The 256,589-nt window shown below is 42.6% G+C and overlaps 1 protein-coding gene across 3 annotated transcripts; it reads right to left on the bottom strand.

The window, feature by feature from the left end:
- Positions 1-14,341: 14,341 nt before the first annotated feature.
- On the bottom strand, positions 14,342-210,836 carry RUNDC3B (RUN domain containing 3B). 3 transcript variants are annotated; one of them, XM_063452483.1, is made up of 11 exons: positions 210,171-210,836; positions 159,401-159,516; positions 96,300-96,433; positions 93,424-93,509; positions 90,094-90,183; positions 87,645-87,725; positions 84,258-84,426; positions 82,965-83,122; positions 33,570-33,716; positions 24,805-24,923; positions 14,342-16,410 (listed from the first exon to the last, which is right to left on the bottom strand). In XM_063452483.1, exons 1-11 carry the CDS (start codon positions 210,263-210,265, stop codon positions 16,265-16,267), a joined length of 1,341 nt encoding a protein of 446 aa, XP_063308553.1. In that variant the 5' UTR covers positions 210,266-210,836; the 3' UTR covers positions 14,342-16,264. The 3 variants fall into 3 exon arrangements, with proteins under 3 accessions (XP_063308553.1, XP_063308554.1, XP_063308556.1); XM_063452484.1 differs by having other exon boundaries at positions 84,258-84,417; XM_063452486.1 differs by lacking the exon at positions 33,570-33,716.
- Between the last annotated feature and the right edge of the window lie 45,753 nt (positions 210,837-256,589).

The following is a 256,589-nucleotide window of genomic DNA, read 5'->3' as shown; positions in this document are numbered from 1 at the left end:
CCATTACATGGCAGTATTACTGGATTACTCGGCAATACCAGCAACGTTGCTGTGTGTGGAGAGAGGCAGGGATTGGAAGTTACAGCATATCCCTGCCTCTCTCTACTCACTGATCTGTGGGGGAGCAGCTACACAACACAGAGAGTCCAGACAGCAGCTCCCAGCCTGCAGATACAGTGTCCCCATGTGTCCCAGTGTCCCCATTTCTCCCTAGTGTCTGTGTGTCTCCATGTCTCCCAGTGTTCCCATGACACTCGGGGACACTAGGAGACTGACACGCTTGGGGACACTGGGAGAAATGGGGACACTGAGAAACTCTGTGTCCCCAAGTGTCTCCGTGCCCCCAGGCCTCACAGTGTCCCCATGTCTCTGTGTCCCCTAGTGTCCTGGGGACATTGGGAGACATAGGGACACTGGGAGACATGGGGACACAGACACTGGGGACACAGAGACATGGAGGCACGAGGAGACACAAGACATGTGGCAGTGATACATAGGGGACACCGAGACTTGGGGACACTGGGTGACATGGGGAGACAAGGAGACACTGGGAGCAAGCCATTTATACAGCAGAATAAAACCGTAAGTAGTTTTTGGGTGATTTTACAGAAGTTTCTCTTATGTCACGCATACATAATTAATTTTTCAAATTAGTACAGCTGGTATTTTTTCCCAAGAAAGGTGGCAACCCTAACTACTCTTCACACACTCTTGCTTAAGTACTTTGGTCTCTATAACATTTTGGCATGTCCCCCTTTTTTTACACTCACTATATACACCCTTTCTCTGTCTAGTAAGAAGGTAAGGAGACAAGTGGATATGTGCAGAGAAAGTGTGGAGTGAGCGCATCATTAGACGCACATATGTCAAGCTCAGGGTGATGTCTGCATAGTTTGCCCTTAGTTGGCCAGCCTACATGATTGGCAGGCAGCCTGACATGCATTCATGCCAGGCTGGCCTTCCAATTCTTTGGGCCGACATGCCCTCTTTTTGGGTATGTTCACCCCTCTCGGCAGTTCTGGTTACGTGATTCACATCAGTGGCACACTCTTTTACCCTGCCCATTGACTTCCTGCTTCACCAGACACTGCTGTTAGGGGGTATGGATTTACTTGAAAGATGAAATTGAGAGATTAGCATAGAGTATGTGTTTTCTTATAGCTGCATTCTATGAGTTTCCCTCCAGCACCATCTCTACTAGATACATGATGCTTGGGAGGCATGACTGTTTTAGTGGTTTTGGTCGATAAGATTCTGTAATTAGGCCCATCATAATTGTCAGCACCAGGCCCACTGGGCTCTTAATCTGGCATTGCATGGATCTCCCAGGTCACCTGCACTGCTGCTGGTCTTTACAATGTGCCTACAGATAGTTTAACTGTCACTCTCATCAAAGTTTCAGATCATTCATTGCTTCCAGTTGGCCCTTCTTCTTCACACCCTATACAAGTCTTACATTCCATACCGTTTTCTCAGTCTCCCAGACCGTTTCAGTTCTTTTCAGTTTCTACTCTTTTTGTATTTGTACATTTCTCTCAACCTTTTTTTTGCTAGCTCACTTTTCTCCTTCCTCCATATAAGTCTCGTCTAGAATGGAATTAAAAATGAACTTCCCAAGTTGAGAGTTTCTCTATGCTATTGATATTTGTTTATTTTTAGTTGAAAGTTGCATGAGAAGCACATTTTTATTAAAACGGAAACACAGCATATACTAGAATTAGCTTGTGTCTCCATGTGTTACCAAAATGTCTCAATTTCACTGTTTATAGTATTAGATCAGCGATACCCTTTCCCTAAATACTTCATTTAGAATTGCCTCTATACGAAAATTAATCACATCAAACTACTTGTATATTAAATTTCAATTTCTACGGTTCCTGATGTTTATACCACTGGAGGGTTGTCCACTTTTTATGTGGGGACAAAAAAAAAAAAAAATACATTTTTTTTATATATATATATATATATACACAAGATCCAGCGCACTCTCCTATCTACTAAACAGCAACTTCAATGTTGACAGATTTTATTAGTTTTTATAAGTTTTTTTAAAAACACCTAATCTAGGCAAAAAATAATAATGGGGATTTAGTTACATTATATGATCATACATTGCATAAGCCTGCCACAACGTCAATGTACCCCATCTTTGGCAGGTCCTACTCTCACAGTCTAATGTCTGCTCTTATGAGATTAACCCACTTGGGAAAAAATTCCATCTGAGGCTCTCTGCAGTACAAGGCTAAATAGGGACCTTAGATGAGGCACCTGTAACAGGGAGGGTGCCTCATCTCAGGTCCCTATTTAGCCTTGTACTGCCTGTCATTAATAGTTTTACTAACTCCTACTGCACATACACAACATCTTCTATAAAGTTCTCGGTCAAATTACAGCTGAGACATTCATGCTGCGGCTAGTAGAAAAGTTGTGACGCTCCAAACTGCAGGACTGGGGCTGTGACACTCAGGACCGAGCTGTTTCTGATTTCAATTTGTTTCAATCTGTAATGATTATTGCTTTTGTTAACCATATCGGCTACTTCTGGTCTCCATATTACCACTGCAGTTTAACCCCATAGTGACCAAGTTACATTGTAACACTGATATTTGTCAGGAATACCTGAATAACCCTTCACATATATATATTTTTTAAAACAAGACAACATAATGTATTACACTTGGGGTATTTTGACTCTTTTCATGCAACCGTTTTACCACCAATCTATGCCAAATTTAAAAACAAAAATTAAATAATTGGTGATTTCTTTGGACACACATAGCAATTTAAGAATACATGTACTGAGAACTTTAAGGGTTATTGCCAAAGAACACCCCAATATGTGTTCAGCAACATCTCCTGAGTACAGTGATACCCCCCATGTATAGGTGTGCCCAGTGGTGTATCCTGGTTTTGTGCTGCCCTAGGCCACTCCCACCCAACCCTTCCCCCCGCCCCACCTTCTAAATACACACACACACACACATTCACTGACAGATACGCATACACTAGCTAACAGACACACTCACACTCACTAACAGACAAACACACACTCACTAACAGACACACACAGACACATACTCACTAGCAGACACACACACACTCACTCACTAACAGACACACACACACACTCACAGGCAAACACACTCACACACACAGACACACACTCACTCATTAAAAGACACACTCACACTCACTAACAGACACACACACACACAGACACACACTCACTCACTGACACACTCACACTCACTAACAGACACACACACACACACACACACTAACAGACACACACTCACTCACTCACTAACAGACACACACTAACAGACACACACACACACAATAACAGACAGACAGACACACACACACACTAACAGACACACACTAACAGACACACACACACACAGACACACTCACTCATTCACATTAACACATTTTTTTATTTTTTATTTAACCCCCCCCCCCCAGCCTCCTTACCTTTGGGAATGCTGGGGGGAGTGGTTCCCTCTTTCCCTGGGGGTCCAGTGGCTTTTGGGCGGGCAGGCTGGTGGGCGGCTGGCGAGGGAGCACTTCCTCTGAGCAGTCTGCTCAGCTCCCTCGCCGCAGAGTGATGCCGGGAGCCGGAGTATGACGTCATATTCCGGCTCCCAGCTTCACTCTGCGGCGTGAGGGAGCTGAGTAGACAGCTCAGAGGAAGTGCTCCCTCGCCCGCCGCCCGCCAGCGCCGCCCACCAGCGCCGCCCACCCGGCATGTCAGTTAGCCGCAAGGCTAAAAAGACATTTACCCTGGTCATTTGGGGGCGGCTTTTTTTGCCGCAGGGTATTTCAAATTGTGGGATTTTAACACTTTCCAGGCACTAATTCTACCACCAGTCTTTGTCAACTTTTGGGTAGTCCTTTTTTTGTGTTATTTTTCTCTCACATTGTACTTTAGGCATGGATTCTCAGTTCCTGTTATGTGTTACTGACAAAGAACACCCCAATATGTGTTCAACAACATCTCCCGGGTACAACAGTGTCCCCAATGTACAGGTTTTATGGGTTTTTGAGAACTTACAGGGGTCAAATGTAGGGCTTTCCTCTTTTCCATGTTTACACAATGAAATTTGCCAGATTGGTTTGCTGGGCCTATGTTGCTTTGGAGATGGTATGGCAGCCCAGAAAATTAAAATGAACCCTACCATGACCTGCCATTTGAAAAAGTAGACAACCCAGTGTATTCAAAATGGGGTATGTCCAATCTTTTGTAGTAGCCACTTAGTCACAAATGCTGGCTAAACTTAGCGTTTATTTGTTTTTTTTGCATATTGTTTGCACAAAAACTGCACTTTTACTTGTGATTTCATCGTCGTGATAAGTTTTACTGTTTTAAACACTCATATTTGTGTTCAGCGAAGTCTCCCGAGTATAACAATACTCCCCATGTACAAGTTTTATGGTGTTTTGGAAAGTTACAGGGTCAATATAGGGCTGCCCAAATCAGTTTTCCGGGTCTATGTTGCCTTTTGAGATTATATGGCATCCCAGGAATGTGAAATAACCCCATCATGGCATACCATTTTCAAACACAGGGTATTCAAAATGGGTTATGTCAAGTCTTTTGTAGTAGCCACTTAGACACAAACACTGGCCAAAGTTGGCGTTTTTATTTGTTTGTTTTTTATAAATGTTTTTTTTTTCCAATTTATATTATATATACACACACATATATACATATATATATATATATATATATATTATTTATAAAATACGTGTGTATATTTTCCCTTCAGATTCTAAAGTCAAAGTTACACCCACGAAATTAATTGATGATCTTCCTATTTCGGCCACAAATCTCAAATTCAGATTGTTGTCATTAATGCAGCTAACAAATTCAAGAAACAACTCTTTTGTATGAGGTTTGCCAGACACTAACTGTTAATCCCAGCATCCCAGGTAAGGGTTAGAGTATGAAGGGGCACAAGCCGACCCTGTCGCAGTCCCCCTCACCTGGTGGTAGTATGGCCCATTAACACGAAATAGTTGCGTCATACATTTTTGGAGATTGATAAAGTTATTTTGCTTCTGAAATTGGAGTCCATGTTACCAGCCTTATGTGGAATTGAGCAATACAGCCCTTCTACATCCAAACTGCACAGATAAGCCCCCTTCTTCTATTTAATATGGCTATTGTATTCTGGGGTTTTGCCCTGATACAATGTTTGCTTCATCTTTTTTAGGCAATAGGGATTTTTTTTTCACAATTAATCGTAGAACATAGTCTATGTAAATACTAATGATTTTTTTGGTATGATTTTTCTCTTCCTAAAACCATTGGTCTACGTGTGAGTTTAGGTTGTTTTTTTGTGATTTTGGGGGAGGCTGTAGAATGGAAACTATAAGTGGTGTTGTCATAAATTCTTTCTAGTTGATGATTAAGATTCTGGGTGAGGTCCTTCCGTTATCACCGCGATTGTTGGGTTAGAACTGAGTTTTTCCTGATGCATAGAGCGTTGTACCCCTAGTATTAGTAACTACCTTTATATAATTCTCCTTAGCCAAAATATAAGACTTATTCTTTCAAAGTACCTTTTGTTGGCCATCTAATTATCAACAGCCCTAAATACACTATGCTTTATTTAGCTTAGCAGAAAACATGAGTCCTATTCTATATTTAAAGAATACGTTTCTTTAAATGCGAATGGAGCATTGGATTGAATTTATACAATTGTATGAATTCGGTCATGCTTGTTACATTCCGGCTATTATTAAAGATTGCTCTGGCTTGATCTGAAAAGCCTTTTGCAAGTCAGACTATTCCCTCACCCCCTGGTGTGATCTACTCACTGCTATCAGTGATGTCTATTTGTCTACATGAGAAGTGAATTGTTGATCACTGCAATAATGGCGTATAGTTAGAGTAACTGATTTTCTATGAAGGCGGAAGGAACAGCATGCTCTAAATAACCTGAATAGATCCATTTTTGTAAGTGATTTGTTTTTGTTTTTCATTCCTGCAAAAGGGGTGAACATGCCCAAAAAGGGGGCATGTCTGTTCAAAGAATTTGAAGGACAGTCTGCCATGAATGCATGTCAGGCTGTCCAACTAAGGGCATACTATGCAGGCAGCACCCTGAGCTTGACATAAATGCATCAAATGATGCGCCTACTCCACGCTTTCTAAGGACTGTCCCCTAGCACTCACATGTCCACTTGTCTCCTTATCATCTTACTAGCAGGCAGAAGTTCCTGGTATATACCGTGTTTCTCCGAAAATAAGACCGGGTCTTATATTAATTTTAGTCACAAAAAACACACTAGGGCTTATTTATTTACGGTACCGGTATGTACATTGAACCCCCCCTTTAATTAATCCACCCCCCCTTTAATTAATCCACCCCCCCTTTAATTAATCCACCCCCCCTTTAATTAATCCACCCCCCCTTTAATTAATCCACCCCCCTTTAATTAATTCACCCCCCTTTAATTAATCCACCCCCTTTAATTAATTCACCCCCCTTTAATTAATTCACCCCTCCTTTAATTAATTCACCCCCCTTTAATTAATTCACCCTCCCTTTAATTAATTCACCCCCCCTTTAATTAATTCACCCTCCCTTTAATTAATTCACCCCCCCTTTAATTAATTCACCCCCCTTTAATTAATTCACCCCCCTTTAATTAATTCACCCCCCTTTAATTAATTCACCCCCCCTTTAATTAATTCACCCCCCCTTTAATTAATTCACCCTCCCTTTAATTAATTCACCCCCCCTTTAATTAATTCACCCCCCCTTTAATTAATTAAGTCCCAGACATAAAATGCCGGTATCCACTCACCGTTCAAAGAGTCCGACCACTGGGTGCCTCCGCTGGATCCTTCCGCTGAAGATCCGTGAAGGCAGAATGACGGCGCTGCGCACGTCGTCATCACGCTGCGCACGTCGTCATCACGCTGCGCGATGCCACGGCCCGCAACGCTCCTCCCCCTCCTCCTCATAGAAGAAAGAAGTCCCGCCGAGCCGCAAAGGTAAAATGCCTAGGTCTTATTTTCGGGGTAGGGCTTATATTGCAGCCCACCCCGAAAATTCGGCTAGGGCTTATTTTCGGGGTAGGTCTTATTTTCGGGGAAACACGGTAGTCTGGGACAGAGTAAAGGTGTATGTAGTGAGTGTAGAAGAAAGGGGACATGCCACAGTGTTAGAGAGACCAAAGTCTGCATTACCTAAACTAATTTTGTCAGCCAGTCCGCACAAGTTTTGTTGCCATACATCCCTCTTAAGCGTCCAAACTTAAAGGGACACTATAGTCACCAGAACAACTACAGCTTATCGCATTTGTTCTGGTAAGTAGAATCATTCACTTCAGCCTTTTTACATTAAACAAAGATTTTTTTAGGGAAAATAACTCCACTAGCCACTCCTTAGATGGCTGCTAGATGTGCTTCCTGGGGCAGTACTGCCTAGTGTGGAGCACTGCCATTCAGTGTCTCCACCCTCTGCATGCAGACATTGAACTTTCCTCATAGAGATGCATTGATTGCAGTGTCAGTTTGTCTGTCTCTATGTGTCTGTATATCTGTGTGTGTGTGTGTGTGTGTGTGTGTGTGTATCTATAGGTTGTCATTGTGTTTATCTGTGTGCGTCAGTGTGTATATATATATATATATATATGTGTGTATCTGCAAGTGTGTCAGGTGTGTATATGTGTGTCTGTGTAACTGCATGTGTCTCAGTGTTTGTATCTTTGTGTATGTCAGGATGTGTGTCTGTATGTGTGTCAGTGTGTAGCTGTATGTTGTCTTTGTGTGTTTCAGTGTATCTGTACGTTCTCAGTATGTGTGTCAGGTTGTGTGCATATCTACGTGTGTGTTTGTGTGTGTATTTGTGCATACATCTCAACATTCACACGCTAACACTACACACAAATACACCCCTGCATTCAAGCTTCAGGACACATTATATGTATACACACCCCTGCATTCAAAAACCAACACTACACATAAATGCATGCTTACATTCAAACGCCAACACCACATACAAACATATTCCATACAAAAACCTGTTTACATTGATACACACAAAAACAGCTTAGGGCTAAATAAAAACCTGCAAACATAGGTAAATGGTAGAGCCCCAGCTGTCAAGGCATTGCTGGAGTCGCACGACAGATGGGGATCTACCTTTTTTTTTTAATAATTCTTTATTTTCAAAGTGCAGAGTTAATGATACAAGGAAAAGTCGGTGAATAACATAACAGTTGATAATTATACATGTAAATGACAAGATATGCTGCACTTTTAGTTTTTTGTGTAGTAGAGAAGATAAGAGTTATAACATGCAATTCTAAGGTACAAGAGTTTAGTACAAACTTAGTTGATATAGATATCATTATTGATATTATCAGGGTGGCCCCACCACTCTCTCGTGGACAAGTTAAAGGCAACAGTGGCATGTGAGCAGCTATGGATCGGGGTTTACAGTCCACATTACGAATTACGGTCTGTCCACAGTTTGACGATGGGGGGCTTATGAGGTGGGCTATGTAATATTCTAATCTATATTTGACAGGCTTAAGCCCCACAATATTTAAAGCGAACAAAGGGAGAAGGAAAACGGAGGGCTGATAAGGTGCTAAAAACATTGCAGGAGTATAGCCCATAGCCCATGGGCAGTGCAGAGAGTTCTGGTGTTAGACCTGTCTGCTCGCCGGCTTGAGGAGAGTGATCGTAGGTGTGCCTTCCCAACGGGGCCTGATGGATCCCTCTCGCTGTCTGTATAAGCCAATGTAAGTAGTGGTGTTGGTTCTTCAGGATCCCCACGTGGAGATGTGTCTGTAGGCTGGACCGGGGTTTCGTCGGCTTCAGTCGGATACCAGCCGTCTCCTTGCATGGACGCGTGCGTTTGCTTGCGGGTGGGTGGTGGCGGCGTCTGTGGGGCCTTTGGTAAGTCCGCTTCATCGGGCGGGGTAAGCTTCTCCGGGTAGAGCAGGAGGGCAGTGCCACGGGTGAGCACCCTTCTGGGGTCTGTGTACTTGCCTGCTGTTCTCTCTGCTCCAGCCTATTCCAGAAGGCTGCGAATACAGCATCCAGTCTTGCGTGGATGTCGAGCCCCTTAGCTGAGGCACTCTGCCTGGTGGTGGTCTCCGCTATTTTGAGGTCAGTGGACTTCGTTTGGAAACGTTGCCAGTCAGTCTGGTAAGGCTCTCCTGGGACCGAGATAACCCCCATCGGTCCATAGGGGGGGGAACGAGGGCCCATATTCAAGATTGTAGCCGTTGTGGGCAACAGGGGAGCGGCCGCCTCCCCGTGTGTAGGCCTTGGGTGTCGCATCGGGGATTTCTGCAGGGTAGGCTGCTTGTTTGGTACCGATACGTGCCCCTTGTTGTCACCTCGCAGTTGGTGGCCCATTTGTGGCTTTAAAGGGCTGCTTGTGGCTGGCAATATGTGCCTGTAAGAGCAGGAGCAGTACTTTCTTGCGTCCGCTCAGCTTGGCAGTTAGGCCACGCCCCCGGGGATCTACCTTTTAACCCCTTAAGGACCAAACTTCTGGAATAAAAGGGAATCCTGACGTGTCAGACACGTCATTGGTCCTTAAGGGGTTAAACATCCTTGCAATAGGGAGGCCCTAAAAAATATTCTTGCACCTCTCTACTTTAGGTAGCCACTGCGTTAAGGGTGATAACATGTTTGCACACCTGGGGAGGGGTACAGGGTCCAGGGGGCCCAAGCAAATGCTTTGGCCAGGGTCCAATCAATATTAAAGACGGCCCTGGCTGGCTCTGTCCCTGATCTGCCTAGTTGACAGTCTCAGCCAATCTTATGGGGAAGCATTGTAATTTGTTCAGACCACCACTTCAGCATTTGCAGACTTGAATACAAGTAAGATTTTACTATATTTAGGGAGGCAAGAGGGGATCAGGGGGGCTAGATGGTGGATTTTACATAATCGGGTCAGAAATACATGATTGTGTTCCTGACCCTATAGTGTTCCTTTAACCCCTTAAGGACACATGACATGTGTGACATGTCATGATTCCCTTTTATTCCAGAAGTTTGGTCCTTAAGGGGTTAAGCAAGAGTATGTGAAGAGTAGTTAGGGTTGCCACCTTACTTGGAAAAAAAATACCAGCCTTAATCATTTGTATAATTAATTAGTTATGCATGACATCACATGATGTAAATCACAAGGAGTGACATAAGAGAAAATTCTGTAAAATCACCAACAAATTACTCAGTTTGATTCTGCTGTATAGATGAATTGCCAGTGTCTCCAGTCTCGCAAGTCACCCAGTGTCTCAGTGTCAGTGTCCCTATGTCGCCCAGTCCCATAGTCTCCCAGTGTCCCCATTTCTCAGTGTGTCCCCATGTCACTAGGATACATGGGGACACTGGGAGACATGGGGACACAGAGACCCATGGCGGCACTTGTGAATACAGACATGGGGACACTGGGAGACATGGGGACACTAGGGACACAGAGACATGGGGACACTAAGACACTAGGGACATTGAGAGACATGGGAACACAGACACTGGGAGACTAGGGGACACTGGGAGACTAGGGGACACTTGTGGACATAGACATGGGGACTCTGGGAGACATGGGGACACAGACATTTGGGGACACAGAGACATGGGGACACAGACACCTGGAGACTTGGGGACTCTGGGAGACATGGGGACTCTGGGAGACATGGGGACTCTGGGAGACATGGGACACAGACATTTGGGGACACAGAGACATGGGGACACAGACACCTGGAGACTTGGGGACACTGGGAGACTTGGGGACACTGGCTGGGAGACATGGGGACTCTGAGTCACAAGTGACACAGAGACATGGGGACACAGACACTGGGAAACTAGGGGACACTGGGAGACATATCCTATGTCTGTGTCTCCCAATGTCCCTATGTCTCAGTGTCCCCAAGTCTCCCAGTGTGTGTCCCCATGTGTCCCCTAGTGTCTGTGTCCCCATGTGTCCCCTAGTGTCTGTGTCCCCATGTCTCCCTGCTGCCTTTCCCCCCTTCCCTTACTTACCTGAGCTGCTGTCTGGACTCTCTGTGCTGTGTAGCTGCTCCCCCACGGATCAGTGAGTAGTAGAGAGAGGCAGGGATATGCTGTAACTTCCTATCCCTGCCTCTCTCCACACACAGTGACCCCTACTGGCCGGTGCTGGTATTGCAGAGTAATCCAAGCAGCCACAAATACCGGCTCTGTGCCAGTTAAATATGAGTCAGGTGGCAAACCTAAGAGTAGTGTGTTAAAAAAAGTTTTTTTTGTTTTTTTTTTTAAATGGGCCTATTCCATGGGCCTGGGCCTGGGCCTGGAGCTGCAGCTCCATCAGCCCCTATGTTAATCCGGCCCTGGATTGGAATGAAATACTAACCCAAAGAAATGCCTGAATTTCGTCCTAACACGAATGCACAAATTGTACTCATTCTGTTTGGACAAAATTTGTTGGATTCGCCAGCAACCTGTCTAAATGAGAGGACATTCAAACAGCGAATGAAGCAACGTGAGAACACAGGAGGAGGGCGAGTATTATGGGAAAATTTATTTGACCACAGGAAATTGAGCGGACTCCCGTTTGGTCAAAGCTGGTCAAGCGTAGGGAAAAAAAAATAGATAAGACAAAGTAGGCACTATTTTTTCTTATGTCTTAACGAAAACTAGATCAGACGGGAAGAAAAGAACAGATTCTGAGAGAGGAAGAGAAAAGGTAAGTTCGGCATGACAGTGCCACTTTAATTTAATCTGCCATTCAGATATTAAATCACTTTATTTAATATTCGTTTTTTTTAGGTAATCATTATGCTATTCACATAGCAGGGACATGACATGACAGCGCTGTATTAAGGTAGAGTTTAATTAACTAAGCACAGATTAGGTCAATCATGATATCATAGGATAAGGACCTATTTGATTTCCTTCAGAACTGTGGGGATTAGTAGGGGGGATACAAATCTGCAAAACAACTTTCTGCCAGTTTCTCTTGCAGGGATAAATCCATACTGGGGTCTAAAATAAACTAGAAACTTCACGAAAATGTTTAATTTTTAAACCAAAATAACCAAATAATGAAATCCTTTAACTCTATTTTTCAAAGGCTGTAATTTGGCCTAAAATGTGAAATTCTTTGATCCCTTCCTGACAATTTCGTGTAAAGTCAGACTGCATCCAGGTTTAAGTCTGTGATTTAAAATCTTTATCCAAATTAACTCCATTTGAAAAAGAAAATGTCTCCATTTCTGTAGTTTGGCTAATTTGAAACATCTTTGTCAATTCCCAGTTTTATGAAAGATGGGAAAGAAAAACACTCAACAAACAAAAATAAATAAAGATAAATCTATTACGAAATCTTCACATTTATTTGCCTAGCAATGAGTGAACAGTTTTATTTTCTGAACAGACATTTTACCTACAAGCTAATGATACTTAAATAGACAAACACACAAACAAAAACAAATCCCACATTCGTCATGTTTTCCCATATTTTATACAGTACTAAGTTTTCTCTAACAAATGTATTCACAGAATTCTATTCTTAAAACATCTTTGGGTATTTATTACCATTTTAAAGAATTGAGTAGAAAATGAAAGCCATTAACAAGCCATTAAGTGCAAATCTATAAAAAAGGTGTGTGCGGAAGAGATGATAGGGGGTTAACGTTACATTCTATGAGTGTTTCAGCCAATTAATAAATGAATATTACATAATGAAATGTTGTGCTTTAAAAAAAAAAAAAGTAACAACTGATTAACATTCAGTGCCAGAGAAAAAAGCAATCACAAGCTCATTAAAGGAAATTTGTTTCATTTTTATATAACATAAAAGATCACAAGTAATGAAGCCTCTGTGTTTATTTTGTAATGCGTACAAATAATTGAACAGCCTTTAACTGCTTCTCTTGGCTTACCCCTGCCTAATAGGCATGGCTATCTTTAAACCTTCTTTAATTGCTAAACCTTCCATAGACCATGCAGGAAACTGCAAGCTTGCGCATGTTCACATATCTAAATGTGCACCTCAAACACATGCTGTAGCACGTGGTCTTGTAAATAGGTGGCTTGTGGCCAAAGGGGATTTAAAGATGGCTGCTCCAGTAAAGCCAAGAGAAACAATACAAAAGAGGTGTCTATTTGTTTTTATATATTAGAAAACAACATACAATGAGGATATCGAATATGCTATATATATATTTTTTTCAGTATTCAGAAAATATAACGGATTACTTTTAAAGTGGACCTCTGGTTCATAATAAGAACTAATTATAGGTTTGTTAGATATGTATTAAAATGTAATCTATACATTGAGCGCAAGCATAAGTTTGCCTGCTGTGTTCCGACATTACTGAGCAAGACAACCTACTTTAGTTAGTCAGCAGCCGTGTACATTGCATTGTGGGATGACACGTTTAGAATAGTGGAGAGTTCACATGGATGCACAACCACTTAAAACAGCTCAATTATACATTATTTAATTCGGTTAATGATTAAAGGTCACGTCTTAATCGAAATTAAAATATTAGCTAAACACACGGTGGGACTTTGGCTCATACAGTGTATGATAAAAGCTGCTAGCCTGTTATATTTCTGTAAGAGGTGCACCGTTAGGAAATAATAGTTTTCATCACTTATTTGTAAATGTACAAAATATACATTAAAAACTTAAGAAAAACATAGAAAAACATAGGAAAAAAAACAAACATAAGAAAAAAGGCCAAAGCACATGTAAACATATCAAAGTCCTCTTTTCTATGGCTAAATTGGCAACTAATATTTTCTGTACAACCTGCTGGATACGCAGTTAAGTTCCCCCCGATGAGCAGAAAGGACAAAACAGAAACACAAACAAAATAAAGTTATGTCAAGGCAACTGGACACACAGTATGATATAACTGTGAAAGTCTGTGACAGTGTCAGGGCAGTTTGAAGGAATTTGGGGGCTCCAAGCAAAATGGACATGGAGGTCCCCGCAAACCCCCCCACCTTCTAAATACACACACACATTCACTGACAGATATGCATACACTAGCTAACAGACACACACACTAACAGACACACACACAAAATAACAGACACACTCACACTAACATACACACACACAGACAAACACACACTCACTAACAGACGGGGGGGGGGGGCTTGGGTGGTTCTCCCTCTCCCTGGGGGGTCTAGTGGGGCTGCTGGGCGGTCAGTCGGGCGGAGCACTTTCCCCTGAGCGTGCTGCTCAACTCCCTCGCGCGCCGCGTCATATGAGCAGAGCGCTCAGGGGAAAGTGCTCCCTTGCCAGCACCGCCCGACCGACCGAAATGTTAGTTAGCCGCAAGGCTTTTTTTGGCCGCCCCCTGGAAAGTGACGCCCAAGGCAAATGCCTTGTTTGCCTCGCAGCGATTTCATCCCTGGTCGTTGTCTTGGGACCCTAGGCCAGCTCGGGGCCCCAAGCAATTGCTTGAATTGCTTGCCTTGTCGCGACGGGCCTGGACAGTGTTTATCATTGTGAAAACAACGACTTGTGAATAAGGTGACATGAATAAATTGTTTAGTTAATATGAACACATAAGCCAATTATCAGTTAAACTACATGAAAGATATTCAAAAATCTATCGGAAACGTAGTAAATCATTTTAACTTAAAAAAATTAATTCAAGCAGGTGACACATAAAAAGGCAAAGGTGCTGATAAAAGTAAAAATTTAACATTTTAAAAACTGGATACTATATGATTGTTTTCTATACCTGGTATTATGGAAAATTGACAAAGTCATAGCAAAGGTGAGGTCAAAATAGACAAGCTTGTCACCGATTCTGGGTGAAAATTTTAAATTCTTTAGTCAATTTTCCACCTTTAAATAATTAGATACTGGGTAATATGCATACACTCAAGTTGAACAAATACTAACAATCATACTGAATATACTGGCGATTACTAGCCCATGGCCCTCTGGATGGTGTGGATTACATTTCCCATGCATTATGGGAATTATAGTCCATAACAACTGGAATTCCAAAAGGTTTGGTATTGGATTGATCCCTAATTTAGATTTGGTTGAGCCAAGGAGTCGACAGTCTAATGTGTACCTTGGGTGAGATGAAGAGAGACGACATAGATATAAAACTAAATCTATTACCGCGTACTAGATCATTTAAACAGGAGCATTGGCTTGTATTGTAATAATAACCTATGCATCAACTGTTTACAAGGCATGGGGTTATTAATGAATTCTAGAAACCAGGGAAAATATACAAAGTAGACCCAAAATTACGATTTGGGTAAGGGTTATTTGGAGGCACATTCAGAGTTTAGTCCCAAATGAGTAAATTCTTTTGTGATAAATTAGTATCTTCTAATACATTAGCACGAACATTTTCAGAATTCCATACAAAAGTATAGAATTTTTACATATTTTTCAGACAAAGAATTGACATTATATTGCCCTTTGGAGGCAGATTTAGAGCATTTCTGCACATGGAGGCTGGTTCATTGTGGTTGGAGCCATTTCATTGTTAATTTGAGACAATTCAGAGGTTGCATTTGTAGTTCGCAGAATGAAACATTTAGTGAATTTCTAAAACTTTAAACAAAAAAAAGGGATCCTTTCTTGCAGTTTTGAGGCAAAGAATTTAGCTTTATATCCCTTGATAAAACGATATCCTTACTTCTACATGTATTTAGCAAATAACTGACACCTTTATGACACCTTTATTTTTAAGGTTTATAATGTGGGGACTGAACGATTTTTATACCAAAACAAAACCGTTACACAGAAAAGCAGTTGACGGAGAAAATTAAATAGAATAAAAATACCACAGTTCAAGTACAATTATCAAATGGCACTTTTTCAGATGTACATAGAACACATTTGCCTTAGCGTAATGAAAAGTCCTCTTTTCTTAAAACGCAATCTGTCAATGTAAATTAGAATAATCACAATACAATTTTCTTCACGATGCCTGAATGCGAGATATATTCAAGAAAAAGTTCAGTTTAATATCATCAGAAAAGCAATTTACTGTACATAAGGAGAGCAAAGTTCCGTTGTTTGGCCACTTTTAATGTTGAATAGCAACAGGCAAATTGTGCTAGGAAAATGTTCCAAAAATGACATAATGAAAAAGTAATCTCCATAAATTCTCCGTTCTCTGAATGAGCAAAGTAACTTGAGGTGGTAAAACAAAATGGTCACATATTACACAATGCTGTGTCTTCCTTCTAACCTCTCGAACATGGAATGTAGATTGCATTCAACATAAAAAGCCTGTCCTTCGTTTGACGTGTCTTGGTTCAAGATGGGGTCAACCCGGGACTGGTCATTTCTGTTGTTGGGCTTGCAAGGTATTCACTTGACTTGAGACTTGTGAGGGACTTGTAACTGGCAACAGATGTAAGGGAACCACACAGTCCTAGCAAAGATGGGGTATCTTCTTTTCCTGCAAAGAGAAATTAAAAGTTGGAATGAAATATGGAGATTGAGATTAAACACGCTCAGATTAAATTTTGTGACGGCATATAAAATAAATAAAATAAAGATAGGATTTTAATTATTTTGATAAAACATTTCATGTTACATAAAGGGTCAAATTCACAACTAAAGCAAGTTCAAAGCAAGCTTATTTTTCTGTATCCAACTCATGGATTGATTTCTGGTCAATGCATCCTATTTATGACTTTGCACAAAAAATAGCTCAGTTTTAGGTGCAAACATATAGTCTGCAGTGTAGCAAGAGAGAAAGTAATACATTTAATGCATCTAAGAATCCATTAGTTCGAAAAGATGACACGCTGTGGAAGAAGAATGTCCTCACTTCCTTCGGACAAAGTTGCATGTTTACCAATAGCTGCAGTCTGAGACACATCCTTTTGTTCTTACGGATGAAAAAATGGACAATTCCACAAGTGAGACAGGACACTCCATGCCTGGATGGAGATGTGGAAGGGTCTCCATTTTGGACTGGACACATGGCTCAGTTTCTGTGACTGGAAGGAATGAGCTTGTGCAAAACTAACAAAGCCAAAGAAGTCTTGCCGACATTGCAAATGTACTTCAAACCTCAACTCCGTGTTTATTCCAGTGTAACATTGTTTGTATTTATTTATATTGTCGCTAAGTAAACCCTGTTAAAAAATCACACTGTGTGCATTTACTCTCTTAGTACTCTGTGAACGCCTGAAGAACCTTTCTAAATAACGTTAAATCAATTTACTCAATCCCACATACACATTTTTTAATCTCTTTTTTTTTGTTATACATTTTGTTGACATTTTTGATATAAAACGTTTTCATATAAAAAATTAATTTCTAATATTCAGATTTGCCACATGTCTCCTGCATATTATTATTATTATTGGCATTTATATAGAACACCAACAAATTCCAAAGTGCTTTACAATATTACAAGGAGATTTACATGAGATAATTATAAAAACTTACAGGAACAATAGGTTGAAGAGGAGCCTGCTGAAATGAGCTTACAGTCATCATGCACCCAGGTCACAATTATTCCGACCTTGTCACTCCCACAACTAATCCACAAGTCACAGGGCCCTTAGTGCACCACGTAGAGAAGGGGAATCAGCCGAGAGACATTATAGTGCAGTTCCATTATTTTAGCACAAAAGATGCTATTGTGAATACATGCTGCAGTATTAAGGCAACATTTATGGGCAAAACCCCACACATCTTTCAAGATTTCTCACCAACTACCCTCCTTAAGAGGTGGCAATGGAAGCCTATTAAAGCTCATTTATGCTCACATTCGATTCCGTATGCATGGGGTCATCCTTTCAAAATGTTGGCATTTTTAAATGGTCATACACTATGTAGACCCTCGGATTGGCTGGATTTCAAGCTAACCAATCAGAGTGCTCTGTGTCATTTTACACAGCGTGGGAAAATTCCAATAAACTTTCCCACACTGTGCAAAATGACTCAACACTGATTAGATGGCTTGAAATCCATCCAATCAGAGTGCTCTGTGTAGGTCCCCCCCTCATTGTTATGTAGGGCCCCCAACCGCCGCGCAGGGATGGGGGCCGGAGGGGAGGACAGTAGGTCCCCCCCCTCATTGTTATTTAGGGCCCCCACCCACAGCTCAGGGGTGGGGGCCGTGGGGGAAAGACAGTAGGTCCCCCCCTCATTGTTATTTAGGGCCCCCACCCGCCACTCAGGGGTGGGGGCTGCGGGGGAGGACAATAGGTTCCCCCTCCTTATTTTACTTTAGGGCACCCACCTTCTAGTCAGGGGTGGGGGCCAATAGGTTTTTTTTTTTTTTTATTATATTTTTTTACAGTGAGCAGCCACTGGCTGCTCACTGTTTACTAGACATGCCCCTACTCGCGGTATAGCGAGTAGGGGCTGAATTTACTAATACTAAGTAATTTTTACTTAGTATTAGTAAATGTGGCTGAAAGACCAATTTAAAACGCGCCATTACACGGGGCGTGGCTTGGACTCCGAGAGTGATGGCAGTCTAACTCCGGAGCTCCGCACCGAAGGCTCAGCAAACAGCCCTGTATTCAGCGATTACCAACAGCTCAGTCCCCCAAAAGTGAAGCCAGCACGAACGGAACACCGGTGCTACCCTCACACCCTCAAACAATGTCACAGAGGAAAGCGGCAGCGAAGAAACAGAGAGAGGGGATAATCCCTCCGTCGCGGACATGCTGTCCGCCATTAGGCAAGCGCCACGTGGAACTCATGGAACAGAAAGCCCAGCAGGCGCTTCCTCCCCGAGCCCCCCAGCAACTCCGGCATCACTTTATGGGCATGCCGAGGACCCTCAAAGTGCGATTCTGCACTCCCTGGAGGAGGTAAAGGGGTACTTGGCGGGAGAGAGAGAAAGGTCGGCCAGGGAAGTGAAGGCCGAAATACAGGCAATTGGCATCAGAACGGAGGCACTGGAAAGCAGATTGGAAGATGTGGTTACAGCACATAACGACACCACCACTGCCACCAATGTGATCCTGACCAGGGTAGCAGAGCTAGAACTAGAAGACAGTTCCAACAGAAAGAGGTGCAACAACATGAGAGTACGCGGCCTGCCAGAAGAGGTACAAGATGGCGACTTGGAGCGGGTAATGGCGGAGTGCTTTCGCGCCAGCCTGCCACAGATCCCGGAACACTTATGGCACATCGACAGGATTCACAGAGCACTGTGTGCCAAGGGCCCACAAAATAGCCCACCCAGAGATATCATCAGATGGCACTTTTACTCCACGAAGGAAGCAATACTTAAGCAGAGCAGGAATCACCAATACATGTACAAAGGAGTGGTGCTCCAGATCTAATCAAGACATCGCCCCAGCAACCCTGGCAAGGAGAAGGGAATGGAAACCCATCGCTGACCTCGTCAGAGCAAAAGGCCTACGATTTGCCTGGGGATTCCCCTTAAAGATGCTAATATTCAATGGCCCGAGACCTACAGTCCTAACACCATCCATGGACCCCAGGGGAGCCCTTCGTGACCTGGGCATTCAAGTACCAGAAGACCTCATCCTGCCAACAAGAGGCCCCAGGGCACTAGACCTCCTCCCCAGCGACTGGTCGGAGCACAGGGCGCACCATGCTTAAGCAGAGGTGGCGGAGGTCCGCACTGGAGGGACTTAAGCAGCGGACATTGGGACACGCAAGTTGATTCATAGTTAAATGTTGACTTTATTCATATCACACGTTTGAGACACTAAGGCTGGCAATACAGCTCTAATGACATGGGGGACAGAAGTGGCATGGGGGTCACGGTACTAGGGGGGGGGGGCTGGGGAACAGAATACCGCAATGAAGACCCTCGGCCATGCATGGGTCTCGCCTGTGGTGGACGAGAGGGTGACCCCAATAATAGACCTATATTGAAAGGGGGAGCCCACTTTATGCAACACTATGGGACGGGACCGGGGGATAGAGGTGTGCGGGTCGGGGCGGGCCAGAACAGGGGGGTGGTGGGGAGGGGGCTTGCAAGACGGGACAAGGGTAAGCATGCACGAGAGACCTCCCTGGGTAGAATGCGCCCTCTCCCCCCTCTGGGACTGGAGAGCAGGGATCATACGGCCTAGACAGAACCATAAGAACAGCACTCAAATGTCAAGATAAACGTCAAGAAAACATGCCCCCCCCTCCCCCCGAGAGAGATAACCAACACATAGAGAGCCAGACTCCGGGGGCCGGAGGCCGGGACCACCCCATGTCATGATCATACAAGATTAGGTAGATTAGGTAGAAAGATGGTATGAGCCTTGCCACGGTGCTCGATGGCTGTACACTTGCCCCGCGGGAGTGGCCACCCCCGATCGCCTGGCGGACAATAAGACCGGGATATTGGATCCGATGGGAAGGAGGTTGAGGAGGAAACGACCTAGGACAGGTTGTATATGTTATGTTTCCTTGTTACCAACGCAAGTTTTCTAACCCCATTTTGTGTCTTTCCCTACCCCCACCCTCACCCCCACGAAGACACGGTTCACCCGACAACCACTCAGGGGGACCGCCGGGACGCACACCGCACAACGGAGAACGCACAGTACTACGAGTCGTCCGCAAGCCGAAGCACAAGGTACAAAAACACACTACCCATAATACAACATGGAGCTTAAACTGACCTCACTAAATGTCAACGGTCTTAATGTCCCGAACAAACGTAGACTACTACTACGGGAGCTACATAGACAAAGGGCAGATATAGCGTTCATTCAAGAGACCCACATACCGAACACATCTAAAATACAAATCACAGACCACATATACACAAGAGCATACGCAGCCAGAACACTCCGCAAAACAAGAGGAGTAGAAATAGTCATACACAAACGATGTCCAATGGTGATACAAGCCACACAAAAAGACCCAGACGGCAGGTACATCATAATCACGGGAACAATCAACTCAACTACATACAACCTCATTAATGTATATGCCCCCAACACCCCAGAAGCAACATTCTGGAAGACGCTAGAAACCTTAATAACCTCCCTGACAGGGGGCATACTGATCCTAGGGGGGGACATGAACGCTGCGCCGTGTCCCGCGTTCGATCGCAGCGGCAGGGCGGGCCAGCCCAGATCGCACGGTATGGGTGGCCAGGACCGCCTCCTTAACAAATTTATCCAGAACACGGGGTTGTTGGACCCCTGGAGACTGCAACACCCGAGTTCGCTAGACTATACCCACTACTCAGCAGTACACTCCACATACTCTAGAATCGACCTATTCCTCACAAGCCAGCAGGGCATGAGATGGGTTAAGACAACAGCAATTAACCAAATTTCGTGGTCAGACCATGCCGATATAGCCATTACCCTGAAGACACCAGGGCCCTATACCCCCGGGAGATGGAGACTAAATAACTCCCATCTTAAAAACCCAGAGGTCCTGGAGCAGCTCCAGACAGAAATAAATAACCAATTCCAGCTAAACACCACCGAGGACCTATCCCCAACCATAATATGGGCAGCCCATAAAGCAGTCCTTTACTCACCATAAAAAACAAAAACTAGCAAAGCTCATAGACCTGCAGACGGCTTTGCGCACAAAGGAAATGCAACATAAACAGAATCCCACACAAAACAAACTAGACGAAATACAGAACATCAGACGAACCCTGAGGGACCTCCTCTTAGACGAGGTGAGCACGGACATCACCCGGTCGAGAAGACTTTTCTATGAAAAGTCCAACAAGATGGACACGTTATTAGCTAGGGCCCTCAGACCCAAACAAAAACATAAACACATTACGTCCATCACCAACGACAGGGGCCAAACCCTTACATCCCCACAGGACATTGCCGAAGAATTCACTAACTTTTTACAAAAACTATATAACCACTCCCCCGGAATGGATGACATGAATAAGCAACACGTTGAGGCAGTCGCAAAATTCCTAGAGGGGGTAAACCTCCCCAGGCCCAACAGGGAATACCTAAATGACCTGGAGGCACCAATTACAATAGAAGAGGTGGAAAGGGCCATAGGGGCTATAGAGGGCAATAGGCCCGGGTCCTGATGGGTTCGACGGGGCCTATTATAAAGCACTAAGGGCAGAGCTAGTGCCACACCTGATGGCTATGTACCAGGACTGGATGGAAGGGGGACGGCCCAATGCGGAGCTGGCCACGGCAGACGTGATACTAATCCCAAAGCCAGGGCGGGATGACAAGAAAGTAACCAATTACCGCCCCATTTCCCTCATCAATGTGGACACTAAAATCTATGCTAAACTCCTGGCCAACAGGCTAGGAAATATTCTGCCCAGATTGGTGCACGCAGACCAGGTGGGCTTCGTGCCAACCAGGCAACTATATGAAAATACTAGACGGGCGGTGGACCTGATCTGGTGGGCCGGACAGACCCGAACGCCTTCTCTCGTCCTGTCTTTGGATGCAGAGAAGGCCTTCGACAGGATCCAATGGCATTACTTGTTCGCCCTCCTGCGCCATATAGGCTTACCAGACAACTACATCACAGCGGTTAGAGCACTGTACACATCTCCACAGACTCAGATAGCCATACCAGGAGCGACCCCGAAACCATTCAAGCTAAGTAATGGCACAAGGCAGGGCTGCCCGCTCTTGTCGCTTCTCCATTTTGGCCCTAGAACCCCTCCTGCACAAGATCAGGGACCACCCTAAAATAAAAGGGCTGACAATAGCAACAGAACAATATAAGGTCTCTGCATACGCAGACGACATCCTACTAACGATCACTGATTTGAAAAGTTCCCTCCCAAGCCTGATCTACCTACTAGAGGAATTCACACAGGTATCGGGGTATAAAATAAATCTAGAGAAATCAGAGGCTATGCCGCTGGGGTTGACGGCAGAGGACGCGGCGCTGATAGGGAAAACGACACATATCAAACTAAACCAACAACACATAAAATACTTAGGAGTACGATTGACGACGGACATCACACGACTATACCAGAAAAATTACACGCCAATGATAAAAACGTTAATTATGGGAAGCAGCAGCGAAGGTGTCCATATGTGCAACACTTCTGGAACAGGCATACAAAACCCTCCTGAGGTGGTACACTACACCAGCCAAATTATATAGGATGGGGAAAACCACCACGGACACATGTTGGAGGGGATGTGGAGAGCGAGGATCTTACATCCACATGTGGTGGACATGCCCCAAAGTGGCAAGATACTGGTCGGACATTGAGACACTGTTGACGACAGTACTAGCACAATCGATACACAAAGACCCATGGACCTATCTGCTAGCAAAACCACTAGACAACTTGACGGCAAGAGAACAGAAACTAATCAATAAAATTACCTTAGCGGCCAGAAGAGCGCTGACCCAACAGTGGCTCAGCCAGGACACCCCTCCTATGCACAAAGTCATACACAAAATAAAAGACAACTGTTTGATGGACAAATTGACAGCACAAATACGGAACATCATGGGCACCTTCTCAAAAGTGTGGCAACCATGGGAGGACTATATAGACAGGACGATTCAGATACCATGAGACACGCTAGACAGCCTCGGCGACACAGTACCTCATAAGTGCGGTGGGTGCACCCAGTGGGAGCCCTCTCTTTCTCCCCCCCCCACCCCCCTACCCCACTGCTTACCCTAAAATCAAGTTCAGTCTGGAGCGACAGCCTAAACGGCCAAAAGCAAGGCGCACTCTCTGTACCAGGGGCATCAAGTGAAAACACCAGACCCCCATTCATACGTTGATTCAAACCCCCATTCAAACGACAGATCTCTGACAGTACGGCACAGTACACGGGCACACCATGTAGTTAACTAGCACATCGATAGATAATCCACCGCGGTACACACCTAGGAATAACAGATCAACGGGAGAAAGGCAAAGGAAGAGGGGTGGATTACACACTTGTATTGCTCGTAGAATCAGAATAACGTGATGTGTTAACGCAATGGTACACAGTAATTTGTTGCCCCTGTAATGTATAGATGACACGGTACATGTGAAAAATGTAACGCTCCATACCTGAACTCAAAAATAAAGAATTAAAAAAAAACGCGCCATTAAATCGCCAAACACCGAATTCCAACCCGAACATACAGTGAAATGTCTGTGTTCGGGTCCGGGGTCCAAAAACCCTAATGTTCGGTACGAACCCGAACTTTCCAGTTCGGGTTCGCTCAGCTCTATTTATTACCAATAAAAATAGATAAGAAAACCACACTGTAGCTTTCAGGGAAATTACACAAACAGGCGTGAATATTTTCTCCCTTTTTATTTTTCTTCGTTTGTTTGTTCTATACTTTGTCGCTTATCTCTCTTAGAAATTAAGTATTTTTTTAGTCTATACTTCCAAACATTTGGGGAAAATCCATTTTTGCTAAATGTTATCAAGCAATTTTATATGTACTGCATAATTAATGCATTTTGCTTATTCCTACAATATATAATATTTGTCTGTTTTTGACTTTCTCACAGAAATAATTAAAAAAATAAAAAATTTAAAAAAAAAATGCTATTTAGTAGATATACTCCCAATGAATGCATGCATGCATGCACGCATGCATCTAATTATGCATTTAGTCTTTGGGGGTATATATAAATTTAAAAAAATCTTGCAAAAGATGCAGATCTTCTGCATGCTGCCTTTGCAAGCTCTGTTCTGGACTGCCTATTGTTAATTCTGGGCAAAAAATTCCACTGTCTTCTGGTTGGCAGGTGTTATCAGTAAATTTCTAAAATATTACAAAATGAAATTATGCCCTTAAATATAATGCCTGATAAAACTTATATTTGGAATGCAATTCTAGCACACACACACACACACACACGAAACACTAGCTTGCTGCTTAAAATTATTATATATATTCAAACACAATATGAACTTACCTCGAGTTAAATGTGAACCTTCGTGCTTCCCGTTACCATCCTGGGACTGTCCAGGGTCAAATGAAATCTGAGAAAGGCTGGCATCTGCAGAGAGCTGACCCAAACTATGAAAACTCTTCCTGAAAGAAAAAGCAAAGAATACACTATATGACTGAACGAACAATAGACAGTATACCAATACACAGCCGAAAATTGAAGAAAAAAAAAAAACAACAAAAAAAAAAATATAAACTTTGTTGTATTTTCTTTCTGAGCAAAACTAATGAGATTTGAATGCGAAGAAAAACACAGCATGAATATAAGGCTAAAATCTATAAACCGCACTTAAGTTGTGTTGGTGCACGCAGTGTCCTTTAAATCTTAATGGACAACCACACAAAATCTATAGCATACTAGATGTGCTATTGTTGATTCACATGACCATGAAGCCAATCAAAATTCAGCTCTGTTTTCAAACCATAAGGACTTTTGTTTATAGCAAAATTAGACAACAAGACCTACAAGGAGGCACAAAAGAGATGTAGGTATGCTTTAATGCACTGGATGGACTTGGACACAATTTTTAATGTTTTGATCTAAAAGACTTAAAACTTACTGTATAGACACGGTCATTCTCAGTGTAACAAAAAACCCAACTGGGTTGACTAAGGCAGGTCTTTTTTATTCGGCATATATGTTTATTATAAACTACTGTTTATAATAATTACCGGTAGACACGGAGTCACTGAACTTATTCTACAATTGATGAAAGGATTGCCAGACTAATGGCTATATACTAAATGTGGATTCACAAAAAAAAAAAAAAAAAAAAAGAGGTTAAGACACGATGCTTTTTAATGTCTTTCTGTATAAAGCGTTTTTAAGAAATGATTATACAGATATCTTTCCAAGAGTTTATGTTATCTGTGACGGTGTAGGCAAAGATAATTGACAGACAGTTAGAGATACATAATAACAGTTTATTTATAGTTACTCCTGAAAACAAAAAAAACAACATACGCATTTAAAGCTCCGAACTGGACTCTTCCAGAAAAACACAACAATGTAGGGAAAAATACAATAGACATTAACAAATAAATACTAATAGAAACCAAAAAGAAGTTATTAGTAAATTTCAGAACTGTGCAAATATATTCACAAATTGGAACTATTTTAGCAAGTTGATAAAGATCTTGTCTTGTGAAGTCAAAGCCTTGACGCATCAGAGCTGTTTTGGCAGCACGAGGAGGACCTACACAGGCATTTTAATGTTGTTGCTGATCGGTGTAAATAACCAAGAGAAGCCATGAATATTTCCAGTTGAAAGCAGTATTAGGACATAGAACTTTTAAGCAAGCCGGAAAATATTATAACTTGTCACAAAATATATTGTGCAACATATATGATTAGAACATAGAGGTCTGAAATAAGGCTGACATCAGGAGCCAAAAAGCTTTATACAACTTGGGTATTCATCTAGACGGCCTTATCCAATGTGGGTATACATCTAGAGAACCTTATCCCATATAGGTATAAATCTAGAAAACCTAATCTAATGTGGGTAGACATCTAGAGAACCAACCTTGTCCCATGTGGGATTATCTATCTAGCAAACTTTAGCAATAAGAGAATGCTCTGAAGCAGTAGTAGGCAACCTTCAACACTGAGGTCTACAACACACAACAGATGTTGTAGACCTCATTATGAGACATCTTTATAAATTATGAGAGAAGTAGTCCACAACATTTGGAGTACTGAAGCCTCCTACCCATGCCCTTGGGAACCTCATTCAATTCAGGCATACATCTCTAGAACACTTGAGCCAATGCAGGCATATACAGTATCTCACAAAAGTGTTGTCACATGAAAAGATATAATAAAATATTTACAAAAATGTGAGGGGTGTACTCACTTTTGTGAGATATTGTATATAGAAAACCTTAAAGTGCATACACAAATGGCAATGGCTAATACAGAAATATACCTATGGGACATTAACAAAGTTTGATTCAGGCCTTAACTACTGAAGACACATGGTCTCAATACTGACACAATGTAGAAAGACATCTGGAGATCTCTAGCTGTTGTAGGTACATGCCTACAAGTCTTATAATGTAAACCGGTAGTAGGGACCATTAAACTGTAGTGACTTACACAAAAGGAATTTTAGCACATGTAGGCTCCCTAATGTAGCCCACTAATGAAGCCAAATACCTAAGAAATATTAACGAGTGGAGGCACACTTACAGGGAGCTTTACCCATTGAGATACAATGAGTATACAGCTAGGAAGCTTCAGCCAATATCGGTACATGATCAAGAAGTATTGGCATACGTATAGGCATTTGTCCAAAATGTTAAGCCAAAAGCAGGTACATGAGAAGGAAGCTTTCATTTTTGTGACACCTCATGTTTCTCTGCCCCATTGATACCGGAGAAACTGACGGAAGCCAAGCACAGAGAGATGGACACAGGTTTCTTCAGGAAGGAAGAGAGATCTTTATTCGATTCACCGACCGGGACTCAGAGGGACTAATGTCACCAAAAACAGCTAAAATCTGAGTCCTGATCGTACAATGTAGGCACCTTATATAGACATATAGCTCCTCCTATAATCAGTTCCACCTACACCTACTCTAACCCAATCAACAGAATATAGACTAAATTCCTGTTTGACCACTTGGCTTTCCCAGCACAATGGAGGAGGGGAATACTCGTATATCTTGTATTCCTACACATGCTCCTTACACTACTGATTGCACCGTTGCCACGTGCAACCAACCGACCGATACATCAGCATATGCACGTGCACATACCACGTGGCAATCTCGGCCTACTAAATTTATTTTTACCGAGATTCCACCACACCATGACGATCTCATCTTTCAGTAAGTATCAGGTTCAGAGATTCCTATATCTAATGCTGCATTGACTATTAAACCTATACGTTTTCTGTGTTTATCATGTTAGTACATCTCTCTCTGGGAAACATTACAGACCTGTACAGATAATGGCCGGAAGCAATCTTTTCAACGTAGTCTAGTAACGTGAAACCTTCATAGCAAGGATCGGATTTATGTTTGGTCGTAATGACATAGTCCCACACAAACAGAGAAACTGCAGAATAAATGAATTTTCATTGATTTTCATGTCTTTTTTGAAAGAGGAGACACTATTTATAGGACATTAGGGTTTTTATTTTCTAGCCTCAAGATCAATGAAAAAGAAAATGTGTAAAAAGTCAAATGGCATGTTCTGGCAAGAAGCTGTAATGCTAAAACACATAGTATTTTTTTCTGTATGGAGTTAAAACATATAAACATTGTATTGTAACAGTAACTAGTGCTATAGCGGAATGCATGGGGATTTGGTTTACAAGATAATGTATAAAACATATTGAACTTGCCCACTCGTTGCTTATCAATAACAAACACAGGCTAAGCTATATACAGAACAGCTAATGACAAATAAAAAATATACAATAAACATGTCAAAGTTACATAGGACTCTCACAAAAACATCCCCTTCACTTGCAACTATTTTCTTGCTCCGGTTTTACACAAACATGTTTCTCTGAAATTTATTTTAAACCCCCCCCCCCAAAAAACAACCTTTGCATAATGTTAACCAAAGTAATAATAAAACAATTTAGATTAACAAAAATATAAATATATCAAAATAAATTGTTAATCGAATAGTTTCTCCCCTACAACCACTACTACCTGCGATTTCTGTGGTATATTCCTCAATCCTCCGATGGGAGGGAGTTTGTAAAATTAGTAAGAAGAAGACTAGGTACATCCACCAATACATAAATGAAAAGAAGACGTGTGTGAACATAGACAAGCAAATGAAGTGGGGGAATAGAATGTAAGCAGAAACCCCTTCCTGATTATTTGCACTTTGGTGGGGCCACTACTATCCAGATTTAACCCCCACACTAAGTGCGCCATGGGTGAGAAGTTATAGGGTCAACTGAAGTCTCCCTGGACTAACGCAAAGGGATTCCACCATAGTATAGAGGTGGAATACTACCATACAACCAAGTCCTACTGTGAGGCCATATAACCAAGTCCTACTGTGAGACCATACAACCAGGTCCTACTGTGAGACCATACAACCAGGTCCTACTGTGAGACCATACAACCAGGTCCTACTGTGAGACCATACAACCAGGTCCTACTGTGAGACCATACAACCAGGTCCTACTGTGAGACCATACAACCAGGTCCTACTTTTTATGTTTAGTCTTTTTTGTGGTGTGTTTTTTTTTGCCTATTCAGGCAGTCCATGCCTTTTTTAATTCACTGAAATCTCAGAATTACTGCGTTCAGGATGCAATTCAGGATAAATTTCGTGTTTAACAAATTACTCTTTGTAAGTTATTTTCCATGCTATATATATATATATATATATATATATATATATATATTTTTTTTTTTTTTTTTTTTTAACAGACACTGAATTACTCCCAAGGGAATTGGCACATTTTGGGCTAATCCGGCTAATGTTGGCTAGTGACTAGACCAATCTGAAATTCTAGCAGCCTCCCACGAACCTAATTTAAAAATGAATGCAATGACTAACAGAATAAAAGTTGGCAAGCAACAAGCAGAGAGGCAGTCTGCTCTCAATTCCATGACCTAATGCACTCGTCATGCAAATAACCGTTTACCATTCTCAATAATTAAAAAGGGTGTCGCCAATTTGTTGACTTGCTGGTTATTGCCGTAGCTGTAAATTATATATTACTTTTCGCAAGTCTCAGCACGCACACTGCTCGGGGGGTACTTAATTGCTTGAATATTTAATATGTAATCCTCCATTTGTCCTGACACAGGTCTAGAAATCATAGATTTTCAGTGCATTACAATCTGAAATGGAAAGAATGTTGACTTCACCGTAATTAAATGCTGCAGGATGGAGTACGTAGCAATTTGCCGTGCTGCAGGGAGGCTTTACTAGCTGACCCGTGGCGTCACGTAGGTTCCTTTTATCAGCACTGCAGAGCAGAATACTTTTATTCATATGTTAATGCAAATGCTCAGTTTGTTCGGTTCTGGCTGAATGATGTAGAGAAATGAATTATTTGTTAACACCTAGAATGCCAAAGGCACACTTTAAACACCACCAGTGTTGCTAGAGGGGCTTCACCATACAGAAGAACAAGGCAGCTGCCCAGGGTGCAAAGCTAAAGGGGCAATACTATCGACTTAATGGATTTTACTCCAATGGGGAATTGGCACATTGTGGACATTGTGGACTAATCCTAAATACATATAGATGGGGAGAATGGAAACATGATGAGAAGTAACTAATAATGATTTCTAAAATCAAGGCCAATTCTGATGTCAAATGAGAAGATGGATTCACGAACAGAGTTATTCTCTACATTGTTGGGAATTCAAACTGAATTTCAAATTCCAAGCCAAAATAACCAAATTAAAAAGACAGTATTTTTTTCCAATTTTGCCTATATTGGCCTAACTTTTGATATTCATTTTGAATTCCTGGCAATTCTCATTTTAGTGAACAAGTCTGTAAAATATAAACTGTTTGGAATTGTACAATACTTTCAGATTTAAGGCCAAAATCGCACAATTTTAAAAAGATGACCCACTTCAGCTATGTTTTCAGCCCAGTTACGTTTTGGCCTAACATTTTAAAATTCAATTTAAACTCCCAACAATTCACCCTTTAGTGATTATTTGCTCAGAGGGGAACTTTTTTGTGTTCATAAAGGTTCAAGCAAACACATGTTTTATTCATTATACTTTATTTTCACCCCCACTCCTCCAATGCCCAAATCTGAGATCCATAAACCTGACTTCTTAACCTCACAGTCAGAGTTATTCACTAAACTGAGAATTCAAGGTAAATTCAAAGTGAACTAAAAATGGAAGGTCAAAATTTCCGAACTGGGAAAGTTCTTTAAAGGGACACAGTAGGCACCCAGACCACTTCAGCTCATTGAAGTAGTCTGGGTGCTCTGACCCTTTTGCACTTAGTGCTTCAATGTAAAACAATGCAGTTCTCTGGAACTGAAATGTTTACCTTGCAGCTCTAAGTCTGCCCTCATTGGCTGTCTGTGGGCGCTTCCGGAATCCAAACTGACTTTTGGTTCGTTATCTGATGCTTGACTCAGATTTTCCCAATAGGAAAGCATTGAATATTAGGTTCCCCCCGCATGCGCATTAGGTCCCTCCCCCCCGGATGGCGTTGGGCAGAGCCTGACACAGTGCAGAGGGACATCGATGCTGGATTCAGGTTAGTGGCTCAAGGGGTTTTAACTCCTTCAGCCACACGGGGGGGGGGGGGGGGGCACGAGGGAGGGGGGACCTATTAAACCTTAAAGTGTCAGGAAAATGGCTTTGTTTTCCTGGCACTATAGGATCCCTTTAAATCAGCTATACTTTCAGTTCAGTTACTCTAGCCTTGAATTTAGTCAGTAACCCTGAGTGTTACGTCTCGGTGCTAGAGGAGTAGGAAAGGGTTTGTCTCATAGGATGTGGAATCACAAATCATCTTAACGTTATATATTAAAAGATGCCTTCATCATGCTGTATTCACCATTATTGCTTACAGTGCAAGGATCCAAAAAACTTCACTCTACACCATCACCGCTGAAAGGATGTGCTGTTAGCTTACTTAAGAAGTTAATCTGTAACGGAGAGCTAAAGAGTTAGGCAGTCCTTTCTTGTCTAGGACATTCATTAAAGAAGTACAGAAATGTCTCCGCTCAATGGCATACATTGATTAATCTGTCTGCACATTGTCATAACAGCCAAAAGTAGCCGCTCAATTTACTTTCCTTGCCATTAAGGGACATCTGTAACAAATCAGGACTGTCTAGTGGGAGTCAGGGCACTTGGACGGTGTAATCACAGATTAAGAAAAGTCCAGTTTTGTGAACTTTGAAGGTTACATAAGAATAATCTCAAAATAAAATAAAATATAAGGGTTTAGTTATTGTATGTGGTTACATCATGCCAAACCCAACCACTACATCAAAAGTACGCCAAAATAGGTGAGTCAAAACCTAACTTTATAAATGGGAGATAAATGTACTAATAATATATTATAATAACTAAACTGCTTTACTTTCACATGGACGGTCATTTTTACTATTTTATGTACTCCATCGGAGTATCCTACAATTTATATTGTTCTCAAAATACTGTTTAAAGAGGCAGTAGTGAGGTAGAGAGAAATGCTAAACTTTGCAACGCAGGTGGTGTTAGGCATTTAAGGAATAAAAAACGAATCACATATTGGCATATATTTCATATATATTACTATATAATGAAAGTGAAATCTACTAACAACAGAAGAACTCAGTTTTTTATCAGCAGGAATGCGTATATTTCCATAATTCACACTTTCCCTTTAGCTAAACTGAAAGGCATAGTGTAGGTTCCGAGTTCCACGTACACAGTGACAAATGATACTCATAAGCTGGCATAGCATGTGGGCAGTTAAGCTGGCTTCCTAATAACTACTAATTTAAATACATTGTCCGCAGTTTCCCCGTCTGTTTCACATGTCAACGGAGCCGCTATGATTTGCTGTTAAAATACATCTTTCATGTGGATCCCTGCCGAGTGGCCACAGTGAGTGTGATAGTCACAGCTTATTTGGGAGTGTGATTGTAAAAGACTGTTATGAACAATGCAGACACAAAGCAAGAAAGCTATCATTTCTTAAGACCGTGACAGTTACTTTTCTTTTGTCTTATGTTGGTGACTGTTTCACAAGCAACATGACATGAGGGGTGTCAGAAATACAGCTATCACTGCTCTAAGCATCATCACACCCATCATCAAAGCTATCATGAAATAATGAAGTCAGGTCCTTGCTCTTTAATTATTGTGCAATTTAAAAAAAAAAAAAATGCTTTCCTATGGACTGTTTGAATGCGCGCGCGGCTCTTGCTGCACATGAGCATTCCACTCCACTCCAGAACTGACGTCGGTGGGGGAGGAGAGGTCACCAGCGCAGAGGGAGCCCGGAGCTGGATTAAGGTAAGTGGCTGAAGGGGATTTAACCCCTTCTGCGCCATGGGAGGGGGACCCTGAGGGTGGGGGGGGACCTAAGGGTTATATAGTGTCAGGAAAACTAGTTTGTTTTCCTGACACTATAGTGATCCTTTAATATTCTTCACTCAGCGCAAGAGATGGCCATTTCATAAAAATAACCGATGGAAACTTTACGCACCCTCCAGCATTCCTGATGTTGTAAATCATATTTTGTCACAAGGAAACTATCCTGTTCTTCTGTTCTACGTGTATAATATTATATAGATTTATTTTCTTTTTAACAACTTATACACTGTAAATAAAGATGTCTCATCAAAAATGGACAAAGAAGGAATCCTAGTGTCCTGAAAGCTTAGAGAAAAAATACAAAACTAAATTTGTTAACCAATATATATATATATATATATATATATATATATATAAATTCTGCACCACGTTTGATAAAAGATATACTGTGTCCTCATCTTCATCAGAGCTTTTAATACTTTCACACGGCACTGTAGGCATTGCATAAATATCTTAATATTTGATGCCTTAAAAATGCCATCACAGTGACACATTGAAAGACAAGTGGGGCTCGGGGAATCAAAACTTTGTAGACATTTAATAACCCGCTGGAAAGTATTTATATTACTTTGGAACCATCATTTTATTTCTGTCTGCTATCGACCTGTCTGTATTATCCACCGGGGTATGGATTACGACTCCTGTTGGAGTCAATACACTGGCATAAACGACATATTAAACTTACTCATCCCACCGTTCATTGTGCTTTTGGTAGAGCAATGTTTCCAGAGCAACGGCATTAACATCCAGGGCTCCTGGGGAAGGCCACTGATTGGTCAGGTGAGTGGTTAACTCCTGTCTTGATCTTAAGTCATTATTCTTTAGAACCGTCCTGTGAAAATACAGACAGTGAGCTCCTATATTTTATTTCAAGATAAAAGCTAATCAAAGAATGAGGACACAGTGAAAATGTAAGGGAATGAAATGAGATATGTCTTAAACACGAACAAAGGTCTGGCCTGCAAAACTTTAAAACTCTCAAATGTAGTTGTCATAGTTGTGCATTAAATTTACACATTGTATGCAATAAGGACACCATGTACAAAAGATTGAGGTGTGATCTGTCTATTTTCTTTCTTGTATCTCTCTCCACTCGCCCTTTTACTTCTTCTCTGGTTTTAACCCATTGGCGAATAATCGGATTGTGAGATATTGAATTTACCTATCACCACCGTCAATGTACTGATTGTATATTGATATTCTTGCTGTTTATACCTAAATAATAAATGAAAAAAAAGAAAAGAATGTGGTGTAATTATTGTGCCACTTACAAGTCATTACAGCAGTAGCTACACTGTTGTACCCGATGCTATAATGATAAGAGGTACAGTGCTATCAGTCGGACTTAAGAGTCACCTGGCTGAAAATCATGGAAATTATAGTCCACAGTACCTAGAAGAAAGGTAGACTTTAACCCAAGTCTTTTTTTTTTTTTTATCTTTAAGCCATGAGTCCTTAATGCAAAGCCCCCATTTCCTAAATAAATGGGTACCACAAATGTACCTCCCCCCCAACCTTAACCTAACCACTGACAATCTTTGGGCAGAATTATATTTAACAGTAGATTAGAAAGATCAGTATATTTAGTAATAACATGTAAAAACATTTTTAACTACTATATCTTTTACATTTATATGTTAAGAAAACCTAATTTTATATACATAACAAGCGGCTGGAAAGCCATATTTATATTTGTGAATTTATGGCAACTGCTTCCCTAAGGTTTGACCTATGTCCCCAGCCAGTGACCCATGGCTTACAAAGCTGGGGTTTGAGCCCAAAGCAAAACTTGATAAAACCCACCCCAAGTGTCCACTGTGGTAGACATAGCCCGGCAGTCCTTGCCAGCTATGCTGATGTATTGCCAGTTATTCAATGCAAACTGTCTAGCCACCCTTGCTGTCAACTCGAGGGGACATTCCGTATCCCTCAGGATCCTGGAGGAGCACTATACTGCTAAACTTTTTTATATGAGGGAGCTGCTTTGAGAATCAGCTGCCTGATGTATAAATCCGGGATTAAAGAGGCCCACATCCAGTGCTCCAGCCCTCATACTAACCCTAGAAGTATTCTGCTTGTAACTTCCTTCCATGCAGCACTTACCTTGTGGAAGCCAAATCCTAGTTGTACAATCTATAGCCACCATGGTTCTACTGCCAAAAGGAATGCTGGTGACTTTGGGGTTATTTATATTGGGCAAAGTTGTAAGTATGGAAAACTGGTTTCCATGATAACGGATCAATTTATAAATAACCCCAAGAAATTACATTTAATGTGGCTAGTTACTTTTTGTAGAACAAGTATTTTGTTTAATTGGATAGTATATTTCTTCAAATAATGCAACTGAAGTATAAATATGCATTAAATCTTGATGGGGTGGGGTTTACTGTATTGAAGAAATGCAAAAAACGTTTATCTCCTGTAAGAATAACATATGGATTTTATGCTATTTGATGGAATTTGTATACTACTACAACATTTTTACTGCTGAGTTTTTTCATTCATAAATCATGTCTTGGAATGTCAATGAAAATCCAATGCAACACAATGATGCATTTAAATGGGGGAAAAAGGTTTTCAATATGTGAGGCACCATCCCTTTGTTAGGTCTCTGGTTATTGGAGCAAGTAAGCAAAAAAGTAATTTGTTGTTCTGGGGGAATGATACAGGAAGATACCATACCCCATAGCAGTGGGAGGTATACATTCAGAATGTGGTGGGTTGGCAATGGGGAGTGGGGGTTACGTGCCAGTGATGCAACTGGCAATGCCAAAATGAACAGGGCTCCCTGGAAAAGCGGGGAAGCTCACAGAAGGGACATGGCTGCCTGGTGTCAATTCACACCATCGTGACGGCCGGCTCCACACCAGTCCCACTCACAGAAGACAATGCGGAGAACGCAGCTGAAGCTCTGTATGGTCCAAGTATCGTCAACATAATGCAAGTGCATCATGCTGTGCAGACTGGGGACAGTTCCCTGGACGTAGGACTCAGAACAGGAACTGGAAATAGGGACTGTTCTGTCAAAAGCAGGACAGTTGGGAGGTCTTGGATATTATTACTTCATTTAAGGGAATAGAAGATCTTACCAAGACCCGATGGCAGACCTGTGTTACACATACTATACATTCTTGATTCTGCGGTTTCTGCTTACTTTTTACCATGTAAAGCTACTGTGCTTGTCCACAATCCCCTAGAAGTAAGCATTTCCAGCAATTATATTGTTATATCAGTTTGGATAAAAGGAAAAAAAAAAAGGACAAAGCCATTCCAAAAACATATTTAATGATCTATAAGCCTTTGCAATGGCTTTGTTCTTTTTTTTTTATTATTTATTATTCATTTAAAGCTTAGCTTGTAACTTGAGAAAGATTTCAAAGCTATATTTTTGTTCTTCGGAAATAGGTGTGTTCTGTTCTCACCAGCAGACTAATGCATTTAGGAATAGGGACAGACCATTTGGTTTACGCAGAACTGAACCGGCCCCTTTTGTGTATGTCTTAGCCCCAGCCCCTTTGTCTCTTTCGCCCCTTCCAAATCCACTCTGTGTGCCTCTTTCTCTTCTCCCAGTCACTCTGTGTCTCTTTTTCCCCCAGCCCAGCTTTGCCCCCCACAAACCTTGTGTGTCATTTTGTCCCCCTTCCCTTCTGTAAGTCTTCTTGTCCCCCAACAAACATTCTATGTGTCTATCTCCTCCCTCTGTCTCTCTCCCCTTTATGTCCCCCTCGTCTCTCTCTTCCCCCTCTGTCTCTTTCTCCCCCCTCCGCCTGTGTCTCTCTCTGTTCCCCCTCTGTCTCTTTGTCCCCCCTTCCCCGGTGTCTGATGCTGACCTTGTCACAGGAGGTCTGAGTGAGGGGGCAGAGTTAACTACCATGCTCCCTCACAGTTCCCATAATTCCCAGAATGCACACATCATAGAGTAATCGCTACTCTATGATGTGGCTGTGCTGGGAATTGTGGAAACCGCGAGGGAGCATGGTAGTTAACTCTGACCCCTACCTCAGTCCTCCTGTGCTGACAGCTGTACTGCTGTCAGTATCAGTGAGTGTGCTGCCGGACCGGTTAGGCGGCCGCCTGGAACACTCACTGATACTGACAGCAGTCATACACCACATGAGATGGGGCTGCCAGCCCAGCAGCGATATTATCGAAAATGGACACAGGGCTCCCTCTCTATAGGAGTTATGCAGACCCCAGGTGCCACGGCCCGTCACGAAATTTCCCAGTATCCCGGTGGGCTAGTCTTATTAAAGGCATTATGTATATGAATGGGCCTTTTCATCTAATTATTTATTTACAGAAGTTACCATTAAAATATTTTTGCATAAAGAAAACGTTTTTTTCTAACAGCTTGTGATCATCTGAAAATCTTATCCAAATGAATCAAATTAAGGCCTGTGTGTGTAAGAGGTCCCTTTGTATCCTGTAAATTTCAAGAACAGCATGCTCCTATTACTTATGTGTATTTTTACATTTGTGTAATTGTTAAACACTCAGGTATCCTCTGGCGGCATGGAGTCTGGGTATACCTTTGGCACAAAGTCTTGGCTGATTGAGCAACACGCACTACTTAGAAATACATGACACGCGAGGTAAGCAAGAGACGGACACAACGTGCAATTCAATACTAGAAAGCTAGCTCTATGATCCAAAAGATGGTCAGACACTCCTGGAAAGTTGGGAGGGACACACTGTATACAGTCTTTGTAGTGTTATCAGATACCAAAATGGGTGTAACACGGGAGTTATTTAAATATATATTTTTTTGTTATGGACTGCTGAGGGCTGATTGATGAATTAGCTGATTATGTATTTTTTTTTCTTTTTATACTTAAAAAAAAAAAAAATGAAAAAATTGGGTGTGCGAAATAGTACAGACAAGTTTGCGATGCCACAAGAGCTAAAGCAAGCATTATAATAGCATAGCATTTATATGGAATATAATAATCAAATTTTTTATTAAAATAAGAGCAATAAACAAGCTTGGCAGTCCTGTCTAACTAATAGGTAAACAAGCTGAAGCAGGTTATACGTGGTGAATCTTGGAGAGCAACAGTAAGGCTAACTGGACTTGGTAATTCTATTTGTATGCACATGCCATTAATTATGTATTTGTAATCATTATAAATCTAATAAATTAACTCACTATTACAATATCCGTAATATAAAAGGTGAGGGTTTGGTATAAGGATAATAGGAGAATCATATGGAGGGCCAAATTGACAAGTTCAGGGATTAAGGAAGCTGTACAGATGTTTTTCTTCAAGTATCTAAATGGTCAAAATAACTTCTTTTTATTGGGTAGATTGTCAATGTAATGGATCAGCTGGTGACGGCACAGTGCCTCAAATGGTGCAGTCCAGTTTGGGAAATAGGACGGCAAGGTAAAAGAGCCTCTAAGTTACACAAGATGCAGAGAGTAGGCAAGCACCCACATAAGAAACGTCATAGCCTTACTATCCAAGCTTGCTGTTATTTGAGATTTTGGTTAAGAGGTAAGAGTAGAGAAGAAGATAAGCCGTGTGTAGATATTTGCCACCTGTATAAAGTCACAGTAATACTGAGATGCGAGACACACAAAGTAACAATACAATATGCCAAGGTAGATAGGTTTTCGGCTTCACAAAGTAATTATTGTCTCAAGTTCTAAAAGTAGACTGTGCACCAATAAACTCCTTTAGTAAGCATTGCTCAGACACAGTTCAGGGATGTATCGGGTTATCCCATGCCCAAATGGTAGTATATACAAAATGACAAAATTTAAGCACAAAAGGATTTCACGGTGGTAACCTACTGAAAAAGACGGTGCTTCCGAATTTAAGCATAAATTAAGTATAATGAGCTTTTCTGCAGAACCTTTTAATTACTGTGACCATATGATAACACACAACTCATTTAAGAGAGTCTAGAATTCTCTAGTATTGTCTTCAAATGAAGAACCTAAAGCGTTTGTATTTAGAGGTCTTATTTACTGTAAATAATGATTGCGGTCATGCAAACCGTACCTAGCCGTCTTAGTTAGATGAAGCAATGTTGCAGTTAAATTGATGCTCGGTGGGAATGCACTCGTACTTGAGCAACATCAAAATGTCCAGAGCGAGCAAGCGTAGGCGTCACCTAATTAATCCAGCTTGTATGTGATTGCCAATTTTATGATATCTGCTGCCACAAGCTTAATACCGTTTGCTTACCGGCAGCTGCAATTATTTGATAAATCATCTGCGTACAATGCTACCATTAAAAAATATATAATTCCCCCCCCCCCCAGGACACCTTTCTTCTGGTGAATCCACTTTCGTCATCGTCTTCAATTAATCATAATAATTCGCTGAGGGAGTAAATAAACAAAGCACAAAACATTCAGTGCTGTATTTATACCATTAACCTACTAAGAACCAAATGTTACATTTCATCTTCATAATTTGGTCCCTAAAGATCTTATACCAACATGAACTGCCCTGTTTGATTAGTTTTGGCATCAATGTGCAGCTCTGCTAACTTTAAATGAATGGGGTGTTCCGTTTCAGAATAGGCTTGTTAGGACAGCAAAGTTGGAGTGAATCGGTCATAAAATAGCGTTTTCGACCTGATGGAAGTTCAGATGGTTGTGAGGATTCCTCAAGCTGTCTATCTTTATCCTGCAGTGGCACAAGTGAGCCAAAATTAGTTTACAAACTGAACAGGGACCCAGTAAAGGGCAAGCTGTCTGGGTTTCTATTGGCCTAGAAGAGCATGCTAGTGATGCAGTTTGCAAAACTGGTGTTGCCTAAAAAGAACGGAGCAGTCTACAGAAGCATACCTCCCAACATTGAGAGTTATCCAGATCAGGATAGGTGGACGGGCTGTCACTAGAGACCTGTCTCCTTTATTACCAACCATCTGGATTCCGGTGGGACAGTCCTCATTTTCGGATCCTATCCCACTGTAGTTTCCCTGGTATCCTGCTTTTCCAGGGAGCTGTTCCCAAAAATAATTGCGTGACACACCATATGATGTTTAGGGCACTAGGACCCTGCAGGATTTAATGCATCTCTTTGAGGAGATGCTGATTAGTGCAGCGTGGTGCTTGCGCAATAGCCTTCCAATGCTTTCCTATAGGAAAGCATTGGATTGGTTGAGATAATCCATTTTGATCATCTCAGTCAAGGAGGTGGAGCAAGGACGGGCCCAACCAAGGCGAGAGCAGTGCGGCACTGAAATAAATGTACGTTTTTACCGTTTTAACAAGGTCAAGCAGGGGGCGGCAACCTAAAATGTGTTTTTAAACACTATAGTGTCAGGAATACACAGTTTTACTCCTGGCACTATAGTATTCCTTTAAAAATATCCACTTGGTGCATGCTAAATGTGAAGAGATAAAAAGAAAGAAGCACAGTGTGGAATTTAACATTATCAAGGCGTATAGATTTATATCTATTGAGCCCATTTTTCATCATTATGAATAAAATACATTATTATCCACTGGCATTTACTAGACAAAGGAGAATAAACAGCAGGTTGCTGCCTTTCAACAGGAATAAAAAAAAAAAAAAAAGCTTCATTTGTGAAAAGAAAAAATATTGTGTGCTGACCTTATATTAGCCCTTCCACATTTACACTCCATAGACAAATATTAGAATTATTTATCAACATTTTCCAGTCTATTTAAAGGGAAACCGATCACTCACTGGAAATGGATTACTGATGCAATTTCATCTGTACATTGAAATCATAGCAAATGTATAGGGTTTTGCTCAATATTTCATTAAAACGTGCTTTCCCTACCTCCTAGGAGACAGACTATTGTCATAGACTCTACCTACCCACCTACCAGTTGTTCGCTTGCCCAGCTTCATTCAATTCAACCGTACATGTGCTCCGTGTGCGTGGCCCTCCCCACGCGGCCACTGCCACCGCTTGTCAAGCAAAAGAATGGAGTGACATCTGAGGCGGTCACTCTGTTCAATGGGCTGGTGTGCGGACAATGAAGCCCGTACATCAGCTTCATCAGGTGGGGCTGTGCCAATCGTGGGGGAAGAGAGACAAGACTAAGAAAAGGATTCATGCTCACAATGGCAGGCTTATGGCAGCAATGGAACCATTGGGAAGGAGGTGAGTATGCTACACCCTTTCTATATAGCACGTCATAAGGACAGCTAAAGGACTCTGTTCATTGGGCTCGTCCGTTTCAATAATGCAATGAAAGCATTATTAGGGTCTTCACTTGCTTACCTGATTCTTTAGAAAAAACTATTTTTATGGTTTTGAGTTTTCAGTTTAAAAGGACACTATAGTCACCAAGACCACTTCAGCTCATTGAAGTGGTCTGGGTGCAGTGTCCCAGTTCCACTTTGTCCTGCAATGTAAAACATAGCAGTTTCTGAGAAACTGCATTAATTACATCATATAAAATATTTGGATCCAGTAACAGGAACAGGGAGTGACCAGTCCCAGAGCTGGCGATGTGGGATCCTGTCCCACTACATGGTCCATCTGTGTTCCTGCATTACCAAGGACAACCAGTTCCTTCCTAGAAGGTATCAATCCCTCTGCATGTCCTTCTCCATCAAGACTGGAAACAAGCTGTCTGACTGTCCATCTTGTACGAGGCAGGAAAATACCCCATATGCCCATTGAACAGGTATCAACCCCTCTGCCCTATCTGTCCCCTGGGCAGGTATCAAACCTCTGGACTCTCCTTTGTCCAAGAAGGTATTAATCTGCCTCTGCCTGTGTTGCTTCCAACTGCTTCTTTTACAATGGCGCTTGCAGCTCACAGGCCTAGCTCTGTAGTCGGTGGTCTAGGGTACCAGAGAACAGAGCAATCGGAAGTCAGGTGCTAGAGTTCTGCCACTGGAATCCCTGAAAGGACCATGGAAGAGACACAATTCCTAATGGAACTACCGCCACTCTAGCTTTATTTTAACCAGAACTATCCTCTAGGGCCTTTACACTCAACATAAAACATAATCACATAGCAAGTATACAGGCAACAATTTAATCATTAAATGTGCCTCTGACAAAATGGAGGTCAGAAATCATATAATAAGACCATAATGACTAAAAAATGTTGTGTCTAATCAAATAATGCTAAACATATTGGAGACTATGAGGTTCAATCAATAGGTGGCGCTGTGCCATACATTTTTCCTTGTGGTTCCATCACAGATACATTAAAGAACTTGTATAATCTTTTAGGCACTGCATTATTTAACATGGATACAATAGCCAAGTATTGCCATCAAGAGGCAACTCAGCATTCCCATGACGGGATATTACAGTACCTCCATGCACTATTTAAACTATACAATAGGATGGCTTCTATCCATTCTAAAGGATTTTCCTGAGTACGATAATAAAGAATGAATTTTCCTGTTTAAGCTCTGCTTCATTGATACCATTATCACAGAATTTATTGGGCTGTGAAACCATTAGTTCAGAATTAATCAGGTCCAGTTTACTACTGTGCTGTATGAGTTATGGGGCAAGGGATGCAGCTAATAATGGGAGCCAGGCCAGCATTGTTCTAGCTTTCTAAGCACATTTATTTGATGGTGTCTATTTTTAGATAATGGTATCTTCTCATCCATTAGCAGATTAGCTGGTGTGGTGGCTCAGGCCTCTCTCCTAAATCTACAATGTACATAAAATCAGTCAGCGCCATGCAGAATGCAAACACACTCAAAGGATCATACATATTAAAAAATACAGATGATATAAGAAGAGAAAATTTAGCTTTGGTTTAACGCCTGGCGTTATTTTTATTTTTACTTTTATTTTTTTTTTGTACAAATCCTATCATTCTAAAGTAGTATTTGCCGTCTAGGAACATCAGGTTAAAATAAAGAACCCTGGTTAAATCCAACCTTGATCTTTAAAATTGTATTTCAGGGGGGGCGGGGCCGGACCACCGAGCCGGCTGGTCGCATGCTAGACCAGCTCCTACAGCCTAGCCTTTGAACAGGCAATTTAAGCAAAGTCCTTCGCACAAAACTTGCCGGTAACGGTGGCCCTTGGCGGGCAGAGAGCCCTGGGGCCCAGGGCGAGGCTGGCCCTACAGGCTACAGTCCCCTGGACGAAGAAACCTATCCGACCCTTTTTAAGGCCTACTCCAGTGGCGAGTGGGACGGACGGCCGCTGCCCTGCCGCATACTGCTCGGGGCTTAGAGTCGGACCCGCGGGGATGCCGGCCCCGTTCCCCTCCCTATGGACCGGGGGGGTGATCCCGGTCCACACCGTTGAGACCCAACCTACCAAGCCAGCATCCTGAGTCTCCCGCCCGCACTGCAGTCCGCATATCGGGCCCAAGATGGCCGCCAAGCTCCAACCTGCAAACATGGGAAAGCACTTCCCGCTCAATCAGCTCATGTACGCCGAGACTAATGGTGGAGCACGGAACGCAGCAACACCTACCCAATACTATCCACCTCACCTGGGAGAAATGGCTATTCAATTCACCAGGCGCATAACAAAGCGACTTGTTCACCGGTGAGCCAGCCGTCGGACCCCCTGAGAGGGGACCTGCACTGCGATACAACGCCATATACCACACATCACGCAGAGAGAATCCTGACCGGGACTACACTAACCCTAGAAAGTCGACCGGGCTCCCTCAATCCGGACGGGAGAACCCTCAATCAAGCGGCAAAACACGTCGGAAGAACGTACACTCACCAGCTCCCGCCATGCCGCCAAGATACGAGCCTACAGAGTCTTATCCCACTCCAGCACCCGTTGAGAACGGTTTAAACCTCTCTGGACACTCCACAGCTGAACCTAGCACCTGGAGACAAACATCTGCGCTCCTGAAATGCTTCACCATATGCCGGATTAACCCATCCTGCAATTAAGTTGTTTGCCTTAAATTGTACATTTTATTGAGCCACAGGGCAATATTGTTTTGTCAGGGCGGGGGGGGGGGGAAGAGACTCTGGGACACTCATGTCATTACTAGCGTGTAGCTAATCGCTTATTGTATTCGTAAACCTGCATGCTCTTACTATTCGTGATAAAACACCGAATCTACAACGCTTAGAATGCATAGAGCCAAATAGACTGGCTAGAGAGTATTATACAACCCTCATACGCATAGAAGCAACACTAAGAAATAATCGTCTGTCAACTAGATTGCTAACATATACGCAAATCGTCTAGCTAAGCATGTATAACAAAATACAAAAATGTTGTGCCTTATGCCACTGTTTAACGCATCTGTAACCTTATGAAAATGAACGCTGTTGTGGCGTATGACAATACTCTGTAATCACCTGCACTACAAAAAAAAAAAAAAATTGTATTTCAGAAAGTAAAGCTATCCGTTACAGGGTCCTTTTATATTCTCAACATATAATATGTTAAAACAATAATATTTCCTTTTTTTTTTTTTTTTTACAGGTAATTTCATGTCTGGATTAAAACTAAATCCTATTTTTCATTCTATTTTTGTCTGCTAAAAACATGTTTCACACAGTGATCTAATCAATAATGTCATGTGCAAAGTTAATCAATATTGCTTTGTGGCGTAAAAAACAGGGTGCATCATGCTCAATCTATCTGTACTCTCTTTATACTTTATTACTTCTCTTCTCTCTAGGACTATACTAATTAACTATCATTGGACCTCTCAGAATACTAACTACCCTTACTAAAGTTTCATGGGGGACTGTCCGGGGTGATGGGAGGAATTAATTTCGGCATGAGGACTTCGTGGGTCCCCAGTCACCTCAGCGGTACTGAGCCGCATATGTTATGGAACGGTTTTCGGCCTGAGGTGACGGTGCGGTTCCCCGACAAATTAGTCTGGATTAGGAACCACTTAGCAAGCCACCAGGAGAGCGCCTTTTGAAGGTAAAGTGCCTGAGACTAAGGGGAACAAACGGTAGATGAAAGCCAGGCGGAGCCCCTCGTATTTCAGATGCAGGAGCTCCCGAAAGTTGACCGGCAAAAGCACCAAACACCCTGGAACTATTTTGGGCACAGGACCACGTGTGCAGCTGGTCAGAACTTTAACACGGTGGCGTTTCCCCTACGCTGAATGGATCTGAGCGCTATTTGGAGAACTTGGGTGCTCAGATCAGGGCTATTTGGGGATGTATAATATATGGGGTTATTGTATGTTTTTATTATGTTTTGGGGTGCTTTTATGTTTTGTGTTGGGTTTTCTGTTCCTGGGAGATAATTAGCTTACTGGTCCAGAGATTCCTGGGAGGGGCTTGTGTTGAATACAATGGATACCCTATGCTGGGGTCTGTGCATTAAATGCAGAGTTTGGCTCAATAAAATCAGATGTACTCCTAGAACTATGTGTAGCCTAGTTACTGGGAGGGGAAAGGGCTATAATCACTTCTCAGCACTTGTTCCAGCTTGTGGGGGATTTGGCAGGGAAAGTCCTTGTAAGGACTATAGCTCCCAGGACTGAGTGTCATCCAGTCCCTGAGAGGGAAAAGACCTAGTCCCCTATCCTGTTCCCAGACAGAGAGGTTCCAGGAGGCCCCCAGTCAAGCCACGACGACTAGGGCAGAAGCGCTGAGGTTTTCCCCGGTTACAGCTATGAACAGATCCTTTGCGGAGGTACCCAGCCCCAAGTGGGGTTATTCACGAAACACCAAAATGTAGTGAATTAAAAACTGAATTGCAAACTACAATAGCCAAGAAGTGACTATAGTGAAATTAGGGGGAAAAAAAACAAATCATCTAGTTTTACATATATTTTGTCATTTAGATTTCAATTCAATACAATTTGGTGTCTAGGGAATAAACACTAAAATTCACATGTATGAATGCATCACTGGCCACTTAACCATTTGTAAACTTTGCTTTACAGTGTGTGAAATGTGTGCTGTGCATTCAAATTGTTATGTACGGTAGTTGGATAACAGACCGATTTTACAAAGAGGAAAATATTGCTAAATCAATATTTTAAGAAGAATAATATATCACTCTTTGATCTGCACAGATAATCACACTAATGGGTTCAGAGACAATAGTAATTAGTATTTTTTTCCATTAATCAAAGGTCTTCTGTGCTAACAACTTTCTACTTGTGACAGTATCTAGAATCAATGGCTCATACTTCAAGAGCGATAACCTACTCTCGGATCGTCAATGACAGTTGCTTTGAGCATCCAGAGGTGAAGCAAGAGCAAGAAGTAGTCTTGGAAACAAAAGATATCGCCTTCCGCAATGAATTGCCTCTTATTTCTGAAGACACTGTGGACAATCTTAATTATTCCCCAGTGAGTCCTAATGGTGCGGGTTCACTTTGTGTCAATGGCTCTAACAGTCTTTTGTTATACTTTTGTGTTTTGTTACGAGAGCTGGTTAGACACATCATAAAAAGGATAAAAATCAAGTATAAGGAGAAAAAGAAAATCATTTAGAGTAAAAGTCCACGTGAACTATTATTGAAAGTGACTAGACTGAAACAATGAGGCCCTTAGCTTGGGACGCTAGGCAGTTGCCTACCTGATCGGTATTAATGAGAGGTCATCGATAACATCCAAACACTTTAAAAATTGCCACATTGATGGAAAGCTGTGCTTTTGCAAGTTTTCATTGTAACTAAAATTTAATTTGGGTTGAATTAGACAAATATCAAGGAAAATGGATAAAGGACTATAGAGCAGAAAACAGAGATCATGGACATGTGAACAAAATGAGAAATTAGAGAGTGAGAGAAGAAAGGACAATGGAAAAAAGCAGAACACATTCTAGTAGGGTGTCTATTCTATCTAACATTTAAGCCAAAGTTTTTTTTTTTTTTTTTTTATGAAAGCACCTCCACAACACGATCGTATTAGTACATCAAGTTAATACATGAATGAAATACTTGCAACGGCTCTGCTACATATCCCATAAAATCCTCTGGGCTTATCTACAAATTGCATATACTTGATGGAATATACACATTTTCCTTACAACAACTGGTGGACTATGATTGACAGACAAACCTCAGCAAACACCTGGTTCCTTGAAGATTTTACAGATTTGTCCCAAACAAGAATTTATTTTTAATTTTTAGTCTCCATAATACATTTAAAAATGTGGTGATCTCCAGCCTGAAGTGTAAGAGGATTCAGGAGAAACTTGCATCTATCTAAAAAAAATCATCTCCATTCATCTCCATTCAATCATCTACAATCATCTCCATTTTTAGTCTCCATAATACATTTAAAAATGTGGTGATCTCCAGCCTGAAGTGTAAGAGGATCCAGGAGAAACTTGCATCTATCTAAAAAAAATCATCTCCATTCAATCCCCAACAAAACAAGGAGTTTCAAAAATTCTATTCAAATAGCGATAGTCTTGTAAATCCATCCATGCACAAATGTGTTAAAGGAAGAAACAGCGAAACAATTCACACATTTGGTTTTGGAGGAAATGTATTCCTCAATATAGTATCACCCTTACAAGGAGCTAGTTGAGTTTCATTTTCAGAACCGATTGCTCGAATGTGTTTCTGTTTTCTAATCTCTGTTCTTGATGATTCATTTGTTTCTGGGCATTATTTCCACAGTGGGAAAGATTGGCTCTCAGTTAGTTTTCATTGCAATACAAAATAAAAAATAGCCATAAACGTGACAATGTATAAAAAAAATATATTTGGAACATTACAAAGTGTTATGAGGATTCATAGCATTTTTGAAGTGTTATTTTCATTCACTGGGATCGATGCATCACTATTTATACGTTTGACATAAAATAAAGTGTGTATTACTGGAATGAAATGGCATTGTACAATCCTGGATATATCTTAATAAATCAATGTGATAAAAGATTATGTGATTTATCAATGTCCCTATGTTTCTGGAATTCAATATGGCATTTCTTCCCATAATACATGCTTAATCACGATGCTACTTTTATACACTATGATTTCTTTAAATTGACATTGGGGACAAAAGTTAATTTACAAGACTGGTGCGAGTTACAGGTCACCAGGTCCTCTCCGAGCAGATCAGTGATATGAAAATGGGGTAAATTAATGCCTACAAAAGCTGTGGCCTAGTATTGTAATTTACATTAGCTTCTAGCCAGGTTAGCATATATGTTATGGACCCTCCACCGTACACAGTCAGTCACAACGGTACATTTTATACTGCATGGTGCGTCTGTCACAATACTTACCCCATCAAAGTCGTTGATTCCGTCCTCTTCACAGGTCACACATCGAATGCACCGTTCGGCTGCGCAGTCTGTCTTCCCACAGCAACTTATTTGACTCACTGACTGAATGTTTTCCTATGGGCTTTTTTAGACGCTTAGTTATCCTCATGCAAAGTGTGAGGACGTCCAGCGTTGTTTCCATGAAACACCAGGAATCACCCCTAGTGGCTGTCTGGTAGACAGTCACTAAAGGAGGAGTTAACCCTGCAATATAAACATTACAGTTTCTCAGAAACTGCAATAATTAACATTACAGGGTTAAGGGGACAGGGATACTACACTTAGACAACTTCAATGAGTGGAAGTGATCTGGGTGTCTATAGTGTCCCTTTAATTAAGAACTAACTGACTGGCAGGAAAATTTGCAAACGGACTGCTTAATTTAAAATGGATGACACTGTGTCAATTTACCAATCCATAACTTATATGACAAACTGCACCATGCTGAGAATTAGAGCCTTGTTGTAAATAAATGACTATTTCTAGATGATATACATGTCTCTATCCTGTGTTTGTTTTAGTGTGCAGCAAGCTGCTTAGCAATGACCAACGCTGTCTTTAGAACAGGTTTCGCACACACTCCGCATGCCACGATGATGAATCAAATTTGAAATCATTTCTTGTAGCACGTCTATCTGTACAGCATGATTTTGTGTGTGATGGGGTGGATGCAGGGCCGGTGCGTCCATAAGGCGGCACAGGCGGCCGCCTTAGGGCGCACCGGCTCTGGGGGCGCAAGATTCCAGTGACCGGCAGGATGTGTCTGTGAGTGTGTGTCTGTGTATGTGTTTGTCTGTGAGTGTGTGTGTGTTTGTCTGAGTGTGTGTATGTTTGTCTGAGTGTGTGTCTGTATGTGTGAGTGTGTTTGTCTGTGAGTGTGTGTCTGTAAGTGTGTGTGTGTGTTTATGCATTTGTGAGTGTGTGTCTGTGAATGATTGTATGAATGTGTGTGTCTGTCAGTGTATGAGTGTGTTTTGCCAGTGTGAGCGTGTCTATCAGTGTGTGTTTGTGAGTGTCTGTCAAATCAATGAGAGTATGTTTGTGATTGAGTGTGTGTCTGTCAATGAATGAGTGTGTGTCAGATCAGTGAGTCTGTGTCTGTCAGTGACGTCTGTGTGTTTGTCATTGAGTGTGTGTGGCTGTTAGTGTGTATACACCACTGAGTGTAGCGTGGCGGAGCGGAGCACAGTACAGGAGCTTCTGTTTCCTGTACCCGGCCAGACTGACAGGAAGTGCTCACTGAGAGAGCACTTCCTGTCAGTCCAGCCAGGTACAGAAAACTGAAGCTCCTGTAGAGGATCTGCTCCGCAACGCTACAAGACAGGTAGGAGGCACACCAGGAAGGGGAGAAACACCAAGGGACAGGGAAAAGAGGCATCTTTGCCTATCAGGGCCGGAGTGGCCCACCGGGCCTGGGGGGCTGGAGATAGAGAGGGAGCCCTGCTCCCTATATTGTAATAATATCGCGGCCGCCGGCCGCATGTGGGTGCCGCCGGGTGGCCGGTCCCGCGGCACACTCTGAGGTGATTACTCACCTTGTGGCCGGCGGCCCCATCTCCTGTGCTGACAGCTATGCTGCTGTCAGTATCAGTGAGTGTGCCGGGCAGCCGCCTAAGCAATCCGGGGGCACACTCACTGATACTGACAGCCGTGCAGCTGTCAGCACAGGAGGAATGAGGGTGGGGGCGGAGCTAACTACCATGCTCCCTCGCGGTTACCATAATTCCCAGCATGGACACATCATAGAGTAATTACTACTCTATGATGTGTCCATTGCTGGGAATTGTCTCCCCCCACCTTCCCCTCTATTTGTCTCCCACCTTCCCCTCTATTTGTCTCACCCCCCTTCCCCTTCCGTGTCCCTTCTGACCTTGTTACAGGAGGACTGAGGGAGGGGGCGGAGCTAACTACCATGCTCCCTCGCGGTTCCCATAATTCCAAGCATGGACAGGGAGTGAGAGCCCCCCTCCAGGCCATGTATCAAGCAGGGAGAGGGGACGATTTTATTTTTAAAAATTAAATAAATAATAATAAAAATAATAATTAAATATAATAAGAGATAATAATAAAAAAATAATAATAAAATTGCCCACCCTCCACCAAGGCTCTGCAACACACACACACACTGCATCCATACACACACACTGCACTCACACACACTGCACTCATACACACACACACACACTGCACTCACACACACACACACTGCATTCACACACACACTGTAAATAAATATTCAATTAATATAATTTTTATAGGATGTGTGTATGAATGTCAGTGTATGTCTACATGTCATTATGAATGTGTGAATGTATGGATGTCAGTGTCTGTATGCATGTCATTATGTGTGTATGAATGTCAGTGTATGTATGTCTGCATGTCATGAATGTGTGTATGTATGGATGTCAGTGTCTGTATGTATGTATGTAATTATGAATGCCAGTGTCTGTATGAATGTATGTCTGTACGCATGTCATTATGTGTGTATGAATGTCAGTGTATGTATGTCTGTCTGTATGTCCTTATGTCTGTGTGTCTGTATGTATGTGTCTGTCACAATGTACGCCTGTGTGTCTGTATATGTGTGTGTGTCTCAGTATGTGTGTGTCAGTATGTATGCCTATATGCGTATCAGTATGTGTGTCTGTTAGTATGTATCAGTGTGTGTGAGTGTGTGTGTGTGTGTATCTGTGTCCTTTTGTATCAGTGAATGTGTTTGTGTCTGTGTGTGTGTATTCCTGTAGGCGGGATTTGGAGTTGGTCTCCGTGGGCGGTTTTGGAGGCAGGCCCCCTGGGGCCCAGACCTTGAGCTCAGTTAGGTGGCGGCCCTGGGAAGAGAGACACACAGAAGGTTTGTTGGGGGGACAAAGAGACATACAGTAGGGAAGGGGAACAAAGTGACACAAGATTTGTGGGAGGCAACGCTGGGCTGGGGAAAAAGAGACAGAGAGTGGCTGGGAGAAGAGAAAGAGGCACACAGAGTCTGGAGTTAGAAAGAGACATACAGATGAGATTTGGAAGGGGAGAAAGAGAAAGTGGCTGGGGCTAAGAAGAACACAAAAGGGGCTAGGGGAAAGAGAAATACAGAGGCTGGAGAACGGTAAAAAGAAACACTCAGGGACTGGGATGAAGTAAAAGATGCACACGGGTCGTTGTAAGAGAAAAAAAAGGAGACAATTGGAGACAAGATACACTAAACGAGGTAAAAGTAATAGACGTAAATTGATGTGATCCTGACAGTAATACACACATTATATATATGCATGTATATTGATGTGTGTATTAGTAACATAATTATGCCTATAATATTTACACATAGTAATATACATTTATATATGCATAATACACACATAAATGTCATTTATATATATATATATATATATATATCTGTGTGTGTGTGTGTGTGTGTGTGTGTAATGAGCACGTATTGGCCCTGTCTTGTTGCTGGTTGCATACTCATGCAACATATATAACATATTCAAAGTGAAGAGCGCACCCATAGAACTTCAAAATTAACCAGATCACTTCATTTTTTTAGTTGTGCAACTGCAGACATTCAGCATTTCAGTACCATTACTAAAATGTCCTTAATAGGCCAAAGTAGTTGTACTGAAACATTGATTACATGCAAATGTACGTCTACTTAAAATAAAGGCGCTCTTTTGTTTATTTTGAAGTCCTATATGCGTTCCTTCGTTGGAGTAAGAGTTTTCAATTTCAAGTTATTTTTTCACCCTCTATAACAGCACACTATGCTGGAGCGACGCATTATTGGGCTGGTATAGAATTTTTTTCCAGGGCTGATTTTAGTTCCCAGTCCAGCTCGGTCGTCTATGTACCCAAAAATCCTTGCACCGGCCCTGGGTGGATGCACAGATATACGATTTCTGGTGTTGCCCAATAACAGTGGAATTCAGGTTCATAAAATTTATGAATTTATTATGGTCAGGATCTCAAAAAAGGGTGAACATGATACCGGAGAAACTGACGGAAGCCAAGCACAGAGAGATGGACACAGGTTTCTTCAGGAAGGAAGAGATTCTTTATTGGATCACCGATCGGGACTCAGAGGGACTAGCGTCACCAAAATACAGCAAAGTCTGAGTACTGAATACATAGAGTACATTCCTTATATAGCACTGTAGCTCCTCCCACAATTAACTACACCCACACATACCCTTAACCTATTTAATAAATAGAGTCTAAACTCATCCATCCGGTCTAACCACGTGGCTCATCTGATACAAAGGAGAGGGACGCGTAATTCCAGTTCTTACATTCCTGCACCTGGTCAGTACAGTGATGACAGTATCTTAGCTACGTGTAATTAACTAACTGATACTACAAACACATATACATACATATGCCTTGTGGCAATCTTAGCCTGCTAAACTTGTATTTTACTGGAATTACATCACATTCCCCCCTTTGATGCCTCTGATATTTCACAATTACTTGAGGCATCACTTAACCTTGGTTTGCATATACCTCAGGTTACCATGAACCAGACCAGACTTATCTTATGATGTGAATCTTCAACATTCATCTTCTTGCATTGGTTCTCCCTGATCTAGAGCCTTATACTTATATATCGCCATTATCTGTGCAGCAGCCTTCCTCTCTGCTATACTTCCTATCAGGCTTTGCACAGACCTAACTACTAAGGGTATAAGACACGGTAGGAGTAGACACAACAGTAAAATCAGTAGGACTCCACCTACCACTGCCTTAAGCCCTCCAAACCACTCATACCAGCTACCAAACCAACTACTTGGATTGTACCCTTTCCATACCTGAGTAGGCACATGCGCTAGTTTAACCATATGGCTAGTAAGCTCAGCTATTGCTTGCCCTTCGTCATCTATTTGAAGACAGCAATTACTTAGGTTAAACTTCCCACATACACCTCCCTCTACTGCCAAAAGGTAATCCAAGGCTAATCTATTTTGGTAGACTGCTGTCCTCATCCTGGTGTTATGCTTCGCTAGAAGATTGAGCGCTTGTGATGTCTCATTTGTGATAATCTCAACCACCGCCTGTAATCTTATAATACGGTTGAGCATATAAATAGGGGTTCTATAACCAAAGGTACCATCCTCAGCCCACGTGGCTGGCCCATAGTAATCTATAATACGCTGGGGAGGCCATTCATCATCTTCCCAGGCGCCTATCTCTATGGGTCCCCTTTTCTTCCTATGATTCACATCATACACTTTAACACCTAAAGTCTCACCTGTTTCAATCGGTAACAAGAAGAAGGATGGTTTGAGCATACCCAACACACATGCCCCTTCCCAGTCCTGTGGCAGCTCCGAATAGGCTTTCTTACCACAGATCCAGTACAAATTTGCTGGGGCTCTCCAAGTAGATGTGATGGATAGATCAAACCACACATCCTTTAAATTGGCATATCTAGCAAACGGGTTAGATGGTTCTGAGACATTTGAAGCCGACCACCAAGTTGTATTCTTTGTATCATCATCATAAGCTTTTTGCCCTAGACAAGTTAATTCTCCTACAGAAGTATTATACATTATTCCTTTCCTTGCTATGCAAACATAACCTATGATGGAGGTCTTTAATCTCCACTCAGATTTACCTCTAACACTCATATGATAATCGGCTTGTGTAGATATTAATTGGTCAACTGCCTCAGAACCGGACATTACCTCCTTTGCTTCCCAAGGCCATTGGTCTCCCATGTTAGTACCTCCACACACATAGCAGTTGGTAACATTAAGACTACCGGCAATACTTTCAGCTAAATCGATGAACAGGTTTTTAGCATTATGGGGGATCTTATTATCTATACTCATCTCTTCGTAAAAGGAATGGTATACTTGATGAGTCTGGGAGGATACCGTATCAGTCTCTATTCCTATAAACAATAATGTCCCAGGATCTAAACCCGTCCCGTATATCTGAAACCCAAATAAATTTCCATACTTATCTAGGAACTTGTCGGGGTTATTAATAAGTATATGGACTGGGTTGCATTCCATAGACTTACAATAAGGGCTAGTCGGCAACTTAGTCACTATCATGTCTTTATCTACTGTCTGTCCCCAAGTCGCCCACCCCACACAAGACCAATATGGACAAAAGTTATAATCTCTATTTGGGCATCTAGGACTTACATATTTATTTTTGCTACTGGGACAAATATATTTATCGTTAGACCCATACGTCCTCTCCCATCTAAGATCCCCACATACATTCCACGGTTTTCTACCACTTGATATCGCCTTACATGCATCAAATAGCAGAACACCCGAAGAATGTACGGATTCTAACACCGTCTTATTAATTAGGGTCCCCTGAGGATCTCCATTCCTGAGAGTCAACCAAATTGTACGAGGTTGATACTCTGGACTGAAGCACTTAGGTTCTCCTACTCCTAAATGGCACACACTATAGTCTATATTTAGGTATCTACATCTTGATACCTCTCCTTTACATTCGTATTGTGAATGCCAAATTAGGGTTTGGGAAATATGGTTACCTGTTCTCGTAGTCTTAATGCATACCTCACAGCTAGGAGTGTCGGTACCTCTACCTTCCTGAATATAAAAACACATATAAATAAACACAATCAAAAGCACATCTTTCGCCGTCATCCTCAGTCTTCGTCCGTGCGATGGAACCTCAGCTTCCAGGATGTGAGGGCTGCAGGGAATGGAGTTCTGCTCGTCTTCACAGGTGTCCCTTCGAGACTTTCCTGGCTTATACACTATGTGTTGGTAAGCGGACAGGCTTTATTATGGCCTTCTCACTCACACCTGTAACAATAAAATTTGTAATCCACAATAATTCCTCGTTACTCCGACTGAGTAGTGCGTTTCAACCGGATCTTGCAGGGATTCTCTGGATCTGCTGTAATTTGCCAAGAATCGACTGCTGCTGGTTTAACCCTGGAGTGATGTATCCACGGAGTTACTTCGGCTACTTTTATCGCTGTAGGGGTAGACAAAAGAACAACATAAGGACCTCTCCACTTGGGCCCTAACGGTACATTATTCCACTCTTTAATCCACACTTGATCTCCTGGATGATAACTATGAACAGGGGGATAAATATTCACAGGTAATCTATCTTGTACCCATTTCTGTACCTCCTCCATAGTCTTACCCAACTCTACAACCTGCTGCCGAGTAATTCCTTCTCCCAACTGACTCAAGTCCCCCCTTAAGTTACCAAGTACGGGAGGTGGTCGCCCATACATGATTTCAAAAGGAGAGAGGCCCATCCTTCTGGTAGGGGTACTGCGGATTCGCAATAAAGCTATGGGTAAGAGAACGTTCCACTTAAGTTGGGTTTCCTGACACATTTTAGCCAACTGGTTCTTTATAGTTCTATTCATTCTCTCTACCTTACCAGAACTCTGGGGTCTATATGCAGTATGAAGCCTCCACTTTATACCAAGCATATGAGTCAGTTGTTGTAGGCACTGATGAACAAAAGCTGGACCATTGTCCGATCCTATAGAACAGGGTAGTCCATATCGGGGTATTATTTCTCGTAGCAGGAATCTCACAACTTCTCCTGCTTTCTCTGTACGAGTAGGACATGCTTCTACCCAGCCTGAATAGGTGCACACAATTACCAGCAGGTAACGATGTCCACCCGATTTAGGCATTACTGTAAAGTCTATTTGTAGATCGGACATGGGGAGTCCCCCCATAAACTGGACTCCTGGTGGCTTTACTGGTCCTTGTCTTGCATTATTCTTAGCACACGTTACACATCTGCGTACAATGGCCTGAGTCAAGTTGGACAATCTTGGTATGTAGAAATGTTTCCTGAGAGATTCTTCAGTACTGTCTCTCCCAGAATGTGTCCCGTTGTGATAATTTTGGACAATTTCTACCGCTAGCGATGCTGGTATAACTATTCTTCCATCTTCTAGCTGATACCACTTGTTCTCCAGATACTTTCCCGGTTCAGTCTTTAACCACTCCTCTTCTTGAGCTGTATAAACTGGAGTCCATTGGGACAGTGGAGTTGGTATAAGAGCAGCTATATGCCCCACATACTCCTGTCTTCCTGATTCAGCAGCACGCTTAGCTGCACTATCTGCCATCCGATTTCCCTTGGTTACATCACCATCTCCTCTCAGATGCGCTCGACAATGTATGATACCGACTTCTTTCGGCTCCCACACTGCTTCCAATAGTTGTAGGATTTCAGCTGCGTACTTGATTTCTTTGCCTTCTGAATTCAGTAGTCCTCTTTCTTTATACAAAGCTCCGTGGGCATGAGTGGTTAAAAACGCATACTTAGAGTCCGTATAGATATTTACTCTTAAACCTTCAGCCAATTGTAACGCTCGTGTTAGTGCTATTAATTCTGCCTTTTGTGCTGATGTTCCTTTCGCCAGTGGCCGAGCTTCTATCACCTTGTCTATTGTTGTCACTGCATATCCTGCATAGCGGATCCCTTCTTTCACATAACTACTGCCGTCGGTGTAATATTGAACATCGGGGTTCTGGATGGGAAAATCACGAAGATCTGGTCTACTTGAAAATACTTCATCCATTACTTCCAAACAATCATGTTGACTTTCAGTAGGTTGCGGCAAAAGGGTAGCTGGATTTAAGGTGTTTACAGTCTCTAAATGCACTCTTGGGTTTTCACACAACATTGCTTGATACTTGGTCATACGGCTGTTACTAAACCAATGATTTCCTTTGTAATCCAACAACGTCTGTACTGCATGTGGGACTCGTACATAAAGTTCTTGACCCAGAGTGAGTTTATCGGCTTCAGCTACTAGCAGGGCGGCTGCAGCTACGGCTCTTAGACAAGGTGGAAGTCCGCTGGCCACTGCATCCAGTTGCTTAGACATGTAGGCAACAGGTCTTTGCCATGATCCCAAGTACTGTGTCAATACTCCCACAGCCATTCTTCTTTGCTCGTGTACATATAAGTAGAATGGTCGTGTGTGATCAGGTAGACCTAATGCTGGGGCACTCATCAAAGCCTTCTTCACATCTTCAAATGCCGTTTGCTGTTCTTGGGTCCATAAGAAGGGGTCGTGCTCTGTACCTTTGATAGCTGCGTACAGAGGTTTTGCCAGTATCGCATAGCTGGGAATCCATATCCTACAGAAGCCTGCTGCCCCCAAGAATTCTCGCACTTGTCTTCTATTCTTGGGTATTGGTATTTGGCAGACAGCTTCTTTTCTCTCTGGCCCCATAATTCTTTGACCTTCAGAGATATGGAATCCTAGATACTTGACAGTTGGCAAACACAACTGAGCCTTCTTTCTAGACACCTTGTATCCTGCCTTCCAGAGAATGTGTAGTAGATCGTGCGTTGCTTGCTGACAGATTTCTTTTGTAACTGCTGCTATCAACAAGTCATCTACATATTGTAACAATACACACTCTCCTGGGATGGACTCGAAATCCAATAGATCTTGACTTAGGGCTGAACCAAATAGGGTAGGTGAATTTTTAAACCCTTGGGGCAGTCTTGTCCAAGTCATTTGGCGTTTTGAGCCCGTTACAGCGTTCTCCCACTGGAAAGCGAAAATACATTGACTTTCTGCGGCAATTCGGAGGCAAAAGAAGGCATCTTTGAGATCTAAGACTGTGAAGTAAGTAGCCCCGCCCGGAATTAAAGCAAGCAGGTTATATGGATTGGGTACAACTGGATGTATACTAACAACCGCATCATTGACTGCTCTTAAGTCCTGCACAGGTCGATACTCATCTGTGCCGGGCTTTTGAACAGGCAGCAATGGGGTGTTCCAGGGGGAAGTACAGAATTTTAGGATACCATACCGTATGAACTTATCCAGATAGGATTGGATGTTCTTCTTAGCCTTCTGCGGAATGTGATATTGTCTTAGGCTCACTGGATAAACCCCATGTTTCAGTTCAATTTTTATTGGTGGAATATTGCGGGCCAGTCCTGGTGGGTTGTTCTCTGCCCAAACTCCTGGTATGTTAAACAATGTCTCATCACTCCTAGGGTTTTGGCTAGTCAACACTGTATAAAGTCGCCACTCTTCTTCCTTTGGTACGGATAAAGTCATAATACCTGAAGGTCCATTAAACTTTAAAGATGTTGTTCCATCTGGTAGGAACGTAATCTGCGCTTGTAATTTGGATAGCATATCACGTCCCAGCAATTGGACTGGACATTCAGGCATATAAAGGAATTGGTGTTTTACTACGTGGCCTCCCAATGTACAGAGTCGACTTTTAAGAACCGGTTTTTCAGCACTTCTTCCAGTTGCTCCTATCACAGTAATAGTCCTTCCAGATGGAGGAGCAACTAGATTAGTCACCACTGAATGTTCAGCACCAGTGTCGATCATGAACGCACTCCTTTTCCCCCCTATTGATACATCGACCATAGGCTCCGCTCGACCAAGGGGGATGGAGCCCGGTCGGTATCAATAGTCCTCCATGACAGTGTCAGCCAATCCTACAAAGTCCCTACCTTCTCTATCGCGGGACCTTTGCGCTGCTGGAATATACCTGTCTTCCCTAACACTTCCTCTGTTCCCATTACTCCCTCTATAACCATTACTCCCTCCGGGGCCTCCTCTACCTCTCGCTCTACCTCTAAAGTTTCCGTAGCCTGCCCTGGGTTGGTCTCTCTCGTACTGCTCTCTTTGCGGACATTCGTTCCTCCAATGCCCTTCTTCCTTGCAATACGCGCATTGATCCCTACTCAAAGGCTCCCTACTCCATCTATTATTGCCTCTATCTGGGCCCCGTTTATCTACGCCTGCGATCGCTACCGCTAGCATATCAGCCTCTTTACGCATCTTGCGCTCTTCCTCTTTCTTACTTTCTGTATCCCTGTTCATATAGACCTTATTTGCTACCTCCATTAGTTGGGTGATGGACATACCTGCAAACCCTTCTAACTTTTGTAGCTTGCGCTTAATATCTCCGTATGCTTGGCTGACAAAGGCGGAGTTAACCATTCGGGAATTGTCTGCGTCTTCCGGATTAAAGGGGGTATACAAGCGGTATGCCTCCAATAATCGGTCATAAAAGACACTGGGCGCTTCATCGCTTTTCTGGATCACCTCAACTGTCTTCGACATGTTAATGGCTTTCTTTCCTCCGGCTTTCATGCCAGCAATTATAGCGTCTCTATAGGCTCTGAGTTGAACCATATCAGCACCATTTACGTTCCAATCGGGATCGGTGTTGGGATAGTGTGTCGCGGCCCATGCTGCTGGATTGGCTTGGTTCAAAGCACGGGCTCTATCCTCTAATGCTTTAATGGCTGCTTGATTTATTCTTGTCCTTTCCTCATTGTTAAATAAAGTCATTAGTAACTGCTGGCAATCAGCCCATGTCGGATTATGCGTCTGTACTATTGAGGTGAACAGATCAGTCATAGCTTGTGGTTTCTCAGTATACGAGGAATTATGGGTCTTCCAGTTTAAAAGATCGGTTGTGGTAAATGGGACATATACGAAGACTGGGTCAGCGTGTGCCATTTGACCTGCGGCATCGATATAAGCTGACCCGGGATTCAGACGAAGAGGCATCTGATAGTGCTTTAATTGTTGGGCACCAGTCAACTGTCGGGTTTGGATGGGGCTACGTAGAGAGGCGTCAGTCATGGGTTCCGGTCGGGGAGAGATAGGGTATGGGGATGTGGGAGGTCGGTTTTGGGAAAAGGTGGTAAATAGAACACTTCGGGCCGAGCTAGATGAAGCTTGACCGGAAGTCTGAAGTGGCGCCAAATCAGGATATTCGTTTCTAATGGAGGTTGGTCTATCTGGTTCCGGAAGGGGGGATTTAGTACGAGGGGGGGTGGATCCTGCACTGGAGGAGGAAGCGGAAGTGGATGAGGGTAATGAGGGAAGGGTTACAGGACTTCCTGTATTTGCGTCACTTCCTCTTACCGGAAAGTAAGGGGGCGGCAAAGGGATCTCGGACTCAGGGGGCGTGTCCAAAATGGGCCTAACACCAGTCCTAGTGGACGAACAAGTCCTAGCTACCATGAGGCGACACTGCTCCTCGTGGCATGTCCGGAGCCATTTTGGCGAGTCATTTACGGCCTGTCTCCAACAATCAATATAAGGAAACTGGCCGTAAAGTTCAGGCCTACCTGATACAGCCACGTGTAAGCGCTGTACCAGAGTTGGATCCAAACTGCCACGTGGCGGCCATGCCGCAACCAAAGTAGGCCACTCCCTAGTGCACAAAGTGACCAAACGTACAGGAGACATCTTTACCCCAAAATCACAAACTTTGAATCCCTTTTTAAAATTCTTAACCATACATCCTAAGGGATCCGGAATCGTTGACTGCGACGCACCCATACTTAACAATGGAACGTCGTCGACAACGAATACTATACACGCGTACTATTCAACAGTCACACCCGTTTCCTCTGGCAACAGCACCACGTGGTACGGTTACCAAGTGAAACGTACACAATAACAATAAACACTCAGGGAATTCCCGTACACACACAGCTGCTACACCAGTCACTATATAATCAATATTATGCCCTTTGGCGTAACTACACAGTCACCCACGCTATAATTCTCTATATACGAATTACCCGTCTATAACACACCCCAGTAACATCGTCTTTTACAAATAGCGGTTACAGTACGGTTAGCATAGGTCAAAGCACAAGTTAAGGTCACAATACAATTATTAGTGGTTATGGTGTTAAACATGCAATGGACGACAATGATTAGTACTTATTATATAATGTCAGTAAATATACAGGGTTATGGTACCGTGCACTATAATACAGCAACACACTATTAACACTCTCGCTAGACGGCTGAGCTCGCGCTATCTAACAAGATATACACTTTACTAAAACAATCGTTAACACATTTACAATTCCCAACTAAACTATTGGCCAGTACCTTGAATGGACTACCTAAAACTATATACACCCGTTTTGGTTAGCCACACTGCCCAATCACCACATATACATAGCGAGCTAGAGAACCGAATTTACACAGGCGCCTCTTAGTCGCACTATACAACGAGCTAGAGATCCGAATTTACACAGGCGCCTCTTAGTCGTACTATCAAAAGTCTAGTGGGTTCCAAATTTACACGCCTTCCCACTTAGCCCAGATAGGATGAGAACTAGCGAACCGAATTTACACAGGCGCCGCTTAGTCTCCCGGTCCCTCCGACCTAGCGAACGTAATATACACCCTAGAACGCTAGTCTAGACAAGACACCGGTGTCCGGCTAGGGCTATCTTACACCAGGACCCCGCCTGACTAACCAAATCAAACGGTCTGACTAAAGAGCGTTCGATCGAGCGGTGCGCCTTCGCTCCTTCCCTCCGACAGAGGGGGCAGATACACAGATTCAAAACCCCTTTGGGCCTACCGCACAATCGGTATACCCCTAGTGGGTCCTGCCGTCTAAAACAGCAGTTGTCTTACCTCCTCGTTCCTGAACCTGAGTTCACACTCATCGACGGGGACACCCCAGCACTTCTCACGTAGAGGCCGATGATCTCCTGGACAACAGACCAGTGGCGCCGAGACGAAGGGAGGTCCACGCAGAAGTTCAGGGGTGCAGCCGTAGAGAACGTGGGCAAAGATAGACCGTCTCACGCCTCTGCCTCTCAGCTACCGTTGAACGATGAGCTTCCCGGCCAATGCACCAAATGATACCGGAGAAACTGACGGAAGCCAAGCACAGAGAGATGGACACAGGTTTCTTCAGGAAGGAAGAGATTCTTTATTGGATCACCGATCGGGACTCAGAGGGACTAGCGTCACCAAAATACAGCAAAGTCTGAGTACTGAATACATAGAGTACATTCCTTATATAGCACTGTAGCTCCTCCCACAATTAACTACACCCACACATACCCTTAACCTATTTAATAAATAGAGTCTAAACTCATCCATCCGGTCTAACCACGTGGCTCATCTGATACAAAGGAGAGGGACGCGTAATTCCAGTTCTTACATTCCTGCACCTGGTCAGTACAGTGATGACAGTATCTTAGCTACGTGTAATTAACTAACTGATACTACAAACACATATACATACATATGCCTTGTGGCAATCTTAGCCTGCTAAACTTGTATTTTACTGGAATTACATCACAAACACATAATGGTTTTCACATAGGTAGTGTAATTTAATGAACTGCTTGACAAAATACAGAAATATTACGTGTTACCACAAATACGAGGCAACCCTAGGAAGAGGCTAGCAGCCAAATATTAGGCATATATAATATTATAAATTTGATTTTACATTTGCCTGTTTTTGGCTAATATTTATATCAATAACCTTCTTTTATTTGTAAACATTCTATCACTTCAAGGCTTCTAGACTCAGGCATTCTGTATGTCTACACTTTGAAGGATTTCGGATTTAAGCCTTGGGTCAGAAAAAAACTACAAAAAAGGAAATAGAACCTACACATGTTTAGACTACAACTCCCATCACTCTCATGGACTGTCTGTATCACAGGAAGTGTAATCTAAAGACATTTACGGAGCCAATATTTGATCATCTTGGTATAGAATCAGAACCAGCACATAGCACAGTATACACACTTCCTGTTAATTCTTGGATTTCAAACAGAGAATCATATTCCAACTGTTATAGAACTTTAGTTCAAACACAATTAAATCAATAAGTTACCCGAGAGAGCCTCAAGAGTAACCCAGGCAACTTAGATTTCATTTCTATTGAACTACATTTAGCACATAGTCAGCCATTAGTTTGAAAAATATGGTTCTGTAATTACTTAGTACTAAAACAAGGATTTTCTTCCTGATGTTCGCACAGTATTCCAGTCCACTGAGGGTTAACTCTGCCATTGTAGAAGTTTGAAATCTTCTTTCAGAAAGCTGACAAAGCATCATGTGACATACAATCCATGAACAATCATAGTTCCAAATTTATCCATGAATGCAGTGAGTCATGTTTTATTAGTTGACATGCAGTGAAACATTTCATTCATAGTTGTGTATATCTATTTATTGTGTAGAATGAATTCTGGAGCTATTTGTTCGTTAAAACACGATCTGCTTGGACTAACGACAAGTCTTATGGAACATTGGAAAGGTCTATCACAGACATAGGCAACCTTCGGCACTCCAGATGTTTTGGACTACAACTCCCATGGTGCTTTGCCAGCATCAGGGCCGGTGCAAGGATTTTTGGCTACACAGGCGAAGATGCATTTTGCTGCCCCCCCCCCCCAACAAAAAAATTGCATCTTCACCTTTGAGTCTCGTAGCCCCCTTTTGAATTTCTTACCCTCTTTAGTGCTTCATATCCCCTCTCTTTAATGTCTTGCTCTTTTGTTTCTTACACCCTCTTTAGTGTGTCTCTTACAACCCCTCTTGTTTATGTCTTACTTCCCCACCAGCCACATTCTATGTCTATTTCTTCCCCCAGCCCCCTTCTGTCTCTTTCTCCCATACAAACATAGATAAATGGGCAAAAATACATATATGCACAAAGACACAAAAATAGAAACACACAATCATACAGGCATACAGACCGTTATTTAGGCACACAGTGACAAATATATACAGACACACAATCAAACAAACACATGCATACAGACAGTCAAACAATCTACACTTACAGGTAAACTCATATAAATGCAGACAGACTGTCATACAGAGACATACAGACACAGACATACAGTCATAGAGAGACATAAAGACACAAGCAGTCACACATGCAGTCACAAGTACATATTTACATCTCAGGCCAGCGTTTATGTATTTGAATGTAAGCATGTTTTTGTATACAGTATGGAGTATGTTTATGTGAATGTAGGGGTGTGTTGTGTTGACGTTTGAATGCAGGGGTGTCTTTGTATGTAGTGTTGGCGTTTTACTGCTGAGATGTATGCACATTTACACAAACATTGCCACAAACACTGCGATACACATACATATATATATATATATATTGGTACATATACAGATACACGGATTGACAACATACACACACACACACACTGACAGACATGCACACTGACATACAGATACAAACACCTACACACAGAGACATACAGATGCACACACTGACAGACATACAGATACACACACACAGTCACACACTGACAGACATACAGATACACACACACACACACACACAGTCAAACACTGACAGACATACAGATACACACACACACACACACAGTCACACACTGACAGACATACAGATACACACACACACACACACACACACACAGTCACACACTGACAGACATACAGATACACACACACATACACATGCTAATCATATATACTTTTATAGCCACCCTCCTGTTTCCTACCTTTTGGGTGCAGGAGGGTGGCTTCCCTGGAATCCAGTGTGAGGATCTGGCTGAGGTAGTTGGGAGTTATGGGCTGATCTCCTCTCCCAGCCCCTCCTCTCTGCTCTCCAACCATGCAGATCCGGAGGGGGCGGTATTTCCAACTCCTGCAAGGAGCCAGCCGGGCTGTGTGCTACGCGGGGAGCAGGGATATGACGTGTTCATATCCCCGCCCCCTACACACAGTCCGCGGCATGATGCAGGAAGAAAGGCTGGTCTGTGGGGATGCTGCCGCCGCTCGGTCACGCTACAAGAAGTGACCGGCAGGAGAGGAGTGCTGTGTGCTTCTCTCCTGCCGGTCACCCGGACATTTGCGCCCCTGGGCCGGAGCGCCCTAAGGCGGCCGCCTGTGCCGCCTTATGGTAGCGCCGGCCCTGGACAGCATTATGGGGGATGTAGTCCACAACACCTGGAGTGCCTTAGGTTGCCTATCCCTGGTCTATCATAATAAACATACATTTGGGACTATTTTGAATAATGCAACATTTAATTGATCCAAGAATCTGCACTATAATAGTAAATTTGACAACTTGTACATGACACATAACCTTGTACATGACACATAACCTGCAGAACTATATATGAAAATAATCTGTACAGCACAAACATATATTTAAAAAAGCATATGAGAGAGAGATTAGTGAAACAAACATATATTTAAAAAAGCATATGAGAGAGAGATTAGTGAAAGTGGAAGATGTACGGTCAATGTACAGTTTTTGCAGTGAACTGTGTTTCTTGCTTGATCTAAAATCAACACTATAAGCACAATGAAGAACACTATATATTAGTATTATATTATTCATATAGCGCCAGCATATTCCGTAGCGCTGTACAATCGGTGGACTAACAGACACGTAATTGTAATCAGACAAGTTGGACGCACAGGTACAAAGGGGTTGAGGGCCCTACTCAATGAGCTTACATGCTAGAGGGAGTGGGGTATAGTGACATAAAGGGTAGGGGTAACTAAATAGGTTGCTAGAAAAGTATTCACTGAGAACACTGAAAACCCACTAACAGTTTAAATGATATGCGTTCCTGAAGAAGTGTGTTTTCAAAGATTTTTTAAGGAGTGGAAACTGGGTGAAAGTCTAACGGAGAAGGGAAGGGAGTTCCACAGAAAAAGTGCAGCCCTGGAGAAGTCTTGGAGGCGAGCATCAGATTTGGGAGTACGGATAGAGGATAGACGTAGGTCTTTGGCAGAGAGCAGGGGCCTCAACGGGACATACTTGTGTATTAGGGAGGATAGGCAGGTTGGAGCAGCATTATGTAGGGACTTGTAAGCAAGCACCAGAATGTTAAATTGTGCCCTATATCTAACTGGAAGCCAATGTAGGGACAGAGCGGGGAGGCGTGGGAGGTGCGGGCGGAGAGGTAAAAGAGCCTTGCTGACGCATTTATTATAGACTGCAGCGGTGCAATCTGGGAACATTTAAAACCACTGAGAAGGGGATTGCAGTAGCTAAGGCGCGAAAGAACAACAGCATGGACCAGCACCTTGGCTGCGTCTAGTGTTAAATAGGGGCGGATGCGAGCTATGTTTTTGAGATGGAAGCGGCAGGATTTGGCGATCGACTGGACATGATGGGTGAAGGAGAGGCTGGAGTTAAAGAGAACACCTAGGCAGCGAGCCTGCAAGGTAGAGGTGATGGTGGCGACGTTGACTTGGAGGGAGACAGACAATGGAGTAGCAACACTTGAGGGAGGAAAGACCAGAAGTTCTGTTTTGGACAGGTTGAGTTTAAGGAAGTGGGCAGATGGAAGATCCAGATGGAAATATACCGTATATACTCGAGTATAAGCAGAGTTTTTCAGCACATTTTTTGTGCTGAAAAACCCCAACTCGGCTTATACTCGAGTCAATAGTCTGTATTATGGCAATTTTCATTGCCATAATACAGACTGGGGCTGTGGGGGCTGCAGAGAGCGTTACTTACCTCTCCTGCAGCTCCTGTCAGCTCTCTCCTCCTCCGCGCCGTCCGTTCAGCACCTCGGTCAGCTCCCAGTGTAAATCTCGCGAGAGCCGCGGCTCTCGCGAGACTTACAGTGTGAGCTGACAGAGGGAGCTGACCGGACAGCGCGGAGGAGGAGAGAGCTGACAGGAGCTGCAGGAGAGGTAAGTAACATCTCTGCAGCCCCCACAGCCCCCCCCCCACTGAACTACCAACCCCACTGGACCACCAGGGAAGGAGCCCCCCTCCCTGGCCAGCTAGCAAGCAGGGAGGGGGGACGAAACAAAAATAAATTAATAATAAAATAATAATAAAAAAAAAAAAAAATAACATTACAAATAATAAATAATAATAAAAAAATATGAAAATAATTAAAAAAAAGAATAAGTAAATAAAAAAAAATAATGAAAAAAAAATATTAAAATTATGTAAAAAAAATAATAAAATTGCCCCCCCCCCCAAGGCTCTGCAACACACACACACACACACTGCACTCATATACACACACACACTGCATTCATACACACACACACTGCATTCATACACACGCACACTGCACTCATGTACACACACTGCACTCATACACACACACTGCACTCATACACACACACGCTGCACTCATACACACACACGCTGCACTCACACACACACGCTGCACTCATACACACACACGCTGCACTCATACACACACACGCTGCACTCATACACACACACGCTGCACTCATACACACACACGCTGCACTCATACACACGCTGCACTCATACACACGCAGCACTCATACACACGCAGCACTCAGGGCCGGATTAAGAGCCCAGTGGGCCTGGTGCTGACAATTATGATGGGCCTATTTACAGAATCTTATCGACCAAAAACACTAAAACGGTCATACCCCCCAAGCGTCATGTATCTGATGGAGATGGTGTTGGAGGGAAACTCATAGGATGCAGCTATAAGAAAACACATACTCTATGCTAATCTCTCTCAAATTTATGCTTTCATCTTTCAAGTAAATCCATACCCCCTAACAGCAGTGTCCAGTGAAGCAGGAAGTCAATGGGTGGGGTAAAAGGGTGGGCCACTGGTGCAAATCACGTCACCAGACCTGCCAAAAGGGGAGAACATGCCCAAAAAGGGGGCATGTCTGTCCAAAGAATTTGAAGGACAACCTGGCATGAATGCATGTCAGGCTGCCCGCCAATCCTGCAGGCTGTACAACTAAGGGCATACTATGCAGGCAGCATTCTGAGCTTGACATAAATGCGTCTAATGATGCGCTCACTCCATTCTTTCTAAGGACTGTCCCCTAGCACTCGCTGGTCCACTTGTCTCCTTATCTTCTTACTAGCAGGCAGAAGTTCCTGGTATACAGTCTGAGACAGAGAAAAGGTGTATGTAGTGAGTGTAGAAGAAAGGAGGGGACATACCACAGTGTTAGAGAGACCAACAGCATTACCTAAACTAATTTTATTGTCAGCCAGTCCACACAGGTTTTGTTCCCATACATCCCTATTAAGCTTCCAACTTAAAGGGACACTATAGTCACCAGAACAACTACAGCTTATTGTATTTGTTCTGGTAAGTAGAATCATTCCATTCAGGCCTTTTGCAGTAAACACAGTCTTTTCAGAGAAAATAACTCCACTGGCCACTCCTTAGATGGCTGCTAGAGGTGCTTCCTGGGGCAGTACTGCCTAGTGTGCAGCACTGCCATTCAGTGTCTCCACCCTCTGCATGCAGACACTGAACTTTCCTCATAGAGATGCATTGATTCAATTTATCTTTATGAGGAGATGCTGATTGGCCAGGGCTATGTTGGACTTGTGCTGGCTCTGCCCCTGATCTGCCTAGTTAACAGTCTCAGCCAATCCTATGGGCAAGTATTGTAATTTGCTCAGACCACCACTTCTGATGATGTCAGCAGACAGTCAGTTCAGAGGCAGAGCCAGCAGCTGCAGACTTGAATATTTTACTATACTTAGGGAGGCAAGAAGGGGCCAGGGTGGTGGTTTTAACATAATAGGGTCAGAAATACATGATTGTGTTCCTGACCCTGTAGTGCTCCTTTAAGCAAGAGTATGTGAAGAGTAGTTAGGGTTGCCATCTTTCTTGGGAAAAAATACCAGCCTTAATCATTTGTATAATCACAAGGAGTGACATCAGAGAAAATTCTGTAAAATCACCAACAAACTACTCACAGTTTGATTCTGCTGTATAGATGGATTTCTCCCAATATCTCCCTGTCTCCCAGTGTCTCAGTCTCGCAAGTCACCCAGTGTCTCAGTGTCCCTATGTATCACAGTGTCAGTGTCCCCATGTCGCCCAGTCCCCTAGTCTCCCAGTGTCTCAGTGTCCCCATTTCTCCCAGTGTCCCAATGTCTCAGGGTGTCCCCATGTCACTAGGATACTGGGGACACAGTGAGACCCGGGGACACTGAGAGACATGGGGACACTGAGAGACCCGGGAACACACAGACATGGGGACACTGGGAGACATGGGGACACTGAGCCATTTAGGGAAACTGGGAGAAATGGGGACACTGAGACACTAGGGACACAGACACCGAGACATGGGGACACTGAAACATTTGGGGACACTAAGACACTAGGGACACAGAGACATGGGAACACAGACACTGGGAGACTAGGGGATGGCTGGGAGACAGACACTTGGGGACACTGGGATACATGGGGACAGTTGTGGACATAGACATAGGGACACTGGGACATATAGGGACACTGGGAGACATGGGGACACTGCAACATTTGGGGACACTAAGACACTAAGGACACAGAGACATGGGAACACTGGGAGACTAGGGGACACTGGCTGGGAGACAGACACTTGGGGACACAGAGACATGGGGACACTGAAACATTTGGGGCACAGAGACATGGGAACACAGACACTGGGAGACTAGGGGACACTGGGAGACTAGGGGACACTGGCTGGGAGACAGACACTTGGGGACACTGGGAGACATGGGGACAGTTGTGGACATAGACATGGGGACACTGGGACATATAGGAACACATGGGGACACTAGGCACACTGAGAGACATGGGACACAGACACTATGGACACTGGCTGGGGGACATAGGGACACTGGGAGAAATGGGGACATAGTGTCTCCGTGTCCCAATGTCTCAGTGTCTGTCAGGGTACCTGCTGTCTCTACCTCTGTGGAGGTGAGACACTTGGACGTTCTTCCTCGCAAAAGGGTTGAATCACTCGTTCCTCGCGGTTTCCTCAGTCGTTTACACGCCGGCCGCGAGGGATCCACTTCCTTTTATGACGCGGCGTTCAGTAGCCGACGTCATGACGACAATCCAACTCGATCTGTCAATCAAGCCCCAGGCACGAATGAGGATTCGTCGGGGGCGTGATTACCTGTTTAGAATCAGGGTATAAAAGAGGGCTTTCTACGTTTGTTCATTGCCCTGTCGTGGTTCTAGCTTGTCTAGTCACTCAGTGCTCTTATATTCTGTTAGTTTCTTTGGTTTTGACCCAGCTTGTCTGTTCTACCTCGTTTACCTCTATTACCCTTTGACTCGGCTTGTCTCTCGTTTACCTGCTCTCTCGTTCCCTCGACCTCGGCTTGTCTCTAGACCATTCTTTACTACTACTTACGTTAGTCCGGCCATTCTAAGGTCCGGTATACGTACCCTGTACCTGTTTGTACTCTGCGTGTTGGATCCCTGCCCCGATCCTGACATTACGACAGGGCCAATGGATCCTGCAGGTACAAACACTCAGGTTGGTTCTTCCGATTCTAGATTTGATGCCATGGATCACAGAATGGACCAGATGGCTCTAGCGCTGCAAGCTTTATTATCTCGATCTAGTAATCCACCGGAGGAGATGCGAGCTACGTCCATCTCTCCTGTAAGTTCAGGTCTAGAAGTAGCCACTGTAGGTGCTTCTTCCAGTATTACACCTCCTGTACGTTATGGTGGTTCTCCGGAGAAGTGCCGTGGTTTCTTAAACCAAATTGGTATTCATTTTGAACTACAACCTCGCTCTTACCCTACAGATAGGGCAAAGGTTAGGTTCATTATCACACTCCTCGTTGATAAGGCTCTGAGATGGGCCAGTCCTCTGTGGGAGAATGAGAATCCGTTAGTCTATAATTATAATGCCTTTGTCGCTGCTTTTAGAAGAACTTTTGACCCTCCAGGTAGAATGGTCAATGCAGCTAGATTACTTTTGCGCCTTAGACAAGATAACCAAACCCTTGTGGATTATGCACTAGAGTTCAGGTCTTTGGCGGCAGAGGTTAAGTGGAATGAACAGGCCTATATAGACGTATTTGTAAACGGATTATCTGATGTAATTCTAGACGAGGTGGCTACTAGAGAGCTCCCTGAAAAATTGGAGGATTTAATTTCTTTTTTTTCTCGTATTGACGAACGTTTAAGAGAGAGACAGAACACTCGTGATAATATTCGTAGACCTTCCTTTAAACTAGCTCCTTTATTTCAAAGTCCTCAAACCACTATCCCAGTTTTTTCTGAACCTATGCAAATAGGCAATACCCGCCTCTCAGAAGAGGAGAGACAGTACAGAAGAAAGGAGGGATTGTGTATGTATTGTGGAGTAAGAGGGCACCTTCGCCTAAATTGTCCTTATCGTCCGGGAAACGCTCGCACCTAAGTTTCTCTAGAGGACAGGCCTTGGGTGTTTCTATTTTGTCCTCTATACACAATTATAAAGATCACAGGCTTCTACTACCGGTTTCTTTAGCATGGGAGAAGGGAGTAATAAAGACTATGGCATTGATAGACTCCGGAGCTGCTGAGAGCTTTATCGACCAAGTTTTTGTTTCTAAACACTCTATCCCATCTCAGCTAAGAGATACTCCCTTGGCCGTTGAGGCCATAGATGGTAGACCATTATCTGAACCTGTGATTTCTCAGGAGACTATACCTGTTAGTTTGACTGTTGGTATCTTACACGAGGAGGGTATATCCCTTATGCTTATCTCTTCCCCTTCTGTTCCTATAGTTCTGGGGTATCCATGGTTAAAGAAACATAACCCTATTATTGATTGGGAGCTAGGGGAGATAACTTCATGGGGTCAGGGTTGCCAGGACAGGTGTTTACAGAAAGTCTCACCACTTTACGTAGGTAATACACCGGTTAACTCCACCCAGTCTACAGACTTACAAATACCGTCTCGGTACATAGATTTAAAGGCAGTCTTTGACAAGAAGAATGCTGATACTTTACCTCCACACAGGTCCTTTGATTGCAAGATTAATCTCCTACCTGGTACTATGCCTCCGAGGGGCAATGTATATCCTTTATCCACTAAAGAGAACTTAGTCTTAGAGGAGTATATCCGTGAGAATCTAGACAAGGGATTCATTAGGAGATCATCCTCGCCTGCCGGGGCCGGTTTTTTTTTTGTGAATAAAAAGGATGGCACGTTAAGGCCTTGCATTGATTACCGAGGTTTGAATAAAATAACTATCAGAAATGCATACCCAATTCCCTTGATTACTGAGCTCTTTGATCGTTTAAAGGGTTCCAAGATTTTCACCAAGTTAGATCTCAGAGGGGCGTATAACTTGGTGAGAATTCAGCAGGGAGACGAGTGTAAAACAGCGTTCAATACTCGATATGGGCACTACGAGTACACGGTAATGCCTTTTGGGCTCTGTAATGCACCGGCAGTATTTCAGGATCTGATCAATGAAGTTCTTAGGGAATTTCAACAGGATTGTGTTATTGTATATTTAGATGATATACTAATACACTCTAGAGAAATTGAGACCCACCACAGACAAGTCAGAAGGGTATTGTGCAAACTCCTACAACATGGGTTGTACTGCAAATTGGAGAAATTTAGTTTTGATCAATCTCAGATAAACTTTCTTGGTTACGTGATTTCTGGGGAAGGCTTTAAAATGGATCCGGATAAACTCCAGTCTATTTTAGATTGGCCATTACCTAGGGGTCTCAAGGCCATTCAGAGGTTTATTGGATTCTCCAATTATTATAGGCGCTTCATTAAAGGATACTCTTCCATTATTGCTCCTATTACCAATATGACCAGACAGGGGGCTGACACTAAGACTTGGTCTACTGAAGCTCTCGTTGCCTTCAAGACACTTAAGGAACTTTTTGCTTCTGCACCAATTTTAGTTCACCCCGATACTACTTTACCTTTCCTACTCGAGGTTGACGCCTCAGAGACAGGTATAGGTGCCATCTTGTCTCAAAGGTTAGGCGTGGATAAACCATTACATCCATGTGGTTTTTTTTCCAAGAAACTATCTGGGACTGAAAGCAGATATGATATTGGTGACAGGGAACTACTAGCTGTTATCATGGCCTTAAAGGAGTGGAGACATTTATTGGAGGGGACCTTGCATCCGGTTACTATTCTGACGGATCATAAGAACTTGTCTTATATTGGGGAGGCCAAGCGCTTATCCGCCAGACAAGCTCGTTGGTCCTTGTTCCTCACCCATTTCAATTACGTGCTCACTTATAGACCTGGTTCTAAGAACTCTAAGGCCGATGCTTTGTCTCGCCAACATGAACCTTCTACTATATCTGAGACGGTTTTCTCTTCTATAGTTCCAAAGTGCAATATTATCGCCAACACTAGCCTCAGGATTCATTCTCCGTTGCTTGCCAAGATTATGAAGCTACAACATCTGGCTCCTAGACAGAGTCCTGAGTCACGGCATTTTGTTCCTGCTGAACTCCAACTAGAATTGCTACAATGCTTTCACAATAGTAAGGTGGCTGGGCATCCTGGCATTCGTAAGACATGTTCCTTAATAGCCAAAGATTTCTGGTGGCCCACCTTACGTAAAGATATTAGGGATTTCGTCGAAGCATGTGAGGTCTGTATGAAGACTAAACGACCTCCGACGCTTCCATGTGGGCTTTTGCATCCCTTGGAAATTCCCGAGAAACCATGGACCTGTTTGGCTATGGACTTCATTGTCGATTTACCTGTTTCTAAAAAACAGACTGTGATTCTCACGGTGGTTGACAGGTTTACTAAGATGGCTCATTTCGTGCCCTTACCTAAACTTCCATCTTCTCCTGAACTGGCTGAGATATTCGCTAAAGAGATATTTCGTTTGCATGGGATACCTTCCGAAATTGTTTCTGATAGAGGTTCCCAATTTGTTTCCCGTTTTTGGAAGTCATTCTGCTCTCAAATGGGTATCAAATTGAATTTCTCTTCTGCCTATCATCCCCAGTCTAACGGAGCTGCTGAACGCACTAATCAAAAGATCGAACAATATTTGCGTTGTTTCGTTTCTGAACACCAGGACGATTGGGTTGGTCTGATTCCTTGGGCAGAGTTCGCACACAACAATCTCGTTTGTGATTCTACTCGTTCTAGCCCCTTTTTCATGAATTATGGCTTTGATCCCTCCATTCTTCCCTCGGTTTCTCCTTCCCAAGGAGTACCGTCGGTTGATGTTCATGTTGCCAATCTGAGGAAGTTGTGGGATCAGACTCGACAAATTCTTCTGCATAATTCCATGTTGTTCAAGAAACACGCTGATAAACATAGAAGGGCGGCTCCAGTCTTTGTTCCAGGGGACAGGGTATGGTACCAAAAACATTCGCTTAAAGGTTCCTTCTATGAAGTTCGCTCCTCGTTACATTGGACCTTACAGGGTTCTGACTCGAATTAACCCAGTTGCGTATCGTCTGGCTCTTCCATCTGCCTTACGCATTCCTAACTCCTTTCATGTTTCCTTGTTAAAACCCCTAATATGTACCAAGTTTTCCTCCACTGCATCCTCTCCTCGCTCTGTTCAGGTTGAGGGACAAGAGGAGTATGAAATCAATTCCATCATCGATTCTCGTATCTCCCGGGGGAGGTTACAATATTTGGTTGATTGGAAGGGATATGGTCCTGAGGAGAGGTCTTGGATACCTCAGGAGGATGTGCATGCGCCTCGCCTCTGCAGGGCTTTTCACTCCCGTTTTCCATCTCGCCCTGGTTCCTTCCGCCCGGTGGGCGTTTCTGAGGGGGGGGGGGGGTACTGTCAGGGTACCTGCTGTCTCTACCTCTGTGGAGGTGAGACACTTGGACGTTCTTCCTCGCAAAAGGGTTGAATCACTCGTTCCTCACGGTTTCCTCGGTTGTTTACACGCCGGCCGCGAGGGATCCACTTCCTTTTATGACGCGGCGTTCAGTAGCCGACGTCATGACGACAATCCAACTCGATCTGTCAATCAAGCCCCAGGCACGAATGAGGATTCGTCGGGGGCGTGATTACCTGTTTAGAATCAGGGTATAAAAGAGGGCTTTCTACGTTTGTTCATTGCCCTGTCGTGGTTCTAGCTTGTCTAGTCACTCAGTGCTCTTATATTCTGTTAGTTTCTTTGGTTTTGACCCGGCTTGTCTGTTCTACCTCGTTTACCTCTATTACCCTTTGACTCGGCTTGTCTCTCGTTTACCTGCTCTCTCGTTCCCTCGACCTCGGCTTGTCTCTAGACCATTCTTTACTACTACTTACGTTAGTCCGGCCATTCTAAGGTCCGGTATACGTACCCTGTACCTGTTTGTACTCTGCGTGTTGGATCCCTGTCCCGATCCTGACAGTGTCTCAGTGTCTCCAAATGCCCCTATGTCTCACAGCGTCCCCATGTGTCTCAGCATCCCCATGTGTCCCAGTGTCCCCTAGTGTCTCCATGTTTTCCAGTGTCCCCAAGTATCTGTGTTCCCAGGTCTCCCAGTGTCTGTGTCCCCATATGTCCTAGTGTCTCAGTGTCCCCTAGTGTCTGTGTCCCCTAGTGTCTGTGTCCCCTAGTGTCTGAGTGTCCCCATATGTCCCTTAGTGTCCCCTAGTGTCTCCGTGTCCCCATGTGTCCCCTAGTGTCTCAGTGTCCCCATGTGTCCCTATTATCTTTCCCCCCATCCCTCACTTACTGTAGAGCTGTTGTCTGGACTCTGTGCTGTGTTGCTGCTCCCTCATGGATCAGTGAGTAGTAGAGAGAGGCAGGGATATGCTGTAACTTCCTATACCTGCCTCTCTCCACACACAGTGAGCCCTACTGGCCAGTGCTGGTATTGCAGAGTAATCTCCATTTATTCTGAGAAAAATACCTGCATTTGTATTGCTGGTATTACTGCAATACCGGCACGGCCAGACAGCCTCAAATACCGGCTATGCCAGTAAAATACCAGTCAGGTGGCAAACCTAAGAGTAGTGTGTAAAAAAAAAAAATATTTTTTGTTTTTAAATGGGCCTATTCCATGGGCCTGGGCCTGGAGCTGCAGCTCCATCAGCCCCTATGTTAATCCGGCCCTGGCTGCACTCATACACACGCTGCACTCATATACACACACGCTGCACTCATATACACACACGCTGCACTCATATACACACACACTGCATTCATACACACACACTGCATTCATTATATACACACACTGGAAATAAATATTCAATTAATATAATTTTTTTAGGATCTAATTTTATTTAGAAATTTACCAGTAGCTGCTGCATTTCCCACCCTAGTCTTATACTCGAGTCAATAAGTTTTCCCAGTTTTTTGGGGTAAAATTAGGGGCCTCGGCTTATATTCGGGTCGGCTTATACTCGAGTGATCTGGGTGTCATGTGCCTCCCACCCCTCTAACCCTGCAGTTAAAAACATTGCTATTCTACAGGAACTGCAATGTTCACATTAGCCTGCCTCTATGGCTGTCAATATGATAGCCACTAGAGGCACTTCCGTAAAACTCTGCTATTATAGTCAGATAGTCTCAGGAGATCATCTGGTTGGAGCAACGCAGCATTTTGCACACTAGCCGCCCAACACTTTGGCAAAGCATTGGATTGGCTGAAATCATCAACAAAGAGGCGGAGCTTGAGCAGGGAGACCAGCGTGCGAAGGAAAAAAGTTAAGTAAATCAGCTTTTTAAACTCTGGAAATGCTGGCCTGGTCACCTAAATAGTGATTAGAGCATTATTGCATTAGAAAGACATATTTGTATTTCTGTAAATAAAAAAACAAATAAATAAATAGAAAGAAAAAAAAACAAAAAATTTTTTCCTAAATTGCTATATATTACCAATATTTCTTGGACTTAATATCTGCGCAATACCAACCTGCTAATACTAAAGCAATACATAATAACAATAACAATATTTAATATTTAAGTTTCTCTTTTTACAAAACAGTACATTTCATTCACACAACATTAGCAAAGTTTCAAAGCGTTCGTAAGGATATCCAGGTAGTAAAATTAAAATTAAATAAAAATCTCTATTTCTTTCTATATATAAATCCTGAACACCAGTTTAAGAATTTACTTTACCAAAGAACAGTCCAAACACCATGAGCATTACTGATTGTGTATTTTAGGTTTTTGTCAAACCATTTTAAAGTGGTTTGACAAGCACCACTGCACCAGAGGATGCATGGGCCCTGAATATCATCCCCTAAACTTGAGATATCATAATGGGAAAATTGCACGTTCTCTTTATCTGTCCCGGTGTTTGTACTACACGAGATCACACAGAGAATCCGCACTGATTTAACATTGAATCAACCTATATGTACACCGGCTGTCAATCAGGTTCTGTTCAAGCTCAAAAATTAAAGAGAGCTTAAATGGATACTTAGAACGGGAGAATTCTTCATTATGCCACTGATCTGGGAGAGATCTGGGTGCTGGAAATTCTCTATTTTTAAAATATATATATTTTTTTTAAATAAATCACAACATCCACAGCCTCCTAATATCATAAACACTACAATTCACTAAGGGTTATTGTCCTTGGTGAGTCCTTTTAAATGTAATCATGTAATTCGGTTTCTACATTATAAAACTGTACTTTATGGTTAATTAAATTTGAATGGGTCAGTAACACATTTATCAGCTAACCAGAAACACTAATTTAATATACTTTGAAGTGTTTGCACAAAAGTGGGCTTTAAAACCTTGCTGGTTATTTGTTAACTTAGTTAAAGTAACACTATAATCTCTATAACCACTTCTGCCAATCATGAAATAGAGCACCCCCATCTTTGCTCACTGTCAAGCTATGTTATAAGCTTTGTACTTTGTGTCTTAGTAAACAAAACATAAAATTAAATATATATATATATATATATATATATAAAAATATATATTATTCAATGGATGATGCAGTCTCTCCTAGGAAAGCCATCACACAAAGCCAGGTCCAGAATAAAGCACAATTGCCTTGTAAAATGATCTTTAAAGGGACACTACAGTCACCAGAACAACTACAGCTTATTGAATTTGTTCTGAAGAGTAGAATCATTACCTTCAGGCTTTTTGCTGTAAACACGGTCTTTTCAGAGAAAATGCAGTGTTTACATTACAGCCTAGTGATAACTTAACTGGCCACTCCTCAGACAGCTGTTAGAGATCCTTCCTGGGTCATGGCTGCCTAAAATGCATCCAAACATTCAGTATCTCCTCCCTCTGCATGCAGACACTGAACTTTCCTCATAGAGATCCATTGATTCAATTCCTCTCTATGAGGAGATGCTGATTGGTCAGGACTGTGTTTGATCATGCTGGCTCTGCCCCTGATCTGCCTCCTTGTCAGTCTCTGCCAATCCTATGGGGAAGCATTGTGATTGGATCAGACTACCACTTCTGCTGATCTCAGCAGGCAGTGAGCAGGTCTAAAGGAAACAGGGACAAAGCAAGCAGCTCCAGACTTGAGTACAAGTAAGATTTTACTATATTTAGGGAGGCATTAAGGGGCCAGATGGTGGTTTTAACCCTATGGGGTCAGGAATACATGTTTGTGTTCCTGACCCTATAGTGCACCTTTAAGTTTCCTTTTTGAAACGGTTTCTTATATAGAAATAATTAAAATAATATATATATATATATATATATATATAAAACATTATAAATAATACATTGAAAAGTCACATGACACTAAGAAAAGCAGGTATTGAATGTACTATGAATAAATGGACAAGATACAAATTGAGTGACCCTTTAGTTTTAACCATGCAATGTTTCCAAAGCCTCCATTGCAGTGTTTAACACACCTCTAGTAGCTGTCCTCCTGATATGCTGACATCATCAGCATTGATGATGTCAGCAAGGAGATGGGGCAATAATGGTGAGATCAGAGATCCGCCACGGGATATAAGGGAAGGGGGGGAGAGCACTAGTTAGGAGAACGCTATAGATTTAGAAATACATGTTTTTTTTTTTTTTTTAAATTTTTTATTTTTGCAGTGCAGAGAATTATAACAGCATGCGTGCGGTGCCCCAACGGCATTCCTTACGCTGAATCACAACATTTTCAACAGTGGGGTGTTCAAGGTTATGTGCACATATTTTTGAAATAATTATGACAAAGTTACTTCGTTTAAATCATGTAGTTTGCTTGTGGCATATAACAGGTGAGTTTAAGCATGTGTGTCGTCAGAGTGAGGTGTTTTATTATAGTGTAGTGTTGCTTATTCTTTTAAGCTAGTGTAACTATAGAATGTCGGCATGTCATGCAGTTTAGTAGATAGCGGCTAGTGTGTGGTATAGAAATACATTATGTAGCTCATAGGTAGGTTAAAGAGTTCTTGGGTATAGTGCACGCGTTCCAGTCCTACTATGTATGGTTCAAACACCAGCCTGCAGCTGCATCTCCCAGCCAGTCATGTCATGGTGTGTAGATCATCCGATTCCTGTGCGCAGCTTGATGAGGGAGCATTCGAGGGGGTTCAGCGGGTCGGCTGTGCAGCCCCTTGTAGGCATGGTACCTCCTCGGCCCTGGAACAATGTGAGGGCTGGTACCTTCGGGCCACGAGCCTGGGGTCCTTCCAGGCCCAGGATCCTCCCCGACGGACGGGTGCGTTGGTCCGCGTGTGGGTCTGGTGTACTTCTGCGTGTGGCTGCTGCGGCCCTCCGCTTGTGTGGCCGGTACCTGTGGGTCATCCCCCTCAGTGCCCTCTGTCCAGGCGGGCGTTGCATGTGGGTTACAGGGGTAAGGCGTGGTGTTGCGCCCATCGGAGGTTTCCCAGGCCTCTTGGTGCTGCAGATTTGCGCTGTAGGTGGACCAGAGTGAGATATAGCTGTGGCTGGACGTGTGCGGGCCAGTAGCTGAGCCCAGAACCTGTCAAAGATTTCTTCCAGGGAGTCTCTCGCTTTATGAATGTGGCTGGATATTGCAGGTTGTTGCTGCGTATCACGAGTATAGTAGTCGCTTGTGTCCGCCATTTTAGAGGCCTTCACCTCCGGACTGTCGGCTGTGGCTGTCAGTTCCGATTGCAGGGTGGAAGCTGGGCTGGCTCTGTATGGCGGGGACCGGGATGTCCCCCGCCGGTCCATAGGGGGGGGGGGGGGGTTGATTGGTGCTTGCCTGTGGCTCGGAGTGGTGAGTGGGAAGCGGCCGCCTTCCCACTCCACCCTCTCTCGTAGGCCTCAGTCCGCCGTTTCGGTTCCCGGGCATTCCGGGTAGCCAGTCAGGTATCTACGGGTGCCTGCTGGGTTCCCCAAGCTGTGTAGCCTCTTTTCGCAGGTCTGCTAGGGTTGTACTCCCCGATTTCAGGCTTAGAGACGACCGTTCGGCGGGAGCTCAGGCTGAGCACGTCTTGCTCGCTTGCTGGTCAGGCTCCGCCCCCCAGAAATACATGTTTTAATTCTTAATGCTACAGTGTTCCTTTAGAAAAATGCTTAAACATAAACCACGTGGACTCAAAATATAATACACAGCTAGTTACCCTAAAGCTTTACAGGGCATCTCTTTGCATTTTGAACTTTATAGCATTTTTATATATTTTGATTGGAAAATGTAAAATTTACCAGAATTACAGTGGACAAGGAGGAAGTTCTGTTTATGGATCATGTAACCACAAGCAGTGAACAAAAAAAAAAAAGAGAGAGACATTTTTCATCATCCGTATGAAACACGTCATTTTCTTTACCTATGTGCTTTGGCATGGCATAGGAATAAACTGCGTTATCGATTTACACGCGCTCATAGAAGTTAAGCTCCAAGGAATCACTGTCTGTAAAGGTTTATGACACTGAATAGTTTAGCTTTTCACAAAAGATAGCTCAACACGCGGTCATGCCATTAAATCCCAACCAGTTTGCAGCCATAGGTAATGATTTAACTATCAGAACAAGAATTTTGAAAGGGAACAATACAGAGTGGGGGCACCTAGACACTAATTGCGCAGTTAAAAAAACGAAGGGCGATTACTTTAATTTAAAAGGTATAAAATAAATTGCGCCAGCAGGTTATAATTTTCCAAAAGGACTAAAGGGAGAAAATAATCCTACTAGCACTTACTTAAAGTTAAACAAGAGAGATGAATGAAAGTAAGCACTCTGAACAGCACGGATTGTAGCTCCCATTATTAGCCCCACTCAGCGAGCCATTCACATAATAGCTACAAGGTGTACCATGGCAAATACAACAAGCAAGCAATTATTCTCTCGAACACAGCATCAAGGCAGGGCGGGAGCAGAGCAAAATAACCTCTGCATCAACACTGCTGCAGGGAGCAGGCTGATAAGGAGCAGAAATGCTTTAAAAAAAAGAAAAGAAAAAAATTAATAGCACGCAGAAAATAGACAATCTTGAACTAGAATTGTTTGCATGTCAATTTTAGAATCTTTTTTTTTTTTTTTTAAACCTACTCCTCTGCAGACTCTCTGGGTTGCATTAGAGGCTATAGCGAGCTTACAGCTCTATACTCAGTACTGTGCATGCTCAATTTTTCTCCACTGTAATCAATGGGTTCTCTTTAATGATAACCAGTAATCATTGGCTTACATTCACTTTATAACAAATCATGGTTTGAACAGAAGCACTGCTAATGGTAAAACTTGTTACATTGTGTGTGCATTTGCAGTGCGTCTTCTGTTTCTTTCAATGTGAGCTCAGACAGTGGAGTAATAATAGATCAGACAGCTGTGCCAAGACTCAATACATCCCCGTCTCACCTCTGTCGTTAACCCCATTCCCTGCCAAGTTATTTGCAAACATACAACTACCAGAATACGGGCTTTGTGTGTTCTGCACAGTAAAGTGAAAATGAATTTCTCCTGTCAATGTGCATTCATAGTACATTATATAATGACAAAATAACAATATCGTGATATCTATTCTAAACGACAATACAAAAAAAAACTCAACAAAAAAAAAAGCATTTTTTAGAATAATGGTGTTATAGGCCAGAATCGCATACATTGATTATATTTGCAAGTGATTAAAATGCAGAAAAAGTGAATGCATGGATTGGGAATACAGTGTGGAAGAGACTCCGGTGACACAGGAAAATGCTAAATAAGTTATTTAGCAGATTTAATCTTCTTATCTATTTCAGCAATACAATGCAGGACGCTTATCGATGTGTGTGCTTAGCAGTTGAGCATAATTACAGAGAGTCTGAATGTGGCTTCCATCTTTTGTTTCCATTACCCCTTATGATAGTCCAATATTCGGGATAAGGTTCCCTTTCCCATTTTCACAAACATAAAGATGAAGTAAAATGCTTTTCGTGGCTTCCCAGATACAAGATTTAAGCACCATCCAACATTTCTGGGAAGTCCTACATCAGAATGATAATAATAATGATAATACCTCACATTTCAGGACATCGACCCAAGGATAACCGAAAAGTTCTGAATGCAAAGGTGTGAACCACTCTCCTTATTTGGTCATTTATATTAATATACTATAAAATGGAACCATTATTATTTATCCCTGTACATATGTCTGCAATGTTCTTTTGTTTCTACAAAAACTCATATTGTAGAATTGCGCAAAACAGAATAGACTGTTCAAGGCCAAGCTTCTGTTAGCAATTCTTCATACACCTGAAATGTTTTATACACAGTGCAAAGTCAAACTGCACTTTTACCCTTATTTCATCCTAGATACAAGGGTGCAACAAGTTTTCTTTTTTATATACTGGGTGGAATGGGACAGCTTCCGTACTCACATCTTTGCTATAATATGTCAAAATATGTCTAAACGAACCAACACTCCTTCACTCCGACTCTAAAGGGCATAACAGAACACGAACAATCTTGCAGCAGCAGGATTGGTTCATACGAGCCTGATTCCCGAATGTATTTGGAAATAATGTAACACAAAATAATTATTCACAGAACTAATGTACTGCAGCCACCCCATAACCTGAGAGCAGGTGAACTGAACATTATTTTATTTGAACAGCGGTGTGTGTGTGAGATCATTCTTTTATTAAAACTGCAGTGCGCAGGAGATCGTTCTTTTATTAGAACCGCGGAGCGTGGGAGATCATTATTTTATCATACGCGCTACAAATAGATTGAATTTATTGTTTGAAATTGATGATCTCATCCATCATTATCAACTTCAGAACTTTTCTACCCAAGACAATGCGTTCCTCGCACCTATTATTATTTTTGAATAGCAAAGCCACCGAATGTGAAAGGTACAGAATGAGATGTCACACAGTATCAGTTATACAGTTTAATTACCTTTCATCAAGACTTGCAACACATATGCAAATGAACTCTAGGGCCAACACTCTCGTTATATTTTCCATCCTAGGTTACAATTCTTGATGTAGAAAAGAGAAACTTGTTTATGCAGCTTTTTTGGGGGGTGGAAATGTGTTAGTTAACACTTTGTAGAAGATTAGATATTTCCCATCAGTATCAAAAAGATGAGTTTTTTTCCGTACTCACAGCTGGTCCTGTAGTTCCACAATGATGTATTCCAATTGTTCTTTTTCCAGTTTGTGATTAAGCTCCGTACGTTCAATACGTTGCAGAAGCAGCTTATTTTGGGACACCGAATCTGAAAGCTGAGCTTCTCGCAGGCGGACCAACTCCTCAAGATAACCCTGTTACAAAAAGACAGGTTTCATTAAGTATTAAGTAACCAGTTTTATCACCGATCATATTAACTCTAATATGGGTGAGGGGTCCATCAGTCCAGCTTTGCGAGATAAGCAGAATGTTTCTTCCATCCTTACAACTTCATATTTCCCACCGCAGAACATATTTATTCTGCACAAATCTGATGTGCGAGATTGTTTTCCCTTTTTATTAGTTTTTACTAAAGTTATTACGGATGAAAACTGCTTTGGAAAGTATTCCCTGAACTGTGATAACAGACAGATCCTATAATTTCCATTTATTTACAAGACCTCGGCATCCTACACAGCACTACAGAATTATGAAGTAGCTCTGTAAAATAATAATTACATAGATCTTGGGCAGAAATGTTGCAGACTTGAGAAAGGGAGGTTCTCCCAAAAGCTTATTATTAAAATAAATTCTGTTGGTCCAATAAAAAAAAGGTATTACAAGATACAAATGTTATCTGTTTTATACACACACACACACACACACACAAACAAGGTTATGGTGGGTAAAGAATTGTGATTGAAACCCCCTTCCACCTGAACTCTGTGGATAGTTAATACAATGTTAAACGAAAATCTGCACACCATTCAAGCCATAAGACTTGCTTTCCCCACAGAAATCACAAATATGCAGTGATGTTACTACTGCAAAGGATTCTGGGTGGGTATATGCAAATTAGTTTACCAAAGAATCACATTTTTGCCTCATTCCATTTTAAACATGGATTCGTTTGAGCCTGTGTTTGCTGTATACAACAGCTTTGAAAAACAACTTAGGAAAAGATGCATATATAATTATGTAATGTTGGAGTAGAGATAGTAGCCGTATTCGTCCATGCAGATATAAAAGAACAGGATAAATTAGTATATTATAATACCTTTTTTTTATTTTTTTTTTATTAACAGAATTTTGGAATGACAAGGTTTCAGGAGATCCTTCATTCCTCAATAAATGCTTTAGATTTGAAAATCTCCTGAAAGTTCATCATTGTAAAAAAGGTTTTACACAATATTCCTTTCATCTGTTAAAACAAACACGCGCACACACACGCACATACGTACGTACGTACGTACACACACTATAAACACACCACTTGGTAGTATAGGGTACCTTTTGCTCCAAAGCCAAGCGATACTTCTGCTCCACCCTTTTGCACTTGTTGTACCAGCTGTTCTCATCCATGATAAATGGTGGACCAATGTTTTCGGGAGTACTGCTTTCACTGCCACTGCTACCCAAAGTCCGTAGTTCTTCTTCATCACTGCTGATACTATCGGAACTAAAGAAATTATTCATCAGTTTGTACAGTGAATCCGCTACGGAGTTACAGAGCTAGGGGATTCAGTGGGGTACAGCTTTCCTTAACAAACCCGGAGCCCCTTAAGGAGCATACATTAAACCATGCAGTTATTTACAATATGCCCACTATGGAGTTTATCAGCAGACTGGGATATAGGCAGATTTCAGCTACTTAACTTTACCTTCAAACGTTAACATAAAATCTGCACAAAAATTACATTATTTAAAAAAAAATGAAAATGTAAAAAAATGTATGTTATATATTCCATTCTTTCCCACTAATTATTCCATCTTTGTGAAATTTCCTTGTTTAAAAGCTGTGTAGAGTAGATGACAAAATTCATTTCAATAGGTTATGGCTTTCTAACCCGGCTTAACACATGAAACGTTTGATTTTAAAAACTACACCAAACCAGGAAGGATTTTATCCCCTATCTCCCCTGCTTCTTACACCCATGGCCAAAGGCAAATTGTACTCCCAAGTATCCAGTTTTGATAGACCTAGCCACAGCTTTTACTTTGTTAATGGAGCTGTACATGAGAAATTATTTGCAACCCTCACCATTATTCAATGTAAAAGTCACTCTTTATACATAAGTAGGATTAACAGATTCCTCATATTTTCACAGACACCTATAACGTTTACATATGGATGGGCAGCACATGAAAAGGGCTGCCCTGTAGTATGTAGAATTCGAAGGAAGGCTTAAAAGTGTCCCTGAAAACATGGAGGATGTGATAAACCTATACATAATTCACCTGCTATTTTATTGACAGGAAAATTGTCAAGCTAGTGGTACTTCGAGTGGAAGTTAGTGTCCTTCAAATGGAGAGCATTGTATACACTTACAGGTTTATTTACTGAAATTAGAACTGTGGTGAATTTAGAGTGAATTTAAAATTTTAGACCAAAATAATCAAGCTGGAAGAAGAACTGACATGGAGAATGTTTCCAAAACAACTATTTTTGCCTTAAATTTGAATTCACTTTGAATTTCGGACAATTTTCACATTCGTAAATAACCCTACAAGCAACATTTTCTTGTCTAATTTATTGAATTGCATTTATTCGGGATCAATCTTTTGCAATTCTAAATTGGATTTTTTTTATTATTTTTTTTAGATTAGTTGTGCTTTTTTCGGTTACGATGATTGATTTTATGAATTTTAGGAGTGGTTTGTTTTGCTTGCTTGTGCGGACTACTTTTTTTTTTTTTTTTATAATTCTTTATTTTTTTCGTGCATATAGGTTTGACAGGCATGCTTGTGGTACCCCAAAGGCATTCCACTTGCTAAGATCAATAACATTTGTTACAGTGGGTGCGGACTACTTTTAATTCTCATTCTTTGAGTTTGATTAACTAGCATCATCCTAAAGCTGAAAAATGTGGATCCAAGTTGGAAAATAGTGCAGAGTATAGCAAACGTCAGTGGATGAGAATTGTTATTATCCAGACACATTCACATAGGAGTCAACTATCTTGATTGATTGGTTTTTAACATGATTTTTTTTTTTTTAAATCATGAAATGTCAAAGGGTTATTCAAAGCATTATGAACACTACAGCCTGCTGACAGAGTTGATCCCTTTAATATAGTAAGTTGGTGCGCAATACATGAAACCACTACCAATATGTAGGGCTGGTGAGTGGATTCTGGGCACTGACACTTGATGCTGCTAATTTCGTTTTTGTAATTACTCTTTGAATAAAGTTGGTTTACTTCAATTGGATCCCAAGTACTCAAGGGGCTGATCCTCCCTGAGTTTGAAGACTCTCTTATTGTGGATTTTAAAATTGTGCAAGTATAATAGTGTGTTACAGTGTTTTGGGGTATCACAATACCACTGATCATTGTCTAAAGCAGCTTTTCCAATAGGTGTTCCGCGAGAATACAAATGGGGTTCCACCAAAATTTGGGGAAACAAAATGGCCGCGGGCAGTGAGGGAGCACTCTCCCCTGTTCAGCTCCCTCACGCACACAGCAGTGATGCCGGAGCCGGAATATGATGTCACTCCAGCATCACTAAGAGGCGTGTGAGGGAGCTGAGCAGGAAGATCACTGCCCCCTCGCCGCCCACACTGTACGCCTGCATGCCAGACGCTCAGCCCAGCAGCCCCACTGGACCCCAGGGACTGAACACCAGCCGCTCAGCCCAACAGCCCTACTGGACCCCAGGGACTGCACAACAGCTGCTCAGCCCATCAGCCCACTGGATCCCAGGGAAATAAAGACTCAATGCCAGCATTCCCAAAGGTAGGGACGCTGGGTGGAGTGAAATTTAAAAAATAAATAAATGGTGTGTCAGTGAGAGTGTGTGTATGTGTTTGTTAGTGAGAATGTATGTGTGCTTGTCAGTGAGAGTGTAAGTGTGTCTGTCAAAGAGTATGTGTGTCTAAGTGTGTGTCAGTGTGTGTATTTGTGTGTCAAGGTTGTGTATGTGTCACTGTGTGTATCTGAGTGTGTGTGTGTATGTGTGTGTAAGTGTATGTGCCAGTGTGCGTGTGTGTATATGACGCTGTGTGTATGTGTCAATGTGTGTATCTTAGTGTGTGTATGTGCCAGTGTGTGTATATGTCACTGTGTGTATCTGAGAGTGTGTGTATTTATGAGTCAAGATGTGTGTATGTGTCACTGTGTGCATCTGAGTGTGTGTGTATCTGTGTCAGTGTGTGTACCTGTGTGCAACTATGTGCCAGTGTGTGCGTATCTGTGTGTCAGATATATACAGATACACATTGACACACAGATACAAGCACCGGCACATACAAACACAGATATACACAGACACACACTGACACATACAAAAAGTTTTGTTTTTTTACTGGGGGTGGAGGGGGGATGTTGAAATCTTATTAATCAACCAATTATTATATTTTATTAGAATTTATATTGCGCCATCTTGTTTATATACTTATATAGAGTTGATCACTTAGGAATACACAGATTTCTGGGTACACCCTCATACAATGCAGATCAAAATGTTAAAGGCTGCTGGGATATATACTAACGCACCTCACAGATATTCTAGTCTTAAGGTTCACTAATTAACCTTCCTATAGCAGGAAGAAACACTTTTACTCTGCACACAACTGATAGGAAATGTACAAATAGAAGAAACAAAATGATTGGCATCTCCTTAAGAAAATGTTTATAGGTATTAAATATTGTAAACATTTTTTAAAAATAAGCGTGTTACCTCTGTGTGAATTTCAGATAAGGTGTGTAGTCTATAACCGCTGGAAAGCTTCCATCTAATCCTTCTCCCTTAAGGCAGAAACTGCAAGACAAAAATGAATATCGTTAGTAAAATAGAGATATGCTTAAATCACAGGATATTTGGCAGCTTGAAAACCTCACACCTTCCCTGTTATTACAGAATTCAGCTTTGACTGATAATGGTCATTTACAACCTGGGTTTACTGGTATATTTTCAGAGATCCAACATTGATTCAAGTTGGAGATTTGATGGGGGCAGGTTAGAGAGATACAGTTGCTGGATAAACATTTAAGAGCAATAATAAATAATGGAAATTATGTTGGCATGCGTGTTTGTAGGGGTGAAGTAATGGCCCTTGATTTGCGCTTGCAGTAATTTGTTAGAGTGCAAAGTACAAAACAGTTAGAATATTGAATTAGGGAGGTTCTGTCTGTTTGTTCTCTTTTAAGACACGTCTCAGGAGGACACATTCCTTGGATGAAAGCACAAACAAGTTCTCTTCATTTACTGGACAGAATGATACTTGGAATAATGTGGTACAGCTCCTCAGTCTCAGATTGTGCTTTGGATCAAGGGATCTGTTGTTTTAGCTGTCCTCATTATATCCCCTTTTTCGTAGAAGCTCCATACAGTACTCAGCCACCAAGTACCCCTATAGCAGCACTACATCAGCTGACCAACGATGGTCTCCAATGTAATACTGACTACAATGATCTAAACTTGATTTCTATTTTTCACATGTTGACAGAAAGACTTTTTATAAGTTAATTTACTCCTTCTTATCTTCTTTCCCTTTCTTTATTTTTCTATACAATCCTGTATTTAAGTGCACGCTCTCTTTATTTCACAGTGGAAATATCTGCTCTTTGTATGTGTGCGACTTTAGCTCACAGTGTCCGCCCTGCTCTAATCCAGGGATTTATGACGAAATTATTACGAATGTCTACCTTTACCTTCCGTACTACCTCAACCTTATTCTCCATCTCTCTTCTTCGCTTCTCCTACTTCATTCTGTTCTTTGCCATAAGTTAAGTAGAATAGTTTCTCTGGTCACCTAATTGTTATGCACAAAGAATACAGTTCAACACCTGCCGTTGCTTAACAAAACCCATAAACTATAATTAGAGAAATCATAGCTGCCCAGCTGTAAAACAAACTCCTATGTACTCTTGCTTGTTGATTCCAATGGTTGGCTTCAGTGCTTATCAATAATGTGAGCAATATAAGGGAGATGCAACCCTTTAGTATGCTGCATAAAGGAATGTATTTAAACGCACAAACAATGTAACATGCATAACAATAGGGTGAAATACCGCAGGGAACAGTACCTTATACAAAATGCTATATAAAGTGACTGCGACAGACAGCATAAACACACTTTGATTAAAGCCTGAATGTAGGTCACAATAAACCACATGACATTTTGGATCGCCATGCTAGTTCTCACAATTTTATAAAGCCACATTTTGGACTGCATATCTCAGTGATTCCCAAACCAGTCCTCAAGGCACCCCCCTGCCAGTCCAGGATTTAGGGACTACCCAGTTGTGTCAAAAAAAAAAAAAAAAAAAGAAGAATAAAAAATGCAACTTGGTAATACTTAATTCCTGGACTCGTAGGGGTGTCCTAAGGACTTAGGAACCACTGAAATATCAAATAAAATCTTCACATAGCTATCCATAGTAACATGTAACCAAATAGATGTCTAGCAAACAGAAATGGTCCTCAGCCTAATTTTTTGGGAGGGGATGGGGGGAGGGGGTAGACAATACTACTTAAGTGGTTGCTGCAACATCCAATAGAAAATTGTAGCAATGAGGCAGCAGACACCAATGACATGTTCCCCAGGTGACTGTATTAGAGAGGAAGAAAAAGTTCACGAGTTGGGTGGTATCCATTGCAAGTACTTGGTTATTTAAAGATGGCAGTTGACGCTCAACTGAAGTTGTAGCAACACTGTAACAAGCAGACAGTACCAACGTAAATATATTATGGCCACTGTTATATTTTAGCTAGTGCTACGAAATAGCACAGGCTGAATATTTCACAGCTTTAATTAAAAAAAGAGAAAATGTATCTTTAGTTAGTTTTGCTGCACAGATAATTATTTTTGCTAAAATCAGAGGAAGTAGGTACAGCATTTTCTTTGCAGTTTTACACACAAAACGGCAATTTGTGTTGTTCTTTAAAATTAAACACACTTACAACCGATCTGATTGACGTTTGGGAGGCTTTGTAAATAAGAAAAAATTGCAAACCTGGTGATTATTTTTAAAAAAATAATGAATACCCAGAGCTTTGCCCCAGGTGTATTTGCACAGTTTTATATTTAATTAGAATCTTTTGTCTGCAACAACATGGGCTCGCCGAGGAAAGGAGGTTCTCTGTAGACAAAATAAGCAGTATGATTGAAAAGTGGTTTAAATACCTGAAATCTATGGCATTGAGTCCAAGTAGCATACCAGCAAGCATGTTCGCTTCCTCGCCAAGAACAATAGCTCCATCATCGTAAAATCTCCTACGAGGACAGAAATAGCTTTCAGCTCAGCAAACAAATGTCAATAACGCACCAGATCTGTGATATATTACGATGAAATAACCACAAGTATAATCCCAAACTGTGGATCATACTGAATTCTTAAACATAATCTAACTATGCATAATGACAAATGGCTTGCACATAGGGAATTCACCTTCACAAGATCTGCTCTTTAAGGACAGATAAATCTGATTAAAAAGTAGCAGAAGTGACTGGAGAGATGTTATTTGGCATTATTAGAGACACTATATCTCTGCTTTCGGCATATTGCACTCGCTGTTTGGTCATACATCACCGGTAGATTTCCTATGGAACTTTAATGCATTGCTAGAGGTTCCTCTTTAGGAAAAGGAAGATGGATGTCAATTGTTTAAAGCAAAGACTAGCTATTCAATATCTTCTCTGACCCAACCAATGGATTCTCCATTACTTGTTACAATTGTATGTGGTTTTTTGGACACAGCCAAATAGATGGCAAATGTCTGAGTACACAATGTCCATTCCTGACCTTCAACGTGCTTGACCCTTGTAAAAGGTAAAACACCAAGTACAGTAGTTTTCTTTATTATTGCCATTTTTCTGTTTTCTTTTGTTTTCAACATTAGTATAGCTTTTATGTACGTTTTGTATGTATTACATTAATATACACAAAGTTGTGCGTAGGTTGAAGTATCTTTTATTTCTGGTAATAACTTAAGTTTATTTTTTTTTATTTAAACTACTACGTGAGCAGTGGGTTATTGTGCAATATTGTACTTCAGCTTTGTTTTAGACATGATACATGATTTCTTTATGATACAATGATTAAAAAAAAAAAAAGCTATTATAAACAAAATGCATATTAGATAATTCAGAATGGATTACAATGGAAGATCATTGCCTATTTACAGCATTTAAAAAAAATTAAAACATAGTGGTGCAACTCTATGTTTATCTATCCATTAGCGACAGATTTAAAGATTCTGAAAACGCGAATTATGGGCACATTTATAAACTTGAAATATCTGCTGTGGCTACAGAGGGATGTTTGCAACATTTGTGTGAAATTGAAGATCTATGAAAAATACCTAAAGTGCAGATAAAAATAGCAAGAAGACATTAGTGAAAAACCTGAAAATGAAGTCGGGAAAGCACTTCTGAAACCACAGACGGTCATTCCCTTTCTATACATTCTTTGCTCTACGTTTATTGAAAAAAATAAATGATAAAAGTAGAGCTTAATATACAGCCCAACATGAATGAAGAATAAGAATAAAGCAATGCTAGAGATGATGACCTTGAACAATAAATTAAGACCAAGAGAGAGCAATGATGTAACGTGGTGGGAGAAGGAGATTATTGAGGTCTATAAATCTTTCCCAGAGATCAGAGATTGCGTTTTTACTGTTGTTTAGTTGAAAATGTTGTATCATGATAAATAAGCTCAAGTTTATATGGATACTATTCTATGTGAAGGGGCTCCCCTATTGGGGTATTATATACCCAAATTAGCGGAGTGCTAAACCACATCTACAGCTACACCCATAGCTTTCGCTTTTGCTCCTACTGGGATGCTTGCAAGGTTTCCTCACGGTTTGGTCTCACCACTACCTTTCTGCAGAGTTCCATGTGTTTTCCATAATGGTCCCCCTATAACGTGGACTAAGCATGGAGCGGTCTGTTACCAGCTACTTTCGACCAGGCCATTCCTGCCTTCAACTTTCCCCTACCCAACCATCGCTAGCTATTGTGCTTACTATGCTGACTATAGGGGCACCGAGACAGTTCCACGTGGGGAAACCCGCACAGAAGCTCCAATCTATTGTTACAGGTCAGGCCTAACTTTATTTTTGCTGCACAAGCTAAACAGTTTAGACACTGGTAATGTGGAAGTCCTATTTCTTGCTAATTAATCAATGCTGTCAAGATGGGTGTATTTCTTTAGTGTGTGGAAAATCCTCTGCTTTTTAAAAATTGTTTTAAATGTTTCTTTTTCTGTATTACACAATATTATTAATATTAGTGTGTATTGCGTACACACTAGCACATGTATCCATTACTTGCAGCGCAACTTTCATTTCCTTATACAGAGCAAACAATTGATCCCCACGTTTTATTTTTAGTCCTCTTTCTGCATTGCCAGGTGATGTTTTACTTTGATTCTTTCCTATTCACAAATCACAGAAAGATCGCTAAATTGGATACAGGTTCTAGTACGCCTTTCCAATAAGTATTCTTGGGAATGGTAGTGAATAAAAAAAAAAACCTGTAAATTAAATTTAGGCCTAGCTGTGACTATTCTTGAGTTGAAGAGTTTTATCAAAAACAGAATAAATCCCACAGTCCCATATTTACTGTTCATTTTCACCTGCACTCTTCTCAGAGCCACACACTTTTAGTTAAAATATGTGCTCTATCAAAAAGCAGATTATCTATATCACACACTGCCGTCCACATTCCGTACGTCTGCTATCCCATGTCTAACGTGAGATGATCACTGCATTAAATATCTTGCATCCTCTACACACACATGGAGAAATGCACAAACGGCATTTGCTGAATTGTGCCTCTCGCACACATCTAATAAATCCCCTATATAAACACTACATCCCTTTACATACATTATACATAAATGAAGTGTCGCTGTGCCGATTTTTTGCACAGGGCACCTTAAGGCCCAAGGCTGGCCCTGGTAACAGTAATACAACTGGAGGAATCGAAATGATCATATGCTTCAAAAGTATGAAGCGTTTACAAAGATTTTGCATAGACCTGAACTTGCAGTACGATGGAGTGACCTTGCGGTAAGTCAGTATCAAGAGCTTTCCTCCAATATATATTTAAGCAGTAATGATAAAAGCCTATATAGTAGTTAAGAAATAAAGCAGTTTTATGCCTGTCTATACCGGTTAGAGCCCCTGGCAGAGTCTTTTTGATTTTTAATACACCGTTACAGTTCTAAGACGATCTGCTGTGAGTCAACATCCTCCATTTCTACATCATTATACAGCACTTAAAACCCATTTACCTAATTTATTTAATATTGTTAAACCTAATAGTTTCTCACTGCAAGCCAACACTGGTCATTAAGTAATGCAACCTTGGCTTTGTCTTTAGAGAGGCATTTTGGTGGCGGATATGAAAAGTTTCTAGTTGCATCATTACGTTAGTAAACTTGGGAGCTGTGACTAAATTGTTCGTGAATATACACAAGTTTAAGATTAATAACGGATTCACCACCTTGTTGTTTTAAAGTCTCTCAGTGCTGCGGTTACATATTCAGACAGACGTTTTTCCATCAGTGCAACTCTGATCCAGGCTCTACCCTACAAGAAAAGAAAGCACGATTACATTTAATTTGGAAACAATGGAGAGCTTTTCTTTTGTTGTAGAAGATAAAGTAAAAAAACAACAACAACAAAAACACTACAAGTTGGTAATTTGCTTCTAACGGTGTAATAATATATTCTTATGTTTGTCCCTTTTATAATAAAAAAAAAAAAATATATATATATATATATATATATATATATATATATATATAAGTTTCATGCTGCCAGAGAATTGTTTAAACAAATCCACTACAATTTATAAAATTACAAAACAACCTCCTAAGAAAAACAATTCTGCTATCCTCCCAAAACCTATTTATTATATGTATATGCTTCAGGAACATTTATGAGAAATTCAGGGAATTCATGCTCTCTTATATAGTGGTAATGGTGTAGTGGTAATGGTAGTGGTAAGTTGTAGTGGTAAGTAATCTCATAAGTGCAAACTTCATGCGCAATGTGGGTAAAATTGATATTGGCCTGACTGATAGCTCTGAGGAGCTGTCTGAGATATTTTTACAAATTGCTGCAGTTACAAGTTAGATTTTGAGCCAAGAATGAACGGAGGGTACTCAATACAAAGTCAAAATTTCAACTAGGTTGCAAACATGCTCAGCATAAACTATTTTATAATTAGAAAGGGACAATATGTGGGGCGGGGCCTGACAGCCAAGATGGCCGGCAGCACTTTCCAAGAGCTCCAGCACTAATGAGCAAAAATAAGCAATTTATGTTTGACTTGACACCCAAAGAAGCTCGGGTCACTTACTACACAGCCGACTGAACCCATACAGCCACAGGAGGCACCAAAGTCAGCAGTCACAGTCTCTCCCACGCGACCCTGGGAGAGCACAGAGAGTCCCACTAACTGCCTCACTGAGCAAGCAGACTTCTCCGCAAGGCTGGATGCGATATTCCACGAGTTTTGGAGAAAACTGGCCCAGCGTCAAAGGCAGCAAGCGTAACCTAAGCAAGGTAACAACCTACCTCAAAGTCCACGAGGTACACGCAAAATGCCCGCTGCGCCTGGCCTCCGGCTCCCTCACAGCCAACCTCACCGCTCAACTCCCCGAGTCAAACAGCGGACTGTAACAGGGATCGCCCGGTCTCACTATGGACTGGGAAGCCGCAAAAGAAAGCACCCACCCACCGCCCATACAACCAAAAGGTCATCCAGGAATCGGTGCTCACGAGGGCCCACGATCCTACCGCACGTCGCGGGGGGACCCATAGACACAGGGTAATGACTCCTGTCTCAGCCTGGGCTGGGGGAGCGAAGCGGCAGCAGCTCTATCACCACGGATCCACCCGACGCCAGCGGCTATACCGTTCCAAGCGGAGCACCGAGATGGCAGGGGGACTAGACTTGCCTAAACCGGTACCATCACTACCGTTGACAGGGATCGGCTGATCCTGATGCTGGACTCAAAGTTAGACCTCTGTGCCACCTGCCATGGACACTACGAGCTAGGATATGTACACTGAGCGCCCATCTCCTTCACGCTCACACCCGATTTTATCACTTAGCTTAACGCAGCCTTAATGTTTATATGCCAGTCAAGTTGTTCCAGCATGCCAGCTGATGCTCTTGCCGGCATAATGTAATGAATCGTATGTCCTCTTGTGAGAATGTTTTGCCTCTTAGTTAACAAGCCAGGATGACCCAAATATGGAGGTTGTCTAATTTCTAGCGCACGAGGGGCACATTAATATAACACCAATGTAAAATCTGCCGTAACCTCACGAATGACACCCAGCGGTCACTAAGCTACAGAATTAATAATTTTAGTTTAGCATGTTACGACACTTGTTCCTTGACAGCGTTATTGTCAGCCTACTCAATATGTCTAAAATGTGTTAACGGTCATCTCATTATCTGACATAACTTGAATCTGCTTGTTTATTACTCTTAAAAAATTTGCGTTTATTTGAGGCCTACTCACAATCTGTAATGTTATGGACAAGATTGTTGATGCTATTGTGACTCCTCACGCTTAATGTCAATCAATGCACAAGAAAAATAAAGAATTAAAAAAAAAAAAAAAGAAAGGGACAATATTAGCACCAAAACAACTTTAGCTTAATGGTGTAGTTTTGGTGTATATATCATGCCTATGCAGTCTCACTGCTCAATTCTCTGCCATTTAGAAGTTAAATCACTTTGTTTATTCCTTTGTCACACCTCCCTGCATGTGACTTACACAGCCTTCCTAAACATTTCTTGTAAAGTGAGACCTAATGTTTAAACATCCTTTATTGCACATTCTATTTAATTTAGAATTCATCTCCTGCTATGTCTATAGCCTCCTTGAGCCTGCAGGAGCCTCCTGCGTGTGATTAAAGGAACACTATAGGGTCAGGAACACAAACATGTATTCCTAACCCTATAGTGTTAAAACCACCATTTAGGTGGCGTTCCACCCCCTCCCCTTAACCCCCTTAATAAAAAGGGTTATAACTTACCGTATTTCCATCAGCGAGCCGGCACTGGCCCCACCCTCCTTGATGACATCAGAATGTATGATTTTTCCATAGGGAAAGCAATGGATTGGCTGAAATAGTCAAGGAGGCAGGAATGGGCGGGGCCAAATGCCAGCTTGACCAATCAGCACCTCCTCATAGAGATGCATTGAATCAACAAATCTTTATGAGGAAATGTCAGCGTCTCCAAAGCTAATAATCTGAATGATTATGGCAGCACAGCCTGCTTTTAATAAAAGATTTACAATGGTTGAACTTCCCCTTTCTTTTAAAGAATTACAATCATAAAAACTATTTACGTACCTTAGCTCTTGAAGAGCTGACATTTTCCATATTTTCAATACTACATATACAACTGTGGGGCACTTTGGAGCAGGCAACTCGAATATAATCCCAAAAGCTTCGAGGACTTTCATATCCAAACCATGTAATCTGTCCTGAAACAGAAATCACAGACCAATATTAAACTCCTATTACTTGCACATCATGACCGCTTACAAAAAAATTAGAAAATTAAACAGGAGTGAAAATGATTTAACAGAGAGAAGCTCAAGTAACTATAAATCAAGTCTGTATACATTGAAAAGAAATTAAGGATAACTATGGAAACAACTTTACTTATTCATGACTGAGCCACGGTAGTATTAACAAATGGATAATACCAAAGGAGGGGAGGGTGGTTGTACAGTAAACATTACAGTTTTCCTTTTACTCATCCCGATCCTTCTCAACTGACGTCACTCCCCCTCGCCAAAGGGAGGTCGGAGAGGATGGACTGAGGCGAGGACAGGGGCTGTCTCGCTACAGCATGCTGGTTTCAGGTGCCAATTTTGCACAGAATTGACATTAACCAGTTAATCTCTGTATATGCAGCATTTTACACTACTTCGAATCCCTGAAGTGGTCGTGGTGCTTGGAGTAACCCTTTCATATATTTTTCCTATTTATATTACATTACAACCATCAAAAAGTATAAATAAAAAATAAATAAAAAAAAAAACACTGTTGCTATGCTTATTTCTATCCATGTACAACCTGTTCTTCGTTATTACAGCCTACAGTCTATAACACACAGGAATACAATAGAAGTTAAAATTCCTAGTAAGGAATATGCATTCTGCAGACAGAAAGGCTGTGCTATGCTAATTAAAAAGAGCATTCACTGCATTCATTCTGATGTATCAATTAATTACGTTTTCTATCACAATTAATTAAAACTTACAGAAAACTATTTTGATTAATATTATAGCTGTATACCCATTTCCATTTACTGTAACAAGGAATAAAAGCTTTGTCTGAAAGAATTATTGTATACATCCATTGTTGCACTCATCATTTAAAAGCTACTATGTATTATTATTGTAAAGAATATATAACCTAGAGCAAATGGAAATGAGTCAAATAAATAAAAACACAAGCCCTTGTAATTATCGTAGCTTCCACAATCTTCTGTTTCATATATCCAGAAAGGAATGGGAAGTACAGTCTGGAAGAGAGTGAGATTGCTTACACATGAAGCCTGTGTTAAAGGAGCACTCCACACAGGGCCGGTGCAAGGATTTTTGCCACCCCTAGGCAAACAAAAATCTCCCCTTCCCTCCCCCCATATGCTCTGCCCACCATGTGATATCACAATGCCCCACCCATGAACTGCGATATGAGCCAATGCCAGTGCTGCACACAGTGTCTTTTCTCTGAAAAGGCAGTGTGTTTACATTAAGAAGCCTCAGGGATAGGCTATCAGGGCCGTACTGGGAATGAAAAGCAGCCCTGGAAAAAAATTCTATACCAGCCCCATAATGCATCGCGCCAGCATAGTGTGCAGATATGAAAGCGGGAAAAAAAAACCTTAAAACTATCACTCAAACGTGAAAGAAAGCACTCATAGGGCTTCAAAATAAACAAAAGAGCAGATTTGTTGTAAGCGGACGTGCATTTGCATATAATCAATGTTTCAGTACAACTACCTTGACATATTAAGGAAAGTTTGGTAAATGGACTGAAATTGTGAATGTATGAGATTGCACAGGTGTAATAAAAATGATGTTATCTTTTTCATTTTGAGTGTGCTCTTCACTTTGACTGACAACTGGACGATCTCAGTCAACGCCAATTCAATTCCCATAGGAAAGCATTGGGAGGCTATTGCGTATGTGTGGCAAAACGCTGCGCTTCACTGCACCAATCAGCATCTCCTCATAGAGATGAATTACATCAATGTATCTCTATGGGGAGCGTTTAGCGCCTCCATGCAGAGCGTGGAGATGCTTAACATAGGTGCTGCACACTGTGCATCACTGGACTAAGAAGCAGCTCTAGTGGCCATCTGAGTGACTGTCACTAGAGATGTTCCTAGGCAGCAATGTAAACACTGCATTTTCTCTGACAATTTAGCATTTGCAGTGCTCAGCCTACAGGGACAGATTATAGACACCAGAACCACTACATTAAACTGTAGTAGTTCTGGTGACTATAGTGTCCCTTTAAAACAAAAGTCTTTTCCTTCCCAGTCAACTCTAAATTACAGGGAGAGCAGGAGACACAAGTGAAGATGCACTTTGTTTGTGTCTTTATCCCCCAAGCCCCTTTCATGTGTCTCTTAGCCCCAGACCCTTTGTCTCTTTCTCCCTTTCCCCAGCCTTCTGTTAATCTCTTTCCCAGGCCACATCACCTCTGTGTGTATCTTTCTCCCCAGACCCCTCCGTGCCTTTTTTCTCCACAGACTCTCCATGTGTCTTTTTACTCCCAAGCCCCTCCAGGTGTCTCATTAGCCCCCAGCCCCTCCATGCATCTCATTAGCTCCCTCTCAGCCTTGTATGTGTCTCAATAGCCCCCCAGCCCTCCATGCATCCCATTAGCCCACAACCAGCCCTGTATGTTTTATTAGCCCACAACCAGCCCTGTATGTTTTATTAGCCCTCCCATGTGTCTCAGCAGCATCCCCCCATGTGTCCCATGAGCCCCCCCACATGTCCCATTAGCACCCAGCCCTCCATGTGTCCTATAAGCCCTCTCACCCAGCCCTCTATGTGTCCCACTAACCCCCTTCCAGCCCTTCATGTCTCCCTATACCCCCTCCCAGGGCTGGCGCACAGCGCTCCTCTATTGCCGGTCACTTCTTGTAGCGTGGCCGAGCGCCAACCTGAAGTGCCGTGGACTGTGTGGAGGGGGCAGGGATATGAACATGTCATATCTCTGCTTCCTCTGTAGAACACAGCACGGCTGGCGCCCAGCAGGGGCGGAGCTACCGCCGGCCACCTTCTTTTCGGATGGGAGGAAGGGATGTCTTCCTAAGAAGACTGGAGCAGAAGAAGGCAGAGAGGAGGGGGGCTGGGTAGGGCCAGCTCTTCCAACTCCCAACTACCTCAGGCAGCACTCTGGATCCCAGGTAAGCCATCCTCCTGAACCCACAAGTTGGAAACAGGAGGGTGTATAGAAAAGTGTATATTTTGATCAGCATATGTGTGTATCTCTGTGTGTGTCTTTAAGTCTGTCAGTGTGTGTGTGTCTGTCAGTGTCTGTGTATGTGTATGTCTGTGTGTGTCTGTCTGTCAGTGTGTCTGTATATCTCAGTGTGTGTGTGTGTGTATCTGTATGTCAGTGTGTGTTTATCTGTATGTCTGTCAGTTTTTGTGTGCATCTGTATATGTGTGTGTATCTGTGTGTCTGTCTATCTGAATGTGTATCAGTTTGTGTATGTTTGTTTATGTGTATCTGCATGTGTGCCAGTGTGTATCTTTGTGTATGTGTATCAGAGTGTGTGTGGCAGTATATGTGTATATGTGTATACATCTCAGCATTCAAACACCAACACTACACACCTGCATGCAAATATCAACACTACATACAAACACACCTCTGTATTAGACACCAAAATTATATATAAACACACCCCTGCATTCAAAAACCAACACTACACATAAATGCATGCTTGCATTCAAACGCAAACACTACATACAAACACATCCCTACATTCACACAAACACATGCTTACATTAAAACACACAAATACTGCTCAGTGCTAAATACAATCTTGCAAGCATGGGGAATCAGTAGGATCTTTTAGCCACCATGTGTACATACACAGGCAGTCATACAGAGACATACAATCTGTATGTCTCTCTGTATATGTATTTAAAAGGAATAAATGCAGGCAATACTCCAATAGTAAGGAGGTACATTTATTGATAGGTGAACTGCATGATTAAGGCTCTGCTGAGCCGAAACGTCACACTTTCTATGGGGTGGTTCACCTATCAATAAATATACCATCCTTACTATTGGAGTGTTGCCTGTGTTTATTCCTTTTGAAGACTTTACTGGTGGATTCAGTGATGTCCGTCTGACACAGAGCATCCACCACTGTGGATGGCTGGAGCATTTACACGGTATCAGTGTGCAGGGTTCTTTGTTTGTCTGTGTATGTATGTCTCTGTATGCCTTGTCTGTATGTCTCTTTAGGACTGTCTGTGTATGTATGTCTCTGTATGCCTTGTATGTATGTCTCTGTATGCCTTGTATGTATGTCTCTATATGCCTTGTATGTATGTCTCTATATGCCTTGTATGTATGTCTCCATATGCCTATATCTATGTTTCTTTATGTCTGTGTCTGTATTTCTCTGTGTGCCTGTGTTTGTATGACAGTGTACCTGTATGTGTAGATTTGATTTGATTGTGTGCCTTTTATGACTGTGTGTCTGTATATCTTTGTGACTGAGTGCCTGAATAACTATGTCTGTGTGCTTGTATAGTTGTGTGTCTGTAGGTTTGTGCCTATCTGTATTTTTGTCTGTATCTATGTCTATATGAGAGAAAAAGAGATAAATAGGGGCTGGGGGGAAGAAAGAGACACAAATGGTCTGGCGGGGAAATAAGAAATACATAAGAGGGGTTGTAGGAGACACATTAAAGGGGGGTGTTAGGCACAAAGGGGCCAAAGGGGTAAGACATTCAAGAGAGTGGATATGAAACACTACTGAGGGTAATGGATGCATGGTGCATGTTACAAACTGCTATTTGTAACTGGCCCTTTAAATGATAAATTGCCCTGCTTCCCTGGATTGTGGAGAAGCCTATTTGCCAGCCTCCTTCCGCATGACTATGGCCCCAGGGAGATTGTGCCACTGAACACTTATGGACTTTTATTGGGTGTGTATGGCCCTTTAAGAACCGTCTGGGGACATATTGTGACTTTGATGAACAATGCCCCTTTAAGACTATGTCCCCAGACCTGTAAAATAACTTGCCCCTGGCTCTCTCGCACTTGGTTCAGTAAATGGGGCTTACTGAACCAAGTACCACACAGGCGGACCACCCAGAAGTGGAAGTGTGCAGGCAATTACCTCCAAGGCTGTGAGGTTACTGCAGGTTAATTGCCGACCGCTGGGTGGCCGCAGTTCGTGCAAACCAACACGTGGCGGCGGCCATCTTTGTTCATTCGAACGAGGTCAGCGGTATGTGTAGCCAAAATCATGGAACTAAAATCGGCTACACATTTCACCGAACACCGCTGACCCTACCTTCTCCCATACAGAATTTTCAGCTGCAGAGACTAAGCCCCGTTTTTCTGCATGAAAATGACCGACCACACAGCCCAAATCTATGGAACTGTTTTGGGCATGAAAATTTGCTTGCGGTCGGTCATAAAGGACTTCCGTCTAACTTTTGATCTACTGGATGCATTTGGCTGATTTTTGAATGTGTTACAGTGTATGAGTAAAAACTGTATTTTTACTGTCTGTGATAATTATGTTAATGTTAACATAATTATGCTAATCCCTTGTGTAAAATAATTATATCACAGGCAGAGGGGAGGATTTTGTGTGCAATTTCTGGGAGTGTTTTCTGTAATAAACGTGTGTGATTGGTTGTTTTGTAACGCCCTGTGGGTGGTCCTATCTAAGGGGATCCTGCATAAAAGAAGGTTCTTTTGGTGCCAATAAAACAAAATGACTTGACCATCTAACTTGCAGCCTTGACTCATGTTTGTAGGGGACAGCTATAATCACTACAGGGATTGCTATGCTCTTCATACTCCCTTAGCTACTGAGCTCTTGTAAGGGCTCTTGTTCCTGATCCTGCTTCGCTCTACAGAAGGAAGAGGTTCACCTACTGGAACCTGGAGCCTGGTCCTAGGTCCAGGGCGCAGAGCAGACGGTGAGATACCAGCCCAGCAGCGGTGGTTCGTGGAGTCTGCAGTACTTATGGTGGCTACGCAGCAGCTATGGTGTCTACGGTGCCTGGAGGCAACCGTAACAGTGCATTTTTGTGTGAGTGTTGTATGTATGTCTCGGTGTAGGGATGCATTGTTTGTTTCTGTGTATGTGTAAGGATGCATTGTGTGTAGTGTCTTAGTGTTGTCCCCTTCCCCCTGTCCCTTAGTGCTCTCCCATCCCTTCGTGCTCTCCACTGCCCTCCTGTCCCTTCGTGCTCTCCACTGCCCTCCTGTCCCTTCGTGCTCTCCACTGCCCTCCTGTCCCTTCGTGCTCTCCACTGCCCTCCTGTCCCTTCGTGCTCTCCACTGCCCTCCTGTCCCTTCGTGCTCTCCACTGCCCTCCTGTCCCTTCGTGCTCTCCACTGCCCTCCTGTCCCTTCGTGCTCTCTTCTGCCCTCCTGTCCCTTCGTGCTCTCTTCTGCCCTCCTGTCCCTTTGTGCTCTCTTCTGCCCTCCTGTCCCTTTGTGCTCTCTTCTGCCCTCCTGTCCCTTTGTGCTCTCTTCTGCCCTCCTGTCCCTTTGTGCTCTCTTCTGCCCTCCTGTCCCTTCGTGATCTCCCCTCCCGTCTCTTCGTGCTCTCCCCTGCCCTCTACTGCTCTCTCCTGCCCCCTCCCTTAATGCTCTCCTCTGCCCCCTCCCTGTTCCCATAGTGCTGTTCCTCGCCCCTGTCCCTTAGAGCCCCCCCCCCCCGGTTCTTGGTCTCTCCAACCCCACCCCCCCACCCCATCTTTCCATTGGTGGTCTCTTCCCCCCATCACCCTTAGTGGTCTCTCCACCCACCCTTAGTGGTCTCTCCCATTTTTTTTTTTTTTAAAAATCACTGTTTAGTAGATATACCCACATGAATACAAACATGTATTCAATCATACCTGTTGCATATGCTACAGTTCTTATGATTGCAGTCTTTGCAACCCAGCATCCCTTTTCCCTGAAAGAGACCAAGTCGCATTATGGGGACATAAGAACTAAAAGGCTACTTATTGAGAAGACTCTGAATCTGTATCTTTCGCGTGCACCCGCAGTTGGCAAATATGCTGGTGGAGGAGCAATGAGGGAGAAGTCAGGTACGCTCCAGTAGAGAATGCCTGCCACTTCCGTTATCTCAGGGGCGCTACAGGATGGAGAAAAATTTTATTTGATTGACAACCGGGGGGGGTTTAAATGCATTTATAAAAGTGTAAATGTATAAAGGAATCAGCACTTTCATAATGTGCAATTATAATTGGATACTCCATGCACATAAAGCACTTCTTTTAATTCAGCAGCACTGAAAGGGTTAATGTCAATTTAGCCACACTTTAACACAGGGCTCAGTCCTCAAATACCTGAGCTCAGAGCCTCTCATTGCACAAGGGATTCCCAGGGTTGAATGGCATGGACAGTTAAAGTAACAGTCCAGACCCCTAAAGCACTTTAGCTTGCTGAAAAGCTTTTTGTGTGAAGAGTGTGTCCTATTTTTTTCATTTTGGAAAACAGTGCAGACTTCAACAGAAATTTACACTTTTATAAACTATGCTGGTTACACCCCCCTGGCTTTTCAAGCAGACAACTGTTCCTGCTACTTCCTGGTTCGGTTAGCTTATATGCACTGAACTCAAGAGGCAGCAATTGCTCAGAGAACATGCCTAGCAAAGAGTTCTCATTGACCTGTGTTGAGAAGTCTGTGATTGGACAGTCACATAAAGTCTGGGCGGGGTTAGAAGAGGAGGGCTTGCAAAGGCAGCAGACAAGAAAAATGCAGGTTTTGCAAGCTGTTTTTAGATATAACTCCACTGGAAAAAAAATGCATATCTAAATATTTAATTTGGAGGATATATCTACTAAAAAGAGAGATTTTTTTTTTTTTTAACATTTATCTTGTATTTGGTCAGTGGAGTGTCCCTTTACAGTGGCAGTAAAACTTGCAAGCTGTAAACGTGAAAATAGTTTGACGTGACCTAGGCAGGTAATGCATGTTATTCCTATTAGGCAAAAAAAAAAAAACATTTAAAAAAAAATTGACTTTGAAGTGTCATTCAAAAGCAAAAAATACATAGCAGATTATCATGGGCGTAGGAACCCAAAAAAATCTGGGGGGGATAGCATTTTTACTCGCCGGGTATATTCTTATTCTGTAAACTAGGAGTTGTTTATCCCATTGTACAGCGCTACGGAATTTGCAGTCGCTATATAAATGATTAAATAATAACATTAAAGGGTCACTACAAGCTAGGGGTTTTACTTACCCGGATACAGCGCCGGGAACCTCCTGATTAGAACCACCCCTACCCTTCCCATGAATATTAGAACCACCCCTACCCCTTCCTTGCACAAAAGAACCCCACCTACCCCTTCCACGCATATTAACCCCATACCCCTTCCATGCATATTAGTACCCCCCCCCTAACCACTTCCATGCATATTAGTACCCCCTAACCCCTTCCATGCATATTAGAACCCACCCTACCTCTTCCATTCATATTAGTACTCCCCTAACCCCTTCCAATAATTTTTCTACCTCCCCCTCCTCCCATCCACATTAGTAGCCCCCCTAAACCCTTCCAATTATTTTTCTACCTCCCCCTCTCCCCCTATCCTTATTAGTAGCCCCCCTAACCCTTTCCAATTATTTTTCTGCCATGTTAACTAACGCCAGTGCTGGAGTGCCGCCGTGTTTACATTAAAAGGCCTGCAGGGACAGGCTATAGACACCAGAACCACTACATTAAGCTGCAGTGCTTCTGGGGACTATAGTGTTTCTTTAATGTGAGGTTAATTAGAGATTAGTGCCACGAATAATATGCTAGATTGCCTACTTACAACCAGATGAGGATGATGATGGGCTCTAGCTGCAGTCTGGCTCCACTGGTCTGGTGTAGAACAGGCTCTCTGGAGGCTGTTTGTAACTGGTCCCAAAAATCAATGTTCTGTGAGAACGGGAAGCAGCTCCATTTTTTGGGGGCCCTTTACACAGCTCAAGGTCTGGGTCCCAGGGTCCACCTTCACGTTCCACCAATGAGTTTGTTCACAGGGGGTGGAGTGTGTAGGGGATGTCCTGATATGTGTGTAAGGAATGCATTGTGTGATTCTGTGTATGTATGGGATGCAGTGTGTGCGTCTGTAAGGGGTGCATTGAGTGTTTCTGTGTGTGTGTAAGGATGAATTGTGTGTTTCTGTGTGTGTAAGGGTGGCATGATTGTGTGAGTGTGTAATGGATGTCAATCTCTCCCCCTCCCCGTTTCTTTCTTCCCCCCCTCCGTCCCCTCCCTCCCCGTTTCTTTCTTCCCCCCTCCGTCCCCTCCCTCCCCGTTTCTTTCTTCCCCCCTCCGTCCCCTCCCTCCCCGTTTCTTTCTTCCCCCCTCCGTCCCCTCCCTCCCCGTTTCTTTCTTCCCCCCTCCGTCCCCTCCCTCCCCGTTTCTTTCTTCCCCCCTCCGTCCCCTCCCTCCCCGTTTCTTTCTTCCCCCCTCCGTCCCCTCCCTCCCCGTTTCTTTCTTCCCCCCTCCGTCCCCTCCCTCCCCGTTTCTTTCTTCCCCCCTCCGTCCCCTCCCTCCCCGTTTCTTTCTTCCCCCCTCCGTCCCCTCCCTCCCCGTTTCTTTCTTCCCCCCTCCGTCCCCTCCCTCCCCGTTTCTTTCTTCCCCCCTCCCCGTTTCTTTCTTCCCCCCTCCGTCCCCTCCCTCCCCGTTTCTTTCTTCCCCCCTCCGTCCCCTCCCTCCCCGTTTCTTTCTTCCCCCCTCCGTCCCCTCCCTCCCCGTTTCTTTCTTCCCCCCTCCGTCCCCTCCCTCCCCGTTTCTTTCTTCCCCCCTCCGTCCCCTCCCTCCCCGTTTCTTTCTTCCCCCCTCCGTCCCCTCCCTCCCCGTTTCTTTCTTCCCCCCTCCGTCCCCTCCCTCCCCGTTTCTTTCTTCCCCCCTCCGTCCCCTCCCTCCCCGTTTCTTTCTTCCCCCCTCCGTCCCCTCCCTCCCTGTTTCTTTCTTCCCCCCTCCCCTCCCTCCCTGTTTCTTTCTTCCCCCCTCCCCTCCCTCCCTGTTTCTTTCTTCCCCCCTCCCCTCCCTCCCTGTTTCTTTCTTCCCCCCTCCCCTCCCTCCCTGTTTCTTTCTTCCCCCCTCCCCTCCCTCCCTGTTTCTTTCTTCCCCCCTCCCCTACCTGTGTTGTAGCGTGGCCGAGCTCTGTACTGTCCGCGGCCGGGTACAGGGAGCTTTTGTTTCCTGTACCCGGCGGACTAACAGGAAGTGCACACTCAGTGTTCACTTCCTTTTAGTCTGGCCGGGTACAGGAGACAGATGCTCCCTGTACCGGCGGACTATACAGCGCTCGGCCACGCTACATTGAGGGAGTGACAGGAGGGAGAGCTGAGCGCTTCCCTCCTGTCAGCCCCTCTCCTCTGGCTGCCCGGGCGGTGCGCCCTCATGGACGCACCAGCCCGGGCAGAGCTGCAGCCGCCTGAGGCTCTCTGCAGAGCGCTCGGGCGGCTGCAGCAAAAGGGGGGCCGGCGGAGCTGGGGGGGATTTCCCCATTACCTGTCCCCCCCGCATGATTTGCTGGGGGGGATGCGTCCCCCCCGTCCCCCCCATCCCCCCCGGTTCCTACGCCCATGAGCAGATATCTAAAAGGATCCACTTTCTATTGAAATAATGATTATATAATATTCACTACTGTGCAAAAGGTTTATACAGGTCTGAGACCATCGGATACAAATGGCAGAGTGGCTGTCTGAGTGGGGCACTTAAACCGTGGAATGAAAACACGGTCGTTCCTGTAGAATGGCAATGTTTTCAGCTGCAGGTTTAAAACAAGGGGGAAATTGCAGCCAGACCACTTCATTGAGATTAAGTGGTCTGGGTGCCTGCAGTGTCCCTTTAAAACACATGTACCAAACAAGTGCTAACAATTATACCAAACAAAGAACATCGATTTAATATGTACATTGAAACAATCATTGAATGAACCAGGAACAGCTGTTGTTTTCTGTTCTCTCACTTTGCATTTAAAAAAATAAACTTTTAACATTTCTGTTTTTGAAAGCAATTTTACTTTACATCGTTTTTTTTGTTTTTTTTAAATAATAAAAATAATACATTTATTTATAAATGTCACAAACCGATGTAAACACAAAACACAAAGACAAGACAAGACACTTGTGACAGACGCGCTTCAGCAAAGCTAATTCCCGCAGCAACCCTTTTTAATGGAAGGTTGGAGATAATAACAGATCGGAAAAGAAGGTTGCTTGTTTATTCATTTGAGTGGTCGGGGTAATAACCATTTCATGTTCTGAGCAAACGTCTTACCTTAGGAGCACGCTGCTGTGGCGTTATTAAAGCATTTCAGATGGCGAGGAGATTGATATTGATCCCTTTAATTGCTGTTGTGCTCCATGCGAATTGCTACTTAGTGACAGAGTACCTTTAGGGCATGATCTCCAGAGAAGAGCCAGATATAGTGATACATTAACAAGAATTGTTTGTTTAAAGGGAATTAGACACACAGTGCTTTCCCATCCGATACAACAGACATTAGTAAGTTCCCTCTTTAGGTTTCAGGAACTATACAAGATTTGACCAAATTTCAGGGACCAGCCATAGTAACAGCTGTCAATTCTCCAGCTACAAGAGAAATTCTTGGCAAATAGTGCTTACAATTTGCATTCTGCCACATGAGTCATATTTAGCACAACTATTAGATACAGAATTGCCGTTTAAATTGGCGTTTTCAAACAATTCTTACAATGCAACATTTCATACAGCTGGCCTTTTTCCAAGCTCGGCGTGAGAAATGACTAATTCTAGTAGCTCATCAGTCTGCTTCTCAAAACGTGTCCATGTTCTTCAATCTCAATGCTGCGTTTATTTAGCACAGGGGCTTCACAATACGCACGCTAGGACATCAAGGTACATGCCAGTCTAGATTTTTTAAACCCATTTTATTTTATCAATCAATGTTTATTGAACAGGTGTGTCATCATCATACAGACAAAGCAAAGAGTATACGAAGTTGCAAAAACAAGTGCAGTAGTAAGTATTACAGGTACAGTTACAGACTTCCAAACAATAATGGTAAATTGGACTGAGACTAACGGTGGGAGAGACACTGTGGTAGCCATAATTATTTATTGATGGACCCCAGGGCTACTAGGCTGCAAGGAGCAGAATGAAGAATCAGGTTGCATGAAGCTATGGGGGTTTCATTCCATTTTTAATGTGCCCTGCAGATACTGCATTAAATATGTATAATTAAGTAAAAATAAATTGAAAAAAGCCATTTGCCACTAAAGCTTTTTTTCTGGATTTCATACATGATTCTGCTTACTTATGCCGGATTAATATTTCCAGCCAATCTGAGCGCTTCCATACAAGTTATACACAGGACTACTAAGAAGCCTAAAGGGTTACTCAGCTGTAGTGGTCATAATGCCAGAAGAACCCTGGCACCATTTCTCGGTAATGGGACAAACCATGGTTTGTCCTCTAACCCGGGTCTCCACCAGGCGCCCAGGGACTTCTATGGCGGATGATGTGCAGCCACTTCTACAGATCTTAAGACACAGGATGCTGTTCCCACCAACTATTCATTGGCTGAGGTGTCAGCTGACCGCTCTCTGCCAATGCATGTATAGAAATACTACCAAACACGCATCTTCTTAATAAGTACTTACTTCTGGAATTGACACTGCTGCTTCAAAATTAGACTGTAGCCTTTGCCACTTGTAGCCTAGTGGGCGGTCTCCGCAGAACAATCGTAGAAAGAAAAGTAAAAAATTCAGCTACTCTGGACAAAATTATATCCAATGTCGTGCATCTTAAAACCATTCCAGTCTTAATTTAATAGATAGATGTCACAAGTCTATGCATTTTGTGCTAACATAGCACTTTTCCCTAGACAATATAACTACAATAGAGACAGATAGAGACATCCGTAAAAGTTCACAGCTGTCAGTAAATAAAATTAGAGGGTTCCCTCAGAGATCTACCAAAACCACCAGGTAAGATCAGGCACCTGGACTAAATACAAATAAGCAGACCTGACACCCTGTATGCCACGCTGCAGAAGCACATAATTCATCATCCCATTATACATATACATAGAATAGTTACTCCAAAAGAAAACTGTTCAAAAATACAAAAAAGAAAAAACAATACAATACAAATCCCAACCCCTAAGGTTCATACATAGTCAATCACCAAGCATACATTAGAACAATCATGTTCGTGAATATATAGAAATTACAATCCAGATCCAAATTTGTAGTCCGCATAGATATAGTCATCAAATATCAGGAAATACCGTATTTTTCAAAGTATCTGACTATGTTTATTTCTAAAACAAAATTTAGTCTAAAATTGGGGTCATCTTATACACGGAATGTCATTGCGCATCTTGTGGGCGGGGCCTAAGCCAAGATGGCGTCTGCTGCATTTCAGTGTGCCATAGTCCACATACACCTGGCCTCCCAGCCCCATAGTGAGAGCAGATCTGTATTATAGAAAAACTGAAGATGGAGGAAGATCCTGCCATCTTATAATCTCGAACCATGTTGTGCTTGCTCCCAATTAAAACCCCATCTAGATCATGGCCATTGGCCCAGAGTGAATTGAAGCAGGTCCTGTAGACTTTACATCACATAATCCACTTCTGAATGCTGTGGTAAGGAGAAAGAGGTCCCTATATGCGTGGGAGCTGAAGCAGAGGTTGGCACTAACCACCAATGGAGCTCCAGAGACATGCCACACCATAAAAGGCTTGCTCCACCTCAGGTAGGTCTTGCTTTCCGATTTATATTTATGGGGGAGGAAAGGGGGGATCAAGGAACAGAGGGAATTCTGCTGTGATATCAAAGCATACGCTGTATTGTGGGAGCTGTAGTCTCCCAGCATGCACAATGGAGGGACTAATGTCACAGAGTACCTTGGCACAGGGGAGGCATGAGTATCAGAAGGGTGTTGTTCTCCTCAGAAGTCCCCTCTAAAATATCAAAGTCTTTCTATTTTTGTCTTATACACCGAAAAATACGATAACTCCCATGAGATATAGGCACAAGTTATTTGGCTATCCTATGTCTATCTACATATTTCACAAAATACCTTTTAATGCAACTATCATCAGGACACAGACAGGTTGGTAATTTGGACAACTACTGTATATTTTTTTTAATTTCGGAGTGTTATTTTATAGCAAAGGCAGGGAATATTTATTTCTGAAAACAAGTATCTTGATAATGAGAAGGCATGCCACTTGTGAAAGCTGCTTACACTTGCAATGTGGATTATTCAAGTATTTCATTTTCAAGATGTTAGTGACCCCGTTGACCCAACAGTATGTCAAGTAATTTCAACACCAGCGAACTGGATAATTGTGTTGGAATAAGTGCACAGTTCTTACAAAAAGAAATAAGTAAATACAAATGATCAGATTTAGAATTACTGGAACATATTCTGCATGCTGGGGGAGGTGATGTGTGGCTTTCATGATGGACAGTAGATATTCTTATCCTGCTAACATGTATTTTTTATCCTCCCCCCCCACCCCCCCTCCTCCCCTGAGGGTACATTAGTTTGTACAACTGTAAAGGGGACACTATGGACAATTTAATATAACTAATAAAGTTGTACACAACAATAAAAAAGCCATAAGCTAGTTTATAGGATAAAAATTAATGAAAATAGGAAAGTATGCGGAGAGGCAAATAATTTATTGCAATAAACAGTGTGTCTGATGCCAAACTCCCACCAGTTGTGTTAGCTGTACACCCATGGCTCAGTAAGGACCACACATCCTGCATTGAAAGCACAGCTCTGCTGTAAACTTGCAATCCAATCCATATTGTTTCATAACACAATCTGAATGGCTCTCCTTAGAATATTCAATCTGACTTATTTGTCTCCTAGGGTTTAGAGAACTCATAGGTTTTGTTTGCGGTTAAGTAATCTTGCGGCCGTTAATGGCGAAATACATTCTTAAGCTTACTATAAAGAGACACGACCCCTAAATATATGGCCAGGTTAATGGGATATTAATACAGATTGTGAATGCTAGTGGTCTCCAGGGGGCTGTAGTGTTATATGCGTAATGTGCTTGTGTGAAACCACAATGCATGAGAAATGGCTTATAGTTATCATTACAACAGGTCTCCAACACAAGGACTATGACACTACGCTATGTTCCAACCTTCCTGCGGGTCTGTTCTACCCATGTTTTTTTTACATAAGAATACAAGACAGACATCTATCTGGTGAGTCAAATGAACACCTTAAATCACTGTATCAGTGTTCTGAGGTTATACTGTTACTAGCACAGTGACATCCCTGATTATATCCTTACCCTAAATATTAAATCTCAATCCAGCCAGTCCTGGCCACCGAACGATAGAATTGCTGAAGCGCAGTGCACGTGTAACGGTCTCTCTCACTACATACCATATTAAGGCTTTTATGTTAGCTGGTTATATAGTTAATAAAATGGCTAGTTGTAGAAATCCTTAATTTTAGTGATAATAGTCCCAATTTCAGACTGAAATACTAACTCCCTGCATCTTTTAAAAGTAAAAAAATTAATTCAGAAATAAGGCAGGAGAGCGTGTATTACAGACTGTACACTTGCCTTCCACTCACATCATGCACGTGTTGGAGCTTGTAAATGTGTTAAATGACATTTGAAGTGGTATTCGGCAATATTGGCTTACTGAGACAGAAATCACGGAAAAGGACCAAGGTAAATGCAGGTTATCTTCGTTATCACAATTTATTATAATGAAGAGCGCAGCAGCGTTGGCATGGAGGAGTGATGGGCACTCAATCAACAGGAGGCCAAATTAGCAGGTTCCCAAAAAAATTACCATTGCACCCCTCCAAAGGCAAAAAATAGAAGTGAAATTACTGGTTACATGATTGTTGTTTGGTCATTCAAAGTTTATTAGATTGAGAGGGACATACAGTGTAAAAACAAAATGTGTAAAAACAAACAATGTATCTGAGAATGCATGAGTATCAAAAAGGAAATTAAACAGAAATATTACACCATCATCCAAGAAAGACATCTGCAAGGAAGATACTACACAGTAATAAAACTGCATTGTCCTGCATAATAACACGCGGATTGTTGCTGCCAAACAAACAAGGCTGGGGTAAAATAGCAGAAGTGGCATAGTAAGGCTAGGCCTACCTACTCATGGGTAATTTAGTTATAGTACAGCATTGTATAGCGCAAGGCAGACATTTGTGCCAGAGTGATGCATCCATGAGACAGCGCAGCAGTGCTCGAAAAGACTTGTTTACCTTGTTACAAAGCCTAAGCACCGGACTGATGGCAGAGTCCTAGTGAGCCTAGGGTAGGTTGTCATACACTTGGCTTGTAGGCAGTCCCAGGTGCGAGCGTGGGTGTAGTGGTAGTCTCGTTTCCTCTCACATTTGGGAGAGGTAAAGTGTATGTGGATGCCTCTGTGTGAATATGTGACATATTTCAAACACGAAGAAGACGGAGGTTAAGGTGGAAAGAAAAATATGAAAGCAATGTAGGAGGGAGAAGGGGAGAGAGAGAAAAGAAAGGGGGGAGAAGGGATGCACAAGTTCAGGTAAGAGGGAAGGGACAGAAGGGGAAGGAGAGGAATTGAAGGACATGAAAAATTTAAAGCGAGGGGGAAAGACACGGCTTCTGAGCTGGCCAATGAACATTCCACCAATACACCATACTGTGACGCAGCCCAGGTACAGACAATAACTGGCATGGCAGAACACTAGAAACCAGGAACGTGACAACGTCGCAACCCCAGACAGCCAACCTCCCAGCTACTCCATTAGTGGTGGGATAGGCACATGGGACCGTATATGCCAAGACTAGTACACCCAGACCAAGCTGGATTCATACCAGGGAGGGATGCGAGAGATTGCACTCTGAGAATGTTCTCTATTCAATACACGGCCAGACAAGAGGGTAGAAGGCTTCTCATGTTCTCCACAGACGTGGAGTAAGCCTTTGACTGGAACTTCATGATGGCAACCCTTCCAAAAGTGGGGATTGGGGGGAGACTGCTCAGCTGGATCTACCATAATCCGAATGCGAGAATACACAATAGCACCAGGCAGGGGTGCCCTCTTTCACTGCTGTTCACCCTAACCTTGGAGCCCTTCCTAACCACTATACGGAAAGCACAATAAGGGCATGGAGCATAAGATATCTGCATACGCAGATGATATGCTGTTCTACCTGGAAGAGCCCCAAATCACTCCACCGGCACTACTACAGGAGTTCCAGATATATGGCAAACTATCAGGTCTCAAGTATGAGATCCTAAACGCTACTGTTACAGAGGAAGTGTGTACCCAGCTTAAAGCTGAGTTCCCCTTGCACTGGTGCACAGATAAAATGTGCTACCTTGGGGAATGGGTACCACACGCCAATGGAACTCTACCATCAGAACTTCCTCCCACTTCTACGGATCGTACAAGAAAACCTTAAAGACTGGAACTACGCACAGATTTCCTGGCAGGGCTGCATAGTGGTAGTGAAAATGAACATCCTGACGAGATTTCTCTACCGGTTTCACACCATCCCCTTGGGTCTGCCGAGATACTTCTTCACCACGATAAGAACAGCAGTACTCCGGTATGTCTGGAGGGGAGAGAGAGCCAGATTGAGACATGATAAGCTATGCCTTCGCTACGCCAAGCAACGGTCCTGCAACAAATACACAAATGGCACAAAGCCCCAGCCCACAAACTATGGGTCGCTTTAGATAAGGCAAGCACCAATAAGATGCTATACACATGGTAGTGTGGTATAAGGACATAGACGCCACACCAGCCCTGACAAGCACCTCACCTATCTCGAATACACTGAAAGTTTGGAACACAGTGAGGCATGAACAGAACCTAGCCCCAAGACTGAGCCTCCAAATATCAAGAGGTAAACTATAAATTACTCTCACAATTTTACCGTACTCCTGCCTTGCTCCACAGGATATTCCCAACGGTATCTATCAACTATTGGATGTGCGAGGCAGGGGTGGGGAGCACGCAACATATCGGGTGGGATTGCACTAGGGTATCGCCATACCGAGATCAAAACCATAACGGTGGATATTCTGGGGGAGACACTGGACTCCGATATCGCGAATGTGCTTCTGCACTCAACGAAACTGCCCATCTCACGATACAAAAAAATTGATTCGGCGAAATCTGCTCAACGCAGCCAAATCATTCAGACGAATCCCCCAAAAACCGCTCAGTGGCTGCTGAGGGTGGAGGAAATCCATGCTGCTGAGACGAAGCAGGTGGAACTATTAAACCAAAGCGACAAAGATGCGGAACGGTGGCGCCCGTGGTATATGTATCTAGCAAGCACAAGATAGGGCATTGGAGGGAAAGATGCCGACTGAGGCAGGGTGGGGGGACCCACGCGTGCTGACCTGCCACCTCTCCTCCTCTGGGGCCCTCTTCTCCCTCTGCATCCATCCACTCAACCTCCCAACTGCATCATGCTACTAATTTTCTTGCCTTCCTTGGTTATCCTTTCTTTTCCCCTGATCCAGACAGATCCCTTCCCTCCTTCCTAACCAAATTACTAATCATGGCACAGTGGAAAAAAATCCATTACGTGCGCAGGGGTGACCCCCTGAGATGGAGCACATTTGTGTAACAACCCACATAATGACTTACATGCCTGACAACAGCCTCATCACCAACGACAAAAAATTCACTCTACACAACCGACTGACCATACTGCACATTATCAGGTAAAACTACAACACATACAACAGATCCACACTTTTAAACCAAGATAGTGCTCAATCACCCCTTAGTGAGGAAGTAGCTGGCACAGGACATGACAACGTAACAAATGACACAAACCAATGCTGAGCAAACATACTTATTATATAGGTCGCTATGCACCTGTTCCCCGTGTTACTGGACATACTGCCTGAAGACCCTGCGTGGTTTAATTCAGCATCCATTCTCAGGGGACCGGTGAGCACCCGTTTACCTTTATTTATATACTGTTTGGCAGTGGAAAAGCGCTATGTTACTGATTGGCATATAGCTCCAGGAAAAATGTAAAATTAAGAAGCCAATACGAAAACTTACTGTTTCCCAATCTGTTTGCAAAATGTATGCCCTATCCCCTGCGAGGGAAAACGGTTTTGTTTATTTCATGACCTTAATAAAAACAGATTTACCAATATACAAAGCTCACAGAGTGAACACACACACACACACACACACACACACACACACACACACACACACACACACTACAACCTGATGTTGGATCAGTCGGTATTAATTATTAAACTATAAAAAAAAAAAATACAGTGAGATACCTTGTTTAATATCCAATTAACACCATAATGGTCCAATAATTTATTGATCAATTTACCAAAGAATCCCACTCCTGAAAAGTTAATTTTGCTGAACCTCACCTGTGAGATATTCCAATTTGTCATAGAACCTAAGGAACCAGATATTTTATTTCTCAAAGAACCTCAACCCAGAAATCTCACAGTTGTATGCCACAAACAATAATCAGTAAACACCACCACAGACATACAGTTGTATGCCCAAACCTGCATGAAATGGTTAATAATCCTCTGAAAAGCATTAGTAAAAGAGGAGTTAAGATCTCCAGCTCTCATACATGGCAATGTTGGAGTCATTTAACTTCATTCTCGATTTGTAATTTAAATTTCCCAGTATGGTTTGACATTAATCTTGTTTGCTGAAAACGAACATCAACGCTATCAAATGTAATGGAAACAGCTTATTTTATGCACACATCGATGAAGACGGGACATGAGAAATCCAGAACAGATGCTTGTGATTAGTGGAAACACGATTCTCAAAGGTCACCAAAACAAGATGTAAAATGAGACAAGCTCTATCGAGAAAAAGCTAATATTTACTCATCTACACACACTATTTCAGCATTTACTGGTCAATAAATTCAGCATGGCTTAAAGGAACTCTCAGGGCACAATAACAACTTAATTGAAATAAAGTTGTCATGGTGCCAGGAGGTCTCTGGTGCTAACTTACCTTAAGGGGTTAAACCACAAAGTTTCCTCACCAGCACCATTCTGCTCTGCAACCTCCCACATCCACTTTCTGAAAATCTTCAAAACAAAAGCCTTTAACTTCTGTCGTAGAGGCACCACTGATTGGCTCTAAGCCAGTTAGAAGCTCCCAGGTGATAAAAACAGTTTGATAATTGTACAAATTTATTCTCAAGACGCTTTGTGAATAGGGAGGTATTGATTGGCGTAGAGCATCAGCTGACCGCTCTAACGCAATCGGCAGTGCCCAGCTAATTCTGCCGAGCTGTACAACAGGTGGACTAACAGACAAGTGTTTGTAACAAGAAGATTTGGATGCACAAGAAGAGAGGATGTAGATATCATAGAGGGCGCTGCTCAAATGAGTGGGGTGGGGTAAAGTGGCACAGGAGGTAAGGAAGGGTAGGATGTATTTCAAGCATTGGAAAATGTAGGTTACTAAAATGTTTACAATGAAGGGTTAGTGTTTTTTCGGATGACACACAGTTGCAGGAGAGGAAGCAAGATGCAACTAGAAGGGCCACTTCACACAGGAGAAGACACCCTACTAGACAAGCCTTGTGGTCCAAGCACAGTGGTACAAATGTGTGAGTCTCAGGCCAGAGAAATTAAAATATCAGCTCCTGAGCAAAAGGGAAATCCTGCATTGGCTCTGTCAGTAGGACAGTGCTAATAGTCACAGCAAGTACAAACAACTGACGCCCAACTTGGGAATAGGGTGACTGGTCTTCTGTAGAATATCACATTCCATTCCCTATTTCATATAGATATTAAGGTGCTTACCTCATATTGCCTGTGCAGAGGCTTACTTGGCTGCAACATGTTAGTACAAATAGAGATATTCCATTAGATGTGGCTAGTGATTTGCTTGCATGCTTTTTTTCCCTTTCAATTGTACAAAAATTGCTTTACGCAACACCTAGTGTAATACTGGTCACCTACCTATTATCATATGACCTTTCATACAAATCTAAGCCTCGTATATCTCTCTCTAGGGTTTTGAACATGATAAATGCTTAAAATGTGCAATTCGACTGAAATGTCTTATGTATATTTCTCTTAATCTCCTATCTGACCTCTATGCAAAATAGTGCTATACAACTCTTGTTTTTTTATTTTTTCATTTAAAAATTTGCGATCACTCATTCTTATACTTATTGTTAATTGGTATATGTATATTTTCTACCTCTGCATAAATTGTCTAATATGTTACTAACTCATGTCAATTCTCTCTGTGATGTATCACTGCACATCAAAAATAACCATTCACCAAATAACCCCACAAAGACCTCCTCAGTTGGTTCTTCCTTTGGTCCATTTGAACCCCTTCAAAAAGCTTCTCTTGGTTTATTTTTGTGCTTTTGATAGTAGTTACCACGGGCAGAAGGAAATCCAAGCCATCTCATCTCAAGAGCCCTCTCTTTTCTTCTTCCCTGACAGAGTGGTCCTTCGTCCTTTTCCTGCATTTCATCCGAAGGTGTTAATGAGAATTTGGTTCTTACTTTCTTCCCATCTCCTTCTTCTCAAGAGGAACAGGAATGGCAGTCCTTGCATGTGGTAAGATGTTTCTCAATCTATTAGATAGATCACCTTTTCATGGTTCCCTATGTGCTAATATTGCCTCTATTTGTAGATGGATTATAAAGGGTATTTCCAAGGCATATGAAGTACAGAATCTGCAAGTTCCTCAAGGGATTCGTCCTAACTCTACTAGAGCTGTATCAACTTCTTGGGTATCGCCAGCTAATACATCTCTGGAGAGCATTTGCAAAGCGGCTACTTGGTCTTCTGCCAATACCTTCATCTCTCATTATGCCTTTGTCAGGATTACAAGTTGATCCAGCACGCAGTACTGTGTCACACCTAGGACTAAGGTATAACCGGACCTTAGAATGGCCGGACTTAACGTCTCCAAGAATAGTCAAAATACTTGCTGAGGTCAGGGACACAGAATTAGACCCAAAGATGAGGGAAAGCCAAAGTCAAGGATACCAAATATCAGGGAAGTCAAAACAAAGCAACCATTGTTGCTTTGAAGAGCTTGAAACTATACTTAGGACACGCTGATCAAGGGGGTGTATTTAAAGATTTTACTTCCTCTCCTTACCAACCAAAAGGGCAGCGCTAACCCTACGATAAAGCTGTGATAGATATACCCAGGAAAAGAATATTACGGTAAGTATGGAAAATTTTTAAAATTGTGGCTAGAATTTTCCATCTATGTCCTAAAAGCCACTTCAATGTATCCTATTAATACATAAGAGAAAGGAACTCTAATATTCAGCTAAGTAATAAAGTATATACAATTGTTTAGTGAATATATCATTGTGTGCCCACGCATTGACCATTTATAATTGGAACCTTCACACCGAGGATGGCAAATATTATAATTATAACTGAGTGCAAGCTTTACACTCACTTGGCAAGCTGTATGACACATCAGCTTTTGTTCATTAAGCAATATTATATTTGTCCTTTAGATTCTCTGAATAATTTTTTTTTCTACAGTCAATTTTTTTTAGTAAAAGTATTTTTTAGGTCTATTGGTTAACTTTCCATATCAGTAAATTCTGAATTTCCCGATTATGACTGCAGTCACATAGCCTGACAAAGACCATTTATGTTTCTATTGTTTCACAATTCTGGGAATGCCTTGCTCTGGTTCTGTCATAGCATATCGAAGGACAATTTTAATATTGCTTTGTGGCATTAACTCACAGTTTTCTGATAAATGCCATATGAAGCTAGGAATGATGGCACCATAAGAATGTATCTTTATTGACTCAATAAGCCATATTGATGTCTGCCAGGAGACATTTACCAGCACACACACGGTTACATTGTAACTGTATATATTACATTAACCCCTTAAGGACACATGACATGTGTGGAATGTCAGGATTCCCTTTTATTCCAGAAGTTTGGTCCTTAAAGGGTTAAAGAAACTAAACAAACACCACAACCGTGCACTGTAGTGGATACGGTGTAACAAGTGCCGTGGTGCACCCTCACTGTAATCAGTCCAATCATTTTAGAATGGTTTGACTTCTTACCTTGGATCCAATACCCGCCTCTCTGCAGCATTCAATAGACCTGGAAGCTTCAGCTTAGGAATTAGGGCTGATCACTCACAGCCAATTAGCTAAGCCCTGCAATGTACGGTCAGGCTTAGCTCAGACAGAGAGGACGCTGTAGTGGAGGCAGGGAGTGGCTTTTGGAGAACACCAAGTATTAAGTCAAACTGATCTAAAACAGTTTGTCTACTGCATGGTACCAAGGCAGTCCTGGCACCATAGCCACTACATCACACTTATAAAGACAATACCACTTAAAAATGTGTAAATAAGATTAAATAGTAAATAAAAGTAAATTAAAGTGAAACAGCCTGCATGAGCAGGACTAACCAAGTCAGATTTAAAATTAGAGTTTTGAGTCTTCTTTCTGTCATAATAATGAGTTCTGAGGACTATGGCTCCATAAAAATTTCAGAAGCCTTATATTTCCTCCAACAAAACCTAGAGGCATTCAGGGAGATAAACGTTTTTCTCTATTTCATTCAGGAGTTCTCCTATTCTAATTTTCTAGCTTTCGTGTACTTACTGGATTTGTTTATAATCGTGCGTTCAGGAGTTAATCGTGCTCGCAGGTGGGTAAGCCTCGCATATTGTTGAGTATTCCCTCGTTCGTGCGCTTCTTAGCGGCATTAGTTTCCTTTTCTAAGGGATTCCCGCCTTAGCATCGATTTGTTTATAGCCTTGTTCTCATGATTTGGCGCAAACGAATCGGAAAAAATTAGAAAAAAATAAGAAATACTCTAAAATTACAAGAGGAAAAGCCAGAATCCTTAGAATTTGACAAGATCTTCTAGTACCTCATTTCATGTGCACCCAACTATAAAGGATATGATCCTTAATGAATGGGCAATACCATAGAAGAAAGTAACACTCAAAAACAAGAATCCTAGAATCTATCCCTTCACCTCCAAGGATAGCAAGACTTGGACTGTGATTCCAAAAAATGATACTGCAGTCATTAAAATAGCCAAACGTACCATACTCCTCATTGACTCCATGGCGTATTTAAGAGAACCTATGGAGAAAAGACTGGATGCTAACCTGATTAAAGCTTATTTGGTTATTGGCTCAGCTTTACACCCAGCCATAGCCCATACCACCTTATGCAGAGCTATGGAAGTGTGGATAGACAACCTGGAATAAGATATCCAATGGGGAGTAAGAAGAGAACACCTTCTTGATAACCTTATGGATTTCAGACTTGCAGCAGACTCCAGCTCCAAAGCATCTCTGGATATTTCCAAAATGATCACCAAACGCATGACTTTATCTGACTCAGCTTGGGCAGTGGACTTCTCTTCAAAATCCTCCCTGTGTTCTTTTCCTTTCCAGGGCAATCTTCTCTTTGGAAAAATCCTCGATGAGGCTATCCATAAAGCAGCAGACAGTAAAAAAGCATTTCTACCCCATGGGAAGAGAACCCCATATACAGCTTCATGGAGAGACAAGAGGTTTCGAGACAGGTCCTTTCGAGACAATAGATCTTAAAGACCAGGGAAGGAATATGGCAGAAATACCTCTTGGAGAAACTATCAGCCCACTTCATCTTCTGCAAAAGCCAATAGAGGAAGGGGAAAGTCCCTTCGAAAAACTTCTGAAGGTTTACAGGCCCATACAGACTACTTAGGAGGAAGACTACATAGTTGCCTCTCTGTCTGGGCCGAAAATATATCAGACTCCTGGGTTCTGTCTATCCTCAATCAGGGCTACAGAATCGAATTTGACTTCTTTCCTCCAAGCAACTCCTTCATAAAGTCAAGAAAACCTCTGGGGAAAAAAGGGGAAGCTATGATATCTGGCATAAAGAAGCTTCTTCACCAAGGTGTCATAGAAGAGGTTCCTCTCTGAGATACAAAGGTATCTATTCAACAGTATTCTTGGCACCAAAACCCAACGGAAAGTGGAGACTAATAGTAGGTTTGAAAAGAACCAACAAATTCCTAAAACATCTATGATTCAAGATGGAATCCATATCCACTATTATTCCCAGCATTAACAGAGGGGATTGGCTAATGCCAATAGATTGGAGGGATGCATATTATCACATTCCCATTACCCTCTTCATCGAAAACATCTCAGATTTCATATTATTGGAAAACATTTTCAATTCAAAGACCTTCCTTTCGGCTTAAGCCTTGCTCCAAGGACCTTCTCAAAAATCTTAGTAGTCCTCATTGCACACCAGAAAACAGGATCTAATCATCTTTTATTACTTAGACGACATCTTAATAGTGGCTCCATCTCTTCACGAAGCCTCTCATCACACCATACGGGCCCTGAACGGTCTACGAGAACACGGATGGATTATCAACAAAGAGAAGAGGTCTCTAATTCCATTTCAACAAGCAATATTCCTGGGTGCATATAGTAACACCATAGAAGCAAAGGTCTACCTATCACAAAAAAGAATAAAGAGACTGGAAAACAAGATTCTTGCAGTTCTTCCCAAACCTTCCGTTACAGCCAAAGAATACATGAGCATTCTGGGCTCAATAACCTCAACTACAGGGTTGGTCCGCTGGGCTCAATGGAACTCGAGAACAATCCAAGTGAATTTCCTGTATCAGTCTGACCACAAATTCAACAACTGGAAACAAAGGATTCAAATTCCTCTCAGAGTGAAAGATCAATTGGCATGGTGGCTACGGCAAGACAATCTACTGAGGTGATTTCCCTTAGAAGAACCCCCATGGGAAATCATCAGAACAGATGCCAGCATGGAAGGATTGGCATGGGTTCAAGGTACTTGGGGTCCATCAGAAAGAAGCCTTCATTCAAACCCACAGGAGTTCAGGACCATTTATATTGCTCTATGGAAACTCCACGGTACTCTCAAAAGTCCTTGGATATCTATACGAACAGACAACAGGGCGGTGGCTGCTTATATAAATCACCAGGGAGGTACAAGGAGCAATCTACTCTTGCAAGAAATTACTTCTCTAATGTCCTGGGCTCAATTTCACATAAAGGGGATAAAAGCAATCTACCTTCCAGGGATGGAAAACATTTTAGCGGTTTTCCTCAGCAGAACACGCATATTACCAGGCAAGTGGAGCCTGAATCCCAAGAAGTTCTGACGAAGAGGTGGGGCATACCCCAGGTAGACTTAATGGCCAACAGGAAGAATGCTCAGGTGGCAAACTACTTTTCCCTCTCCAAAGACCCACAAGCCCTGGGACAAGATGCCCTTTCTCAACCTTGGACATTCGATCTGGGGTATGTGTTCCTTCCCGTGCCTCTGATTCTTCGGGTACTGAAGAAAATATGGAAGGAAGGAAAGAAGGTGAAATCCAATATCCAATCTGACCCAGGAGGCCTTGGTATCCCCTTCTCCTGAGAATGTCAGTGACCCGTCCGAGGTTACGTCTGATCTCCTCTGCCCTTATAATCCAGGGTCCATCAAGCAAACCCAACCCATCCAGCTGGAACCTGGGGGCCTGGCTATTGAAAGGAGATCCCTCCTTAACCAGGGCCTATCTGAAGCAGTGATTGGTACTATTCTAAAAGCAAGGAACCCGTCTACTTCCTCTTGCTATTACAGAATTTAGAAAATCTTTCAGCAATGGCCAAAAGCTAAATCATTCTCAACACCCTACTCACCTCCATATTCTGGAATTTCTACAGGCATGCATAGACAAAGGTCTCAGCCTCAGCATGTTGAAGGTGCAGTCCTCAGCTTTATCTGCCCTTTGTAATACTTCATGGGCATCTCACCCTCTCATGTGAAGATTCTTTAAGGCTGCTATGCGTCTACGCCCTCCAGCCAGAAACATGGCTCCCCCATGGGATTTATCAATAGTCCTGAATGCCTTAACAGAATATCCCTTTGCACCACTACAGGATATATCTATGCAACGTCTCACTTATAAGACTCTGTTCCTGGTGGCTCCACAGCCAAGCAAATTTTGGAGCTCCAGGCATTTTATGCGATGATTCACATACTCTTGTTTTTCATGATACCCATAGGTGATGTTGCCATGATTAGCCAGGAATAAGGAAAATTTAATTACATACTTACCTAGTAATTTTCTTTTCCTGGCTATTTATCATGGAAGCATCAGACACTCTCCCTTCTTTCTTTTTAACTAGACTGAGGTATGGAAGGAGGAGGGACCTTTTATTCCTCCACTCTCTCTTTTTTATTGGTTGATCCTGTCCTGATCTGGTTAGGGGCGGAGCTACCCATAAGTGATGCTGCCATGATAAATAGCCAGGAAAAGAAAATTACTAGGTAAGTAAGTAATTTAATTTTCCTTATTATTCACTCACCTAATTCCAGGGCCCATGTCCTTTGGTGCTTGGTTAGCGCTCGGCCTCCTCCAATGTTATCTGATGGGGTTACCTAATGCACATGTGCAGCAAATGCCAAGAGCACATTATGCCCTCCCCATAGGAAAGGATTGCCTCAATGCTTTCCGACGGGAATTTCACAGACACTGGATGTCCTCATGCAGAAGGTGAGGATGTCCAGAGTAGTTTAATTTAGCCAGAATCCAGTAAACTCCAGTAAGTGCCTCTAGTGGCAATCTTAGTTTCTCAAAAACTGCAATGTTTTATATTGTAGGACTAAGGTTGACAGGGACATTGCACCCAAACCATTTTGAATGAGATTAAGTGGTCTGGTTGCCTATTGTATCCCTTTAAGGTTCAGATACATGTGTCTCAGTAGGTCATGACGTCACCTAAAATGTTGCCCAATATGTAACAAAATTGCTTCCACCTTTTCCGATACATGTCCAGTCACACAGATAAATAAACAGACATACAGACTGATACAGTAACAGAGAGAAAGCGAGTGAGAGATAAACAAATAGAGGGTAGATAGAAAACACAAAATCTATCCGAACACATTGCAAAAGCTTTTGCATACACGATCAGCTTAATTGGTTAATAATCACATCTCAGTATCCTGAAAATCAAAGAGGCTTGCTGCTTTTGAGAGATGTGGGAATTGGGAGACGTGATTCAAAAAGACACAACAATTTTTTTTATTTTTTTTATTAAGGCCTAAAGGGAAATTATTCAGATAAATAATGAAAGTCAATTTCGCCTACCAGACATTTATCAGAAAGGTCCATAAATTTAATTACTTTGACTTCACAGCAAGCGTAATGGTTTGGGTCCTGAAAGCTGAAGTTAAATAAAAGCTGAACTTGAAAGCCGAATACAGAGAGTATGTGACTGGGTATTAAAATTTACTATTAAAAGGTTTTAAAATCCGAACGACAACAGGAGCTTTTGTGATGTAATTCCAGTAAAATACAAGTTTAGCAGGCTAAGATTGCCACAAGGCATATGTATGTATATGTGTTTGTAGTATCTAGTTAATTACACGTAGCTAAGATACTGTCATCACTGTACTGACCAGGTGCAGGAATGTAAGAACTGGAATTACGCGTCCCTCTCCTTTGTATAAGATGAGCCACGTGGTTAGACCGGATGGATGAGTTTAGACTCTATTTATTAAATAGGTTAAGGGTATGTGTGGGTGTAGTTAATTGTGGGAGGAGCTACAGTGCTATATAAGGAATGTACTCTATGTATTCAGTACTCAGACTTTGCTGTATTTTGGTGACGCTAGTCCCTCTGAGTCCCGATCGGTGATCCAATAAAGAATCTCTTCCTTCCTGAAGAAACCTGTGTCCATCTCTCTGTGCTTGGCTTCCGTCAGTTTCTCCGGTATCATTTGGTGCATTGGCCGGGAAGCTCATCGTTCAACGGTAGCTGAGAGGCAGAGGCGTGAGACGGTCTATCTTTGCCCACGTTCTCTACGGCTGCACCCCTGAACTTCTGCGTGGACCTCCCTTCGTCTCGGCGCCACTGGTCTGTTGTCCAGGAGATCATCGGCCTCTACGTGAGAAGTGCTGGGGTGTCCCCGTCGATGAGTGTGAACTCAGGTTCAGGAACGAGGAGGTAAGATAACTGCTGTTTTAGACGGCAGGACCCGCTAGGGGTATACCGATTGTGCGGTAGGCCCAAAGGGGTTTTTGAATCTGTATCTGCCCCCTCTGTCGGAGGGAAGGAGCGAAGGCGCACCGCTCGATCGAACGCTCTTTAGTCAGACCGTTTGATTTGGTTAGTCAGGCGGGGTCCTGGTGTAAGATAGCCCTAGCCGGACACCGGTGTCTTGTCTAGACTAGCGTTCTAGGGTGTATATTACGTTCGCTAGGTCGGAGGGACCGGGAGACTAAGCGGCGCCTGTGTAAATTCGGTTCGCTAGTTCTCATCCTATCTGGGCTAAGTGGGAAGGCGTGTAAATTTGGAACCCACTAGACTTTTGATAGTACGACTAAGAGGCGCCTGTGTAAATTCGGATCTCTAGCTCGTTGTATAGTGCGACTAAGAGGCGCCTGTGTAAATTCGGTTCTCTAGCTCGCTATGTATATGTGGTGATTGGGCAGTGTGGCTAACCAAAACGGGTGTATATAGTTTTAGGTAGTCCATTCAAGGTACTGGCCAATAGTTTAGTTGGGAATTGTAAATGTGTTAATGATTGTTTAGTAAAGTGTATATCTTGTTAGATAGCGCGAGCTCAGCCGTCTAGCGAGAGTGTTAATAGTGTGTTGCTGTATTATAGTGCACGGTACCATAACCCTGTATATTTACTGACATTATATAATAAGTACTAATCATTGTCGTCCATTGCATGTTTAACACCATAACCACTAATAATTGTATTGTGACCTTAACTTGTGCTTTGACCTATGCTAACCGTACTGTAACCGCTATTTGTAAAAGACGATGTTACTGGGGTGTGTTATAGACGGGTAATTCGTATATAGAGAATTATAGCGTGGGTGACTGTGTAGTTACGCCAAAGGGCATAATATTGATTATATAGTGACTGGTGTAGCAGCTGTGTGTGTATGGGAATTCCCTGAGTGTTTATTGTTATTGTGTACGTTTCACTTGGTAACCATACCACGTGGTGCTGTTGCCAGAGGAAACGGGTGTGACTGTTGAATAGTACGCGTGTATAGTAATCGTTGTCGACGACGTTCCACTGTTAAATATGGGTGCGTCGCAGTCAACGATTCCGGATCCCTTAGGATGTATGGTTAAGAATTTTAAAAAGGGATTCAAAGTTTGTGATTTTGGGGTTAAGATGTCCCCTGTACGTTTGGTCACTTTGTGTACTAGGGAGTGGCCTACTTTGGTTGCGGCATGGCCGCCACGTGGCAGTTTGGATCCAACTCTGGTACAGCGCTTACACGTGGCTGTATCGGGTAGGCCTGAACTTTACGGCCAGTTTCCTTATATTGACTGTTGGAGACAGGCCGTAAATGACTCGCCAAAATGGCTCCAGACATGCCACGAGGAACAGTGTCGCCTCATGGTAGCTAGGACTTGTTCGTCCACTAGGGCTGGTGTTAGGCCCATTTTGGACACGCCCCCTGAGTCCGAGATCCCTTTGCCGCCCCCTTACTTTCCGGTAAGAGGAAGTGACGCAAATACAGGAAGTCCTGTAACCCTTCCCTCATTACCCTCATCCACTTCCGCTTCCTCCTCCAGTACAGGATCCACCCCCCCTCATACTAAATCTCCCCTTCCGGAACCAGAACCCACCCCCATTAGAAACGAATATCCTGATTTGGCGCCACTTCAGACTTCCGGTCAAGCTTCATCTAGCTCGGCCCGAAGTGTTCTATTCACTACCTTTTCCCAAAACCAACCTCCCACATCCCCATACCCTATATCTCCCCGACCGGAACCCATGACTGACGCTTCCCTACGTAGCCCCATCCAAACCCGACAGTTGACTGGTGCCCAACAATTAAAGCACTATCAGATGCCTCTTCGCTTAAATCCCGGGTCAGCTTATATCGATGCCGCAGGTCAAATGGCACACGCTGACCCTGTCTTCGTATATGTCCCTTTCACCACTACCGACCTTTTAAACTGGAAGACCCATAATTCCTCGTATACTGAGAAACCACAAGCCATGACTGATCTGTTCACCTCAATAGTACAGACACATAATCCGACATGGGCTGATTGCCAGCAGTTATTAATGACTTTATTTAACAATGAGGAAAGGACAAGAATAAATCAAGCAGCCATTAAAGCATTAGAGGATAGAGCCCGTGCTTTGAACCAAGCTAATCCAGCAGCATGGGCCGCAACACATTATCCCAACACTGATCCCGATTGGAACGTAAATGGTGCTGATATGGTTCAACTCAGAGCCTATAGAGACGCTATAATTGCTGGCATGAAAGCCGGAGGAAAGAAAGCCATTAACATGTCGAAGACAGTTGAGGTGATCCAGAAAAGCGATGAAGCGCCCAGTGTCTTTTATGACCGATTATTGGAGGCGTACCGCTTGTACACCCCCTTTAATCCGGAAGACGCAGACAATTCCCGAATGGTTAACTCCGCCTTTGTCAGCCAAGCTTACGGAGATATTAAGCGCAAGCTACAAAAGTTAGAAGGGTTTGCAGGTATGTCAATCTCCCAACTAATGGAGGTAGCTAATAAGGTCTATATGAATAGGGAAACAGAAAGCAAGAAAGAGGAGGAGCGCAAGATGCGTAAAAAGGCTGATATGCTAGCGGTAGCGATCGCAGGCGTAGATAAACGGGGCCCAGATAGAGGCAATAATAGATGGAGTAGGGAGCCTTTGAGTAGGGATCAGTGTGCGTATTGCAAGGAAGAAGGGCATTGGAGGAACGAATGTCCGCAAAGAGAGCAGTACGAGAGAGACCAACCCAGGGCAGGCTACGGAAACTTTAGAGGCAGAGCGAGAGGTAGAGGAGGTCCCGGAGGGAGTAATGGTTATAGAGGGAGTAATGGGAACAGAGGAAGTGTTAGGGAAGACAGGTATATTCCAGCAGCGCAAAGGTCTCGCGATAGAGAAGGTAGGGACTTTGTAGGATTGGCTGACACGGTCATGGAGGACTATTGATACCGACCGGGCTCCATCCCCCTTGGTCGAGCGGAGCCTATGGTCGATGTATCAATAGGGGGGAAAAGGAGTGCGTTCATGATCGACACTGGTGCTGAACATTCAGTGGTGACTAATCTAGTTGCTCCTCCATCTGGAAGGACTATTACTGTGATAGGAGCAACTGGAAGAAGTGCTGAAAGACCGGTTCTTAAAAGTCGACTCTGTACATTGGGAGGCCACGTAGTAAAACACCAATTCCTTTATATGCCTGAATGTCCAGTCCAATTGCTGGGACGTGATATGCTATCCAAATTACAAGCGCAGATTACGTTCCTACCAGATGGAACAACATCTTTAAAGTTTAATGGACCTTCAGGTATTATGACTTTATCCGTACCAAAGGAAGAAGAGTGGCGACTTTATACAGTGTTGACTAGCCAAAACCCTAGGAGTGATGAGACATTGTTTAACATACCAGGAGTTTGGGCAGAGAACAACCCACCAGGACTGGCCCGCAATATTCCACCAATAAAAATTGAACTGAAACATGGGGTTTATCCAGTGAGCCTAAGACAATATCACATTCCGCAGAAGGCTAAGAAGAACATCCAATCCTATCTGGATAAGTTCATACGGTATGGTATCCTAAAATTCTGTACTTCCCCCTGGAACACCCCATTGCTGCCTGTTCAAAAGCCCGGCACAGATGAGTATCGACCTGTGCAGGACTTAAGAGCAGTCAATGATGCGGTTGTTAGTATACATCCAGTTGTACCCAATCCATATAACCTGCTTGCTTTAATTCCGGGCGGGGCTACTTACTTCACAGTCTTAGATCTCAAAGATGCCTTCTTTTGCCTCCGAATTGCCGCAGAAAGTCAATGTATTTTCGCTTTCCAATGGGAGAACGCTGTAACGGGCTCAAAACGCCAAATGACTTGGACAAGACTGCCCCAAGGGTTTAAAAATTCACCTACCCTATTTGGTTCAGCCCTAAGTCAAGATCTATTGGATTTCGAGTCCATCCCAGGAGAGTGTGTATTGTTACAATATGTAGATGACTTGTTGATAGCAGCAGTTACAAAAGAAATCTGTCAGCAAGCAACGCACGATCTACTACACATTCTCTGGAAGGCAGGATACAAGGTGTCTAGAAAGAAGGCTCAGTTGTGTTTGCCAACTGTCAAGTATCTAGGATTCCATATCTCTGAAGGTCAAAGAATTATGGGGCCAGAGAGAAAAAAAGCTGTCTGCCAAATACCAATACCCAAGAATAGAAGACAAGTGCGAGAATTCTTGGGGGCAGCAGGCTTCTGTAGGATATGGATTCCCAGTTATGCGATACTAGCAAAACCTCTGTACGCAGCTATCAAAGGTACAGAGCACGACCCCTTCTTATGGACCCAAGAACAGCAAACGGCATTTGAAGATGTGAAGAAGGCTTTGATGAGTGCCCCAGCATTAGGTCTACCTGATCACACACGACCATTCTACCTGTATGTACACGAGCAAAGAAGAATGGCTGTGGGAGTATTGACACAGTACTTGGGATCATGGCAAAGACCTGTTGCCTACATGTCTAAACAATTGGATGCAGTGGCCAGCGGACTTCCACCTTGTCTAAGAGCCGTAGCTGCAGCCGCCCTGCTAGTAGCTGAAGCCGATAAACTCACTCTGGGTCAAGAACTTTATGTACGAGTCCCACATGCAGTACAGACGTTGTTGGATTACAAAGGAAATCATTGGTTTAGTAACAGCCGTATGACCAAGTATCAAGCAATGTTGTGTGAAAACCCAAGAGTGCATTTAGAGACTGTAAACACCTTAAATCCAGCTACCCTTTTGCCACAACCTACTGAAAGTCAACATGATTGTTTGGAAGTAATGGATGAAGTATTCTCAAGTAGACCAGATCTTCGTGATTTTCCCATCCAGAACCCCGATGTTCAATATTACACCGACGGCAGTAGTTATGTGAAAGAAGGGATCCGCTATGCAGGATATGCAGTGACAACAATAGACAAGGTGATAGAAGCTCGGCCACTGGCGAAAGGAACATCAGCACAAAAGGCAGAATTAATAGCACTAACACGAGCGTTACAATTGGCTGAAGGTTTAAGAGTAAATATCTATACGGACTCTAAGTATGCGTTTTTAACCACTCATGCCCACGGAGCTTTGTATAAAGAAAGAGGACTACTGAATTCAGAAGGCAAAGAAATCAAGTACGCAGCTGAAATCCTACAACTATTGGAAGCAGTGTGGGAGCCGAAAGAAGTCGGTATCATACATTGTCGAGCGCATCTGAGAGGAGATGGTGATGTAACCAAGGGAAATCGGATGGCAGATAGTGCAGCTAAGCGTGCTGCTGAATCAGGAAGACAGGAGTATGTGGGGCATATAGCTGCTCTAATACCAACCCCACTGTCTCAATGGACTCCAGTTTATACAGCTCAAGAAGAGGAGTGGTTAAAGACTGAACCGGGAAAGTATCTGGAGAACAAGTGGTATCAGCTAGAAGATGGAAGAATAGTTATACCAGCATCGCTAGCGGTAGAAATTGTCCAAAATTATCACAACGGGACACATTCTGGGAGAGACAGTACTGAAGAATCTCTTAGAAAACATTTCTACATACCAAGATTGTCCAACTTGACTCAGGCCATTGTACGCAGATGTGTAACGTGTGCTAAGAATAATGCAAGACAAGGACCAGTAAAGCCACCAGGAGTTCAGTTTATGGGGGGACTCCCCATGTCCGATCTACAAATAGACTTTACAGTGATGCCTAAATCGGGTGGACATCGTTACCTGCTGGTAATTGTGTGCACCTATTCAGGCTGGGTAGAAGCATGTCCTACTCGTACAGAGAAAGCAGGAGAAGTTGTGAGATTCCTGCTACGAGAAATAATACCCCGATATGGACTACCCTGTTCTATAGGATCGGACAATGGTCCAGCTTTTGTTCATCAGTGCCTACAACAACTGACTCATATGCTTGGTATAAAGTGGAGGCTTCATACTGCATATAGACCCCAGAGTTCTGGTAAGGTAGAGAGAATGAATAGAACTATAAAGAACCAGTTGGCTAAAATGTGTCAGGAAACCCAACTTAAGTGGAACGTTCTCTTACCCATAGCTTTATTGCGAATCCGCAGTACCCCTACCAGAAGGATGGGTCTCTCTCCTTTTGAAATCATGTATGGGCGACCACCTCCCGTACTTGGTAACTTAAGGGGGGATTTGAGTCAGTTGGGAGAAGGAATTACCCGGCAGCAGGTTGTAGAGTTGGGTAAGACTATGGAGGAGGTACAGAAATGGGTACAAGATAGATTACCTGTGAATATTTATCCCCCTGTTCATAGTTATCATCCAGGAGATCAAGTGTGGATTAAAGAGTGGAATAATGTACCGTTAGGGCCCAAGTGGAGAGGTCCTTATGTTGTTCTTTTGTCTACCCCTACAGCAATAAAAGTAGCAGAAGTGACTCCGTGGATACATCACTCCAGGGTTAAACCAGCAGCAGTCGATTCTTGGCAAATTACAGCAGATCCAGAGAATCCCTGCAAGATCCGGTTGAAACGCACTACTCAGTCGGAGTAACGAGGAATTATTGTGGATTACAAATTTTATTGTTACAGGTGTGAGTGAGAAGGCCATAATAAAGCCTGTCCGCTTACCATCACATAGTGTATAAGCCAGGAAAGTCTCGAAGGGACACCTGTGAAGATGAGCAGAACTCCATTCCCTGCAGCCCTCACATCCTGGAAGCTGAGGTTCCATCGCACGGACGAAGACTGAGGATGACGGCGAAAGATGTGCTTTTGATAGTGTTTATTTATATGTGTTTTTATATTCAGGAAGGTAGAGGTACCGACACTCCTAGCTGTGAGGTATGCATTAAGACTACGAGAACAGGTAACCATATATCCCAAACCCTAATTTGGCATTCACAATACGAGTGTAAAGGAGATGTATCGAGATGTAGATACTTAAATATAGACTATAGTGTGTGCCATTTAGGAGTAGGAGAACCTAAGTGCTTCAGTCCGGAGTATCAGCCTCGTACAATTTGGTTGACTCTCAGGAATGGAGATCCTCAGGGGACCCTAATTAATAAAACGGTGTTAGAATCCGTACATTCTTCGGGTGTTCTGCTATTTGATGCGTGTAAAGCGATATCGAGTGGTAGAAAGCCGTGGAATGTATGTGGGGATCTTAGATGGGAGAGGACGTATGGGTCTAACGATAAATATATTTGTCCCAGTAGCAAAAATAAATATGTAAGTCCTAGATGCCCAAATAGAGATTATAACTTTTGCCCATATTGGTCTTGTGTGGGGTGGGCGACTTGGGGACAGACAGTAGATAAAGACATGATAGTGACTAAGTTGCCGACTAGCCCTTATTGTAAGTCTATGGAATGCAATCCAGTCCATATTCTTATAAATAACCCCGACAAGTTCTTAGATAAATATGGTAATTTATTTGGGTTTCAAATATACGGGACGGGTTTAGATCCTGGGACATTATTGTTTATAGGAATAGAGACTGATACGGTATCCTCCCAGACTCATCAAGTATACCATTCCTTTTACGAAGAGATGAGTATAGATAATAAGATCCCCCATAATGCTAAAAACCTGTTCATCGATTTAGCTGAAAGTATTGCCGGTAGTCTTAATGTTACCAACTGCTATGTGTGTGGAGGTACTAACATGGGAGACCAATGGCCTTGGGAAGCAAAGGAGGTAATGTCCGGTTCTGAGGCAGTTGACCAATTAATATCTACACAAGCCGATTATCATATGAGTGTTAGAGGTAAATCTGAGTGGAGATTAAAGACCTCCATCATAGGTTATGTTTGCATAGCAAGGAAAGGAATAATGTATAATACTTCTGTAGGAGAATTAACTTGTCTAGGGCAAAAAGCTTATGATGATGATACAAAGAATACAACTTGGTGGTCGGCTTCAAATGTCTCAGAACCATCTAACCCGTTTGCTAGATATGCCAATTTAAAGGATGTGTGGTTTGATCTATCCATCACATCTATTTGGAGAGACCCAGCAAATTTGTACTGGATCTGTGGTAAGAAAGCCTATTCGGAGCTGCCACAGGACTGGGAAGGGGCATGTGTGTTGGGTATGCTCAAACCATCCTTCTTCTTGTTACCGATTGAAACAGGTGAGACTTTAGGTGTTAAAGTGTATGATGTGAATCATAGGAAGAAAAGGGGACCCTTAGAGATAGGCACCTGGGAAGATAATGAATGGCCTCCCCAGCGTATCATAGATTATTATGGGCCAGCCACGTGGGCTGAGGATGGTACCTTTGGTTATAGAACCCCTATTTATATGCTCAACCGTATTATAAGATTACAGGCGGTGGTTGAGATTATCACAAATGAGACATCACAAGCGCTCAATCTTCTAGCGAAGCATAACACCAGGATGAGGACAGCAGTCTACCAAAATAGATTAGCCTTGGATTACCTTTTGGCAGTAGAGGGAGGTGTATGTGGGAAGTTTAACCTAAGTAATTGCTGTCTTCAAATAGATGACGAAGGGCAAGCAATAGCTGAGCTTACTAGCCATATGGTTAAACTAGCGCATGTGCCTACTCAGGTATGGAAAGGGTACAATCCAAGTAGTTGGTTTGGTAGCTGGTATGAGTGGTTTGGAGGGCTTAAGGCAGTGGTAGGTGGAGTCCTACTGATTTTACTGTTGTGTCTACTCCTACCGTGTCTTATACCCTTAGTAGTTAGGTCTGTGCAAAGCCTGATAGGAAGTATAGCAGGGAGGAAGGCTGCTGCACAGATAATGGCGATATATAAGTATAAGGCTCTAGATCAGGGAGAACCAATGCAGGAAGATGAGTGTTAAAAGATTCACATCATAAGATAAGTTTGGTCTGGTTCATGGTAACCTGAGGTATATGCAAACCAAGGTTAAGTGATGCCTCAAGTAATTGTGAAATATCAGAGGCATCAAAGGGGGGAATGTGATGTAATTCCAGTAAAATACAAGTTTAGCAGGCTAAGATTGCCACAAGGCATATGTATGTATATGTGTTTGTAGTATCTAGTTAATTACACGTAGCTAAGATACTGTCATCACTGTACTGACCAGGTGCAGGAATGTAAGAACTGGAATTACGCGTCCCTCTCCTTTGTATCAGATGAGCCACGTGGTTAGACCGGATGGATGAGTTTAGACTCTATTTATTAAATAGGTTAAGGGTATGTGTGGGTGTAGTTAATTGTGGGAGGAGCTACAGTGCTATATAAGGAATGTACTCTATGTATTCAGTACTCAGACTTTGCTGTATTTTGGTGACGCTAGTCCCTCTGAGTCCCGATCGGTGATCCAATAAAGAATCTCTTCCTTCCTGAAGAAACCTGTGTCCATCTCTCTGTGCTTGGCTTCCGTCAGTTTCTCCGGTATCACTTTGGGGGAGGAGAACAAATATCATATTTATTATTAGAAATAATAAAAGCTCCCCTGCTCATTCTCCCATTCTTCGTGCCATGCTATGGAAGGGTAATACATTAAACAGGAAGCCAGGAGGTACCCACATAGTTACTAAGTATTGTTGGATGGGAGATGTCCCGTAAAAGACCCAAACACAGTGCAGTAATATGCAAGCTACTTCGGGACTACCGAGAGGCCTGCTTCCCCATCTCTCCATTGATTTACTCCATCGACTTACTATTTATACTCTCCTGCAATGTAACCATTGTTAAAAGATGGGTTTTATGGGCGTAATGTTACAATGGACAACATGGGTATAGCATTTTGTTTTTATTTAATTATTTTTACACACACTGAGTGTTTATCTTATTTTCTGTTGTTTACTTGATAAGGAGAAATACATACAGGTATACAATTTGTATTAGAGGGACACTATAGTCATCACAACAGCTTTAACTCAATGAAGCAGTGGCGTATCTGTCTGCTATATCACTTTTGTTTCTGTTTATGCAGTACTAGCCACACTGATGCAGCCTGCATAAAAAGAAAATGATTTAATTTTCAATCAGATGTAAATTACTTTAAAAGTTTTTATCTGCTGCTCTGTAAATTGAACTTTAAAGGGATACTTTAGGCGCCCAGACCACTTCTGCTAATTGAAGTAGTCTGGGTGCTGTGACCCTTTTGCACTTAGTGCTGCAATGTTAAACATTGCAGCTGTAAGTCTGCCCTCTGTGGATGTCCAACAGACAGCCACTAGAGGGCTTCCAGAATCCAAACGGACTTCTGGTCCGTTATCGGACGCTGGAGGTCCTCAAGAACCTCCAGCGTCAGATTTTACCCATAAAGACATCGGCGCTGTATTCAGGGAAGTGGCTGAAGGGGTTTTAACCCCTTCAGCCCCACAGGAGGGGGGCACTCCAGGAGCCTATAGTGCCAGGAAAACGGGTTTGTTTTCCTGGCACTATAGGATCACTTTAATTACATACAGGAGACTTCTGCAGGGTTTAGCAAGCTATTAACGGAGCAGGAGATAAGAAATTCAAATTAAACATAATTTGCAACAAAGGAAGTGTAAACATTAGATCTCACTTTACAGGAGGTGTGACTAGAGCTGTATAGACAAAGTGATTTAATTTATTAATGGCAGACAATTGAGCAGTGAGACTGCAGGGACATGATCTATACATCAAAACTGCTTCATTAAGTTAAAGTTGTTTTGGTGACTAGTGTACCTTTAATATTTTGGAGAAGCAGGTGAGCAACTGGAAACAAATCACTTGGCAGCTAGGGTCCTAAAGACTAACACTGGTTAAAGGACCACTATAGTGCCAGGAAAACAAACTTATTTTCCTGGCACTATAGTGTTAATAGGTCCCCCCCACCCTAATGCCCCCTCCTGCCAGGCTGAAGGGAGAGGAAGGGGTTAAAATCTTACCTTTCTCCTCGGCACTGGGGACTCTCCTCCTCCTTCGGACGTCATTCTCAATGCTTTCCTATGAACGCTGGCGTCTTCTCACTGTGAAAATCACAGTGAGAAGCGCGGAAGCGCCTCTAACGGTTGTCAATGAGACAGCCACTAGAGGCTGGATTAACCCTATTGCAAACATAGCAGTTTCTCTGAAACTGCTATGTTTACAGCAGGCAGGGTTAGCCCTAGATGGACCTGGCACCCAGACCACTTCATTGAGCTGAAGTGGTCTGGGTGCCTATAGTGGTCCTTTAATGCCAGATCAAAGTTTTTTCATTCCAGGCAATTTTATCCTTGGCTTTTTTTTCTGTGCCAAACAGCATTACATCTAACTGCTTGCTTTTAAAGAGTATAGATCAGCAACACAGAAATAACTGTTTTCCATTGAATTCTAGAACTAGAACTCACATTGTTATCTGACCTCAATTTAAAGCAAAGAAAGCGTTATGCCTAAGGGGCATTTTCCGTAACTCCTTCTCTGTTCATCGCTTATTTCTATCAAAAGGTGGATATGTGTAAGATGTGATTCAGCATTTTAAAATAATACAAATATGTCAGAAGAGTAACAAAGAATCAAAATACCTATAGACTTCATTTACCACCACATGAAAAAAAATTTAAAAAAAGAATTGAGTGGTGAATAGTTCTATTTAGAACTAGCAGAAGATATTAAAGTAAAAGCCAGCATCTGACCATGCATAAAATTTCAATTAGATTTTGTTAGAAAGTGCAGTAGTGGAGAACATAATCAGGCTAGATATATAAGAAATAATAAGGAGGATAATTTCTAGCTAAAAATGAAATCTTGGCAGTACGAGAACAAAAATAAAACCTTGACAATTGAAAAACTTTTTTTATTTTATTTTATTTTTGTGGACCACATGGCAGATTCTCATTTTGTAGGTCTCCTATTTAAAGGAACACTATAGTCACCTAAATGACTTTAGCTAAATAAAGCAGTTTTAGTGTATAGATCATTCCCCTGCAATTTCACTGCTCAATTCACTGTCATTTAGGAGTTAAATCACTTTGTTTCTGTTTATGCAGCCCTAGCCACACCTCCCCTGGCTATGATTGACAGAGCCTGCATGAACAAAAAAAAACTGGTTTCACTTTCAAACAGATGTAATTTACCTTAAATAATTGTATCTCAATCTCTAAATTGAACTTTAATCACATACAGGAGGCTCTTGCAGGGTCTAAGCAAGCTATTAACATAGCAGGAGATAAGAAAATCTTAATTAAACAGAACTTGCAATAAAGAAAGCCTAAATAGGGCTCTCTTTACAGGAAGTGTTTATGGAAGGCTGTGCAAGTCACATGCAGGGAGGTGTGACTAGGGTTCATAAACAAAGGGATTTAACTCCTAAATGGCAGAGGATTGAGCAGTGAGGCTGCAGGGGCATGTTCTATACACCAAAACTGCTTCATTAAGCTAAACTTGTTCAGGTGACTATAGTGTCCCTTTAATTTAGATATCAGACTAGCTAAATAGATTGTAAATGTACTAATAGTCATTTTGAATTACTTCTACTTACCGATAATAACAAAAAATGTGCAATTTGAATTGCTTTAAAACTCCTTTCATTAAAGGATACTAAAGTCATCAAAACAACTTTAGTTTAATGAACCAGTTTGTGTGTATAGATCATGCCCCTGCAGTCACATTGCTCAAGGATCTGCTATTTAGGAGATAAATCACTTTGTTTATGCAGCTCTAGCCACACCTCCCTGCATGTGACTTACACATCCTTTCCAAACACTTCCTGGAAAGAGAGATTTTAAACTTCCTTCATTGCACAATCTGTTTAATTTAGAATTTCTTGACTCCTGCTCTCTTGAGAGCCTTTTAGACCCAACAGCACCTTGCTTTGTGTGATTAAAGCTCAATTTACAAAGCAGGAGAAAAAAATTAAAGCAAGTTAATATCTTATTGAAAATGAAAATATTTTTTATGCAGGCTGAGTTGAGTCACAGCCAGGGGAAAGTGTGGCTACGGCTGCATAAATAGAAACAAAAGTATTTTAACTCCTAAATTGTAGAGAAATGAGCAGTGAGACTACAGGGGAATGATCTATACACATAAACAGTTTTAAACTAAAGTTGTTTTGGTGACTATAGTGTCCCTTTAATTTTAAAGTTGTTTCAGTTTCACAAATCAAACCTGTGATCCTTGTGCAGACCAAAACGCTGATCAAATACAAGTTTTTAAATAGGTTTTGAGAAAGTATATGACTTCTTATAGCAAACCCAGATGGGCCAGCATCATGCAGATATAGAACGTGCATATTACATTGGCGAAATCAGCCGCAATTACACCCATAAAAAGCTATTGTTAATTGAAGATCATTTTCTCGTACAGAGTAGATATGCCAATTAACAGAACAGCTGTCTTTGCAACCAGCACTGTACCAAATTATGTAGACACAATATCCTCATTAACAGGTTTGGCCAAACAGTAGTTAATTGGCTGTCACAAAACTATAGGTGAATCAACCTTTTTTTGCAGTCTATACTGCAAACTAGTTATTCAAACACTGCACTGATCGGTATATATTTTTTTCCTATTCAGATTTTGTTTGTTGGGACAGATATGTTAATCTTATATTCTTTCTGGTGATTATTATTTTTTTCAAGAAAATAAAACGTATATATAGATGTGACGAATTGCACTTCGCCACTGGCTTTTGGAGGGGCCTGATTGCCAGCCTCTTGCCCCAGGACTATAGCCCATATCTAAAACCTTGTCCCCAAACTGTAAAAAGGCTTGTTCATGCCTTTTCCCTATGTGGTTCGGTAAATGGGGATTACCGAACAAACTGTCGAACAGCCAGACCACCCGCAAGTGGAGTGTGTCCCTCATTTACCTCCCAGGAGCTGTGGTTAACCGCAGCTAATTGACTAACGGCTGGGTGGTCACCATTCGTACAGTCGAACACGTGGCGGCGGCCATCTTGTTTAGTCGAAGGTGTTCAGTGGTGTTTGGTTGTCGAGTTCATGGAACTCAAATCGGACACGCAACGGCACGAACACCACTGAACTTTACCTTCTCCGTAACTTCGACAGGAGTCGAACGGCATTTTACAATTCGAACTCCCCTTTAACATTGGTTATTTGCATGAACGTCCCCCGTTTGTGCATTCGAACGGAACTTACCCTTGGACACAGACCGGCCGCACAGCCTAAATCTGTGGAACTGTTTTGGGCATGAAAGCCATGCTTGCGGTCGGTCAAAAGATACTTCCATAAAACGTTTGAACGCCTGCTCTGATCTGGGTGATTTTTGGATATGTTGTTCACCCAGATCAGGGCTATCCAGGGATGTATAATTTATGGGATATGTTTGAGTTTTGGGGTGTTTCTGAATTTGGGTAAAAATTTATATTTTCTGCCTGTGGATAATTAAGTTATTCCATGAGCTATCTTAATTATATCACAGGCAGAGGGGAGGGCTTGCTGACTGTATGTGGGGGTGTCAAAGTAATCATTATTTTTCCTATTGGTCTATGTTCTTTTTGTCCCCGTGTTCCATCAGGTCCAGGGGGTGTGCCTCTGGCCTGAAAATGTGTATAAAAGAAATGCCTTTTGCTCAATAAACCAGACCTTCTTACCCTCAACTCGCAGCCTCGTCTCGTGTTGTAGAGAACAGCTATAACTGCTATATCACTGCTAGCTCTTGTAAGAGCTCTCTTCAGCTATACAGCTATACTCTCCTGGAGGAGAGGTCCTTCCCATACGGATCCAGAGATTGGACCAGGGAGGGGAGGAGACGACGAGACCCCAACCAAGCTACGGCGGTTCGTGGAGTCTGCGGTGGCTATGGTATCCAGTGCGGTGCTGATAGTCCTTGGTAAGCACTAGGAGCATCCATCGATGGAGGTACCCAGCCTGGGTACAGGGAGCTCCGTCACAGTAGAAAAAAAAGACATGCCAGATACAGAACTAATACTATAACTTGTTTCGTCATTTTAAACTTTAGCAAAGCATCATAGGAGTTGTAGTCCTACATCAGGGAGTTGAGGGGGGGGGGGGAAGAGAGGGGGAGATAGGGATCTACATTTTGTACTCCCTTAAATGAACAGTAAATTTTGTAATATATTAGCAGAAATTGGCGAAGAGGTAGAGGGATCAGAGAATTAAAAAAAAAAAAAAAAAAATTTTTCATGAGGGCGAGAAAGACCTAAAAGGAAAAAAATTAGGAGCGCAATAGGTTACTCTGCATGTTAAGTAGAACTAGTAGTACGATAGACAAACTAGAGATCTCAGCGTCTATCAAGAGATATCTCATAGAACACACTCTAACATAAAAGTCAATACTATTTTATTGATCAAACATAATAACATTTCAACCCAAGTTAGCCATTTAAAACAAAACTATGTAATAAAATAAAAATAATAAAATACATACTTTTATATACCGGATGTGGAGTATAAAAATACATGTTATCAACGGGTTTACAAAAATCTTTATTCTGACCAACGTCATACATTTAATTAATCTCTTCCTATTTAAGTTTCAAGATCTAAAGATACATTCACAGCCTGGAATTTAACAAAGCAGGGTGCTGTACATAAAGCGCGGTTCGTCAAACAATGCCTGGAAACAGCAGAGAACTAAATAATGGACTCCATTAATTTACTGTACTTCAGTGCATTACGTACATTACTTTGAATAAGGAGGGACATACGTAAACAATCATAAAAACATGTTTTAGAAGGTCTAATTATCTTATTAGTAGCAAAACACAAAGTCAATTTGGCATGACATTATTGCTGAATAGATCACTCACAGACAAGCCCTACAAAAATAATTCCTGAGTGTCCTGGTTCTGACAGGACAGTCCTGGATTTGGGACCAGTTAGCCCCCTATCCTGGGTAAATTCTATGGTATCTTGAAATCCTTTCTTTCTCCTACAAGCAATGCCTACTCGGGTCTAATTTCTAGTTAATAGCGGACATTCACATTTGGAATGCAATTCTCCTACTTTCCTTACTCGCACGGAACAGCTGAGAGAATTAAAGGGACACGGTGAGCACCAAAATAACCTTAGTACAGATTAGTTATATTGTAACCAGTCTGAAATCTATTGCGTATATATTATTTGCAAACATTACAGTAACTAAGTAAACATGTCACTGGATAAGTTATATGTCCACTTCTGTCAATACAAGTACTTGTACACAGTGTCCTATACGAGTTCCCTTTAAATTTGACAGACTTTCTTAAATTTCTATGAACAATAAATATGGGACTGTTCATCTCTTCCTAAATAGTGGATATGGTCTAGGGAACATTCAAAAGCCCCTGGCCTATTTCTGATTACCATTCTGCATAACCCTTGTGTATAACAAGCCGGAGGAAGGAGATGAGGTATATGATGAGCCCCTATGTGTTAGTTTTTGGAGGGATGGTAATCTTTGTGCCATGCCCTCCTTTGAAAGAATGAATCCCTGGACACTGGAACTTTTATTTCTCCAATTAGAGATTTTACAACAAATACAACAACACAGTCTGCTTTTGTTACAGCTATGATTAAAGTACTTTATCATAACCTTTAATAAGTTATAACTTTCATCCTAAATATTTCTAGAAACGATAACTCAATTGATGACAAATGACATGCATTTATTTTATTTTATTTTTTTAATGGTCATTTTCTGCCTTTTATTTTATGGTTATGCAATCAGTGTTATGAGTCAAATTACACAGCGTTGGAAAATTCCAAAGAACTTTCCCACGCTGTGTAAAATGACACAGAGCACTCTGATTGGTGGATTTCAAGCCAACCAATCAGAGTGCTATGACAGGTAAATGTAGAGACTTACCTGTCAGTCTTTTCATTTACCGGTCAGAGCACTCTGATTGGATGGCTTAAACCCACCAATCAGAGTGCTCTGAGCCTAATTGCAGGGTGGGGCAAGGCTTTATAAGCCTTCCCCCGCCCTGCAGAGCTCAGTCTGCGCGGAGCCCTCCATGGGTGAAGAAGGATTATTTTTCTTTGTGCTTTTTTTTTTTTAAAATTGTTAAAAAAAATTTTAAAGTGCGTCGGTTACAGGTACTTATTTAATGGGACCCCTAGTCACCTGGGGGAGGGGGGTTATTTTTTTTATTTAGGGCCCCCACCCACCGCTCGGGGGGGGGAGGACATTAGGTTCCCCGCCTTATTCTAATTAAGGGGCCCCCAGCCACCATTCAGGGGTGGGTGCCAGGGGGGAGGACATTAGGTCCCCCCTTTATTCTAATTTAGGGCCCCCATCCACCGCTCAGAGGTGGGGGCCAGGGGGAGGCTTTTTTTTTTTTAAACAGTGAGCAGTCACAGGCTGCTCACTATTTAATAGACATGCCCCTACTCGCGGTATAGCGAGTAGGGGCAATAGTTACTAATACTAAGTAATTTTTACTTAGTATTAGTAAATTTGGCTGTAAGACCAATTTAGGTATTTCAACCTTTTGGGAGATAACTCCCTAATACTGTGGGAATTAGGGAGTTATCTACTAAGCGGCTGCAAGAGAAGTCCCGAAGTGCCGAAGTTCCAAAATGCTGAAGTTCCGAAATGCTGAACGCCGAACCGAAAATTTTCCCCACGCACATGCATAATCTTTGCTCCATGTCAATTATTGTTATAAACTCTGATCTTTGCCCTTGGCAGCGAGCATAGAGAAATATGCAATATTCCTATTTCTACTCGTCATTTGCAGTGTTTGCCCTTACTGGGATGAATATGGATTGTATTATCATTCCAAACAACTAAAAACAGGCAATACGAGGGACACAAATTAGACATAAAAAATGTAAAGGAAATGTGCATTAAATATTGAGGAATGCAGTCTACACAATGTTCACACATTTTACCTTCACTGTTAAAACTCTGTAAATATCTCATGCTACACTCCGTTTCTTAGAAACACTAAGTCTGCCACAAAAAAAAAAGAGAAAATAAAATTTTAAAAAAATGCACATTCTGCCAAAATCATATTTTAGCATAATGGAATAACTTTATTTTGTATTCCCATTACGGAGAGAAGAAAGTATTTTAATTAGCAGTTTAATGCAAAAGACCGAGTATAGTGAATTAATTCCCATGAAAAATAAAATACATTTAGAGTTACTAACAAAGTGGTCCAAAGAGTAAAGAAATTAAATCTTTTGAGTTTATGCTGTTGAGCAAGCCAAAACAAAACTAAACCTCAAATTAATTAATGCAATAGTTTTGTAAATGTTTCCTTTACTACTCAGGGTTGAGTAGATAGGTAAAAGTGCTATGTCTGCCATGGTGGGAGAAACCGAATTATCATCACGGGCTTCTTCCCCATCAACACCACCAGACATTGAGGACACCAATGTGCAAAGTCCTCACTAAAGAGTGATGGCACTCTCAGAAAACTTAGAAGCCATTGCTGATGGTGGATTGGGTAATAGGACCTCCCCCCTACCCTCTCTCAGTTTTGGCTTTGGTACTGTATGTGGCATGATGGTGGTGGGTTTCTTTTTCTTATTACAATGAATTAGGGATATGAATTATGTAAAGTAACACAGCTTTATTCAGTAGAAATAGGCGTTTGTGTTGCAAAATTGCTTAGTGTTTTTATTGCGGTAATGTGTTTGGGACTGATGTTAAGAAATATTGCACAGTGCTCGCACAAAATGAGCATAGAAAAAAAACAAAAAACAAAAAACAAAACTTAAAATAGGATTTTCTTTCTCCACAGTTAAGAAAAAAAAAACATTAACTTTTAACAATTGGATATTGATACAATAGTCTCACACGAGGATCAATAACAACATGCCTCACAAGTTTCAGTCTAAATGGAATCTCTGATGGAGGAAGGGAGTTCAAAAAAAAAAAAAAAAAACAACACAGAGGGAATAAGGAGAGAGGTCTGCTGGGAAGGAGGGGAGAAACAAGACTCCCCCTACAGGCTCTGTCATGACAAAACTAGCCGATTTGCATGTGCTACACATTAAAAGGCTTACTACAAGCACCATAACCACTTCAAGACCATGGTGCCTGAAGTCTGAGCAGCATTTAGCTATGAAACACTGCATACACAGAGATTAGTCTTCTGATGTCAGAAGTGTAACTCCAAATCTGTCTGCATCAGCCAGCCCGGACGCAGAACTCTAAGCTGGCTAGCGTCAATTACGTGCTATGTTTGTTGCAAAGAATGACAATCATTGGATGAGAGAGGTCCTCTAACGCACTCAGCCAATGAATATTGACCCACAGCTTCCAGCTCCGACAGCTCTGCAGAAGCCAGTAGGATAACACCGAACCACAAGGGAGCATCGGAGCACAGTGGGGACTCTGGCACAGGGGCAAATTGCTGCTAAACGATTTGCCTCTTAAACGCAGAACCAGACCCGTGTACTCCTGGCATCCTAACCACTACAGCGGGCCAAGATTTTTATGTCCATACATAGTGATAATACTTCCTTTATAAATCTTTATCTTAACTGCTTTATGGTCTGATTTATCTACAAAAGTTGAAATTCCGTACTCTTTTGGATTCTGGTGGAATTAAACAATAAACAAAATACAAAGGAAAATTATTGCTTAAATAGGTTTTTTTTCTGCAGAAAATCCTTTAGCTTAGATGACTAGTTTAAGAACAATTCAAATTGGACATTGCCATTTGTTAGCAAAATGCTGTATACCTCCCCTAAGATGTTTTTGACTTCCTATGTACATTACCAAAGAAAAGTCAGACTCCCCTGCTATAAAGCAATTAAGTCACATTTATTATTTGCAGGTAATATTTCCTTCAGTATAAAAAAAATATATAAAAAATGAATCATTTCTACTTTGAAATGACAATGTAATACAATTCTAATTCTTTTATTCATTTTGTAGATCTTATTAGCTATAAGGTCACTGGGCCATTTATATTACAAGATCTATAATGAAAGGAATATTAACCTTATTAACGTGGTTAGCAGAGGAGAGATGACAAATTCAGAAATTGACTGGTCGCTGAAATACCAGCTCAATACACTTTGACAGATGTAATTTCCGTGAATGTGGACTTGACCAGTAGAACAGCATCCTTTTCCAAGCCCTTACATCATTTGTTGCAGTAAAAATCTGGAAGGCAATGGCTGACAAAGAACAGCACATTCTGATTTTGTATCTAAAATAATTTGTTTTCAAAATGCCAAACAACATTTAACATAGATCGGCTGAAAAATAAGTGTCCACGAAAATAATAAACCCTATACAATGTATGTAATGCTTTTCATCATGATACTTTGTAAATTTAAAGACACTGGCTTTGTACATCATGTACGGTAATTTTCTATACTTTTCTGTAACAAAAACAGCTCTTTCCTACACGTACGTAGTTACAACAAAAAGAAACAAAATAGCTTTGTAGCTTCAAGCACAAATATGCCCAGATTACATATTTCTCGTCTTCACCAATCTCTGCACCGCCTCTAATCTCTCCAATAGAGATGTCCCGAACAGTTCGCTGGCGAACAGTTCGCTGGCGAACAGTTCCTGGCGAACATAGCTTGTTCGCGTTCGCCACGGACGGTGAACATATGCGATGTTCGGTCCTCCCCCTATTTGCCTTCATTGAGTAAACTTTGACCCTGTACCTCACAGTCAGCAGACACATTCCAGCCAATCAGCAGCAGACCCTCCTTCCCAGACCCTCCCACCTCCTGGACAGCATTCATTTTAGATTCATTCGGAGGCTGCTTTTTTTTTTTTTTTTAGACAGAAGTGTGTTATATTTGAGCATGCTAGGCTGAACGTGCGTATATCATGGCTAGTTGTACTGAGGGTATGAGTATATAGCAGTACATTGTTGTGAAAGATGGCTGTCATGTTTAGGGTGTAGGGTGTTTAGGGAACTCCCTTCCCTTCTTTGTAAGATGCTCACCCTGTCTCCACTCATTCAAAAAATCATTAAAAACCCACTTCTTCATAAAAGCGTATCAATTAAACTGTTAATAGCTCCCGACTGATTCCTCTCTTGCAAATGTCATTAGTCTAATACTATCCTTACCTTTTGTGTCACTTTACCCCACTCCCTCTAGCATGTAAGCTCATTGAGCAGGGCCCTCAACCCCTCTGTTCCTCTGTGTCCAACTTGTCTGGTTACAACTACGTTTGTTCATCCACCCACTGTAAAGCGCTGCGGAATTTGTTGGCGCTATATAAATAACAACATAATAATAATAATAATAATTACAAAAAAAAAAGTTTGATTGAACATCCAATGTACTAATTTTGAAATCCACCACAAGCAGCCTCAAATTTATTTCACCGTCTTAGCAGAGAATGGTTCAAATATATCCTCTCCTCTAGTCTAAAAATCCTCTCAAAGAGGTTTCAGTGAACTAGCACTAGGCAACCTTCAGCACTCCAGATGTTGTGGTCTTCACATCTCACCCAATGTTCTGTCAGCATTATAGCTGCAAAAGCATTATAGAGGTCGTCATCTATCTGGAGTGCCGAAGGTAGCCTCACCTTTGGCTAGGCTGTATGTAATTTAAGATTCTACCCCAATTTTCTGTGGACCCAATGATTCCTTCTGTCACCTCACTTACCGTTCCAACCTTTTCTTATGATGTTTTCATCTTCTCCATTTCGACCATTAATTCAACCACCCAATACTTGACTTTTGGCTTGTTTTTCAAGGTGTACCCTCCTAATGCCCTGTCCTCCTTTTTTACCGCTTTCTATAGCCTTTCATTTGCCCCTCAAGAACATTCCCTTAATCTGCCACAATGTGTCCTCCCAAACATGGCCCTATTGTTCCAACCCTTGCCTAGTCATCCATGGACAGAGCAAGGATATCATGCTGGTCTCTGTCTCCAACCTCTAAAGACACACTAACAGTGCCCCCAAGTCTACTATCGGTATAGACTGAACACATCATAATGACAACTACACCCATGGACCAAGCATTAACTCAATGCTTTCCTGTAGGGTTTTTATGACATGCTGAACATCCTCATGCAAAGTGTGAGGACCTCCAGATTTAATCAAACTCAATGAAACCGTAGGAAGCGTCTCCAGTGGCTGCCTGGTAAACAGCCACTAGAGGCAGTCTTAACACTGCAATGTAAAAATTTTTTACATGGCAGGGTTAGGGGAACAGGGGCACTGCACCCAGCCCACTTCAATGAGATGAAATGGTTTGGGTGCCGTTAATAACGATGTCCTAGTTTTATTATTATTGAATACGCTTTTAAAATAATTACTATGAAAACTATTTTAATTTTGTAATATTTTCATTTATTGATATTTTTTATATATACGATATATATTAATCTAAAAATATTAAATTGTTAAAAAACTTTATCCAACAATTCTAAATTGTGGCCAATGAAAGAAATCACTTTTTAACCATTATTTTCTATACTATTTACTATATATTTATTAATTTCTACTTTTGCTTTTAAATGAAACGCTCCTTAAATATAATATGTGCAATTTGTAAGGTCATAATTCCCAAATGGAGAGGTTATAAGATCTGCAATTTTATTGCAGCTCTAAAATGCATAAAATTGTCACATAACCCTATGATTAGTTGCCCAGCCTGTCAGCGGCAACTCCAGTTATCAATGAAGGGGTGAGGATAAAGCAGATATAGTCATGGCAGACATAACACTTATCATTAGACATTACCATGCCATTACATTTACTTATCCCCCCATTTTTACAGAGACACTCCACTACCCAAAAACCATATAAATAAAATCACTGTTTAGTAGATATACTCGAAATGAAGTATTTATTCATGCATTTTTTTCATTTGGGGTGTATCTAAAAACAGCTTGCAAAACCTGAAAAACTCTCCTCTGCTGCCTTTGCAAGTAGGGATCGACCGATTATCGGTTTTACCGATATAATCGGCCGATATTCGGTATTTTCGTCAATATCGGTATCGGCCAATAGGGATACCGATATTGCCGATAATATAGAACAGGACCGCCAGGCTCATTACAAGCCCCGCGGTCCTGGGGGGGCGGGCAGCAAGCGTTTACTCACCTCCCAGCAGCTCCTCCAGCTCCCCAGTGTAAATCTTGCGAGACCCGCGGCCAGCTCTGACGGCCGCGGGTCTCGCGAGATTTACACTGGGGAGCTGGAGGAGCTGCTGGGAGGTTAGTAAACACTTGCTGCCCACCCCACTTCCCTCCCCTCCCCTCCCCCAGCTAAGCCAATGCCACTGGACCACCAGGGATTAACATATCCCCCCTCCCTGGCAAGGCAACAAGCAGGGAGGAGGGACAACAAAAAAATAAACGATAATAATTAAATATATGTATAAAAAATAATTTAATATAAAAATTAAAAAAAAATTTAATAAAAAATGCCCCCTCACACACACACACTATTATTATACACATACACTACACAAACACACTGTGTATATAATTCAGTGTGTTTGTATAGTGTGTGTGTATATATAATGCAGTGTGTTTGTATAGTGTGTGTGTATATAATGCACACTACACAAACACACTATTATATACACACACACACACTATACAAACACACTGCATTATACACACACACACACACACACACACACACACTGCATTATATACACACACTATACAAACACACACACTGCATTATATACACACACTGCATTATATATACACACACACTGCACTATATACACACACACACACACTGCATTATATACACACACACACTGCATTATATACACACACACACTGCACTATATACACACACACACTGCATTTTATACACACACACACACTGCATTTTATACACACACACACACACTGCATTTTATACACACACACACACACTGCATTTTATACACACACACTGCATTTTATACACACACACTGCATTATATACACACACACTGCATTATATACACACACACTATACAAACACACTGCACAAACACACACTGCATCCACTACACACACACACACTGCATCCACTACACACACTGCACAAACACTGCATCCACTACACACACACACACAGCTCTGTCTAAACACACTGCATCCACTACACGTGGCATGTATATTTTGTGCATTTACCTTTAGAAATAGTTTTTTATTTTCCAAAATGGTAAATGTACAGAATATCGGCAAATTATATCGGCTATCGGCCTGAAAGTTCACAGAATATCGGTATCGGTATCGGCTCTAAAAAATCAATATCGGTCGATCCCTATTTGCAAGCGCTCCCCTTCTAATCCTGCCCAGACTTTCTGTGACTGTCCAATCACAGACTTTCTAACACAGCTTAATGAAAAGTCTTTGCTAGGCATGTTCTCTGAGCAATTGCTGCTTCTTGAGTTTAGCTCCACTGAGCGAACCATACCAGGATGTAACAGGAATAGTAGTCCACTTGAAAGCCAGGGGGCTGGTAACCACATTAATTTGTAAAACTGTAAATGTCAACAGAAATTGGTACTTTTTGCAAACTAAAAAAAAAAAGAGGACACACTCTTCACACAAAGACTTTCAGCAATCTAAAGTTGTTAAGGGGTCTGGAGTGTCCATTTAATTTTTCAACAAAAACTTGGGTATATGGGTACTGCCCACCTCCCCCCCCTTCCCACGCATCTCAGCATTTTTAAAACGCCAGTGATATGTTAAACATTTTGCTCAAATAATAAAAAAGATTCAATTAGAAAGATAAAAAAAAAAAAGAAAATTAAATAAGACTATATCAAGGGGATGATATCAACTGACCTTAAAATTGCCATACTTTTTAGTCACAGCACTAAAAACCCCTGACACTTCAGCTATTTCTAAGGATACAGAATAATGAATTCCTAACAAAGTAATTGGCCTCTATGATAACAAGCTATATAGCATGACGCTGTACTGCTTAGCAGAAGTCAGCGTTTTATGTTCATTACAGGAGATAACTGTCATAGAATTCATTGAAAAAAAGGATGCACAGTCTTGAAGCTGAATAATGGAACGTTCTGCTTAATGCCACAGTTGAAAGAACAGCAGGTACAACCTAGTAACATAAGAGTAGTATAAAACCTGTTCTCTTCCAACCTTCATGGGCAATAGTTTTTTTAAGATGGCCAACTTGGATTGTAGCATTTGTTTTAAATCTCTTTAAAAAGGATACCGTGTTCTAACTATTTTACTTTAACTGCAGTGAAATAGCTCAGTGAAAGAGCTTCAGCTACAGTATCTCAGAGTCAGGTTTATTACTCGCAAGGTCATAATTTCCAAGATCGATAAAATGAAAACCACTATGGGCTTGTTTTCAATGCAGTCATTAAAGGGACAACCTAAGCACCAAAACCACAACATTTTAAAGGAACACTGTAGCGTAATGAAGCGATTTTGGTGTACAGATGATGTCCCTGCAGTCTCACATGTCAATTGTCTGCCACTTTGTTTATACATCCCTAGTCACACCTCTTTGCATGTAACTTGCACAGTGTTCCTAAACATGTTTATACTTCCTTTATTGCACTGCCCGTTTAATTTAGAATTTATTTTCTCCTACATTGTAAAAAGCATGCTAGACCTTGCAGAAGAATCCTGTAAGTGATTAAAGTTCAGTTTACAGAGCAGAAGGGGGGAAAATGTCTTAAGTAAGTTAACATCTGATTGAAAATTAAACTATGTTTCATGCAGATGCGTCAGTCAAAAATAGGGAAAGTGTGGCTAGGGCTGCATAAACAGAAACAAATGTGATTAAACTCCTAATTGGCAGATAATTGAGCAGTAAGATTTCATAAGCATAATCTATGCACCAAAACAACTTCATTAACCCCTTCAGGACCGGCCTGTTTTTGCGATGTTTGTACGTTAAGGACCAGAGCAGTTTTAACACTTTTGTGGTGTTTGTGTTTAGCTGTAATTTTCCGCTCTCTCATTTACGGTTCCCATACAAGTTATATATTGTTTTTTTCACGACAAGAAGGGCTTTCTTTACATACCAGTATTTATATTATGTCATATATTGTATTTAAAAAAAATAATAAAATATGGTGAAAAAAAAAAAAAAAAAAACATGTTTTTGGACTTTTACTTGAAAAATCTTTTACTTATCTACAAAAGCTAATGAAAAAAACTGCTAAATAGATTCAAAATTTTGTCCCGAGTTTAAAAACACCCAGTGTTTACATGCTTTATTGCTTTTTTTTGCAAGTTATAGGCCTATAAATACAAGTAGGAAATTGCCGTTTCAATATATATATATTTTAAATGTATCAATAGTGACATTGTTACACCGTTATCTGTCATAAATCCCCGAAACACACCTAACATGTACATATTTTTTAAAGTAGACAACCCAGGGTATTCAAAATGGGGTATGTCCAGTCTTTTTTAGTAGCCACCTAGTCACAAACACTGGCCAAAGTTAGCATTTATATTTGTTTGTGTGTTAAAAATGCAAAAAACGCTAACTTTGGCCGGTGTTTGTGACTAAGTGGCTACTAAAAAAAGCTGAACATACCCCATTTGCAATACCTTGGGTTGTCTTCTTTTGCAAATGGTATGCCATCATGGGGCTAATTCTCATTCCTTGGCTACCATACGCTCTCAAAGGCAACCTAACCAATCTGACAAATTTCAATAAAAAAAAAAAAAAGTAAAATCAAGCCTTATATTTGACCCTGTAACTTTCACAAACACTATAAAACCTCTACATGTGGGGTACTGTTATACTCAGGAGACTTCGCTGAACACAAATATTAGTGTATCAGAACAGTAAAATATATCACAGCAATAATATCCTCAGTGAAAGAGCTGTTTGTGTGTGAAAAATGCAAAAAAACTTCACTTTCACTGACAATATCATCGCTGTGATATGTTTTACTGTTTTGAAACACTAATATTTGTGTTCAGCGAAGTCTCCCGAGTAAAACAGTACCCCCATGTACAGGATTTAGGGTGTCATAGAAAGTTACAGGGTTAAACACAGTGCTAGCAAATTAAATTATCTGGACTTTTGGCCTGGGTTGGCAGGCAGGTCCCTCAAATTGCAATCATTAAAATTACTTAATTAGGTAAAAATATTACATAAATATGCACGTAGAATTTTAATATATATACATATTTATATATTTGACGTCTACGTGTATATTTATGAAATTATTTATGTAATTATGTATGTGGACATATGTATATTTCGTATTATTTTTATTTATTTATTTATTCATAGATATATATATCATTACATTCTAAGTGTATTTTGATATAAATATATATATATATCAATATCAAAATACTGTTAGAATAAAACTGAATATATATATATAATTTTTTTTTAATTATTAATAATTATTTTTATTTTTTGTTATTTATTTTTATTAACATATTATTTGTATTTTATAATAATATATATATACCATATATATAGTTATTATATATATTGTATATATTCGTGTGTAATTTAAATATAAGTGTATTTTTATAATTATATACGTATTATATATAGGTATATATAGATATAATACATGTATATATAGCATATATATATACACATATTATTTTTTTCACACTTATTACTTTATTTTAAAACTTTATTTCTGATTTTTCACTTGCAGGGAGACTGCCTGTCAGCACAGACAGTCCCCCTGCAGGCAGATACACAGACCCCTATTGCGGTCATGTGATCGAGTGATCACATGGCCGTGGGGTCCTGATCTGCCGAGGGGGGGCTGCCCGGGCAGACAGGCAACCCCCCTGGACCGGGAGGAGAGCTGATCGCCGCCGTGGGACCGACGGCGATCAGGTAAGTAGCCCAAAACCGTTATGACGGTTCAGGACCGTCCGCGGTCCAAACGCACGTTTTACCGCTGACGGTCCTGAACCGTCAGCGGTCCTTAAGGGGTTAAAGGACCACTATAGTGCCAGGAAAACATACTCGTTTTCCTGGCACTATAGTGCCCTGAGGGTGCCCCCACCCTCAGGGTCCCCCTCCCGCTGGGCTCTGGAGAGAGGAAGGGGTTAAACTTACCTCTTTTTCCAGCGCAGGGCGGGGAGCTTTCCTCCTCCTCTCCTTCTTCCTTGCGACGTCATCGGCTGAATGCGCATGCGCGGCAGGAGCCGCGCTCGCATTCAGCCGGTTGCATAGGAAAGCATTTACAATGCTTTCCTATGGACGCTTGCGTGCTCGCACTGTGATTTTCACAGTGAGAAGCACGCAAGCGCCTCTAGCGGCTGTCAATGAGACAGCCACTAGAGGTTTTGGAGGCTGGATTAACCCTCAGTATAAACATAGCAGTTTCTCTGAAACTGCTATGTTTATAAAAAAAAAAGCTGAAGTGGTCTGGGTGCCTAGAGTGGTCCTTTAAGCCAAAGTTATTTTGGAGACTATAGAGTCCCTTTAATGTAATGGTTATGTTGCATAAATGCTCTCCCTTTTCTTGAACACTTAAAAACATGGCTGTCTGACAGCCACTAGACGCAGAAGAGGAACTACTGCCAGTGAAGCTGCACCAGGGCTCACACGCTTGGCGGGTCCATCAAGTGGCACATGCACTTAGAGCAGCTCGACCAGGTCCGGGCAATATCAGCAGCCTGGGAGGAAGTAAATGACAGTCACTTCCTACCAGATACAGGGAAAGTGCTGCGCAGGAAAGAGGAGAAGGAGTCACTACAGCAGTCAGGAGTGCAAGGAGAAACCCATCCCAGCCCTACACTTCTAGCACCCTCAGCCAGCAGGACTCTGGGAAGACACCGTCTTGCACATAAAAGGTAGGTTAGCAGGAGGGTGGCTGAAAATATACCAATTATGACGTGTGTATCTGTGTATGTTGTGACGAAGTGCCCTTCGCCACTTGGGCCTGGAGAGGACTGCTTGCCAGCCTCTTGCCATGCGATTATGGTCCCTGGGAGATTGGGCCCTTTTAAAAAACGTATTCGGCCCTAACAGAGTGCATGTCACTCATTCTGGCCCTTTAAACACAGTGGGGCCATTCGGTACTTGCCCTGTGTGAGTGGTGATACCCCCAGATAGCTATGCCATGGAGCCTATTCATATAATGAAAGACTATGGGAAAGACTTTAGCTCCATGACAATTGAACTGTGTGAATAGGATCTGCGCGCTATTCGGTAGTTTTCTGCGTTCAGATCCCAGCTATCTGGGGATATGTTACATGTCTGTGTGTTATGTATAAAAAGTAACTTTATGTATTTTAAAGTGTTTTACTGTCTTTGTGTAACCATGTGCTCAATGGAGTCTGTCTCTATCCACGGATAATTGGATTACTTCCCCCCATTGTCTCCAGGATAGAGGCCTCTGTAAAACCTGTGTGAGCCAGATTTAGCCATGCTGACAGGGGTTTTAAAAGATACTTTACTAACTTATGAACCCCTGGTCTGATTCATGCCATTTTTGAATATGTTGTTCCCCTGAATGGATTGATTGTGGATATGTAATTTTATGTGAATGTAATGTATGGTTTTAAAGTTACAGAGTATGTGTGGAAACTGATTTTTACTGTGGTTGCTAGGAGTGTAAGCTGATGTCTGCTTTTCCTGTTCGTCTGCTAGCAGCTATTCGTGAGGTTCCAGTTTGGAGTGCTATTTGTATCCAGTTCGGGAGTTTGGTGTTCTGCAGTAGCTGTGCCTGTCACTCAGAAAGGGGCATATCGCCTAAACGGATTTTAACCCCTTGTCTGATGAAACGGTCCGCTACATATGTATTATGTATCTATTGTGTATATCTATGAATTTGGCAGTGTGTTTATATGTGTGTATCTGTGTGTCTAATATATATATATATATATATATATATATATATATAAATATAAATATGTGTGTGTGTGTGTGTGTGTGTCGGAGTGTGTATGTATGTGTCGGTCTGTATCTGTGTGTGTCAATGTGTATATGTGCATACATCCCAGCAATCAAATGCCAATACTACATAAAAACACACCCTTACAAACAAACATACCCTTACAATCAAACACAAAACACTACATACAAACACACGGCTGCAGTAAAATACCAAAATTATACACAAACACCAAAACTACACACAAATGTATTTAAAAGTCAACACTACATACAACACACTTCTCTAATTCGGGAGTGTGTAATGTTTCAGTTTAAATAAAGTGCTACACATATATACAAATGTACCTTTATTTAAACACCAACACTACATCTAAAAGTACACCTGCATTCAAACGCAAACATTACAATGAAATACACCATTGCATTTGAGGAGCAACAAATAACCTTCTACACACACACACACACAAACAAACACACTCACTCCATGCAAAAACATGATTACATTCAAACGCACAAACACCGCTCACAAATACAACCCTGCAAGGATGTCAATTGCTAGATCCCCAGCTGCTATAGCATTATGGGAGTTGTACCTTTTTGCCATCATGAGAGGGAGACCCCAAAAATTTCTTGCACCAAAAATCATTTCCTTTTTACCGAGTTCAGGTAGAGAACAGTGTTGTCGATACATTTAGCTACTACAATAAAGAGTATGTCGTCAGTGGCGGCTCTAGACTTTATGAGGCCTTAGGCGAAAGTCAAACAAGAGGCCCCCACTAAAACACATAGTTAAAAAACATATCGTGTGTATAATGAGCTGTTGTTATATTATACGACAGGCTTGCAGCACTGGATACAGAGATTTACTCTCTGTATTCACTGTTGGGGTGAGTATGGCACGGTTGAAGGAGAATGCGTACCAGGGCAAGGGGAAGTGAGAGTGACAGGATGAGGGAGGGTTATGTGACAGGGTGAGTGTGGCATGTTTAGGCAGGATGAGTGACAGGATAGGAGAAGTTAATGTGATAGGGTGAGTGTGGAAGAGCGAGAGCCGGTAATTGTGGTATGGATGGAGAGGGTGAGAGCAACAAGATTAGGAGAGGTTAATGTGAGCGAGGCTGGGTGTAGGGGGCATGACAGCATGTGGGGGTGACAGTGTGGGGGTGGCTGTATGTGTGTGGAATTGGGACGGTGGGTAGGTGAGAGTGTGGGAGGCAGTGTTGAAAAGGGTGACAGTGTGTGCAGGGGCAGTGTGTGGAAGGAGTGACTGTATGTATGGTGACAGTGTTGGGGGCTGACAATATGGGGTGCAAGTGTGTGAAAGGGTAACAGGGTGAGGGAGCAGTGTAGAGGAATGTGACAGTGAGGAGGAAGATGACAGTGTGGGGTGGCAGTGTGGAGGATGGTGACAGTGTGGGGGGACAGGGTGTGTGACAGTGTGGGAGGGCAAGGTGCGTGGGACAAAATGTAGAGAGGCCAGGGTGAGGGGGGGTGTGTGTACGACAGTGTAGGGGGGGAAGGGTGTGTGACAGTGTGGGGGAGCAGGGTGTGTGACAGTGTGGGGGAGCAGGGTGTGTGACAGTGTGGGGGAGCAGGGTGTGTGACAGTGTGGGGGAGCAGGGTGTGTGACAGTGTGGGGGAGCAGGGTGTGTGACAGTGTGGGGGAGCAGGGTGTGTGACAGTGTGGGGGAGCAGAGTGTGCGACAGTGTAGGAGGGCAAGGTGTGTGGGACAAAGTGTAGAGAGGCCAGGGTGTGCGACAGATGAGGGGGCAGTGTGTACGACAGTGTAGGGGGGGCAGTGTATACGACAGTGTAGGGGGGGGGAAGGGTGTGTGACAGTGTGGGGGAGCAGGGTGTGTGACAGTGTGGGAGGGCAAGGTGTGTGACAGTGTGGGAGGGCAAGGTGTGTGGGACACAGTGTAGAGAGGCCAGGGTGTGCGACAGCATGAGGGGGCAGTGTGTACGACAGTGTGGGGGGGGAAGGGTGTGTGACCGGGTGGGTGGCAAAGTGTGTGGAAGACAGTGTGGGGGAGCAGGGTGTGTGACAGTGTGGGGGGCAGTGTTTGTGACAGTGGGGGGCAATTTGTGTGAGAGAAAGTGTGGGGTGCAGGGTGTGTGAGAGTGATTGAGTCAGTGGAGGAGGCAGAATGTGTGGGAGACAGTGTGGGGGACAGGGTATGTGGTGGTCAGTGTGGGGGTCAGGATATGTGGGGTGCAGTGTGGGGGTCAGGATATGTGGGGTGCAGTGTGGGGGGGTTAGGGTATGTGGTGGTCATTGTGGGGGGCAGGGTATGTGGTGGTCAGTGTGGGGGACAGTTTCTGTGGTGGTCAGTGTGGGGGCAGTGTATGTGGTGGTCAGTGTATGTGGTGGTCAGTGTGATCGTCAGTGTGGGGGGCAGTGTATGTGGTTGTCAGTGTGGTCATCAGTGTGGGGGGGCAGTGTATGCTGTGGTCAGTGTTGGGGGTAGGGTATGTGGTTGTCAGTGTGTTCGTCAGTGTGGGGCGCAGTGTATGTGGTGGTCATCAGTGTGGGGGCAGTGTAAGTGGTGGTCAGTGTGGGGGGCAGTGTATGTGGTGGTCAGTGTGATCGTCAGTGTGGGGGGCAGTGTATGTGGTTGTCAGTGTGGTCATCAGTGTGGGGGGCAGTGTATGCTGTGGTCAGTGTTGGGGGTAGGGTATGTGGTTGTCAGTGTGTTCGTCAGTGTGGGGCGCAGTGTATGTGGTGGTCATCAGTGTGGGGGCAGTGTAAGTGGTGGTCAGTGTATGTGGGGGTCAGGGCATGTGGTGGTCAGTGTGGTGGAAATGTATATGGGGCAGGGTATGTGGCTGACCGGGGAATGTAGGTGCAGTGTATGTGGTGGGCAGGGCAGTGTCGGGGGCAGGCAATGTGGGTGGCAGGGCAATGTGGGTGCAGTGTATGGGGTGGGCAGGACAGTGTGGGGGGTAGGGTATATGACTGGCAGGGCAGTGTGGGGGGTAGGGTATATGACTGGCAGGGCAGTGTGGGGGTGGGAGGGCAGTGTGGGTGGGAGGGCAGTGTTGGGGCAGGGCAGTGTTGGGGCAGGGCAGTGTTGGGGCAGTGGGGGTGGGAGGTCAGTGTTTGGGCAGGGCAGTGGGGGCTGGGAGGGCAGTGTTGGGGACAGGTTGTGGCAGTGGGGTGGGGGGCAGTTTTGGTGCAGTGAGGGTGGGGGGGCATTTTTTGGGCAGGGCAGTGGGGGTGGGAGGGCAGTGTTGGGGACAGGGCAGTAGGGGTGGGAGGGCAGTATTTGGGCAGTATGGGTGGGAGGGCAGTGTTGGGGACAGGGCAGTGGGGGTGGGAGGGCAGATTTGGGGCGGTGGGGGTGAGAGGGAAATGTTGGGGCAGTGGGGGTGGGAGGGCAGTTTTGGCTTAGTGGGGGTGCGATGGCAGTTTTGGGGCAGTGGGGGTGGAGGGCAGTGTTGGGGCAGTGGGGGTGGGAGGGCAGTGTTGGGGACATGGCAGTGGGGGTGGGAGGGCAGTTCTGGGGCAGTGGGGTTAGGGGGGCAGTTTTGGGGCAGGGCAGTGAGGGGTGGAAGGGCAGTTCTGGGGCAGTGGGGGTGGGGGGCAGTTTTGGGGCAGTGGGGGTGGGGGTGGGAGGGCAGTGGGGGGGGCATTTTTGGGGCAGTGTAGTGGGGGTGGGAGGGCAGTTCTGGGGCAGTTTTGGGGCAGGGCAGTGAGGGGTGGGAGGGCAGTTTTGGAGCAGGGCAGTGAGGGATGGGAGGGCAGTTCTGGGGCAGTGGGGGCAGTTTTGGGGCAGGGCAGTGAGGGGTGGGAGGGCAGTTCTGGGGCAGTGGGGGTGGGGGGCAAGGCAGTGGGGGTGGGAGGGCAGTTCTGGGGCAGTGGGGATGGGGGGGCAGTTTTGGGGCAGGGCAGTGAGGGGTGGGAGGGCAGTTGGGGGGGAGAGGGCAGTTTTGGGGCAGGACAGTGGGGTGGGAGGGCAGTGTGTGTGGAGGCTGTGACAAGCCTCCACACAATTAAATACCTTATTTGTAAAATATAATTCCCTGGTGGTCCAGTGGCAGCAGTCCCTGGTGGTCCGGTGGGATGACTTTTCAATCTGCAGCTCAGCTAGAGCTGCAGACCTTGTTCTCGCGAGCGCCTATAAGAGCGTTGCCGTGGTAACCCGCGGCAACGCTCTGTGTGCTCGCGAGAACCACACAGTAAGTGATCTGCAGCTCTGCACTCGGCGGAGCTGCAGATCAGAGGCTGGCTCTCCCTGTGGGCAGACAATGTGGAGGGGCCACCCGGCGGCATACTGGGCAAGCCGCCGGGCCCCCTCTCACTGTCGGGTCCTCGGTCATAGACCGAGGATCCGACAGTTCAGTCTGCCCTAAGGTGATTTAGGCGGCCGCGAGGCCCCAGCAAGCGCGAGGCCTTAGGCGGCCGCCTAAATCGCCTAATTAGAGAGCCGCCTCTGTATGTCGTATTTAGGTAAAGTATGAGGTCTTCCCCATACATACTTGACAAATCCATTTCTGACATCAAATAGTAAAAAGATATTAGTTTCCTATTTTATAAATTACCTTTCAAGCGATGGCTTAAGATCTGTTCCAAAATGGAGGCAAAATTTACAAATTCTGGCGCAGAGTCATCAATTGTCTCAAAGCAGGAACGGTCAATCAACGTCTTTACTGAAAACCTAATAAAAAGTAAATATATAATCATTATAGATCCAATACTCACAGAGTGCTTCATTGTTTTTGTATGTAGTGGGAGTGGAGGGGGAGAGGGGGGGGGGGGGTATATGGCAACAAAAGGAACTTAAAGGGACACTATAGTCACCTGAATAACTTAATGAAGCAGTTTTGGTGTATAGAACATGCCCCTGCAGCCTCACTGCTCAATCCTCTGCCATTTAGGAGTTAAATTCCTTTGTTTATGCACCCTAGTCACACCTCCCTGCATGTGACTTGCACAGCCTTCCATAAACACTTCCTGTAAAGAGAGCCCTATTTAGGCTTTCTTTATTGCAAGTTCTGTTTAATTAAGATTGTCTTATCCCCTGCTATGTTAATAGCTTGCTAGACCCTGCAAGAGCCTCCTGTATGTGATTAAAATTCAATTTAGAGATTGAGATACAATTATTTAAGGTAAATTACATCTGTTTGAAAGTGAAACCATTTTTTTTCCATGCAGGCTCTGTCAATCATAGCCAGGGGAGGTGTGGCTAGTGCTGCATAATTGATTGTAGGCGTTATCATAAACCTCAGGACTTGTGGAGCATCATGGCAGATATAAAGGAGAGAAAATATAAAAATAATAATTCGATCTTTTTTGGAGGATGCTATTCGGTTTATTTTAACCCATAATTTTTTTAGTTTTAATAAGGATTTTTTTCTTCAAGTTAAAGGCACGGCAATGGGCACCAAGTTTGCACCAAGTTATGCTAATGTGTTTATGGACTACTGGGAAAGATCGTCTATCTGGTCCAACATATGGTGCAAACTTGGTGCTCTGGAGACGTTATATAGACGACGTCCTGGTGATCTGGCGTGGTCCTTTGGTTGAATTAGAAAGGTTCTTTCTGTATGTTAATCAAAATTCTCTTTCTTTGGTCTTTACACCTAAGATAGGCATTTCCAGTATAGATTTTCTTGATTTATCCATCTTCATTGAGGGTGGAGCAATCAAGACTAAAACATTTTTTAAGGCTACTGATTCAAACAGTTTTATTGATACTGCAAGCGGACACCATCCAAACTGGCTCAAGGGGGTTCCTAAGAGCCAGTTCATTAGGATGCGTAGAAACTGCAGTGATCTGGATCTGTTCTATTCACAAGCAGATGTTTTGAAGAATCGTTTTTTAGAAAAGGGATATAGTCTGGAACTTCTGGATGCAGAGAATGAAAGAGTGGGAAGCATAAATAGAAATGATCTTTTAATGAATAAAAGAAAGACGGACATTAGAAACCCTATGTTCGATTTCTCTTTTAATACACAGTATAGCTCGAAGGCCTTTGATGTACAGAGAATCATTAAGAAGCATTGGGGTCTATTAATTGAAGATGACTATTTAAATATGCAGATCCCCCAAATTCCGAAAATCATTTTCAGGAAGGGAACGAATTTTAAACAAATCCTGGCACCCAGCACTTTTCGATTGGAGAATAAAAAGGTTATAAATAAAGTAGGTTTCCATACATGTGGCAACTGCATTAGTTGCAATCATCAACATAAAGTTGTTTCGAGTTTCAGTAGTTTTCAAACCAAAAAGAAGTTAAAAATCAAAAGTTTGGTGTCCTGCTCCTCAACACATGTTGTATACCTGATCACATGTGGATGCGGGTTGCAATATGTGGGGAGGACGGGAAGGAAGGCTAAAATTAGATTCCAAGAGCACAGAAATAATATCAAAAAGAAAATGGTAACACACTCAGTGCCAGTGCACTGTAATAAATGCCCTTTTTTCAATTTCAGTACCCTCCAATGTACTGTTATTGAACAAGTGTCTTTGGATGAAAGGGGTGGTGACCTTGGACTACTATTGAGGAAAAGAGAGGGATACTGGATATACACCTTGCAAACTATGCAACCAAGGGGGCTGAATGTAGAGTTTGATTTGGTTTGTTTTCTTTAATACATGAATTTTTGATAGATTTGTCTCTTTAAGATTTCATATATATGTTTTAAGCTGTTTTATCTTTTGATGGGTTTGTTCCTTTAAGACCTTATGTATATGTCTTAAGCTGTTTTATTTTTATTTGTGTTATGTATTTAATATTTTATTTAGAGGAAGGTTTGTTTAATGATATCCTGGTGAATTATTTAATTTATGGGATATGAGATCGATTTTCGATGTGGTAATTACTGTTTCTTTGTATTATGGTTCTTTTCCGCCCCCTTGACGAGTGGTGGAACGCAAAATTGCCGAATGGAACGCATCACCATATCCGGTTTAGTCCAAGAATGAAACCGGAGTCGCACTTCCGGTGACGTCATTGGGACGCACCCGGAAGTATAGAAAATGCCGAACCCGGAAGTACGCTGTGGATAGGCTGGGACTTATTGCGCGCCAAACTCAGATGAGTTTAAAAGGAGATCGGGACTTGAAGGATGTTGCATGCAGACTAGGAGATTCACTTGCCCCTGAGGAAGTTCGGGTTACTGAACGAAACGCGTAGGGCTTTTCTATTTTAGTGCAGAACATTTGACTTTGGTTTTATTTATTTTGTATTTTTATTTTTACTTTCACATCTTTTTACATTCTGGATATTGGTCCTTTTGGTGTTCCTGATTCCAGGGATCCTGAGATTGGATTTATTGATGTGCCTGTTTTCCACTTCATTTTTGTAAGTGTGTTTGTTTATTAAAGTGTTCATTTTTATCAAGATACTCTGCACTATTATTTTTATATTTTCTCTCCTTTATATCTGCCATGATGCTCCACAAGTCCTGAGGTTTATGATAACGCCTACAATTAATTTTGGTTTGTGAGTGTGAAATTTTTGCATTTACTCACCATTTTTAAATTGTTATAGCATTATTGCACTATGTTTTTCTGTTGTTATTGTATTGTAGATTTTCTATTTTCCATATTAATCTGAGGACTGTGAGGAGTCCGTATCTACAGTACTTTAGTACAAGGGTAATTGTTTTTAGAGTTTTTCTCTATCTATTTGCCCACTAAGTGTGTGTCTTTTCTTTTCCACGCTTTGGTGTATCTGGACATTTCTGTATTTAGGGCTGCATAAACAGAAACAAAGTGATTTAACTCCTAAATGACAATGAATTGAGCAGTGAAATTGCAGGGGAATGATCTATACACTAAAACTGCTTTATTTAGCTAAAGTCATTTAGGTGACTATAGTGTTCCTTTAATGAAAAGTCAACAAGTGATATAAAAGTATATTATGTATTCACTAAAACAAAAACAAAAAATACAAAAGACAATAATAAGATAACTATGCTTATCAGAATGGAATATTCGTGGAGGTATACAGCACGTCAAATTACAGTCATCATAATTGCAGTAAACAGTTTCTAGAATGTTGTTATCGAGAGCATGTTTAATGTAAATTGAAGTAAATTGATATAAAACCAATGTTTCTCAAACAAAGTTATGCTGATCATCACATTTTCAACTGCATCTGTGTGTTGGTTGATCATATGCTAGAAATACAGGATAATGGCTTCTTACAGCCAATTTTCTGTGCTCACTTTTAACCACTATTTTAGTGGCAGTAATGTAGGAGTTAGTCATTTTTGGTGGTTGATGTACAAATAAAAAGAAAAACAAACCATTTCACAGTGCAAATGTACAAAGTGTTACATAAATAAAACGTACACATTATACAATTGTACAATTTGTATTCTTCTTTAATTGTACTGTGTCTGTGACCCAGATTTTTCAACAACTGTTCAATTAATTTTATTGACAATTAATTTAAAAAAAAAAGAAAGAAAAAAAAAAAGAAAGTATCTTTGAGGATACGCCTTCTTCAATTTTTTCGATGGACATTATCCTAATTAGTCAATTTCTCAAACCAGAGAGTACAATGGATCTTTCAGCCAAACCCGGGTGTTCAAGGCATTTCTAGAGGGATTTAGTACCATTTGTATAGTATTTAATCATGATGTGTACGATTGCCAAATAGTGGGTGATAATTCTGAGATTATTTCCACATTCTGCCAGTAATTTAGTCAGTTTCTACTCCAATATATCCCTTTCCCAAATAAAACAACTCATTTGAAAATTGAGATTTGACGCCTGAGAAGCTCAACATAATGTACATAATTTTTATGTTGCATATTAATTATTAGTATCTAGTGGGGGTGTTTTCCATGTTTTATTTCCAGGTTAATAATGAGATACAACCAGCCCTTGTTTTTCAATTGTATATTCAGAGAGTAATGCTCTTACTCACTGAGATTTGAGTCATGATCTTAAATTGGGATTCCAAAATATGTTAAAATCTGAACACGACATTTACTTATTAACCCTTAATAGGGAACACATGGGATGGGCGGCAGCATTGTAACCAGGCTGTGTGATACAAATTAAATACAAATACAAAAAGAGAAGTCCTGCGCTCACTCCCATCACTACTGGGCAGGCTGCAATATTAAGGGTTAATACGTATATAGGGGTGTATATAAAAAATACCCCTCTCTGTCTCATTAGAGATATTTTTGCCAGAAGCTCAAGGAAGCAGGCTGAAGGGTCAGTGTTAGGACCCACTTAGGGGGGTCTGCCTTGACGTTGGCAGGCGGCATTCCCTCCAATGGCCATTGGAGCAACTAAATGACCTCCATTTGTCTAAATATACATAGGGATTAAGGAGAGAGCGCAGGTAACTGTATTTTCTTTGGCTTTTACTATATATTGGGGCTGATGTGTACTGTAGTCATTGCAGCCGGCCCAGTAGTGATGGGAGTGCGCGTAGGACTTCTCTTTTTGTATTTGTCCCTATAGGTAATGTTACAGTCTAATAGCTAAGGTGACCGTGATATTGAGAGTCCAGAATAAGTGAAAATCTTGGCAACAGTTTTACAACGGAACGATCACTTAAGAGGTCATGATACAGTCTAATGGCCAAGGTTATATCTCTGGATCCAACCTTCTAGAAACCAACAACTTCATATGACATCTTTTCTTTTGAACAGACTATAATTTTGTTTTCTATTATAGTTAAAAGTATCAATGTTGTTAGTTTTGATTACTGTTTGGACCTCTTTACGGTTCCAGATTTCAAAGTACTCTTATCTCAAAGATCTTTTTCAATATCTTAAATTACTTGTTGCTCCACTACTCATCTACAGTGAGGTGAGTCAATGGACAGGAATGTTTTTTGTTTTTTTTTGCAGTGCAAAAGAAATTACAAACAGGCCTACAATGCCACGATATCAACAACAGGCAATTCAAAGCTTGCAATGTCATGACATAGGATAGAACTGCACAATTTTTGGAATTGTAAACAGGACAATGCAAGATATGTCAGAATATGGGTAAGTATGAGTAGTAATGAAAGGTTATGTAATGTCAAAATAAAATAATAATAGCATGCTTTAAAGTAATAATTGGCTTCTATTAGGCATATATGTTAGTCTGGGATTGTGGATAAGTAGTAAATTGCTAAGCCAATATGCACTAGAAATTTGCCTTGCATGTAGATTGTTATCAGATCAATATATGAGAGGAAAAACATATAAACACACAATTTTAAGCCGCAGTCTAAGCATAAGTAGTTAGCTACAGTCCCTTATTAGTAGGCGACTTAGACTTGCGAGAAAAAGGCATCAAACAATTCCACAGCTAGTCCTCAGCTGGAAGCTTGCTCCAAGTCTGCCATGAAGAAGGTGAGTATAGGGGCCTCTGCTACTAGCAAGGCTGGATAGATTGGCTCACATAGAGCTTCATGTCAGTGCCCGAGAACCTCCACTCTTCGAGCCCAGTCGACAGTGGGAATGGGTGCCCATGGAACCTCTGGATCCCCCGGACCGAGACAGATACTGTGGAAATCAGTGAGTACAGTGGCAGAGGGATCGGCCACCTCCCTCACGCAACTTCAAGTAGGCTGCATGTAGGCCGAAGGTCTGCCATGGTTGGGAACCGCCAAACTAAACCGTTACCGCTTCAAAAGTGACTAAACTGGAAGCGAGCCCACAAGAGTGCCAGGTATCAGCAACCGGGGGAAGGTTTAGAATGTTTCAGAAACCAACATGAACCCTTTCTCGTATGTTCAAGCAAAAGATTATCTTACATGGGAGGTAAAAGCAGGATGCCTTTCCCCTCCCCCCGAATTTCTTTTTTTAACCTGCACCCATCACCATTCTATCAGAGATACATTCTATCCATTTATGACAAGCCTGCATTTCAAGTCCCTCTACTGTTACTTTATGATACAAAATACCTTAAGAGTTTATGGATTCTTTTTTTCCACCTAGATAATTAAAGAAACTGTTAGTACTTTGTTAGCGAAAAGGGAAAGGCACATGGTGGGCTGAGTCGTACAGTATAGTGTAACCAACCCGAGCAGGTTGGTTGACTAACCTATCCATGGGAATCGTACAGAGGCTACGGCTATATTCATACTATCTATTCTTCGGGACATATTGCCATTTAAACATAATGTATTATTAGTAGACATATATAATATATGCAAAGAAAGATTGGCAGTGGTAAAATCTAGTTCTCTGAAAAGAATGGCAAACAAAAATATAAATATCACGCACTGCAACATTTTCACAAGATTGGACTGTATTCCTTTGAGCTAAAAAAAATCCAATCACTGCAAAAGCAAACTACTGCATAGTAAAAAACCAAACGAAAACAAATACATGTTAATTTAATTTTCATTAGATGTGTTTTATTTAAGGGAAAAGTGTTATGGTTCTTCACTTGGTTCTTTGAACAAAAATGTAACAAAATATTTAATACCTTATTTAGATAATAGATATAAACTAAATATTAAAAAAGTTGCATGTTAACTATGTCAACCTCACACTGTTGACTAAAGATAGCTTAAAACTCAACAATAACATGAATACCAAAAAGGAAAGGATATTAACCTTAGCAGTAGCTACTGACCTAAATCCTTAATCAATGTAGACTGACAATTATTCACTAAAATTATGTCCAGATGCCTCCATCCAATCCTGAAGGTATTAGTCCTTCAAACGGGTTTCATACCTTCAAGAGAAGCCTAGGATAACATACCCAAAATAATCAATGCATCTTATAAACAAATGGTATTTATACCATACTAGCTACCAAACTCTACTTACCAATTCTCCCTTCAGTTGATGTAGGAAAAATATTTTCCAAGGTTGAGCAGGCCCTTTCTGTTCAGTACCTATTGGGCCTTGGTGAATGACTTGGATCCAATCCAATTACTCTAACCTCGCTTGAAACATACAATGAAATTGACATACAATACATCACCAAAGTCCAGAGCTAAAAACCTTAAAAATACTAAAATTCTAACTCCAATTATCTCATACTTATAAAGACATAAACATGTGTGAATAAACATGAAAATAAATACAACTCTTATGCAGAAAACGGTTGCCAACACTGTCACAATATCAAAAAAGTAACAATATATTGGCCAACATTTACTTGCATTTACTATTGAAATAAGCAAGTAATTGAGGCAAAAAAAGTCTCTCAAAAGTCCAGTGAATAAATCAATTTTCCACATGAATGCACATGGAACTTAAAATAGGTGGTGATTTGGATTATGCATGTCGAGTCTAACGGAAAGTTCATTTTCCTAAAGTTGTGGCTTGCGGTTGTTCCTGAGAGAACAGAAGACTCAACTTGAGGACAAGAAGGCAGAACATTCTTATGACCGTGCTATGTCTCCTGATGGGTGCCAAGATTAATAACCCAACACACAGAATATAAACCATGGTACCTATACCAGTCCTTAGAGTTGCGGGACTATATGACAAAATAAAAATACATAATCAGAAACTTCAGAACAAACCAAAAGGAGCCAGAAATAACAAGAATGAAAGCCAAAGGCAGGTCAAGGAAGCCAGAGAAACCGAATAGTCAAGAGAAAAGCTGGGTCGATACCACAAAAGACTAAAGACAGAAATATATGCACTCTTGGGACACTAGGAACCACAAAAGGCACTGTGAATTGGGCCAACTGAGCTTTTATATTTTTGGGGTGTTTATAGTGTAACCATGAGAGGGCATTATTCTCTAGTGTAATTAGCCCCACTGATGTCATGACTCTGACACATGTGCGCACAGTGGCCAGCGTCCTGGAGTCTGGAAGATTGGGCAGGAGGCTCAGAAGCGGTGGTCCACTGGATCAGAGCAACAGCTGACTGGAAGACCACCAATGTAAGTACAGGGTTTCTCACAATAGGCAAGTGGAATTCTTACATTTTGTAAGTTGTTTTACGGTTTTAAAATAAAGAACTTATCTATGGAGTACAATATGTAAGTGTGTTTTATCTTGCAAATCAAGTGGATTATCGGAATCTTTTATACCCAATATTTGAGGATCTTTTGACAAAGAGTTGTCCTCTAGTCTCATTAGCCAAAGTCATCTATGCGATGATGGTGCTGGGAGCAGAGCCGTCTTTCCCCATGGGCACGCTGGGCAGTTGCCCGGGGGCCCCACTGCGCTGCCCAGCATGCCCGGGCCGACAGGGGAGATCCTTTGATCTTCCCTGCCGACGCATGGAGAGCCGGCCTTGTTTTCTAACCATGGGCCCTCTTGGGCCAGTGAGAGAGATCAGATTTCTCCCTCACTGGCACAAGGTCCCTTCGTTCAGGGAAAGAAGGCGGGAGGACCCACAAGAAGGGAGAAGGGACCTGCAAGGCAGATCACTCCTCCTGTGAGCAGGCTGTGGGGCGTTGCCGTGCGTTCCCATGGCAACGCTCAACACAGCATTCTGCATGCTGGAGGACAGGAGACAGTCTGCAGCCTGACTAGCTGCAGGCTCTACAGAACTCACCACCACCGGACCCCTCCTTCACCATAGGTAAGAAAAAGGAGGGGGGGATGAAGATTTTATTATTGTATAGCATTATTAAAAACAAACACATTTGCCACCTGCACCTCTCAAACTCTGCAACAAACACACACAGCATCTCCTTCACACACACACAACCTGCCTCACACACACACAGCACCCCTCACAAACAGACAAGGCACCCCTCACACACACACAAACACATACACTGCACCCCTCAATGCAGTATGTGTGTATGTATTCAGCAGACTGTCTGTGTGTACTCAGCAGCCTGTGTACGTATTTATTCAGCAGTCGGTGTGTGAATGCGTTCAGCAGTCGTTCAGCAGTCGATGTGTGAATGCGTTCAGCAGTGTATGACTGTATTCAGCAGTCAGTTTGTGAATTTGTTCAGCAGCCTGTGTGTGTGTGTATTGTATGTATTGTTGGAGGTACTAATAAATATAAACTTCATTTTATCTATAATTTTTATTTTTATTCCTACGAGTTGTGTGTAGGGCTCATAATGTTGTTAAGATGGCACTGGTGTATGTGTGTGTGTTTGTACATCTGCGATTATGTGTGTATGTATTTGATTGTGTATTGGTCTGTGGTCTGCACCCATACCTGCGTTCTGCCTACTGTGATGATTACGGACTTGCATATTAAAGAGCCACTCTGTGTAGCATAACTTAATTGCAGTGAAATTGTTATGGTGTGAGGATGTCCTGGTCGCCGTTTTACCTTAAGTGAGTCAAACCGTTAATGAACGGTTTACCCCCAAAATCTGCAAAGGAGCGCCTGATCACTCTGACCCTTCACTTCCTATGCCGATCTAACTGCTTTGCATCTAGAATTTATTTTTGAAGGCAATGTTTTAATTGCATACCATTCGTGTTACTGCAGAACAGTGTTCATTTTAGCGCCAAATTTAGATTTAGTTTTAGTCGTACTTTAGTTGACTAAATCTCCAGTAGTAGGTTTTGTTAAAGCCTCTGTCTCTTTAGCCCATTCCCAGCCCCTCGGTGTATCTTTGTGTCCTCCCAGCCCCTCTAGGTGTCTTTCTCCTAAGCCCTGGTCTGTCTCTTTAGCCCATTCCACAGCCATTCGGTGCAGTGTTAATTTTGGCGGCAAATTTAAATTTAGTTTTAGACTATAACATTTTAGTTTTAGTTGTATTTTAGTCATCTGAATTGTCTTGGTTTTAGTCTAGTTTTAGTCTACTAAACCTCAAAAATGTTAGTCGAATAAAATTTTACTAAAATTGTAAGTCGACAAAATTAACACTGCTGCTGAGACAGTACAGTGCTTGGTTGTATAAGGAGAGGTATTAGCAGTAGAAAGAGGGAAGTGCTCATGCCATTGTATAGAACACTGGTAAGTACTGGAGACCGTATCTCCAGAAGGATATTGATACTTTTGAGAGAGTTCAGAGAAGTGCTACTAAACTGGTTCATTTGCAGAATAATAAAACTTACAGAGAAAGGTTAAAGGAACTTAACATGTATAGCTAAGAGGAAAGACTGTATGTATCGGTTTGCTCGCAATATGTGTCCATTTCTGACAGCGACTCCCTTCCTCTCCCAGTCACGTGTGGTGTTCCCCAAGGTTCTATTCTAAGTCCCCTACTATTTACAATATTTATTTATAAATGATCTGCCTAATGTCTGCAAATCCTCAAATGTGCACATGTACGCAGACGACACAGTGATCTATGCGAACAAATCCGATCTACCGCAGCTTGAGGCTGTGCTTCAAGACCAGTTTACAGAAGTAGAAAAGTGGATCGCAAAAAACGAACTCTTCCTAAACACTGACAAAACTGTCACAATGATCTTTGGAACAGTACCTAAATTACACAAATTACACAATTCCCACCTATCCATCAAAACAAATTCAAATGGCACACTGACCGCAGTCCACTCTTTCAAATACTTGGGTATGATGTTAGACCCCAATCTATCTTTTGGCCTGCACATAGAAAAGCTTGCATCTAAACTTTATCCAAAACTAGGTGCCCTGTACAGAAACAAATCCTGCCTAAGCCCTACAGTAAAGGAAAAGATTGTACAACAAATGCTGATGCCAATCAAGCATTGATTATGGGGATGTAGTATATGCCCCTGCACCGCAATCCCACATTAATAAACTCAATACATTGTATAACTCGTTCTGCCGATTTGTGCTACAATGTAATTACAGGACCCACCATTGTGACATACTAAAAGAGCTAAACTGGCTGTCGCTGGAATCCAGACGCACCCTTCATCTTTCCAACCTTGTGTTTAAGAGCTTTTCTGGGAAGCTCCCACCCTACCTGAGCAGAATGCTCTCCTCAGCTGTTTCTACCTCGTATAACCTCCGATCCAGTACCAGCACTTTATTTAGTCTACCTCAATACAAAAAGAAAGCAACTCAATCCTCCTTTTCCTACAGCGCACCGCAATTATGGAACGACCTCCCGCACACTTTCAAATCTTCCCCAAGCCTAAAGTCCTTTAAGAGATCCCTCTCTACATACCTCAAAACAGAATGCATGTGTCATGGTTGATTATATATTTCCTACCTGTTCTATGTTCAATTTTGTATATACTGTGTATTAATATTGTTTTTGTATTTTATTCTACCCTATTGTATCAATGCAATGTTTTATGGACCCAGGACACACTTGGAAACAAGAGAAATCTCAATGTATCTTTCCTGGTAAAATATTTTTTAAATAAATAAATATGATAAAAACATTTAAATACATAAAGGGAATCAACACAGTAAAGGAGGAGACTATATTTAAAAGAAGAAAAACTACCACAACAAGAGGACATAGGCTTAAATTAGAGGGGCAGAGGTTTAAAAATAATATCAGGAAGTATTACTTCACTGAGAGGGTAGTGGATGCATGGAATAACCTTCCAGCTGAAGTGGTAGAGGTTAACATAGTAAAGGAGTTTAAGCATGCGTGGGGTAGGCAAAAGGCTATCCTAGCCATAAGATAAGGCCAGGGACTGATGAAAGTATTTAGAAAATTGGGCAGACTAAGATTGTTCTTATCTGCTGTCACATTCTATGTTTCTACAGCCAATGTCATCCCTTGCAGAGAATACCAAAGAAATCTGTGATAAATAGTTAGAGTGTATACTGTGTGTGTCCCTTTTATATAGAGGGACTACAAGGAATTCTGGAGAACATATGGTTGATGACTTTTTTTTGTTTTATATATTGATTTTCTTATCTTCTACAAATGTAGCAAATGTAATTTGGTTTTCATTTTTCAATTCATCTGTGTTTCCATTGAGCACTTTAGATTGATGTGCATCATCCTTTTGCCATGTAACACAATATTCATTTAAAAGATTTCTAATTCATTCAAACATACAGCTGGTCCCAGAGTATCTTTAAGTACTTCCATTCAGGTTTGGCATTGAATGAGTTGCTCTTTATCGAAGCCTTTTGTGAGGAAAAGTTGTATTTTGTTTCTCTATGCTTTTTCTTGCTAGCAATTCTGGGAAATATTATCTGTGAAGCAAACCAAAGTATGTTCATAGGTATTACACCAATATTATGTGCAAAAATATATTAAATCTTTAAAGGGACACTGTAGGCACACAGACCACTTCTGCCCATTGGAGTGGTCTGGGTGCCTTGGCCCTCTCCCCTCGTTAGTCAAAACACTGCGGTTTTAGTGGAAACTGCAATGTTTTGATTCCAGGGCTAATCTAACCTCTAGTTGCTGTCTCTCAGACAGCCACTAGATGGTGCTTTTGTGATCTTAGAGCACGAAAAGCGTTTTAAAAGACGTTCGACGTCCCCACGCTCTGCATGAGCACGCATAGCGTCGCCAGAATCCCCATAGGAAAGCATTGAATAATGCTTTCCTATGGGGAGGTCTAATGCGCGTGCACTCGGCCATTGCTGCGCATGCACATTAGATCTCTCCCGCCAGCAGCCGACGGTGGGAGAGGAACGTATTAGTAAATTAGTATTAGTAAATTATGCCCCTACTCGCTAAATTATAATAAGGGGGGGGACCTAATGTCCTCCCCCCCTGGCCCCCACCCCTGAGCGGTGGGTGGGGGCCCTAAATTATAATAAGGGGGGGACCTAATGTCCTCCCCCCTGGTCCCCACCCCTGAGCGGCGGGTGGGGGCCCTAAATACTAAAAATGGGGGGACCTAATGTCCTCCCCCCTAGCCCCCACCCCTGAGCCACTTGTTACAACAAGTTCATATGAGCAACAGGGCCGGACTGGCCCACCGGGATACCGGGAAATTTCCCGGTGGGCCGCGGCACCTGGGGGGCTGGAGATGGAGAGGGAGCCCTGCTCCCTATATTTTAATAATATCGCGGCCGTCGGCCACCTGTGGGTGCCGCCGGGTGGCCGGTCCGGCGGCACACTATGAGGTGATTACTCACCTTGCGGCCGGCGGCCCCATCTCCTGTGCTGTACTGCTGTCAGTATCAGTGAGTGTGCCAGGCGGCCGCCTAAGCGATCCGGCGGCACACTCACTGATACTGACAGCAGCATAGCTGTCAGCACAGGAGGACTGAGGGAGGGGGCGGAGCTAACTACCAAGCTCCCTCGCGGTTCCCATGATTCCCAGCATCTACACATCATAGAGTAGGGATTACTCTATGATGTGGCTGTGCTGGGAATTATGGGAACCGCGAGGTAGCATGGGAGTTAGCTCCGCCCCCTCCCTCAGTCCTCCTGTAGCAGCAGGTACAGAGAAAAGTAGGGGAAGGGGACAAAAAGAGGGGAAGGGGGGACAAAAAGAGGGGAAGGGGGGACAAAAAGAGGGAAAGGGGGGACAAATAGAGGGGAAGGGGGGACAAATAGAGGGGAAGGGGGGGACAAATAGAGGGGAAGGGGGGACAAATAGAGGGGAAGGGGGGGACAAATAGAGGGGAAGGGGGGGACAAATAGAGGGGAAGGGGGACAAATAGAGGGGTAATAGAAACACAGGGGAAGGGGGGACACAGAGACAGAAGGGTAATAGAGAGACAGGGGATGGGGGGACAAAGAGATGGGGTAATAAAGAGACACCAGGGAAGGGGGGGGCAAAGAGACAGAGGGGTAATAGAGAGACAGGGGATGGGGGACAAAGAGAGGGGTAATAGAGAGACACCAGGGAAGGGGGGGACAAAGAGAAAGAGGGGTAATAGAGAGACAGGGGATGGGGGGGGCAAAGAGATGGGGTAATAAAGAGACACCAGGGAAGGCGGGGGGCAAAGAGACTGAGGGGTAATAGAGAGACACAGGGGATGGGGGCAGTGGTGTATCCTGGTTTTGTGCTGCCCTGGGCAGGACAAAACTCAGGCGCCCCCCCTCCCCCCGCGCCACCCCCACCCAACCTTTCCCCCCGCCCCACATTCTAAATACACACACACACACTAGCTAACAGAAACACACACACACACTAACAGACAAACACACACACTAACAGACAAACACACTCACTAACAGACGCACACTCACTAACAGACGCACACTCACTCACTCACTAGCAGACACACACACAGGCAAACACACACTAACAGACACACACACTCTAACAGACACACACACACACTAACAGACACACACACACACTAACAGACACACACACACACACACTAACAGACACAAACACACACACTAACAGACACAAACACTGACACACACACACTAACAGACACAAACACTGACACACACACACTAACAGACACAAACACTGACACACACACACTAACAGACACAAACACTGACACACACACACTAACAGACACAAACACTGACACACACACTAACAGACACACACACACACTCACCCACCCACATTAACACATTTTTTTAAAATTTATTTTTAACATTTTTTTTAAATTTATTTTTAACACATTTTTTTTTTTATTTAACACCCCCCCCCCCCCCCCCAGCCTCCTTACCTTTTGGAATGCTGGGGAGGGGGGTGTCTCTTCCTCCCTGGTGGACCAGTGGCTGCTGGGCGATCGGGCGGCACTGCCTGGCGGGCGGGCGGCCGGCCGGCCGGCGAGGGAGCACTTCCCCTGAGCTGTCTGCTCAGCTCCCTCGCGCGCCTCAGAGTGAGGCTGGGAGCCGGAATATGACGTCATATTCCGGCTCCGCCTCCCAGCCTCACTCTGCGGCTGGCGAGGGAGCTGAGCAGACAGCTCAGGGGAAGTGCTCCCTCGCCGGCCGGCCGCCCGCCAGGCAGTGCCGCCCGATCGCCCAGCAGCCCGCCGGCATGTCTGTTAGCCGCAAGGCTAACAAGACATTTGCCTTGGGCATTTGGGGGCGGCTTTTTTTGCCGCCCCCTGGAAAATGCCGCCCAAGGCAAATGCCTTGTTTGCCTCGCGGCTAATACGCCCCTGGATGGGGGTACAAAGAGACAGAGGGGTAAGAGAGAGACACAGGGAGGAGATGGGGAAGAGAGACAGGTAGGAGAGGGGAGAAAGAGACACAGAAGGTTTGTTGGCTGGGGCTAAGAACAACGCAAAAGGGGCTAGGGAAAGAGAAATACAGAGGCTGGAGAAGGGTAAAAAGAAACACACAGGGACTGGGATGAAATAAAAGATGCACAAGGGTCGCTGTAAGTGAAAAAAAGGAGACAATTGGAGACAAGATACACTAAACGAGGTAAAGGTAATAGACGTAAATTGATGTGATCCTGACAGTAATGCACACACACATACATATATATATATATGTAATAACTGCCTGTGTGTTTATTTAGTTTAGTAAGTCTTTAATATATATATATATATATATATATATATAGTTAGTCTTGGGCCAAATGCTCGCCACAATAATATGTCTATATTATTGAAAAGTATTAATACGCAATCTGACGTTCTTTATAAAAAATAAGTATTTATTCTACTTCAATAGCAAATCATAATATACTTAACAGATGGTATTTCTTAACGAAGTTACAGAGTCGTCTTTGTATCAGCAATTCAGGACATCGGATCGTAGCAGGAAGAGCAAGAGCACGTGGTCCTTTGTCCTCTGCCTCTTCCTTCCACATAGTATGATGGGGTATAGGGCAGTGGTTTCCAAACTTTTTTAGGTTCAAGGCGCCCTTAATATTTCAATATTTTTTCAAGGCACCCCAAGTCAAAATGTCTAGGTTGTATATTTGTACAGCGCTGCGGCATTTACTGGAGCTATAGTGTAATGTACAGTATTGGTGTTTAAAAGGGGCTCTTGTGTTTGTATGAAATGTTTGTGTTTAATTGCAGGGGTGTGTTTGAATGTAATGTTCACTTTTAAATGCGCATGTACATTTGTGTGAAGTATTTGTGTTTGAGTGAAGGGGTGTGTTTGTATAACCTTTTGGAGTTTGAATGCACGTGTTTGTATGCAATATATTGTATGTATTGTTAGATTGCAGGAGCGTGTTTGTATGTTGTATTGGTGTATGACTACTTGGATGTATGAACATATACTACCACATGTCAGTATATGTATCAAACACTGACAGACATACAGATGTACAGACACACTCATACGCCTGCAGATACAGACAAAGACATACACACAGACACATTAACACAATACATACATAAAATACTTACACAGATATACATAGACACAAATAGCTATAGAAACCGTCACATACACACACACAGAAACGCACCAACACATACACACAACTAAACACATGCACCGACATATACACTCACACGCACCCTGACACACTCACTCATATACACACACGTGTGATATTTTTAATATCTCCAGCCATCCTCCTGTTAGCTTACCCTGTGTGTCCAGGGGGTGGCTTGGAGCCCTGGTCCTGCTGCTGCTGGTGGGAGTGAGGGGTCTGGAGCTCTTTGTGCTTCTCTCCCCTCATGCTGTGGCTGCATCCCTGCATAATGGCTGCAAGACCGCGGCACCCAACCGGGCCCCTGTTCAGAAGTAATGTTTCCCCGGTGCTATGTATTACTTTATTCAGGGCCAGCCCAAGACATTGTGCTGCCTGGATCCAAGTACGAAATGCCCCCCTCCCCTCCAAAAAAAACCCAACATATATGCTTCTGCAATCGTAGTGTCGCTATGTGGGTGTGCTGGGGATGTAGTATGTGTCTGTGTGCGTGCTGGGGATGTAGGATATGTCTGTGTGTGCTGGGGATGAAGTGTGTGTCTGTGTTTGCTGGGGATGCAGCTTGTGTCTGTGTGTGCACTGCAGCCAATACACTTACCTATACACTGTGTGTGTATATTCATGTGTGTCAGAGTTTGTATCTGTGTGTCTGTATCTGCATGTGTGGCAGTGTTTGTTTGTCTGTATATCTGCATGTGTATCAGTGTGTCTGTATATGTATCAAACACTGACAGACATACAGATGTACAGACACACTGATACGCCTGCAGATACAGACATAAAGACATACACACAGACACATACACACACATTAACAAAATTAAGCCACCCAGCAGCCACCTTCTGCTGGTCTTGGCTGTTGGGGGCCTGCTCTCCCTATCAGGCCCCATCCTCGCGGCTTCCTCCTCCTCCCGTGTGGCTGTTAAAGAGCCACAGTGCATGACCGGGCCCCTCATTGCATATGTCAATCGGGTGGCCCTAAGGACATGGTGCACCATCGCCAAGGGTTGGGAAATCCTGTTTTAGATTATGACAGGGGCGACAAAACGCCACCCTTGTCAGAGTGCCGCCTGGAGCCGTGGCTCCAGCGCAGTCTATGAACGGGCCGGCCCTGACTTTATTACATTTATCTCAATGTATTTAATTTGTTTTTACCAATTACATTTGGCTGAAGAAAAAGAAATAAAGATCACGAAAGTAAGAAGCATTTTCAATATTTTGCCCTAGATATATTGTAGAATATTTGCTGGCATAACATTCCTTTATTCCAAAGTATCTAAAAACTCATTTTCATAATAGCATTTAGGAGCGAATATTTTAAAGAAATGTTTGCATACTTTAATATTCTAAATACATTTATGCAATGTTTCTGAAGTACAAATAAAGGTCACTTTAAAGAGTGGAATATATTTTTAAAAATGCATTGTCTTCTAAATGTAGAAAAATGAGGCTTTGGAGAAAGTTCAACTGCTTAGCAGGCTAATGATTTCATAACATTCTACATGAATATTATGACTACGCTTATTACAGCAAGCCGCAAGCTTTAACCAAGACAAAACAAATGTGTTTTTTGACTGGTTGTTATGCATACATGGAACTTCATTTTTACATTTTGAATAATTTCTTACAATTTTTTTATAATGAAAACCCCTCAGATTGTATAGTATAATTTATTTAAATTTATTTTCATTCAGCATAAACATTTTTAAAAAGAAAAGCACAGATACCAAGCAAAGGGTTATTGGTTTTGCAACAAAATTAAGATATATACACTTTACAGGCCCCAAAGGGCACACCGGAAGAAATCAACAAACATTCACAACAAAAAATATAGCAGGCTTTCATGCCATCGCAAGACGGCCACATCTATAACACAATATGGTCTGATACTCTAGTCTAGCATATGGCTGCCCCTGGATTACCTTAAAAGGACCACTGAATTAATCCAGACTCTGCCCTGCAGTCTTAGTCATGCAATGTAAAACACTGCCGTTTTGAAGAAACTACACTGTTAACATTACCGGGTTAAACATACCTCTAGTGTCTTCCTCACAGTCACTAAGGCAATTCCTCTACAACAACCAAGTAAAACTCGGCCGTGGAACTAAATGCAGCTCGAAGGGAAGCATGGAGTTAAATGGTTTCCTATGAGAAGTATTTTTATGTGTGGATAGGATTTGCAGCGCATGGACATCAGTCCTCAATGCTCCTTATTGAGGAAAATTAGATCGGACCATCGCAGAGAGAGCAGAATGAATTCATGAATGAAGGCGCAGGCCGTAGCACCAAGATAGTCTTAACCCCGTAAAATAGGCAATTGTATGCCGTCTTTTTTGGCCCAGGCTTTTTTGGCCCAGGCACAGCCCATCAGCTGTTGCAAAATTGATCTAAGAACATGTTACGTAGCCAAAATTTACAGAGCAATAATATTCTTGGTCTCGCCACATATATATATACACATCTTGCATTCCTTCCTGCTTTAGGGGACAGGAGAGCAGATGTGACCCAGCCTCAGGTTTGTGCTTAATAGCTGAATGTAAGTCAGCAACAAAGAGATTTTTTTTTTAAGAAAAGTCAATTATGGAAAACGGTTTATAATGGTAACGGGTCCTAATGCTCAGCAAATTAATGCCAATTATGATTGTATGCCTCCATTTCTGGAAAATCTGTCTCATGAAACTAAAACAGATCACTAATTAAGGCTGAAATGTCAGAAATAAAAATGTAAATGTTACGAAGTTTAGCGAAATAGTCTGTAAGATTGCACAGTTCATTGTAATGAACAGAAAATATGAACGTTGAAAATTTAAATGGAGCCAAAAGATTCAAACAAATTTAAATGTTTGGATAAGAAAGCCTTTCTTTAGTATACATATAATTTATAATGTTTAACTGTGTATATTATGGGAAAATAATTCTACTGAGGAGTTTAGAATATCACTTTAGGAACATGGCCTATTGTGCCAGTGTGGCATAAACCTTTGTACACAATTACTGAAAACAAACCTTCAAAAACGATGGACACCTTAGGTCTGTCCCTTAAAGGGACACTCCATTGCCCCCCAAAAATAATAAAAATCACTGTTTACAAGATATACCCCCAATGAAAATGTGCATTCAATAAGGATGCATTTTTTTCCCAGTTGAGGTTTATCTAAAGATAGCTTGCAAAAGCTGTAGATCTTTTGTTTGTAGCCTTCCCCTTCTAACTTTACTGAGACATTCTGTGGCTGTCCAATCACAGACTTCCCAATGCAGTTCAATGAAAAGTCTTTGCTAGGCAGGTGATCTGGGCAATCGCTGACTCTTGAGCTTAGCTCCACTGAGCTAACCAAACCAGGAAGTAACAGGAACTGTTGTCTGATTGACAGCAGAGGTAACCAGGTTAATTTATAAAAGTGTCAATTTCTATTAGGATCTGCACTAAGGACACACTCTTCACACATGAAGCATTTCAGCAACTAAAGTGCTTTATGGGTCTGGGGTATCCCTTTAATCTCCAATTTCTTAAAGAGTGCCAAGTGACCAAAGGTGAAACAAATGGTAATGCACAAACACAACTGCTTTACGGAAAATGTGAAGCTGTCTTATAGAAAGTTTAGAAGGAAGAGTACTGGCTGACAGATCTGGAGAAGTCACAGCAGAAGGGGTTGTCGAATTATTTTTGAAAGCATCATCTTTATAATATACAAAATAAGACGTTTTAAAATAATCCTGAAGTGTCCATTTAACTGATCACTACAACAAACACGGACCTTTATCACTGTAGTTGCAACTGACCGGTAGAAATATGACCGATACAAACTTTTATTTAAGAATGGGTGTTGTGAAATTAAAATTCTGATACTTTGTTTTTTCTTTGAAGAGGTTTAACGAAGTAGACTGTAATCACAAATTGTGCTCAGTCATCACCCAGCTTTTAATCCACTAGAGATGGAACATCCTCACTTTCTCTTTGAAACTCTGATCAATCAATTTATAGCGCACTGCTTGCAGCTCTCTGAATAAAATCTATTCATTAGCTGCAATAAAACAGATCACAGGAACACAGTAATGCACATGTAATGGATTTTCCTTCTCACCCGGCAAGTAAGCCCTAGTTACATAAGGTGCGGTTTTGATAAGGTCAATCCATTACGCTCATTTCAGTGTAGGTTTTTGGAGCAGATGGTGCGGCCGATAGTGATGTGAGTTTGTGGCTAAGCAGAGTGTGGTACAGAATGCTTTGAATAGGACACATCATCGTTGTATCCAAGGCATTTTTGGAAGGTATTCTATGGCCAAGGATTTGCATGCATGGTGCAATTCATAATGACCCATATACAACCATGCACAGGAGCATGGTAAATTAGCTGGGGTATCATTCACTCTATCAATCGTGGTAATCAACCCATGCATACCCTTAAGATGCATCCTGAGGTGCCTACATACCCATTGGGTCCATGCTGACATGCCTCGATAAGGTCATTGTGCGTCACCAGTGGCATGCATTGCATCACTTGGATGAGCACGCTCATCTCACGTCCATTCCATTCCTACAAACATATGGACTACCCAACTTATTCTGGTACAGAACTGGGTTAGAGAGTCAACCTGTCATTGTTTTTTAACATAGTGTAAATCGTCCCAAATACATTTAACACGGCTTTAACACATACGATTATTTTTGGTCAATTCAAAAACAAAGACAAAAGCACATCAGGGGAAACTACCTCGTGCAAGGGAGGCAAAAAAAAAAAAACAGAAATGTGGTAAGCAAGAGGTAATCCCAGATATGTAATAGAGACTTTCCAATAAGAGATCATGAGAACAACAAACAAGTGGTGCTCATCATTATGTAGTCTCAAAATGAGTCAGGTCAAGCAGAGGAAGCCTTGGACTAAATGAAGAGGCTTATGTGTTTCAGTATGGAACTAAAATTGAAAAAAAAAAAAGGCAGACTCCCTGTATGGGATAGTGTAGGAAGAAAAACAGAAAGCAGGGGGGAAAAGACAGAAAAGGCAAAGTTAAGAGGGATAAGAGGGGTCAAGAGACAGAAAGGGGGCTACCCGACCACAGCCCCAGAACCCGTACCCTGTCACTGACTACATCTTGTATCATAGAGATACTGCTCTTCCTCAACAGTCATGTTTGGCATAGAGTCTATGCTAAAGAACTGATGGACAGGTGGAAGACATACACTTTAAAATATTTTTTATATATATATATTTTTTTTAATTCTTTATTTTTGTTGTGCTTGAATTAACATTCGCATATCAAAAATGCCACGAGGGGCGGAGCTAAGCAGGCAAGCTGAATGGAAGCACATTGCATGAGCTCCTGCAGAATAGGCCCAAATTCTACAGATAATCGGAAACCGACTGCTACGATTCCCCTACAAACCTGCCAGTAAGCTGGGGGAAGCAGCCGTGAATATGCCGGTACCAAACTTGAAGACAGACACGACCGGGAAACGTGGCAACGAACTGAGGCCTAGTGGAATCATGGGGGGAAGGACGGCCGCCTTCCCGCCGGATCCCAACACTGACAGGCGAGTGCAAAACACGCACCCCCCCCCCCTTTGGACCGGTGGGGGATATCCCGGTCCCCACCAAGAGGGCTGCCCCGAACCCTACACCAAAAGAATGGCACACTGACCACCATACGAGACGAGGGGACGGGAGCGCCCAAGATGGCGGACAAGCGACAGCGGATGCAGGGGACACCGGGGACTGCGTAACAGACTCCATCACACTAATCTTCGAATGCTTCTGGGCCAAACTACAGGCACGCATACAGCCTGCGACCCACGGCCCACCGCTACCCACAAGGGTAAGAGCCGATGGCGGACGGAAGCATGGGAGTCCTCCTCAGGGCAACTCTAAGATCCCTGCATCTATCCCCCACATCCTGAGCCCTCCTGGGCTGAGAGCAAGACGGGGAGTACCCCAGAGGCGCTGGCCACATAAGCGGAGAGGGGCAAGACGACACCACAAGCGACCCGATCTACCTCCCTGCAACAACCCGAAAGGGCCGATCCTGGACCACGACGGTTCCCAGGCTCGTGGCCTGCAAGCGCCAGCTCTCCCACAGCTCCAGGGCAAGAGGGGATTCCCACATCCGAGACGCCGCGGCACTACCCAGAAAAGACGGAACTCAAGCGAGAGGCCCAAACCTGGGAAGCAGCAGACAACCGGAGATCACCGGGCCTACAGCGAACAGACCAGCATTCTGGCACAAGCTCGAGGGATGAACTTCCTCATCGCCATCTCAGCCCTAAGTGACTGTCTAGCTGTCTCCATCCACACCAGACAAGCAAGACTCTACAAGGCAAGACACCGAGGCCAACAACCGAAGAACCCCGGGGACGGTACGGACCTACCGAGCCGAGGCATCGGCTAACAGAGCCTCATGCCCCCGAGCGAGGTACCCGTGCCCCCCTCAGGACTTACGGCTATCCTGCTCTATATTCACCCATTGATACCCAGGCGGATGGTTACACTAAGCCAGGCCGAGACGCCGAGAAAATTCAGCTGTCTGCCGGCAAGCACAGAGGTTTACAATGTCACCCATTGCCTGAACATTTTCTTTTTTGTTAGCGCTTATTTTTCAGGCTCTTAACTTCTGTACTGATACACTCAGGTTTACTTGTTTAATTATAGCTTGCACCACCTATCGTGCAATTAGGGAGCCCTAAAAGCTTGTCCAATCGCATTGAACCTAACATGCTAGTAACTTTCGCCATCTTGTTTAGCCAGACCTTACAAGTGAAATGTCTACCAGCTTGAGTCTTGTTACAGCTAGCCGACTTCTTTTTTCTTGTGTTATCAGACAACTGTATAATTTAATTGGCAAAGTTTAAGGTCTTTATGTTTATCAGTCTGCCTAACAAACGACGACATCCTCAACCTAAGTTCACTATTTTATTATTTCGTATTATTAAGATTAACACGAGACATGTATATTACACCATAAGCACAAGTGAGTTAATCTCTGATACTCAAAAATATACGCATACTAATACTGATAATATGTTACCACTGTGCACACCGCTAATATGTTTTAAGCTTTAGTCTATAACTAACGTAAAAAGCATGGCTATTTTATTTTATTATTATTTTCTTTATTATGCTTAACACGAGAATTATATAAGCTAACCATTGGATGTTTAATTAGTTGCTCTCCTCACAGATACTAGACAGCATTGTTTGGAAAATTACCCACTCAACTGAGCATACCAATATTATAAAAATTGTGCCTGTATTTCATTTGTCCCGCATGTTCAGCGAGGAAATGCCTGAGGACTGCTCTTGGGGCACCTCAAAACTGCTTGTAAACTTTATATGCACAACAAAAATAAAAAATTAAAAAAAAAAAAAAAAAATGCCACAACAGCATTCACATACAATTTACAAACTCTTATTCGTCAACTGTTGTACAGCATAAGCAAAACACCTTGAAAGTCCATATATTTCTTACGTTTTGTCAAGGAAGAAAGGTATTAGATTTTCATGGACTTTAAAATAGTTTTATCCCCCCTAATCTATACACTTGCTCGCAAATCTGACAGTACAATGTAAACATAAAAGTTTAAGAGCACGAGTTGTAGGTACCATGACCGGTACTCTTTAACTGGACATCTCTTGCCTTTGTATCTATATACATAAATAAATATACATGCATACAGACACAGAAAGTCAGAATTGTAAATGTAAAAAATATATATTTACTAAACTATTTCAAGTTCTATGAGTGAGCAAAAAGTACAGCTTTCCCTTATGCAAATTTGTTAATGGGCCACTGGGAAGATCAATACATCATGCAGAGAGATTTTTTTTTCTAGATAATTTAGTCTTCTACGAGCTCTTCGTTGATCAAAGTTCAATTGTTTGAAAAGGCAGTGAGAAACTCCAGAAGCAAATTGATTGAATCATGCTGTTACCCTTTTCATATCAATCTAGTTGAGAAGAAGTAAAGGGTTTATTTGCTACCATTTTATTAATCATACAGGTACAGGGAACTATGAAATAATAGATAACAAGACTTAACTCACTTGCATAAACCTTACACCAGTGGTTCCCATACTTTTTAGGTTTAAGGCGCCCTTAATATTTCAATATTTTTTCCAAGGTGCCCCAAGTTAAAATAATTTCTTAGGTTGTATATATGTACAGCACAGCGGCATATACTGGGCCCTTGTTCGGCAGAAATGCTTGCCGTTCAAGCGCAGATACAGAACCTAATCTAGGGAGGGGCACTGGTAGATTATTTAAAGAAACAATCCAGGCACAATAACCACTACAGCAATTTGTAGTGGTTATGGTGCCAGTAGTGCCGTAGTGCCGTAGTGCCCTCCCAGAATAAGTAATCAAACTGTTTAAGAACTGTTTGCTAACTTATCTGGGATATGCTGGGATAGGGGCTGTAGTGTATCTGAAGGGTGCAATATGTGTGTGCGTGCGTGTGTGGGGTGCAGTGAGTGTGTGTGTAAAGGATGCAGTGTGTGTATATGTGGGGCAGTTTGTGCATGAGGGGTACAGTGTGTGTGGGGCAGGTTGTATGGGGGTACAGTGTGTGGGGGGCAGGTTGTATGAGGGGTACAGTGTGTGGGGGGGCAGGTTGTATGAGGGGTACAGTGTGTGTGTGTGGGGGGGGGGTACAGTGTGTGAGGAGTACAGTGTGTGTGTGAGGGGTACTGTGTGAGTGGAGCAGTGCGTGAGGGGTACTGTTTGTGTGGGGGGCAGTGTGTGTGTATGGAGGGGCAGTGTGTGTGTGGGGGGGGATTTATTGTGGGTCTGTGGGGGAAGGAGAGCAGATAGATATACACTTTTCTTTAAAATATATATTTTTAAAATAATAAAAAGTTTTTTATTTTAATTAAAAAAAAAAAAAGTTATTATTTTAATATCCCCCCTCCCTGCTTACCTGCGAGGGGGGCAATTTCCTGCAATTCCTGGTGGTCCCAGTGGTGAGAGTGAACTCCAACAGCCTCAGGAGCTGCTAGAGTTCACTCTCGCAAGATTTGGAGTGTTGCAGTGGCGAGAGGAGAACCCAGTGAAACTGCAGGTTAGAGCTGCCCGGATCCTCTCTTCCTCCCTCCCTCCCCTGCCAGCTGCCAGCATTACACTGATAGCGGGCCAGTGAGCGAGATCTCTGATCTGCCCTCGGGTCCTGCAGAGCCGGCATAGCACCGGGAAAATATCTTGCGGCTCCCTTGTGTTTCCTGCCTCAGCACACAGTTTGGGAACTATTGCCTTACACAATACACTAAAAGTCAACTTTCATGGAGAGAAAAACAAATGTCACAAAGTTAAAAGAAATATTTTTTACTTTGTGACTTTTTGCTCAACTCATCTTGGAGTGTAAGTAGGGATTACAGTATGATTTTTGTAACTCCGGTATCCGCTCCCATTTAGCCCCATTTAGCCCTCACAGGGAAATGGAAGGCACTGAGTGATTTGTGGCTAGGTATGGCAAGCATAGGTAGACTCTAAGATTTTGGCAGAGGCAGGTGTAGTGGAACATAGGTATACGGACAAGAGAACTTTTGTGAACAAGGAAGTTTTCTTAACTGATGCCAGAGAGTAAGTTAGTTTAAAAAGACATTTATTATACTGTCCGAGTGTATTAAGGGTGTAGACCTTATACAGTCTGACAGGGTCTCCCAGCATGGCCCCATGCAGATTGTAATCAGTGCCTGACTTTGCCAGATGCTCAGGTAAATGTTTGTAATGATGAAAACAGCCAGTAGAAGGCGGTAACATACAACACTCTACTGCTTTAACTAGGAGACCCATGTGCTGATATCAGTACTGATAATAACAGAGTTTTCTTAAGGTTAAGATTAATGTTAGGGAAGGATTAGTGGTAGGGTTACGGTTTGTGTCGTTTTTATGTTAGGGTAAGGTAAGGGTTAATGCTGGGTTAGAGATAGCAGAAGGTTAAGGTTAGGGGTAAGATTACGGTAGGTATACAGATAGGGTTAGTGGGAAAATTGGTATAGAGTTAGTGGGGTTGGTAGAGGGTTAGCAATAACCACCAAAAATGTATTTAGATCCTAGAAATAGGAGGCATATAACAATTAGGGCTGATACGTGAATCTATTTGAGCTCTTTTTAATTCAGTTAAAAAGTAAAAAAATTATTATAAGCAAAAATGTGAAACCTTCAGGCACCATGACCTCATCAGTGAATGCAGTGAGTGTAGACATCTAGAGTGTCTTTAAATTAAAACAGAACAGGATTTCCTGTTGGTGCAACATATAAAACACAAGAAGAACAACCTATGAGGTTTAACCCCTTCAGGACCGGCCTGTTTTTGCGATGTTTGTACGTTAAGGACCAGAGCAGTTTTAACACTTTTGTGGTGTTTGTGTTTAGCTGTAATTTTCCGCTCTCTCATTTACGGTTACCATACAAGTTATATATTGTTTTTTTCACGACAAGAAGGGCTTTCTTTACATACCAGTATTTATATTATGTCATATATTGTATTTAAAAAAAATAATAAAATATGGTGAAAAAAAAAAAAAAAACATGTTTTTGGACTTTTACTTGAAAAATATTTTACTTATCTACAAAAGCTAATGAAAAAAAACTGCTAAATAGATTCAAAATTTTGTCCCGAGTTTAAAAACACCCAGTGTTTACATGCTTTATTGCTTTTTTTTGCAAGTTATAGGCCTATAAATACAAGTAGGAAATTGCTGTTTCAATATATATATATTTTAAATGTATCAATAGTGACATTGTTACACCGTTATCTGTCATAAATCCCCGAAACACACCTAACATGTACATATTTTTTAAAGTAGACAACCCAGGGTATTCAAAATGGGGTATGTCCAGTCTTTTTTAGTAGCCACCTAGTCACAAACACTGGCCAAAGTTAGCATTTATATTTGTTTGTGTGTTAAAAATGCAAAAAACGCTAACTTTGGCCGGTGTTTGTGACTAAGTGGCTACTAAAAAAAGCTGAACATACCCCATTTGCAATACCTTGGGTTGTCTTCTTTTGCAAATGGTATGCCATCATGGGGCTAATTCTCATTCCTTGGCTACCATATGCTCTCAAAGGCAACCTAACCAATCTGACAAATTTCAATAAAAAAAAAAAGTAAAATCAAGCCTTATATTTGACCCTGTAACTTTCACAAACACTATAAAACCTCTACATGTGGGGTACTGTTATACTCAGGAGACTTCGCTGAACACAAATATTAGTGTATCAGAACAGTAAAATATATCACAGCAATAATATCCTCAGTGAAAGAGCTGTTTGTGTGTGAAAAATGCAAAAAACTTCACTTTCACTGACAATATCATCGCTGTGATATGTTTTACTGTTTTGAAACACTAATATTTGTGTTCAGCGAAGTCTCCCGAGTAAAACAGTACCCCCATGTACAGGATTTAGGGTGTCATAGAAAGTTACAGGGTTAAACACAGTGCTAGCAAATTAAATAATCTGGACTTTTGGCCTGGGTTGGCAGGCAGGTCCCTCAAATTGCAATCATTAAAATTACTTAATTAGGTAAAAATATTACATAAATATGCACGTAGAATTTTAATATATATACATATTTATATATTTGACGTCTACGTGTATATTTATGAAATTATTTATGTAATTATGTATGTGGACATATGTATATTTCGTATTATTTTTATTTATTTATTTATACATAGATATATATCATTACATTCTAAGTGTATTTTGATATAAATATATATATATCAATATCAAAATACTGTTAGAATAAAACTGAATATATATATATATAATTTTTTTTTAATTATTAAAAATTATTTTTATTTTTGTTATTTATTTTTATTAACATATTATTTGTATTTTATAATAATATATATATACCATATATATAGTTATTATATATATTCGTGTGTAATTTAAATATAAGTGTATTTTTATAATTATATACGTATATATAAATATAAAAATACACTTAGTGTGACATTATATATATGATATATATACATATATTATATATAGGTATATATAGATATAATACATGTATATATAGCATATATATATATACACATATTATTATTTTTTTACAGATTTTTTTTTTTACACTTTATTTTTGATTTTACAGATGCAGGGAGACTGCCTGTCAGCACAGACAGTCCCCCTGCAGGCAGATACAAAGACCCCTATTGCGGTCATGTGATCGAGTGATCACATGGCCGTGGGGTCCTGATCTGCCGAGGGGGGACTGCCCGGGCAGACAGGCAACCCCCCTGGACCGGGAGGAGAGCTGATCGCCGCCGTGGGACCGACGGCGATCAGGTAAGTAGCCCAAAACCGTTATGACGGTTCAGGACCGTCAGCGGTCCAAACGCACGTTTTACCGCTGACGGTCCTGAACCGTCAGCGGTCCTTAAGGGGTTAACTAAAAGAACAACAACTTGAAGACACTTGTGTATTCAGATCAGACTTCATTGAGTTTAGCGGACAGAAAATAAGGATCGTAAAAGCTCAAGATAAGCACTCTCCAAATACCCAGGACATCGCAACATTTTCTATAAAAACCCGAGCAAATTAGGCAGTTTTGCAAGATGGATCTGGTGCGCAGGAGTTTGTGCATCACATTTCTAAAGTAAATGACACATTTCTCACTTGCATTTGGCCCACAGAAAAGCCAGCAAAGCAGAAATGCATTATAATGTTTAAAGGGACCATACATGTATATATCACAATAACAGGCACATACATCATAAACAACCTAATTGTGCTGTGAAAACAAAACACATATTGCCATAGCTAGCCTCGCTCACTTTGGATAATGTTACAGAAGCAGTATTTCAAATCCAAGTTAATAAAGAAAAGTCCAGACTGTGCTTTTTCAAAGGGCAATTGTGATACTAGAGGGACATTATATTAAATATGATTAAAAATAAGCTCTTCCTGCCATCCAAATGTGGATGACCTTGCATAAACATTACAGACATAAAACTTTTAATTATCTCGGCTATAGCAAAACATATAAAAAACAAAAAAACAAAACTAGAGATCGCACCCAAACAGGGTTATATTCACTAAAGAGAGAATTTGTTGGAACTTAAAGTGAATTTAAAAATTGTAGCCCGAAAAGGCTGAAACGGTAGCGACACTTTGCGTTCACTTGAAATAATTTTCTCATAAAGTTTTCTCTTTTTTTTTTATTGAGAATTTAGTGCATAAAAGTGACAGGTCATGTTCCCATAGTGCCTCACAATCCAATGACACCTATACATTAGTGATAAAGTGTACTTCAGTTTAACACTCTCATTTTATGTTATCAACCAATAAAAGGGGGGAGCAACTAGGTAGGGGAAAAGGTGGGACAGTGATGTAATTTTGGGTTAACAGATCAGACGAGATCTTCCCCAACTACAAGAGGGAGGAGGATATTTTGTTGCACCAGAACAACATTTCTTTTAAAATTACATTTGCCAGGGGTCTCTCGAAATCCTGGCAGGGCAGCTTTTTCAAGAAAAAGACCAGGAGAAGGACAACAATCAATTATCTTGACATTAGTAAGGGTGTGCAGCCCACCACGACCTCAGAGGAATAACAGGCCATTGAAGCATGATGCATACTGTATTTTGAAATGGGGGATCTAGAGTTACATATTTATTTCCAAGTTTGGAGAATAGGTTTTGCCATGGTCTCTTTACTAAGTATGGTGTGGATCCAATCCTTTCTGAACAAATACTGTAGTTTTGTCAGGAACAGTGAGAAAGGAGGGAGGGTCAGGTCGGCTCCAGACTTGCAATACAGTCTTGCAGCACATTTTTATTGGGCTAGTGGTGGTCAGGGCAGGGCCCAGCAGTAAGTATTGCAGTCTGAGAGGGAAACTCGACAGATTGTGTGTGGTTAAAATAGTGTTGGATTTCCTCACAGAATTTATGAATCACCAGACAATCCCAGAAACAATGGTACATATCGGCAATTTCAGCTGGACATTTAAAACATTTTATGTTGGATTTTTTGCCCATTGCAAATAGTATAACAGGAGTGTATACATATACATAGTGGAGCATTTTAAGCATTTTTTCACGATAGAAAGACATTGGCTACAGATTGATAAAAATAAAAAAATAAAAAAGGAATTGTAAGTGTGGGAAAGTGGACAAGCCACTGAGAAATACCAGTTGTGATAGCTTCCCAATCTGAATGAGAGAATAGAGTGTGGATATGGTGTAAGTTGGAGTGGACATGGCAGTGAGGATGTGGTTAAGGACGATGTACCAATCAGGGTCAGTGAGATCCTTCAGAATTTGGTAGGTGTAAGAGCGGAGTTGTAGATAGACATTCTAGGGAAGTGGAATGCCCAGAAAGAGGCCTCTCGGCTCTAAGGACTATATCAACCAAGTAGATTTGCTTATAAAATGGTGTAATGTGTTATATCCATTTTTCGCCCATTGTGGAAAGGGTTGGTCGGCTGGCCGGCCGGCCAGCCAGCCACCCACCCCCAACATTATATTTTTTAAGTACGGGAAGATGCAGTGATTTTGGTTGAGTTTCAGCCTTGCCAGCTTCCATGCTTTCATTGTGGTCACTAGAAGCGGGTTTTATGGTTCCTCCTGCATATGAACTGTCATATTTTTTTGTTTAAGGCATTCTCATCTTTCTCGGTTAGGAAGAGTGGGAGAACTTGGAAAAAAGTATGGTAGTTTTGGGAAACTCACTATCTTGTTTAAATGTATTTTACCCATGAAGGAAAGGGGGTGGGACGGCCATCTATCCAACTCAGTGTATATGGATTGCAATACAACTGGTATATTAGTTCGATATAATGTTGAGAGAGCTCTAAGGATGTTAACTTCTAAGCATTTTACGGTGTCTAAAGTGAGCCAAGTGAGTTGATAATAAGATGGGAGAGAGGGTGGATGACCTTGTCTTAGATAAAGGGCTTTTGATTTGGTCCAATTTATTGTGAAGCATGCGATTTTTGTGGTAATCAGTAACGAGAGTAAGAAGGGTAAGAAGTGATGCAGGTTAACTGTAAACATTAGTAAGTCATCAGCAAAAGATGAGACCCTTAATATAAAGTCACAATTGAAATGCCGCGATAGTCAGGAAGTTCTTCTATCGCTCTTACGAGCAGATCCAATGCTATATTAAAAAGGAGTAGGGGCAGTGGGCAGCCCTGTCTCACCCCTCTCTTCAGTGTGAAGTCCACAATTCTTAATAAACTACTGCGGCAAAGAAGAGTTAATATCTATCCCCATTGTAGCCGACCAATTTATTTCCCCTGCAGAATGGCAAATCTATCTCTGTGAGCGCCGAATGATGCTGCTATAAGCACACAAAGGTACTGCTGATTACACTGACAATGGATGCACTTCACAGAATACAATATTGGTGATTGGTACTTTATAGGTTTTAGGCTAAAAAGTGGACTGTGTTTCACTGAAGAGAGATCGAGATTTGTTTGGCATTCTAAGAACGTTAAGATTAGAGTTCTACTTCAGTGGCTGAATGAACCTCGCCGAATGAAATCTTGAGTGAGAAAAATATGTAATTCTTGTCAGCTGTGGACGAAGTATTGTATTTTTTTTTGTTCACTTCTATTAAGATGCAAATAAGATTTCACTATGGATATGCAATGAGAGCAACACTCGCTTTTTTTTTTTTAACCACTCCGATTTAAACAAAGAAAAATTATAAAACTTAGATGTTCTCCTTTACCATTTTGGAATACTGGGCGCAGCCTTTGTTTTAAAAACACAATGGAGTGTCAGGGCAATCTCCTCCCTGCAGCCTGATCTTCCTACTGTGAAATTGTCAAGCTTAATTACCTGCGTATAATCAAAGATTTAGGGATATACAGCGCAATCTACATGTTTCATGTGTTGGGCGACAAGAATCCCACACCTATAAATCATGTTAAGCTTTCTCTTCCCAGGAGATGTTTAGTTTTCATTTACATGTATGTTAAAAGGTTTAGCAAATGACACAATAATTCCGTTTATTCAGGGCAAACATTGCAATTTAAGAGGAAAAAAGGAGAAAATGTTTAATCTCTCCCTCTTCTTTTGTATGCTTTCTCTGTGCTGACTGCCAGTTGAAAATGACAGATCCTGCTTACAACAATGGGAGGAGTGGATTATTACATTTAATTTTTATTTTCACACATCAATGCAACACACACACTTATGGAATATAGGCATAAGGAAACATATTAAAAATCCTAAGAAATTTCAAGTTCCACTTTTACTCTGAGGAGGAGATGGAGTAAAGCAACTCTGTATTTCATAAACATAAAATCTTTTGAAATATTCATTCATTTTGATAGAGTATTAATTTTACTGACTTTTTAACGCAATCAGAAGTTAAAAGTGTTATTTAGACGTCGACCCTGTGATAACTTTGCCTGGAGGGATATTAGCTAGACTTCGCTGATAAGGTCCAAAGAAGGCTGAAATGATCGTCCGGGGTTGATGTACCTCTTATGCAGAGGGAACTTCCAAGCAGTTCGGATCTAAACTGCCGAGGGCAAGGGTGCCACTCGTTGGATTAGTGCTTTTAGCTGATGCTCTCAGCCAATCAATGGATCTCCATTTATAAAGGGTCCTCATGGCTCCATAAAAACGTACATAGTTACATAGCTGAAAAGAGACATGTTTCCATCAAGTTCAGCCTCACATTTGTTTTTTTTTTGTTGATCCAAAAGAAGACAAAAAATAAAAAAAAAGTCTGAAGCGCATCCAGTTTGGCAACAATCTAGTAAAAAAAAAATTCCTTCTTGACACCAGAATGATCAAGAAGGTATTACCCTTACAAATTAAAAATGTATATTATGTTTTTGCATAATTCATTTTGATGATGTTGTTACGGAGCCCGGAAGGTCCCTTTAAGTATAGATATTCCACTACACCTTTCAGACACTGCATCCCAAAGCAAGGGATGTCACCATCGGGGTCTTTGTAAAGTATGTACAGACATGTTTTGACTCTGTTCATAAACTGCAGAAGTTAGACTTTCACATTATCAAGCCAACGTTGTCCAATCCAATGTGGGAACTGGGGGCAGTTTAATATAATTACCAAGCATATTGGTATTTTGGGTACTGGAGAGACCCAATTTTTGGAAATCTGTCAGAAACTGTTTTGACAGAGAGAGGACACCCAAAAATCCACTGCACCATAAGCACTACTATGATCTGTACTCTTACTAGTGCTCAATATTACGTCGACGATTTCCAGGGTATACATTTTTTTAATTATGATGACCAGGTTGTCCTTTTGTATTGTCTTTTATCTACCGTATATCTTGCAACTAAACTTATAAAAAATAATTAAATAAAAAATTTAAATCCAATATAAAAGTGCATTTGTCGGAATATAAAAGTAATGGAGAAAAAAAAAAGTTAAAAAAAAATGCAATACAATATACTGTACATTAAAATGTACTTAATTGACTTGCACCATGAATATGACAGAAGATCATATAATGAAATTTAAAGGGACTGAATTGTGACATTAAGCTTGGACTAGAGATGGAAAATATGGTTCTCAAAAAAGAACGTTGGGGATTATAAAGCTACATATCAAATAAACTGTGACAACTCATATTCTGTAATACGTTTGTATTTGCAGCCAGTAATCAATACAATCATATTACGGACCTTATTGTGTTTTGAGATATTTCTGTGCTTCATAAAGGCAGCATATTCCAATCATTCCACAAGGCAGACATCTGTTAAGAAGACAGCCTAACAAATACTGCATGGACACATCCAAACCCTCAAATGTCCCATTCATGTGTGCCATTGATATCATGACAGGAATCTTCTGTGTTCCACTTCTGTGGCCTATATCTTTGTATCCAATATGCAGCACATTCTATTGGACCTTTTGCTCTATGTATTTGGATTATTGAGTATGTACTCTGTGTATGTACTGTTCTGTCACTATAACATTATTTAATGTGATTTTATTTTTATTCTTTCAATAAAGGTTATTGTGGCAGATCTCCTATACTCTGACTGAGTACCTCTGCCAAATCCGATCCCTCGCTGCAACAATGGACACTGGACCACTTCATACCCAGTCGCCGAAAGCTTGACTGGGGTCTGTCCGAAGCTCTTCCACCTGACTAGGCAGGTATCATCCCCTCTGCAGCTCTCCTATCAGGCAGCTCTCCCACCTGCCTATGATTACTCCCTGCCTTTATAAAGGCACTTGTAGCTCTCTGGCCTAGCTCTTTTAACCTTGTCCCATGCTACAGGTACCATGCATCCAGCCAACAAATCCGAGGACTCTTAACAAATTAGACACAAGACACACAGTTCCAAAATATAAAAATAAATAGCATAACATTCATTATTTTTGGACAAAGACTAGCCTTCGGGAACTAGTCCTTAAGCATGTGGTAACACACATTTAAAATAGAAATATATAGAACATTGGAAAACAAGCAATTATAATTAATACATGAACTATATAATGCAAGTAACATTTTCAAACACATAAAAGCAATAATATATACATTAAACTACCAGTTTGGTTGACCTCATTTGCATACTAGCATTATCAAATGTACACACTTCCATTCAGTCAGCAGAGTGCACTGCAGACTTATCAAGTAACAATTAAAAAATTTGTATTGGGGCTTTTGGAACCCGGTCCATAGTCAGTGGGCAAGAGGCTGGCCTTTAAGCCTCTCCAAAAGACCATGGCATGGGAGCTTCTATCACAGTTTTACATTTTACAGGCGACTTAAAATCACCTATCTTATTAAATAAATATTCAGTTAATAAGGATAAGGTAAATAAGGAATCAGTTTCACCATATGGCCATATCATGTTAAAGGGAATCTCCAGTGCCAGGAAAACAATCAGTTTTCCTGGCACTGCAGGTCCCCTCTCCCTCCCGCCTCCCATCCCCGCCTCCCAGGGTGAAAACCCCTTCAGTGACGTACCAGAGGCAGCAACATGTCCCACGTCGCTGCTTCTTCCTCCGCTCACGCTACTCCCCTTCATCAAATCAGCCGGCGGGGGAGACCTAATGCGCCTGCGCTATAGACAAGGAAGTGCCCTCTAGTGGCTATCTCGTAGACAGCCACTAGAGGAGGAGTTAACCCTGCAAGGTAATTATTGCAGTTTATGGAAACTGCAATAATTACAGTTGCAGGGTTAAGGGTAGTGGGAGTTGGCACCCAGACCACTCCAATGGGCAGAAGTGGTCTGGGTGCCTGGAGTGTCCCTTTAAGCCCACCACTACTTCACAGTACTCCAATATTGGTGGGTCCTACACTAATTCCAATGTGAGAGACAAATTAAATAGTGCTAGGAGGCGGGGCCAGACTGCCATGGTGAAGAGACGCGACTTGCATGAGCTCCTCTCCGCATATGGCAAATCAAGCGATTTTCAGCTTCTTTAACCCTGAAACAAACCCCTGCCCAGCAGTGAGGAGCTACTAAGGGCAGAATCTTGATAGAAGCTAATGAGCAGCACACTCTGAATCATGCGGCCTGCAGAGCACCGGGCGGGAGAAGCATCCGACCTCCCAGCTCTGAGTAGCACAATGGTTATTACTGCAGTGCGGGCACCCCGCTACCCCCCTCCAACTTTGGGCCGGCAGGGGTCACTGGGGGGCCACTCTGACCTACAGAAAAAAGTGGATGAGGCCACTACAACTACAGGCACATATCCCGACTCAGCAAATATGGCGGATGCCATGAGGCACTCTGACACCGCAGAAGAACAGCCAGACATCCTGGTCAGGCTGGACAGAGCCTTTGCAAAATTCTGGTGCAAACTGGAGGAGAGGATGCATCTCTCTGCCAAACAGCAGGCAAATAACCACTCACCTCCACCACCATCCCTAAACAAGCGACGGATGCCTGCAGTCCAAGCAAGGATGAAGGCCCCAAAATGGCAGCGAGGCGGGAAGTTCCCATCGCTCCTGCAGAGGGCAGCACGCAAAGAAAAACAGCTCAGAACCAAGACTGGGACCCATGGAACATTAAAAGTACGTCCCTTATGGCCCATAGCTGGCTTACATGGGGAGTTTGAGGAGCTGCGGAAGACTCTGATCCTATCAATCAGATGGAATCATCCACTCACACACGGACTTGGGGCCCTGTTGTGTCCCTCCCTGCTATGGAACTGTGCTCTGCCTGTGGTAGAAGTAGGATGAAAGGGGCTCACGGACTGAGTGCCAGCAGACTGGTGCCCACTCACAGCTACCTTCTCAACAGCAACTGATGGGGGACAACCCATCTCCCTATGTGTTTCCACTACACTATTACACTAGGCTTTAGCACTGTATTCATGGTTTAATCTCAATAATATGGGGGGCCCCCTAGGGGACTTAACCCACTTAGTTTAGCATTGTTATACCTCTTTAATCCCTACCATTTTATACTACTGGGAGGAATCTTAGGCACAGAGTGTGTTTATTACAACAATGTCATCATGTTTGTTTTTTATCTTTGCACGGTGTCGCTCTACTTTATTAAAGGGACACTATAGTGTCAGGAAAACAGCTTGGTTTTCCTGACACTATAGTACCCTGAGGGAGCCCCCACCCTCAGGGTCCCCCTCCCGCGGCGCTTAAGGGGTTAAAACCCCTTCAGCTACTCACCCTTTTCCCCCGCCGGGCTCCCTCACCTCTCCTCCCACGCCGACGTCAGCATCCTTGTCTGACGTCACCGGTACCGAATGCGCATGCGCGGCACTGCCGCGCGCGCCTTCAAAGTGTCCGTAGGAAAGCATTTTTCAATGCTTTCATATGGACGCTCTGCGTGATTAAGGCATAATATGCCTCAATCCTTGCCGATGCGCCTCTAGTGGCTGTCCGGAAGAGAGCCACTAGAGGCTGGCTTAACCCCAGATGTAAACATTAAAGGAGTTCTCTAACAACAGAAAAACCCTACAGAACGCTGTCATGGTTATGGAGCCAGGAGTCCCTTGGTGCATAAAAAAAACAAAACAAAAAAACTTTTCAACATTTTGACACTTACCTAAGTCAACTTAACGTTTACAGTCTGGTCCCTCTTCACATAGATCTCTAAAAATGAAGCTGCCATTAGTTATAGCAATTTTGCCCCTATTTGGATGTAATGTATATACTTGTGCAAAAAAATAAATACAAATAACTAGCAATATCTGTGAAGGGGGCTGGACTGCAGGAATCCAGGGGATCCTGATAACTCAAAACTTTGAAAAGTGATTTGACTCGACATACCGCACTAAAGTTCAACTGGCACCATAACCACGACAGCCCACTAGGCTGACTGTAAGAAAGCAAATTTGATATACTTATTTTAATTTCTAAATTAAAATTGTCTGGCATCCGGGGGGCGGGGCCTGACCGCCATGCTGACCGGTCACATGCAGGAGAGGCTATTGCAAAATCTAGCCATCTGGGCCGAAAACTATGGCACAAACTGCTCTTATCTCAGCCTAGAGGTACAGCAAAGAGAGCAGGGAGCTGTGGGCACTAATGCAGACCCCAAGATCGTGAGCTTTGGAGACCCTGAGGGTTATACACAGCTTTGGAGCCTGCGGCCTAAACGGGAGAGAAGTGGGGTGGACAGCCGCCACCCTGCTCGATAATCTAGCAGCCACACAGCAGCCCCGTGACACTCCTCACAAGCCCTGTTCACCCTCCCATGGGCTGGGGGGGTTATCCCGGTCCACAGTGGAGAGATCCAACACCATCAGGAGCAGATCCCACGGACCTTAGCCTGCTCTCGGACACCCGCGCTTTCTAAACAAAATGGCTGCCTCACAGTCTGAAATGGAAAAGCCGACTACCAGCAGACAGGAACCAAAACACTGCTACAGGCTGGCTGGAGCACCCACCCCTGGACTGTCTAGCTACACCAGCAGAGGAAATGGCAGCCCAAGCCTTTGTGCCCGGCCCCACTGCTGGCCTACTGGGCATTGAGACGTGCGAGAATGTTCCTCACATCGCAACCCAACGCCTGGACGAATCACCCCAGCCAGGACCCCCGGATACAGGACCAGGGCTTAAACCTACGGAGGTCCTACTCGCTGGAACCCCGCCATCGCTTCCTGCACACAAGTCAGCGGCGGGAGTGTGCCGAAGATCACATACCGGAGGGGACTGTGTTCTGTCCTTGCCTGTAGCATCCAGGTTGACTTTTTGTTTCTCACCACCTTTTATCATTATTTTTCGCACTGCACTAAGTCTCCCATGTCACACACCACTACACTTGCGCTGTATATTATATAGATACAAACAGAGCAACAAGACTGTTCTAAAATGTCTGGAATCTTAATACCTCACCTACTCTGTGTTTACACTACTCAGGCCTGTCGTGATTACATAGACTATATGTCTTACAAGCAAACACAAATAGGCATAAAAGTGATGATGCATAGATGGTACTGCAAGGATACTCTACAAAATAAGCGTGATCCAAATTTATACTTAAAGCATGTTAACCCTAAGAGTCATGAGACTAGCCAACTATATTGCTATTAACTGCTCTTCTGACTCCATTACTTATTTCTCAATAACATAAAATGTGCATTATTTCTCATGTCACACAATTGTTAAGCTCTACCTGACGTTAAGCATGCACCAGCTGTTGTGGCTGTGCAACCCTGTAGGTCTTACTTATGCACAAATAAAATAAAGAATTATAAAAAAAAAAAAAAAAAATTGTCTGGCATCCAAAATTAATTTCACACTTAAAGCCAAAATAAGATGTGAGCAGAGGTGAGGGAAGGTCGGAGCACCGGACGCAAAGCAACCCAGTGCAACAGCTCGCGACAATGACAGCAGCAACCTGACCTCCAATACAGCTGTATAATCTGTTAGCAGTGCTCCGGTGTGAAGCTCATTCCTGTGAATGGACACATAAGCAGCAGGAAGCAGTAACCGCCGAGGCGCTCCACGCCTACAACCAAAGGGCCCCCTGAGGCTGGCTGAATTTAATCACAGCCATCCCACACCTCTTAATAAGCAAACTGTGAGGGCTCCATAACAACTTTATGTAAATGCAACTTTATAAAAATGAAGTTGTTATGGTGCAAGGAGGTCCATGCCCTTCCTTACCTCTATGGGTAAACCACTCATGGACAGTTTACATGTACCCTTTTTATGAATGGGGAGCAATACTTTTAACTAGGAACTAGTACACTGGACAATAAATAACATTTTACTAATGGCGATCTGTCAGATTAGGTAATAGCAACAGTGAACGGTGGTCCCATCATTTTTGTGATGTGATTTGTGTGTATTCCTCATGGGTAAATCCCATAGTGGTTATGCTGTTCATGGTGAGGAACAGACCTTCAGCCTATTCCCAGGCTAAGAAAATGCGGTTCGTATGTGTGAAGGGTCTGCAAGGCAGCTATGCCAGGGGTGCCGTGCAGGGCATCCCTCCAGCCTCAGGCCGGGTAGTAAGCCGGCATCTTCATGCCATGGACTTGGGTGATCCTGGTGACCAAGTCTTTTCCCCTAGGGGAGGAATTGAAGGCCTTGATGGTGCGTCTCCGCTGATGGGCGGTCTTCAGTCTGTGTGGACGATGCGACGGGGCAAGCCAGTAGCGAGGAGTGATGGTGTCTGATCAAGATAGGTAACTGAGGGAAGCCCAATCACCACCTGGCTTCTGCTTTCACATTCTCTCTCCCAGGATTGAGCCAGTAAGACTGCTCAGCCATTTCACCAGGGAGGCCCAAAAGCGGTCAAAGATGCCATCAAGGCACCTCAGAGAGTGTGCCACCTGATCAGGGAATGTGAGCCAAGGCCGCTTTAGTCGGAGGCCATGTGAAGGACTCCCAGTTGCCATCTTGTGGAGTTAAGCAGTGCTGGGGTTTCAGCCGATGTAGCAGCAAGTGTTCAAGCTGTTGTGTGCAGCAAGCCAGTGGGGACTGGAATAACCCCCGCTGGCCCAGAGGTGGGGAGTAACGGGGCAGTAAGGCAAGCCTGGAGAAGCACAGCGCTGTACAGCACGGAGGAGTGGCTGCCTCACCCGCCTGATGGTTCTGCCAGGCCGCCATGGAGCTCAGGTCCCGCCCTTATTTCTTGACTTTTAATAAAACTTAATTAAAACGTTTACATGACAAAAACTTTTTACTGGCACAAAAGAGACACGGCATGCAGAAAAAGGTTTTAAATAAATATAGCAACAATATCCATTATATAGATGAGACAAGTAGAACAAAAAATGGCCAACAGGAAAACAATGGATTTTATTTATAGGTGCAATTCATGCAAGCTTGAGTGCCAAAAATAACCAATTGAGACTATCAGGGTTATTCACTAAAGTGAGAATTCAAATTGAATATCAAATCCACAGTAAAAATAGTCAAATAGGAACATCTCTCTAAGTTGGTTATGCTGCTACTTTGACCTTAAATTTGGAATTCCATTTAAAATCTCACTTTATACAATAACCATGTATACAAGAGAAAGGATTTCCCAAGTTTAAAGGGACACTATAGTCACCAGAACAACAACAGCTTATTATATTTGTTCTGGTGATCATAATCAGTCCCTTCAGGCTTTGCTAAACACTGTTTTTTCCCCACAGTGTTTTCATTACAGCCTAGCGACACCTTCAGTGCACACTCCTCAGATGGCTGCTAGAGGTGCTTCCTGGGGCAGAGCTGCACAGTGTCATTCAGTGGATCCACCCTCTCCATGGAAACACTGAACTTTCCTCATACAGATGTATTGACTCAATGCATCTCTATGAGGAGAGGCTGATTGGTCAGGGCTGTGTTTGGCTTGCACTGGCTCTGCCCCTAATCTGCCTCCTTGATAGTCTCAGCCAATGATTGGCTCAGAACACCACTTATGATGATGTCAGCAAAGCTGGCAGATCAGGGTCAGAGCCAGCAGCAGCAGACTGGAATAAAGGTAAAATGTTACTATATTTAAGGTGTTAAGTGGGTTCCAGGGGGGGCTAATTGTTTTAAACACTATAGGGTCAGGAATACATGTTTGTGGTTCTGACCCTATAGTGTTCCTTTAATCTCAGAAGAGACAACATGCGGTTGCTAGAATATGACCAGCCAAAGGTTTGGTGAATTGGCATTGTGGAGGGCTTACGCAGTGTGTGATCATATACTGTAACTAAATCCCCTTTAGTTTTGCCTATGTCAGGTGTTTAAAAAAAGTGCGCTAGATTCTGTAGGTTATACACACACACACACACACACACACACACATTATTGTTTTCTTAATTGTGTTCAAATATATAAAAATCTATTCAGCATTACAAATTTTTGTGGGGGGCACAAAGCTCTCCTATAATAACAGCATAGGAGAGTACAAAAAAAAAAAATATATAGACAGTTACATAAGCACACAAACATATACACAAGAGAACATATTACAAGTTACAATTTTCTTTCCAAAATCAAAATTCCCATAAATACAAAAAGTAATCTGAACGAATACACATAGATTAATTTGATATTTATAATTCCGATCAAGTTTGCATGCTTTGTTTTCCAGCACAGCACTTCACTGCTTTATATAACTTGGCAAGCACAATAGGATATGATTCAGTGATTTAAACTGACTTTCAGGTAAAGCTCAGAGAAAACACTGAAATCAGTTAGAAAATGTAAAAATCACGGTGCAACATGATAGATTATATTTTTGTCCTATTATGACATGTTATAATTGATTAAATATTTCTGTTTGCATTAAAAACTAAAATTATGTAATTCGGTCATTATACTACACTCTATTTCATGGGCACCTTCAAATCAAAGTCCTTTATCTGCTTGACAAACCACAATCTCTAGTAATAAATATTGATGGGATTCTCTTTACACGCTACATTTTGAGCTCAGACAATGGTGGAACATAACCGCAATAAGCAGGGAGAATGATTTGGTTCTGATCAATAAAAGTTTGGCAGCAATTTTAAACCTTCTTTCCTTAAAAGAAGTCTAGGATGAAATGTGGTGTGATTCCAAACAAAAAAAAAAAAAAAAAAGTGTTTTAAGAAAAAAGAAAGAAAATTAAAGAATTAAAGAATAAAGCAAAAACGTACCTCCATTTCATGGTCAAGGTCAAGAGCCGACTGCAGCCCAATCCTCCTCGTTTGATGGGGACAGATGTCAGTGGAGGCAGGCAGGCTGGAGGTGGTGAGGGTGCTGTGCTGCCACTGGTTGTTTGGTTCCGGCATGTTTTGCGTGCTGGCGTCAGACGACTAATATGCATAGAATTGACATTAGCCAGACCTGAACTCTTGTTCATGGCAGCAGAGGGGTTAAACTCAATATGCTGCACATACAGACACCAGGCACCATGATCACTTCAAATCAGTGAAGTGGTTATAGTGCTTGGAGTAACCTTTTAAGGATAACATAAGCATGTGCCTTTTGAGAAAAACAAAAACAAATGGGGAAGGCTTTACTTTAAAGGATCACTATAGGGTCAGGAACACAAACATGTATTCCTGACCCTATAGTGTTAACACCACCATTTAGCCCCCCTGGGCCCCTCATGCCTCCATAAATATAGCAAAGTCTTACTGTATTCAAGCCTGAAGCTGTAACTTTGCATGCTGTTAGACTCTGAAAAACAAGCACTCTGCTGACATCATTAGAAGTGGTGGCCTGATCCATTCACAATGCTTCTCCATAGGATTGGCTGAGACTGACAAAGAGGCAGATCAGGGGCAGAACCAGCATGATTCAAACACAGTCCTGGCCAAGCAGCATCTCCTTATAGAGATACATTGAATCAATGAATCTCTATGAGGAAAGTTCAGTGTCTGCATGCAGAGGGAGGAGATACTGAATGTTTGGATGCATTTTAGGCAGCCATGACCCTGGAAGGATCTCTAACAGCCATCTGAGGAGTGGCCAGTGAAGTTATCACTAGGCTATAATGTAAACACTGCATTTTCTCTAAAAATACAGTGTTTACAGCAAAAAGCCTGAAGGTAATGATTCTACACACCAGAACAAATTCAATAAGCTGTAGTTGTTCTGGTGACTATAGTGTCCCTTAAACACAGAATGCGGAGCCATAGGGTAAGCTACACTGGCAATGTTCTTCCTGTGCCGTGCCTCCTCCAGTAAAGGTTTCATATCTTCTAGAATTGGAAGGTTGGCAATGCAGGAAAAAAAAACTGTATCTGTAGAAATTTGAAACTCAAGCAAGATGCAGGTGGAACCAGTCTCAATAATTTGTTTAGTGCACAGGAACAATTGTGTCCTCATAGTAACCTGTCTGTAAATATAAAGTTTTATAGAAGAATTATTTCAATCTAAAATTTGGCGGCTGGGGAGAAATGACAATTATGGATTTGTAAACTACTCCCTTGATAACATCAAGATCTTTAGTAAAATACAGGAGACGGGGGAAGTCATAATACACTGCAGTCTGCTGCTGGACTACCAGAACAAGATACTGGGAAGAGTACCGTAATTAAATAAATCACTGATTTATATCATGAAAGTAGACTGAATCCACCAGAACAAAATCAGTCTGAATGCTATTAAAAATTGTCACAAGCTCGAACAAGCAGGAAAGAAGGATTTTCCCTCTACGTGATTTCTAAGCCAGCAATAGATGAAAAGTCACAGATTAAAACAGTATTATTGACTGCAGAGAAAGTTAGAGAAATAGCTGATTCACTGGGCATAGTAAGCAATGCTAAGACCTCCACTGAGAGATAATCCCTACGTAGCTAATATTCCGTAAAAAAAAAAAAAAGTGAAACCATAAAAAAAAAGAAACATATATTAAAGGGGCCCTACATGCATGATAAAGATGTATGCTAATGGGAGCCAAGCAGGCAAGCAGTCCAGACGTGCCTTACCGGAGCTCCCGCGTCTGGAGGGGAAAACCGGGGTACAGCGCCCGAACACGACACCCCACAGACTGCTGCACACCGTACCTCGCATCAGGAGGGGCTACCGACCAAAACGGTACCTCCTACGACCCTCTGCACAGCCGCCCTGACGCAAGGGGGCTTGCGGCCTACCTGAGGACGGACCACGGAGAGACGGCCGCTCTCCAGGGTAACAGCTTCAACAGGTGCCGCGGCAAGGAAATCTCTCTCTTCCCCCCCCCCCCCCCCGACCGGAGGGGGTTATCCCGGTCATCAAGCAGCTCGACTCACCTGAACATCCCCACGGGACAGCTAACGCTGCACGCATTGCCAAGCTACAGATTCCAAGATGGCGGCAGCTGCCCTCAAGCAGGAGACAGATGAGCAGCATAAATCGTTGGAACAGCGACTGGACGACCTGATCCAGAGATTCTGGCGCAAACTCACACACAAAGCCGACCACCACAAACAGGTACAGCGGAGACACACACCCACAGGGGGTGGCCATCAACAAGGGGAGCCCCCCGGGTCACAAAGAAAGCCAAGCACTAAACACGTGGTGGAGCCCGCCATTGCTGCCAGGCGCGCCACGCCAAAGACCCCACGAGGCCCCAGGAAGGCAGACAAGCTAGGTCAGCCACGGGTACCCCGCCACCCCCCAAGGGAGCGAACAGCCTTCCACAACCAAGCACAGCACAAACGGCGCATGCATGCCCTGAGAAAGGAACAACTGAGGCGCCCACTGGGTGTAAAACACCAAGGCCACCCACGACTCCACCTAACCCAGCGACCAAACCCTGGGACAGCAACACCAGTCACCCTCACAAGCAAGCAGTCGCCCACAACTGCTCCCTGCAGGCCGCAGCCCCAGGACGTATGGAAGCAACTCCCAGCGGCAACACCGGCGGACACGCTAGAATCGACCTCACGCAAGGGTGTCGGCTGAATGAACCTACCTGGACTACTCATACAGCCCCAGGCACACCATACTGGGACATAAGCATGCCTAACTGCCTGTACATGTGGCTGAATTTGAACACACGGGGTTAGAGAACTATTGAGCACCTGTTTCATGCCATATTCATAACCTGATATTTTTCTATTTGTCTGGTATTTTTTACGCTAGATATGCACCAGACTCTCTCACTTGTTTAAGCTAAACAGCCCAGCTTTGTACAGCTAGAACAAAGTTATTTACTTAGCCTGTTCCTCATAAGTTTTACTCTTAATGCTCAGACCCCACTATATAGCATGTTTAGTTTAGTTATCACCTGCTATGCCTGTAATGTTATGTATGCCGATAATACTCATGCTCTTTAATTTTACCTACGCCATATGTATTAGCATGCTATGACTTACAGCTCTATAGCCCGCTATATAGTCTACACACACTGTTCTACTTCTATACCTAGCCTGTTACTCTTACACTAATTCAGCTGTCACGAAAATAGCAGCCGTAAGGCACTGACAAATCAACGGTATAACTATGCATGTGATATAAGCTTACTTCGTGTCACTATCACTGGGCTATGATGCCCTGGTTAATCTAAATCTACTATGGTTTCACCCTCGTTAAACAACAAAACATAAAAATGAGGCATCTAAATCCTAGAAATGTGTTGCATTAATGCTAGTGTTGTATTGATCCCATGATGTACCTATGCATACGTTTCCCCTGCTCTACCTTCTGTACCCCATCTCATATGCCTTAAATAAAAGAAAGAATTATAAAAAAAAAAGATGTATGCTAATGACATACCTGCTTTGCTGGCATCTAACTCTTATCTCACCCTAAGAGGGACCAGGCGGTGGCTGTAGGTGCCACTGGTGGCTCCGATAAATGAACTTATAACAGTTGCGGTAGAGTTTCTATCAGCTTATTCAGCAGTTCCAATACTTCTATGAATAGAATTGCATGGCCTGAACTAAATATCATGTAAATCTCTGCTAGACAGGAGTTTATGGAATAAGATCAGATCCCATAGATCACAGTAGTATGTTTCTGCTAGGTGGAGCGTTTTCCTTTCTCTGTGATGTGAGCTCTCTACATGTCTGTGCAAGGGAGAACATTTTGAAAGTATTTTTTATATTCAAAAACACATTTTTTTTTAGATTCAGATTTTTGCCAATGGTTCTTCAATAAATCGGGAGTAAGCTGAGAAAACTGGCCCATAGGTCAAAGAAGTTGAAAAGCTATCAATTTGGGGGATATATATATATATATGATGCTCTAATCAGAGCCTAGGGCAGCACAAAACCAGGATACACCACTGCATACAACTATCAGTCGAGGAGACGTGAGTGAATGTAAGACTTCATGCACCGTGGCATCACTGAAAAGCTGCTTTGGCGGACATCAGCACACATGAGAATTTCAAAATACAAAACAGGAATCTCTTCCTTAGGAGATCCATGCTGTGGTGCCACACGAACCAGGGAGACTACCAATACCCTGAAATATACCAAATGTAGAGAAAACTTGCCATTCTACCTTATTGGAGTAGAATGGCAACATTTCGGCTTACACGAGAGCCTTTCTCAAGCCATAAATATTTGACTTAATGCATCTCTATGGGGAAAGCTCAGCATGTTAATGCAGAACGTGTAGACGCTGAATGCAGCACTGACACAGGAAGCAACTCCAGTGGCCATCTGAGGAGTGACCACTAGAGGTGTTCCTAGGCTGCATTGTAAACACTGCCTTTTCTATGTTTACATTGCTAAGGTTGCAGGGACAGGTTATACTCCCCAGAAAACTGCATTATGCTGTAGTTGTTCTAGTGACTATAGTATACCTTTATTAAAAAATAATTGCAATTAATTAAAATAATTACTACATAATATAGGTTTGCTGCACTCTGTAAGTATTAATTATTATATTAAGTATTTTGTTGAATATATATATATATATATATATATATATATATATATATATATATATATATATATTTAAAGAGCAGCCCCACACATGTACAGCGGAGATATAATTCACATGAAAGTATAAATTAAGCTATATGCAAGAAAGCTAAATGCGGGATATTTTGCAAAGTCTTCAATAAGAGGACTTCACCATCTGCTCAGTCAAAGACATAGAATTTCATATTCATTAGACCTTACCTTACCGGCCAGGCTCCAACGCTTAATACCGAGCAATATTGTTGAATATCTGCCCTCGTCATTCAAACAAATTTTTAAAAAAGGCAAGCCAATTTTATAAACAAGCTATGCTACAAAGCTGGCCTGCGGGTAAATAAAATATTGCTTCACATCACCAATGAGATGTCAATAGAACATTCGTAATCTTTAAATAGATAATCATATAGATAATGCATTATATGTTAAAACCAGAGTGTAACGGTCAGTTCTCTCATCCCAGTAAATAGTACAGCAAAGAGAAGTGAAAAAAAACACACATACTACTTTGTGCCCAGGGCAACATCATCACCATGAGGCTTCTAGCATGTTTGTGTATTCGATCTACTGTGCCATATTTGCATTGCATGCTCTTGGTGTCCCATGACAGTCAGACATGCAATATAAATAAGAAAACTAAAATCTGTTCAAATGAAGAAAACAAAACAAAATAACACCACAACACTTTAGTTAGCTGTAGGTTCTACAAAAATCTGGTGTGGCAGTTATACATATAATTAAATTAAAGTTTCTAATTTGTTTGAGCTCTGCATAGACCAGGAAGTAACTTAGCCATTCAGGAGTGTCTGATTCTTTTCAATTAAATATGAGCCATGCCCATGGGGTTCATTGATACGTAATTCGACACTTGGTAAAGGACATCCTTGTACCACAACATATGCAAGGAGGATGAGATTTTCTGAAACTTGGAGTGTCCCTTTAAATGGAAACTATCACGTTCCTAGATTTTTAATATTATGTTGACTAAGCCCATATTATTAACAAATTTTCGTTCATGATGTCTGACATACAAATAAATGTATAAATCCACACTGTTGTATTTGCCTCTATCCTGGAATGGAGCCCCCTCCATCTTGGTTCCCTGTCGACCATTGTTATAAGCTCCGCCCTTTGACTTTCCAGTCAGCATAGAGAGAATGTGTGTACAATCATGGCTAATCAATATAATGAGAATCGTTGCAAATTCAATGTGAAGGCCAAATCAGACAAAATGGGGGGGAAAAAAATCTCCATACGAGATTGGCTACTTTGGCATAAAATTTGTAATTCACTTTAAAAGCCTCACAATTCTCATTTTAGTGACCATACCTGAATGTGCACCTGGGCTGTGTCAGGATTTAACTGGATTGTGATATCAAATGATAAAATCTATAATATACACACAAAAACCACACTATCACATGAACAAGTAGTGCAATTTTAAATGTTTTGTTTAATGGTGTATTTTCCAGAGAGGTTACCTTGAAGGGTAAACTAACTATAATACATGAAGGTCTAAACAATGCGAAAATACAAACTCAAAGGCTCACATCTGGAGAAAAATAAGGATTTTAACAAACAGTAGGGTGTGCATATTGGCCTACAATGAATAGTAGCTAACAATCTCAATAGAGAAATGTAGCATTTGTTAAGTTGGTAACCATGAAAAACTAAGCAGGACTAAGGTCGGCGTAGATATATTCTGTCGAAAAGATGATGAGTTTGCAATGGATGTTAATTATTTAAAAACTTTTTTTTTTTTTTATGAAAAAAAAAAACCCTTAGAAATTAATCACATGTAAAACAACCATTCAAAAAGTTCACTTTGGAAAAAAAAAGAAAAAAATATTATTTTATTTTTTTACACACACACACACACAAAGTCTGTGCCATGTACTTAAAAACATGATACCTTGCATATCTTTATGCAATTTTATGGTTTATGCTTCGCCATACCTCCCATGTGTACATATTTAGGAGCAACAGTCCCTATTTTGGGTCCAAATCCCCTAGTCCCGTTCATAATGTCCCTCTTTTATAGGAGCTCTACAATAAATGTATTCAGAAATATGTCCCTGCAAACAAGATACATTGTTCTTGTTCTAAATTATATTTTAGTTGTATAAATTGTTATTAGTAAGTCAAATAGAATTTATAAGAATGGCTCCGCCCCTGACCCGTCCCCAGTCACACAACTAAAATCAAACTGTCCATTTGAAATCTGGGGAGAATTGTCAATGTCAATCCTGTGCATGAAATATGTCCGTCGTTAGAAGCCTTTGATTGGACCTCACATGGCTCACGTGACGTCATGAGGAGGAGTGGAAAGCATGATTCTAAGTAAATAAATCCTTTTTTAATTTTTAATATATATATATTTTTTTTTAAATAGTTTTTTTAAATAGTTCTAAAAGGTGGGACTAAAAGAATAATGTCCAATATGGCACTATTAATTATAAACATATATAGAGAAAATAGGTTTCGAGTAATCTGAATTTATTTTCTCCTGCTCGATTAATAGCTTGCCAGACCCTGCAGGAGCCTCTTGTGTGTAATTAAAGTTCAATTTAAAGAGCAGGAGATTATATATATATATATATATATATATATATATATATATATATATATATATATATATATATACACACACACACACACACACACATACATAAAACTGGCACATTCGTATTGTTCCGAATCGAACGTGCACATTCACAGTAAGTTAACAAATTTAGCCCAGATTTGTCTTTAGTAAATAACCGATTTACATATTAGGGGAAAATCCAGTTTTTCACCAAATTTTCCTAATCCATAGTTAATTGAGAAAATGACTCCAAAAATAGGCTAATACATATCAAATAATAAATATTTTATATACTTATGGTGACCAAATCATAAATATAAAGAACAGAGATTTAGCTTCTAAAATTCTCGCTGCATTTTTGAAAAGTATAAGAAAGTGTGAATTCTTTGTGGTAACCGTAGGAACACAGCCTCCAACTGCGCATCCAAAAAGTTCCCATCACCATGAAACAGCAAGCTAATTTTCTGGCAAATCAGTGACAGTCTCCCACCTGCACAGCTGCCAATAGCAGTATTAAAGTACCACTACAGATTGGTTTTCTGAATCAATACAAATAATATTCTTTACTTTGATAAAAAAAAAACAAAAAAAAAAAAACACAGAACACAAAATACACCAGCTCTGCACAGTGAGGTAATCAGTCTCACCCTATTAATAAAGGGCGAAAACATTCTGCCACATGAATTAAAACATGTGCTGCTTCTCTAAGGTGCACTCAATGGACAGAACTTCAGAAAAACCTGAACATGGATATTTCAAACTTCAAATGTCAAAGTGAGTAGCAGAAAATGATTAACCCATTAACTCCTGGTTCCCAGAGGGTTACATTGTGTGTGCTATTTCTCTGAGTCATAATAAAGTAGCAAGACGTGGAATAACCACATGTATCTGCAGCAGTAATTTCTGGAGAAATGCACCAGGAGATAGACACATACCAGCTAGCAGTGACCCTGCTAGGGGTAACTTTGCTGCAGGAGTGCTGGTTCAGTAGGGCATGCAGAAGAATGAATTGCATTACCTGCAGACTGTGATCAGATTTTTCCTTTCCACTGCTGCATTCCTGGAGATATTCTTCTTTCTGGACAAGCTCAGCCCAAGACTCAAGGAAGCCATCTCCTAAACGTGGATTGCTAGAGCCTTTTGTCTGTTGACTTTATTGTCCTGACTAATGAAGTCTTCTGGCCAGGCAGGAGCCAGCACTGACTGATGAAGCTGTGCCCCTCCTCCCCTTGTCTTTCCCAGTCTCACTGCCAGTCTCTGGCTAGGCTGATATCACACAAGGCACAGACAGGCAGCAGATGAGGCGTGATCATGATGAAGAGGTGCAATCACAAAGCAGCAGACACCATCAAACTATGAAAGAAAATAACATTAGAAAATAATATATATTAAAAAAAAATTAAAAAGGAAAATACTCCATGGGGATGTCCAGCAATTCTCTATTTCTCCCTAGAATGCAGGCAGTGCAGGAGTGTTCCAAGGCTGCCTATAGTTACTGTGTATCACAGTGAGAAAGGAAAAGGCAGGTTGTCATTATGTGTCAGGAGTGGCCAGTCCCAGACAGTAATACAGACACAGAAGGTGTTATTGCTGAATATGCCCCAGTGATTCTGACTCTCTCTATCCTATTCTCTCAGACCTGGGAGCACTAGAGAGGCAGCTGTACATATGAGTCATGCAGCTGCACTGCCTGAGTGAAGCTACTGCTCCAGCTGTCATGTGACCAAACCGGAAGTAAAGCACAACCAGCCAGGAGTGAGTATGGTACCTCCCAGACAGCAATAGGAAGAGAGCTGTGAGAATCTCCAGTACCTCACACCAACATCCTAATTATTATTATTATTATTATTATTATTTGTATTTAAAATATATTCATTAATTTTTATTTAAATAAAAATCACTCATGCATGATAATAGAAATACATTTTTATTACATATAAATTGGTTTTATGTATGAATAGAGGCTAATAATGAAATATAAATTATTACTATATAACTGAATTGATGTTTCCCCTTTAGGTAATTTAAAAAGAATAGAACAATTTTTTTATTTACATAAAGAGCACCTATGAAAGATTAGAGAAATACAATTTTTTAAAGGGAAACTATAGTCACCTAAACAACTACGGCTTCATTTAGTTGTTCTGGTGACTATTAGTGTTAATTTTGACTGCAAATTTCAATTTATTTTTAGTCGACTTTTCTCCAGTAGATTTTAGCTGACACAACTAAAATTTAATGGGTTTAGTCCCCTCATATGTCTCACTCTCCCATCCCCCCATGTGTCTCCTTCTCCCAGCCCCACCACGTGTCTCCTTCTCCCAGCCCCACCACGTGTCTCCTTCTCCCAGCCCCACCACGTGTCTCCTTCTCCCAGCCCCACCACGTGTCTCCTTCTCCCAGCCCCACCACGTGTCTCCTCCCAGCCCCACCACGTGTCTCCTTCTCCCAGCCCCACCACGTGTCTCCTTCTCCCAGCCCCACCACGTGTCTCCTTCTCCCAGCCCCACCACGTGTCTCCCTCTCCCAGCCCCACCACGTGTCTCATTCTCCCACCCCCCTCACGTGCCTCATTCCCTCAGCTCTCCATGTGTCTAATTTCCTCTCCTCCTTTCCCCATGTGTCTTACCTACCAGTGTTAATTTTGGTGGCAAATTTCAATATAGTTTTAGCCATAGTCTTTTGACTAAAAAGCCATTTTAGTTTTAGTCATATTTTAGTCATCTGAATTGTTTTAGTTTTAGCCTAGTTTTAGTTGACTAAATCAACTAAAATCTGACTAAACTTGTTAGTCGACAAAATTGACAAAAGTGTCTATATCAAGTCCCTCCAGGCTTTTCAGTTAAAGGAACACATTAACTCAATGCATTTCTATGACGAGATGCTGATTGGCGAAGAGCGTAATTTTGCTCTGCGCCAATCAGAGCTCCATGTATTATATTATATATTGGGGCTGGGTTGGGTATGTGCCAGTGATATGCAGATCACTACTAAATTGCCCTTGCATGGACGGAAAAGTCTTAAAAAAGGTGAGTGTGTATAATACTATGCTCACTCTGCACATTATGTGGAACTTTCGGAGTGTCCCTAAAACCTTTAGTACCATGACCCTAACTGCTGTGTGTACACTGATGCTGATAATATGAGGCATGCGAAGGACAGGGCAAGAGAAGGCAACTAGGCAAGTGTCCTCTATGGCCTGGGATTTACAGTCCCTATACAAATAATGACTTTGATCCTCCTCACGTAAAATTTACTGCAGACACAACTTCCAATTGATGGAAGAGTTTCACGGTCACAAACCAATCAAATTTCTTTCATTGGACTCTGTCTATTCAGGAGTTTTTTTTTATTGTGAACAATATTAAAAGTTTTTAAATCTTAGAAATTAAATTATAATGCCAGGAGTCCCCTGGTGCTGTTCCTGGGTAAGCTGTTAAACTATTTACACATGCACGCTTACCTGGTTATATTGCGTGTTATATTTAAAGGATCACTATAGTGTCAGGAAAATAAAGCAGTTTTCCTGACACTATAGTGCCCTGAAGGTGCCCCCACCCTCAGGGTCCCCCTCCCGTGGCGCTGAAGGGATTAAAACCCCTTCAGCAGCTTACCTTAATCCAGCGCTGGGCTCCCTCGGCGTAGGTGACCTCTCCTCCCCAGCCGACGTCAGCTCCCTCAGCCGATGTAAGTGGAGCCGAATGCGCATGCGCGGCAAGTGCCGCGCAGGCATTCAAGCTGTTAATAGGAAAGCATTTCTCAATGCTTTCCTATGGACGCTCTGCGCGATGAAGGCATAATATGCATCCAGCATCACAGATGCGCCTCTAGTGGATGTCCGGAAGACAGCCACTAGAGGCTGGCTTAACCCCAAATGTAAACATAGCAGTTTCTCTGAAACTGCTATGTTTGCATCTGAAGGGTTAAAACCTGGGGGACCTGGCACCACTTCGTTGAGCTGAAGTAGTCTGGGTGACTACAGTGTCCCTTTAATTATTTGTATTTTTTAAACACATATCATCTTCATGGGGAATTTCACAGACTTTGTTTCTTAATACGGTTCCAAAATCCCAGCTTTGCATCCGAATTATAGCAAAACGTCATCTGTAGACTTTTGCCATATTTGTGAATAGTTGGAGGGTCAAATCACATGCCAGTTTTAGCTTACAGATTTACAATTTACCAAACCGTTGTCACTTTTTCTTTTCCATTCTTTATTTTTCTTGTGCATGAGTAAATATAACGGGCATTCTTGCCGTGCACAAACAGAAGTAGCAAGTGTGGTAAAAGACAAAGCATAAGATGAGACATATAAAATAACTGCACAATTTTTTAAGTAGGGTATTTCAAGATTAAACAGGCTGTATCGGGTATGTCTAGATGTGTAAAAACCAAAGAAAAGAAAATGTTACTTGCGCTTTCTCCTTAATCCCTATGTATATTTAGACAAATGGATGTCATTTAGTTGCTCCAATGGCCATTGGAGGGATGCCCGCCTGCCAACGTCAAGGCAGACCCCCCCTAAGCGGGTCCTAACACTGACCCTTCAGCCTGCTTCCTTGAGCTTCTGGCAAAGATATCTCTAATGAGACAGAAAGGGGTATTTTTTATATACACCCCTTTACTTATTAACCCTTAATAGGGAACACATGGGATGGGTAGCAGCATTGTAACCAGGCTGTGTGATACAAAGTAAATACAAATACAAAAAGAGAAGTCCTGCGCTTAAGCAGCAAGGACTACAACACACATCAGCCCCAATATATAGTAAAAACCAAAGAAAAGAAAATGTTACTTGCGCTTTCTCCTTTATCCCTATGTATATTTAGACAAATGGAGGTCATTTAGTTGCTCCAATGGCCATTGGAGGGATGCCCGCCGGCCAACGTCAAGGCAGACCCCCCCTAAGCGGGTCCTAACACTGACCTTTCAGCCTGCTTCCTTGAACTTCTGGCAAAGATATCTCTAATGAGACAGAAAGGGGTATTTTTTATATACACCCCTTTACTTATTAACCCTTAATAGGGAACACATGGGATGGGTAGCAGCATTGTAACCAGGCTGTGTGATACAAAGTAAATACAAATACAAAAAGAGAAGTCCTGCGCTTAAGCAGCATGTCTAGATGTGTGCCTTTGTGTTGGCTGAGACTGTCTGACTAGCATAATCGAGGCATTCAACAGGACTGTGTATACGAGTAGAGGTAGCCTATCTAGGCAGGTAAAGTGTTGTGTAGTGCACAAGCCTGACGATTGGCAAACAGAGAAGTTGTAGGTATAGACATGATTTGTAGTGTCACGGCAAGGGTGTATAATTTATTGTTGCACCCTTGGAATATTATCCTTTAATGTAATTTGTGTAGTAAATGGCACAGGTTGCAGAGATGTTGTTGCTGAGGTCAACAGCGGTTACATCATTTGAAGCTGGGACCCCCACAGAGGACAGTTGACAGTTGGCTCCCAGACTTGGTGTTGTCTAGTCCTTGGGGAAGAGGGATTATTATTACGCTGCCTGTGTTTTACCTGTTTTTTGTCCCTGGCTACCAGCGGAGATACCGTGATTATACTGCTACTCCGCTACAGTGAGTAATTAGGACTTCTGTATTTTATCCTTTTTGTTTTTATCTGTTGTTAGTGTAAATAACTTGTTTATCATATATTGTTATATGCACTGTGACTATTCTTTGTTCATAATAAACATTAATTTATTAAGTTCTGCCTTTGTCTGGTTAAGAATCACGTTACCTGAAGAGACTAGTTAGTATTTTTGTAATTCCTTAAATATTGTACTAAGTAATATTTGGTGGGTTTTATTCAGGGGCGGGCTGGGCCGGGGGGCAGGGAGGCAATTGCCCCCCAGGCCGGCCGAAATTCTTTTAGGACCGGCCGCGGCGGGCCGGCCCTTTAAATGCTGCAGCCGCCGAGCGCTCTGTAAAGAGCGCTCAGACGGCTGCAGCAGCTTTTCCCTCCCTCCCCTCCCCTGTAGGTGGCCGAGCTGCACTCCGGTCCGCGGTCCCGGCCGGAGTGATAGGAAGGTGCACACTCAGTGTGCACCTTCCTGTCAGTCCGGCCGGGTACAGGAAACAGAAACTCCTGTTCCGCGCGGAACAGGAGTTTCTGTTTCCTATACCCGGCCGGACTGACAGGAAGTGCACACTGAGTGTGCACCTTCCTATCACTCCGGCCGGGACCGCGGACCGGAGTGCAGCTCGGCCACCTACAGGGGGGAGAGTAAGAAGAGGGGAGGGGAGGGGGGGGGAGAGTAAGAAGAGGGGAGGGGGGGGGGAGAGTAAAAAGAGGGGAGGGGGGGAGAGTAAAAAAAGAGGGGAGGGGGGAGAGTAAAAAGAGGGGAGGGGGGAGAGTAAAAAGAGGGGAGGGGGGAGAGTAAGAAGAGGGGAGGGAGGGGGGGAGAGTAAGAAGAGGGGAGGGAGGGGGGGAGAGTAAGAAGAGGGGAGGGGGGAGAGAGTAAGAAGAGGGGGGAGAGTAAGAAGAGGGGAGGGAGGAGAGTAAGAAGAAGGGGGAGTAAGAAGAGGGGAGGGGGGAGTAAGAAAAGGGGAGGGGGAGTAAGAGGGGCGGGGGGAGTAAGAAGAGGGAAGAGAGGGAGTAAGAAGAGGGAAGAGGGGAAGTAAGAAGGAGGGGAGATAAGAAAAAGAGGGGGGTAAGAAGAGGGGAGGGGGGAGTAAAAAAAGGGGAGGGGGAGTAAGAAGAGGGGAGGGGGGAGTAAGAGGGGCGGGGGGAGTAAGAAGAGGGAAGAGAGGGAGTAAGAAGAGGGAAGAGGGGGAGTAAGAAGAAGGGGGAAGTAAGAAGGAGGGGAGATAAGAAAAGGAGGGGGGTAAGAAGAAGAAGGGGGAGTAAGAACAAGAGTGGGGAGTAATTAGAAAAAGGGGGTAAGAAGAAGAGGGGGGTAAGAAGAAGAAGGGGGAGTAAGAAGAAGAGGGGGGAGTAAGAAGAAGAGGGGGGAGTAAAAAGAAGAAGGGGGTAAGAAGAAGAAGGGGGTAAGAAGAAGAAGGGGGTAAGAAGAAGGGGGGGTAAGAAGAAGGAAGGGGTAAGAAGAAGGGGGAGTAATAAGAAGAAGGGGGTAAGAAGAACAAGGGGGGGAGTAAGAAGAACACAGGGAGGAGGGGGGGGTAAAAAGAACACAGGGAGGGTGAGAACACACAGAGGGAGGAGTGAGAAGAACACAGGGAGGGTGGAGGGGGGATGAGAAGAGCACAGGGAGGGTGGGTGAGTGTGAGAAGAGACCGCTAGGGGAGGGTGGGGGAGAGGAGAGACCACTAAGGGGCAGGGGAGAGCTCTAAGGGACAGAAGGGACAGCTCTATAGGACAGGGGGCAAGACAGGGAGCTCTTTAACACTACGCGCACACACACACACACAATGCATCCCTATACATACACAGAAACACACAATGCATCCCTATACATACACAGAAACACACAATGCATCCCTATACATACACAGAAACAGAACATGCTTCCCTTACACACAGAGAAACACACAATGCATCCATTACACACACACACAATGCAACCCTTACACACAAAGACAATGCATCATTTGCACACATACACAGAAACATATAATGCAAACCCTTACACACACATGCAAACACACACACTGTTTTTTTACATACACACAGAAACACAATGCATCTCTTACACTCAATGCACACACATACAGACACACACCTTGCATCCCTTATGCATACAAACACAGATTCACACAATGCATCCCTCACACACAACCAGAAACACATAATACATCCCTTATACACAAATACACACTGCTTCCACTACACACAAACACACTGCATCACCTGCACAAACTGGTATCCCTATACACTACATACCATAAGCACACATATTAGATAACACATAACACATCCCCTACACACTCCACTCCCTGTGAGCGAGCTCATGGGTGGGTGGAACATATAAGTGGACTTATGAGTGGGCCTTATGGGCATACTCACCGTCAGGCACTGGAGCCCAGACCTTGAGCTGTGTAAGAGGCCCCCAAAAAATGGAGCTGCTTCCAATTCTCCCAGAACGTTGAATTTTGTGACCACAGTTGCAAACAGCCTCCAGAGGTCCTGTTCTACACCAGACCAGTGGAGCCAAACTGCAGCCCATCATCACCCTCATCTAATTGTAAGTAGGCAATCTAGTATATTATTAGTGACACTAATCTATAATTTACCTCACATTAAAGGGACACTATAGCTTAATGAAGTGGTTCTGGTGTCTATAGCTGGTCCCTGCAGGCTTTTTAATGTAAACACACACTGTGTGCAGCACTGGCGTTAGTTCATATGGCAGATCATATGGGTGGGGCATTGTGATGTCACATGGGGGGGGGCGGCAAATTTATATTTTGTCTAGGGCGGCAAAAATCCTTGCACCGGCTCTGATCCTGAGCAGGTGCACCAGTCTACTGGTGACCCACAGGAGGGGAGTTCACTGATTGCACTGCACTCTCCTCCTGCCCAGACCCGTCTTGACCGCAGTGCAAGTGCCCTCTGCCCCTAATTTACAGTGGCTCACACTCACAACAAGCAGTGCCTGGAGCCCTTTGCAGAGATGGAAACAAAGAGGTTCTGCGGCAGCTGGCCATCCTGCAAGCATTACATTAAACAGCTGTTCCCCATGCAGCCACAGGTGGCATTGTGCTGGGAGACTGTGATTACTCTTCACTTCCTCCCAGCCTACAGAGCAGCGCATGGGGGAGAGAGGAGGAGGCATGATTTAATCTTGAATAAATCCTCTAAGCAAACCTTTATAAATTTGGGGGGATCAGCTCTAGTTTCCACAGTTTATTGGTGTTTACTCTCATCTCTGTATTAATATTGAGGGATGTCTAAGTAGTAACATCAGTGTGTGTCAGCAGGGCCAGCCGTTGGGGTGGGCAAGCTGTGCGGTCACGCAGGGTGCCATGACAACAGAGGCTCCCGGCGGCCAACACAGCTCACAAGTTGGGTACACCAGCATATTTAATTTAAACGATTCGCTGGTGGTCCACTGGTGCGCACCAGCAGTAGGTGCAGTCAGATCATATCCTCTCCCTCGTGGTTCCGGCGCTCAGTTAGTGAGTCAGAGCACAGGCTCAGAGATTCTCAGCCTGTGCTCTGACAACATTGAAAGTCAGAGCCGTGAAGGAGCGGGTATGGCAAAGAGCTACTGATTAGCATAACATCAATATCCGTTATAAAACCAGAAAAAGGTGGGCATGGATGGTGAACTGATTTGGTGGCGCAATGGGCCACTTGACTGGTTTTGCCCCCCAGGCCTAAGGCTGCCAGCCCTCCCCTGGTTTTATTGTTGATTTACCTGGGGGACCAAGGCACCCCATTTATGAATTGTCTTGGTGGTGGCAGCGTTAAAATAGTAATAGTTATATTATTATGTTTAAGTGTGGGTGGTGTTGAAAAGGGGATTTTGTCATTATTTCCGGTCTAGTGAAGACAAATAGTGTACTTTAACCCTTTCACCACTACAACTACGTCACGTGCACTCTTGGAGTAGGGTGCGTTCGTGACAGGTAGGTCTGGCTGGCTTAACAGTCAAGGGTGCAGAGTGAGAGTCTCAGGTGCTGGGTTTGACTGACGCCCTGCGTGATCCGATTCTTGTCTGAAATCGAGAGGCAGCGGACTGGGAGGCAGTAGAGGGTGCCTGCATGGGCTTAGTGACCCTGAAGCATCTGTCAGATGCCAGCTTTTTAGCCTGTGTGTGTGGTAGGATTGTGGAGAGCAGGCGTCGTAGGTATTGGGGCAGTTCATCTGGGCCTATGTCGTCGGGGATGCCTCATATTTTTACATTTGCTCTCCGGTTGCGATCTTCTGTAAGATCCAGCCTTGTGAGCGTGGTCACTTTTGGGACAATATAGAAGTCCCTGATCACACTTTACCCCTAACATTTTGTAAACCAACATTTTTACCATTAGTAAAATAATACAGCTTTGGATGCTTATTATGGGGAATTTTGAGTCTTTTCACTTGGACATTTTATTACCGATCGCTTGCGTCGGTGGACTTCCAAAATGCTATTTCTCTTATACCTCACTACTGAGGCATTGTGGTGAGACCATATTTTTAATATAATCATTAATGAGCACTCTAAAAGGGATGGTACTAAATGTATAAGTGGTGTTGTCATAACCTAGGTAATATGAAATTATTATAGAATTACATTTTCACCTTTAGCAATAAGACAAATTTGTGTTGAGTGCTTTGGAATTACATTGGTTTTATTAAAGTGTTCTGCGTTCTATCTTTCAGTTCCTCATGCAGAACAAACACTATTTTTTAACAGACATTATTGAAAACTAATTCTGAACTTCCCAAAGCAATGAATGCAGTTTCTGTATTGTAAACCTGTATGATGACCTGACCCCAAGCCCTTGGCTCTGTGCAAGTGTAGATTAAATTATGCATTAATTTACAAGACAAAATAATGGACTAAAAACACAGATTCAAAGTTTAAATGTATTATTTTTATTGACAATTTAAAATTATTTTTTATTCATTTTCACATTTGTTTTACATTATATTTTATTTTAGAATGCATTAAATATTTTTTTCATGATCTTGTGTATCAATGATAGATTACTGTTTTTATGAAAGTATTCCTAACCCATTTTTATTTATAAATTTTTTAATAGTTAATATAGTAATACTATAAATGATTAAAAACGTATCGCACTAGCAATTCTAGTAAAATAACGACTGAGTGCTCACTCTACACTTCCTGAACTGACTCCTTCATAGCTTTTCAGCAGAGGATGAATCCTGTTCTATTGCACAGGGTATCATGTCTATACCAAGCTGTGAAATGAGATGTCAATAAAGGGACACTATAGTCACTATAACAACTTTAGCTTACTGAAGCAGTTTTTATGTATAGATCATGCAGCTGTTATTAGCTCAAGCATTAGTTCCATTTATCTTATCTGATCTGCTGCCTAGCATTGGCCAAGATGTATTAAGAATTATTTTGTAAATATTACAAGTTTAAAAAAACAAAACACAATTTTCTTCATTAACTTATTTATATTATGTAAAATAATAAATACACACAAAATTCCACAGCACCCGCTGTCCTAGCATGTTGCACCTCCAAGATGAAGGATTTACATTTATATTCACCCGTGTTTCCCCGAAAATTTGACCTACCCCGAAAATAAGACCTAGCTGAATTTTCGGGGTGGGCTGCAATATAAGCCCTACCCCGAAAATAAGACCTAGGCATTTTACCTTTGCGGCCCGGCGGGACTTCCTTCTTCTATTAGGAGGAGGGGGAGGAGCGTTGCGGGCCGCGGCATCGCGCAGCGTGATGACGATGTGCGCAGCGTGATGACGACGTGCGCAGAGCCGTCAGTCTGCCTTCACGGATCTCCAGCGGAAGGATCCAGCGGAGGCACCCAGTGGTCGGACTCTTTGAACGGTGAGTGGGGGTGCATTAATTAAAGGGGGGTGAATTAATTAAAGGGAGGGTGAATTAATTAAAAGGAGGGTGAATTAATTAAAGGGAGGGTGAATTAATTAAAGGGAGGGTGAATTAATTAAAGGGAGGGTGGATTAATTAAAGGGGGGTGGATTAATTAAAGGGGTGGTGGATTAATTAAAGGGGTGGTGGATTAATTTGAGGGGTGGTGGATTAATTTGAGGGGTGGTGGATTAATTAGAGGGGGTGGATTAATTAGAGGGGGTGGATTAATTAGAGGGGTGTGTGGATTAATTAGAGGGGGTGGATTTATTAAAGGGGGTGGAATAATTAAAGGGGGTGGATTAATTAGAGGGGGTGTGGATTAATTAGAGGGGGTGTGGATTAATTATTGGGGGGGTGGATTAATTAGAGGGGGTGGATTAGAGGGGGGTGGATTAGAGGGGGGTGTGGATTAATTAGAGAGGGTGTGTGGATTAATTAGAGGGGGTGTGTGGATTCATTAGAGGGGGTGTGTGGATTAATTAGAGGGGGTGTGGTTTAATTAAAGAGGGTGGATTAATTAGACGGGGTGGATTTATTAAAGAGGGGGGTGGATTAATTAAAGAGGGTGTGGATTAATTAGAGGGGGTGTGGATTAGAGGGGGGTGGATTAATTAGAGGGGGGTGTGGATTAATTAAAGAGGGGGTGGATTAATTAAAGAGGGGGTGGATTAATTAGAGGGGGTGGATTAATTAGAGGGGGTGTGGATTAATTAGAGGGGGTGGATTTATTAAAGGGGGGGTGGATTTATTAAAGGGGGGGTGGGTTAATTAAAGGTGGGGGTGGATTAATTAAAGGGGGGGTTCAATGTACATACCGGTACCGTAAATAAATAAGCCCTACCCTGAAAATAAGCCCTAGTGTGTTTTTCGTGACTAAAATTAATATAAGACCCGGTCTTATTTTCGGAGAAACACGGTATTTGTCACGGGAGTCGTAAACCAACATGCAGGAAAGAGGAAACCCACAAAAGGTGGATACCAAAGACGTATTACCAAGCCTTAGAATGGCCGGACTTAACGTAATATACAACAAGAAACAGGGTCAATATAAATTAAGGACAGGAATAACCGGAATAATCAGAGTTAACGACAAAGCCGGTTCAGGATACCAGAAATCACGAGTCAAATACGAAGCCGAGGTCAGGATACCAGAAATCACAAGTTAAATACGAAGCCGAGATTAGGATAACAGAAAACACAAGTCAGTTAGGAACCCGAGGTCAAACACAGGAAATCACAAGGGAATCTCTAGGAGCACTAAACAAAGATTTAATAGAAACCACGGCAATTAATGGGGGCTAAAACAAGCCTTAAATAAATAGGCTGACCTATGTTCTGATAGGTCCACCTCATCACTGCGATCCAAAACAAATTAGGATTGGATGACGTGGTCACTTTAAAAGTGGGCATGACATTCCATCCACATCTATATATAGATGTCCTGCTGCGCGGCCATGTAGTTCGGTCAGACCACGCGGCAAGAGGAGGTCTCCCTCAGTGTACTGCGTGGTCGCGTGGAGCACTGGGACCACGCGGAATGGGGGGGTCTGCGCGGCTCAGTGGAGCTAAGTAATGCCACAATATTGGCATTAGTTCCATTCATCGTATCTAATGATTTGAACTGCGAGTCTAGTGTTGAACTACATATATTAAAGATCTTCATGATTAAATAAATCTTCATGATGAAGGATTTACATTTATATTTATCTCTGTTGCTGTATCACTTGTGCAGAGAGAGCTGGTCTGCATTTTGGTTCTGGACTGCCCTTTTGGGTGGGATCAGTCTTATATGCAAATGGGTCCGGTTAGTTTTGTAATGGCACAAGATGAACTAAAACCAGCTTGAGATCTGAGTGGGTAGCCACCGAAGGGCAGGCTAATTGAGCTGTTGTCCATTCTCAGTATTTTCTTACACTTTGTTTTTTGTTCTCCCCAAGTTAAAAGGGTAATCCAGACGTGGACCCCTTGCTCACGGTGCTTAGAAAGGTAATACTATCAGCTATACCTCACTGATGATACATAACAAGGCTAAATGATCATTTGGGTTCCCTCTCCCAAATGATGCAAGTAAAACCAGCTTGAGATATGAGTGGGGAGCCACCAAAGGGCAGCTATTTGATCTGTTGTCCATTCTCGGTACTCTCTTGCATCTTGTTTTTTTGGCTCTCTCCAAGTTAAAAGGGTAATCCAGACATGGACCCCTTGCTCACGATGCCTAGAGGGGTAATAGCTGTACCTTACTGACAATGCCTAAACAGGCTGAAATGATTGTCTGGCTTTGCAGTATCTCTCGTGCAGAAAGACGGCTTGCATTTTAGATCTGGACCGCCCTTTTGGGTGGAAACAACCTGATATACAAATCTACCTGGTTCTTTTTGTAATGGCACAAGGTGAGCTTAAACCTGCTTGAGATCTGAGCAGACACCCACCAAAAAGAAGGCTACTTGAGCTGTTGTCCATTTTCGGTACTCTCTTGCACCTTATTTTTCTGCTCTCCTCAAGTTAAAAGGGTAATCCAGACATGGACCCCTTGCTCACGGTGCCTAGACTGGTATCAGCTATATCTCACTGATGATGAATAGCAAAGCTAAAACGATCGTCTGGAGTTGCTGTAGCTCTGATGCAGAGAGAGCTGGCCGGTGTTCGGATCAGTCTGATATGCAAATGGTGCAGGTTCTTTTTGTAATGGCACAAGATGAGCTAAAACCAGCTTGAGATTTGAGTGGGGAGCCACCAAAGGGCAGGCTACTTGAGCTGTTGTCCATTATCAGTACTTTCTTGCATCTTGTTTTTTGTTCTCCCCAAGTTAAAAGGGCAATCCAGACGTGGACCCCTTGCTCACAGTGCCTAGAGGGGTATCAGCTAAACCTCACTGACAATACCTAACAAGACTGAAACGATCATCTGGGCTTGCTGTATCGCTCGTGCAGAGAGAGCTAGCCTGCATTTTAGATCTGGACTGCCCTTTTGGGTGGGATATGCAAATGGCACAAGGTGAGCTAAAACCAGCTTGAAATCTGGGTGTGGAGACACCAAAAAGCAGGCTAATTGAGCTGTTGTCCATTCTCAGTACTCTCTAACACGTTGTTTTTTTTGCTCTCCCCAAGATGAAAGGGTAATCCAGACGTAGACCCATTGCTCAAGGTGCCTAGAGGGGTATCAGCTATACCTCACTGACAATGCCTAACAAGGCTGAAGCGATTGTCTGGGGTTGCGGTATCTCTTGTACGGAGAGACACAGCCTGCATTTCACATGTCTATCAGTCTGATATGCAAATGGCCCTGGTTCTTATTGTAATAGTGCAAGGTGAGCTAAAACCAGCTTGAGCTTATTATGTGTTCTTGCATAGCAACACGACTTAATATTATCGCACATATATATATTCTTATTATAGCCAAATTTACCACCCTTACTCCTCCCACAGTTTTTACACTACATAGATAGTAATATACCGAAACGTGCGGATTGTTCCAGATTGGTGTGCTATTACTTTGTGGAACGTTTCGCCGAATGGTTCACGAAATATTGTCGTTTTTTTTGCTAAATTGGTCCCATAGGAATGAATGGCAAAATATTCAAAACTAGAGTGGGAGCTGGCAAAAGCTGAAAAATCAGGACATGATTTCTAAACTGCCACCACTCCCTCATTTTCAGGCCCACCTACACAAATCTTATATCAAAACGTTCAGCAATCCCTGCTGCCACTAAACATGTCCACGGCTAAGCCATATTCCTGATAGTTTTCACAATATGACCATCTGTTTGCAACTCACGCCGACCATTGACATTCATTGAAACTCCACTCTAGCCACCTCAAATTTGAAGGGTAATTTCTAAACTGTGACTGTGCCTTCATTGTTAATATTTCAGAGACATGCTATGCATCAAAATGTAGGTCTTGGTCTTGTGATTCTCACAATATAAAGCTCTTCGCTGTAGGATTTATAGGTTTTTAAAATACAACCGTTTGAAGATGGCAACCACCAGTGAAGTGAGCAATTTGGAGCAGTTTGTTTTTAACCGCTCTTCTCTGCCCTATTTGAAATCTATTAGTTCCTGTTGGCAGTTGGTGGAATGTTCTAGGGATTTGAAACCCTGTAACAAGGCTGCAATATGAAGATGCTGTTATATATGTATTAATAAAGTGAGTACTTCGTTATACAGGAATTATTGACTGATTTGTACAAAACATCACAGTGGCAGCAGGGATAGCTGAACGTTTTGATATAAATTGGTACATTTATATCCCTACATGGCAAGACCACTTACTATTATCTCACATATATATATATTATTATTATTCTTATTGAGCAATTTGGAGCAGTTTGTTTTTAACCGCTCTTCTCTGCCCTTGCTGTAGAGTGAGTGAACCACACTCCAACCTTTCCACAGTTACTCCAGCCACTCCAACCACACAACAGTTACTCCAGCCACTCCACCCAGTTACTCCGCCCACTCCAGTTCTAGACTACTGGTGGAGGCAAGAACACTTCACACAATTTCCCCTGAAATTCTAGCTTTTCTGGTTTAAGCTGTTGTTTGTTCTCAGTGCTGTATTGAACCTTGTGTTTTTCTGTTCTCCCCAAGCTATCCCTCTTACAGAGAAAGCCGGCCTGCATTTTGGATCTGGATTGTCCTTTTGGGTGTGTTCAGTCTGATGTGCAAATGGCACAAGTAAAACCAGCTTGAGATATGAGCGGGGAGCCACCAGAGCAGGCTATTTGATCTGTTGCCCATTATCAGTACTCGCACCTTGTTTTTTTGCTCTCCCCAAGTTAAAAGGGTAATCCAGACGTGGACCCCATGCTCACAGTGCCTAGAGGGGTATCAGCTATACCTAACTGAACATGCATAACAAGGCTGAAACGATCGTCTGGGCTTGTGGTATCTCTCACGCTGAGAGAGCCCTTTTGGGTGGAAAGAACCTGATATACAAATCTACCTGGTTCTTTTTGTAATGGCGCAAGGTGAACTAAAACCAGCTTAAGAACTGAGGAGACACCCAAGAAAGGGCATGCTACTTGAGCTGTTGTCCATTCTCTGTACTCTCGCACCTTGTTTTTCTTCTCTCCCCAAGTTAAAAGGGTAATCCAGACATGAACACTTTGCTCATGGTGCCTAGATGGTGTTACGGCTCTCCCGGCATGAAGGGGTTAAACCGCCGTTTAGTAGAGCTTCCCTTTTGCAGAGGTACAGGCACAGCTACTGTAGGACCCCCAACTTCCGAACTGGAACCAGGGGAATGCTCCAAACTCCCGAACAGTATACCCAGTAACACTCCAAACTCCTGAACGGTAATCCCACGAATAGCTGTTAACAGACGAACAGACACAGCATCCAAGCAGCTTACATTCCCAGCAATCAGTCTCTAACCGCGTACACTAAATCCCCCCAATAACGAGACCAAGCTCCGTATTGAGGGTAAAACAAGATTCTGGTTTATTGATGGCTCCCTGCCTGGTATTTATGCAGGTCTCCCACCTGGTGGACACTTCCCTAGAGGACCATATGGAAGACTGTGACAAAGGACAGATACGAACCAATGACAGACACACAGAGGTAAAACATCCCCACAATGCATCCTAATTCCCTCCCCTCTATCCTGGAGATAATTGAGAAGTAATCCAATTATCTCCCATGACAAAGGTAAAACGCCATTATACACTTGGGGACACAAAGACAGTAAAATACTTTAAAATATACAAAGGTACATTTAATACATGAAATACCTACATGTCACATATCCCCAGATAGCTTAGATCTGAGCGCACATAACTACCGAATAGCGCTCAGATCACACACATACAGTTCAATTGCCATGGAGCCAAAGTCTTTAATTACACGAATAGGCTCCATGGCATAGCTATCTGGGTTAAAACATTCACAGGGTAAAAGTCCCGATCAATCCAGTGTTTGGCTAAACAGCCATGGATAGAAGCAGGGAAGGCTGAAGGCTCAGCGGTGCCTGCACGTAAAAGTGTCTGCTTTTAGTGCACTGATTCCGGGCTGAGCACCGCTGGCCGTCCGGGGGGCTCCATAACACCGCCACCGTGTGGCAGCTATGTGTAACCGCGACCACCCAGTATCAGTCAATTAAGCTGCGGTTAACCGCAGCTACTGGGTGGTCAATTGACGGCACACGCTAGCTGCAGGGAGATCAATTGGAGGCACGCGCCAGCTTCCCGGTGGTCGCGCCTTTGTGCGGCTTTCGGTAGTTTAACAGGGGAACACATAGGGACTGTACAGGCAGGGAAATAAACCGAACAAACAGACGACTGGAGGGAAAATAATTGTAATCCATATACAGACAGTTCTGTTACAGATGGGTATTAGCTATACCTCACCGACGATACCTAACAAGGCGGAAGTTATCATTTGGCGTTTCTTTCTCTCTCTTGCAGAGAGAACCAGCTTGCATTTTAGATATCTGAACTGCCCTTTTGGGTGGAATCAGTCTGATATCCAAATGGAACAAGGTGAGCTAAAACCATCTTGAAATCTGAGCGTGGACCCACCGAAGGGCAGGCTATTTGAGCTGTTGTCTGTTCTCAGTACTCTCTTGAACCTTGTTTTTTTTGCTCTCCCCACATTTATATTAATATTTTAAGCATACTGACAATCTGTGCTAATATTGTGCATTAACATCTGAATTTAAAGTACTTTTATTTTGTTTAAAACAATGTTAGTCTTTCACCCACAAATTGTTTAGATTACATTGTCACCTTTACTATCGATATTATAGTTCAGAATTATATTGATATTTGAGAATGTATTGATCTGCACATCACTTCTGCTAGTTGGCCTGGATGGGAAAACTTAAATTATTTATTATAATATATTTTATATTATTATACTTTTGTAATTACTATAATTTCAATTTAATTTAGTTTTATTAGTTTAGTTCTATTTAATATATTAGTTTGAAGTTGATTAATTTTGCTTACGTCTGGTGATCCAGACGAAGGCAAAAAATCTTGAGTCACAAGCAAAAATTCCTTTCTGACCCTGAAAAACAGCGATTGCTTTTACAAACCTGGATCGGGGCATGAATCTAGTCAGCTTTGAGGATCATCATTAATTAGCTTCCCAACCTGCCAAATCTGGCAGGTAGGGAAGGGAGGTGGTGGGATGAGGTAGGTGGGCTGGCATGCCTGTGACTCAGTGTCACCTGCAATCTGCCAGTCCATCAAGGGGATGCCATCCAACAAAGATTCAGATTGATGACATGTTATTCAATCAAGGCTTCACCATATACTGAGCACTGTTGAAGGCTCAGTATAGGACTAAATGTCCTATTGAGGCTAAATGTCCTGTTTTTCACTCTAAGTGCCTATAAACCATTTTGTGCAGCTCTCCAGTCAACCTGACACATTTTTCAGCCTGTCCTTCATCAAGTCGGTCATTTAAGGAATGATAGACATGTTTCAACCATTTCCCTTGAGACTTATATATCACAGGAAATGTATTGGAGCCCAGTTCGCAGTAGGAGAGATTGTAATTGTTCCTGAGTCTATGGTAAAGTATACAGTGTGTATCCCCTACTGAATACTGTTCAATATACAACAGTACGAAGTCTGCTATCATGTTTTTTTTTTTTTTTTTGTAAATCTGTTTATTGAAGTGTAACAACAGTTTCAAGTTGGCTCTCAGGCCTGAAAGGAACTCGTATTTTCCAAATGGTGGCAATATAAACAATAACGTTCACAAATTAGTAAACACCATTAAACTTAACACGTTACAGCATGTTCCAAATTTCCGAGTATCAAGTTATGAAAGTGGGTATGCATAGCAGGTCTTAGCACTCGTTTCGTTCATAGCAGTCAGTAAAATTACACAAGTTTTAAATAATAATGTAAGATAATATAAATCCAATCCCATATCAGAACAGGGATTATATATACGTGTGTATATTTCCGTCTTACTGTCACTCATGTATCAGACATTGCTTGTATTTACTACCCATTTGTTTTATGCACGGCGGACTTAACATATACACAATCACCGCTATGGGTATACAGGGTGAATCGTTCAGTGTCAAGTCGTAAAGGGGGGAGGGCCAATTACTCTCGCTTTTGTGTGACAGTCGGCTTGGAGTAGGAAGGTAGAATGTTATCAGTGCATGGTCAGGGGGTTTGTTGGGTAAGGTCGGGTGTGTATACCCGTGTATCGGAGTTAAGGCTTCTTCAGCGTCTAGGGCGTATATTAAGCGGGCGGCCATCAGTAGTATGATGCTTAAGTATCCTTTTCCACTGAAATTATCGGCCCAGTTCTCTATACCCCTCGAACCCCATTCCTCAACCCGCATCCCCCACTAGTAAGTATCCTCTTTGTAAGAGCCGTGTCAGTAACGGGAGCCTGCCCAACCCCCGTGTCCATCCCCCGTAGCGGAGCTCGAGAGTCGTACATTAGGTGTTTCAGCCTCTATATCATCATTTTCACCCTGTGTCATAGGGGCGCTACAATATTTGCGTCCTGTCAGCGGTGAGTTGCTGTGGTTTATGTGCCTAAGAAATGTATCTGTTGATCGGGACGTCAGGGAGTCCAGAATGTCCTTTTTGCGTATTAGTTATGGTGGAACATGTCCCCGGAAACAGGGCTAGTAAACAGGGTCCAGAGTTCCACATCAGATCTCTGTCCGAGGATTATTATCGGTTGATGTTACCGTCTGTCATAATTCGTATGTTGTCTACTACCTGTTCCGTATATGGTTCTACCAGTGCCGAGCCCGGGCGAGCCGATCTCCTAATGATCCAGAAGAAAAAGAAAGAGGAGAAAGTTAAGGGGGGGGGAGCATCATAGTCTGAGGAGCATTCCCTCGAGCGTCCGCTTCCTGTCGATATCTAGCGATGTATAGGAACCACGGGGCCCACATTTCTGCATGTTTGGCTCCTCGGCCTGTGATGGTGGCATGGGCCTCTTCTGCCCCCTGGATCTCTTCCACCCTGCGTATCCATTCGTGTTCAGTCGGTACCGTGGTCTTCTTCCAATGGGCTGGGATGTTCGCCTTAGCGGCATTAAGTAGGTGTCGTAAGATCAATTTCTTGTATACGGAAATGGGCTGAGTGGAGATGTGTAGCAAGGCCAATTCCGCATTCCATTCCGGTATGTCTCCCAGAATGAGCTCTATTGTGTTTTTGATCAGGTCCCAATAGGGGGCAATAACTCTGCATTCCCACCAGATATGGTATATTGTACCTCGATCTTCTTGGCATCTCCAGCAATCTGGGGGATGAGATGAATGAATACGGTGTAAGAACACTGGCGTCCTGTACCACAGGGATATGAGTTTGTAGTTCATCTCCTGGTAGTAGGAGCTCATAGAGCTCTTGTGTTGCCATAGCAACGCTAAGTCCCATTGTCGAGTGGTGATGGTTCTCCCCAGTTGGCCTTCCCATTGCCTTTTAAATGCCATAGGGGTAGGGGTGCCTCCTATCAGCAGGTGTTGGTATAGAGCCGATAGTGCATGATCGAGGACGGTCCCCTGGTCACAGAGTCTCTCGAACCATGTAAGGTCTCTGCGTAAACGTTCGTTGTGTGGTATGGAGGTGTGGTAATGTTTCAGTTGCAAGTATCGGAGTTGGAAAAGAGATGTCCGCGGCCTGTCTGCCAGCAATGAGGAGAAATCCCGTAATTTTCCATCGGCAAGAACCGTGTATATAGGGATATAATCGCGCGAGCTCTCAATGGGCCACACTCCCGCAGGGAGCCCTCCACCTAATTTTTCATTATGTGTGATTGGCAACATGGGGCTGGGTGTTGGGGATATGTGCTCCATCCCTCTCAGTGTTTGCCAGGTAATCAGGGTTTGTAGAGTCAATCCTTCATCGGTCGCCGAGGTGAGTCGTCCCCCAGGTGTTCCCCAGATCTTCATTTCCATTGCCCGGCCCATGAGGCCCCTGTCCAGAGTCACCCATTGTTTGGTCGGCGGTGTCGTGTGCCAATCCAGTACGCGTTGCAATACCGCTGCCTGATGGTACCTTTTAAAATCGGGTAGTGCCAATCCGCCCAGTGTCCTAGGTCGGCACAGAATGTCATGTCGTATTCGGGATCGGCTCCCGCGCCAGACGTATTTAATCACTCCCGTCTTTAGGGACGAGAAAAACGTCGCTGGTAAGGCAAGGGGTATAGTTTGCATGAGAAATAAGATCCTCGGTAGGACATTCATTTTAATCACTGCCACCCTACCATGCCACGTGATATGCGGGTAGGACCAGCTAGCCATGTCCATCAGGACCTTCTTGAGGAGAGGTGCGAAGTTATGGTCATACATGTCCTTCGGTTCAGTAGTCACCCAGACGCCTAAATACTTCATCTTGCCATAGCACCAGCGGAACGCGAATTGTGACTCCAGGGAATGGAATTCTTCCGAAGAGAGCGAGATGTTGAGCGTTTCACATTTCGAGATGTTAAGCCGGAAGCCGGACATCCGTCCGAATCTGCTGAATTCCGAGAGGAGGCAGGGCAGTGTGACTCGAGGATTGTGGACAAAGAAGAGGAGATCATCTGCGTATGCAGCTACCTTATGTTGTACTTCCTGCCATGTGTAACCCATGATGTTCGGGTTTTTCCTGATCACCTGCAGGAGGGGTTCCAGTTGGAGCGCGAATAGCAGAGGTGAGAGTGGGCACCCTTGCCTGGTGCCATTCCGAATTGGGAAGTCTGCGGTTGTGGCTCCATTAATTCGTACAGTCGCTCTGGGGTCCGTGTATAGGGCAGTTATCCACGTTAGAAGTCTCTCTCCGCAGCCTTGCCACTTTAACGTCTCCAACATGTACGTCCAGTTGACCCGATCAAATGCCTTTTCCGCATCTGTTGATAGGAGCATCAATCGGGTCCCTCTTTTCCGAGCATGATGTTGGATAGCCAAGAGCCTCAGCGTACTGTCTCTGGCCTCCCTACCCGGAATAAACCCCGTCTGGTCTGCGTGTATTAAATCAGGCAGGAGGTGTTTCAGGCGGGTCGCCAGAACCTTGGTGAACAGTTTAGAGTCCACATTTAGCAGCGAGATCGGGCGGTAACTGCCGCATTGTAGGGGGTCCTTCCCCGGCTTAAGAAGTATAGTGATGGTCGCTGCAACAGATTCCCTGCCTAGCGTTCTCCCCTCGCCAATCGCATTCAGAGCATCAGTGAGCCGTGATAGGAGTAGTCCCGAAAAGGCTTTATAATACCCCAGGGAGAAGCCATCTGACCCAGGTGCTTTGCCGGTTTTGGACGATTTAAGAGCAGTAGCTATTTCCTCCATACTGATTGGAGCATCCAGCAAGTCCGCCGAGTCCCGGTCCATGACGTTCAGGGTTGCTTCTGAGAGGTAGTCATGGATCACTGAGCGGTTCCGTGCAGTTTCCGCGTGCGTTGTGGGTGGGTATAGGTTGTAAAGTTTCTCATAGAAAGTCCTGAATTCCTCCGCGATCTTTTCAGGAAAGGGGGAGATCTCCCCTGTGGACAGGCGAAGCTGTTGGATTTGCCGGTGAGGAACAGGGCCCTTCAGTAGCCTCGCAAGATACCTGCCGCCTTTATTGGCGTGGGCATAATAAAATCCTTTATTACGTTGTACTGTTCGTAGATGTCTTTTCAATAGGAGTGCTCTCAATTTCCTCCTATGTTCCATTAAGTCGCCGTACACTGCGTTTAGTTGGGATCTCTTGTGGCTGCGTTCTAGTGTCGCGATTGCCTTGTGCAATTCAGTTAGTTCCTGCATAAACGCTTTCCGCTTCTGGGAGGCAAGGCGGATAAGAGTGCCGCGAATCACGCTCTTATGGGCTTCCCATAGGGAAATCGGGGAGATATCCGGGGTGTCGTTTTCCAGAAAGTATTGCTCCAGTTCCTGACGCGTCTGTTCCTTGACGTGCGGATCTAATAACAAGGCTTCGTTCAGTCTCCAGTTCCAGACTGCCGGTTTGAATAGAGGGGAGGTCAGCTCAATTTCTACAGAACCGTGATCCGACCAAGTAGCCGGGGTGATATCGGCTCCCCGTAGGTGCGTGAGGCCCTCCCGAGCGACAAAGAGATAGTCAATACGGGAATAACGGTTGTGGAGTGCCGAATAATAGGTGAAGTCCTTCACCGAAGGGTGTAGTGCCCTCCAGCAGTCCACCAACCTCAAATCTTCCATCGACTGTCGGATGGATTTAATGGTACGCTGAGGTATGCAGCTGTGTCCCGTTGAGGAGTCTAATATTGGATCCAGTGGAGTGTTAAAATCACCTCCCACAATTAAGATACCGTCCGAAAAGTCTTCCAGCTGCTGAAGAGCGTTTCGGAGGAAGGGAGCTTGCCTCTTGTTGGGCACATAGATGGTAGCTATTGTGTAGATTTTGCCAGCAATAACACCTTTAAGGAAGAGGTACCTCCCCGACGAGTCTTGCATCCGATCCAGTTCTTCAAATCCGAGATCTGTCGCTAGGAGAATGGCTACTCCTGTTTTGTGTGACGTGGGGTGATTGCTAAAGTAGTTACTGGGGTAATGTCGATTCTGTAACCTAGGTTGCGTCCCTTCCTTGAAGTGAGTTTCCTGTAGCAGGGCTATCGACACATGTTTTTTCCTCAGTTCTCTCAGAAGGTGTGTTCTGCGTTCTGGTATGTTAAGCCCCCTGCAGTTCTGTGTGATGATTCTCAGGGGCGTGGAGCGATAAGCCATGATTACCGGGGTTATCGGTGATTAGAATACGGAAAAGCTCTAGGGAAGGCCCCCAGTCGGTAGTTCAGTTAGTACGATGCTTGAGTGGGGAGAGAGGAAGGAGGAATATAGAAAAGTGATACAGAGCAGTAGGTATAAGGCAGATGTGAAAGGTAGAATATTAAGCCAGGAGTCAGCGTCCCGGGTGCGGTCCTGGTTAACACTATGGTAGGTAAAAGGAGGTGTGTATCCCTATCGTCGATACCCTCTCAGAGTCTGGACTAAGTCCAGCTCTATGCCCTCCCTCCAGGTAAGGGGGGGGGGGGTTTTCTCGTGCAGCAACCGACACTAGCGGATCCTCATTCAGGTACCAGCCCAGGAATCCGAGGTACCCCCTATGCGGCTGCGTCACACGTAGCACGAGTGTATGAGTGTGGAAGTGTGTCTCGAGCTCCGCTCAAATGATATCTCACAGAGGGTCCATAGGCTCCCGCCCCTTACCGCCCCCCAGCGCTATGCCACCAAGGCAGGACTATCCCCGATATAGGGCGTTAGCAGTAAGAGGATACAAAAGCATCAGGCGTTGGATAAGCGAAGGATGCGCTAAGAATCTTATACAAATTAGCTGTGTCTAAAGGAACTCAGTGTCCCCCAGGTGATTCCCCCAGCAGGGTACCTTTGAGTCACTCCCTCTCAGCATGTCTTGGGCGGTCCTTTTCCACCCGTGTGTCAGGTGTGTGAAGCAATAAAGATGGTCAGGGTGTATACATTAAGTCCCCGGGAGCGTCAATGTGTATGGGATCCCGTTGTCATGACATCCCTACGTAACCCCGGGAGTCCCTCCATAGTACCTGTTACGGTGCCAGCTGTCTCTCGTGGAATGAACTGGAACCGCCGGGGATAATGCGGCGTGGAGGTCCACATGGTCATCTGCAGGGGATGGAGAGGGAGGCAACTACTCCTCCGGTGATGTCGGTCTCCCATACCGTCCGGGTTGGGAAGAAGCAGGGGCACCGGTTACTCGTTGACGTGGGTCTCTTCGTGGTCTTGGGGGTGGGCCCAGCGTGCTCAGGATCCAGTTAGGGACAGTCTGTGGTGGAAGGCCCAACTCCCCCAGGAAACTCGGCACCTCTTCCGGCCATCTCAGAGTAAGCCAACGATTCCGATGCCGTGCCATCAGTGCGAAGGGAAAGCCCCATTTATAAACCACGTTGTGTTCCCGTAATGTTGCTGTCACAGGGCGGAGGGCTCGCCTGGCATCTAAGGTGATAGGGGAGAGGTCGTTGTAGAGTGACACTTGAGCTCCCCGAAAGGGCCAGGAGGGTCTCTCCCGGGCTTTAACCATAATGTTGTTCTTCATCGGGAAGGAGCTCAGGCAGCATATGAGATCTCTCGGGCCATCTTCCGAGTTTCTAGGGCGCAGGGCCCTATGGGCTCTATCGAAATCAATTTGTGGCAATAATGTCGGGTGCATGACGGAGCGGAAGAGCTCTTTAAGGGTGTCAGTCACATCTTCTGCCCCCTCAGCCTCAGGCACACCTCGCACACGAATATTGCATCGCCTACCTCTGTTATCCACATCCTCGAGGTGGCGACGCATGTTCAACAGCATTTCACCTTGCCTTGCCACTGCTGTGTCGGTAGATGCCATGCGGGCCGCGAGGGCTGTGTCCGTCTCCTCAAGCGTGGTAATACGGCCTGCATGTGCTGTAAGGTCAGCGCGGATCCCTGCGACCTCCGCCCGCATGGCTTCCTGAATTGTGGCTGCCACGGTTTGCAAGTCGGTTTTCGTGGCCATAGCCAATGTTAGTTTCTCGAGGGTTCCCTCAATGCTCTCCAATGCGCTGTGCATTGTGGCATGAGGTGGCTCCGACGCCATCTTGGGGCCCGCTGGTTCGCCGCTTGCTCCGGGCTGCGGTTGTAAGAAACCGTCAATAAGTCCCTGCTGGGGGTTCCCCGGGGTCTGGGGTTGTTCCTGGCGTTTTGTGCGCCCCATCAATGCTGAAGTGCCGCTTATTATAGCTTTAGCGGGGGTTCGGCGGAGCGGAGCTCTCTCCTCACGCGGCCATCACAGACGGAGCCGAAACCACGCCCCAAGTCTGCTATCATGTTGCGCCCGTATAAAATACTTAGCTGCAATAAGTCATTCCTAATTTTTGAGGGCTGACCGAAGCTCAGGAAACTCATATTATAATGCAGAGATCTCATCAGTTGCAGTCAGTGCTGGCTCACAGGACGCACAGGTGTATAGGCCGAGGAGAAGCTGTAAAAGACAAAACACAAGTTATTAGTGCCTATATATGAGAAAAGTATACTATACAGAGAAGAACAAAGAATAAGTAAGAAAGTATATTTCACCCCCTGTATATAGTTCAGTATACTGCAGTGAGCTTGCCACATGAAGCTGTAAAGCACAGATTCTTAGTAAGCAGTTATAATAAAACCATGTATGGCTGACATAGTACTTACTTCTTGATCCGGCTTCTCTCGCAAATGCAGCTCAAGTCTATGTTAAATGCCCTCAAGGCTTTGCTGATGTAATGACCCTTCTTATGACCTCATAGACAAGCTGTTAGAGGGAGGAGCTTATATATTGACCATATATGGATAAATGGCTCGAGATCATATATTTAGGTTTCTTTTATTGTTTTGTACATACTGGTGACCGGATAAGTTTTCAGTCACCATACCAATTTGAAAATAAGAATTATTATAAAATAGCTCTCTCCGGGGGCGGGGCCTGGCAGCCAAGATGGCCGGACATGTGCTCTAAGAGCTCCGGCACCAAAAAACGCAGAAACGCTCATTCTAACCGAACCAACAAAGCCTATAGCACACAAGGCCCAGGAAATGAAAGGGCACTACATACAGAGCAGAATGATACCAATCCCGAGCCGAAGCTCCACGGAGATACCTGTACCGGTCACGCGGCCTGAACTGGAGTGGGGCCTGAAGCCAGGGAGAGGCGGCCGACCTCCCGGCACGGAGCCCGCTCACAAGCGTGGGAAAACCAAGACCCTGCTGCCCCCCCCTCTGGACCGGCGGGGGATATCCCGGTCCACGCTGGGGACGACCGCCCCAGCAACACTGCCTGATCAACCAACAAAGTCTACAGCTAGACAAGACTCGCGAAGCCCAAACAAAAAGGCGGTACAAATGAGGCCAGCAACAAAGCTCAAACTGAATAAGCCTCCCAAAAGCACCATAGAGTTCTTTGAAAAACTCTGCACTCACCTCTGGACGAAGCTCCAGAACCGAGTACAGTCCTTCCAGTTGGTGAGAAGAGAAGCGGTGGCCTGGATCCGACCGGCAGCCAAAAGACAAATGGGCAGACTCTCCCCACGAACCTCCAGAGAGGGATCCCAGGGGCAACGGCGGGAAACAAAACCATGCTCCCCGGTTGCCAGCACACGCACCAACACGCATAAGGGCGAGACCCATAAGCATGCCCGACCTAAGCATCACCCGGTGGTTTCAGAAACTCTGAACCAAAGGAAAACAACCTCACATTTCCAGACACAAACAGTTGACAGCGACGCTCACCAAGATGCAGCACGGACTCCCACTGGGGAGAGAAACGGGAGCAGAGCCCCTCCACGACCCACTGGAGAAAGAAGCTTACTGGGGCACCGAACCTGCCCACAACCACACAGGACATTATACCGACCTGCCCTGAGCTTTCCGACCCTGGGCATAGGCTGACTGTTTATTTTCATGGCAGCGCAGAATCACCATGTGCACCATGGACTTACCGGCCTGCGGCTGCGGACGCCCGGTCCTATGTGGATTACGTCACTAATGAGTATTTTGTTCTGCCGCGTTTGCCTAAGTTTATTTTGTTTTTGCTTTTGTTTTTTCTGCTCTTTTGTCTTTTCATATATACCTGGGCTGATAACTCACTTACCAGCTGTCCTGCGCAACCGAGAGCCGTTGCACTCACCTGATTAGCGACCCAGCGACTCTCGCTCCCATAGCCCAGCACCGTTATGTCCACCAGACATCTTATCAAAGTCCCACATTGCTTTGCACTAATAATGTTACCCCATATTGTAGGCAAGATGTAGCGTTGTTGACTGTTTTCTACTGCATCATAGCCTATATGAGAATAGCGCAACCGGTCTACACATCACATACAAACCAACCATTGTTTTAACCACTGTTAACTGTACCCCATGCTTTGAGCTAAGCGTGACTGTCTTTACCTAAGCTGAGATCAAATAACTAAATTAATAGCAGAAAGCATAGCTAAAAAGTTATACCTCACCAGTCTAGTTATTACCTATAATAGAATGATGCAATGATAACCAGCAATAATCTATAGTATCACAGCAACTTATCGCGAATGTTTCACTAGTTCTTACTCAATTTGCTCTTGTTTAGGTTCAGTGTATATTTTAGCCCGTACTGCCACTGACTTAGCCAACTTTGTCTCCCCAGGCTGTAAGCACAAAGGGAGGGCTACTTGAAACTTAAACGGAATATGCATTGATTTAAGCTTGTTTTTGTAGTACTTCTGGTTCAAAAATAGGCCTCATATTTTGGCACAACCTTTCCGGCTTTAACACGACATTATTATAAAAATGTGCTGTCAAATTGCATGCCATGTCAAATCATTTGTCTCTAATTAGCTTGCCAATGCTGTTGTGGCATCGCAAGAACAATGTTAACTGTCTATCCATGCACAAGAAAAATAAAGAATTAAAAAAAAAAAAAAAAAAAAAAATATAGCTCTCTCCAGTCATTCACAAACACATGTTAAATTGGAACACTGAATAACAATAAAAAAGAGCTAAACCTAATTAAAGGGACACTCTAGGCACCCAGACCACTTCAGCTCTTTGGAGTGGTCTGGGTGCCAACTCCAGTCACCATTAACCCTGCAAGTGTAGTTATTGCATTTTTATGAACTGCAATAATTACCTTACAGGGTCAAGTCCTCTAGAAGGACTTCCGGGTTCTTAAAAAACGAAAAGTGTTTTAAACGACGATGGAAGTCCTCATGCTATGGGTATTCGCCGGAATACCCATAGGAAAGTATTGAATAATGCTTTCCTATGGGAGGTTTAATGCGCGGGCGCGGCCACTGCTGCACAAGCGCATTAGGTCTCCCCCGCTGGCTGACGTCGGCGAGGGAGGAGCGTGGGCGGAGCCTGACCTAGCGCTGAATTCAGGTAAGTCACTGAATGGGTTTTAAGGGGTTTGTTTTCCTGGCACTGGAGAGTCCCTTTCAAAGGGAACCAATGGTAGCCAATGCACTGTAAATCGTCATGATTTGGAGGGTTGAGGGCTTATCTTCCCCACAATGTTATGGATGGCACACCTATTTTAACCCCTTTATATACAGGGAGTGCAGAATTATTAGGCAAGTTGTATTTTTGAGGATTAATTTTATTATTGAACAACAACCATGTTCTCAATGAACCCAAAAAACTCATTAATATCAAAGCTGAATATTTTTGGAAGTAGTTTTTAGTTTGTTTTTAGTTTTAGCTATTTTAGGGGGATATCTGTGTGTGCAGGTGACTATTACTGTGCATAATTATAAGCCAACTTAACAAAAAACAAATATATACCCATTTCAATTATTTATTTTTACCAGTGAAACCAATATAACATCTCAACATTCACAAATATACATTTCTGACATTCGAAAACAAAACAAAAACAAATCAGTGACCAATATAGCCACCTTTCTTTGCAAGGACACTCAAAAGCCTGCCATCCATGGATTCTGTCAGTGTTTTGATCTGTTCACCATCAACATTGCGTGCAGAAGCAACCACAGCCTCCCAGACACTGTTCAGAGAGGTGTACTGTTTTCCCTCCTTGTAAATCTCACATTTGATGATGGACCACAGGTTTTCAATGGGGTTCAGATCAGGTAAACAAGGAGGCCATGTCATTAGATTTTCTTCTTTTATACCCTTTCTTGCCAGCCACGCTGTGGAGTACTTGGACGCGTGTGATGGAGCATTGTCCTGCATGAAAATCATGTTTTTCTTGAAGGATGCAGACTTCTTCCTGTACCACTGCTTGAAGAAGGTGTCTTCCAGAAACTGGCAGTAGGACTGGGAGTTGAGCTTGACCCCATCCTCAACCCGAAAAGGCCCCACAAGCTCATCTTTGATGATACCAGCCCAAACCAGTACTCCACCTCCACCTTGCTGGCATCTGAGTCGGACTGGAGCTCTCTGCCCTTTACCAATCCAGCCACGGGCCCATCCATGTGGCCCATCAAGACTCACTCTCATTTCATCAGTCCATAAAACCTTAGAAAAATCAGTCTTGAGATATTTCTTGGCCCAGTCTTGACGTTTCAGCTTGTGTGTCTTGTTCAGTGGTGGTCATCTTTCAGCCTTTCTTACCTTGGCCATGTCTCTGAGTATTGCACACCTTGTGCTTTTGGGCACTCCAGTGATGTTGCAGCTCTGAAATATGGCCAAACTGGTGGCAAGTGGCATCTTGGCAGCTGCACGCTTGACTAGTCTCAGTTCATGGGTGTAACGAGAATATACCCCTACACGCAGAATCCAGCCAAACAGAAGACAGCACAGAGGAGAGATACGTCTACCGGACCTTAGAGTGGCCGGACTCGACGTAATAGGAGAAGTACAGAGTCAGGAACGATCCGAGGTCAAGGGCACAAAGAGACAGCGTAAACGAGAACTAGCCGGGGACTGGTACACAGGAATCAGCAAGCCGGCAAACAGTACAGACAAGGATAAAGCGAAAACGAAGTCAGAATACAAAGCCAAGGTCAAATACGGAGGAACACAACTGAACACAACAAGCACTAAAGGGAACTGTAGCAGAAACCACGATAGGGCAAGGAACTAAGGGAAAAGGGTAAGCATAAATAGGTTCAAAACTAATGTGATTGGCTCCTGTCACTTCCACACCCCCAAAAGGTAAGTGTATGGGATGACGGGGGCCAATGGGAGCCTTTTGGCAATTTAGGCTCCCACTGTCTCTTTAAGAGCGCGCCCGAGACTCGCGGCGCGCTCTTAGATTCAGGCGGGACATGTGACCGCATCTCGCGGTCACTGCCCGCCTTCCTGCCTGAAGCTTCGGATGAGCCGCGCGGCTCGTGCAGCCGCAGGACCGCGCGCGGCTTGAAGAGAGGACCGCGGCCGGCCCCTGGGAAAGGTGAGTAACGCTACAATGGGCAGTTATTTTGCGCCTTGGTTTTTCCACACGCTTCTTGACTATTGACCCTGTTGACTATTTTGAATGAAACGCTTGATTGTTCGATGATCACGCTTCAGAAGCTTTGCAATTTTAAGAGTGCTGCATCCCTCTGCAAGATATCTCACTATTTTTGACTTTTCTGAGCCTGTCAAGTCCTTCTTTTGACCCATTTTGCCAAAGGAAAGGAAGTTGCCTAATGATTATGCACACCTGATATAGGGTGTTGATGTCATTAGACCACACCCCTTCTCATTACAGAGATGCACATCACCTAATATGCTTAATTGGTAGTAGGCTTTCGAGCCTATACAGCTTGGAGTAAGACAACATGCATAAAGAGGATGATGTGGTCAAAATACTCATTTGCCTAATAATTCTGCACTCCCTGTACACCCACTTATCCCTCTTTTTATTTTGAAATACTCAATGAAGGATACCTTAATTTTATAGGTTGCTGTAAAGGATGTAGCCCAAGGCTATAGGATATGTTAGGTGACTTTTTAATTACAGATAGCCATTTATGTAATTCATTTAGAACAAAACCAAACTTTTTTTTTAGAGACTGATTTCTATGGACTTTCATTTCATTTTCACTGCAATGTAAAAAAAAACTGTGTTTAGTTTAGTGATCAGCTGATGCACTATCTGAATGTAGAACTACTGCACCTACTCAGCATTCTCCACGCAACTCTGCTCCAATTGCACAGGTCATCTATTCCTTGTCAGCATTCTGACACTTAATGCTACAAGTACACAAATTCCACATAACTAACCCAGAACTGGAGATGGATTTACACACCAGGAAATAAACTACAGTCTCTCAATTACTGGTTTTGCAAATCCGGTCAGACTGACTGAATTCCAAGAGGATTTTAGTAAATATGAAAATTGCCTTTCCCGTTGGAATTTGACCAACGATTGATCCATCGGGACCAAATCCAGTGTTTAGTGAATAACCCTGTAATTCTTTAATCCACCCAATGAAATAAAATGAGTTGAGTAATATCTGTACCCAAGGCCAAAATTATAGCAAACGTCATTGTATCATGATAAAATATGTGTTGTTATTAATAAATTTTAAATACATTGTATGTAGCACAGTAATATGCGATGGACAATGTATCATCGCTTCCTAAATCAAAATACCAGAAAATTGGAAAACTTCCTGTAACAATAACAGAACGTGTTTCTAATCAGAAAAAAAATAAATACAAAAATGCCATCTGTCTGAAAAAGAGAAATTACTATTTGCATTGTACATTATTCTTTAGTTATGTCCTTCAAGCAAGGTCAAATAGTCAAGTCAGAATGTGTCATACACTGTTCATAAAGTTACAATAAATTTTGGGGTATGACCTTGAGAAGTATGAGGAAGGCATCTTTCATAATGATTTGTTGTTGTGATTGGACATAAGATCACATACATCTGGGTGCCCATTACAGATAGTGTAGTTTCAACCTTAAAGGATCACTATAGGGTCAGAAACATAAACATGTATTCCTGACCCTATAGTGCTAAACCCACCATATAGGTGGCTTACCCCCCTATAAATGTTTAAAATTCACCTAATTCCAATGCTGGGTCTGCCTGGGCCACCGGCCACGCTGACATGTGACCTCTGTGGTGAGTGGGACCCTCTGGTCGTAGGACAGGTGGACCCGGAGGAATTGTGCCTTCAGGCATTGCATGGCCTGATAATGAAGAGGTCCTGGGTAGATCGCCTGGATGAAAGTCGCTAGGAGGCCCATGATACAAGCCAACCCGTGGAGGGGAATATCTTCCTGCTGATATCTTTGATTGTGGCAGTCGAAGGACACAAGTGGAAGCATCGATCTCGAAGCACAGGAACTAAACCACTTGGGAAGTGGAAAGGGCTGACTTCTCCTGATTGACCACGAAGCCTAAGGATTCGAGTAATGAGGTTGTATAGTTCGTCTGGTATTGTAGTCTGGAGATGTCCTCGCAAAACAGTAAGAGATCGTCGAGGTAGATTAAGCAGCGTATGTCCTTGGTGACTTGTTTCAACAGTTTGGTAAAGCACCATGGCGCGGAGCTGAGGCCGAATGGTAGGCATGTGAATTGATAGGCCTAGTCGTTCCAGAGGAAGCGAAAGAAACGTCGGCTGGCTGTTTGCAACGGTACTGACAGATATGCGTCCTTGAGGTCTAGTCGGGTGAACCAATCGCCTGGACGTAGGATGTCTCGAAGAAGATGGATGCCATGTTGAAGTGTCTGTAAACTGCGAAGACATTCAGCTGACGTAGATTTATGACTGGGCGGGATTCTCCTGATTTATTCCGAACCAGGAAGATGTAACTGAAGAAACCCCCGCTGTCCTGAGCAAGTTGCACTGCTCCTTTTGCAAGGAGAGAATGAAGCTCTGCGTCGAGTTGGGCTTGTTGGGCTGTTGACATGACCGGGCAATAGGGGTGACCTGTCTGGATGGGAGTGATATAAAACTCTATTGAGTAGCCCTGAACTGTATCTAGAATCCAGGTATCTGAAGACAGAATCTTCCACTTGTCTAAACAATGAAATAACCTGCCAGCATGACATAAAGTAGCTAGGTAATGAGGAGAATATCTCACCTGTAGGCAATCTGTTGCGCCCTTGGGCTCTGCTTCCTCTGCCTCTATCCGACCTTTGGTTGTAGAAGCCCCTTGTTTATTAATTCAGGAAGAATGGTGTAGTGTGGGATCATCGTTGACCTGCCGTCCAGAAGTGGCTGGCCGAGCGACCCCTTGTACGGCCAGCCCTGCTGAAGCCCACGTTGGAACACTCTCTTCATAGGTGATTGCACTTTGTTCAATGTGGTGTATAAGTTGATGTGCTTGTGGGGTTTCTTTATATAAGGTTCTCCAAACAAAAGACCCTTTGCCCAGGGGCCTAATTCCTTGGACCCCAGGTCGGAGAGTTTTGCATTCATGCGCAGCAGTACTGCTTTCCTTTGCTCCGTACAGAGGGATACATTTGCATTGCCCAGTAGGCATATGGAGCGCAACGCCCATTCCCTGATCACGGATGGGTCTAATGGTCCCTCCGTAGAGAGGGCCTCGTCGGTGATGTCACTGGGGGGTGGGTGGGAGGGGAGGCGGGGGGGCAAAACTTTATTTTGCCTAGGGCGGCAAAAATCCCTGCACCTGCCTGCTGGGGTAGTATTAGGACAAGAAATGCCAGAGACACCCTGTATGGAGAATGGACACTTTAAACAGATTTGTTAAAACAACTTAATGACCGCCTCACAGTGTTCGCCCGCAGGCATAAATAGGGTGTAATACGGTGCCCACATGCATCGCGGGCCCCCAGAACAGTTTGCTGCAATTTTGCGCATCTCAAGATTGCCACTGCGTGAGCCAATAACTGTGCGGATCGCGGTCTCCAGGCAAATGGCCGCCGCAATCTTGCACAACCGCACGAGGCCTACATTGGCTGCCTGGATCGCGCGGAGGTGCACGAGATCCAAGATTGCCGCTTTGAAATACAAGGGGACCGCCAGAGGCTTTCTTTGCAGCCCCTAAAAAAACAGGGAATATCGGGGAGGCAAGATGCCTGCCGCGACCCCGGGTGACAAAAATTTCAATAACGTAGGATTCACACAGAATTCACACAGTAGTTCAAATAATTACTATCACCATCTGCATTTACTAATATTGTTAGAAAGGCAAAGAAAAAAAACCTTGAAGAGAAATATGACAGGAATGAAAAACTAGAGGAAAGTGAAATGTTGGGAAAACATACAAGTAAGCCAAGAGCACAAGTAGTGAAAAACACAATAGAGCAAAGAAAGAAACTGGGGAACCCTAGGAGAAATATACTAACAAATAAGTCACAGCAAGCAGTAATAACTGAATTATAAGAATCAATATTAGAGAAATTAAAAAACCACAGTAACCCACAGAGGGTAGGAGCCAGTAGCACTCTAACCTGTGCTGGTGCGGAGCAGCAAAGAAAGAGGAAGTGACGACTGTGGAAGGGAATTTTGTAGCCTGTTACTTTTTTCTGATTGGTTTATCCTGTTACTATGTTAAAATATGCTGCTGTGGAGCTTAAAGGACCGCTATAGTGCCAGGAAAACAAACTCGTTTTCCTGGCACTATAGTGTTAATAGGTCTCCCCCACCCTCATGGCCCCCCTCCTGCTGGGCTGAAGTGGGAGGAAGGGGTTAAAATCGGCGCTGGGGACTCTCCTCCTCCTTCCGACGTCATCGGCTGAATGTGCATGCGCAGCAAAAGCCACGCGCCTATTCAGTCAGTCCATAGGAAAGCATTTCTCAATGCTTTCCTATGGACGCTGGCGTCTTCTCACTGTGAAAATCACAGTGAGAAGCACGGAAGCGCCTCTAGCGGCTGTCAATGAGACAGCCACTAGAGGCTGGATTAACCCTAATGTAAACAAAGCAGTTTCTCTGAAACTGCTATGTTTACAGCACGCAGGGTTAACCCTAGATGGACCTGGCACCCAGACCACTTCATTGAACTGAAGAGGTCTTTGTGCCTATAGTGGTCCATTAAGTAAAGAGAGACTTAAACAGAATATGAAGCCACCTGTCATGTTATAAAATTCTGTACAGCCTTGAAGCCTGTCTCAATACAGCTGAGTTGAAGAGGTTAACATGACGGAATTCTACTAACTGATATTTTGACGAGATCATGAGGAAAGACCCTCCCTGGACTGATAAGGAAGGGGGTGACATGACTGATGCAGAGATAAGGGGATGGGTCAAGAGGGATACATTGTGACAATATGGGGACGTGATATATAGGGGACAGCTGGGTGGGGACTTACCAGTCAGCTAGGAAAAGTGCAGGGATCCTGACTTTCCCTCCCTCCCTCCCTAGGGGCTAGTGGAATTGCTGGTCATTGTGTGTGCTTTGGTTTTCTGTCTCTTCTTGTTTTGTCACAGCATGCGGGAGTCCTGGCCAGCACAGTCATAAGCGGAAGAAGGTGCCGAGGAGGCTTGGGGAGTCGCAGCCTGCCGGGAGCTGATGGCGGGGGCGGGCTGCTCCAGACTCATGGTTTATTGGGATAGATCTGTCTGTTGGTAAAGCACCCCAATAGCCGACAGCGGTTAGTAGTTGCTGGCATTGGTTATCAATAAAAGCTGTGGCTGTTGCCATTACCAATCATAACAAGGTCTGACGTGTTTTATTGGGCAGCGGATGGGGGTTGTTCCTGGGGGTAGTCAGCAGTCAAGGAAACCTCTCCATGGTAGAAAGGACCTCTATTGTCAAACAGCTTAATAACAATTTGACATAAATTAAGGGACTGCACCCACTGTCTCCTTGCACCAAGGCATTAGAGTGCCCCTTTGATTTCAGTACCAATATAATGTAATAAAGGGGTCAGATAATGTGAGGCTTTAATGTCACTTAAATTTGGGTTAGAATTTCAGTCGCAAATTGTATGAGAAATTAAATATAGATATTTACACACATTTTGATGGATGTGATTTATTACAATACCATACTTTTTAGAGTAGCACAGACACATTGTTAACAATGCTAAACAACATGAATAATTCAAAGTGAAATATAATGGCATAACACTGACAAATATAATAAGGGAACGAAAAAACTGATTGCAATTGCGTATTTACCAAGCTTTCTAAAACACACACTGCGACTCCTAGTAATCATTATTATTGCTTAAAGAAATGATGATTCATGTCTTATTAAGCATTCTCTCTGCATGTTAATGCTGTCTGCTCAAACTGTTCTCATGGAACAAGAACAAGGGAAATTATGTATGTGTGTACAGTCTGCATCATATAGAAGCAACTCAAATGATCTCAACCCACATTTAAAGTATGGTAATTTGCGCCCATTTCCTACAGCTCAGAAAAATATTTTATAGTCGCATACATAAAATAATTCTCGTCTCCTGGAGGAAAACAGTTGGGGTTACAGTAAAAGAAGAGTGCTCACTGTTTGCAAAATAACTTAACTCTTATACCTCAAAACATACAAACAGTATAAACAAATAAATAAAGATATGCACATTGTAGATTTATTTTAAAAGGGTTACAAGGCATAACACTAAACTATATTAATAAACTAACCATAAAACCACAGAAATAAATCATTAAATCTTTCAGTTATAACATTAAAATCATGATATAATTAAATACAATCTGTCCTGACGGCTAGATTGTTTGCATAGCATCCTGTCCATTCTACCAAATGGGTTACTTTATCCTTTAATTTAATTTAAAGCCCATGAAAGAATTTGTTGTTTACTAATGCCCATAAAAAAATTGGTGTCTTTCAAGAAGCCCCTCTGACCCTAGTTTGTCCAGCAATAAACAATTCTAAGGCTGTAACATTGGTATCAATATTATCTACACTTCTGACCAGACTGAAGCCAGCATTGGAATAATAATTGAGCTAAACAAGTTACTCTTGGAAGAATACCTCTAAGTGACATGGTAGGCACTATAACCATTTCATCTCATTGGATTGATTATAATACCAGGAGGGCCCTGGCGCTGTCTCTCCAGTCAGTGTTAAGCCATTTATTTTAGCAGCTTAACACTAAATATTGGTTCCTGACCACCCACAACGTGGCCTCTACTGGAGATATGGCTAAGGTAGAGATTGCACACTACTGTATACTACCCATATCAATTCATACCAGTACTGGGCACTGTGATAGGCTAAAACTGATCAGCTGACACTCAGGCCAAGAGCCCAAGTAGCACAGAAGCCTTCTGGGGACCCTCATTTAGCATTAAAACATTAAAACCAGTTTATTGTTGAATGGAATGATGGTGCCAGGGGACTTTAATGAGACAAAGCCGTTACAGTGCCTATGGTGTCCTTTTAATATGTGACACCCCTCCATAGCAGGTAAAGGACAAAAGTGAAGGCTGACTCCAACTCATTTCTGCAAGCCAGTCTGGTCAGAGTTAACAAAACACTGAAACTGTTTAAATCAAAATAAAACAGTGATTTATATGTGACAGCATCCATTTTACTTTGCAATATAACTTAATATATTTGAAATATATTCCAGCAGCTCTAATGCATCACTGCAATACCCCCATCACTGCCGGTGGCCGCCAGGGAAGACCGGGTGATCGCTCTCACATTCAATAATTTCTTTTTTTGGTGCCGCGGAACTTTGAATCATGAATTCACATAAAGTGCTAAACTAAGGGACGAACAATAGGAAAGAATGACATGAACCGTAAGAGAGAAGGGACAGAACAATAGAAAAGTAAGAACATTCCTGAGGAATCTTACCCCATTGCTCATTAGTAATGGCCTCCAGTTCAGTAATATTCTTGGGTTTGCGTGCTGCAACCGCCGTCATCAAATCCCACCAGAGATTTTCTATGGGGTTCAAGTCAGATGACTTGGATGGTCACTGTAGAATCTTCCAGGACTTCGCCAACCAAGCCTTGGTAGAATTTGAGATATGCGTGGGATCATTGTCTTGTTGGAAGGTCCAATGACGTCCAAACTTCAGCTTCCTCACGGAAAGACGTCATAATGTTTTCTCCTTGGATTTTCTGATGCTTCAATGAATCCATCTTGCCTTCCACATGCTGCAGGATTCCAGTGCCAGAGTATGCAAGGCAGCCCCAGAGCATCACCGAGCCACCACAATGCTTAACTGTAGGCAGAGTGTTCTTTTAAGCATATGCTTCATTCTGCTTCCTCCAGACATACCGCTGATCCGTTGGGCCGAAAAGTTCTAGTTTTGTTTCATCGCTCCACAAAACAGAATCCCAAAACTTCTGTGACTTATATGATTTTGAGCATTTTGGAGCCGGCTTTTCTTGTGTTTTTCAGTCAGTAGTGGTGTACAGCTAGGACTTCTGGCATGGAAACAATCTGCGTTTAGTATGCACCTTACTGTGCTCACTGCATCCTTAGTGCCTGTTGCCACCATGTCTTGTTGCAGGTCTTTTGCAGTCACTCAAGATTTTTTTTCACAATCTGCCTTCTCAGAAATCTGGTTGCAACTTTCTTTTTCTGCCTGTCCAGGTAGTGTAACCACTATTCAATCAACATTGAACTTGTGAACTATGCTTCCAACGATGTTTCTAGGAACATTCAGTGCCTTTCGCTATCTTTTTGTATCTAGTTTGTGAAAGGCAATGATCTCTTCTCTTAACTTTGTGGACAATTCATTTGACTTACCATATTTCTAACATGCAGTCAAATGTGACACTCAACAAACAATTAGCCAGTTCAGGTATTTCAAGTGTTCCAGCTCAAGCCCACCTGGTGCAGCTAGTAAAGCCCTTTCTTGAGATAACACCTTTTTTGCATAATTGTGAGGGATTCTATTCAGGGGGTTGAAGCATTTTGAGATTGGAGAAATCATAGATGCATTTTCAGTTGAATTTGGGGAAACCGCTTGAAGCATTTGTTGCGTTGAGCTATTTCAATTGCTTTTGTTTGATTTGTTCATTGCAAATAGCTGAAAGTCTATACATGTTTTTAATGGGGGTTTAATCATTTTGATTACAACTGTAGGCCTCATATTTTTGGATAAGCTTTGATATATTATATTTTTTCCATATATATTTGGTGGAAAAAAACACAAATATTAAATTGTTTGAAAAAAAAAAAAAAACATATCTGAAAATATAAACTAAGGACCATAATTTGAACAGGATAGAATGTGCAATGTGAAAAGGGAAAAACAAGTGAGATGGGAGAGTCCACTGGGAGAGGAAGTAATGAATAATAAATTACAGAAAGAAATGGGACTGGGGGTATAGCAGTAAAAGACTTTTGACACCTGTAATGATGTAAAGTGGTTGCTAATTAGCTGTAACTACAATTGCAATGTATGTGTAAAAGGTTAATTCTTAAGAAGTATGTGTGGGAGTATGATTTTGTTTTTAATGCACAGCCACACAGCAGGGGAGAGGTTATTAACATCACACTCTTTAAAATACAAATTTTGCCGAGAGGTTCATTGAATTGTCAAAAATCGAGTCTTAACAAGGGTCACTGGCTACAACATATATATGCCATCAGGCCATTGAGTATGTTATTATAAGCCCTTCTGATATCACAGAGGCACTAAAAGGCTGGCCACATAATTACAGCCGAACACAACCACATGTTAATTACTGTTGTGCTAATTAATTTCCCACTGCTAGTGAGGAAATCATTATGCTATATAAAAAAAAAAGGTTTTAACAAGGTTCATTGGCTAAGATATACAAATGTAATTTATCCCACGAATGCATGAATATGAAACTGTGTTACCAAAGGCATAATAAGGATTGCATTAGATTCCCTTCTGATTGGCAGCTGACAGAATGTTATAGTAATTCCAAAAATAAAGAGAAACCAAAAAAATAATGTGAACAAGTGTAACATAAGGACACCAACACCAAAGTGAAATATGATAAAACTTGGTAGAACACTGACATTTCCACTAGAACACGGCGGAAAAATTGCACGGACTATAGAAAATAAAGGTTTTGTAGTCTGACCTTTAGATAACATAAATCTTCCATGGTGTCATGGACAAGTATAATGACGTTTTTTATAAAAAAAAAAATTTCGATTTACTTTGTATTGTAAATGAAGAATGTGTAACCGACATGTCATTTAATTTTCTGAAGTTCGAGTGCTGTATTGTGATACTTATGCCTTTGATTGGGACTGTGGCCATGTCCCTTTCCAAGCACCGTAAGGTGTACGAGAGACTTTCACCACAGTGGTCCCCCAGGATTGAGGGCTATCTTACCACAGCGGGGGCTTATGATTGGCACATGTCTCTTTTCAGCCTATGTAACTATTTAACTATGTAATTTTACTTCAGGGGAGTCTGGTTCTGAGTGGCACATCTCCAAACGACCCCAGTTGGAACCACACCGGCATTGTCACCTTCTGTCCATAGTGTTCATTTTTTAAACCCAGTACTGGGATTGGTCAGGGACCCATGGGGTATCCATCAAAGCCTAAGATCAAGAGGAGATGGGCCACAAGATAAGGACAGTAGGGTCTGTCAGACCAATCCAAGGGCAGGTAACCATTCCCATTTTTGTCCACTGGACCACATTTTGTCCACTGGACCACTTGACCATGATGACATAGGTAGATATAATTTGTTCTCTCTAATGAACCCATTGTTTTACTTTTAGAAATTGAACATTTCAGATTTAACTGTACACTGAGATTAAGTAAATGTTTTAAGGACAAACTGATAATGCCCCGTGAAGATTATTTACATCTACAGAGTAGTTGATCCATCACCAACTAATGATACCCTTAAAACATTCGCAAGAAAACCACACTCAAATGTGACACATGTTTTGTCTCTACCCAAGAAAGACATGCTAAAATCAACGAGTAAGATTGGCATTGGAAAGATGTTCTAGTGATCCTAAAATTACCATACAAGTGGAAGATAAGGGTGGTAATATTGTTATAATGAATTATGATGATTACCGCACCGATATTAATTAACGACTGTCTGCTTTTCTCACCTACAAAAGGATCAACTATAACCCAGGTATTACATTTACACAAATAATTTAAGTAACACATGAGGATGAAGTAGAGAGACCAGCAATTTTGAGTGACCTTCTGAATTACTTGTTTGTATCAAAACCTAAGTGCCCAGTATTGTACATGCTTCCAAAGACTCGTAAGAATGCACAACATCCACCAGGGAGGCCTATTGCTAATGGAGGTCTCATGGAACCAGTTTCAATATGGTTTGATTCTATCTTGAAAGAACCTGTTACTTCCCTACCAACCTGTGTCAAAGACTCAACAGATGTGATATTGAGACTCAAAGATCTACATATACCAGACACATGAATTATCCTATTCACAATGGACATGCCCAGTCTTTACATTATCATCCTGCATGAGGAGGGCATCAAGGTTGTGGAGAAAGTATTGTTCAAGGCAACTGAACAGGTAAAGTCCCCTATTGATTTTGTTCTTAACCCTGAAAATGAACTCTTTTTGATTCAAAGACAGATTTTATGTACAACAAACCAGTACATCCATGGGCTCAGCTATGGTGACTTTGTATGTGAATTCCTTTATGTACATATATGAGAGTGATCACATATTGAACATGTTCTCATGAAATATCTTGCTTGTGTTGAAGGGGATAAGCATGAATCGGAACATATGTTGTCATACTTGAACTCTTTGAAATCTCCAGTTCATTTAATTTACAAAGTTAGCACAGACAGTATTGACTTTTTGGATCTAGGCATTAGCCAACTCGATTGGCATTTTGCATTTAGTTTGTATAGTAAACTCACTGATTGCAAAATGCTTGTCTATGCCAACAGTTAACATCATTGGAGAATTAAGCAGTCTCTCCACAGTCTCTCTGCCTCAATTTATGCGAGTGATTCAGAATAATTCCGACTTCGGTGTGTGTGAACACCAGATTAAAATGATGTTCAAAGAATTTTTGGAAAGAGGGTACAGTTTGGAATAGGCACTGGGCAGAGCTAGGGAGCGATTGGCGCAACCGTCTGTTACAACTGTGAAAAAAATAGTTTAGGTGGTATTCTCCCAAGTTTTCAACGCTAAATCCCACCTCATAGCTTTAAAGTTCATGGGAATTGATCATGTTCCAGTTCTACGTAGGGAGGAGATAGTGACAATGAGTTGCTCAACAAAGAAGCATATTGGATTTTAAAGTTTCACAATGTGTCTCTGAAAGACCTTAACAATATTAATTCCTTACATTGTTTCTTACCCAATGGATGAAATATGTACTGTCCTGTTCATATTATGGAATGTGTTTTGTTTGATTTACTGCTTGCCGCTCTATGCTCCACGCTGGTAGAGAACCTTAGTATTTCATCGTTTAGGTGGTATACTCCCACATGAAACAAGTTGCTTCTATTAGTTATTTTGTTACTTAGCTACATGTTGAATTTGGTATATATATATTTAGAAACTACATTGATTGATTGTGGTAGCAACCAGCCCTAGTAACACGTTGTGTTATTATGTTTCTCTAATGTATCATTGGCATGTTTTGCTGTATGAGGCTCTTTAGATGTCATCGTATTTTCCTTCTTAAAGATTGTTGCGGATGGCTGGTATATAGAACTGTGTTTCGCATATTAGTTTCTTCTTTTTTCACTATACATATTACTTGGATGAGTTCCACTTGCGCTTCACGGTAGTTGTGGTGATTTCTATGGTTATGGAGGTGGAGTGTTGGTCTCATACCTAGGATGGGGAACCGCTCTTTCACTTTGGTTTTGTTTGCCTGGGATATTTAAATCTGATGTATGACAACTGCTTCTATTCTGATGAAAGTCCAGTTTGTTGGACTAAAACAATGTCTTAATGAAAAACACTTCAGCGTATTTGTGCATTCCCTCGCGATTTATGTATTAGTGTGCTAGAATCGCACCATGACACTTAACTTTAAGTTCAAGTGCTGGATCATGACACGTATGTATATGTAAGTATGTAGATATGTATCTGTCTATCTATGAATGTAGAGATGAAATGTGTGGATACAGAATGATTTTCTTCAGGTGGTCCATGTTCATTTAGATATTGCACTTTTCTTATACTGATACACTCTGTCTGGACTTGAAGGTGTCAACATTTATCCTCTTAAGCTACAAAGGAGAGACAGTTCACCTTAGTACCAAACTCCAGACCCCATACTGACTGTAGTTAATACATTTTTGCATTCAGTTTCAGATGTAGACATCGTTTATTAGTTGGTCTTGCTTTTGTAAAAGACCATGACCACTGAATGGTAGAGTCCCAGACAAGTAAACAACTGCAAAATACTCTACGCTATAATGTATATTATATACTATATTATATTGACTGCCTCCCTATTGGCAATGCTAGATAGAATCTAGTGACAGAATATCTTGGATTCTATTGTACATTCGTGTCTTTAGGCTGTCAAACCAATATATGAATAATATATACAATGAATAATCAGGAAAACAAGCGCTTTCACAAGTGGAATGGGTTTGAATTATGTTAGAATGTAATGTAACTATTATACCAAGAGTATACCAATTCTCTGTGTTAACACACTGATATGGTTAATGGAACATGTAATTTACATTAAAAAGCAGTGGTTTGCTTGAATATTGTACTTGGCAGAGCAGGTAATTACAAATGTTATAGGCAGTATGTGTGAAGATAAATGATAGCACAGACCAAGGATCTTTCTGTCATATCTCTTTTGTGATCTGCAATATCAGTGAATAAACACACTGGGTACAAAATGAGCTCCAAACTTTAATTAACTAAACCAGTGCTTATTAAACATCTTTGTCAGGAAACCAAATAAACTACATGGTGCTAGCTTGTAGATACTTTTTCATCACGGTAGGTCAAAGTTTTGTGCTTTTTTACTTTGTTTCTCTATCTTATTCCATGTGTAAAAAGAAGTATATTTACACACTAGTCATCCTTAGAAGCAAAGGGAGAACTTATTAATGAGAAATCATATTTGTATATCACACACAATTAAGAGACCAGGGTTTATAGAATGTTGCTATGTAATTACTCTGAATACACAACCCTTACTAGATCTTTGTCAGGATTACAGTATGATCCAGCACATAGCATTGTATAACACAGAGGACTGAAAGGTAACGTATAAAGGACCTTAGAATGGCCGGACTAACGTACCAAAGAATAGTCAGGAATAGCCGAGGTCAAGGGATGCAGAAAGAGACACAACGATAAGGAAAAGCCAGGGGTCAGGGAAGTCAAAAACAATGCCAAAGTCAAATAACCAGAATAACCAGAATCAATAACACGCTCACGGACAACCACTAGGTAAACCATGCCCGGGCACTGAGCAGGATGAGAACTGGGCCTAAATACCCCTCCTCTGGATCTGATAGGCTGTAACTGGCCTTTGACCCCAAAGGCAGTTACCAGGTTCCCATTTGCATAATTGCTGCTCAGCACAAACCCTCCTGTGGATTTGATTGCTGCTCGGCACAACTTTTCCTGTCAGGACAGTAATGTTGCTCGGCACAACTTTTTCTGTCTGAACAGTAAATTCCATTAATCACATTTTTTTATTTTTTTTTATTCTTTATTTTTCGTTGTGCAAGTATTAACAAGGCATCTTACACTGCCACAACGGCGTGTGCAAGGACAGTTTTAACATATTTGAACATTTGCATGACAGTCTGATCTCGGCACAATTTTTAAGTTATAAAGATAGTCAAGCTTTGGTACTCGTTTGTTGCAAGTCTCTGCATTTTTTAACCTAAGTTTTACAAGTGCGATAAGTGAACGGCGTGACCTGCATATAATATTGATTAACACACTATATAACACCTCTAAGTTTCCTAGGATTAGGTGGGATTAAGTGAACCATCGATATCTGTGCGTTCTACCAGTACATTAATATGGTAGTTGGAGCGTAATAGGTACAGGTGATACATGCTTGTTGGTAATACTGTGAACGCTGATATACATTAAGCAGTATAATTGATTCAGTAACCTGGAGTGCACGATCAGATAGCATAGGATACTAGTATAAGAGATAGGTACATTAGATGTAAATCACGAGGTGTGCTCACATTCACTAGGGAGGCTGCTTATTTATAACACAAGGATAAACAACAATTAATGAGAAACAGGATAGCGTTCAGTTTTATGTGAGAGTGAGTCCTGACCCATGGTTATAATGGGTGGCCATAGAGTCTGTACATTGTAGACACTTTACCCTATGTCTGCCTGTGGGTGTGTAGAGTCCCGTGGCCAGGTTTTGTGCTTCGTATAGTTCACCTGGCATGCATGTGGGCAAAGAGTGTGAGGAGTCCTGCATGCCAGTCCATATGTGCCTAGCCGATACCCCGTCTGGGGGCCTTGCCTGCAGCTTTGGGGTGAGTGTCCATGTTGTGGAGCTTGGTGGACTGGCTTACCCAGATACATGCCCGGAGTAGACTGTGCTTCACTCTGTCGGAGACCGGTGACCTGTGAAGGCTCTGGTTCGGCCCCAATGCGTCAGGCCGAGAGGTCCTGCAGGTCCGTCGTGTGGGTACTGTTTGGCACTTTGCTTCTCTCCGCCTGTGCCCCGGGGGTCGTCTTTTCGAGGATTAGGGGGCCTTTGTCAGGGTTTGGTGGCTCGTGTTGGGGCCCGCGACCTGTGATGGCCCTGATGCTGGGCCCGTCGTGATGTGTACCGGTTTCTTGCTTAGTGTCCATCTTCTGACCGGCCCTTTCACTGCTCGAGGTTGAGCTTTCCCGCCTTCCTGCTGTGGTTTGATCGCGGGCTTGGTAAATCGCTGCTGTAGCTTCCACCAGAAGCGCTGGAAAATTTTGTCGAGCCTCGCCATGGTGTCAGCGTTGTGGTCATCCGACCGTCCCAGCATTGGGCCCTCACCTCGTGTACTCGAGTAGCCGCCATCCGCCATTATTGGGTGTCTGGAGTGGGGCAGCGTTTCTCGGCAGTGTGGTGAGTGCGGGCATATGGTGTAGTCTCTGAGTGGACCGGGATGACCCCCGCCGGTCTGGGGGGGGGGGGGGAGGTGATTTTGTGGTGTCTCCTTGTCAGCCAGAGAACCGGGAGAGCGGCCGTCTCTCCTCGGCTCCCACCCGCACAGGCCACAAGTTGCAGTGCGGTCCGCCTTGCACCGGAGAACCAAGATTTGGGTATCCCCGGGTGCAGTTCGGTCTCCCAAACTCGATTGTTGCGGTTTGCAGTCGGTGTGCTCGGGTGGTCGGGCGTTATACCCTGAATCTTGGCTCCAGACTCGGGAGCTCTCGCTTTGCACGTCTAGTCTGCCTGGGTGTCAGGCTCCGCCCCCTAATCACATTTTTATAAGCGGATGAATACGTGACAATCGGACAACCTAATTCAAATAATATTTGTGATCATTTGTTTTTTGAATATATTACCAATCATTTATACTTCCTTGCCCACTATTATTTGTTATTTCATGACATAAATAATTAGTTGTTTTGCAGTCTTTTCCTGTAGGATTCAACTTTTGAACCAACTGGGTAACTTACAAAATAGAAAGCACGTACTTGCTCGTGTGAATGTTTAATTTTTGTTTTGTATATTGTGTTATAAATTTCATCAGCTTCCGGTAAAAGCACCGCCACTGTCACATGTACCTCATTAGAGGGTACTTTGGCTACATTTATTTGAAGGACGGAAGTTCCATATAGGGAATTAATTTAATTTCAAAGCAATC

The sequence above is a fragment of the Pelobates fuscus genome, chromosome 4, assembly GCF_036172605.1.
Source record: "Pelobates fuscus isolate aPelFus1 chromosome 4, aPelFus1.pri, whole genome shotgun sequence".
NCBI lineage: Eukaryota > Metazoa > Chordata > Amphibia > Anura > Pelobatidae > Pelobates > Pelobates fuscus.
This window is presented reverse-complemented; position numbering and strand designations above follow the sequence as displayed.

Coding starts and splice junctions, on each gene's coding strand:
- RUNDC3B (XM_063452483.1), bottom strand. CDS start 210,265: ATGGCTTCCTTGAGTCTTGGGCTGAGCTTGTCCAGAAAGAAGAATATC. Junction 159,517..210,170: donor AATCTGATCACAGTCTGCAG/GTAATGCAATTC, acceptor ACTTTTTATTAG/GTTTTCAGTAAAGACGTTGA. Junction 90,184..93,423: donor AGAGACTTTAAAACAACAAG/GTGGTGAATCCG, acceptor CTGTCCTCGTAG/GAGATTTTACGATGATGGAG.